The sequence below is a fragment of the Sciurus vulgaris genome, assembly GCF_902686455.1.
Source record: "Sciurus vulgaris genome assembly, chromosome: 6".
Taxonomy (NCBI): domain Eukaryota; kingdom Metazoa; phylum Chordata; class Mammalia; order Rodentia; family Sciuridae; genus Sciurus; species Sciurus vulgaris.
In genome coordinates this window covers 63,230,864-63,478,803 of record NC_136466.1, presented here as the reverse complement: position 1 = coordinate 63,478,803, position 247,940 = coordinate 63,230,864, and the positions used below count along the sequence as shown (strand labels likewise).

The window sequence follows — 247,940 nt, the reverse complement described above, 5'->3', positions numbered from 1 at the left end:
GAGGAACTTACTAGTTACAGAATAATAACACCATATTGATAAAATAGAATTCCTGCTTACTGGCATGCTAAGCTACTTCCTGATGATATTAAAAGGATGAGGAGCCAAACAGGAGCACAGCTCACTTATGGTTTAAACCATGCCATGATTCAATTCTTCCATTCGTCATTATCTTGACATTTGATAACCAGTGTGAGGCGCCTGTCCTACAGACTTTGGAAGCACCCCTGGCAGAGGGTATATTGGATGTCCTGCCAGTGAGTCGACAACAGGTCTCTGGCACTTTCCCATTGAGTCTTTCACGAAGTCTGCTTTCTCTTAAGCCAAGCAAATATGGGGAATTCCATTTCTCCTGAAGTTAAAGGGTATGGTTTTCAGTCAAGAGGTTTAAAAAAATAAGATCTGTTCCTTTATGAGATACGTTGAAACTAGACTGTCATTAGGGAACAAAGCCCCTGGGATCCAGATACTGGTAGTTTAGAAGCAGAAACAGGAGGACATAACAGTATTTCAGGATGTCTGTTGGGACCAGTTACATTAAAACATTTAACTATATGGAATCAATGCCGATTAGATATCCATCCAACCAAACCAAACTCTGCAGATGTCAACTGTTAACTCTTCTCCCTCCTGATATACCACTTCCTCAAGTTCCCAAGTATGAGAAATCTAGATTAAATGAGGACATTCCCCTAACACCATTGGAAGATTTCCCACCACCACCCCTTTTTCTAATAACTTTTTTTAAATTTATCTTTCAATTTTTTACAGACTGCATTTTGATTCATTGTACACAAATGGTATACATCATTTCATTTTGGTTGTACACGATGTAAATTCATACCATCGTGTAATCATACATGTTCATAGGGTAATGTCTGTCTCATTCCACCGTTTTTTATGCCCCTCTCCCTTTCATTTCCTTCTACATAACCTAGTTTCCCCATTCTTCTCTCATTCCCCAACCCTCTAATAACTCTTAAAAAGAGTGATTTTTAAGTGGGAATAAGTACTAAAATGTATAGAGGAGGGCAAATAGGTGAAATGCTAAAAGTTTTTTCAGCGCTAAGACAAAATAACCATAACCCACAAGATGACGGCTTACCTTTTGCAGCTTTTAAGGAGCTCCAAAAATCTGTAACGGAGAATGGGGTACAAAGCCATTTTTACCAGAAGCGTAACTGAAGGCATTGCCAATACATATGAAGTGATTCCATGGGATTGGATGATGCTAATGAGAACCATACTTAGAACTGCCCAATAAAGCCTCTAGTTCCAAGAATGGTGAAATGACCTTAATAATTTGGCAATTAATAATCTAAGTAATGGGGTTCCCGTAATTTTTGATCAACTTACAGGCCAAGGGCACTCTAGTACTATAGACCAACCACTAATGACTTGGGCTGCTCATATGCAGTCTTCTCAGGCTGTAGTTAGAGCCTGGCATAAGGTGCCTGATGTGCAAACTCCCTATGTACATGTATGATTACACGAATGGTGTGAATTTACATTGGGTACAACCATAGAAATAAAAAGATGTACCTCATTTGTGTACAATGAATCAAAATGCAGTCTGTAAAATTTAAAAAAAAAAAAAAAAGAAAAAGAAAACTCCCACTGTTTCTTCCTCACAGATCTGCCAGGGGGCCATGGAGTCATATATGAATTTTGTCAACAGGATGCATAATGGTAGATTAGACAATGGAGAATGGAGGGAAAGAGATAGGAAAAGAAAAGATGGTGAAATGAATCTGACATAACTGTCCTCTGTACATATATGAAAATAGTGAATCCCACCATCATATACATCCATAAGAATGGAACTCTAATTAGAATAAGATATATTCCATGCTAGCATAATTATATCAAAATGGATTCTGCTGTCATGTATAACTGAAAAGAACCATTTTTTAAAAAAAACAAGTTGAAAATACTGAAGCTGCTAATGTGTTGGCCCTTATCCTGGCTTTTGAGAATACTAATCAAAATTGTAAGAAAGTGCTAGTTCCTCTTCCCCTTTTGGAAAACTAAAATACATTCATGTAAGTATTATTACTTTCTCTAGTATAGTGCATGCTACAACTCAATCTTCAGAGAACTTCCAAGCTGTTAGACAACACCTTTTATCAGGGTTTGCTACTATAGGATACCCTACTATTAGCCTATACTTCCAGTGCTTTTTGATCCTTTTGTACTCAATCGGACATTAATCTCAAGCAATGGTACCCCTTACAACACTCAAAGACAAGCTATCACTGAAAGAATGCATCAATCCTTGACAAATATGTTATTTAAATTTTTAAATGGGAATATACATCCACCATATGCACCTCAAGAGCAACTAATGCAAGTTTTATTCACTTTAAAATTTTTAAATCAAAATGAACAGAATCTAACTGCTGCACAATGACACTTTTACACCTCCCAGTCTGTTTTAGATCAAATGCATCTTCGTGTACTATATAGGTTACCAGAACAGGGTTTTTGCAATGGCAGGGTCCGCAGTGGCAGGTTCCTGCTTCGCTGATAACCTGGGGATGAGGCTATGGTGCTATTTCACTACCATCTTTCTTCCGGACATATCAAATCCTACTATGAGTTGATTTAATCAGAAAGGTCCCTTTCTCACCTTCAAGATCGTGACAATCAGCCCTCCTCCTGGGATGACTCCCCTGAGACCCTGGCATTGACATGATTACTACCCTTTCCAGCCTATTACTAATGATTCAACTTGGGGAGACATTAAAGGCCTTGTGAACCAAGGGAAAAAAACACTGAAAACATTCAGACTGCTAAGACACCAGAAAACTTATTTTTGGCTATGATCTCTGTGATAACCATCAATTCATCTAAACAGGTAAATAATAAACAGGGAAGTTGAATACATGTGATTTTTCTCATTCTATCCATTCCCATGGGGGAAGCCCATAAGTATAGGGCACATGTTCTGAATCCACTTTATTTTACTGCTGTAGATTGGATTCATCCTGAGCTTCCCATTAGCTCCAATGACATAGAAGTTACTGGTTGGCTAAATTTAAATCCAACTCAGCTCTTTCAGGAACTCTCCACTTCTATTGATAATTCTTTTACTTAGCATAAAATTTCTAAAGATTGGAATATATATAGTCCTGACCTCCCATCTGTCTAACCACTATCAACAGTACACCATGTGCTCAAATAAGGGAACAATGGTACATGAATCATATTTATCAAAATAAATCTCATGATGACATCAAATATCAGAGGCTCATAAAAAGATAGGATTTACAGGATGCCCTAATTTCCAACACCATCACCACTCAAAATTATCCATTCCTATTTGCCAACATAGCTGCTTACATGGCCTACATCTTCCAGACTTATCCAGGAGCATTTGCCATTTCCCCAACTTTATTATACAAAATTTAACTTCAGATTTACTCTAGAAAACAGGAAATCCAGCAGATCTGGATTTGTTGCCACTTAATGCTACCACGTGGGCATTTTCATTGCCCTTTCATTATAGTTACGGAAAACCGCCGCTTCTTAGCCCGGTTGCTTCCAGCGGCTCCCGCTGCTCCTTGTTCTTTCGGCCCCACCAGCGGGACAAAAGACACATACCCTTCTGAAGTTCATGAAGCAGATTCCCCTTTATTCAGATATCACCCTCAATATATAAGCAGTCTCATGCATAAGCAATTGTAACCAGATATGTCCATCCAATCCTGTTAAAGGTCAAGCGATCACTCACTTGAGCATACATGTAAAGTATATCTGTCCACACGCTAGGCAGCTGAACTGATTATCGTGCAGCCAATTGTAAACACGTTCTGCCTCTCTGCAGGCATAACCAGCACGCCCTTTGCTCTCTGCCAGTTGCCATCTTTAGATGCACGTGGCGTAACCCTCGGCCCCGGGTTTCGCCCACCACAATAGTGGTTCGACTAACTAGAATCCTGGACTGGGCAGGCCCCATGGTAGAATCATGTATAAATTCCACTAATTCGTGTTCCCAGCCTCATAATACTATATGGCAGTTGGGATTACTCTTTATTCCCCGAGATCTCAGGCAGAGGCATTGGGAACATTTTCGTATGTGGTGGTTATGGAAATGGAATGAAATGAAAACTTACATAATGGTGTGTACAACTAAACCTTATATTCTGGCATTAATTCAAAATATAAACATTTTCAGTACTAATTATGAATCATGGCCCTTTAAAATCAAGGAAATAAGACATGGTTAACCCCTTGTTATTCTACCCATAATATCGTTACTTTAAACATTACTGAAATCATAATTTTAAAACAAGGAGCTCATGGATGGATGTCAATTCATCTTACCTGTCTGTGGCATAATGGATTATCTATACCCCAGAAGCAATATTATATAGACCCAAAAGTTTCCTTGCTACTCTCACAGCCATTATTATCGCAATTGCCACTATAGCCGCCACTTCAATGGCCACTTCCTTGCAAACATCTCATCAACTAAATACGTATAAACAGAATGTTACATCACAATTGCAAAAACAGACTCATATTGATCAACAAATATTACAAAGGCTAGATGATCTCAGAAGATCAGTTTTATGACTTGGGGAACATCAAGAAGCCTGTGGACTAGACAATAACTTGAATGTGACTCAGAGTTTCATTGATTTTGTGTCACACATTTACCTTACAATGATATCTTTGGAAATTGGTGGAATATTGAGTGAGCAATTGCTCTTATCTACTTTTGAATTCCCTCTTGGGAAACACAGTTTAAAAGGAATGAGAGAAACAATTGCATCTACTTAAACTACAAGAACATCATAACACTATATATAGGTTAACACAATTTGTCCATTCTCTATTCCCTTCATCTTGATTTGCAGTAATGAATCTTCATGGATGAATCCTTCTGTTCCTAATTGGTCTGCTAGCTCTGATTATGATTCACGACTTACCCACGACACTGCCATGCCATAAGAGGAATCATCCTCCAACATATACCGCTACCATGATCACCATAGCACCTTCAACGACACCAGCACCAGACTTAAATTTGATGCAGCTATCTTTGTTAAAAGTTTACAAAAGGGAAGCTTTCCAAACAGACATAAGGAATTGTGGTCTGTACAAGGCATAAATGCCTTCAGAATGTGTCCAACCCCTTCATTTATAGGGGATTAATTAAAGCCCAGAGATGGAACAATTGCTCACCCACAGTCAGGGCCTGGTGCAGGCTGGGTAGGACAAGAAGCCAAGGGTCTATTCCTACTATACTGCCTTCAACATAAATAATAGGAAGGCCAGATGCCAGTAAGTTTTCCTAATACCACAGTGTTTGAATGATAATCAGTCTCTTTTTTCAAAGGTCTCTTTTCCAAGGTTTTTAAAATTCTACCTGTTACCTTCGAAAGTATAAGTACTTCATTCCTTCATCTCTTTATTACATTGCTTTTAACTCAGTTAGCTTTCCTTTTAATTAGAAGAGTGCATTCAATTAGTCAGGTTATACTTAATCTGTAAGAAGCAGAAAATAAAGCAAAGAACATCCTAGCTATTTCAGAAAAAATCTGGAATCCCTGACCTCTAGCAAAAACCTGCCCTAACCCTGTTTTGTTCTGTTTTGTTTATGATACTGAGATTGAACCCAGGGACACTAAGCCGTACCCCCAGCCCTCTTTATTTTTTATTTTGAGAAAGGGTCTTGCTAAGGGCCTCACTAGGTTGCTGAGTCTGGTCTTGAACTTGCTAACCACTTGCCTCAGTCTCTTCAGTCTCTGGGATTGCAGGCATGTGCCACTGTACCTGACCCAACCCTGTTTTTTTTTTTTTAAAAAAAAAAAACAACTCATCTTAACAATTAAATCATCTAAATGCATACATCAGCCACAAGAGGCCGCTGCTTTCTAACTTTCCTTGGTGTATCCTCCTCATTTTTTTATCCTCCAACGGAACTGTTAGGTAAGGAAGTACTATACTAAGCACCAAAATCAATGTAAATATAACAGATTAGACAACTGGAAAACTCAAAACTTGGAAGATGCCCATTATTGTGGCATTTGGTAAATGTGTACAGACTAAATGACTGGATAGCAATTGCTTTACAGCAGGTGTCAGCAAACTTCCTGTATGTGGCCAGAAAGTAAGTATTTGGGGCTCATTGGGTCAGATATTCTCTGGGAGAACTGCTAAACTCTTGAATTGTGAAAACCACAGACAATATATATGAATGGACATAGCTGCTACAATAAAACTTTATTTGTGAACACAAATTTGAATTTTCACAAAATATTATGCTTGATTTTCTTCCTTAGGCATTTAAAAAAAAGTAAAAACCATGCTGAAGGCCTATAGACCAGATCTGGTCCCAGGCCACAGTTTGCACAGACCTGTCACAGGGAACTAAATTGTCCTATTTTTCCAGTTATGTCACCAGCTTGTACAGTATCTGGTATGTTTTTTTCAAAGACCTTAAGAAATAGTTCATGGATGACATATTACTGTATTAATATCAACACTGATGATCTATGACTGAATAAATGTTGATTTTGATGATACATGATTAAACGAATGTCAATATCAGAAAGAGATTCTTGTATCTCATGCTGCCAGGTGTATGAATCTCATACTTTTTCTAAATAATAGCTTGCACCACAATTTCTCTTCTCTGTGACTTCACATATAGAATCAGAAGACCTGGATGCAGGCTCTGACTTCCTCAAACAACTGCTGGATGGCCAAGAGACTGTCACAACCTCTGCCCCTGAGCCTGATCTTTAAAGTCATAATAACTAATATTACCCATTCCTCTGGGCAGTGGTGAGGGTCCAATGAGCACCCGAAGTAAATTGGACAATGTGATGCAAATGGAGGTAGTGTTGCTTCTACTGTAATTCCTCTTATGAAAAGTAGGGGGCTTTTGGACTAATCTTCCCATAACCTGTTCTTTAGACTAGATCCCAGGATGGATGGTAGGAGACGGAACCACTGAGGCCATCAAGAAGAGAAAGGAACAGCATGAAATGAAAGCTCAGATTTTTTGAAGTGATTACCAAGTACTTTCTGTCTCTTTGTACATTTTAAAGTATGTACGATCATACTTTAGAGGAAGGTAGGGTTTAAAAGTTTGAATAACTTTGTCCAAAAATACACATCTAGGAATTAGTGGAAGGGGGTTGTCATAAACCTGACTCTAAAGCCTGTGCAGCTGGGGCAATTTCTCAGTCCCTCAAACCAGGAAGAGGTTTGGTGAGGCCCACTGCAGGGCCTTCCCCAATAGAGAAGCTGCCAAATCAGAGTTGCTACTGGCACTTAAATTTGAAACCACTCCAGCCGACCTTCATTTGGTTAGCCTAGTTCCAACATAAGGAGGCTGCTGATTTTCTGATGCAGGCCTTCAATCCCTGGCTCAGACACAGATGTAACTAGAACTTAAAAGAAACAAAACTGCAGAGTGTACAACGTTTGTAATATGAAATGCATACACAGCAAAAACAACAAAAGAATAATTTGTGTTGGTTTGAAGTTGGGATACACTGTTGAAAAGGAAAGCTGCAAATTCTATACAGACTCATCAATTTATATGTAAGAACAAACCACCCCACATTTTTATATGTACTTTATACATAACTAGAAAAAATTCTTGAATTTTATCAGCCAAATGATAAGAATAATTATAATTATTTTGGGGGAGTTGGGGTCAAGAGGTATTTTGCTGCATCTATTTGATTGGAACTTAATAATTTATAGTGGGAATGAATTGCAGAAGTGCATCATTTTTGTAAACCATAATTTATATAATCTAAAAGTGTTTAATTTTTATATCTAGAAATAAATTTAAAGAAGATGAAGGAACAAAAGCACTTGGTTACAATGAAGAGACCTAAAGTGTTTTCCATCCTGACTTTTGCCTCATATAATAAGCTCTGTACTCAGGCAGACACTTGCTTCAAGAAGGTCTTTTTCCTCTCTGATAACACGAAATCACCCATCCCTCCCCACAAGCTCCTGTAAGAGACTCAGAGAAACTGTCAAGTGCCTGCAGTGAAGCCTGGGTACTTACTGGGACAAGTGGGATCATATCCTAAAAGTGTTCCAGGTTCTAATCAAGAAATGCAGGAAAGTCAAACAGCCTTCTGCAGGGGCCACTCCTGCTATGAGCAGCCTCTGTGAGAGTCTGGAGTATAAAGGGCCCATGCTTTCTTTGCCTGGCAGTCTGTTATTGTTTGTTCAATAATCACAGGCTACTGTGTACTAGAAAGACTATGAAAGATGAGTGTAGAGGGCCTTTCCTGCTGATCAGTCATCTACACAAATACTCTGTCATTCAAATAGGTAAATTGAGGTCCAGAGAAGAGAGCAATTGAGTGGCAGATTCAAACTGGAATAGGCACACCTGGAGTTGCTCGCCAGGTCTGCAGCCAATGAAGAAGGAAAATACCTACGCCACAGGAGAGAGCTTGTTTACCACTCTCTCCTAGCTCAGGATCCCACACATGAATGTGGAGTGAATTATTCCAACTAATTAAGTACAGTTAGGCATATTTAGAACTGTGGACTTTATGACCAGACTGCCTGAATTTGCTTTCAAAATCCACACTCCCTAGGGTTGTTACCAGGTATCTTAGCTGCGTTCTCTAAAGTGGGGGTAATTTGGGCGCTTTTCTAGAAGAATTTTTTGAGGATTACATGAGATAATCCATGTAAAGCATTTAACCATAGTGCCTAGCACAACAGAGCTCATTAATAACTTCTGTGCTTGCTATGATAGCATACACCTATAATCCCAGGGACTCCAGAGGTTGAAGGAGGAGGATGGCAAATTAAAGACTAGCATCAGGAACTTAGTGAGATCCAGTCTCAAAAATATAAAATAAAGCTGGCTGTAGTAGTGCACACCAGTAATCCCAGCAACTTGGGAGGCTGAGGGATCAAAAGTTCAAAGTCAGCCTTAGTAGTTTAGTGAGGCCTTAAGCAACTTAGTGAGATCCTGTCTCAAAATTAAAAAATTAAAGAGGGTTGGGGATGTGACTCAGTGGTAAAGTGCCCCTGGGTTCAATCCCTGGTACTAAAAAATCTAAAAATTAATAAATAAATAAATAAATAAATAATAAAATAAAAGCAGGAAGGGTTGTGATGTAGCTCAGTAGTACAACAGCCCTGGGTTCAAAATAAAAGAATAAACAAAATGTTAGCTTCTCTCACTGTTTTTATTATTTTATTATTATTGTTATCATTATTAAGATATTTTCTGGTGTGAGTCAAAATAAAAGGTAAAGGGAAGGAGAAACTTAATCTGAATTGAATATAACAGTAGTTAAAGATTTTAAGCAGTTTCCTTTTATGTTCCCAAAAGGATGGAATGCAGCATGTAATTAAATCACACAAAGTGCTTAAGTTTAGAAGTTCATTCTCTTTTAAAATCTCATTCTACTCTTTCAATTAGTGGGAAGAGTCCCACAGGGGAGGTGCAGTACCTCTAACAGCTCCTTGACACCCGTCAACACAGAAGTTGAGGACAATGTCTGAGTGTTGGCATGTAGTTGCACCTAGTTGCCTTGTTTGATTTTCATTTGTTATCTCTATGGCTGCTCTCTGTTTGCGGCAAGTAAACATGATTTTCTATTTTGGATACTGATATATTGTTTCCTTCTAAAATAAGTTCGTGCAAATGAAAACTTGAATGGACTTAAATAAAGCTATTAGGTAACTAATAGTACAGAAAGAGCACATGTTTGGTAAAACTCCTAACAGAGGCCCTTGGTGACCAGCCTGAGACACTCGTGATGACGCTTCCAGCTTAGAGATTCTGAAGACCGGACCTGTGAGGCAAGTGTCAGGTAAGGGCCAGAGCTGCAAGACATACCTCAGTAGTTTAAATCCAAACCAAATACTGAGCCTGAGTTTTCTAGAATGGGTGGAAAAGAGATTGCAAATTTTGGCCCAAAGAAGCAAATGCATTCATCTTTTTTAACTCTTCTTCCTAGATCAGGTGTTACAGGAAAGATTTTGACCAGAGCCAAGCAGAATAATAGAAAGAGAAAAGCAACTCTGATCTTTCATGAAGGACAGTTACAATACCAAAGAGATAAATGAGTAGACAACACAGCGCCCAGAAGACATTATTACTTTGTTCTTACTTGAACACAATATTAAGGGCAATTTAATTACTCTACTCCCTGGCCCCTCCCTCCTCCACCCCCATTCTCCCCAGCGCCCAACACCCCAGATGTATAGCTGTTGACTTCAGGACAGAGCAAGTAGCAGCATGAAGTGAAAATGGTGAGGCAAGGTGAGATTTCAGAAAGAAAATGTTTCTCCACAAAAACACAGATGGACGTCAGTTGAAGGAATGGGTTTTATTTCATTTGCTTCCTAGCTGCTAGTGGTGAGGGCTGAAATGAGAGTTTGTGGGTGGACAGTCCTCTGGACTGGAATCAAGGGGAGAAGAAACACAATGAACCCCTTTATCTCTGGCATGGAGATGGTCTGACTACAGCATCCATCACCCTGATGATTGTTAAGGCCAATATGGCAGACTGGCTGGGGCTATATCAACCTTAGTCCCAGGAGCATCTCTTCTTGACGCTGAAAGCTTCCTGCAGGAGGAGGACCTTCTTAGAGAAGAGGACTAGGTATAGGTCCCCTCCATCCTTGGACAGCTAGAAGTCTTTCCTTCTGAGTCTTCCATACCATGATATATTATCTGGATTCCAGGAAGTCACAGTTTTAACTAATGCCAGGATGGCAGTTATCCAGGCAGATCAAATCTGATCCTATCCTTTGACTGTGGGCATTTGATTTATCAACACATCATCCCAAAATTAGTCCAAAGAGATAGCAAAGCATGCTTGTGAAGCTCTCTTCTGCAAGGGAGACCACTTTCTTGACAATAACAAGTGCTACTATTTTTGCCATTGCTGTCCTTCCCTAGTATGGGCTGTCTGTAATGTCTGTAGACACCAATCATGAGCCAGCTTCCAGAAGCACAACTGGAGAGTCAGAGAGAGAAAACTTCCAGAGTGACATCTCATTTTCCTACCGATGTTGTAATCTTTGGATCCCTACTGAATCCAAGTCACCATTTAATATGGGAGACCTGCCACTGAGAAATAATATTTCCCTTGAGTAGATATGCTTGCTAAGCTTCCATTTCACAGGGAAGAAATCCTACTGTGTTTAAGTATGTGTATATGCATACTTGTATTAAAAAGTAGAGCCTATCAATATGCAGAGCATCAAAATTTACCTGCTCCTTGAAGTTCTAAGTGTATTTCTACTCATTAGTATCTAGTTCTTCTCATCTCTCTTTTATTCCTGAGAAGTGCTTTATGCTTGGACATCAGAGACCATGTTCAGACAGCATGAGAAGAGCTCTGTATCTCCAAAGTCACTATTCTCTAACTTTTGCATGAAAAAGTGAAGAAAGGAAATCAACTTGAGGAGGCGGATTAGTCCTCTCCATGGGGAAGATTCTATAAATGTGGTAGTCTTCCCAGGACTATGAATGTCCTAGGATATGAGAATTTCAGTGCTAAAACCAGATTGTTGGTTGCCCAAGTCCTCCATGGGCTCTGATTGTCCCTTTTCATGATACCTGAGGACAGAGGGAAGATGGACAGCTAAGGAGTTCTGCCTTCATGGGTTAGGAGGTTCAGGTTAAGGAGGCAATGGTGGCTTCTGAGATCCCTGATGTTATGGCTTTGATATTAGGTGTCCCCCAAAAGTTCAGTGTGAGACAATGCAAGAAAGCTTAGAGGTGAAATGATTGAGTTATGAGGGTCTTAATCTAATCCCCAATAGGGATTAACTAAGTGGTAACTATAGGCTGGTAGGGTGTGACTGGAGGTGGTAGGTCAATGGGGGCATGCCCTTGGAATTTACATTTGTCCGTGAGAGGAGCTCTCTCTCTCTCTACTTCTTGGGTGCCATGTTCCCAGCAACTTTCCTCTGCCAAACACTTCCATCTTGATGCTCTGCTTCATCTCCTGCCCCAAGGAATGGAGCCAGCTGTCTATGAACTAAGACCTCCAAAACCATTAGCCCCAAATAATCTTTTCCTCCTTAAAACTGTTCTTGTCAGACCATTTGGTCGCAGTAGCAAAAAAACTGAAGGATCAACAGACCATGTGGGCGGGTGAGGAGAACTTGTGAAGTTTAAATTTCAGGCACATCTTCACCTTACAGAATGTGATATGTATGTACCCCACAACCCACCTTCCCAGCACTACCTACCTTCCCTGTTCTTCCTGTTTCACCATAAGGACTAGCAAAAAATCTTTTCAATAGTTTTTGTTTTGTTTGTTTGTTTTTGTTTTTATTTTTGTTTTTCCCAGCAGCCAAAAGAAAGGCAGCTAGAAAAAAATTGCTCAGAGAGTCAACTCGGGCATATTAACCTAAGATTAAACCACATGGTGATGACTTCTGCATTGAATGGGAAGCATCTTAGGAGTTTAGCGGGAAGAAGATACTATTAAACTGTGTAGAAAATGGAGCCCTAGGAGCTTCCCAGGCAGGGGGTCGTTGACATTTCCCCTGTGGTTATGTCTTTTTTCAAAGGAGAAAACTGCTCTGACTAGGACAGGTGCTTCTCAGCACAGGGCCTGGATGCCCCTAACAGTTGTCCCAGGGGACAACACAATTTCCCCCATTCTCAATCAACATTCTTGGAAAAGAATAGTTTTCCCATAGTCATGGTCATGGAAGTCGGGGAGGGAATGATGATCCATTTCAAATGACCCAAGCACCAGTATTCCAATGAGAAAATGCCAACTTTAAACACATACATGCCAGATCAACTGTAAAGATGTCTTTGGGTAATGGATCTAAAACAAAAACCTAAATAGTCTCCAAAGTCTATCCCCAAGGGATGGGAGACAAAAGAAGGAAGAAAATTAAAATGTTCATGACTGTAAACAAAAACTTGTGATGCTTCACTGTCAGTCTTTCAGTGCTTCTGAATGACATCATGGCACGGATACCATCTGAACTTCATCCAGAGTGCTAGTTCACCCACCAAAGCACATCCATGAGAAGATGGCCAGAATGGGAAAGAAATGGGAGATGTTTAGTACAGAAGGTAGACTGAAAGAGGTGGTGGATGGAAGGCCATTGTCTTCTGATATGTAAGGGCTTTCAGGGGGAAGAGGGAGACAATGAAATGGCCCCTGATGGAAGCTGGAGCTGTGTTCCAACAACAGACAGAACATCTTTAGAATCAAGACTTTCACAGTACAGTAGGACTGCATTAGAGGGCAGGGAGCTTTTGTCCCTGGAAGCTAACAAACTGAAATCGACCAACTTCCAGAGGAGCCATGAAAAGTGATACTTCTGCTTTGGGTAGGAGGCTGGCTCTGAAGATGCCTGGAGTCCCTTCACAACTCGGAGATCCTCAGTGCTCTGGCCTTGGGTCATGCTCAATACTCTCCTCCATGTACCTTCATTGGGCCCTCGGCCCCACTGCCTCGTGCCTTACTGGTGATGATGAGGATCAGGCATGATGCCAAGGTGTCCTGTTTGTACAAACATGAATGAAAATGAAGGACCAAGTGGTGAGTCACGTCCTCAATCAGAAGCACGATTCCAGGGACTCTGGGTCATTGTGTATGGGCAGTTTCTCGAGTTCCTGGTGATGTCCACTGTGTAGAACTGTGTACCTAAGGAGAAAGGAAAGAAGGCACAAGATTTCAACAGGCATCCAAAGACAGCTCCACCTCAGCTCTCAAATTCCTTTCTTTGCATTTTCTGAGGGCATGGTGAGATGGGAGTGGAATGGAATGCAACTTCACAGAAGGCCAAAGAACTCAATTGGATTGCTCATGTTAAAGATGAGGAAACTGTTGTAGAGAAGCAAGTAGGTAGCAGAGCTGGTCAGGGGGTTAGGGACCCAGATTTCTTTCCTTCCTCCAAAGTGTGGGACTCCTGTGCTACCCACCAGAATGGGTTTGTATCTGAATGGGTCAAGCCCCCTCTACCAGCAATAGCTTTGAATTCAGCAATATCAAAGTGCTGAAATGAATAAATCACTCAGGGGTCTGGAATTCAATGTTTTTGTTATTTGATTCTTTTGGTGTCATTGCAACCGTAAATCGATCAGATAAATCAAACAGCAAGTTGACTCTAAGCATTGCAGTGAAATTTACTGCTTAACAAGTGTTCATTTTTCTGCAGTATCATACGGTTGCACTCAAAATGTTAATTGCCTTTAAATCCATCTCAACTGCAGTATGCCTCATTATCAGTCATCCAGAATCCAGCATCTGACAGTCACTCATATGAATCTATGCAGTCTAAGAGCATGATCACCATTAACTTCACTGAGACCAGTGTCAAGTTCAAGCAGTGAGATAAACAAACACTAGATATTCAGCATCGTTTGTTGACAAAACAATGTGGATTCTCATGCTGTCCTTTGATGCTTTGCTTTGAATTACAGTAACTTAGTACTGACTCATATTGATTGTATTGGTTTGTGCTGATCACTCTTTATGGATTTCTTTATTTAATCTTTACAATAATCCCATGAGATAATATTACTTTTCTTTTACAACTGGACAAAATGATGCCTGGTCAGGGCTGGTGACTTTCCCAAGGTAAGATATGACTTTTCCCAAGGTAAGATATATGACCCATTATATCTGATGCCAACACAGATTTGCTTAACTGGGCCTCACACAGTCATGGACCACATATAAGTCCACATATAGAACAGAATTTCTCAACAAGGTGCACCCTGTCCCCAGGGGTCATTTGGGAAGCATTTGTAGTTGTTATCAAGAGGTGGTTGTGCTGGCTTCTAGTGGGTAGATCGGAGATGTTACTGAACATTGCACAACACACAGCATAGTTTCCCACAACAAAGAAATACAACCCAAATGTCAACAGTGGTGAGATCAAGAAGCCCTAATCTAGAATAAGCAGTCCTCTGAGCTGGTTAGAAGCAGATGTTAACTGAGGGACACAGACACAGGGAAGGGCAAGAGTCAGTGTCCACGGCAGCTTCTGCCAGGGCAGAGTTGAGTCAAGGGGATGTGGCACACAGAACAAAAAGCATCTGCTACTGCTAGTCAGCTAGACGAGTATTAGGGAAAAGTAAAATGGGAAAAAAAGAAGGTTAGATCATATGCCATCAGCTGGGGTGTTCAGAAAAGATCTTCATGAGATATGTAGACTTTAGCGAAGTTAGAGCTGCTGATGTTGAGCCGTAAATTCTCCACCTTAAAACCATTCTACATTCTGGACATTGTCAATCTGTAAATCCAATGATTGCTCTGTAGGCTCCTTCTCAGACTTCTCAAATAGGGGACGTTGGAGGGAGACCAGTAGCTGGGAGAAGAAGGGCTCATTCCCCCTGCCATTCCTATCTGCTGTGGCTGCTGTGAGCCTCACCCCTGCCTCACTTCTTCACCCCACAGTGGCAGAGCCTTCCAGGAGTGGCAGCTGAGTCCTGTGCATGGTCTTTCCAGCTCTTATGGAAATGAACCCTCAGAGACATTTTTGCCATTTCATTAGATAACAATTATATGTTAGTTAACACTTTCTTATGTTATGATATTATTTGAATAGCTAGTGCGAACCCTGTTATATATAGTGTCTCTAGTCTGAACACTGTTATATATAGTGAGGGGGAGAGTATGTGCATACCTGGAAGAAAGACACTCCAGGTGGGGAACAGCAAAGATCCTGAGTCTAGATCCTGTCTGGCAGGTGGAAGAACAGCAGGGGTAGGGAGCGCTGAGGGAGAAGGATCAAGAAGAGCAATGGAAGATAACCAAGGCCAGAGTCAGGGTGGGGTGGGCTTGCAGATCCTTATAAGGCTTTGGCTTTTGCTACAAGGGAGGAGTTTCACTAGTGGTCCTAAAGGCCTTCCAATAGGTTTCCTCTGGCTGCTCTCTTGAGAGTAGGTCATACATTGCTTAACAATACCTTTTGAGAAAGCATCAACAGGTGATATCATCATTGTGTGACCATCACAGAGTGTCTCTACACAAACCTAGATGATAGAGCCTACTACACACTTAGGTTCCATGATATAGCCATTGTTCTTAGACTACAAACCTATATAGCAAGTACTGAATACATAGACAACTGTAACACAATGGTAACTACAATGCACTAGCTAATAGAGGTCTTCACTCCATTATAAATGATCATGGTGAGAGACAGGGCCTGGCCAGGACTCAGGGCAGACTTCCACCCTTGGCTTGTCCTTGAGCAGCATTGCTTAGTGACTTAAATATGGATCTTCAAAAGAGGACTCAAATTCAAAACCCTCTGAAAAGTGTGACTATACTCTGGAATCTGACAGGTAAGAATATGCCAAAAGTAGAGTTTTGTTTTTTGGGGATTGGCTTATTTCACTTAGCATGATATTCTCCAGCTCCATCCTTTACCATCAAATGCCATAATTTCATTCTTCTTTAAGGCTGAGTACTTTGGTGTTTTTACTTGGATAGTAAATAACATGAGCAGATTTGGGATCATCTGGATGAGCACCCATAAATGCACACTGCCTGAATTCACGGCTCCTAACTGCAGGGAGACTACCTTGATGTTGCAGAGATAGTGGCAATTTTCTGCAATGTTTCTCTAAGTAGGCTACTGGAACCCTCAGCAGTTTATGGATATGTTCATGGGCATCTACACATCCTCCATGTGGGGAATATCAAGAGAAAAGAAAGGACATAGCACTGTAGGTCAACATAACAGAGTCAAATCCCAAATCTCCTATCTGCTAGTTGTGTGCCTAGGCATGGAAATTAGTCCCACTTACCTAACACCTAAAATTAACATCTACAAATGCCTTAGCAGAAGAAGACACACAGTGGGTGGAGGAATCTTCACTGGAAAACCAAGGTTCAGAAAAAAAAAAAAAATGATTTTCCTAAAGTCAACCAAGTAGATAACTGTGGGATGGTTACAAATATGAACTCCTGAGGAGGAATGCCAAGTTCAAATCCTTGCTTTGCTGTGTGAATTATTCTAAATGTTCCTGTTGCTCTGGGTATTGATTTATTGCAAAAATCTATTCCTTAGGAATTGATCAAATATGTTTGCTCACTGTTAACTGATCACATAGCTGAAAGAGACCTTTGAGATGGCATTACAAATAAACACCCCCAAAGAGAGATCATCTTCTGCCAGGTGGCTAAACTCTCACAACTCTATTGCATGAGATATCTGACTTGGTGACTGGCAGGTCCATTGGTGGAAAGCGGAGCCCAGGTGAATCCATGTACCTGGCAGCTTCGCGTCCTTATGAAGAGGCTCTGCTGTTTCCCAAGCAACAGCAGTGCACCAGGCAGTTCTCTTCAAGCTGGGTAGCTTTTTCCCCTTACAATAATTTACTCAAACATGACAGGAGCCACATTAGGTTTGGTAATTACCTGAGTCTACAATCCATTCACTGAGCAATTAGCATCGCACTTAGAACAGCCTGGACGCAGTAATTAGTAACGTAATAATAGCCCTCTCTGCCTGCCCAGCCTGGAGTTATCAGGAAATGATTAGACTTTATTACACATCACCACAGCCCTCCCCTGCACCACGGTGCTCACTCACGCAAGATGTTTTAATTATTAGGATATAAGCTGCCTCAATTTAAAGAGATTCAATCTCCAGGCAGATTCAATCTCCAGCTGGGGCCGTAACTCAGTGGTGAAGAACTTACCTAGACTGTGTAAGGTCCTGGGTTCAATCCCTAGCACTGCTCCTGCCCCACCCCTCAAAAAAAGGCTGAAGTCTTAAAGACCTAGAAATGAAGATTTTACAATGGTATTTTTTCAATGTTCAGGAAGGAATGAGACTTTCAAATCCTAGGCCTTTATTCATTTGGCCACTTATATTAAAATGTATTTTGAGCCAGGCATAGAGTCCCACGTCTGTAATCTTAGCTACTTGGGAGGCTGAAGCAGGAGGATCATTTGTTCCAGGCCAGTCTGGGCAACTTAGTGAGACTCTGCTTTGAAAATAAAAAGGGGGCTGATGGTCTAGTTCAGAGGCAGAGTGGTTGTCTAGCATGTGTGAGGCCCGGGATTTCATCCCTCGCACTGCAAAGAAAAAAAAAGTATTTTGTAAGCCAACCATGGTTCAGGCACTGTGAAAAATAGGTACACTCACAGTGTAATGTAAGAAACCTAGAGTCAGGTGTAAAATTATAGTCATAAGAAGTGCTAGGAGTGACAGGTATTTGGTGTCACTAAAAGAGTGTGTCAGGGGAATGTGGCTTTGTCAGGGTAGGGTGACCAAGGAAATGACAGGAAATGAGAATTGAAAGATGGCTAAGCATTAATCAGGTCAAGGAGAAGAGGATGCAGGCAAGTGCCAAGGTCCACAGTGGTGGGAAAGAACAGGGTGGGCAATGGTCTGAGATGAGGTTCAGAGCCCCCAGAGGCTACCAGGCTAAGGACTATTGTCCTCATCCTAAGTACAATGGGAAGCTGGCCAAGGCTGTGAGCAGAGTGAGCTCAGGAGGACTTTATGCTTTATAGAATCACTTGGCTATGGTATGGAGATTGGACTGGAATTAGGTTAGAGTGGGAGCCCAGAGGCAAATTAGGGGGAAGATTAGTTTCCTGTCCCTGCTGTAGCAAATTATCATAAACTCAGTGGTTTATACAACACAAATTAATTATCTTACAATTCTGGAGCTTAGAAGTCCAAAATGGGTATTACAGGGCTAAAGTCAAGGTGTAGGCAGAGCTGTGCTCTCCTTGCCTTTTCCAGCTTCTAGAGGACTCACACGTTTCCTTGACTTTTGGCCTCACTGCTCCAACTTCTGCTTCCATCATCACTTCTCCCTCTAGGATGCTGATCCCTCTGCTTCCTGTTTATAATGGTATTTGTGATTACAGTGAGCTCACCCAGACCATCCCAGATAATCTTGCTGTCTCAAGAAGCATCGCCTAATGCATCTGCAGAGTCAGAGTCCCTTTTGCCATATAAAGTAACATGCTCAGGTACTGGAGATTAGGATGTGGACCTCTTTGGGTGGTCATTATTTTACCGATCACGGATTTTTTTTTTTTTTAAATGCTAGGGATTGAACTCAGCTGTACTCTACCACTAAATTACATTCCCAGCCCTTTTGATGTTTTATTTGGTGACAGGTCTCACTAAGTTGTCCAGGTTGGCCTTGAACTTGTGATCCTCTTATATCAGTCTCCTGAGTCACTCAGATTACAGGTGCATGGCACCATGCTGGGAGCCCACAGGTGATTTCTGAGGTGTCCAGAGATGTTTGTGGCTCAGAGTTGCAACATAGTAAAGATGGAGGTGGTAAGAAGTAGTTGGCTTCAGGATACACCTTGAAGGTACAACTGAAAGGACCTGAGGATGCACTGGACACAGGGGCAGTGAGGACTTTCCAGGCACAGGCATGGGCTGACAAAGGAGGAGGCAGGAAATGGTGTGGAGTGGATGCTGTAGTCGAGCAGTGGTGAGGACATCCTACACAGCAGGGCTGAGAATGCCCAGAGGTGAGGCCTGGAGGAGGTGGAGGCACCACTGTCCAGGGTCTTAGCAGACAGAGCAGACCAGGCTGAATGCTTAGGTGACAGAGAGTGAAATCTACACTGGCTACACTGAGGGGAATGGGTGGGACAATCAAGATACTGAGACCAATCTCTAGAAGAGAGAAGACAAGGTCCTGAGCAAGAGAAGCAGCAAAGGTGGCAGGAGAGACCAGGACTTTGCACAGGGTGATGGACCTGCTGCCATCACTGACCAGGGAGAAGCAGTATCCAAAGCAAGTCTGGGATTTCAGCCTAGGCCAGAAAGTGAGTGCAGATGCCATTAAGAGTAGGATGTCGGTTGACTACACTGCCCCTCCCCCTCTCCAGGAGCTACACCTGAAGTGCTTCACTATTCTCACAGAGCAGGGTAGGTGGGAGTTCAACTCTTTCTTGGAGTATTGATTGTTCCCCTCTCAACTTAGCTTATCTTTCTCTCTTGAAAATGGATAATCTGAGTTGTTAAAGAATCCTGGTCTCACATCCTCTCATGGTTTATTGGTGGGACCAAACTCCACATCTATGTGCCGCTGGACATTGCTGCACAGACACCGTTAACTCTAACAGGTCCAGGGTTGCTTTCTTCAAGCATGCTCAGCCCACACTACCATCCAGGATCCATCTCCTAAATGTGCTTCTCCACTGTAGGAGGCTTCTGTCACTGTTGTCCATCCTTCCCCTGTAGGAAGCTCTGCCTTCTAGCCATAGCACTGACTCTCAGGAGAGGACAGGCCCCAGGTAGGACACCTTGTCTTTGTCTACCAGAAATATATACCTGGGCGCTCAAAGGCATGATCTTGATCTTTTAGTGTTTGAATGGAGAATGGGATCCACCATCTGGTTAGATTTGGCTTTTTCTCTCTTAGAAGGAGAGAAAGGTTGTCCAGAAGGATAGAAATTAGTGTGTAGAGAAGTATAGTTAAGGGACTATATGGTTTTGGATAGTGGGGGGAGTGTTAAACCCTGAAGAAACCTATGCTCCTTATTTTAATACCAGTGAAAAGATCAGTAAACTTCAAGTTCTGGAAATCCATGAGACATTCCTGCATCTTTCCAATAAATTTGCCTTTTGTCTTTCTTTAGTAGGTATGAATGGACTTACAACCTGTGCTAGACACTATGTGTTACATACTTGAAAGCTTGCACCCACACTGTCTTTTTTCTTCCTGGCAGGGACTACCTGTTAGTAAGAGCCAAAGTGCCACATGAATGACAGCTAAGGACTTGGTTTGTGATCTCCAAATCAGAGGGTTTGCTAGCGGAGTCCTCTGGAGAATGTTTTCTCGTAAGTAACAGTGAAAGAAGGGTCTGTCTTCCTGCATGTAGCTGGGATTGTGTTAGGAGGATGCAATGTCTGCATCTGTGGCAGTTGTTTTTTGACCCTGAGAGGATCATCCTAAGAACAGACTGAGAAGCAGGGTGGGAATATGCAAAGCATCTGGGTTCTCCATAATATTGCTGAATCACTAAAATAACCAACTCTGAAGCTACCAAACTTTGTATGTTCCATCTTATAAACTGATAAATTACCTCACTGTTTATGTTAATTTTAGGTGGCCATTCTAACCCTGTAGGTCAAAGTGTTCTAAATGATGTACTACCCATGATCCCTGACTTCCACGTCTAGAGCATCTTCCCACATTCTGCCACGTCCAAAACCTACCTACCCTTTATTACCTAGATCAACATCCACTTTCTTCCAGAAGTCTGCCTAACATCAGTCAGCATTTATTTTCAGTAGGAACACAATTTTTTTCTGCTAATGTCAGGTGTCAGGTAATGCATGTGTCTGGTCTTCTGATGTTCCCGAAAGGCATCTTATCCTAAGAGATGACACTCTTTCAGCCCTATTTCTGAATCTGTACTATGTGCTTTTTAAATATTATATTTAATGTTTTTATTGTCTATGCTGTCAGCACTCTTAGTTTAGATGTTTGCATCCCACAGCTGTGGAAATGGAAACTCAGAGTGTAAGGTTTGCCAGAGGTCCCTCAGCTGGTGATTGGTAGAACCAGGACTGGAACCTGGGCAGCTAGAATACAGAGCCCTTTATGTTGTTAATGCTTTTCAGTCTTATTTATTTAACATTTTATATATAGCTCTTGATACCTCACACAAGGTGAAGAATATCATAGAATCTATGGAAATACTTGTTGAAGACATAAGAGAATGAAATGATCTTCTAACATTACCTGACATGTGAATTAATTACAATGGACGTTGGCAAGTATTCTGTTGATCTTCACTGAGATATTACATATTGTACATGCCAAAAACCTCTGCAGTTATAATATCTCTTTCCATTTCTCCACATTCAATGCTGTATCTTCTCTGTGGGTATAGTGGGAGGTACTATCCCCTTCATACAGTCCTCTTTCAGTAATAGTCCTGATATGGACATTTTTATGGTTTTGGTTTCTTTCTGTGAAGGACACTAGAAAAATCTTGCTGGCACCCCAAATCATGAGTGGGGACATTCCCTTGTAAACCTGTGGGATGCCTCTAACAACAATTCGTTTATCCAAAGGTCAGTTATCCAGTATTTCCATTGCCCACAAACCTGCACTGAATTGTTTTTAAAGGTCTCTGAGTCATAGTAGAGTTCTCACAAAGATATGGACTTGTCCTGTTGTCTTTCCCAGTTTTACTCTCAGAAAATATTTAAAATATTTTTGTTTGTGTGTTACTCTAGACATTTTTCTGCGACACACAAACGAATACAGACTGGAAACTAAAAAGAGAAGGGAGATATATAATGTTAGTAGTCAATGAACTATGGAAGGATGGAAGGAAATGATAGCTGAAATGTAGTGAAGAGAAAAGAAACTATGAAAGACAACAAAAATCAACAGAGAAAAACCTACTGGGTCCATTAACTGCATTTTAGAAAAATGTTTCAAACATTTCCCAAGGCCATCACTTTACTGCAGGATAATCTAATGAAATTTGAAAAGATTACCTGAACAAAGTCACTTCAAATCGATTTGATACTATGTGATACTGGGTAAATCCAAAAAAAGTCTACAGTTCAGGTAATAGTACTGAGTAAACCCTAGTTTTCTATTTTTGATAAATGTACCATGGTTATATAAAATATTAGTATTAGGAGCAGCTGGATGGAAAGTATACAGGGTTTCTGTGCTATTCCTAGTCTCTTTAGAAATAAAATTATTTCAAAATAAAATGTTTTTGTACAAATGAAAAATAAAAACATTTTCTAGGCTGGTTTGGAAATCACCATTCCATCCTAACAAGAAGCAAAAAGTTGAACAAATTTAAAAAATTAACAACTCTTCTTACATACGTTAGAGAGATGAGGTTGCAGGGCAAACCACTGACCCCAGACAGACAGACAGATAGACAGACAAATAAAGAGAAGCAAAACTTACTGGAGCAGAAACTTCCCTGGGAATCAGTGTCAGGGCAGGAATATCTAAACTGTAATTAACAAATTGCTAGAGGCTCAGAGTGGACAAGTCTGAGAGAGAAAAACTCCAGGGGACCCTGGTAATAGTCGGTCTCCACATTTGTGTGAGTTTTATTTCCAGGAGCTCAACTAAAATTCTCATAGTCAATAGAGAAAAACCCCCTTGTACTTTTGGCAGGGAAAGGGGAACAGTAAGTACTTCAAAATACCCTAGAGCATTCTGTTCTTTTTAACAAGGTCTGCCTTCAGGAGAAACAACTTAACAGAGCCTAATCTATTGGGGTTTGGTCAGAGCTCAACTGATTTGGGGGAAGAAAAATACACAACTCTGGCCCCCTCTGGGCATTTTATTCCACCCAAGGTGTGGGCAGGGGCACAGCTGAGAAGTCCTTCTGAATTACACTTTCCAGAAACATGGGCTTACTAAAAGACAGACAAAATCATAGGACCACAGAACAGTTTCCCACTTCCACCCTAGCACCACATCTCTAAAGGTAGTCCCAGAACATCTTACCCAGCTATCAAAAAAAAAAAAAAAAAAAAAAAAAAATTCAAAGCATACCAAGAGGCAGAAAACACAGTTTACAGAGCCAATCAAGAATCAGAACCAGAATCGGATGTGGAAGGTATATTAGAATTACTAGATGGGGAATTTAAAACACCTATGATTACTATGCTAAGAACTCTCATGAATAAAGTAGACAAATGCAAGGCAGGTAATATGAGTAAAGAGATGCAAATTCTAAGAACCAAGTAGAAAGTCTATGGATCAAAAACACTGTGACAAAAGTGAATAATACCCTTGACAGATTTACTAGACTGGACCCAACTGAGGAAAGAATCTCTGGACTTGAGACTATCTCAACAGAAAACACAAAAACTGAACAGCAAAGAGAAAAAAAGACCAAGAAACTAACAGACCATTCAAGAACTATTCAATAACTACAAAAGATAAAAATCTGCCCAATGGGAATGCCAGAAGAAAGAGAAATATTTGAAACAAAAATGACTGAGAATTTTCCCCACAAAAAAATTAGACACCAAACCACAGATACAGGAAGCTGAGAGAATACCGAACAGGACAAATGCCAATAAAATTACACCTAAGTGTATAATAATCAATTAAAGAAAATCAAAGATAAAGAAAAATATCTGAAAGAAGCCAGAGAAAAGAATACCTTATCTATAGAGGAACAAAGATAAGGATTACATTCACCTTCTCAAAACTATGAAGGCAAGAAAAGAGTGTGGAAAAATATTTAAAGTGTTGAAAGAAAACAAAAAACTACACTAATCTGGAATTCTGACCCTGTAAAATTATTCTTCAAAAATGAAGAAGAAATAAAAGCCAAGACAAGAATTGAGGGAATTCATTGCCAGTACACTTACAACTTCTTGCAGGAAATGTTAACAGAAATTTTTTAGAGACAGTGGAAATAATATAGACCAGAATCTCAGATCTACATAGAGAATAGAGAGAATCTGAGAAAAAAGTTAAAGTAAAATAAAACCTCCTGGCTGGGGTTGTAGCTTAGTGGTAGAGTGCTTGCCTAGCATGTGTGAGGTACTGGGTTTGATTCTCAGCACCATGTATAAATAAGTAAATTAACATAAAAGTCCATCAACAATTAAAAAAAATTTTTAAAATTCATAAAAACAAAACCTGCTTTTTTTTCTTATTCTTGATTCATCTGACAGATAAGAGTGTCTTCAAATAATTGCAACAATGTATTCCATTAGGTATGTCTGTGTGTGAATGTGTATCTATATATAAATTAAATGACTGACAGTAATGATTCAAAGAATAGGAGGTAGGAATTAGAAATAACTCACACTCTTTATGAAACAGTATTATTTGAAAATGGAATTTAATTTTAAATGCATATTGCAACTTCTAGGATAAGACCTAAAAAAGTTTTTATAAACTAACCAGTGCTATTAAGGAGAATAAATGGAATCATACAAAATGCTTAGTAAAACCAAAGAAGGCAGAAAAAGATTGAAAGACAAATTGGAACAAAGAACAAGAATGAAATATAGAAACAGCAACAAATATGAAATATATGAATCTAACTATCAAGTTGTAGATATCAAATAGTTATAGATAAAAAGTTATAAATATCAAACTTTGAACACCAATTTTCTGAAAACACCATTGAAAGAACAGAAATAGAGTGGATCAAAAACCAAGACCCAACTAGATGCAATCTGTAAGACATATACTTTAAATATAAAAATATATCTATATCTGTATAAAGTAAATTGATAGGGAAAAATAAACCAGGCTGACACTAATAAAAAGAAAGTGGGAACAGCCATATTAATTTCAGATGCAGTAGTCTTCAGAGCAAGGAAAGTTATCAAAGATAAAGAGGGACATCACATAATGATAATGGAACAATACTTCAAGAAGACAACAATCCTTAACAACAAAAATGTGTAAATTCAGGGAGCAAAACCTGGCAGAAGTGCAAGAAGAAACAGATGAATCAATTATCATAGCTGGAGACTTCAATACTCCTCTATCAGAAATGTGCAGAGGCAGAAGTCAGAGAATTAGGACAGAGTTGAACTCAATTGATAACATTGATATCTATAAACCACTTCACCTAAAAACAGACTATACATTCTTTTCAAACTCATATGTAGCATGCTTTATTGTAGACCACATGCTTTATAAAACACACCTCAACAAATTAAAAAAAACAGAAATCATACAATGTCTGCTCTAAAACCACTGTGGAATTAAAGTAGAAAGCAGTAACAGAAAGATAGTTGAAAACTTCCCCTGTTCCTTTCCACCACCACCCCCACCCCCGCAAAAAAAGCCTTGGGAATTGAATGACATATTTCTAAACAATCATGGGTCAATGAAGAAATCTCAAGAGAAATTTAAAAAATATTTTTTGGTGAGGGAAAATGATAACATAACCAAAATTTGTAAAGATGCAATGAAAGTAGTGCTTGGAGGAAAATTTAAAGCTTTAGAAACATATTTAGAAAGGTAAAAGATCTAAAATCAATAATCTAACTTTCTACTTCAGGAAAGGGGATGAAAGGAAACTAAATCCAAAATAAGTACAACAAAAGAAATATCAGAGCAGAATTCAATGTAATTAAAAATAGATCAATAGAATGATCAATGAAACTAAAATGTAGTTCTTTGAAAAGGTCAGTAAAATTGTTAAGCTTACAGTCAATCTAGCTAAGAAAAAATAAAAATAAATTATTAATATCAAAAATGAAAGTGGGTACATCATTACAAATCCCACGGGCATTAAAAGGGTAATCAAGGAAACAACTCTATACTAACAAATTTGATAACCTAGATTTAAGTGAACCCATTCCTTCAAAAGTATAACCTACCGAAACTCAAAGAAGAAATAGAATTGGCTTATATCTACTTAAGAGAATAGCACCATGTACATTAAAGCAACTGAATCCCTAATTAATAGCCTACTGAAACACAAAGTATCAAGCTCAGATGTGTTCTCTGGTGAATTTTACCAAACCTCAAAGCAAGAAAATATATCAATTCTCTACAATATCTTTCAGAAGAGGGAATATGTCCTGACTCATTCTATGAGGTCTGCATTACCCTTATACTAAAACCAGACAAAGACATTATAAAAAGAAAATGACTGATCAATATTCCCAGTTTGTCCATTTTGTGTTGTTATAACAAAATACCTGAGGCCAGGTAACTTTTTGTAAAAAAAAAAAGGGGGGGGGGTATTTGACTCCTAATTCCTGTGGCTGGAAAGTCCAACAGCATGGCACTGGCATTTGTCGCAAGCCCTCTGGCTGCATTTACAACATGGTAAGGGGCACATGTGGAAGAGCTCACATGGTGAAACAAGAACCAAGTGGTTGAGTCAGGAGACCAGAAATTATAAAAATCTAATATCACAGGGATGAATATGGTCCCATGAGATCTGACCCATTAATTTCTGAGGGTGGTGCCCCCACCTAATGGTTTTCCATTAGCTCCCTCTATTCATCATCTCTCAATATCATTATAAGGGAAACTAAGCTTCTGGCACATGACTCTTTAGGGAATTGTATCTAAGCCATAGCAATCACTCATGAACAATGATGCAATAAAACTCAACAAAATGTTAGCATAATCAAATTTTGCTAATTTTGTTGTATAAAAAGGATTGCACAACACCAGATGGGATTTATTCCAGGTATGCAAAGCAAATTTAAGATTAGAAAACCAATTAATGTAATTCACTTATCACATCAACAGACTATAAAAGAGAAAACAACATGATCATATAGATAGATCTGACAAAATCCAACACTCATTGATGGGTGGGACTGCAAATCTGTTCAACCACGTAGGAAAGTATAGAGATCCTTCAGAAAACTGGGAATGGAACTATCACATTACCCAACTATCTAACTCATTGGTATTTATCCAAAATAACTAAAATCAGCATGCTATAGTAATACAACACTGAAATGTTTATAGCAGCACAATTCACAGTAGCCAAATTATGGAATCAACTTAGATGCCTATCAATAGATGAATGGATCAAGAAAATGTGTTATGTATATGCAATGCAGTTTTACTCAGCCATAACAAAGAGTGAAATAACAGCATTTGCTGGTAAATAGATGGAAATGGAGAAAGACATACTAAGTGAAATAAACCAGACTCTAAAAATCAGTCAAATGTTTCCTCTCATATGTTTCCTCTCATAGAGCAAAATAAAGGAAAGAAGGTAGGGAGGAGATTTGATGTTATAAAGATAGAGGGGAGATCAGGAGAGCAGAATGAGAGAGAGGGAGAGTGGAAGGGAAAGGGGAAGAAATATGGAAGAATTTAATAAAATCACATTATATACACATATAAATGTACCAAGGGGAATTTTATCTTTATGTATATGTAGAAAGTATCCATGAAAAATAAATAAACAAAGGAGCAAAAGAAGATCACTAGAGTAAAGGAAGAAGAATAAGGAGAGGAAGAAGGGGAGGAAAAGTGGGGCGGAATAGAGATTAAAAAAAAAATAAAGCTTCTGTGTTTTGTCTACTATTGCTGGGTGGAGAGGAAAAATTCCATCCTGAAAAAACTCTAAGTAAACTCAGAATAGACAGGAACTTTCTCAACTTGATGAAAAACATCTATTACAAATCTCATACTGATTGGTGAGAAGCTACAGCTTTCCCACTGAGATCAGGAGCAAGGTAAGGAAGTTCCCTGTGATCACTGTTTTTCAACATCATATTGGAAGTCTTAGTAAATGCAATGAAACAAGAGGAAACAAGTCATACAGATTGAGAAGTAATAAATAAAACTTTCTTTGCAGATGATATAATAATTGTTTATGTAGAAAATGAAAAAAGAATCTACCAAAAAAATCTTAAGCTAATAAGCAGTTATATAAAGTCAACAGAAAATGAGGTTAATATATAAAAGTTAATGATTTTCCTATGCACTAACAATTAACAAGTAGAATTTGAAAATAAAAAACATATTGCTACTTACATTATAAGTAAGCACCTTTCAAAATGCAGTGCTTTGGTATATATCTAACAATACATGTAAGATCTATATGAGAAAAACTATAAAACTATGATGAAATATATTAAGGAAAAACTATATAAATGGAGGGATATTCCACACTAATAAAAAAGGTTCAATATTGTCAAAATATCAGCATGTCCCAATTTAATGTATATAGTTGATCAAAATCACAATCAAAATCTCAGCAAGTTATTCTGTTGGTTGGTAGAAACTGATTCTAAAGTTTATAGGGAGAGACGAAGACCCAGAGTAGCCAACTCAGTATTGAAGGAGAACAAAGACAGAGGAACTGATACTGCCCAGCCTTACTATAAACAATAGTAAACCAGACAGTGTGTGGTAATGGTCAAAAACCAGACCTTAGACCAATGGAACAGAAGTAGACCCACATTAATACAGTCATCTGCTTTTTTGACAAAGGAAGAAAAATAATCCAGTGGACAAATGATAGTTCTGTCCACAAATAGTGCTGGAACAATTTGACATTCCCATGCAAAACAATGGATCTAGATACAACTTTCACAAAAATAAACTCAAAGAGATCATAGACTAAAAGTAAAACACAGAACTGAAAACCTCTAGGAGATATTATAGAAGAAAATCTAGATTTTGGTGTTGACTTTTTAGATACCAAAGGCACAATCTATGGAAAAAAATAATGGGTAAGCTGGGATTTATTAAATGTAAACATTTATGCTCTGCAAATGCTACTGTCAAGAGAATAAAAATATAAGATATAGACTAGAAAAAAAATATTTGCAAAAGACCTAAAGGGCTGTTGTCCAAAACATACAAAGAGCTCTTACAGCTCAATAATCAGAAAATGAACAACATGATTTTAAAATGGGCCAAAAGCCTTTACAGACACTCATTAAATAAGATATACAGAAGACAAATAATAATTTGAAAAGATGTTCCACATGTCATTAAGGAAATGCAAATTAAAGCAACAGTGACATACAATTATACACTTATTAGAATGACCAAAATTCAGAATCCTGACAACATTGAAGGCTGATGAGGATGGGAAGCATCAGTAAGTCAGGCATTGCTGGTTGGGATGCAAAATGGAACAGCCATTTTGGATCACAGTGTGGCAGTTTCTTACAAAACTAAACATACCCTTACTATATAACATAGCAATGGAACTCCTTGATATTTACCTAAAGGATTAAAAACTGAATGTCAGTACAAAAATCTGCACAGGAATCTTTACAGCAGCTTTCTTCATAATTGCCCAAAGTTGGAAGCAACCAAGATGTCCTTCAGCAGGAGAGTGGATAAATAAACTGTAGTGCATCTTGCATGGAATATTATTCAGTGCCCAAAAGAAGTGTGCTATTATTTCATGAAAAAATATGGAGGAAACTTAAGTGCATATTGCTAAGTGAAAGTAGTCAATTTGTAAGGGCTATAAATTATATTGCTCCAACTATGAGAAATTCTGGACAAAGAAAAACTATGGGAACAATGAAAACATCAGTGGTTGGCAGAAGTTGGGGTTGGGGGAGAAGAGGTAGATATATCAGCAGAGCACAGAGAATTTTTAGGACAATGTAAGTAGTCTATAAAATACTAAAATGATAGAAAATGTTATATATGAGACTATAATGGTAGACACATGTCATTATGAATTTGTCCAAACACACAGAATGCCTAACACCAAGAGTCCCTAATGAGTACTGTGAACTCTGTGTGATAATGAGGTATCCCCGCAGGTTCATCAATTGTAATAAATTTACACTCTGGTGGGGGATGGTGGTAATGGGGAAGGCTGTGCAGTTGAGACCAGAGAGTATATGGGAAATCTCTGTACCTTCCTCTCCACTTTTCTTGAAATCTAATACTGCTCTAAAAACTAAAGTCTATCTGAAGTACGAGTGGCAAAGATTTTCTCCCACTCTGTAGGCTCTCTCTTCACATTGCTGATAGTTTCCTTTGCTGAGAGAAAGCTTTTTAGTTTGAATCTATCCCAGTTATTGATTCTTGCTTTTATTTCTTGTGCTATGGGAGTCCTGTTAAGGAAGTCTGATCCTAAGCCGACATATTGAAGATTTGAACCTACTTTTTCTTCTATACAATGAAGGGTCTCTGGTCTAATTCCGAGGTCCTTGATCCATTTTGAGTTGAGTTTTGTGCAGGGTGAGAGGTAGGGGTTTAACTTCATTCTGCTGCATATGGATTTCCAGTTTTCCCAGCACCATTTGTTGAAGAGGTTATCTTTTCTCCATTGCATATTTTTGGCACCTTTGTCTAGTATGAGAAAATTGTATTTATTTGGGTTTGTGTCCATGTCCTCTATTCTGTACCATTGATCTACCTGTCTATTTTGGTACCAATAACCATGCCGTTTTTGTTGCTATTGCTTTGTAGTATAGTTGAAGTTCTGATATTGCAATACCCCCTGCTTCACTCTTCCTGCTAAGGATTGCTTTAGCTATTCTGGGTTTCTTATTCTTCCAGATGAATTTCATGATTGCTTGCTCTATTTCTGTAAGGTATGTCATTGGGATTTTAATTGGAATTGCATTGAATCTGTATAGCATTTTTGGTAGTATGGCCATTTTGACAATATTAATTCTGCCTATCCAAGAACATGGGAGATCTTTCCATCTTCTAAGGTGTTCTTTAATTTCTTTCTTTAGTGTTCTGTAGTTCTCATTGTAGAGGTCTTTCACCTCTTTTGTGAGATTGATTCCCAAGTATTTTATTTTTTTTGATGCTATTGTGAACAGGGTAGTTTTCCTAACTTCTCTTTCTGAAGATTCATCACTTATGTATAAAAATGCATTAGATTTATGAGCATTGATCTTATAACCTGCTACTTTACTGAATTCACTTATGAGTTCTAAAAGCTTTCTGATGGAATTTCCCGGTTCCTCTAAATATATAATCATGTCATCAGCAAATAGGGATAGTTTGAGTTCTTCTTTTCCTATTCATATCCCTTTAATTTCTTTGGTCAAATGGGCTAAGGAAATGAACAGATACTTCACAGAAGAAGATCTACTAGCAATCAATAGATATATGAAAAAATGTTCAACATCTCTAGTAATATGAGAAATGCAAATCAAAACTACCCTAAGATTCCATCTCACCCCAATTAGAATGGCAATCATCAAGAATACAAGCAACGATAGGTGTTGGAAAGGATGTGGGGAAAAAGGTACACTCATACATTGCTGGTGGGGTTGCAAATTAGTGCAGCCACTCTGGAAAGCAGTGTGGAGATTCCTCAGAAAGTTTGGAATGGAACCACCATTTGACCCAGCTATCCCTCTCCTTGGCCTATACCCAAAGGACTTAAAAGAAGAATACTACAAAGATGCAGCCACATCAATGTTCATAGTTGCTCAATTCACAATAGCCAGATTGTGGAACCAACCTAGATGTCCTTCAGTTGATGAATGGATAAAGAAACTGTGGTGTATATATATACAATGGAATATTACTCAGCCATAAAGAATAATAAAATTATGGCCCTTGCAGGCAAATGGATGAAATTGGAGAATATCATGCTAAGTGAGATAAGCCAATCTCAAAAAACCAAAGGATGAATGATCTCACTGATAAGTGGATGATGACACATAATGGGGGTTGAGGGGGGCAAGAATGGAGGAAGGAGGGACTGTATAGAGGGAAAAGAGGGGTGGGAGAAAGGAAAAAATAACAGAATGAATCAAACACCATTAGCTTATGTAAATGTATGATTACACAAATGGTATGCCTCTACTTCATGTACAGAGAAACAAGTTGTACCCCATTGGTTTACAATAAAAAGAAAGAAAAAAACAAACAAAAAAAACCTAAAGTCTAATCCAATGAAGGGAGGGGGCATGGGAATAGAAAAGACAGTAGAATCAATCAGACATAACTTTCCTCTGTTCATATATGAATACATGACCAGTGTAACTCCATAATCATGTGGAAGCACAAGAATGGGAAGTTATACTCCATGTATGCATAATATATCAAAATACACTCAACTGTCATTTGTAAGAAAAGAACAAATAAAAAATAAAATAAAATAAATGCAGTCATCCTAGTTTAGGTTAGCTGTGGTTGAAAAACAGAACAACAGCAACAACAACAAAAAGCACTAAAATCTATTTTTTAAAAACACATTTTAAAGTACTTTGGTTTAGTTACAATCATTTGTTTAGGAAATAGGAAGAGGTCTACCACTTATAGCCAAGGGGATAAAAGGTGAATTGGGGCATGAATGAGAGTCTAGGCAAGGGGACTTCTGAGGACCCTGGTTACACTGGGTACATTCAGCTCATCACAGTGCTCATCTCCCATTACACTGTGCTCTCAGAACAGGGAAGAAGCCAAAAACATCATTAAGAACTTGAGAAATAAAGCAAACCTCCCAGACCATATGAATCTTTGGCTGTCAAGTCAACAGTGATTAAGGTCCAGAAAGAACCTTGGGCTTGGCAGGTCTCTGACGATGACCGTGAGCCTTCTGTTTCAAGTGCACACTCAGCCTTGCCCAGTGACGACAGGAGGATGAACATGAATATGAAGAAACAAACAACAGACATGGACAGACTCACAACACAGACAGGGACAGACTTACAGAGTACGTTCAGAGTTAGACAGGAACTGGTCTGTTGCAGAAGAGCAGGAGGAAGCTGGAGACAGAGGAACAGCCACTTTTAGTTGAAACAGAAAACAGCCCCAGATGAGGGAGAGCCAAGCAGGATTTGAGAAAGGATAAAAAAAAGACAGAAAATGAAGAGGTTAGTAGACACATGATCCTAGTTCAAGTGAGCATTCCAATAATCTAAAAGTGCTGTAGGGAAGGGGTAGGAAGGGATCATAATTATGACACAATACAGTTATGCCACACTATAAAAAGCAGTTTTACCGCTAGTATCTCATATGAGTCTTGTAACAACTTGGGGCATCCATTGGGCAGGTTACTACCTTACTTGACAAAATATAGAGTCTTAGGTTCCTTTTTCATCCTCTTCAGCTGACCTCTATGATAGGTTTACTGAAGAATCTTTGAAAAGACAGTTGAATCCTATGTGTAGTCATTCCTGATCATCTCAATGTGATATTCCTCTCTCCTCTTTTGCATAAAGATAGTATTTTCTGCTTCTGTAATTCATTTGACAATATAAACTGCCTTGTAACAGCCCTTGCTGTGGCTTGTTAAATTCAACTGTACATGCATTTAAACAGCATGCTTCCAGATAAATTACAGGCCCTCGGAGAATGAAGCCAGGACTTATCATCCAGCACAGTGAAGGAGCTCACTGACCATTAGCTGAGCAATGGTGTTTGAGAGTCAAACGTCCAGAATTCTAATCGCAGCTCCATTCCTTAGCCTAAGTAGCTCTGCCGTTTTAGACCTCCCATGTCTCAGTTTCTACACTCACTACGTAGAAATGATAATGGAACTTCCCTCAGGGAGTTATGGTGAGTAGCAGATGAAGCAAGGTGTGTACATCACGGACATGCTGTGCCAGGCCGAGAGTGCTCATAAACATCAACTGGTGTTATGTTAGTCAGACTTTAAGTTAATTTCATGCCTGATGAATTGGTGTTTTGGACTCACCTTGGTTTCTTCCTTTGACTCTCTAGTCTTTAAATAGCTGGATATCTTAACTTAGCTTTGATAATCTTAACTAACAAAACTGCCTAAGGGTTACCATCTGAACGCTCTTTTATGAAAATTTCCAATTTTAATAACTCATATGAAAGTATTAGAATATTTGAGAAATTCAGAAACTTCCAATGGTTCTAAATAATCAGCTGAGGATTTCACCATCTCGTGACTGTTTGCCTAGCATGCTTTTCTGGAAATCAGATTTCTAGGCAGTAAGAACCCAGTCCCTCACATATCAGGAACCTTGAGTTTCAGTGCCCAATGATGAAACCAGACTCCACCTTGACTTCCCACAGCTAGGGGGTTGGAGTATTTATATGGGGCCGAGGTTATACACGGGATGATATAATTATAAACCATTACAAATCATATCATTAATACTAGGCATATGTTATATCTTATATGTTGTTTTATTAGATCTTAATAATAACTTAAAAATTCAGCAACTTTTATATACTTAACTCAGTCCTATAATTCCTTTTCAACTTAATTAACAATATTTTTCTTGGATATAACCTTAAAAGGTCAAATGAGTAAACATTTCAGAGTAATTTATATATGAAAGTCTTGAGCAAATTCTGGCAGAAAAAGAACATTTCCTTGTAAAACCACAGAAGGGGATATAATGCTGATAGACACTTTTTTTGGCAATATACCAAAAATGAGAAATTTGATTAATGTTATACATTGGAGAAACATAAAGATGAGATTCAAATATTACGATAATACAAAGATTTAGATTTGGGGAAGTGGGTACAATTTTTGTAACATTCTTATAGTCCATGCCAATCTTTCTGAATTTGCAGAGAGAGAGAGTGTTACTGTAAACTCTGGTTCCTTGCATTTTCACTGGCTGGAGTGAGCAGGTAAAAGTGCTCAAGCAAAGATTGTCACTTAACATCTGTATGGAAAATGTGATCTTACAAAAGCCTTTAACGTTCATTAATTTAGTCTCCCTTTACCACAACACCATGAGGGTGGTGTTTTCAAAGTTTGAACAGAAGTGTCACCATCCCCTCCTCCTACCCAGACAATCAAAAATACTTCAAATGACCACACTAGCCCGTGAGAGCCAGGCGGTCTTACCTTTGTTAAATTCAGGCTTATTTGGTACAGGGAGGGCCTTAGCCAGTCAGCCTGGCACAGAGCCCAGGTAGGTCACAGACCCAGGAAGCAGCAGCAGCAGCAGCACTTGGCTGCATTTGGCTGGTGATGTGATGTGGCCAGGGATTGGTTGGTGCTTAGCCAAATGCCCAGCAGTGGGTGCTAGGAAAACTCAAAGCCAAGGTTTACATGGCAGTCAGAGGGAGAGGCCAGGCAGTGAGCCAGAGCCCTAAAACAATAGCTCAGGGTGCTCCTGGACCTGCTTTGATGTTCTAAGAACCCTGACCTACACTCTTTACTCCACAGCTTTTATGCTTGAGGGCAGCTTTACTACTTAAAATGATCTTATCCACAAGTGTAGAACTGACACCTAAAATTTGTTTTCCATCACCCCAGAAGAAAGAACTCTATCTGTCACCACGTGGACCTGTAGGGGAGTCTCCTTGGGCAAGGAGGTCATTTCATCCTCTTCTTCAGATTGAGAGCTCTGTCTCCTGGACAGCAGGTGGAGAGTAAGTCTCAGGGCGATTTCTGATCAAAACTTCCTGCAGCATCACAGGTAGATGTATTTGCTCCCCAGAGTGGATGAGCCCCTGTCTACATAATGTGTTTCATTTAGTCTGCTCTGTGTGTCAGAAACAATAATAAAGCTTCTTAAGGGTAATTTTCATTATTTTTGGCAGCATGAGAAAACACAAATTTACAAGCTGTTTAGAAATTGAGTGTATTCAAGTCCACTGCCTTAAAAAATAAAACAGATGAGCTAAAGCAGCGTAAGTACTACACGAAATGACAGGGTGACATGTAGGTATAATGACACATTTTATGAACTAACTTTGAAATGTTATCTACTGTTACAGTCATCAAGTCCCTCTGATGGCTACCTTTCTGCAAACATCAGTCCGAGTGCACTCTGCTTAAATGAGCCTTGCCAGTGTCTTTGGCACAAACCAAATAAAAATTAATTCTGATCTAATCACATCAGTTCTGTTGTCAGAAGTGTCCTGGCTATTCATTCAAACACTCCCTTATGCCAAGTACTTCTGTTTGTCCCTAGTGGCAGGCTGAGATCTGGCACATTCTGATGCCAGCTCTATCCTGGGCAGGGTCCATTAGGAGGCGTTGGCTGCCTTTGGTGAACACTCACTGCTGCAAAAACAATGAGTTCCTACTGACAGGGGCGGGTTTGTGTTTGTTTGGTCAGGGCTTTTTCCATTAGGCTTGGTCATCAGCAGTTGGCTGGTTACAAATGCAATCTTGAGACCAAATGGCTGCAATCCAATTATCCCAGCTTCCTGTCTGCAGAGCAGTCAGGGAGGAACATGGTCATGTTTGCTTCCTCCTCGGGCTCCTATGACTCAAAGCATATCATTTGAAGAAAACTAACAAATAATAGAGCCTCAGATATTTTGATGGAAAGTCAGGGTGGTGGGGAAAGAGGACTCTCTGGCCCAGGATGCAAAATCTCTGGTGTGAGTCCACATTCTGTCTCTTTGTGGTGCCATGTCTATCTCTTTACTTCTCCAAGCTACATAGTTTTTCATTAGAGGGAGATCACAACACCAACCACTAGGCTGTTGGGAGCTTCTAGTGGGATGATGTATGTGAAAGAGCTTTGAAAACTATAATGAAGATAATGGTGACCCTGATGACAGCTGATAGTTACTGAGTGCCAGTCACCATGAGGGTTTCAATGTGCACTGTCTCACTTAACACTCAAATAACTTTTGGGGATTTGACGATGTTGGTAGAAATTATATAAATAAGGACAGACAACATTTCTGACATGTTTGCCATATACCATCCTCTAGTCTCAGCATTAATGTATATCAACGTTTGAAACCTTGTATCATGTGAAATGAGTACTATTATCTCTAATTTACATATTGGAAAAATTAGATAAGGAAGTTAAATAATTTGTCCACAACCTGCTGCTGAAAGGCCACACTTAGGACTCACACTTAGGCATCCTGGGTCTAGAACAGGATTTGCCAAACTTTTGCTATGGGGGAATAGATGTAAGTTGTAGGCTTTGAGGCCTCAATCACTCCTGATCTCCTGTTTGCTTGTTTTTTCTGTTGTTGTTGTTGTCATCATTGTTGGTATGTAAAAGCCATTTTTAGCTTGGGGTCATCCCCCAACAATGACTGATGGCTAAACTTGGCCCACAGTTCCAAAGTTTGCTAATAATTGCCCTAGAATAATTTCAGTTTTACAGATAAAGAAACTAAAGATCAAGAGGTGAAGTGACTTGCCTCAGCTCATTCCGTAAGTGCTGAGATCAAGACTCTAATTCCAGTTTGTGTGCTTCCAGGACTGTGTCAACCCATACTACATAGTCTCCATGTATGCTGTTGACATGTGAGACATGATCATGGAGGTAGGCATGCCACACTTGCCTCAGACAATTTCTAAACAGAATATGCTTTTTCACCTTGGATTGAACCTTGGGACAAAAACAACAGGCTGAAATTCAGTAATCCCAAAGCCTACTATGGTGCCCAACACATAGCAGGCATATAACAGATACATTTCTATTGAGTGAAATTATTCTGATGTCTGATTGGACTCAGCTGTTCTCCAAGATCTCAACAATTTGCTCAGAACTTCTGGACTTAGTGTTTGAGTCTGTAAATGAAGTTAAAGATTCATTTCTTAATCTAGTTTATAGGAAACTTTTTATTTAAAAAACAATTTGAGATAATTTGCATAGAACTATTTTAAAGAAAGATTTTATGTGAAGAAACACCTTTATGAATAATCATTCTGTTAATGAAAATGGCACAAAGAGGCTATACTTATAACTTTAAAATAGATATATCACTAACCAGAGGCAGGACAAAATACAGGACTTTGTGATTTCATCATAGATTAATATTGTCACTCCCACCAATAAAAAGTCTCACATTAAAGCAGGGATTTTCTATTTTTTATTTAACCTTGAGTTTTTACTTCAGGGGATAAGTGAAACTCTTGGAAATGTATTTAAAAACTTTTTAATGCACATGTGCAGAATTTTAGGGAAATGCCATCTATTTCCTCAGAGTTTCAAAAGGTTTTATGAATGCCTCAGATGTTCTCACTATGGTCATATAGTTTCAGTGTAGTTTACACCTGACTAGAAAAGGGGGAAGATGTAAGTTGTTGGTGTGTAATGATAGCACTAGGTTTCCTAGGTGCTTTTGTCAGTATGGAACTCTGTTTTATCCTCAAGATATCTACCTGGAGTCCCACAGTAGCTTACTGCTTCCACTCCTGGTATGACTTTCTGGGTCTGATGTCCATATAGACAATGAATCACCAGCATAATGTGGATGCAGCGACCTACACCCAGGAAATCCAGCCATCAAGGCAGCCACAGAAAGCAGCAATGCAGTTTCTTTCATTTTATTTTTAGCTCCAAAATCAGGTCCACAGTGACAGCCATAGCAAGCCCTACGTCTATTATCTTACAATATTAGCACCTGTCAAAATGCCTCCCGCACAGTGGGCATTCAATAAAAATTTATTTAAATGAAGATAAGCATAATGATGAAATTGATAAAAAAAATTCCTTACATTCCCACCTGAGATATTAGACAAACAAGAATAAAAATAATCATATTTCAAATTTGTTGTCCAGTCTCATACATGTTAGAATTTAAGGTCTCAATTAGCCTCACTGGACTTAACACTTCTTGCCTGACTTTTGGGGTTTTTTGACTATATTTCTTCTCCCATTCCCATTAACAAACCTTCAAAGGCTACTGGACAAAATTGATTCATGTATCTCTCCTTTAATGGCCCAAAATATTCATCAAGTGAATGAACAAAATTTGATGAAATAAATGAATACAATTTGGTAGCATAGGACATTTATTTCATGAGAAGTTCAAGGCCGGAAAGATAAGTGGCTTGCCAGTGTTTACCCAACTGGTGAGTGCAAAATGCAAGGTGCAATCAGAGCCATATTTTTTCCATTAGTCAGGCAACCACAGTGAAACAATCAGCTGCAATAGGAAGATCAGAATAGCAATGAAATGCCAGGAAATTAGTGAATAAATAGAGACCGCTCTCTACTGAGAGGGCTACTATTAGATGACGCAGAATTCTAGAATGATTTTGGCCTTTTAGCTTTACAAGTTTAGTGTTTCCTGAAGGCTTTGTGTTCAGGAGAGGAGAGGCAGTAATCAGGGCATCCTTGATAAGACTTCTCATTCCTAGTCCCTTCTGCTGACTCATACCTCTAGAATTGCCCACTCTAGCTGGCTGGGACAAGGGGTCCAGAAATGATGCCTCAGCTCAGTCATTCACAAGCTTTCCACTCAAAATTATGAAAACCTGATTGAGTTCCCTTTTACAAAAACTTAGTAACAGATGACTCACAGTGTCCTCTGTGGCAAGTCCCTGAAGATGATAAAGAGAGATTGCTGTAAGGTTCTGGAGAAAGAATGTGGTGTGGAGGGTGAGTTTGTGTTCTGGTCAAGAATTCCATCATTAACCTGATTGGACCCTGTTGACAAGGAGATTATATACTGATGACTGTCGTGCTAACTCAGGGGACCAAGACTGTAATGAGATGACATAACTGCCGCATGGCACTCATACTAAGAAAGATTCAATTAGAATTAAATTATCTGATCTCGACCAAGTTTCTTAATAATACAGATAATGTCTTTCCTTTCATTAAAGGCTCTGGACCAATTTAAATGGCTATTTATCCAAGATGCTGCTAGACAGTTACTCATATTATAAAATGTTTAGTTTCAGTGTCTTCAAGTTTGATTCTATTGCTTCTGTCTCTCACCTTCTAGACAGATGGGAATAAGAATGGATTCTAAAGAGGCAAATACAGGTTTGTGACCTGGCTCTGCTTATTATTATTTGTATGATCTCAAGTCAGAAACTTAGTTTCCTTAAGCCTCATTTTACCTTTCCATAAAATGGGAGTTACATAAAATAATAATGGAAAGGATAATAGAAACTATCAATTATTTGATTGGCAACATTCTCATTGCTATTATATATATATATATATATATAAATGTAAATATACATATATGCACTAATTTTATTTAAGTTATACAAACTCATGAGTTAGGTAGTATTAGCATCTCTGTTTTTACCAATTTTTATGAAGCAACTGAAGCTCAGAGAAATTAATTAACTTGCCCAAAGAAACACAACTAACAAGTTGGAAAGCTGGGATTCCATCCAGTTGATACTTTTTTGAGAATTAAATTCTATCAGATATGTAAAATGTCTATGCAGTACTGACATTTTTGTGGTTCTCAGTAAAGTTACCCTCTTAGAAGGTGAGGTATGAGTGTTGCTTATAAGGCATGTGAATTGACGATCAAGAGACATTTTCTCAGACACTCTGTAACAAGATACTGAATAACAGCTAGACTCCATTTTCCATCTATGCCATTATGTGTATCCTTCTCTGACTCCATAACTGCATCCTTTACCATCTCCCTCTTTTCCTGAATGGTCTTCTTGACCTGCACCTTGTCAGATTAGACACCTGGCATAGAAACCGTCACTGTCTGCAATTTCTTCCCTGCTCCTGGTTTCTCAGTGCCCTCACCATATGACTCTACATGCTGTTTATGAATTTTGAATGTCACAGAATCCAGAGTAACAATAGCAACAGCTACACTTCAGTGAAAGCTTACTGTGTGCCAGAGACTGGGTGCCACTATTTATCTGCTTTAACCACTGTATTCCTTCTGCAGGAAAGAAACTACAGTTCAGAGAGTTGAGAGAATTGCCTGCAGTCACACAACCAGTTACTAGTAGAGCCTGGATCTCAACCCATGTCTAGTTAATGCCAAAGTTCATGTTCTTAACTAAAGAAAATACCTCAATTTTTAGATGGCAAAACTTCAGTCAGAATGGGGCACAGTTGTGCCCTGACATACTAACCAGCAAGTTAGTAAGGATGCTGGGTGGGGAAAGCAGACATTTCTGACATCTTTTGAAGATGCTCTATTACATCCTGGCCTGAGTTACTCACTCATGGATGACCACACTCATGACCTAATCTACCCTTTGTTCACTCAGTGCCATATTAACAAATGCCATCAGTGGTGAAATGGTGGCCAATGTTCTCTAGGGTTATACAATGTCAAGTAACCCACACAAATTCAGTCTGATTCATCACTGCATTCTATAAATACAAACCTCTATAAATACAAACCTCTAAGCTTAAGTTCTTTTGCAATAGACAGGCAAGGACCTGAAAAGAAACTTGCAATAAACCAAGGAAGCAATGGTATTTTAAAACTCTAATCCCTTTTCTACTTGCAAGAAATATGATAAACATTTTGATTTTATTCAAAATTGTTACAGAAAGGTTCTCCTCTTATCAGAAGGCTGCAGCTTTTGCAGTGGGTGGAGTATTAAATGGCAGGCAGCAGCGAGGTTTGGGGCTGAAAGAATAAAGTGGATGATGCAGTGAAGATGCCGTTAACAATGAAAAGCTTTGAATTCTTCTAAACAAATAAATTCCATGAATTTACTGGGTAACTTCAGTGTACAAAATCCTGGTATTGGGCACTAAAGAGGGGGAAAAAGGCAGCAATAAGAAGTGGCCACTCATCAAGGATCTCAAAATCTGAAAAGCATCATTAAAAAGCATGCCAAAATTGTCATAGGGGAAACACTTTATTTGGGGATTGGAATAGGTCAAAATTTTCATGCTGTCCTGGAGGCTAGAAAAGGCTTCAAGTAGAAGGTGGCATTTGAGATGCACCATGTAAGAGATGCCAAGGGAAGTGTGCCCAGTGGAAAGAACAGCTGGACCTACAACTTGAATGTGAAAATACATACAGAAAGCATGTGGAACACACAGCATCTTTGACTTGGCAGAGGTGAGCAGGAATAACCAGAGGCAAAACTGTCAAAACTACACTTAGAAAAATGGAGAGCCTAGAATTTGGTGGGTGATGAGGAGTCCTTGAGGGATTTTGATGGGGTCATGGAACACTCAAAGTTTTATTTTAGCACCTGAAGCTGCAGTGCAGATGAAAGATAATGTCAATCATAGAAGGACGATGTCAGTAAGAATGGAGATAGGGAAATGCTAGAGGAAACTTTACTGATTATATAACCAGATGAATTTCCCTTGTTTCTGATAAGAGCAATAGTTTTAATAGGAAGTCACTTCCTGGCTGGCTGAGACTTTGGTTTTTTCCTTCCAATCAGATGCTATTTGGAATTAGTTAACTGAAAATCAATGAAGAACCACTTTATAAATATATCTGTATTTGTTGGTAGACAGCCAAAACTCCATGGAGAGAAAAGGGAGGTGAGGTGGAAAGCCCACGAGGAGAGAATCCATCCATTTTAAGGATAGTTCTTGCTGCTGAAGAGAACAGGTGGACTACAGCATTTCAGTAAACGATTTGGGGGACAAAGGCTTGACTTGGCAGGATCTGCCTTCCATTTCCAGCTCCAGGCAGCATTGGCATCCTTGGGCAAATGCCAGGTTAATGTCTCGATGTGCAGCGTGGTTTCTTTATTCACGTGACAGTAAAAGGATACTTAAAGGGTTAAATGATGTAATGTGTAAAATACTTCCCACTAAGCTGGACACATATAAGTAATGGGTGAATTAGGGTCAGACTTTGCTTTCTTCTCTCATCCTACCTCCTGCCATTTTTCCTGCATTCACTGAGCATCAGACACCCCTCAGGCTTGTTCCTGCCCCAGAGCTTGTGGATTTGCTGCTACCATTGCCCAACATGATATTCCTCCAGATCAAATACATAACTGATGCATCTTATCCCCAGTCACAGAGTTCACTTCTTCCTTCAAGCCTCCTGAACTATTCCAGGTGACAGTACACCACCATCCCTTGCTGATCTCTACTTTTTATTTATGTTCTTAACAACATATGTCAGTATCTAAACTTGCTTCATTCATGTGTATGTGTCTCCTTATTTATTCTCTAGCTTTTAGAGAGAGAAGAGACATTGTCAGACTTCTGATAATAGACCCTGGAATATTGTGTATTCAAAAAAATATTTCTCTGAATAATGTAGGGCTATTGAATGAAACCATAGAAGGGACAGAAATGTCAATGCTAGTTTCTCTCCTTTGGATGTTTCTTTCAAAGTGAAGAGAGACAATCTGGGAGAAAAGCAGGAAAGGACAGTCTCCCAAGGTAGGTTGGTCTGGAGACAGCTTGTGCAGGATGTTTCTGGGATCTAGTACTCTGCCTGGATGTAGTAGGTGATTTTTGCACAAGGTGAAAGCTCAGGTTTCATTCTAGGGAGGAAGGTTGAGGAGGTGGGATGAGCTCTGCATAGAAAAAAAGATTTTTTAAGTAACTGAAAAGAGTGGTTCTGAGGAAAAGGTTGTCACCTGGGAAAATAGCTCACAGCACTGTTATGGATACTGTTTCAGAAAAAAACTAAGAATGGGTGGGGGTAGGGGACATGCACTCTCAAAGACCTTTAGAGGAAATTCCCTCGCCCAGCTGTTCTAACTTTAGGTTCCCAAGAAGGCTCCTTCCAGGGCATGGTTTGAACTAGTAGAGATGGAAGATCCAGACCTAACTCTTCTCCATCCTACCTGAACTTCTTATGCAATAGGATTTTGAAATTTTGATATAAAGAAAGGATTCTGACTTGAAAACTTAATTATTGCTCACTCCCTGTATTTTATGTGGGAGAAGACAGAGGCCCCAAAATCTAAAGAGTTGGGACTTGTTAGCTCTCACTCTGCTCCCTGACTATTGTCAGGATCTCTCTATTGTCGCACACTCAGAAGCAGTGGGACTTGGATTTTACTGACACATAATCTGGACCTCAAAGATCTGGACTCCAGGATCCTGTGCAGTTCTTGACATGAAATTTTTAAAAAAAGTTTTCAGCACAGAGGCAAATGTTGAATAACCTCTCATGCCAAGACCTCTGGGTGTACAACTGTCTCACTGCCATGAAGGACTCCTGGTGGTTTGTGTCCTGAGTGTGACGGGGTGGGATCCCTATCTTCTGCTCATGGGAGAACATGTCAGAGGTTGGTTCTAGTGCTTGTGGCCTTCATAAATGTGACAGACATCATGCAGGTAGAATGCATATCAAATGGAGGCCCTGGGCTTCTTTGCTTTGAAGGTAACTGATGTTGGAGACAAAATACTTCTGCTTCGAATGAAGCTTTTGGGCAATGTACTGAGTTCCTGGGGTGATAGAGAAGCTCCACAGTACTGAGACATGGAGATCAACTTTGGCATTTTATTGCATATTCAAAATTCAGTTATTAGTTTTAGGACTTAAAATTTTTCTTTAATATATAATTTATATAAACATGTACAGAATGCATTCATATAAACACATGTAATTTGTCAATTTTATCAATAAATAGAATTTATCAATTTAAAAAAAAAAAAAAACTATGTAAGTTCCTGTTTTTCCAAGAACACATTCCTGGAAACTGCATTAAAAAAAAGATAATCATAAAGCCAAGGGAAATTTCCATGACAATGAAGTTAGAATCGGAATCCCAGTATCTTCAAAGCCTTCACTACAAATAAATCGCAGACAGAAGTAGCAATCTCATAAAACCAAAGACAGAACCATCATCAAAATTTATAATCCTTTGAAATTATAAAATTAAGTCCCATGTTCTGTGTAATGGCACACATGTGTTTTGTATATTGATTGTACAAGGGAACTCAGTGCATTATAAACTGTACAAAGCTGTCCCATTTGTTACTCTACTTTATTAAAAATGTAAACAAAAGGAAGGTATTACCTAAAATAACATTAAACCATAATTAACAATCATTTACACAGACGAAAAATGTCAAAAGTTATCTGGTTCAGTATCTCAGTAGAATTTTATGCAACCTTCTTTTCAGCTGGTCATTCTGAGTGTGTCCCATGTTTGCTTTTTAAATCAAATTTATGTGTATATTCAATTTATAAGGTGGAATGATTTCAATGGCCTGGGAATTTTTTTCTTCAAATACATTTTTTTTTTCATGGCAAGCAGGCATGTGAGTTTAGTTGATGTGACATTGAAATTACATAAAAAATTAGGCTCATTCATACCCACAGTAGCCTTTAATCTTCTTTTTTCTCCATCCACTCCTTTACTTTGAGGACCACAAAATCCCCTCAAATGAATGTGTTTGTTGTGCTTGAAGAATTTGTTTCTTGAGAAACCTGGAGTAACCAAATGAGGGGGCCGGAGATTTGGAAGAATTGGTATCTAAAAACTACCTCTCTGCCCTCGGGTATCATTTTCGACATAAAATTTCATTCTCTAAACTGAATAAACTCAGCCCTTGAGAGCTCAGGCACAATCACAGTAACTCAAAACATCCAGAAAATGGTGGGATGTATTTTATGATTTACAGAATGCTTTCACCAAAACTTTTTATCTCCACATTAACTTTGTGAAAAAGGCAGAAGACATTTCCCCTGAGGCCAGCGGTGTTCAGCGATGAGCTTGATCCAATGGGCAGTCATGAATTCAGTGCGCCTGCCACTTCCACGCTGCGGCCCTCCTCAGCAGCGTGCTCACAGAGACAGCAGGTAGGTAGGGTGCGTGGGCAGCCATGGCAGATTGTTTGAGTCTTTTCCCTGGGTCCAGAGCTGTGGTCTCAGAAACTTACTGTTCCTTCTTTGTATTACAGAAGAACCATCCTCAAAATGGTGCTTGCTTCTGAGTGAGTGGGAGTTGCTGAGCCTCGTGATGACCCCAGAACAGGGACTTGAAAAACCAAAGGGGACGGGTCCAGCCAGAGTGTCAGGGTGAGAACTTAAGTAAGCTCTCTTCACATCTGATAAGGATAGGTCCCTGCTGCACTGACAGTGAGAGTCCTGGGCTCACAAGGAGTGGCTCAGCAGGGAGCAGCACTTCCCAGTAGCAGTCAGGAGTCATTAGCGAGGGTGTACTCTCAGAGGCGGCTTCCCTTCCCTAAGGTGTGGCTTTCTCCCCAGCAAAACTAAGCCTGCACAAGACAGAAAATTGTTTGCGACAAATCTTCTCTTCCTCATTCCAATTCTCTTTCCTGTCAAGTTCAATTCTAGAACTTGAGTAAATGTCAACGGAAATGATAAGTGATGCTTCATGAGCAGCAGGAGAAAAGAGAATATGATAAATAATCCTGAGATGCTATCAAACCATGGGCACAGCAGCTCTGGGAAGTGGTCCTCTCTCCTTGGGACCTTTGCTCTGAGCCAGTGGCAAGAACCGTGGACTCAGCAATAAGTGAAAGACATCCAGGTTGATCCGACAAGGTCAGAGGTCTAGGAGGCCCAAATGAAGAATAGTTCCTTTGAAACAAAGCCAAAAGGCAGGCAGTCCACGGCTTTTTGAGGTAGCAGATGACTGTAACAGTATCCTGTTATCCTAGAAATGGAAGGAAATCTTACAGACTCCCCTAGTCCAAGCTTCAGTGTGCAGCTATAGAAAGTGACATCCAGGGATGGAAGGACATTATTTAAGATCTCACAGCATATCAGGAGCAGAGGCAGAACTGGCATCAGATCTTCTGCCTTCAAGGCAAACATTGTTTTTGTGTTCTGAACATTGCTGAGCTCTGTGCTCCCCCACCTGGGGAACTGTTAAGTGTACCGGGTCACATAGGGAGAACTTCCAACAGTTTCCTCCCATGGGAGGAATAAGCCCAGATTCAAGGGTTTTCAGCTGGTACCGTGGCCTTCACCACAAGCTCTTAGTAAACATGTACAAGGCTGACAGCCCTGTCCTAGGCTCTTTAGGAGATGTTCTTTTCTAGCCCAACAGGAGAATGAACATCTCAGAGCAAACAGGCCTGTGGCCCCAGCACTGGGAAAAATTGTCTGTCTTCAGCTCACTTCAGGCTTGCTGCAGAGACCATTTTCCAGACAGATCTCTGCTCCTATGTCCTCCATGGTAAATAAATGGAGCATGTCCTGAAGAGAAAGACTGACAGAGGACAAAGGAAAGAGCAAGTAGAAGTCTGTGACCAAGACAAGGGCTAGCTAGCCAAGAGGATGCTCGTTTGGACCCAGACACAAGGAGGAAAATGTGTGAGTGTCTGCTACAGAACAGGATGAAGAAGGGACAGTAGGTAGTTTGAACACGGCTGTGATGGATGTGACCAGAAACATGAGCTCTTGGAAGACAACTGTGGCCAAGACAGGCACAGGAGGATGTTTTCTGTGAGCAGACACAGTGAGCAAGAATATTTGGGACAAGACTGACACAGGCACAGCAAGGGGAACATGTCGGGAATACTAGAGACTGTCAAAGCAAGAGTGGATGGAGGCTCCAGGAAGAGGGTATGTGGGGGAACGAAAAGTGCACCGAGGCCTTTCTGTCCCCTGACTCCCTCAAGCGCCACCGGCTGGAATCTCGGAGGAAAAGCTCCGTGTGCTTAGGGTGCCTGCACCAGTGGAGGAGGAAGACCTCTGGTGATGTGAATGCCAGGTGCAGACAGGCACACGCAGCGGCTTAGGACCTGGCCCTCCCTCGGAGCCACAGTTGTCTTCTGGGTCATTGTCCCCGGGCTCTAAGTGTCACTGGGCTGAGCAGCCACCAGAGGAGAAGTTGCTGGGGGGTGGCACTGACTCTCCCACTGGCCACCACACTCCACTGCATCCCTGGAGGGGAGAAGATTAGAGAACCTCAGTGTTGGATCGTGAAGGAACCCGCCCAATGCAGGAAGCTTTCGTGCCATGCCAGCGGCTGATGGCTTAGCTTCCACTTAGGAATCTCCACTGGCAGACCAGCCTGCAATGAGTTTTGAGCAACCTCAGCTACTAAAATTAGTCTATTGATGTTTCAAGATACGCTTTTCTACAACTTCTACCCAGTGAAACTACTGTGCCCTCCAGGGTCACTCAAAATTCTGCCCTCTGCTAATTATATCCTCTAATTTTCCTCTTCTCCAGCCTACATGTACATTTCCACTTTATTGAATAATCCATTACATATTATGGTTTCCAGACTGTATCCCATAATGAATGCTGTCTTTTGATCGCAATTCATACTATGATGATCTCTCTCAACATACAATATCAGAAGGAACACAAATTTTCACAGTGAGCCTGGCATATAATGTATATTTCATTATGAGTTTAGTTCCTTTATATGAATGCATCACATTGAGTTCATTTCTAACAAGGGTGATACACAATTGGCTGATCCTGAGTTTGTTATCAACTTTTATCTTTTTGACACAATGGCTGTCAATTCCTATGGTTTTTTTCTCCATGGTTACAGTGGGTTTTATTTATTTATTGGAGCCAAAATATAGGACATTACATTTGTCTCATTTAAACTTCATTTTACAGGCTTGGTCAAATTGAGATCATTCTAAATTATGGAAGTTTCAGCTTTGATGATGATTATTTAGCACCTACTCAATCTCTACTTTAAGGATTCTGCCAAGCACATAGGAAGATTGGACAATCTATTGTGCCACCTAAGTCTTACAGTTTAGTGTCATCTGTATTTTAGGTTTTCTGTCAAGGTAAAATATTGAGCAGGACAGGGATAGAACAGAGATAAAACACAGACCTCCTTCCCACCAAACTTAACTCTCAAAATACCTGAAAATGGACATACCCATGGCAGATGTTGCCCAATGCCATGTTGAAAGGATTCTGCTAAACAGCAACTCTGTCATAATAGATGGAGAACTTATTTGGAGTTTTTTAAAATGAAATAACACTGATTCTTGCTCACGAACTATCTGTGTAATAGATGTCTGAGATTTTAGTAAAACCTATTTGAATCTGTGAGTCTATAGTGCCTGGAGTCTAGCTTTCATCTTTCTTAATACTGGGACAATATTTATTGGTCTCTGGGCTTCCACTCTTTATTTTCATAGTCCTAGAAGAGCATCTTTCAGAGGTGTTATCAACCAGCCTTTCAGACCCTGAGTTATATAATATGTCTTGGCTCAGAGACAGTTAAATGCTTTCCACCAATTCTGGACAGTGACTCTCTCCCCATAAGGCCCTTATTTACAGTTGGAAGTCTATTCTTATTGCAGCAAAATATGCAATATTTCTTCCCTGTGTAATGAGATCCAACTATTTCTGGGTTTGCTACTTGCTCTGAACATAGCTTTTGATTCATTTTTGAATCAAAATATTCCAGATATTCCATGAGCCATTTTAAAGTGGAAGTTTCTGGATAACTCAAGATGTGCCCGCACATCTTTACATACTCCTTACATTTTTATCTATCTCATTTGTTGAACATAATTGTTAACAGTAAAAAAGAATGAATGGAAAAGAGGAGGAAAGGAAAAAAGGAAGGAAGGAAGGATTGCTCATCTCTTGGACAACTTCTATTTGTAGCATATTTGTTATAGCTATCATAATTAGCAGCAATAAAGAAAGCCACCCCTTAGAGCAGCACCCATGTGTCAGGCACTAAGCCAGGTGCATTATATGCATTGGTTCATGTATTTTGTGTCCATTTACCAGACAAATAAATTGAGTTTTCAGAGAGTTTAAATAATTTGCTCAAGTGTAGACAGATAATAAATGGCAGGGTAGAACCTTACATTTGTGTCTATTTTAACTAGATTTAAAGTATTTCACAAGCACAAATTTCTAGGTAGAAGTACCTAGAAATTATGGTGCACTATGGTGCTTTTTGTTGTTCTGTTGTACTGTTATCATCTTGAGAACCATCCCACTAAGCTCAGTGTTGGGTTCTGCTGTCTCTAGAATCTCCTTGTCTCTCTATGGCAGACTCTAGGATGAAACAAATATGTACGGGGTGCATGTTATATCTGTCCCACCTATGGGAAGCCTGTAGGGTAACCTGGTTTCCCTTTTATGGCAACATAATATGCCTGAAAGGTTAACATGGGACCCTCCCCCAACCACTCCCCCATGACAGGAAGAGCCACTGCCAGGTGGGCTCATGTGTTTTCTGTGATGTGCAACTGAAGACACCATGTGGAAATGAAAAAAAACAAAAGAAAACAAAAAACCTGCAAAGGCAGGAAGAAACTAGGGAGGACATAAAGAGCAGTGCTGGGTGAGTAAACATCATAAATAAAATCCTTGAGGAGAAAGGATAATAGGCAGGGAAGGGAGACAGAGACCAAGGAAAGGCACAGTTGGTTATGTGGAACCCTGGAGGGAGAGCAACAGGGTCTTCAAGAAGTGTCCCCAGAGCGGATATTGGCTGTCTCGTACAATTCTTCTAGGGAGTCAAATAACAATGGGAAAGAATCTGTGTTATGGTTTCGAGGTGAGGTGTTCCCCAAAAGCTCATGTGTGAGGCAATGCAAGAAGGGCTAGAGGTAAAATGATTGGGTGGTGAAAGCCTTAACCTAATAGGTGTGCTAATAATCCCTGACAAGGATTGATGGAGTGATAACCAGGTAGGGTAGGCTGGAGGAGCACTGGGAGTGAGCCTTTGGGGGTTATGTTTTGTCCCCAGTGAGGAACACTCTTTGCTTCCTGGTGCCATGTCCTGAGCCACTTTCCTCTACCACACTCTGCAGCCATGATGTTCTGCCAAATCTTGGACCCAGAGCAATAAAGCTGACTGTCTACAGACTGAGACCTCTGAAACTGTTAGCCCCAAAGAAACATCTTCTCTCCTAAAACTGTTCTTGTCAGGTCTTTTGGCCACAGCAATGGAAAAGCTGTCTAAAACATTCTACCATTGCTATCTGATGCCTGGCACCACTCCCTTTTATTCAGAATACAGCAATATAGCCAAATAGAGGAGCCACAGAGAAAGGATAACAGCCCAGCCTCTAAGTCCATGGAGGACTCACAGCCATTTCCCTGTCAATGGGGCAAACAGGGACTTGAGAAGAGAGAAAAAAAGTAATTTAATGTCCTGGTTGGCCCATAATAGTCAATGTTCACATTATTATACTAACATAATTACTAACGATTAAAAGTTCAGTGTCATCTACTTCTTAGGGCTTCATGCAAGATTAAAAATTTCATGATGAAAAAAATTCATGATGCATTATAATACACGAGTAGAGACTGCCTTCCCCTGCAGCAGACCACATTCCATACCCAGGGGCCACCTTTCACTCTCTGCTCAAGGTCCTTCAATTAAGTCAGCAAATAAAAGGGCAACAGGTAGTGAGGTAAACAGTAAATCAATAAATCTGAAGACAGGGACAAGGCTTCTAAAGCCTTTAAGCTTCCAGTTGAGTGACTCTGATGACATAGTCCCTTTCCTGTGCCTCACTTTCCCCATTTGTTAAGTGAGGGGGAGGATAAGTTCCAAGATCCTTTGCAGCTCTGACATTCTGATTCTGTGAGTAGCAGGGATGGTGGGTGACAGACACAGGCCTTCTGATTGGGTGGCAGCTGTGTGTGGGACTGTTCTCCAAAGCTGTGGGTAATTGCTTCAAATTTGGCTTTTAATATTCTATTGTTAGTATCTGATACTTTAAATTCCATGTGGAGGGAAGAGGTTTTGCTGGAAACACAGAGAGGGTAATTTTTTGCACTTGTATTAAAGAATATGAAAGACCTCAATTTCTGAATCTGTAAAATTACATTGCAAAGCTGTTAAACATATCTGAGTAGAATAGGACAGGGTAGGGCTGAGATGCTACAACTTAAAATGCAGTGAGATCACAACTGTCTCTCCTCAAACATATGCTTGATCAAAAACATTGGCAGAGCTACTCAAAGTCCCTGATGCAAAACATCATTTAAAAAGACTCTTTCTCCAATATTCTAACAGATGAGCTTTTAAAATGCAGTTTCTTATTTTATTAGTTTTGGTGAAATCCTTTGTAATTTATAACACATTTTCATAGATTTTTAAATCTTCAAAACAAATCTACAAGGAAGGAACACAGAGAGTATTATCTCCATTTCAGAGCAGGAGGAAAGTGCAATGTAGAGGCATGAGCTGATTGACAGCTGATGGTGGATCCAGTGCTATAAATTGGGACTTTTGCTCAATTCTGTTCCCCAAATCAGGATTTCCTTCCACTGGAAGCCCAGAAGTCCTTTGTGAGGTGGGAAAAGTTTTGTAATGAAGTTTAATATTAATAGTCAATTGGATAGTCACAATTATCTGTGTTCCATAAAAAAAGAAGGAGGAGAAAGAGGAGGAGGAGGAGAATCACTAGCTAAGTCATTTCTCCCAAAGACCCAAAAACTATGTGCATGAGTATTCTATCAGGTACCTGCAATACATACAGATTCCCAGGATTCACACTAGCCCTGGGAAGGTGGGGAGAGAAGTGTGCATTTTAGAAAATGTACTCAGGAGTATGAGTTTTCCTGAGCATATGGTAGGCAGCTATTCTACTCACATCTGAGGGAGATGAGAGAAAGAAGGAGGGAGGGAGGGAGAGAGAGAGAGAGAGAGAGAGAGCGAGAGAGAGAGAGAGGAGAGAAGAGGAGAGAGAGAGAGAGAGAGAAGAGATGAGAGAGAGAGAGCGAGAGAGATGAGAGAGAGAGAGAGGGAGAGAGAGAGAGAGAGAGAGAGAGAGAGAGAGAGAAACAGATGAATCCAAAGGACCGGAGACAGAAGTACAAGCATTCAGTGATTCTTCAGAACAGACTGGAATGGAAGCAATGAAACAAGCTAGAGAGCATCGAGCATCTGTGTCAGCAAAGTGGACAAGAGGTTATCTATTGTTTTTATGACACTGAAGACAAAAAGGTGGGAAAGCACTTGATAACAAATCATAATAATGAGAAAAAGCAGAAATATGTAGAGAGACATATTGCAAAACAATATTTTCCAGGTGCTTTTTTGTGTGCTGACCAATAGAATGCTTAGGTACTACAGTGCATTAAAAGCAGAGTTGTAACAAAAATAGTGAGTGCACTCATTATCAACAACTTATTAGAAGTTTGCATATTCAAAAGGCAATGCCCCAGATCAATTTTTGCATTTAACTTCAGATTTATCATTAATCAGCAAAGAATATTGCTTCTGGAAGACAAAGTGTTCCAACATGGGTGTGCTCCATGGGGGTGCCTGACAGTGGGACAGTATTGAATTGCTTGAATCATCACAAGGAATCCAAATTATTTCTTGCACTCATCTGCTTACTTTAACGAGAGAGACTCCAAGGCCACTCTAGTTTTAACAAGTCCTGAATTCCTCAGAGTCTTTGGCAAGCAAAGGATCAAGTTAAGTTTTGATAACCATGTTTTATTTTCATTGCATCTATTTTTAAGATCATCTTGTGTATATGGTTTTGCATTTAAGTTTATGATGCAGTTTCCTTTTTAAATACACCTTATTTAACAGATGAGAGAACTGAATTGCAGAGGGCAATTCATTGCAGAAAGCAACACATCTTTAGGGCAGACACCAGGGCTTATTAGGTCAGTTATCTTTCTACTATTTTGTATGACTTGCAGAAAGGATTCCAGACAGCTTAGTTTGCACAGTTTGGGATACCAATCCTTGTGGACTCTGGATAAAACATATTTCCAGGGGCTCTTTTTATCACCAGCCTCACATATGTCCATGTTCCAACATGCCAAAGTGCAAGACCAAAACAAGTGTGACTGATTCCAATCTCAGTTACCTCGTTCCCTATTTCCCAATGTGCTCGTATAACTGAAAGGTCAAGTCAATCTCCTTGTGAGTTTTTTCCCCATTGTCTATCACAGTTCCTAAATAAAAAAGAAAGAGATTAGAATTTTGTGTGTGTCTCTTTTTTTCCTGAATCATTTCAACATGAGAGGATCTAAAAATATTTAGGAGAAAATGTCTTTGAGCTATGGATTTATAGTCAAAATAGCCAATATTTACTGAGTGATGCAGACAAGTGTATAAGAACCATAGATTCCCTCGTAAAAATCTTCATAACACTCCTGTCACAAAAGTTTTACTATTTGCAGCTCTTGTTGAGTAAACAAGGCCAACTAACTTGCCCAGATAGACCTCCAGGGGGCAGTGGAGCTGGGATCTGAACTCAGGCTCCCTGAACCAGCATCTGTAAACTTGCACCATTCCAGACAGGCACGCTCAACCTCCAGACACTGCTCTTGAACGGCTTTCCAAGTAAATGAAGGTATGTCAGGTGCATAAAAAATACTTGAAGTCTCATGGAATGTACTCAGCTTTTTAAAGGAGAAAGCAGGTGGCAAAAGCCCAGAGAAAGAAGTAATTAATTATCGCTCAGAGATTGAGGGGTCTGGGATCAGAAAAGTTCAGAGAGATCATATTGGAACTGGGCCTAAAGGAAATATTAGAATTTACCAGGCAGGAAAGGGAGACTGAGCATTTGAGGTAGCCAAAATGGTTCAGTAGCAGGAGAATTCACTGTTTATTTGGGGGAAAGCTGAACAATCTTTATTGCATAAAGAGTTGGGTGACAAACACCATTACCCTATGTAAATGTATGATTACACAAATGGTACACCTCTACTTCATGTACAACCAGAGAAACAAGTTGGTTGTACACCATTTGTTTACTACATAAATTGAACAATTAAAAAAAAAAAAAAAAAGAGTTGGGTGAGGGTGGCAAGGCTATAGAGGGGAGAACTGAGGGAAATGAACTGGAAAACAAGATTGGGTCAGGCCAAAAAGGGTTCTGTATGCTTTCCACTACTGGACCACTGTAAGCCACACTATACAGCTCAAGGTGATTCTAATACAACCCAATCCAGCTAGCATTTACCATCTAAATCCCACATATCTGAATGGCCTCTTTATCCTCCTGAGCAGTAGCAAGCAAAATAGCTTCTGTCTCCATGTTCATATCACACAGTCCCAAAAGAAAAACAGAGTCAGAAAAATATACATTATAATTTGCAACCTTGACAAGGAAAGAGCTCTCTAAAATTCCCAAAATACATGAATAGCTTTGTGTTCAGTAGAGCACACACTGTTGGAAAGTCATAAAGAACTGGACTCAATGCAGAAGTTGCCCAGGATGTCTGTGTGTGTGTGTGTGTGTGTGTGTGTGTGTGTGTGTTCCAAGGGAAGGTTTTGGACCATGAAAAAGAAGTGGGGAGGTAAAAGCTTGGCTGTATGCTTCTTAATAGCAGGGATCATGCCTATATATCTCTGCTATACCCCAACCACCTAGAACAATGCCTGAACCCTATTTAGGCATTTAATAATAAGGCAAACACATGAATTGATGAATTAATGAGTAGATGAGAAGTTGGACCAGGAGTTCTGAGTCCTGGGTTCTGGTTCTTCTGCTTTATTACCTTAAGCAAACTTATGTCCTCTAAGCCTTAAGTTTGTGTCTATAATATATTGGGTTCAGCAATTTATTTCAGGTTTTTTTATTTTTTGCAAGACTTAGTCAAATAAGTCTGAAATTTCCATGGTAGACATTGCAGGGATGGGTCAATGGTCATAACTATGTGCATACACAACTTCGTACCAGTACCTGTGTTGATCAAAACAGTTCTTTTTTATTGTTCATACTTACCAATAAGATTCCATTTCAAAAGAACTGTTTAAAAAACACTGAATCTCTTGAACTCTGTTATCACTTCCACCTATAAGACTCTAATTGTTCATGATACTAAGATACAAGGAAGTAAGATTTGACCAAACTTTGCAACAACCATAACTGGTCAAACAATAGAATTCCTTGGATAACAATGAGCTCTCTCTTATTGGGAGTAGAAATACACACCTACCTAGCAGAAGAGCTGTAGAAGAGATCACTTTATTGGTTGGTGCTATTGTTTGGATATTGAATGTTCCCCAAAGGTTCATGGGTTAAAGCCTTGTTCCCTAGAGTGGCACTTTTGAAAGGTGGTGAAATGTTTAAGAAGCAGGGCCTAGAGGGAGGTCCTTAGGTCATCAGGGGCATGTCCTCGAAGGAGACTGTGCGACCCTGGTCTCTTTCTCTTTCCCTCTTGCTTCCTGGTTAATGAAGTGAACAGTTTTGCTCTGCTACTTGCTTCAACCACAGCGTGCTGACTTGCCACAGGCCCAAAAGAAATGGAAAGCAAATGATCATGGACTGGAAACTCCAAAACTGTGAGCCAAAACAAAACTTTTCTCTTTGTAAGTTAATTATGTCAGATGTTATGATGGAAAGCTGACTAAACACAGCTGGGATATTTGGCCAGATCACTTTTTTACCTATTTTCATAACTAAGAATCAACAGTTCTGCATTCTTGCAAGAGCTTTGAGCTAACTATCAAGGAACATAATGATTATTAATAAAGGCTTTGAAATCAGATGGACATGTGTTAGAGTCCTACCCCTACCACTCACCAGTTATGAACCTTGGCCAAATTATTTAATCTCTTTGAATCTCAGCTTCCCCATAAGTGAAATGGGGATAATAGCACCTAAATAACTAGCTATTACATATTACAGTCTATATATAAATGTAGATATGAGTGTATATGTATGTGTATATGTGTGCTTACATACGTCTATGCATGTATGCGTATGTATGCATACGCACACACAAACACCCACATATGCCTTTCCCCAAATTCAGAAGCTCAAAGATAGCAATGCCATTTTACGAACTGAAAGAAAAAAGTTGTACCAGTCAGCAAAGAAAAGAAGTGTCTGCTCATAAAAGGAACATAAGCAGACACCAAATATATTTGTTTGTCAGGTTTATTAAAATAAAGATTCACTCATTTCTTAGAGAATAAAAAACTCTCCAAGAGCAATTCTAACTGTGAAATGTTTCTAAGAATCTTGTTAAAAATAACCTGAAATAGTCATGGAAAAGATAAATGGCAATTCAGAAATAATTTTGTGAAAACTAGATTCCCGGTTCTCTGTTTGACTATAATGCAGAGTGTGCTCAGTTTGTTCTATAAGCAGAGGCCATCAGATGAGGCTTCCTGCTCTGGGCTCCAAGACTTCACAGCACTCTGAATAAGACAGCAGGGAGAATTCTCTGCATGTCCTCTTAACCCCTTGGCTCTGCAGCCTTGCATTTGAAGGATGCTTCCTCCTCTTCATGAGCCCACTGCCCAGTAATTACCCTGCTCCTTTTCGAGAAGACTTTATGGTTATTTTTGACAACAAACCACTTCTTTCAGATCCCCTGTTTTAAGAGTAAACCAGTGTTTTAGAAATAGAAGACTTGTTCCTGTCTGTTGGCCTCGTAAGAGGATGATTATGATAATAAGAGTACAACTTATCAATAACTTGCTGTGCCCCAGGCTCTGGGTGTACAGTATCAATATAAGCCTCACAACAGTCTTATGAGGCCAGAACCACCTTTGCCCTTATTTTGCTTAGAAAGAAACTGAGGTGCTAAGAGATTAGTTAGTTTATGAAGAATCACATAATTTCAAAGAAGCAGGGCCAGAAGCAAATGGGTTTATCAAATACCAACTCCTATGCTTTTATCCTAGCACTAAACTTCTTCAATGGTAACCAGATTCCTCCCAGGCTAGGATGCTGTCTTCTTCTTTTCAAAGGCTGATGTCCTGGTCCTAACTGTCTCTATGTGAAAAAAGGAGCAACATAAAAGGCAGATTGAGGGAAGGTCTTAATTCCAACTCCATCTCCTTGCAAATCTTTAAACAGCAAATCCATTCATATTCAAGCACAAAACAAAAGAAAGTTATGCTGACCCACGGGTAGGACCAATATCTTCCCCAAGAGCAATTTCAGGTACCAAATCACTTCTATACCACTGAGCATCTTAGAAAGCTTGGGATGCATGTCTCTCTTAGACATGTCTAGATTTTCTACCTGCCACAGATTGCTAGAAGAATCATCAAAGGAAGACAGAATGACCCCTGAAATTTCCAGTATCACTTACAACAGTTCTACTTAGATATAATCTTTCTGGATGTTTTCCAGCTTCAACCAAATGAGAAGGACGAAGTAGATTTTGTTCTTTCCTATATCTTAGCTGCATTGTGGGAAGACGCCTGTGATTCTGGAACTCACAGAATTACAGTGCAGCTCTAAGAATATATCATTCAATATCTTACCCCTTCCTCAGAGATGTGGACTGGTGGCTGACAGCCAGTCAACACTTTCAAGTGGTCTTTCCACTGTACTAGGAACTCCCTAAGTAAGGCAATCTATTCCACTTTGGACAGAAATGTGTATTCTTATAACCCTAACTCTTTGTACCCTACTTCTATCACTTCAAACCACAAAGAACAAATCAAATGTCATTTTTTCCCATAGTAGCCCTTTAAATATATAAAAACAATGCTTATGATCTGAGTTTTCTTTTCTCTAAGCCCAGTATCCCTTGTTTCTTCCACTAGCCTTCATATATCAAAAACTCCACAGGAAAGAAAAATCATGGAATTTACCCTTTTCTGAGAACACTCCCGTTTGTCAATTCCCTTTATAAGATAGGCTTCTACCAGTTCCATAGGCCAGGGACCTACATCATTTCACTGTGGAGTAAACACACATTTCCATGGAGTATGGTTTTCCAGTGGGTCTCTTAGTGTGCTTTGGAGGCAATTCCTTCCTGAACAGCTGCTCTGACTAAATTGGGAGGGCTGTGTCCTTGCCAAGTACATGCTGTAAGAGAACAAGCTCGTAGAGCCTGCCTTGTGGAAAGGTTTATCTGCAAGGATACTGCCAATACTCCAAGCATGGAAGTTCAAGACCCTTCCTCCCAGGGACAGCATCAGTCACCTTCTACGGGGCTCATCTTGTCTTGAGAATGGTAAGGGCTTAAAAAGAGCCAAATGGTGCAGAGGCTCTGACTCCTAGCATTGTTGAAAGATTCTCCTTCTCTCTCCTGGCAACGACAAGAAAGTTTTCTGTTGTAAAATTCGGGTGACTAGTTTAAATTAGGGTTTTTATTTTAATCTTGGCACAATCTTAAAAATTGGGGTCAGAAGATTTCTTGTTGTGGAGAGTTGTGCATTATCAGATGTTTAGCAGCATCCCTGGCCTCCTACCACTGAACGCCAGTAACTTGCCAGTTGTGACAACCCAAAATGCCCCCAGATATTGCCAAATGTTTCCTGATAAGCAAAATTATACCAGTTGAGAAGTATGGTTTTAGCTCACATGATCTCAGTAGTCTAAGATATGAAGCTAGGCGAACACTTAGAGCATCATCTAATTCAATTTCCTCATTTTATTACTGCTGAGGATGAGGTTTGATTGGTAATCAATAAGGAATTAGAAGACAGGACTCCTGCTCTTTCCAGTATACTGGTGATTCTCAACCCTACTGCCCAACAGAGCTCTTAAAATCTATGAATTTCTGGTCCCCAACCAGACCAATAGAATAGCATCTCTATGCATAGAGCCCAGGTAGTATTTAAGGGCTTCCAGGTAGCTCTAACATGCAGGTAGGATGGAGGGCCAGGGCATCACACCCCACTACCTCCATTCTTGACATCAGATAAACCACATTGGGCATTTCAAGCTCTAGGCATTATTTGGGGGCTTGCCCTGCACAAGACAAGTATGCACACTCCCTCCTCACTATAGGTGCCAACCTCAGAGGGCTGGTGCACAGAACTCTAGCACCCTGAGGGGAGGAATACCTGCAGAGCAAACAAGGAAAAACAAATACACATACAATGCACTCAGCTTGTGTGATATGGTTGGCATCTTTTATGTTGGTCAAAGAAATGCCCACAGGTAATCCAGAAGCCCGAAGGCTTATTTAAAACAACAGTCCAACTGTTCAGCACAGGGCATGATGTACCCAGAAAATAAGTCTTGCCTCATGTTGCTTAAATAATTATTTATAAACAGCGTGATTAATTTAATTAATTTCTGGCTTCTCTTTTAGCAGAGGGAGCTCTGCATTCCTTATTTAAAGAGCAGTGTTTCGAACATAGGGATTTTTACTGACTCATTCCTTAGGAGATACTTATCAGGAAGCTGAGAAAATAGCTGTAGAAGTGGAGAAGGCTGTTTTATCCAGAGGTGAAGAATGTTATATATGCCATGACAATAATTATAACAGTTTCCATTCATTGAGTGCTTTTTGTGCAACAGAGGCTAGGCTTAGCCCTGCACATGTCATCGAAGCTAACCTTAACAAAAGCCCTCTGATTTCTAATATTATCTCCATTTTACAGATAAGGATACAAACCCAGAATACTTGGTCACATGTTCGAAGTCATATTGATACTAACTGGTAGATAGACCCCAGGTGTGCCAAATTTCAGCACCTGCAGCCATGATGTCAAAGACAGGAACTTTTCCTTCACCAAAATCTCTATGGGAGATAAATGGTTTAGCCTCAGCACTCTGGCCTGAGAGTGTTTATCCTGGAGGTTAGTCTAGGTCATCAGATTAACAAATTTCCTAAGGGCAGGTACATTCCGGAAACAGTGCTAACTTTTCTAATTCTGAGTATTCAGTGAGGCAAGTAGAATTCTTTTGAAGTTGCTATTTTCACTGTTTTACCAGTATGATCTCAAGATCATTGTTTTCTGAGAAGGCATTTCATATTGGAATTGGGGCAGAATTGTGGACAGGGCCAGTTTGTGGGTGTGTGACCAGTGTAGTCATGTAGGGATCCAGTGCTGGGTTTAACGCTATGGTGTCACCATCTTGAAATTCTCAATAACTTTATATTTGAACTTGTAAAAGTCAATAAATATATTTATATAAAGAAGTGAAATAAAAACAGTTGAGTTAGTTTTATACTCTGTTCTGGTAAAACAAAATACTTAAGTATGTATAACATCAGAAAATATAATTGTGTAATTTTGATAATTCTACATATATGTTAAATGGTTCTATATTTGCATTTAACACTAGTATTGCATGCTATAAAGATGAATTGTAAGTGTTATGGTAATGGCTATTTTTTTTTTTTTTCTAAACAAGGGTGAATAGAAATAAAAACACCAAGGAGAGAGACCCAGAAGATAAATGGAGGTTTTATACTTTTAGTACTTAAGGGCACTTTTCTCTGGTCTTTTGAACTAGCAGCCCATATTTTCATTTGGCTTGGAACCTGCAAATTATGAAGCCAACCCAAGGGGGTTAAGGGATATAAGACAATATCATCCTCATCTATCTTTGATTCATCTAGATTAAGTCTGCTTTGGCTCAGAACAATGAGGTAAATGTTGAATCCAATCGTAACCTCCAAAGTTCAAGTTAAAGGGCATGAGAAATGTCTTTTAAATGTCAAAAACCTTTCCAACATTAGCAGAAACCTCTAAAGATCCAAAGTAAATCAAACATAAATTATTTCTTTATCTCTGGGTAAAATCTTCCAATTCAGTGTGAAAAACCTTTATTTAAAAGAAGAATCTGGGAGTGATGTTACAATGTTAAAAATTAAAAAGTATTTTTGCTGTGAAAAACTACCAGTTTAGCTGTTAAATAAATACATATTTAGATGAACACAGTGACACATCCCTTTAATTCCAGTGACTGTGGAGGCTGAGGCAGGAGGATCCCAAGTTCAAGGCAAGCGTAACAACTTAGCAAGACCTCAGCCACTTAGAGAGATCCTATCTCAAAAAAAGGAGGGGGGGTGGGCTGGGGATGTAGCTCAGTGGTAAAATTCCCCTGGGTTCAATCCCTAGTACTAAAATAATAATAATAATAATAATAACAACAATAATACTTTTTTTTGTTGTGCTAGGGATAGAACCCAGGGCTTTACACATGCTAGGCAAGTCATCTACCACTGCGCTACATCTCAAACCCAATATTTTTAAATGATGAACACTTATTCCAGCATATAGTTTAGGTAAACAATAGGCTATTCATCAATTCATTTAACAAATTAATTGAGAACTGTCTACACCCTGGGGAAACCAGGGAGTAAAAGAGACATGTTACTAACCTCATGTACAGACAGTTTGAGGAGACAAACAATAATCTAATAAAAAAATACCATTATAAATCCTGATAATTATTACATATAAGGAAACAACTAATATTACTTATAAAGGGTAATAACTCAAAAGAATATTTTTTCCTTATTTTGGGAGGGGCTCATGTTCTGTGTCTCTTTCTCATTTTTGCTTTTTCTCTATCCTAATAGATTCCTCTTCTGTTGACTCCATACATAAATCTGAAATATGATCTTGTGCATGGAAATGTCAAAGATTTATATAGTACATCCACTAGAATTGGTTTATTATTCTTAATTCTTAAGAAGAGTTAGCAAATCTGAAGGAAAGTCACATTGCTTCCTTTGAGAGAGAATGCTCATAAAGTTCTAGAGCTCTTTTGTTTAATAGAACTCTTTGTAATTCTGTCTAATCCAGAGTCAATTTACCAGGAGGCTAATTAGCACTTGGAATGTGACGGGGTAATTGAACATGTAGTTTTCTCTCTTTTTACTTACATTAAAATTCAAATAGCCACATATAGCTGGTTGGTACCCTATTGAACTATTGGACTACACAGCTGTTTTAGTCAGCTTTTTAAAATTTTTTTATTTTTTTCTGCTGCAACCAAAAGATCTGACAAGAACAATTAAAGGAGGAAAAGTTTATTTGGGGGCTTGTGGTTTCAGAGTTCTCAGTCCACAGATGGCCAGCTCCATTCCTCAGGCCCTTAAGTGAGACAGGACATCAGAGGAAATTGGCTCAAGGCATGGAGCACAGGAAGGAGAGAGAGTGCTCTTAAAAAAAAAAAAAAAAAAATATATATATATATATATATAGCCCAAAGGAATGCCCCCAGGAACCCACTTCCTCCAGCCACACTCTACCTGCCCACAGTTACCACCCAGTTAATCCCTATCATGGTATTACTTCACTGACTATGTTAAGGCTTTCATAACCCAATCATTTCATCTCTAAACCTCCTTGCATTGTGTCATACATGAGCTTTTTGGGGGGACACCTCACATCCAAACCATAACAACAGCTCTAGAGATCCTTAAGTCAATGGAAAACTTGCCTATCACAGGGTTTATTGATGGATAAGGGAGGATGATCACCAAGAAATAAGTTAGATGAGCAATGAGATCTTTGGAAAGTACTTCCAGAAGTTTTTACTTTCTTAAAAGTTGGCCAAGTTTTAAGTTTGACTGAGATTTGAACTTGGGAACCAGGAAAGAAATCTAAGCCTGGTAGGAGAGAAGAGGAACTCATCTCCACAGCCAAACTCTGTATGAAATCTCTGTGTTGCCTAATTTATCATTAGTCTGTTCTTATAATTATCTCTCCTACGTGGACAGAACTATGTGGTTAGCAAAATGATTTCATGTCCACTATTTTGTTGGATTTTCACAATGAGATAGTGAGATAAGAAGTCAGGGATTATTTATCCACAAAACCAAAACTGGAATCCTTAGCAGATTTCACACAGAGAATCTCTTTCCTAAAGTAACAGCACCTTGAGTCCCTGCTTTGCCCTGCATTATCTGAGCTAAGCCTCAGAGAGATGGTTAAACAGAGAAGCAAGGGCAGTAAAAAGCACTCCGTCAATCCCTTGCCAAGTACTGCAATGTTCTGGGCATGCTTACCTAGGCTCTGAGGAAATAGCAGTAAACAAGACCAGCAAGGTCCTTAGCATTAATTCAATAGATACAGAACTCAAAAATCAAATCCCCAAAGAACCCCAACTCAAATCAGTAAAACCTGTTCCTACCACCTGTCACCTAATCATGGTTACAAGGCATGTGTACGTAGTCAGTCTCCCAAATGAGGAGAATCATTTGACTTAAACTGGGCAGCTGAACTGAGGCAAGCTTTCAAAAGGAACTTTCTATTGTATTTTATAGTTAACCTCAGATCAAATTATTACCCTTTAAGAGATATAAAAGAACACAACAAGCTATAATATGTGCCATAACCTGAATCCCTGACTGGTCATTCTGATCCATGAAAATTTAGGGCTGTGGTTCTTGAAGTTTAACATGCATAAAGTTCATCTTCTTTAAAATGTTACTTTACTAGTCTGACCTTGCTTTAGTGATTGGGTCCCAGGAATCTGTGTTTTCACCAAACTACTAGGTGATTCTAATGCAAGTAGCCTCCTGATCATACTTTGGTTAGTTTTTCTTTTTTAAATATTTAAGCCAGTCCTCTAAAGAAATGACTCATAAATGTCAGTAACATGGTAGAAATTGAATCTACTTATGGAGATAGGGAAGACTCCAAATACTTGTGGCTAGATGAGGGAGGAGTATAGAACTAAGAATTCTGTTTGGTTGCATTATATTTGAGATTTCTAAGAGACATCTACATGGTGTATATGTCCAGAAAGCAAATTAGATGTTCTGATCTGGAGCCCAGAGAAGAGCTGCAAACTAGAGATAGTAATCAAAGAGAGAGTCAAGAAAGTGCAAATGGTAATTAAACTCAAGGTTGGTGCAGTCACACAGAGGAAGGGCTTGGTTGAGAAGAGTAGCGAGAACCAGGCCCTAAACAGCTCCAACAGCAAGAGGCCAGACAGAGAAGGAGGACTCCTAGGAAGGTCTGCGAAAAGGTTGCTAGGAGTTAGAAGGAAAACCTGCAATGTTTAGAAAGAATAATGTGGGAGGAGTTTCAAGAAGTAAGCTGGTCCAACTACAGAAGGTCAAATAAGAATACTGTTTACAAAATTGGAAACTTCTAGGACAAAAAAAGTTATCGAAGTTAAAACCAAGCAGAAGATTGGGAGTTGTATTTGCAAATCAGATATTAAAGGATTAGTACCCAGAATATGATAATAAACGCCAGAAATAAGAAAAATACAACAAAATTTGTCATCAAAGGGGTTGAAACAGAAAGATGTAGTTCATGGAGGTCAAGTATTAAGGGTCAAGAATTACTCTAAAATAGTTTCAACCTGACAAGTCATCTGGGAAGTACCAATTAAATGAGAGTGTCTTTTAAATTAATGAAATAAGAAAAGATCGATAATGATCAGTATCGGTAAGGGAAAAGACTAAAGAACACTCTCATACACTGTTAACGAAAAACATAAAATTGCTGCAGTGTTCTTGGAGGTCAATCCTAAATGTGCACACATGTTAATCAAACAATTTCACTTTTGGTAGCTTTCAGAAAGAAATTCTGGCACATGACCAAAGAAATGTGTTCAGGGCTTTATAAATAGTACAGTTAGTAATAGAAGAAAAAAAAAAAAATTGGAAACACCTACATGCCCACTAATGGAAAATAATTAAATAACATTTAATATGTATTTTTAGTACAGAAGATAATTGAACAGTTAAAAAAGAATGAGTTATCTCTATATGTTCTCCAATAGAATTATCTTCAAACTATACTGTTAAAGAATAAAAAGCAAGATAGAGAGAAGTACATATCCAATGGTATCATATACATAAAAAATGGGAGAAAAAGCTATGATTTCATATGTTTTTATGAATGTTTGTAAATACATTGAAATACTTGATTAATCTCTAAATTAATGCTAATTGTTGTCTCTGGGGATAGCCATAGGATTAGCAGGATAAAAACAGGTTTTGCTTTTTGTTGTTTTGGTTTTATATTTCTTGAATTCACCTGAATTTGTTGATGATCTACTTGTGGAATTTTTAAGATAATTGCAAAATTCTCTTTAGGTGCATTATGTTAAAACAATTGATCTAGGATTTATGATTTACTCATTTATTCAGCAAGAGTTTAAGTTCCTATATCAGGTAACATGTTGACAATTTTGATTATTTCTGTGAATCAAAGAGCAAAACTCCCATCCCTGTAACACTTACCCTGAAGGGATTCAGGTTGAAAATAGTTTTTTCTTCTCTGAATAGGCTACATTTACTTTGATAAGACTCCCCACCCCCACAGAAAAATACCTCCAACCAGCTTCCTGCACTTTCATGATCTCATGAAGATGTACAGGGAGCAAGTATGGAGGACATATCTGTAAGCTCTCTCTAAACCTCCACCTCTTTGCTTGATGACACACTACACATTACCAAAGCATCAGAGGAAAAACATAGCAGTGTTAGTAAAACAGTCTTTCTTGAGCTGCCCTAGAAACTTCCAAAGTCTTTCTGTGTTGGTGTCTATGGGAAAAGCCACCAACTTGTAAACAACTGACTTAGTAAATGTATTGCTGAAACATACGCTGTTTGTAACTTGCCAACAGCCTGTACTTAGGTAACTGCAAGCTTAAAGAGCTAAAAACTCTCTGGCACCCACACAGAAATTCTTATATGCACTTTGTGGTTGGATTCATTCTCTGACACTCACTAAGGCATAATAATTAGGAGAGACTGTCAAACACTCAGAGGATCCTCTGGGGCCCTTCCACCAGCTGGGACCTTAACACCATGCTAAGGCTTTAACTCCAAGTCTGCTCACATTGGTAGCCGAAAATTGAATTCATGCTTCTGAGCAGTCTCTAAGACACCGCGTTTATATTTCACAGCAGTTCTGTTTTCTCTTCTTCTTTTATCACACATGCAAAGAAAATTCCCTAATTTTCAGCTGCCAGCAAAGCTGAAAACTGTCATCATCAGAAAAATGAAATGCTCGTGTCAAAGAAGGAGTGCTCTTTAGGAATTCCGATGTATCTCAGGGAAAAGAAAAAAAATCATCATTGATAATTCACTTTGCTACAGAATGAACAACCTTATTGCACATGGCTTTTCACAGCTGAGAAAAATTCTATCACAGGTTGACCAGAAAGTTCTCAGGGACTGGAAAAAGGTATTATGACTAGTTACTGAACATTCAGCTCCAAAGTCACTTCTGCCTCCACTGACCTGTGTGACCTTGGGTAGGTCACTTGACTTCTCCGTGCTCTTCCATATTCCATTTCCTTCTTCATGCTCCTCTATCGGCTTGGAATGACTTCCCTGATATCCCCTCCTCTCAAATTCCTATAAAATGCTTTTCTGCGAAGCCTTTCCTTCATCCAAATCAGCTTCCCTCCTACTACTATCCCCATTGGAGGTAGTACATTCCTCCATTACATCATTCATCATGTGGCATTATTATTGTATATTTATTATTCTGTTTATTTTAGTTGATCATATTGGCTACCTTAGGCTATCAAGCAACATGAGATTACTAATAGTTCTGTTTATATTAATAAGATTATTAGTAATAGTATGAGCACTTACTATGTGTCAGACCCTATAAATACATTATTTCTAATTGTTATAAAAATCCAATGAGAATGACAATATCATTATTGTTATTTCTATACTTGAGGAAAGCAAATGCAAGAAAGATTATGAAGAGGGTTAGTAGGGGCACTAAAAATCAGAATAAAGACTGGTCTGCTTCAAGTCCATGCTTTTGACTACCACTCCAAGATGCTACCCTTAAAGAGTGGCAGATAATCCTTACTTTTTGCTTATCAGGTGTCAGGATCTATGCTATGCACACCACCTGTTAGCTCATTGGATGCTCACAAAAATCCTGTGAAGTAGATACAGTGATTACAATCTCAAAAAACTATTAGGCTCTGAATTGTTAAATGACCTTCCTAAGGTCACAGAACTAGAAGACAGGATTAGAATGTGGGTCAGTTCTCCCTCCAGAGTCACAGTCCTTTCCTACTACTTTATTTCATGATCAGATCGTAAAATCTTCTGTAATCTTTGCAAACACTGTGCAGGTTTTCAGGAATAAACCCTCTGGAAACAGAATACTGGAGCATTACCCCTTCTGAATAAAGCAAATCAATCAAATGGATCAACTCCCTAAACACTCACCTCAGTACATGTGTGGATCCATTAATGGTTGTGGTTGAACAGGGGACAGTCTGGCCTAGAATGGAAGGTCTTCTGTAGCGTTCATCGTCACAACAGAGGATGATGAGGAAGGCACGTCTGAAAGACTTGTTCAAGAAGGCGTAGAGGAAGGGGTTCAGCCCAGAATTGATATAGCCGAGCCAGAGGAAAGCAGTCCACACCTGCCCAGGCACAGTGTAGTCTATGAAAGGATCCACAATATTGGTGACAAAGAATGGAGCCCAGCAGAGGCAGAAGCAACCCATGATGATGCACAGGGTCTTGGCTGCTTTGGTTTCTGTCCTCATGCGATGAGTGCTATGCTGGTCTGCTGGCTGGGGCCTGCTCTCTGAGGGGGCTCCCGCCCGTTGCAACATCTGGATCTGGCGGGCATGCTCCTTAGCAGTGACGTAGATGCGATAATAGGCCAGCACCATGAGGAGAAACGGGATGTAGAAGGCCACCACAGAGCAGGTGATGGCGTACGGCTTGTTGACCATGAAGATACAGTATGTAGAGTTTGAGTTCTGGTTGAATTTCCTTTTTTCTATCTGAGAGTTGGGGGGAGAGAGGAAATGAGGAAGGAGGAGGGGAGAAAGGGAAGGAAAAAGTGAAGAAATAGTAAGACAAAATGAGAAAAATGTAAGAAAAACAGTAAAGAAGAAGAGAAAGAGGGGAATAGGAAAATAAAGAAGGGAAGGGGATTGGGGGGAAAAGAATAAGAGAAAAAGGGAAAGGGAATGAAAGAAGATATATCAGCAAAACTGTTTTTCTTATAATTCTACAGCATTTAGAATTTTGATGGTAAGAAAAAAAAAATGAATGCATTCCAGAACTCAGTGATCTCGTCTACAAAAGAGGAGTTAAAGGCCTCAGGAAGGAGTAGAAATAGAAATAGAGGCAAATTGTTCATTCGTTTGCTCAGTGAACGGTAAAGTGTGCCTCTCTTCTCCCTACCCTCTCTGCTGGCACATAGTATCAGTGGCTCTTAACAGAATGTCCGTAGATCAGCAACATCAGGATCACCTGTGGTGTTTACTGAAACACACATTCCTCCCTCCCTGCCCAGATCCATTGGATCGAAGTCCCTGGACAGCAAAGCTCAGATTTCTGCATTTTAGCAAGTCTTTTTGTAATAATTCTAAAGCTCATCAATATTTGAGAACATTGCTCTAGGTCATTCTAAACCAGATCTTTGGGATCAATGGGGCACTTTGCTAGACATAGCACCCTGATGAAGATTTTTCTCATTAGATGACAAAATATTCAAATTATTGATACACAGTAATGGTCAAGGGGGCCTTAGGCCTTCAGAGAAGGAAAAGGTAAGTATTTTAGAATCATGGGAGACAAGAATACAGTGGTCCCCCACCATCCATGGCTTCACCTTCTGAGGTTCCAGTTGCCTATGGTAAACCAGTTTGAAAATTCCAGAAATAACCACTTCAGAAGTTTTAAATTGCATCCCATTCCTGAGTAGTATGATGAAATGTAACACCAACCCTTTCTGTCCCACTCAGGATGTGAATCATCCTTTTGTCCAGCACATCCAGGCTGTATATGCTACTCATCCTTTAGTTACTCAGTAGCCATATCAGTTATCAGACTTACTGTTGAGACTTCACAACACTCGTATTCAGATAACTCTTACTATACGTAACAATGGCTCCAAACCACAAGACCAGTGATGCTGGTGATTTTATCACATTATATATTTATAACTGTTCTGTCTTATTATCATTATTATTAATCTTTTACTGTACTTAATTCATAAATTAAACTTTATCATAGGTATGCATGCGTAGGAAAAACACAGTTTGGTATTATCTGTGGTTTCAGGCATCCACCAGGGATGTCAGAATGTATCCGCTGTGGATAACAGGAGAATTCTCTGCATAGATTGAGTGGGGCAAGATCATGAGAGAACTCGGAACCTAACCAGAGTTGAGACCTAGGAAATACTCACCATTTTCCATTCTCCCCTGAACCCACTGCATTTAGGTATTCATCCTAATCTTTTAAAATGTGGCATCTTATCCTTCTTTTATGGATACTTTATCAAAGTAAAATACTTTTAAAATACATAAATATTAAATGTATATAGAGATGGATGAATCACTACAATATACACCTGCCACTCATTTGAACCAAACTATAAAATATTACTAGTATCCCAAAGACCTCCCAAAAGCCCCTCCCAGTCATTATTTGCCCAAATGCCACCACTAGCCTTTATCAACACCGACTAATTTGTTTTTCAACTTAATACCAAAGTAATAATAAAATATATACTATTTGTATCTTTTTAAAATATTGTATAATTCACATTATTTCATGAGATGTAAACCCCAATTAGTATCCACTTCACAACTGATAGACATTTACACAGTTTTCAGGTTTGGGCTATTTTGAATAAGACTGTTATGAATATTCTTGTACAAGTTTGCATATGTACATTTTCATTTCTCTTAGGTATATATGTAGGACTGATGTCACTGTGTCATAGGTTGATGTATGTTCAGCTTTGGTAGGTACAGCCCAGTGACTCCCAAAGGGACGATCAGTTGACATTCCTCCCATTAGGCTAGGCGAGCTCCACTCACCCTGCATCCTGAGCAACACTTGGTATCCTGAGTGTGGGTTTGTTTGATCGCTTAATGGGTACACAGTGGATTTGATTACATCAGTAAAATACTCCACATGTCTGTGACTCTGCCCTTATATTTAGATTGGGATTTGTCTTATTTTTATAATGTTGTCATTAAAATTGTCCTGGGCATCCTTGTCCATGGGATGACAGTGCACTGACATTGCTTTCTTTAGAAACTATGTGAGACGAAGTTTCTGCTTCTGTTTCATGATCATCACTCTGATTCCCTCAGGGGACCAGAGCTTTGTCTTGAGGATGGTGAGACACTGCCTAGCTCTTGTGGTCCATGTTCTTCTTGTAGCTTATCCTCAGCCTCAGTTCAAGTAAGTCATTTCCAAATGAGTGTGCCCTGCTCTCTTCACATTTGTTCCATGTTTGCCATCCCCCCTTTCAATCATCAGGCCTGACTGAAATTTGGATCAAATAAAATAATCTGAGTCAAGTCTAAATTCTTCAGGACCCTTTAGAATCTTATTGTGATCTTACTATGTATTTTCCAATGATTAATGATATCGATTACTGTTTTGCCATTTAGATATCCTCTCTTCTGAGATTATTATTCAGGTTGCTTCCCATTTAAAAAACTGGGTTTTCCTTCTCTTATTTATTTTTTATAGTTCACCTATATTCTGGATATGTCTTGTCAAATTCATTTGTAACAAATCAGATCAGTTTTCTCATTCTTTTTTTAGAATCTGGTGATAGAAGTTCTTAATTTTAAGAACCTATACTATAAGTTACAGTCATTGTGTAGAGAAATCTTTCTCTATACCTCATATCTGTTCTCGTATCTGTTTAAAGACATTCTCCTTTATTATGTGTTAGCGTATCTTTATCGTGCTAGTTTTTGCATTGACTTCATTAGCCCACCTGGAATTAGTTTTTCAGTGTGGTGTGATGTAGGAGATAAGATTAAAAGTTTACCTTATGGATAGCCAATTAACACAGTAGCGTGTATTAAAAGACCATCCTTCCCCCAGCTACACCACAGTATGTCCTTGGTCTCAATCAGGGAATAGAACATCCATGGCTCTGTGCTGGAATCTTCTATTTTGTTCTCTTGATTTTTCTCTCTGGGCACCATACCATTTTAATTTCTGTAACTTTATAAATTTTGGATATCCAATAATAAAATCTTTGAACTGTGAGTCATCATCCTAAATACTCCTTTGGCTCTTTTTATATCTCAGTATTTTCATATAAAATCTAGACATAGTTTATCAATTTCCATGAAAATCTTCAGAGATTTTGATTTCTGTAATTAGAATAACGTGATTCAGGAGAACTGACACCTTTGCAATAAATCTTCCAATGATGAATATAGAATCCATTCCTTTAGGTAAATCTTTTTAAATCTATTTCAATAATACTTTATAATTTTCTGTAACATCTTGTGCATTTTTGTTCATTTCGTCTTAAGTGTTTTATGTTTTTATTCAAATAAATGATACCATATTAAAATTCTTATTCTAAATTGCTGCTTACATGTAGAACTCTGTGAAGATCTTTTGGTATATTACTCATGTGTTCAGCAACTTCACTAAATGCATTATTAACTAATATTTCATCTCCAGACTCTTATCAATTTTCTCCATGAATACTCATGGGAGTATTGAAGCTTCATTTCATCCTCTTTAATCATAATGCCATTTTTCATGCTTTATTGAACTTCAAAGTATATCTATTATAATTTTGAAAAAAAAGTTGTAATTGTAGACATCCTTTTTTCACTCCCAGTTTTAGGGAGCAAACCTTCAATATTTTACTACTGGTTATGATACTTGCCATAAGAATTTGAAAGTTTAATTGAGGGAATTCACTTCTATTAAGCCTAATGAGGATTTAAAATTTTTTAAAAATCCTGAATGAATATTGAATTTTATCAATTCATTGTTGGCAGTAGTGAGATGGTCATGTCAGTTTCCCCCGCTTCCTTTTAGTTGTCCAGTAAATTACATTAATTGCATTACATTCCTTTAGACTTGTCCAGGTTTCTGTAATACACCAAATTTCTAGGATTGCAAAACTTTTCTCCCAACTGTGAACACTGATTGCTGATAGATCAACATCATTTAACTTCTCTATTATTAGACCTTGTCTGATAGGAGCCTCTTTCAGTCCCTTCCCCTTCTGAGGGTCAGTCCATACCCAGTGTGATTATACACATGAATAAAGATGGAAAAACTGTGTATATATACATCTGTGAATATGTATAACTATACATATATGCATGTATATAAATGATATACAAACATGCAGTTTTATTAGTTTTGTATATATTTAGTACCTTATTTTACAATATATTATTTTAGCATGTCTTTCTATTTGAGTGATAATTTTAACTTAGGAAATATCTCTATATCAAGTAATACTACTTTAAATTTTATCACATACTAGTAATGCTATAAAATACATTCTATGTATTTTTCCATTATTTTATTTTTAACCTTTCTGTCACTTTACATATAATGATCATCTTTTCAAGTAGCACATATTTGCATTCTGTTTTCATTCAGTCTAAGAAGAGTTATCTTTTAGCAGCTTTTCTTTGAAGAATTTATTCATTTAATATTTACTGTAATCACAGACTGACTTAGATTTCAGTCTACTACCTTACAGTTTTGTATTTATCTCTTGTGTTATTTTTGGAATAATCAATTTTTAAGATATCACCATAGCATTTCTCCCTCTATTAGGTTATGGGTATACATTCTTTCACTATCTTTATTTGAGAGATTACAACTTAATTCATTCTACATAAAACATTTACCATGTCCTTGGCAATGCAAAGACCTTTACACACCTTACTTCCATTTTCTTATCCAATTCCTTCCTTGTATACTCTTGTTTTCATGAATTTTTATTCTATGTATATTTTTAAAACTTACAAAACATTAGTATTAGTGCCATTAGAACATTCAACATTCTTTTATCCTACCCACATATTTACCATTTAACCAGTGTTCCGCATTCTTTCCTGTTATGTGACATATTTGTCTATGTTTCTGTTGTTTGTTTTGTTTTGAACTGAAAAATTATTCTTCAAAAAATATTGTTTATATACTTGCTGCTGAAAGTTTCCCTCAGTTTTTGCTTGCCTGAAAATGTCTTTAGTTCATCTTAAGTTTTGAAGAGTAGTCTCATTGGATATAGAATTCTACTGCAGATTTTTTTCATCATTTTGAAGATGTCACTTCATTGCTTTCTCACTGCCATTATTCTCATTGCAGGGTCATCTGTAAGTGTTACCTTCCCTTTAAATTTATCTTTTTTCTTTAGTTGCCTTAAGATTTATTTTTTCTTGTCTTCAACTTTCAGCATTTGAAAATATATATCTCCTAGATAGTTTTCTCTTTTTTAACCTGCTGGAGTTACATGAAATTTCTTGAATCTGTGACTGATGCTTTTTGTCTGTTTTGAAAAACTCTTAACTACTATTTTTTGAATATTACTTTTGCTCTCTCTTCTTCTTCTGGAGAATGTGTGTGTGTGTGTGTGTGTGTGTGTGTGACATAATTGTCTTTAATTTTTAGCCACTTATCTCTATGTCCCTCAATCTGGATGTTTCTATACAGTTTACATTAGGTACACTCAGCTGTGTTTTATCTTCTATGAAATTCATCACTCTACCTACTTCATTTACTTATATTTCTTAGTTCTAAAATTAATTTATCTTTTCCCTTCTGTCCTTTCTTCCTGTGTCTTTCTGTCATTCTTATAGATTCTAGTCCCCCAGTGAAATTCTCCATATTTTCCATTTTCTGTTTAACTATATTAACTGCAGTTATTGAAAGCTATTGTCTAATAATTTCATTATCTGGATTGCCCATGAAACTGTAATGTTGCTTTTTTGTGTTCTTTGTTTTTGGATTTTTGGTTCTTGTTTTAGGTGTAGCAGGTGATTTGAGGAAATAAATGTGTACTAAATTTCATGTTCATATCTCTGTAGTTTCCACCTCTCTGGGACCTTAGTCACTCAAATCCCAGATAAATTGGCATTAGCCAAAATATTCTCCCATTTCAGAGAGACAACTGTAAGCCGAAGGTTCTTGCTTTCCTTTCAGCTTCTATCTCTCTATTTTTGAATCAACAAAGACTCTTTTTGATAAAATCCTCTTTTTCTGTTTGGAATAATAACTACTCAAGTCTTACTTGCCTTGGTTACTTTCCAGTGCCTTCAAACAATATTTTATTTTATCCTCATATTTTGTTTTTAATTTGGTGTCTTTCATTCAGTTTTATAGTCATGATTATGATAGTTTTCATTATATCCATCAACCTAATTCTCTCTTCTTAATTATGATATGTTATTAATTTGGCTTCCAAGAAATTTGTCTTTGTTTTTTTCTTCACTCTTCCATTGGGTCTTTGTTTATAGAAATCTTTTCTTATCTATTTATCTGCATTCTCTAAGTGATCCCATGTGGTCATATGGTTCAAATAGCACCTAATTTCAGAGATGCCTTACTTTTCAATTATTTCCAGTTCAGACCTTACATAAACTTTAAGATTTAATATCAAGCTACTTACTGAACTGTTCCACTTGAATTTCTAGCAGGTACCTCAAACTTACATTGTCCAAATGAAGAATTTTACTCTCCCCTGACCCAACCCTATTCCAACCACAATATTTCCCATCTGGATTGACTGTCACTCCAAATTTCTAGTTCTTCTGACCCAAGTCATCATCATATTTGAGCCAGGTTTTCCTTTCACACTTATCTTCCAATCTTACAGAAAACCCTGTTGGTTATATATTCAAAATACATCCATATTCTGTATAACAATTTACACTGCTACCACTTAGGTTGGGGCACCATTGTCTCTTAACCTATCAGGTTACTTCAACAGACTCCCTTTACTGTCTGTTTTAACAGAAATACTCTTTAAAAGCACTGTTTGAGTCTTATCACTATTTGGCTCAATATTCTGCAATATTTACATTAAAATCAATGTATTCAAAATAGTCTGCAAAGCCCTAATTATCTTTCCATTTTATTGTATTTTTTATTTTATTTTATTTTTACCTTTTGTGGTTTTTTCCCTTTTCCTCACCTACTCTGCAAAAGTGACACTAACCTCCTTGACATGTCAAGCACATGTGGCTTCAGGGCCTTTGCACTAGCTATTTCTTCTTCCTGGATATGCTTCTCCAAGACATCTACAAGTCAAATTCCCTCACCCTCTTAAAGACTTTATTCAAATGTGACCTTCTCAACAAAGACTACTACTAATTAGTATTTCAGTCTGCTATTTCATCCACCTTTTTTTCCCAATGATAATTATCTCCTAATGTCCTAGATACCTGCTTACTTTTTTTTTTTAATCTCATCACTTAATGCTCATCTTTCCTTGCTAGAAATTTCAATTTTGCAAGCACATGAATCATTATCTGTTTGGTTCAGTAATGTATCTTAAGCACTTGGAGTGTTTTGGAAACATAGTAAGTGCTCAATAAATAATTAAAGGGCAAAAGAATACATGAAACCTGACAATTTCCCATCACCTCAGATTACTATCATCCTAGACCAAGATACCATCACAACTTGCTAGAACTGCTACAACTCTTTCTCAAAATTTTCCCATATTTCCTGCTACTCCACAATCATTCTCTGCAGAGATGTGTTTTGAACATAGAGCAGATTATATCACTTCTCTGCCCCAAACTCCAAAACTTTTCTCCATCCTTTATAGCAAAAGTCATAATATGGTCCCACAAAAATCTCTCTGACCTCTGACCTTATGATTTTGGTCCTTGCTCACACCTTCTGAAGCTTCTAGGCTATTCTCTGAACTGACCAAGCATATTCCCACCAAAGGCCTCTGCACTTACTATAATTTTGGCCTAGTCTAAAGCACTTTCTCTTAGTACTTATATGGCTTTCTCCCTTCCTTCCTGCAGGTCTCTTCTGTAGCAATAGCTTGATCCAAGAAGATAAACGTCACATGCAAAATAATAGCATCTTCCCATCACTCATTATTATTTTACTTGGTATTGTGTTAAATAAAATTTAACTCCCAAGATAGATATATATTTTAGCTTCTCCTCACTAGATTTTTAGTGCCATAAGAGTTGAAATGTTTTTTGCCATTGATTTTGCAGTTACCTATAGAACATGGTCAGCATTCAAATAATGTTTCCTGAATGGACAAATGAATAGGGCATATATTATGATTTCGAAGTAATGAGATTTCCTTTAAAAAGTGAATACTAAGATGTATTGATTAGATGAAATTAAAATGTAAAAAACATTTAGTATACTGCCTAAAATATTTAATAAATGATAGTGATGAAAAAGAAAAATAATATTACTAAGTAGAGTCTCTAGGTTTAGGAAAATAGTGGAGAAATAGTCTAGGTTATCAACATCTGAATTTTTAGGGGGCTTGTTTCACACTATGTTAATAACTCTGCAGTGAGTTTATGTGGTCTTGACTTGTACAATTTGGGGATAAAGTAGAGTTTTTATAGCAAGTCTACCTTTAAAAGAACAGGTGAGTCAACTGAGCAAAGAAAGAAATTTCCTGGAGCAGGGTCCTGTCCTGGGCATTCTTTCTATCTGTTTATGTGTACAGATTTAAATATGTGAGTATACATGTCCACTCTTAATGGATTACATATTTGTGAATTCATCTTCTCACTAAAATTTATTTGTAACCTCCAAAGATTAATACTTGTGGTGTTTCCATAGTCATTTGCAGACATGCCTGTGCAGAGAACAGTGAAGAATTTGAGTGCCTGTTAGGTATATTTCCAGTTGAAGTCAAACTTCTAAAGAGTTCTTCTTGTTCTTTACTGCTACATATTTTGCATTTCTGTGGTTTTATGATGATTTTTCTATTTATAATGGCTCCAAAGTATAATGCTAAAGTGCTATCTAGTGTTCCTAAGTGCATGAAAGCTGTGATGTGCATTATAGAAAAAAATGCATGTTAAGTAAACATTCAGGCCTGAGTTAGTTATATTGGCCATCAGCTCAATATTCATGAATCAACAATATAAATTTAATTGGTGTCTTTAAATAAATACAAAAAGAAGATAAGGCTCTGTGTTAATTGGTTGACAAAACTGTGACTTGCTGGAATCTAACCCTGTATTTCCCCCAGAAGCAGATTCAATATTTGCTAATTCAGTGTTCATAATGACTTTATAAAATGTAATTACTATAAATAACAATCAGTTGCATATGTATTGGGATCTTTCAGCAGGTTCAATGTGCAAATGAGTGGAGAGACATAAATATAGGATATATTAGTAGTAAATAGATGTCCCACAATGTGATTAGGTAGGGTAAATAGGGATTGCCTCTATCTCACCCCCATGAATGAACTAACACTTTCCAAATTATTTTTCTTGGAACTTCTCCATCAGATAATAAAAATGCTGAGCCCTCACAAAAATTCCCCATGAACAAAAGTATGACTCCAAAGATCTTCTCCACTAGGGGGTAAATGTTGCAGAAAATTAATAGCACAGACTCTGAAATGCAGTAAGCCTGGGTTCAGCTATAGTGGCCACCAATTCTTACTGGTGACTTTGGTTAATAATGTAATCTCACTGAGCCTCAATTTCCTGATCTATAAAACGAGGACAGTAATAGTGTCTACTTCATAGTGGTGTCATGAGGCCCAAGTGAGATTTGCAGGAATAGTGATTAACATGGGCCTTGATTCGTAGTGCATGTTCAGCATTTGTTGGCTGTTATTATTTTTACTATTAGAATAACGATATTTTTTACCAACTTGAATTTAATTTCCCCAAGAATGATAAACTAACAGTTTGACAGAACTGGAATGGGATACCAGAAAATATCCTCACTCTCTTCCTATATGAATCCTCTTTCTACTTCTCCACTCTCTGCCTCTAGCATTTCTTTGAGAAGCCCAAGCACTCTGGTTCTGATACACCACATGCAAAACCTGGTCCAGGCCTCGGTATGGGTGTACTTTCCTGGATGAAGAAAAAGGCAGGACTAAGAACTAAGAATGGGGTATAGAGAGGAAGGGGCAGCTCCCTCTCCAACGGGTTCTGTTGAGCTGGAGCTCACTTTGGGTCTTTCTTCTCTATTCCCCATCCTGCATCTAAAGGGATCCCAGAACTGATTTGAAATTGATTGCCTGAAAACTTCCTTAGGAAATAGATATCCCTGCTAATGAATACCACAGATTATGATTTTCATTAGAATTTCATTAGAATTAGAATTTTCATTAGAATTCAGAGATGCATCTAAAGATCATATAGGCACAGTGAGATGGTTCATTTGGTGTGTCAACTTGACTGGTCACAGGTTACCTAGACATTTAGTAAAATATTGTTCTGGGTATGAGAATATTTTGGGCTGAGATTAGCATTTGAAATGGGAGGTTGAAGAAAGCAGATTGTCCTCCCCAATGTGAAGACTCATGCAATCCAATTCAATTTGTTGAAGGCCTGAAGAGAAGAAAAAGGCTGAATAAGAGGGACCTTCTGCTGCTACTTCATTGTTTTCATGCTGGGACACCAGTTTTTTTTTGATTTTTGTTTTTCTTTTTTTTTGTTTGTTTGTTTGTTTTTTCTTATCTTTGATCTTGAACTAAAACATTGGCTCTCCTGGGTCTCCAGCTTGCCAACTATGAATCTTGAGACTTGTCAATCCCATAAACACATGAGCAAATTCCTTGTCATAAATCTTAGTTTCTCTCTACTGTCTCTCTATATACCTGTCTACACACACACACACACACACACACACACACTATTGGTTATGTTTCTCTGAGAAACCAATAAACAAGGACTGGGAAATGCCTGGCATGTGTCACATGTCCTCCTATATCCTGACCTTCTCATCATAGCCTTCAGGAAGTGAGACAGTGACAAAGCTGGACTCAGGGTTTAGTGTGCTCAACTTCTGGATCAGGACTCTCTCTTCATTTCCTGGCAGCCTCCCCCCAGATGACATGTCCTCCCCAGGTCATTGGAGGCCTTTTGGACTCTCAGTGTGAAGTGGGACGAAGACCTCTCGGAACATATGACATACCTCAGGCCCAGAGATCTGACCGCTAAGTCTTGAATTTCTGTTCCACTGTTTGCAAACGATGCAGCATTGGGCATGTAACTTAACCTTGTAAGCCTAGTTTTGTTTCCTGTAAGATGGGGAAAATTGTATTGTTCCCCAAATGATGTTGTTAGGATTATATGTAAAGTAGTGAGCTGTCTAGCATATAGTAATGTTAAAGAAAAGATTATTCATGACATGTGTTACAGTGGTAAGGCATTTGGGCACAGTGGTACATGCCTGTAATTCCAGCTACTTGGAGGGCTGAGGCAGGAGGATTGCAAGTTTGAGGCCAGCCTTGGCAATTTAGTGAGAACTTGTCTCAAAAAAAGGGGACAGGAATGGGAGCCTAATTAGAATAAGTTACACTCCATGTATGGATAATATGTCAAATACATTCTACTGTCATGTTTATCTAAAAAGAACAAATTTAAAAAAAAAAAAAAAAGCAGGACAGGGAGGATGTAGCTCAATAGTAGAGTGCTCTGGGGTCAATCCTCAGTACCAAAAAAAAAAAAAAGGCTGTAAGACAGTTATATAGAGACCTCTATGATGGGGTTGTGCAGTAAGAGAGAGAGAGTGGGCTTCACCAACACATCAAGGAAAAGTTGGAATTTATAGTCAAGAAGCAAGGTGCATGAGGATTGGTGGATGGAAAATTACTAAGAGGAAATATCAGTGGTAAGGGGATCCCTTCTGAACCAACAAAACAGGATTCTTCCTGAAGACAGGCCAGCGTGATCACACATCACTTATGGATGATGATGGATGAAGAGCCTGATCAAGCAATGAGGTAGAAGATTCTGGTAAGTCAACTTAGCAAGATTCTTGCTAAAACTGAACAGTGCAAAGATGGACACGATGACTAAAATTGGAGGACTCTTTCTGACTAAAAGTTGACCCTGACTAAAGTTGAGTCAAGGAGACTCTGTTAGTAGGCATTCAAAAATGTCAGATTTTAAACAAATTTTCCCTGAGACTACTGTCAGAATCTTCCTTGGAGCATTTGCCTAGCTGAGTATTATTCATTTAAAATTCCAAGCAAACTTGATCAGACAGTAAACCTGTGGGGTTTGTATGGATACTCACCAAATCAACTATGCCAATGTTATTCCAGCCTTGCATTATAGGGAGGAAAGAGATAAACATGGGGATGACCCAACAGCCTCCCAGCATTAATGCGATGCGCAGAGGGGTCATCTTGTTCCTGTAAACCAAAGGCTGGCAGCAGATGGCATAATACCTGGGGAGACAATGGAGGGGGTGGGGCCACGGGCAAGGGAAATGGTAGGGAGAACAACAGATGAGGGAAGAGGGGATAGAGAGGGATGTAGAGAAGGGGAAAAGGTAGGAGGAGAGAAGAATTGGAGATGGAAGCAAAGAATATAAATAAGAAAGGAAGAAAGGACAATAGTGGGAGATGAAAGAGTAGGCAGTAGAGGAAGGGAAAAATGGGAGGAGAAAAAGGAGAGAAGAACAGAGGAAATAAAATAAGCAATTATACGATAATATATGTTCACATATGGCCAATGAGTTTCTGTTTGTATAAAAATATACTTTAAACCACATCTGATAATCATCGCCTGGAGTGGCTCCACATCCCTCTTGATCACCCATTGTCTAGAGGAGTCTGACACATCTGAGGGTCTCTTCAGTTTCAGGCAGGGTTCCAAAGATACCTTCATGCCTGAGCACTTAGGAGCTTCTGTCCAGTCATCTGGGCTGCATGTCCAGATGTAACCTCTCTGGTTACAACTCGGGGGAGCCAGGCTTTGTCTATCTCAGATTTGTTCCCTTCCTTTTGATCACCAGCCTGCACTAAGGTGGTACTCTGTCTGTGTTCCTTAAACTGTGGTCCAGGGATTCCCCTCCATTCTCCCTTCCCCACCCTGCACTGGACTCACCTGAGGAGGCCCTTTTTAAATGCAGAGCTCAAGGGTCTTCTGAATCAGAGCCTGCTGGAGCCACCTGGAGTCTGCATTTGACCAGTAGGAGCCATTGCTGCTGTTTGTTAAGTATGCTCGGTGTCTCTCCTACGGGGGAGTGGGCGGGCATGCTTCCTGGCCTTAAGTTGCAGGGACCAATTGACTGGTTTGAATCAATGAGTCATGAGCAGAATTCACATGCATTACTTCTGGGACTGCCATTTAATTGTTTTTCTGATGCCAAGAGTGTAAAATTCCAAATATTTTCTCCTCCATCATTTTCTACATATTGATTGAGAGCACTCTATCCTTATCTATCAGAACCTAATCTCCTTTCTAGGACTCACTGTTCCTTTATTGAGTCCATGCTTTCTCACCGGCACTAACTTTCTTCTTTCTTTCAGGTACAGGTACAATCTACTTCCCTAAGAGCCTGGTCTCTATCTCCCAGACTGCTCCTACATGATATTCCAGCCTAAAGGAGCACCCTTCTAGGCCCAGGCATGGCAAGGAATTTGGCAACATGCAAAATACTATGGCAGATCAACTATTTCTCTTTGGAAGAGTCATAAAATAAGTACAAAAATGCAGGCTGGAGACTAAGCCTATTCTGTAAGATTTTTGTACTATTTAATAATAAGCCACCCCCATATGTCCCTAATTTTATGCAGTTCACTTTGTTAATTTCCCCCACCTCTTCTTTTTTAATTCAAAGCGTAACTAATATAACAATGGCTATATTATTTGAAGAGGTGATGGTGGGTTGGGTGGGGAGAGCATGTGGATTAGAAAGAGAGACCAGAGTTTGAGTAGGAGAGTTGGGTGCCTCTGGAGCTGGGAGGGGTGAAATGTGTCCTTCCCTCCAAGACCTCAAGGAGCAGCTGACCACATCATGCAGGGAGCCCCCCATGACCAGCAAGCCCTGTGGGGTGTACTGATATGGACCAGAGAACCTGAACAATAGAGCGAAAAATGGGAGAGGGGCTTGTTCAGGAGCTCAGGTTTCCCACTGCAAAACTGACGTGGCTACAAAATTGAATTAAAGGCCCCTCAGTAATGGAAAGAATCATGATGAGCTGGAACTCCCTCCATATTCTTGTTACAAGAAAGGCAAATGTAGCTGGGTGGCTGACTTTTCTAAATGGTGACATTAACAGTCATCAGAGGTTTATTATTAACATAGTTAATGACAGATTTGAAGTGAATAAAAAGATGACTTTTGTTTTTTGTAAATTTGCCCCATGCTCATTTCCTGATGAGGGGGGAGCTTCTACTTAATATTCTTTCTCTTTGCTCTTGGTAATAGTATCTCAAATTCTTTAGACCTAAACTCTTCTTTTGCAGTATTACTGGGAAGGCAAATAATGGGACTCTGACTTTTCTATCTAAGGAAGGACCCAATCACACCATCTTTTGGGACTCAGTGTCATGGAGAATGACAAAGTTGGGAAGCCAGTGGAGGTGGCTTCATTCCGGGGCAGTCTCCTGGCAGGGCTGGGGATTATGTCCTTCTCGTTAGACCTTTGGGCAGTTATGGTCCTGCCTCTTCTCAGGTTCTCATTCTTTTTCCCTTTCATCAATTAAATAAACCATTTCATATCTTACCCATAAATTCCAATTTTGCTTAAATTGGTATTATAGGTCGAATTATGTTCTTCCTGCCTCCATAGACATGTTAAATTTCCTATCCTTGGTACCTTGCAATGTGACCTTATTTGGAGCTAGAATCTTTACAAAAGTGGTCAAAAGGAGGTCATTAGGGTAAGCCCTGATCCAATACCACTGACATTGTCATAAAAAGAAAAATGTGGGCATCGAGACCATGATACACAAAAGGAAGTTGGCCTTGTGAAGGAAGAAGACTGGAGTGACACAGAGTGATACATTAACAACCCAAGGAATACCCACAATTGATACGAGAAGTTAGGGAGAAGTAAGGACTTCAAGGCCCTAGAACTGCGAGACAATGAATTTCTGTTATTTTAAACCATCCAGTCTGTTGACCTTTGTTATGACAGCTTTCACAAACACCATTGTCTTATGGCAGTCGGTTGCTTGCAATCCCAGTGTCCTGCCTTATACAGAGCAGTGCCAATGGCTGTGGATGCCAGACACATCCTTCATAGATGCACTTCATTTTAAGTGGGAAGTTCTTGATTCATTCAAGACACTTCTAGATCATAGCTTAGGGTATAATATCCTTCCACTACCACCCCAAAGAAGGCAACAGAGGCATAAATGAACAGTAGATGCCTTTTCTTTGTTGTGTAATTTATGAATTTTAAGATTTGAAATCAGGTACCAAGATACTGAGTAAAGAGCAGACTTGAGAAATTGTAGCTGGACCTCCAATGTCACAAAAGCCCAAAACTTCAAGAAAAGACTAAATTAAATACCTTGCAGGACAGAAGATGGGTTTGAGGAAGACGTCTTACTTGAGATTATTTTGATTTCAAGCGGATGCTCACATTTTAGATGGAAATTACGGAAGAGGACTTTAGACGATATGATGATACTGGTGCTCATTAACATTTTTATGAAAGCCTTTTCTAAGTCTAGCTTAGCCAAGGTTATTGCCAATTCCTGTGTATGATGAACGTTCCATGGACAATGAGATCTCTCTATATTCTGCTGTTCAAGTATTCTATGCTTCAATTTGCATTGTCCTACTAAGAGCTGCTGCTACAGAGAAATAAGAAGTGGTTATGTGTTTCTTTTCAACTTTGAGGGACATACTATGGATGTAGTATACTGTTTCCCAATTCCCTATACATTCCATATATCCAATCAATTCTCCGGACAATGAATGCCTGAAATAAAGTTGCCTGGAGAGTTTCTTCCTTAGGGGACTCAGTTGAGATACAGAAGTGTCAATTCACCCAGACAGTGTAGAAAATTACTCTTGCATGATCTGGGGTTGATGGATGAAGCTGGGAAAAATCCTTTATCTCTGTCTTTAAAAATCAGCAATAAGTAAAAGAACTCAAGAATCTTATTTTATTTAAATTTAAGTTAGGTTGACAAAATTATGATTGCTGTGATAGGATATGCTCAGGAAAAATATGCAATCATGTCTGGATATGTTTTTCCTGAATTTTCTCTACATCTTCACCCTATTCCTCTGTCTTACAATAAATATGATTTTTAAGTGGCATGGAGTATAAAATAATTTGAAGCTCAAATTATAGCATCCACTTAAGTGTTCAAGATTTTTACCAAGGCTTTGACACCTTTGAGACAGCAATGCTAAGTAAGCCATCACATATCCTTTCAATATTCTCATATCTTTCCTATCTTGGCTTTCACACAAAGAATCTAGAAAAGGCTGCACTCAGTAATTGGAATTAAGTAGGTGAAAATGCACACCACTGGATAAAATGATTTATGAAAACTGAGTCAGTATTAGCTGACTAATGGAGCTTCCTTAAAATACTAATATTTACTGACAGAACAAGGACAAGCTAGAAATTGAATAATTTTTATCCATTATGTTTGATTTTGAATTCCTACATTTGGCTTACATTGACCTTGTTACTAACAAAACAAACACACAAAAAAGTCCCGTCATGACCTGCCCCTGCAACACACATGGCACCACTTGACAGAAGTTGCTAGTCAAATTTGCAAGGTTTGGGAGGTCAGCCAAAACACACAGGCTGAGTTAATAAATAAGAGCTACTATTGATTTCTTCACCAAAGACTCTACCTGTATTGTTTCATTCAATCCTCACAATTCCTTTTGAAGGAGGTACTATAATTGCATCCATTTCACAGATGAGGAAATGGAATCAGAAAGGTAAGGAATGTCTCCAAGATCTCACAGGTGAAAGGAAATCAATCTGGCTCTGGGCCCAGGCGATCTGCCTCAAGGGTCAGAACAAAACCTCACCTCTGTCACTTCATTCTTCTGCCTCTCCCAAATTCTCAAGAGATTTAATTATTGAAAAAGTCACTCTAAAAATAACTCAAATAAAAAAATACTGAATTTCAGGACTTGACGGATGCTCAGAATGAGGAAGTACCCAAATTCCACAAAAATGAAAGGTGTATCCAAGCTTGCTTAAATTTCCTGGAGACTGGGAATTCACCAAGTCCTATCACAACACAGTCTAAACTTAAGGGTGTCTTGAAATTAAAAAAATTACCTCAAATATTGATTTCCTATAACTTCCAGTTTACCCTGTGGTTTAATTTAAGATTTTTATCATGTTTGTCTTATGGTTACCTGAAAAGAAATTTTACATTCCTCTGAAGTCTTACCCTTTGCAGGTAAAAATATTCCCAACTGCTTTCAACTAAAGTAATTTTGCTTATCAGGAGACATTTGGCAATCTATGGAAACAGTTTTCTGTTATCACAACTGGGAAGTAGGTACCACTGGAACCTAGGGATAGAGCTCAGTGGGTAGAGCTCCCCATCACAAAGAATTATCTGGTCTATAGTTCAGTAGTGCTGGAGTTGAGAATCCCTGGTTTAGATGAGGTGATATTCACCATTAGTAAGGGCTCCATACCTTCTCTGTTCTATAATGTGTCATTATCTCTAAAGAATGGGGTGCCGTTGGGTGAGCACAATACCCTGATGAATCCTACAGAGAAGACTACAAGATGGTACAAGATGGTCTTCCACCATACCCACCACAACTTTTTTATTTTTATTTATTTATTTTTTTTAGTACTAGGAATTGAACTGAGCGGTTCTTTACCACTGAGTCACATCCCTGGGCTTTATTTTTTCCTTCTTGAGACAGGGTCTCACTAAGTTGCTTAAGGCCTCACTAAGTTGTTGAGACTGTCTTCAAACTTATGATTCTCCTGCCTCTCAAGTCATTGAGATTACAGGCATGTGCCACCACACTTGGCTGCCCACCACAACTTAATATAGTTAGGAAGTTTCCCAAAAGCACAGGACACTTGTATTACTTCAAGAAACTTATGATCTAGGAAAGGAGGAGTAAGAATCCACCTCAAGTGATTTTTAAGCTCCATGAGGACAAAAATGTTTGCCTTCTTTGACAATGTGTAGTTAGGTACAGAGTGAATGCCCACAACTGGTTTGATCACTGCCAATTAAAGTAAATTCTGTTAAAATATCTTACCAAGTTCTAAAGATATAACAGGTCACATCTACCATGTCTACTTAAATGGCTTTTATGTTGTGTTTTAGAGACTCAGAAACAATGGTAGAGAAGAAAGTGTAATCCAGGTGCTATAGATACCGGAAAAGCCTAGATAATGAAATTATATATATGATACAGTTTACATATGATATATATGTGATATAACATGCATATATAATTCGTGTGGGTGTGTGTATGTACATATATACATATCATATGTCCACATACTATATAAACAGTATAAGTGAGCTGGGTCATAGGGTGTTTTTAAGGCACTAAACCTGAACAGGCTGGGCATCAGGTTTTGGAGCAGAGACTCTCAAAACTTATCATGCATCAGAATCATTTGGAGAGTTTGTTGAAATACAGATTGCTCATCGGTCTGGAGTAAGGTCCAAGAATTTTCACTTCTGATATGCTCCTGGGTGATGCTTCTGCAGGTGGATTAGGGATAATACTTGGAAGCCCAATGTCTTAGAGTTTTTGAGTGGTAGGCTAGGAGGAGTCACAAATGTTATTTGAACTGTAAAATATCCATCTCAATCAACACTATTGCCTGTCTAAACTAGCTGAATAACAAAAAATTCACAAGAAAATGTTGTTGATTTATAGGCTAGATGGACAGTGTTGAGCAGGTAAAGCAATTGTGTCTCATCTCAAAGTGTATTAACCCATAAGGGCTATTTGCCATTGGACATTTTTCATTCTTCTTTAAATAAAAAACTTACCAAGTGGTAAAATCAAAGTCCAAATAACAAGTCAGCTTCCAGATGACCAGGATTAACTAAAATGTAGCAAGGTTATTTACAAAGTAATTTCTTATGCAAAACATCTCAAAGTATTGCTCATAAAACTTCATTAAATTCCCTGTTGTAGACCAGCTACCAGTTTCCCCAACTATAGCCATGTGCAAATGTGTGATCAAATTGCTTTTAAACATCTCTTGGGACACAATTTACTTTGGCAACTCTTAGAAGACAGCTGAGTATTTTAAGATCTATACTAATCCCTTCCCTGATACTCCTGCAATTAAGGAATATTCTACCTCCTCACTTCCTGCCTCCCATCCATAAGAAAGGCAGAGGAGCAAAGGAAACGACTTGAAGTCCTACACTTTCAGAGCTGTCAGAGATCTCAGCGATCAACTTTTCGTCTTTGTGATTGGGTACTAACTATCTTTACTTAACCACTAAGTAACTCTGTGATCAGACACTTAATCTCTCCAAGATACATTATCATCTGTAAGTGGAGAGAAATATTCCTACCTTGATTCATCTAGCGAATTGATAGAGTCATGGTTGAAAACATAGGAAGTTCCTAGCTCGTAAGGGCTTGCTCACTCTCGCCCCACCAAATACATACACATATGCATACACAACATATACATATTTCATAAATATTATAAATAAATTCAAATATGTTTTGGAACTAGGGGCTCCACATTATCTAACAAATAAAATTGAGGTTGTTTGGTTCAACAACTCTCCCAATAGTGGATTTTAAGAAACAGAAAGGTGAGTTGGGTTGAAGGTGAAGGGCTATGCCCAGAGCAGTTGCTTATGTGCAGGAGCTGAAAGGCGTACACTGTTGTTTAATCTCTAAGTTTGGAGGTTGATGTTACTTGATGATGGACCACCCAGCAGAGGTCAGCAGATCAGATATCATGGGGACAATGGTGGATTCACTGGCTGGATAGCAGTCCTTTCTCCAGGCAGTGGTCCAGCGTGTTTCATGGCAGATGAAGAAACTTGCCTTTCTGCTCTTGGTAATTGCTTTTGTTATATGTTAGTATTTTTCATTTTTTAATTTTCATTTCCTTTTGAGAAGGTAGAAAGTAGAGAAAAACGGCGGTAGGTTAAGAGAGAACTAAAGTCTTCTTCCTATGATCCCCAGGTTTGGCAAGCTGCCAGCAGGCATACTCAGTAGGAGCCATGGACAGGAAGGGGGCTGTGAGCATATCCAAGGGCAGAGGCAGGACCTCGGGTTTCAGGAAGGAAAAACCATAGGGATAGGGCGACAAGGAGATAGTCATTTTGTTAGAGATCTGGAGGATGTCAGATGGGGGTCTTTGCAGGAATCTCAATCCCCTGTGTAATCTGCAGATTTAATGTTGACCATGTTCCCTTCTGTTCAATATTCTTCTGTACAATTCATGATAAGAAAACTTGCAAGGACAGTATAAGCTTCCAGGAAAGGTGTCTTCCTGAACTACAGACTAAAGGAAAAGGGACAGTCTGCCAAAAGTATCTGAAAACACCTCGGCAGGGGCTTTCCTAGGTTAACAAAGTATATTTTGTAGCCTATGAACTGATGAATCTGCCAGCAGATACTGGCTGATTATCCCAATAATTCTCCCAGACTCAGTTCAGTGGTCACAAGTCCTGGAAGATCCCTTCTGGCCCTGAAAGCAATGACTGGTTCCCCGTCGCTGCCCTGTTTTACTGGAGGACCTTGTCTGTGACACTGCATATCTCTAATTGTGTTGCAATTTCCGACTTTATTCTCTACTGCTACAACTACAACCATTCCTGCATGCACATCACCAACTTATTGAGGGCACGCTGTGTGGCAGGAAATGTCTTCTGCCACAGAGTGTGCCCCACAATTTTACAGATTAGGAAATTCCTGCAACAACTCTGCAAGGCAGTTCTCAGCATACTCATTTCAAACACGCAGAAACAGAGGATCAGAGTGTTTAATTCAGTTGTTCAAGTTCATACAACCAGGATATGGTAGAACTGGGTCTTAAACCAAAAGTCCACAGTCTCTGCCCTTGTAATGCTGAGAAGTGGGACAAGGTCAGATGATAGCAATTCCATCTAGAAAGAGAAGGGATGTTAAGCAATGCCTAAGGATTTTTTTTTTTCTTTTTGCTGAGGACGTAGGAAAAAGGTGTATTTAAGAATAAACCTGGCAGATCGGATAATATTCAAGAATAATAATGAAAAAGCTTCTGCAGTAATTCAGAAATTGGGAAAAGGAGTAAAAAGGAGGAAGATGTATCTAGAAGTTATTTATGGAAATACAGCAGCTATTTGACTTTGGCACAGGGCTGATCATAGTAGACAAGTAAAAGATGACCTCAAAGAATTGCATTTAAATGACAAAAAGATGACTAATAGATTCACTTTTGATGTACAAAGTGGAAGAGAGTATTAATTTACAATAGAAATTTTCACTTTGAGCACATTGGGTTTGAGAAAATAGGAAGATACTTAAGGAAAGATGTTTAACAGGCAGGCAAAGATAAGACCGTGGAGCCCCACGTAGGGCGGAATTGAAAGAAAGTCCAAGAGTAAAGTACAGTTGAATGATAAGATGCATGAGCTCTCTAAAGGAAAGAGAGGCCATACCCAGGGCTGGAAGACTGACACTCAGACGTGAGGCAAGAAGGCACCATAGCAGTCTCTAGGAATTTGCATTTGGAAAGGAAAGCAATAATGTAACAATATTTGTGGTTAACATTAGTTAACGAGCTACTAGGAGCCATGCATTGGTCTATTAGCTCTGCAAACACTCACTTATTTATTCCTCATAAACCCCAAGGGAAAAGATACTACAATGAATACAATTTTACAGATAGGTGAAAATTTAAGTACCGTTTCCAAGATCATACCATTGATCACTGGTCAAACTAAGATTGAATCTAGGTAGTCTGGCATCCAGGCCTTCTTCTCAACTGCTTTCCTTATTAAAAGGCTAGAAGAACTACCTACCATTAAAGTCATATCAAACAAGCACAAGGCACATCTTGAAGCCCTCTGTGCTCAGCCAAACATGCTGGGAATATCCACTACGTGCTTGTAATAGAACACAGGAAAGGATGAGATGGGGCTGACTCCCAAGGAGCTGAGGTGAACCAATGATGAGGCTGAGCTACTCTACTTACTTTCAATGCTCTGAGGGTGCTCAGAAGAAGAAAGGACAGATCCTTGGGAGTGAAGTCCTCCAGTTGTTGCAGAAGGTGACACCTCTTATCTGAGTGCTGATTTAGGGTGATGTTCACCAGTAAAAGAAAAGGGACTCAAGGCACAGGTAGCAACATGGAGTTATAAGGAGACACAATTCAGGGGAGGATAATAGCTCACTCATAGGTGGGAGTTGAGGTAGGAAAAGCAGACTGAGGACACATTGGGAATAGCACTGAAAACATGCTAAGAATTTAGCCTTTAGGTAATAAGGCATCACTGAAAAATGTGTGGGTCTTTTCACATGCTGCTTCCTGAAATTATTCCTCTCCTGCCCCTTCCCCTATGGACATGAGCCTTCCCTGCTGTGGGAACAGCATGCTCCAACAGCTTTTTTGACTTATTCTATTTCAATGATCAGTCATTTTACCGTAATTACCTATTTCCTATTTCTGCATTCCTTACTAGACTAAAAGCTTTGTGACTCAGAGCTTTTTTAGATCATTCACCACTATATTTCTAGTGCCCAGAAGAGCTCCTAGCAATTAGTAAGCACTCCATAAATATTTGATGAAATGAATATAAAAATAACAGTTCATATCCTCTGGAATGAAATTCAATCCAACAACTACAACTATTACATACAAAGCATGAACCTGCCTGCAAAGAGTGTGTGAGAAAAAGAAACTTTTAATATACTTTCCTTGCAGAATTACATTCATTTTTATAGGAAAACAAATGTAATTGTGTGATATGAGTTCATCATGACTGACACTTTTGATTTATATGTTCCAAAACTGAGTTACACTCCAGGGAGAACATTAAGAAATGCAGATACACTTACATCTAGCACAGGATGAAATATGCAACCTTGGTGTCAGAATCATACATTCTATAAGTAAACCCATTTTCAAAGAAAATCTGTGATGGAGGAAATGGATGAAGGATTTTGCAGATAAAACCCATTAAGTTTCTGGACTGCCCAGAAAGGTATGATCCAGTTGGACATATCAAAGAGAAAATCTTGCAAAGTTTACACAGAACCCACATCTTCACTGAAGAAAATGATTTTTTTAAAAAGTCAGTTTCATTTGATTCCAAACACACAATGAAGTGTGCAGGTTGCTCAAAGAGAGGGAATCAGAATGGTTAAGTCTGGAAAGCATAGCACATGAGGACAGTGGAAAGATCGAGAGGTATTTGGCCTGATATAGAGAAGACCTGGAGATGACACATCTCAGCCTTTCTGTGGAGACTCCAGAAAGCTGTCTCTTGACCTTCACCCACCTAACAGAATCTGGTACTGCTCTTCCTGTCTGCCCAACAGCCCTCTTTCTGGTGGGAACTGTCAATCTTCCATGCCATGTGCTTCTGGTACAGCTGGAAGCCATGGTGCCTCACCTCTGCCCAGTAACCAGGATGTGTCATCCCAACACCATAGTGACTGGCTACAAATGGCAGGTGTGACTCAAACAAAGTCACCCAAAGTTCTTCCCTCAGAAATAACATTTAGGTTTCTGTCCAATGCATTTAAGTGTTGAGAATGGTTTTGGATATGTTCTGATGGCTATTTGCTTTCCTGGTAAAAGGATCCAGCTGGAAAATGAACCTACAGAAATCAGAGCTCAGAAACACAATAGGGACAAAGAGAACAGATATGAAGAGAGAAGAGAGACATAGAAAAGCAGAGAGGAAAACAGAGAAGGAAAGATGGAGACATAGAGTATAAGGAGACAGAGTTAGATCCATTGACGCTGGTCACATCTTTGCAGACAGCCAAATCTGATACCAGATTTTTCAGTTAAGTGAACCAATCAATTAATTTCTGTCACTTGTTGCTGAAAGAGCTCTTACTGATGTCATCCAATAAGCAAATTGGTAAGGACACTATCTTCAGACAATTCATTTGCATATATCCAAGGGAAAGCCCTTTTTAAAGACTTACTTAAAACACAAACTCAAAATATACTTACATGACAAGTCTGCTTATTGCACATGAAACGCCTGTAGTTTATAGGGGGCTAAGACTTAAACAGTAGTTTCCTCAGGGCACATAGCTGTGAAGGTGAGCGGGGAGAACTGGGGACATTTTATGTTGTTCTTATAAACTTACCATGTTTTTACAATGCTCAAATGTCATTGAGTTAAGTTTTTTGTTTTTTGGTTTTTTTTTAATTTTGACTATTAGAAAAGAGATGGAATAGATCCAATGCCAGTTCATTAACTAGGACGGGTGAACCAAAATCAATGTGGGGAAGATCTGCTGAGAGGAGATGGTAAGGGCTCCCTTAGAGGGAGAATGGAGGTGTTTTGTGAGAAAACACCAGCCAGTAAGATCCTGTGCTCTTGGCTTTGCTCTGACCTCACAGGGGACTCCCAGCACTGAAGTCATAAAATTCTCAAAGAATTGAGGAATGTGATGCTCCTGGAACACTTGTAGCCAAAAGTTCAGACTGGTTGTACTTGCATGTGGGACCGTTAAGGTCAAACAAAGGGAAAATTGAATTTTAAAGGTGTATCTCAAAAATTAGTAAAAATAATGAATCTGCCTTAATGCCACTGACCATCCAACGTAGCCAGCTCCACGCCCTCCTCCTGCCACTTCGTAACTTTAGCTGTTAATACTTTGGTGAAAGTTCATTCCTGTTCTTCCTCTCTCTCTCTCTCTCTTTCTTTCTCTCTCTCTCTCTCTCTCTCTCTCTCTCTCTCTCTCTCTCTCTCTCTCTCTCTCTCTCTCTCCTCCCACCCTCAGTCCCTTCACCCATCACCACTCCTAAATACATACATCTCTATATTTATTTTATAAAAGTGAAATTATGATAAACATTTTTGTTTGACAGTTGCTTTTTCTCACATCACACCTAGGATATCTTTCCACACACACTATTTCTCATGGTTTTTAATGGTTTCGCTATATTTTCCTTTTAAAAACAATGTTCTAATATAGCTACTTGGCTGTTTTTCATTTACTACAGAACTTTAAATTTCAAAGCATCAACTACACTATACAGTTTTTAATGCAGTTTTTGACCTCTCATGAGCCATACTGTTGAAGCATTTATTTTAGTTATGGTTTGAAAATTATTTTTAGGGTAGCGATAAACTTTCATTAACAGGATTCCATTCTGGATGTGCCAAGGAAGGACAATAGACTGAGAACTGTAGTTGGAGAAATGCACTGAATAATATTGAAGCAGTCCTGCATTCTGCTTTGATGGAGACCCATATGGAGGGAATTAGAAACTCAAGTGAGTGTTCTTGGTCAAAAAGCACTTCCCTGCATCAGTCATCCCAGAAGACAGAACATCTTGCCAGAAATCTCAAGGCTAGTGAGGACATCATGCCTCATTGAGACACTTGATTTGTGTACTTTGCCACAGCCAAGCCCTGCCCAGTTGCCAGACTAGGAGGCACCCAGCAAGAGCTGGATGACCAAACCATACTCTTCCAAGTTAAAACACTGACCTGCAATATTTAGAACAACTGCTCCAGCTCAATGAGAGTATCAATCTTGGAACAGGGAACACTGGAAACAAATGACAAGTTTCCCAGGCTCCCAAAGAAAAGCATAACAAAACAGGGCCATCTGGTCCCATCTTACTTACGGTATTTAAGTGTTCAAGGTCCACTATCGAAAAAGAAATGGAATTTTTGGCAGCAGGGCTCACAAAGAGAATGTGCTGGTCACTTTGTTTGATAGCATTTATCAAATATCTAAGTAAACATTTATATAATTACTGGCTCTGTCAGTCACCATTAAAATGCAAGTTCTGTGAGGGCAGGGATCTTCTTACCCTTATTAATATCTTGGATCTTCCTCTCTCTCAGGAAGGAGATATTTGAATTGTTTTTAACTACAATTGCACCGAGTTCTACAAAGGAGAATGGATTTGAAGTCAGAGAGGACTTCTGCAAGGAAGATAGGACTGAGTTAAAATCCAAAAGACTTTACAAAAGAGGAGGGCAAAGGAGCTTTCTGGGCAGAGGAAGGAGTCAAGGCACCCAAGTGCAGAGCAATGGAAAAAAGAAGACCACCGTGGCTGGAACCTAGAGATGAGGCTGGTGAAGGGCACGAAGGGATTCTGGGGACGTAGACAGGAAAAATCCTATAGACAAAGAAGTATGGTTTTGAACTTCAAAGTCATGAATAGTCACTGAAAGTTTTTCAGAAAGCTGAAGAAGGCTCAGAGTTGCATTTGATCTTGTGAGTGGCAAGTGAATTAAAGAGGGATAAAATCTATTTGGAGAAAACAATCAGAAGGATGCTTCAGAGAGTTAAGCAACAGATTACATTAGTTTGGACCAGGATGATAGAGATGGGAAGAAATAAACTAGGATCTATGTAGGAGAGAAAATTAATAGGATTTGTCATTAAAATGTAGGGGACATTGTACTCCATTTGTGTACAATGAATCAAAATGCAATCTGTAAAAATAAAAAAAAAAAAATGTAGGAGACAAAATCCACTTTAAGAATAATTGCTTATTTCAAGATATCCAGGATGATGGACTTGCTGGAACAGCTATTCACTGAAAATCCAAATTTGATAAGAAAGATCATGAAATAAATGAACAGTTATAAGAAACTCAAACTAACACATCCATAACATGAGTGTTGTGCCCAGGTAGGCCAATACTGTGCCTTAAACAAATTGCCTACCCACCATGGGTCCTTTCCCCATTTTTAGAGACAAGAAAACTGAGAAAGTCTTATTAAGTTATTGCCTTTATCAGAGTTAAACACTGGCAGAGCTAAGATTTGAACTTTAATCTCTTCAGTTCTAAAGTGGATGGTTTTTTTAATGACCAATCCTTATAACTTCTTGACAACTCGGGCTTAGTCAGGGAAAGCTTCATGATTTGGAGAGAAGGTTAGCATGAACCTGGAACTCTGAGACCACACCTTCCCAGGGAAACCTCCAGACCTCAAAACTGCTGGAGTGAACACTCTGCACCAGACAGATGGTCCCACACTTCCCCATTCTTTTCTTCCTCCATGGTTCATTTTCTTACCCTTGCTTTTGCCCAAACCTCAAGGTGACCTCTAGCCATCCTATATCCCCAGTCTTGCCTTCTCTAAATTGTTATAATCCTTTTGGTCTAATTGTTCATTTCAGCAACAATCATACATGCAGGTTACTCGTGAAGATATCCGTGTATTTTCTACTTCTTACATTTTATTTCCTATATTATAAACTTCCATATGGTGTATGTCAACTACTTTTAAAAAATCTTTCACTGTCTAAAGTTGAACTGTTGTAAACAAAAACACTTGTCAAACTGACAAGTGATGGATGTGTCAGTTGGGTTTTACCATTGTAGTTTCATCATACAAGCATGTAACTTAGGCACCTTCAACTCTGTTCTTGTCAGAAGAAAAGAGAGAGCAATTTAAACAGAGCCGACCATTATGCTTGCCATTCCAATCAATGAGCATATGTCCTGAGACCAGATAAATCTGCTGTTCTCTCCCTAACAACACCCCCTCTCAGTGTAAGTAGTTCTCTGGAAAGGTTATTTTACTGTTTAAAGGTAAATGTTTTAGATATTCCACAATCTCTAATTTCAGTCAACAAATTTTCCTAGTCATCAATTAAAGAAACAGTGATCTATCCCAAGACAGGGAAGACGAGGGTATGTGGGAATGAATGTAATCTGCACCCCACACTTTCTTTTGGGAACTAAACCCTGAGCTATGACTATACTGATAGAAGCATATGTTCCTGAAATAATCTGACTTTCAAATTTCATTCTGCCTTTATTATTCAATAAAATAAGTAGGAATTGGAATACAGAAAGTGCCGATACAAGCGATAAACATACATCTCCAACAAATGAAGCAGAGATGCAAATCATTAAAACTCCTCAAGTCGAATTTGAACAAAAAGAACAAAACTGTACAACAAATGAAATTTTAGACCTGGTTCCCCAAAACAAGTAATTATTGGAAGTTTTATTATCATATTTAGCTTTCTGGTAAAGAATCTCCAAATCACATGCATATGTCTAGATATTATTATATAGATACGTTTCAGGGAAAAGTCAAGTTTAAACATAAGGCACTATCATTCAGAACTGTCCCAGATGCTCATCAGGCAGATGCATTCATTATTTTTTCCTTTTTTCTTTTATTTTGATTAGACATTATATAATACACTGCATGCTACATAATATACAGTATAACCTTCCAGCAGGGGTAGATGACCCTGAGTAATTTTTTTCATTTATCAGGGAAATGCCTCCTTGAATCAATGTTACCAAACCCTTGGGCACATAATAATGATTAGCTCCATCAGACTCCTCTGATAGGGAAAATGGGCAATCCTCTTTTCTTTGAACTTGTGGCTGTATGAAGTGGCCACACTGGGGATAAGCAAGCACATGCTCACGATACTGAGTCCAGGAAGAAACTCCAATCACATTTTTACATGCATACCTAAGGCAAAACCCTACTCCAAGCTCCTTAAAGGTGACCTTAATAAGGTTAATTTTTATCAATCGCTCCCTTAGAATTTTGTTCATGCCATCAGTACAGAAATTAAAGCTGTAAGACAAACTTGATTGCTGGTACTTATCACTATCTAGACTGTAAGTGCCCTGCAGCAGGTTCTAGATCTTTTTAATCTCTAGATTAGAAATCATATGTCTAAAATGGGGTAAGTTGAATGAATAACTGAATTACCAAATTTGCCTTTCTGAGATTCATTTCTTGCAATAAATTAGAGAAGAAAAAAAGACATGGCCCAGTATGCACCAGGTCACTTCCTCTAGCACTGAGCTCCACAGACACACTGCTCTCTCCTTACCTATCCAGGGAAATGCAGCACAGGTGAAAAATTGATGCTGTTGTTAGTAGGACGTCTAGGGATGTCCGCACAAGGCAAAACATCTCTCCGTAAATCCAGATGTCTTGAACCAGCTCAATGGCACCAAAGGGCATCACCAGTACTGAAACCAGCAGATCCGCAAAGGCAAGAGATACGATGAAATAATTGGTTTTTATTTTCCTGTGAGTGAAAAAGTATAAGACAGACATCAGAGAGAGGGATGAAAGAAGAAGGAGCAAGAAAGACAGCAGGGGAAAAGGGAATGGGGGGGGTGATGGGAAGAGAGAGAGAGAGAAGGGAGGGAGGAAAAGGAAAGAAATCACATATTTAATAATATATTCTGTGAAATTCCGTCTGCTCTTCTGTAACATGGCTGAGAAGATCCTGAGTGATCTGGCCTCTCTGACTTCTTCAGACCCATCTTGCATCAAAGGCCCTTCTTTCCTCTCCTTTCGGGCCATTCTGGTCTGATGTGAGAGGCCCTGTGCATCCTCCCTTCCCAGGGTCCTCACACGGGTGCCCTCTCTCCATCTACTGGCCCAGTTGCGTCTCATCCTCACTTCAGCCCTGAGCTGGGCCTTCTCAGGGACCCTCCCAAGGTGTTCCCTCACTAACAGCACATCCCACCATTTTCCTCTGAGACTGATTGACTCCTGTGTGCCTCACATGTGTACCACCGGTCGGGATTGTGCGTTCACACTTATTTGCATTCTCATTGGATTAGTGAAGGGCTTGCTCAGAGAGGAACTGTGACATGTATACCTTTTGGTGACCCAGCTGCTCTGAATCCAGGCTGCACACAATAAAGTTTGATGCTCCTGGTTTCACCCTAAATACATTAGTTCTCAAATTTTGGTTTCTGATCATCTCCCTCCCCCAAAGATTTCCAGATAAACTCCCAGTTCAATTTGGATTTAAATAATTAATTTTTTTTTTCATATACGTATGGCCAAATATGGCATGGGACATAATGACGCCACGCAGTAGCTTTTTAAAAAACATTTCAGATGATTCTAATTATAGGCAGGGATGGAATGATGAACTACAAAGATAAGAAGCCCCAAGTTTAAAGCTAAATCTGTCGCTAGTCAGTCACCTCTTCGTGAATCTTTGGCAAAGTCAGGAGCTTAGATTCAATGTGCACTCCGCAATTGTATATATAGTGATCACAACTACTAAAAAATATGACAGGGGAACAGGATGGAGCACCAAAGTGCTTATATTGGGGACGTTAGAGTTGCAGGATTGTGTGTGATCCCTTCTTCCCGTCTCTGTTTTTTAGAAACGATTCCCATGAATGTTTTCCTTCATAATTACAATGGAAATGTTCAGATCCAGCTCTCCAGGGAGAACCCAGAACTCCATCCCCAGGAGGTCCTCTGGAATGGCTCACCGGAGCTGCCTGTCCCTGCACACAGCCACCATCACCAGCAGGTTGCCCAGGATGGCCATCAGGATGACTGCTGAGAGAAACGTGAGCAGCAGGACCTTCTCCAGTGAACTGAAGCCCTCCTTGGAACTGGAAGACACAGGTACACAAAAACACAAAGAATTGCAGGGGACTCAGAGACACAGGAAAGAAAACTCATCTTTTTTCTTATTGACCTTCAGGAAGCAGCTGCAGTACACATATATCATGCACTTAATATATGCCAAGGTCTGAACCCATCGGTTGACATGCCATCCTGGCTAACTTCTATATAATGAGAGGACGAGGTCAGAGAAGTGAACTCATTAGCCCAAGGTTGCAAAGTTATCGTCCATCAGATACGTCATGGTTTTCCTTCAGACTTTACACCTCAGCATGTACTCAGAAATGAATTTGGAAGATTACTGTTTTGCATGCCTAATCCAACCATATATAGCTGTTGTATTCATGGCTGTATGGTCAATGTGTCATTCACTTTTATTGGATGAAGGAAAGATGGTGCTGGATGAATCTAGGACCATAATTGGAACCAGGGCTTGAATGCATACAAGGGCCACTCTGTTTTCAGTACCCCAGTCCAGACCATGCAGAAGCTGCTGTTTACAGGAGGGCTGCCCCAGGGAGAGAAGATCAGATTCTTTGTGGTTCAGAGGAGAGACAGTAGCCAACCAGTGAGCTCAGAGGCTTCTGCTATTATCTTCAGCTGCACTTCTTGTGGTGCCTCGCAGATGTCACCTTTTCACAGTTCAAAGTTTTTCGTGTCAATTTCAGCATCTGATTTAATTCTACAAATTTTACCTTCCCAGTGTAAGTCAGAATTTTGCTTTGTTAACTTGAAGAAGTGACCCTTATCAATGAAAGTATAATATCTGCAGGTTTTTCCAAAGTTACAGGAAAAAGTTTTATTTTAATAGTGTTAACAAAATGTTTTTTTCAATGAAGCCTCAAAGGATCTTAAAACTCCTGAACCCAAACCCCACATCTGGGAAATGTGGGGAGCCTAGGGGACCTGAGCTGTAGGACACGTTAGAGGCTGGGGGAGGCTGCTTGTCCTGTGAGCCCACCACTGGAAACACAGAGTCTAGGAATGAAGGATTATCTGTTCTTACTGAACTCCTTTGACTGATAAATCAAGATAGGCACCTACCCTCAATGGCAGCAGCCTGTCAAGTGCTGGCTTTGGCGTTAGCCAAACTTCTTCTATTAGGCAGGCACAGAAAACAAAGTTCCAAATGGAGTAAGAAAACCAGACTTACTGTGGTTGGAGAATGGAAAATTTCCTCCACTTTGTTGAGAAGTGTTTCTATAGATTGATTAATTTAAATATTGAAGGCTGGGGGACAGATGAAAAGTAAAGGTATGCTCACCTAAATCACCCTTCTGCATTTAAGTTCCAACTATCAACAATTCAGATATTAGACAGGGAAGACTTAATTAAATGTGGAAAAAGACATCAGTAGGGTGATGTGGTCATCAAAAACTTATTTGATTTTAGGCCAAATCAATTAAGGTAAAGTATCTAACAAAGGAGGTGATGGTGGTTCTTTTCCTTGTGCTGCTTATAGGCTCTGACTCAGAGCCCCTCTAAAAACTTGCCCCCCACCATGGCTCCATATTCGATGTATCTTTTATTCTCAAGTTCTTAATTGACTGACTGCTCCTTGTCATTCAGTTCTCATATCAAATTCAACTCACATTTAATGTGCTACCACCAACAAACGTTTTCATTTTCTTCATATCATTTATTGTTATTGAAATGACTTCTTTTACTGATTATTTCTGTTTATCACCCTCACTTATTGACTTCGGTTACTTTAATTTTTGGTGCTGGGGACTGAGTGCAGGGTCTTGTGCATGCTAGAGAAGGGGGCTACCACTGAGCCACACCCCAACCCAGACTTCAGTTATCTTTTTCACTATTCCAATGCCTGGTGCCATATCTAGTCTATGGTGCCGGTAGCATACCAGCATATGTTCTAATATATGCTGATTGAGTGAAAGTCATAGATTATATTCATAATGGTGATGTTTGTTCTAAACATCTTTGGAAATTGGTTGAAAGTATATGGGAGATTTTTACCTAGTAAAGAAAAGTCCCAGGGATAAGATAAAGCTGTTTTTTAACTACCTGCATGTCTGTCATTTGAAAAAAAAAAAAAAATGTAGATTTACAGACTCACTCATTCAACATTGTTTTTGAGCACCTGTGTCATGTTGGGCAATGTATGTCCCAGGGAAACAGCAAGAAGCAAAGCAGAAGGCAGATGATAAACAGATATACATGAAAATATGTTAAGTGTCAGCTGGTCAATGCACTCGAGGGGAAAATATGAAAGGGTGAGGAGGTCAGGACTGTCTGTCTGTGAGCGCTGGCTATTGCATAGGGGTTGTCAGAGGGGGCTCAGTGGTAAGATGTCACAGCTTATGAGGCACCAGATGTGTGATTAGGTTGGATCAGTGAGTGGGCCTTAAGCAGAGGTTTCCAACCCTAGCTCCATGCAGAAATCACCGGAGGAGATGTTTTAAATGCTGATGCTGGGCCTCACTCTAAAGACACTGATTTAACTGGCGTGGTTTGCAGCCCGAATATTGGATTTTTTCTTTAAGCTCCCAGTGATTCTGATGTGCAACCAAGGCTGAGCACTACTAGTAGATGGAGGACAGATTTCATGGTGAATAAAAAGAATCACCTAGCAACTAGAAATGATCTGCAATGGCTTCCTGTTATTATACGAAGCTCCCTGGCACAGAAAGTATTTAAGAACATCTGGACCTTTTGAGATACAACTTCATGCACAAGAGAATGGCCATTAAATAAGTAAATAAACAAACAAATAAATACAAAAAAATAACAAAATTGGCATGAATATAGGAAATCTAGAGCCCATGTACATTGCTGATGGGTACAGTCACTTTGGAAGGAGTTTTGTGGTTTCTCAAAAGGTAAAAAATAGAATGGCCATAAAATTCAGCAATTCAATCCTAGGTATATATATATCAAATATTTGAGAGCAGAGGTTCAAAGGAACACTTACATATCAATGTTCGTAGCAGGATCAGTCACAAGAGCCCAAAGATGGAAAGATAAATAAATAACGGAATGTGGTATATACATACTATGGAATATTATCTTGTCATAAAAAGGAACAAGAGGTCTGATACACACTGCAGGATGATGTACCCAGAAAACATTTTGCTAGGTGAAATACACAAGGTTCAAAAGGATAAATATATGATGCCAACTATCTATGGGCATTCCAGAATAGGCAAATTCTTAGAGGGAAAGAGGTGGAATCTCAGGATACAGGGTTGTAGGGGAATCAGGAAATATTACTTAATAGGCATAGAGTTTCTGTTTGGGAGGATGGAAAATGCTGGAAATAGGCACTAGTAACAACAACACTTTCACATCATTATGGATGTACTTGCTATCGTTGAAGTACACACTTAAACATGCTTGTTTTATAAATTAATGGTAAATTTCATGCTTTTTATACTTTATTACATTAGAAAAGAATACATGGATAACTAGACACCCAGACACTACTGTATGGGGCTCCTATATTGGGGGCAGGCTGGGCTGGGTTGTTTTAGGTCCCTTTCTTGTCTATAACTGATGATCTAAACATATACTTTAAACATGGATGCTCCATCGAGCACAGCCTCACTACTAAAAACATTTCCCCCCTGCTGTCTTTTCTCTTATGGAAGGAAAGATTCAGAATGTTTGTGATGAACATGTCTGGCTCCAGAGAATATATATTTCATATCAAGTGGATGTCAGGGTCAGAGGGTGCCAAGTTCAAGGTATGGTTCATTTGTGACAGGCCAATTAGGAGCCAGAAATAGCTAAACTTTAAGTTGTGAGTGACAAGCAAAATTTAAACATAGAAAGCAATTTTTTAATTAGGCAGAACTGTCCATTGAACTAAATGTGAATCCAGTAAAAATAATTAAAATAAATTGGGAATCACTTCTGTAAAATTCATGTTTGACTCCTGGGTTAGCTCTGATGCCCTTCAGAATACTGTGGACTATGACCAGATCATTCTCATCTGGCCAGAGAATTGTCCTCTACACTAAATTGGTTCTTTGACAGGTAATCTTATAAAAAATTATACTTTCTCTTCTTTCTTTTAGCTTTTACAGTGATCTTTCAATCCATTAATAAATAAAATCAACAAACTTGCTGGCTATGCTTGCCATTTTCTCTGTTCTAAATGAAAGAAAATTTGGAGACACTATTTCTGGGCAAGATTCCATATAGGTTAGTGTATGTAAACCTAGATTGCAAATGACAAAGTATAATAAAAATAATTAATTGTTATCAATACCAGAAGCCCATACAGATGCCATGGCAAAGGAAGTTATAGGTTATGCTGTGTTACACACACACACACACACTTTTCACAGGCAAGGAGATGCTTTTGTTTGGTTTGCACTGAATTTGTTAACAATAAGCCGTGTGACTTCAAAATACTTCCCTGAGCCTGTTTCTTTTTGGTTTAATTGAGAAAATTAGATTAAATCTTTCACTTGTCAAATACATGTTGAGTGCCAACCACCTGCCAGGCACCATGCTGGAAATGGACAAAGTCCTTGTCTCACGGAGCTCATTCTATAGAAAGACACAGACAATGCGTGAGGGCAGTTAAGGAAGTCAATGCAGCTTTATCGGTGCTTCACACTTTCATGTTTATATAAATCTACCAGGGATCTTATTAAAATGGAGATTCTGATTATTTAGGTCTGGGGTGAGGTCTGAGATTCTGTATTTCTATCCAGCCCTAGATAGTAATGCTGGTTCTGCTGGTTCCTGCATCACACTGCATGCAAATTAGGGGAGGGGCATGTATCATTCTCTTACCAATCAACAGTCAGAACAAAGAATGCAAAGACATTCTGACTTAAGAGAGATAATATGTTTAAAATTAAATTACTTTTTTTCTAAGGGGAAGAATTTTATTAATCTTAAATGTAAGGTGCTGGGTTTTTCTACAATGACATGATTGGGTATTGACCAAGATGGTCCCAACATTCAGTTCAGCTGGACTAAACTTCAGACAAGCTTTTTCCTGTAGGCTCTCAGTTCCCTTTCTTAGAGCACTTACATTAGAAAACTAATTGGAATTCTTTCTCTGACCTTTTGAGATGAACATCTTTTTAAAAGTTTCTTGACAGTTTTACAAGCCATTTTCGGTTTGATAGTATTCACCATTTTTACAACTAATTATGTTGTGCATGTTCTTTCTTCATTACTTGCCATGAACAAAATTCATGACTGTCGGAGTACATGCAGGGGAGTTCAACTCATGCTATTTGCATTAGTAATATTTCTTACAAAGATTATTATTATAGTAATGCTCTTTGGTAATACTGTGGATTGAACCCAGGGCATCACACATGCTAGGCAAGTGCTCTACCACTGAACTACATCCCCAGTCCTTATGTTTATCTAAATTAATTTTTAAATATATTTTTATCAATAGGTCAATGGATAAATGGGCCAGTGAGCCAAACAGACATTTCTCAAAAGAGAAAATACAAATGGCCAACAAATTAAAAATTGTTCAACATCTTTATCAGGGAAATGCAAATCAGAACTATATTGAGATTTCATCTTAATTAAATGGCAATCATCAAAAACACAAATAATAATAAATGTTCAAGAGGATGTGGAGAAAAAGGAACACTTATACGGTGTTGGTGGAACTGTAAATTAGCACAACTAATGTGAAGGTAAGTATGGAAGTTCTTCAAAAAACTAGGAATGTAATCACTAATATGACCCAGCTATTACACTCCTTGGTGTTTATCCAAAAGAATTAAAGTCAGCATACTATAGTTATACATGCATACCCATGTTTACACCAGCACAATTCACAATAAACAGGTTATGGAACAACAGATAAATGAATAAAGAAAATGTAGTATATATAAGCAAAGGGTTTTGCTCAGTCATAAAGAACAAAATTATGTTGTTTGCAGAAAAATGAATGGAAACAGAGAGCATCATGCTAAGTGAAATAATCCAGATTCAGAGAGCCAAGGGTGATATGCTTTCTCTCATATGTGGAAGATAGAGGGGGGAAAAGGAATAAATAGAGAATCTAATGAAAATAGTAGAGCTAACAGTTGAAAAAAGATAGGGAGGAGGAGAGGGATAGCAGAGGTATTGGCAAATGAAAGGACCATATTACACTATGTTTATGTATAAATGTATCACAAGGAATCCCACTATATGTATATTAATGCACCCATAAAAATAAAATAAAAAATACATTTTTAATTAATGTAGAAATAGTACAGTCAATGAATGTGCTAATTATTTCCCCTATAACCAACAGCACAAGCAGCAATGTAATGGTAACATTTTAAAGTCAATTTCTCTACTCTCCCCTCCACCCCAGGTGTTTTGAGAGACTTGAACATACAATGGACAATGGCCAGGCCATGTGCAACAAACACATTCTGACAATCTCTGCTACAAACGGTCCAGAATGGCTAAGACTTGTTCTATGACTATAGGCTTCTCTATTTTTTCTCCTCCCACTTACTTTCAACAGAAGAAAAACCACAGAAAGACAAGTAGGCTCCAAATCCAATTATATAAGACGCCCCACTTCTTGTTACTGTACTGCTCTCGCCCACCAGCAACCACTGATAGGCGCACCTGAAGGCTTTTTTCACTAAACTGATTTTCTGCTTCCCTGCTTATCTTTCAGGCTTTGGCAAAGGGTGATAACTGACCCTCTTGCTGTAGCATACTCTGAATAAAACCTTCTGTTTGTTTTTATTTGCGAGGTCTTCATTAAGTTCCACATTCAAGATACAATCTAGATGTTATACTTAAAGTCATATATTTTTTTAATTAAATAGAAGTCTTTTCTGGAGAAGAGAATATTTTGTATCATTCATCTTTCATTACTTTAAATTCTTCCTGAAAATTTCAAGTTCTCCTAGTTCATTGTTTTCAATAATATGTTTTTTCCCCATTCCTTTTTACAGAAGGACTGAATAAGACCATTTGTAAAGAATTGTTCCATAATAAGCAGCATCATAGCAGTATTATTTCAGACTGGCCAGCGAACATTAGAAATCATCTGGAGGGCTTAGTAAAAACATGGATTGCTGGATCCACCCAGTTTCTAATTCAGTATATCAGGGATAGAGCCAAAAGTTTTGCATTTCTAACAAGTTCCTAGGTGGTGCTGATATTACAAGGTCTAGGGGCCCAACTTTGAGGGCCTTTGACCTACAACTTTGAAAAGGATGCCCTTAATCCTAATTTTCATTCCCACATTGTAAATGATATCCTTTCATTCCTCAGTTCAGAGCCCCTGCTTAGAATTGGGTAGATTTTGACACTGATTTATTGAGCACCTACCATATGGCAAATAATGCACAAGGAGATTTTTTAATGTTGGCTCATTTCATCTTCACAATTACCATGTGATCTGACATCTTGATGCCTCTTTTTCAGAAGAGTGTGGCATGCAGTGTGGTTTAGAGACAATATCCTACAACTATCAAGTAAAGGAGCTCAGATTTAAATCCATACATTTTGATTGCAAGTCCAGTGCTATTTCCATTAAATCTTAAGCATGCTAATTTGGAATGGAATAAATTTAGCATAAAAAGATATGCTATAAAGTTTTACTTTTTGTCTAGAAAATTAAGATCCAAAATGTTGATGATGATAGCTTAATATGCCTTGTAAAAACATGCTGGCTATGGAAAATAGTAGAACAAAATGGAATAAATCCTGTGGGATGAAAATCATGCATAATGAAATTTTGATGTAATTTTAAAAGGACACTTTCCTTGTTTTTGAAGACCTTAGAGACAAAGAAGAAAAGAAGACGAGGGGTTGGTGCACAGCTGGTGAAGTTAGGCAATTTTGAACTGCAAACATGTGGAATAAAATTCTTGTGGCAAGCTCTTAATATGAGTTTTGGAGGATCCAAAGATCAACATACTGGACATGAGAAAAACTTCAAAGTCCAAAGAGAATCTGTCTGTATAGTGCATAATGGAGTTAAAAGCAACAAAAATACAAAGGATAGCAGGATCAAAGACACTGTTCTCTGAGGCCATAACGGAAAATAAACCCAAGTTAGAACAGATGCCACAAGGAGACATCTACATTTGGGAAGATCCCTACCACTGCACAGTGCATTAACTACCAGGGATTCCCTTCTAGGAAACGAAATGCTGATTGATAGTGCCAGTAAATTAAAGAGGTGGCTCTTTAAGAAAATTCATTCTTCCAAAATTGTAACTGAGGAAACAGTTACAGAGATAATTTCTTTTTCTTTATATGTGTGTGTAGAGTCTATATAGGGTTTTTGGTTTGTTTTGCAAATGTCTTTTTACCCACAATTATTCAGGAACATGCCCAAGAGGCACAGAAATGTCCTCTTTTGTAGTAAAACACATGGCATGTTTTCAGTATTTAACTGATTATTTCCTTGAAATTATTCCTGTGATGGTGAGAAATCCAGCAGAGGAAAAAAAGGATGGGGCCACTTGCCACCTCTCCACTGTGGTTGAGCATTTACCCTGGATCTGTCTGTATAGTGCATAATGGAGGAAAGCAGAATTCCCCTCTCTGGCAATGACCTGCTCCTGGCACCTTTGCTGCAGCTGGTCTGTCTCAGGGCTCAATTGCCAAAGCATTCAAGACTGCATATTTAGCCAGGATCCTGGCTTGTAAGCTGTTGCAAAGTATTATGGTTTCTCTTCCCTCCCTTGCCTCTTACTACATAAAAATCCTATGTCCTGACAAAGAAAGAAACTGCTTAACATTATTTTACTATGGTAGTCAGAGATGACCAGAGTGAAGTCTTTCTCTGGACCACGATCACCTCCATTGTCCATGTTTTTTTGTTGTATCGGGGATTGAACCCAGGGGCACTTAACCCTTAAGCCACATCCCCAACACCCCCAGCACTTTTTATGTTTTATTTAAAGAGAGGATCTCACTAAGTTGCTGAGGCTGGCTTTGAACTCGAGATACTCCCCAGCCCCTGGGATTATAGGCACGTGCCACCATATTCGGTTGTCTATGTATTTTTCATGGCTGTTTTCATGTTACTCAGGCAAAGCTGAGTAAGACAGGAATTGTGAGGTCGGCTAAGCTGAAACTATCCTCTGGAGCTTTATGGAAAAGGTTCTGTGACCCTACTCTTTTGGAACAAGAGTTTGGCCTAAAGCAGAATATAGTATAGTGCCATTAAGTTTCTAGAGTAGTCTTATAGGTAATAACAAAGAGTCCACCAAAAGGACCCTATTTAGCTGGGAGTCACTCTCTCTTCTCTCACTAAGTGGAAAGCAACACCCTTCCAGCTGACCATACCAGAAACCAAGCACTTACTCAAGTTTTTTCCTCCTTCACCTAAGTCATTAACTATTTTGAGCATCCTTTAGATGTTCTTACTTCTCTTCAAACTGCTGCCACTAGCCTAACAGAGGTCTCTCTTCTGTCTTTGCAGAGCTAGACTACCCCAACCATTCATATCCCACTACCCAATCTGTTTTCAGCCATTAGTCCATTAGACAGTGGACATTTAACATGTCTCAAACTGGCTTCCCATCCTGTCTCAACAAGTTGCAAATCTTTTTTCCAATTGCTCAGGCTAAAAATCTAGAGTCTGTCTGTCTGCCTTCCTTTGTTTTGCAGTGCTGGGGACTAAACCCAGAGCCTTGCAATGGTAGGCAAGCACTCTATCACTGAGCTACAGTCCCAACCATGGGGTCAGTCTTGACAAGCCTCTTTTCTGATACCACATATAGTTTAGCAAATACTTTCAGATCTACCATTGAAATATTTCCGGATTCTGACCCTTTACCAGTTGCTCTGCTGTGGTCTCTCCAGTTTCAACTGCATCATGCTCCTCCCCCTGGGTGATTGCCAAGACCTCTAAATGGGTGTTGCTGATCCTGTTGTTTCCCACCTCCAGTCTACTCCTCACTCACTAGACAGACTGAGTTTTAATTATTGAAGTTGGAATGTAATACTTCACGGCTCTTGCCATCCGTGAGGAATGGCCACAACCTAAATGATCTTACAAAAGTGGCTCTTGGCTGCTTCTTTGACTCTTACTATTCTCTTCCATTCCTACACTGTTCCACCTGTGAAGGCTCCCAGCTTCCTTGTTCCCAGAATGAGGCAGCCATGCTCTCACCACAGGTCTCCCACCCAATGCTGGTCTCACCTGGGTCCCTCCATCCACCTGGTTCTCTGTCCCAAGGGATCCACACAGCTCACCCCCTCACATCATGCACATCTCTGCTCAGATTCACCTATTTGGAAAGCAATTCCTGGCCAGCACATTTAAAATAGAACCTCCCCTTCCCTCATTCCCTCATCTTGTATTACTGATTTCACAGCTGTTACCTGGCATGCTCCACTCCACACACTAGAATGACTTCAGTGTCAGATCACAGAAAGCAGGAACTTGGTCTATCACGTTTAATGATGTATTTCTAGTACATAAAAGAGTGACCAGCACATACCAGTACTGAAAAAGTATTTGTAGAATAAATGAATGAATGAGCTACCTCTTAATTGGTTGTTCAGCCTGTTCCGAACCATTCTCAGCACTGATGTCAAAATGTGGATTTTTTTTTTTTTTCAGAAAAAAATTCCTAATCTCTTCCCCTGGCTCTGAATCCTGTAATGTCTTTCCATAACAATTTCAGTAAAATAACAAATCTTCAGGTTAACCCTTTCCTCTTCTTTACCTGGTAACCCCTTTCATGTCCTTTGGTACTTGGTTGAAATAGCTTATTCTCTGAGATGCTATCCTCCACCCCAATTGTCTCTAAACACTTCTGTGCCTCCTATAATTACATATCATAGCTTATTACACTATCTTTATTCATTTAAAGATAACCCCCCAGTCACACTGTCTTACTCATTTTATATTGGCACAGCCCAGCACAACAAACATGCTAAACAAATAAAAACATGAACAAGGTAGCCCTTGCCCAAAAAGGGTTTAAATTTGATAATCAACATAGGTGTTTTTCCCCCTTTTACTCCAACTCAATAGTCCTATTTAATCCTGTTTCTAAACCACTCCCTAAGTCAGGTGCATTACGACCACCAAACACCCCTTTGGGATACAAGCTCATTGACTTTATTCATGGACATCTGAATAGTTAATAAGTTCCTCCAGAGCATATCAGAGGTCAGTCACAGGTAATACTCTGAAGGCTAACAGTTCTTCCAAACCTATTTTGTAGTCATCTCCTGGGCACTGAAGTTGTTGTGAGAATTAAGGAAATACATATAAAACATTTAGAATATTGCCTGACATGTAGTAAATATTCTATAAATGCTAGCTACTCTTATTCCTCTTTTCTGTTCATTTCACCGACATACCAGCTAGTTCAAAGTACAGGAAGAAACTCAGCCTGGTCGAAACATTATGACAGAATGTTGTAATTTGGCCTGGCTTGTTGAAATGACAAGTATAAATAACATCCAGAGAATGGAGATGGTGAGTAGGAATGTTTTGGAATTATTCCAGACATAACTAATAGAAAAGCAAATGTGATAGAGAGGATAAGAAAAAGTAAATGTGCTGAAAGTTCACAGAAGGGAAAGTGAGGTTGAGAAGGTGGCATACAGACAGAGAAGTAGGAATCTGGAGCACAACAGAAGTAGGGAATATCCAATATCTTGATGGGGTGGGAGAATTTGAAGAGAACACCTCTGCTTTGCAGTTCACCATCAGTGAGTATGCACCCCCCAACCTGTGCCATCACACACACAATGCAAGAGAGAAGACTCTAGAGGACTGCGGTTGGAGGAAGGAAGGTAGAGAATAAAGATGGATTACCCAAGGCTAGACATGGACCTTCAGTACCTGAGTGAGACCCACTCTCTTCTTCTCTTCCTGCACACACTATTAGACTTCTCTAGAGTCATCGAGAGTCCTATGTAGTAGACTCATCTAAAATGCCTGCTGTGGGGTTGGGGGCATAGCTCAGTGGTGGAGCACTTGCTTAGCACATGTGAGGCACTGGGTTTGATCCTCAGCACCGCATAAAAATAAATAAAGGTATTGTGTCTATCTACAACTTAAAACATTTTTTTTAAATAAAATGCCTGCTGTGACCTTACAGCCTGACAAACCTATGAACTGTATGACAACATGTCCCAAGGATGCTTGTGATAAAAGTTGAAAGAGCCTTAAGAGCATTCGTGCTCCAAACCTACACGTCTGGCATGCATCCTAAAGAACTAAATCATTAAAGCTGTTCATAAAGAGTTATTTTCATTATTATTCACAACAATATTGTTTATTATTGGGAAAACTGAAACAATCTATATGTCTCAATTTGGGTACTGTTTACACAGACAATTTGAACAGCTGTTGAAGTCCAGGTTTGAAAAGAATGTTTAATGACAGGGGAAGGTTTTCATAAATACAGTACAATGCTAAAAGTAGATATGAAACAGTAAAAAAAAAAAATCCAAAAACTAAAAACTCCACTTTCTGTAAAAAAACATTTATATTTATAATGGGTCCAGGAAGAAAAAAAAACTATTGAGAGATTATGATTATGATCTTTTTCTTAAAACCACAAAATGTTTAGAAGGAATGAGTGGTTATCTTCCTTCTTGTTCTGAAAAATATAACTAAGATTTGTGTGTTTAGGTTCTCAGCAACTTCAGCTATGAGGTTTTCAAGTTGCAAGGCTGAAAACATTCCTGGCAGGAGCAAAATCACCTCATCTAGACTCAGAAGTAGCCAACTGGGGGGAAGGATGGAGGTTTGAAGAGCTACAACTTGCGAAGGCAGGGATTTCAGATTTCAAGAACAGCAGGAACTTTGCACTCTCTCTCTCAGTGCCCAGAGGCAGACTACTCAGATGCAAGCCCCCAGTGGCTAGCTTGACATGGAAGCAGCAGAGTCTCCCACCTTGGAGAATCAGGTAGAGGCATATGGTTGATCAGTGCAGAACGAAATGCAAAAGGTCCAGCTTGACCCCAAAAGAAGAAGAGGTCTACAAAGTGGCTAAGATTAAATTTCCATTCGAGACCCACCTTGAAAGATTCATAGAAAAGTTAATTAATTTAGAGATTAAAAGAAATGTGAGATTCCTCACACCCATTATCATGGAACAAAATTTAAATGCAGGCTTGGCACATGTATGTGAATACAGATATATACATATTTACAAATATATATATTTGTAAATATATATATAAATATATATATGTTTCTATATATATAAATATATATATTTCACATATATATATGTGAATGTACACACAGGTAAATTATACCTAATATTTATACACATAACAACACATTTACATTAAACCCATATATTATAATTACATACATCTAACATAGTTATCTTTGGGCAATGTTTTTAGAAAAAAAATTGCATTTCTTCTTTATACTTTTCCACAATTTTTCACCTGAAACATATATTCCTAATGCACAAAAGTTATTTTTGCAAAATGCATTGTCTATATTTGACTTTGTTCATAAAATTGTCTAGATAAGTATATTAAATCTGCAGGTACTGTTTCTCTAACTAGTTATTATCTTACTAATCAGTGCTCCTGATGTAAAAAAACTTTCAATAGTAAATGTAGCTATAAGCTATGAAGCTCAAAGGAACATATTCTCAGTTTTTGTCCATCTCCCTGAAGCCACTGTAGAGAAAGTATAATAATTTTAATACTTTTTGTAAACTCTTTCACCTTCTATGGATGCTTTAGAGTTTACAATTTTATCCTGAGTCTCTCATTTTTTATCAGTTGCGCAATTAATACTAGTCCAAGACTAATTTATTTTCTACAAGTTTATTTCTCTATTTCTTTATTGAAATGATCTTTTGCTTCCTGCTTTTGCTCTTTTAACTGCTTATTGGTATGATCATTCATTGCCTGCATTTGCTCTCTTATCTCATCGTTTGCTTCTCAGATCATTTTAAGTATGTACGTTCTGAACTCCCTTTCTGACATTTCTTCAGCCATGCTGTCATTGGATTCTATTGATATGGCATCTAGGTTTGTTTGGGACACTTTCTTCCCTTATTTTCTCATGTTGCTCCTGTATCTTCCCCTCTAGGAGTGCAAATCCAAGGTATTGCAGTTTCCTCCCTACAGACTTATAATGTCCCTACAGGTTTCCAATATCTCACCTTGAAGTGAGAGATCAATGTTAGCAGCACACCATACAAACAATATGCATCCTTAACCCAAATAGTCCCTACTAAGATATTAACTGTATTGTCTTAATAAACAGAGATGATGAGTTCAATTATTATCTACAGCATAACCGATAGGTTTGCAATAAGGACCACAAATTCTAATGATGGACAAAGAGGATGGGGAGGGGGTATAGAATATAACGTTAATGAGATAAGGAGTCTACAGAAGTACTATGTCATAGGAATAGTGAAAGTGAAATTAAAAGAAATAAGTTGTTAGCATGAGAAAAGGGAGAGAAAGAGTCTCCAAGGAAACGAACAGATAAGAGGAAAATAGAGTGAGAAAAATATTAATAAAAGAAAAAAGTAGGAATAATAGTAGGTATAATAGGAATAATCATAATAATACTACTAATAAAAAAAATTCTACAATAAAACTATACTGCACTGTTCAAACCTCCTAATCTTCAGTAGCCTGATGCCTGAGAGGAACATGATAATGTGGTGTCCCAAGAAGGGTGCTGTCCCACCATGGATGGTGGCCTTCAGGTCAGGAATAATCAATGCTAGCAGGCAGAGGTTACCCCCTGTGTTGATAGATGGGCAGCCCGCTGAAGACTGTGGCATGGTTCAAGTTTATTTCTTACAAAAAGCTTTTGTCTTTCAATTCCCAGCCCTTATGGTCTATTTTCCATACAAAAAAGTTACATCTCCAAAATCTGAATCAGAAAATGTGTGTTCCCTTCTCAAAATTTTTCAGTGTCTTCCTAGCTCAACCCAAATTCCTATCATGGTCTCCAAGAGTATATGGAATTTGACACCTTTTGAGTTATCACTTCTCCTCACTGCTCCATCCACAAAAACCTCATCACTATTTCTCTAATATATCAAGTGGACTCTGACCTTTGCATGTGGAGCATTTTCTTCCTAAAATATTCACTCCCTAAATGTCCACTGGGCTCCCTCCTTGCTGTCAGTTAAGTCTATGCTCAATGGTGGTCTCATCAAAGACAGCTCTCCTGACCACCATGAATAATGCAGCCTACTCTATCACTCTTAGATTCTCCATGCTGCTGGAGTTTCTTCATGGAATTTATGTAACATATTTTATATTTTAGTGTTCATTGATTATAAATGACAAGAAAGCAGAGGCCTTGTGAGTTTTCTTGGCACATGCTAAACATTCAACAAATATTTGAATAAGTTACACAATGAAATATGCCATCACGGACTGTCTTGGAAATATCACTTGCTACGATAATGTGTGCTGACCCATTTTGATCAAAGTGCTGCTTTAAGATTCTTCAATCATCTTCTTACAAATCAAACATGCTATCTTTTGCACAAGACTTGAGAGTATTACATCCAACAGAGGCCCCAAGAAGTCTGTCCTCTTCAATTCCATTGTCTTTCTCAAAACTTATTTGAAGCAATTATCTCCCCACCCACAAAGTTTAGGGCTCTTAACCACCCTTAGCCGTACTGTTTATTCCATAACATTTCATTCCGTAAGCATTTTAGGACTTATTTTCCAACAATTATTTCTAGTTCATATTCTCTTATCCCTTTAGAGAATTTTTAAGTATAAATAAGGGTCTGGTAATAATCAACTAACACACAATCAATATTTGATACATAATTATCATGCTTGAACTAGTGCAGAATGATACAGACATGGCCCCTGTTATCATAGGGCATGTTGTATATGATATATCTATATCTATATATAGATAGATAAAAATAGATATACATAGCCACTCTTTTTATCTTTTTTCTTTGTTTTTATTATTTTTATTTAAAATTGTCTGTGAGCTTACCTAAACATACACACATTTGCAAGTTGTTAGGGAAACATAAAACAATAAGATTCAATTTTCACCCAACAGATTGGAAAAATACTACACAGGTAGTCTTTTGCTTTGTTGAGGATGTGTGAAAGGGCACTCTCAGGACTTGGTGTGGAAGGATACTTTGGCAAAGATTTTTGGATGCTAATTTGGCAGGATCTTAGGGATTTTTAAATGCACATTTTCCACTTATTTATTTTGTGGAAATACTCCAACACTTGCTCAGGAGTCCCAAGGTGCAAGCCAAAGTACATGTGTTGCTATATTGTTTGTAAAAATGAACACTTGGAAACATTTTAACTATCTACGAATAATTCATTAAAAAATAACACTTCTATACCCTTAATTACCGTGTAGCTGTCAAAAAGAATGAGAAGGGATTCATACATATGTAAATAAATAAACATGTACAAAGTTAAAGACATGCTAATGAGTTGACAATAAAATCAAAGAAGTGGTGGGGTGGGATTAGAGAGAGAAAGGTGTAGCTGTTTGATCCAGCAGGAATTTTTAGCTATATTTGTAATATTATATACACCTAACTCCCAGGAACACAAATATTCTTTTTGTTATATCTGAAATATTTACTTTCTACAATAAAAAGATGCACACATATACACAAAACATGAATAGATTTTAAATACTGCATGAATAGTTTTTTTAAATTATAGCTAAATACACATGATATGATAGCACAGGAGTCCGAAAGAAGACAAAAACTGAGGGAGAAAGGCAGACACACATATGCAAGCACATATTTTTATCTGTAGATAGACAGACACATGTAAATCCAGAGGTCATGGTCATAAAAATGCCCACTCAATTGTTACTTACAGGTATTTTGGGCAGGGAAGTGGAAGGTGATGGGAAGCATATTCATTTATAGTATTATTGGATCTTTTTAAAAAAATTTTTGGGGGGGGATGTAGATGGACAAAATACCTTTGCTTTTAATTTATTTTTATGTGGTGCTGAGAATCGAACCCAGTGCCTCACGCGTGCTGAGCAAATGCCCTGCCACTGAGCCACAGCCCCAGTCCCTTAATGGATCTTTAATCTGTAAAAATTTGTATTTTTATGTACTGTTTGTTCAACTGAAGAATAAGAAAGGCCTTCCTAATCTGCGAATCCTATCTTCTCTTGAATTTTTGGTACTCACAAGTCCCAGTTCACACTAGGAGGTTAATACATTGCTCTTGCCAAAGAGATTATACATGAGAATAATAAGTTCTTCAAGCAACAGGATATAAACTCGGCTCCAAGAAAACAAACTCACTGACTCAAAAAGAGGCTTGGTCAAGGAACATCAGTTTAGTTCAGGCATATTTTTGTCCATTTGTTCATGCAGTCATTCCTTTGTCTACCCAATAGTTTGTACATGCACCCAACAGAATATTGGAGCATACCCTCTATTTAGGCATTAAGAAGAGAAAATAAGCATAATTCCTTCCCTCAGGCAGCTCAGAGATTACTGGGAAGAGAGAGATGAATCCAGTAACCACATATATGTAAAATTGCAGCATCAGTGGATGCTACAAGTGGAAGTATACATGGTAGCCTTGACCAGATGAGAGATTAGAAAACACTTTTCCCAAGGAAGTGACCAATGAGCTAAGATTTAAAGGAACACAGGAGTTACTGAGAAAAAGGCAGGAAATAAGGGCATGGTAGTAAGTGTAGCAGTGAGAACTACGTGACTTAATCCAGCAGATGAAGCAAAAAGAACAACATAAGTGGAGTGCAATGAGGAGAGGCACAGGCCAAATGAAGTAGGCAAGGGTCAGGTCAGGAGGAACATGGAGATTGTGTATTTAGGTCTTATCCTCAATCCCAGGGGGAGTCACGAATTGTCTTAACAATGTTGGCACTGGGGTTAACATGGTAAGATTTGCATTTGACCTGTCAGATATATAAAGATGAGGGGACAATAGTGGATTTATTTATGTGTAAGGAAGAGCTGCAGTCATTTAAAACATTTTCCTTAGATGTATGCCAGTCAATTTATCTAGAACATGATTCTTAGTGGAAGTGGTACCACCCTCAGGGGCCAGAGGAGGAGTTATTTGTGGGAAATTTGTGGTTCTGAGTGAGGAGGACTGCAGTCCTTTAGGGGGAGGACAGGTGGACACATGACAATAAGATGGCATCATTCCCACATTCTCCATGATTTTAGCATGCTCTGCAAGCCATTTAGGTAAATGGAAATCTTGTTCATAATCACCTAATCTAGAATTCAACTCCTTTTGCATAAAAACACAATGAATTGTTTGCATGGTGATTTCTGTACACTAAAGGAAGAGAAGATTTCCTTCTGTTCAGAGCAGGTACTTGCTATATGCCACTACAGCAGCTCCTGGTATTGGAGCTGCCAACACAACATGCGTGTCTTAGATATTGTTGGTAGTTGTCACATGCTGATTTAATGTATGAGGACACAGATCAGGGTTGATGTGAGGCAGCTGAGAATCACTGGAACAGAAAAGTATAATGACTTTCAAGAGTGTGGCAGGTTTTATTTATTTCTGAGTACTGGGGATTGAACCCAGGAGCACTATACCACTGAGCCACATCCCCAACCCTTTTTTATATTTTATATAGAGACAGGACGTCACTAAGTTGCTGAGGCTGGCTTTGAACTTGCAATAGCCCTGCCTCAGCCTCCCAAGTTACTGCCAGGACAAATGTGTGCCACCACACCCAGCTTATTTTTTTTTTTTTTTCTGACTTATTTCTTGAACTCAGGTGTTTTATCTCATGAATGCACTGGAGTGCTTCTGATTTATCAGTCCTGGGCATCTACAGTTACAGAGACTCGGTGAACAGCAAGGCTTGGAAAGGACAGATCAGAGGCAGAGGCCACACACTACTTCCCAATCAAGAAAATTAAGACAATCTGCTCCAGTTTTGAGATTTCCTCACAGCCCTGAAGGATTTTTAACAGCTGCAATACACATCTTCCATAAAAAGCCATATTTCATCATGTTATGAATATCTATCTAATTTGTCAATATTTGCAAATTGAGTTTGTGGCATTCTGGTGTGTCTGTGTGCGAATGTGTGTGTGTTATTTTTTTTCTCAGAATAATTTATGGCGTAGAAATGCTGTGCTAGAAACTGCTGAAAGAGAAAAATTAATTTTGTAGTTAGCTTGAAAATAAATGCTAGGCCATAATATGCAATGTGATGTGCTATAATGTAATAAGGGCATCGCCTAGGGGTTGGCTGGCTGCCTTCCAATCCTCCAGGCCTCTTTGGCTTCTGCATGTTAATGGTAATGGAAGACAGAAGAGTTATTCTCATCGTCTGAGTACTACTGTGTGCCAGGAAGAGTGCCGCTTTTCATGCATTACCTCATGTACTTTATTTTTTCCGTAATAAGTCTACGGATATAGATTTTACTACTATATCCCAATTAAAGATGAAGAAATGGGCTCAGCAACTTGAATGACATCAGCCACCTAGGTAATGAATAGTAAATTTTAGAATTTGAACACAGGTCTTTCTAACTTGGGAAACTAATCTCTTAATTTCCATGATGTACTAATTTAATACTAAATTTATTGATCAGTGACATAATTTATTAGGATGACTGAAAAGTTAAAATTAAATGATCTGGAATATGGGTAAATATAAAGTTGGCCTCTTAAAATTCCTTTCTGGTAACTCCTTTGAGCACCACACATCTCAAGACCCATATTCCTCATGTGAGTTTGTGCTACATATTTCCTGTTACTTCACTCCAGGGTTCAAACCTTGAACTTGTCATTACCAATAGTTACAGGTCTTAAGTTATTTCAGGTTGGAATAGGTCAGTCTCCAGCACTCACTTCCTATCTCAGGAACTCTTTCCTTTAGCATTCTGACTCTAGCAAGCCGCTGACCTTCTCAGCATATTCAGTCCCTGGATCCTGACACTTTTCCACTGTCCTCACCTCAGAACACAGTGGGCCCTCAGTGAGAGCATTCATTATTGTTTTTAGCATATTAATGTTTAGTAAAAATAATAATACAATGGAAAGGAGTAAAATTGAAGATATACTGAATAAAATATTTTATGTAGACATCAAATGAAGTTTGTATTAATCTGAAATAGATTGATTCAAAAGACTGTAAATTAAATGTGATGTTTGGTTTTTCTTTTTATTATTATTATTTTAATTTTACAGTCTGCATTTTGATTCATTGTACACAAATGGGGCACAACTTTTCATTTCTATGGTTGTACACGATGCAGAATCACATCATTCATGTAATCATAACTGTACATAGGGTAATAATGTTTGTCTCATTCCATTATCTTTCCTTCTACCCCACCCCCTTTCCACCCTTCACTTCCCTCTGTACAATTCAATGTTCCTCCATTCTTCCCTCCCCCATCACCGCCTGTTATGTATCAGCATCCACTTATCAGAGACAACATTTGGCCTTTGGTGTTTTGGGATTGACTTATTTCACTTAGCATGATACTCTCTAACTTCATTCATTTACCTGCAAATGCCATAATTTTATTCTTCTTTATGGCTGAGTAATATTCTATTGTGTATATATACCACAGTTTCTTTATTCAGTCATCTATTGAAGGGCATCTAGGTTGGTTCCATCATCTAGTTATTGTGAATTGAGATGCTATAAACATTGATGTAGTATGCTGATTTTAAGTCTTTGGGTACTGGCCAAGGAGTGGGATAGCTGGGTCAAATGTTGGATTCATTCCAGGTTTTCTGAGGAATTTCCATACTGCTTTCCAGAATGGCTCTACCAATTTGCAATCCCACCAGCAATGGGTGAGTGTGCCTTTTTCCCCGCATCCTGGCCAATACCTATTTGCTGCTTGTATTCTTGATAACAGCCATTCTAATTGGGATGAGATGAGAATTCATTCTTAATCTTAAAGATAATGAATGCTAAAGGTGCTGAAACACCAAGAACTATCACGAATGAGACTGATCCAGTAATTCTACTAAGACAGAATTAACCAGAACAAAGTAGGGGTTGGAGTTATTCTCTGCATCACAAGTGTAGCAGTTGAGGAAACACGGATCTCAGCCTTGAGGTCAAAGGACTCAGAGGTGCTGAAGTGATCAACTCCAATCTCTAAACTATTTCCTATCTCTAAGAGGATGACCCTCCAGTCAGGGGAGATACTGGAAGGTAGAACTCAACTCATACTAGGAAAAAAACCAATACTTTCCTCCTCATATTACAATTTCAATCCAACTATAGGACGAAAATACTAAAATGATAAAATTTCAGAGAATGGGTTATCAGCTATCATTTTGACACTCAGAATGGGCTAGAGGACACTCTAGCATCAAAGATCCCCTGATCCTCAGTAGTCAGAAGCAAAGGCTTAGTTTTCACTCACTGCACCTGTCCATTCAGGATTGTTAGGGAGATTCTACCTACCACACTTACGTAGGGTCCCAGGCAGATGGAGTAGCCTCCAGGCGCCATGCTAGCGAGAAACAGAACTCTGTGGCAGGGAACAGAGGTGAAGGAGGGGGTTAGGCAAGTGTGTGTGTCACAAACTAAATAAAATGCTCCACATAGTCCAACCCTAAAGTGACTTACACGACTTCCACTCTGCTACCCATTGGCTAGAACATCAGAGCCCTGCCCAATCATAAGGGAACTGGGATGTTCCACCCTACAAAGTGCTCAGTAGGAGAGAAGATGAGTGAACACCACAAGTGTCAGCATGAGCAGTGGTGGACCCTGAGTTCAGGCAAGGTATTCTGAGATACTCCTCATCCCTGCCCTAATCATTAGCATCGTCCTGCAGTCTCTTAGCGTAGTGAGCCCTCCAACATCAGAGGGTGCTAGCCAAGTTTAGAGGACTGCAGGTGAATGACAACACAGAGGCTGTCCCTGTAACTAGCACACTGAAGGAAACAAGAAGGAGGCCCACAGCTCTAAGTTTCTATATGTGTTCCTTGTCACACTGAAATAAACAGAATTAGACATTATTCAAGTAAGTTATATGGCCAAGCACTGAGGTGAATTTCACTTAACTAAAATACAAAGAAAACATAGGCTGATCATTATAGCTGCATCACAATAACTATCTCCCCAACAAGAGAGGATGATTAGAAAAATCACACATAAAGCAAGGCAAAGGATTTCCATTGGAAAAAAGCCCATATGCACAAATTTGCGATGCTAAATATTTCTTCATAAAAAGCAGAACATATCTGCCTCCCTGTTGAGCGACAGCACAGCAAATGGTGGGTCGAGGAAAGGCATTGCTATTCACCCAGGACCATTAGCAACAGCTGAAACATCTGGAAACATCTGAGGAAAGCACACATGTGCAATACAGGCTGATTTGTAAAATTTACATCTGGATTCAGCTTTCAGGTGGCAAAAGCTCTCCCCACTAGTCCTGTTTGAACCACATATTTCAGAGAGGTTATGATTATTACCACAGGTGGTAACATTATTTTAAGATAAGAGAATTTATATTAAAATATCCATTCCTTATCTAAGTGGGTTTGCACCTGAGGTGCACAGGAGGGCATGGTGAATGGGCGTGGACCAACACTGGCTTCACATAATCACACCATCACCTCTTCCCCTGCAGGGCTGGTGATGGAACACTGGCCTCGAGAGACCATGATTCTGTAATATAAAGTACCTCCAAGTTCTCAGGGAAATCCTTTATATTTGGTATTCTGCATTAAGTCAGATTTCCACCCACCACAGATTTCATTTTACTTTTTCTATTATCAAGTGTCATATAATATACTTTTTCTGGTTTCTATTGTTAAAATGTCCTTATATTATAGCTGATTAGAATATCCCAAGGGGAAGCAAGCATTATGGGATAACTACTGTCTTTCCTCCCCAACCTGGAGCCACTACGGGCTCCTATCAAACTCTAATTCCACGGCCAGCATTGTTCTTAGTCGAAGAATAAGAAAGCAGCCCCTGGTCATCTACAAAGAGGTCTACGCCTCAATTTAGACTTCCTGCAATTTCAGTTTGGGACCATCCAGAACATTGAAGCTGTACACTAGCTCGGCAACTAGAATTCTTTGTTTTCCTGTGCTTGATTTCTTTCTCTTTCCCTCCTCTCTCCTCCCCTCCCCTCTCCTTCCCTCCTGCCTTTCTTTCTTTTTAATTATATGGGTAAAACATGAACACACGCTTATGGTTAACAAAATCACATTAGTAATAAGTAATGTCTGGTGTGACCATATGGTGGCAGGATCTGGAACAATGGAGCTTCTTACACACCGCTGGTAGGAGCATAACCACATCAGTGTCGTGTCACTACCTCGTAGAGACGTACACACCCACACCCACAGAACCTCGGGAAATTTACACATGTGCCCAAGATGGCATGTTTACTCATGGAACAATTCTTTGCATTTGCAACACATTGGAAATCATCTACATGTTTGTCACCAGAAGAATCAAAAAATTTAGTCAGTACACCAAACTGAAAAACTTTAAACTAGATAAACATATCAATCTTGATAAATTACACACATACGATACCAAAGTGAAAAAGAGCAATATAATAATATTGTTAGAATATTATTCTAGGATAATATATTGTGTTTCATTTATGTGAAGGTAAAACATGAAAAATATTAAATGTCACTTTTGAATATACACTTCTTAATATGCTAAAAATTATTTAAAATGCACAGAATTAATAGACTCTCAACACCTAGCCCAGTAACCTCAGGCATTCTCCAGAGGTAGCTACTGCCATTAGTCCTTTTCTTCTCTTCCCCATGCCCTCTCTCATTCACATATACAACTTGCAGTGTTTGAACAAAGGTATCTCTTTCTTTGTCATATTATAACACACATCCTTTCATTTAACATGACATTTTGGCCATGTAAATGTGTCTTCCTCTCTAACAACTTATTTCCTGGAATTTGGCCCTTTTTTCCATAGGCAAAAGGGTCTAGTGATTACGAGCATAGTGACAAACTACCTGGCTTCCAATTCCAGAGATGATGCTTAACATTTATGTAGAGCAAGTTATAGAAGTTTTCTGGGCTTCTGGCTTCTCTTCTATAAAATGGTGACATCACCGTGCCTACCTCTTAGTCATGTTCCAGAACTAGACGGGAAAATTCATGTAAAGCATCCAAATGGCAGGTACATAGTGAGGTCCTGATCAACACTATTATTATAATAGCTATAGTCTATGCCTTACAGGGAAGGTCCCTTATTGTGGCATCTTTAAACATCAAATACAACTCATAGCCAATCCACAGAGAATCAAGCTCTTCCTTTCCCCACATCTGCTGACTGCTGTAGCCTTTGGAAACCAGTTGTCCTAAAAAACACTGCGGAGGCTGTGGCCAGGTACCCTTGCCCAGTCCCTGCATGCCATGTCCCTGTTCTGGACATTCTTTTCTTATAGGAGATTTTCTTCAACTCATTCCTAGCTGTCAATTCCTGCCAAGTTAATTTGGCAACTAGAGAAATACACTTGCATGTTTATATGTCACATTCTTTTTTTAAAATTAAGCTAGGGGGCATGGCCAACCTTCTTCCTTTTCCACATTCATTATAATAACATTTTATGTTGAGTTTCACATAGAAAATGTAACTTTTAGGCAGTTTATTTTTCTCATATTTCTCAGGATTTATTCCAAATTCATCACATCAACTACATGCATTTTAGACTTGTACTTATCAACTTAAAATATCATTTAGTTTCTTGCTTAATAGATAATTTGGGATTTGCTTAATTTTTTAGGATATAAGAAATACTCAGAACAAAAGCTTCGGAGTTGGTGAGGCCTGAATTCAAATCCTGGTTTGGCCGTTAGCTGGGCATGTATCCCTAGGTAAATGTAACTGATCACTACAGTTAGATAACAAATTACTTTGTATTTAGTGGTTTAACACAGCACCCATTCGTTAGCTCACAGGTCTGTAAGTCAGAAGTTTAAGCATGATGATGGGTTCTCTGCTCAGGGCTAAAACCAAGGTATATTAGAGCTCACTGCAGACTCCAACTGGAGTCTGGCTCGTATAGTGTTGGCAGAATTTGGTTTCTTGAATTTGTAAGAATAAGGTTCCTATTTTGTGCTGCTGTTAGTTGGTCCACTCTCAGAGTTTAAAGGCTGCCCACATTCCTGGCTGCCTGGCCCCCTCAATCTTCAAAGTCACATTATATCAAATTCCCTGTGTGCTTCAAATCTCTGACTAATTGTCTCTTACCTCTAGACCCAAATGAAAGAGCTCAGGAAATTGGGTCAAGTCAATGTGGACAATCTCCCTATTTTAAGGTCAGATGACTTAGGATCATAATTGTATCTGTGAACTCCCTTCATGCAGTATCTAACTTCATGTTTGATGAAATAAGTATGAGAAGGAGCATGTGCTCAAAGGAGCAGGAAACTTTGAGGGACATCTAAGAAATCTGCCACTCATGGTAAGTCACTTTGGCTTCATGAGGCTCAGTTATACGTGGAACTATGGTGGTTACTATGGAGAAAAGTCATTTGGATACAGTGAATATTAAGAACTCCCAAACACTAAATAGGCTCAGGATTAGGCTCTGCTTTCATCAATTCATTTCACGCTTTCAAGCCAGCATCCCCTTCTCCCTCCTGCCTTTGAGGAACGACTGGTCTACAAAAACTTCACGCAAGTATACAGTTTGGTGGGCTGGGGAGATAGCTCAGCTGGTAGAGTGCTTGCCTCACAAGCACAAGGCCCTGAGTTCAATCTCCAGTACTGCAAAAAAAAAAAATATACGGTTTGGTGAGTCTGGATGTATGCTTATCCACCACCACAGTCAAGGCAGTCAATTTGTCTACTGTTTCCAAAACTTCCTTTGTTTTCTTTTCTAACAAGATCTATCCTATTAACAAATGCGTGAGTACATTCTACCTTATTGTTAACCACAGTCACTTTTTGTATCACAGATATTTGGAACGTCATCATCTTGTATAACTAACTTTATAATCCACTGAACAACAACTTCCCTGACTCCTGCCCCAACTCCTGGAAACCACAATTCTATCACCAACTTGTACACCTTTAACTACTTAAGCTGTCTCCTATAAAAGGCATCATAAAGGGTTTGTCCTTTTATGATGAACTTATTTCACTTAGCATAATCTTTCCAGTTTTATCCACATTGTCACAAATAGTAGACTATCTGGTTCTTTTTCTTTTCTTTTTTTTTTTTTTTGGTCAAGACAGAACAATACTACATTGCAAGTATATGCTGCATTTTCTTTGTCCATTCACTGATTGATGGACATTTAGCTTATTTTCAGATTTAGGCTATTATGAATCATTATTCAATGAACATAAAAGTGCAAATAGCTCCTTCAAGACCCAGATTTCAATTATTTGAGATAGTTACCTGAAGGCAGTATAGCTGAATCATACAGTAATCCCTTTTTAATTTTCTGAAAAGCTCCATATTGTTTTCCATAGCATTTACATTCTTACCAACAGTGTGCAAGAGTTAATTTCTCTACAACCTCATCAACAAGGGTTGTTTTTTGTTGTTTTGGATGTCTTTGATTTGATAATAGCCATTCTAACAGGCATGAGGTGATATCTTATTGTGGTTTGGGTTTGCATTTCCCTACTTATTAGTGATGTTGAGCATCTTTTCATACACCCATTGGCCATTCACATATCTTTTTTGGTGAAATGTCTATTTAAGTCCTTCATCCATTTTTTTTTTTTAACTTCGGCTATTTGATTTTTTGCTTTTGAGTTGTGGGAGTACCTAAATAAAGTTTATTTAGTGGTTCCACAAAGTATATTGAAGTACTTATGTCATATATGACCAGCAAATATTTTCTCCCATTCCACAGATTGCTTATTCATTCTGTTCTTTCTTTTGCTCTACATAAGTTTTAGAATGATTTTTACTTTTATTGCTTAGGCTTTTCACATCATATCCAAGAAATCATTAGAATTTCTCTTCTCATGGATTCATATCTTATGTTAAAATCTTTAATCCATTTTGAATTAACTTTTGTGCATGGTGAATGACAGAATTTCATTCTTTTAGATGTGGTTATCAAGTTGTCCCAAAAACATTTAATGAAGAGACTGTCCTTTTCCTATTGTGTATTACTGGTACCCTTGTTTAAGATCAGCTAATCATATATGCCAAGTTTACTTAAGCACTCTTTATTCTGTTCCATTTATCTCTAGGTCTAATTTGATGTCAGTCTTACACTGTTTTGCTTACTGTAGTCATATATTTTGAAAATGAAACATGTTATGCTTCCAGATTTGCTACTATTCAAAATTGTTTTAGCTAGTTGGGATCTTTAGTGGTTCCACAAAGTTTTAGAATAATTTTTTTCTATATCTGTAAAATATATGGTTGATATCTTGATAGGGATTTTATGAATTTGTAGATTGCTTTGAATACTATGGAACTTTTGACAATATTAATTCTTCTAATCCATGAACATGGGATGCCTTTACAGGTATAGCACACAAAAAACATATTTTTGACTGTTTTAATTTCTTTCATCCTTGTTTCATACTAATTTTCAATATACAAACAAGTCTTCTTTGTCATGTTTATTATTAACCATTTATTTTTTTTGGTGCTACTATAAATGAGATTGCTTTCTTAATTTGCTTCTTGAATAATTTAATATTGATGCATAAAAACACACTGTTTTTGTTTGTATTAATTGTGTATCCCCAATTTTGTATCTTGGATTCATTTATGAGTTCTAACTACTTTTGGGGGAGCCTTTAGGGTTTTCTACATATTGTATCATCCCCAGTGGCCCTTTTGAAATGGAATTTGTACGAGCCTCTTTTGGAGACTGGTGCTGACTAGGCTTGCAATACAGTCACAAAGATAATTATTGCTTACATTGGACTCCTGAGTTCCCCCTAGTCCTGGCTCTGCCACTACCTCATAACTTTGAGCAAATCCTTTCTTTGCTGTAAACCCCAGTTTTTCATCAATAAAATGAGGTGTTTGTACCAGAAGAATTCTAAAACTTCTTTGAGTACCACTCTTCACTGATCCTGTGTATGTCAATTATGAATAGACATTTGAAAAGAATGAAGGAAGGGTGTTAGTTGAAAAATTAGTTGAAAATATTAGTTGAAAAGACTGAAACAGAGAAAACATATATAAAATAGTTGAAACAGGCTCTGGCACACACTGAGCACTCATAAATACCAGTTGTCCTCCTCATCAACAAAAACATTATTTTGTACTGTAAATGAGAAGCCCAAAAGTTTCCAGTAGTACCTACCACAAATCCAGTTGTCATTCAGGCCATGCAAAAACCATAGAGATTATAAGCACTCTGCAGGGCATTTCAGGAGAGCTGTTGTTCCATGGAAAGCTTCTAAGTCATTATCTATCTGTTATTTTAATACCCCAGGAAGAACTGTTAAAGCTCTAGTTCTGGAACTGACAATGTCAGAATATAGAAGCTTCCTGTCTCTTAACACCAACTTGATAGTAGGATGTGCACTGCCTAATGCAAGATGAAGCCCTTTTAACATCTACATTTGCTCTTTGTTGCCTAGTTATTCTGCTTCCTTTATCTAATTTTACCTGTTATTTGTTTTAAAGCTTTTCACTCCATCTTACCCAAACTTTGGTAAAGACAAGTAGTATTACTGCATCTTGTAACAGCCTATAAAGCTTTTTTTTTTTTTTTTTTTTTTTTTTTTTTTTTTTTTTTTTGCCTGTTAAGCTAACACTCTTCCTTCATTCTTTTCAAATGTCAATCCATAATTGACATCAGTGAAGGGTCAGTGGAGAGTGGTACTCAAAGAAGCTTTGGACTTCTTCTGGTACAAACACCTCATTTCATTGATGAAAAACTGAGATTTACAGCAAAGAAAGGATTTGCTTAAATCCACAAGGTAGTAGCAGAGCCAGGACTACATGGACATCAGGAGTCCATTCACCCAGTGCCATGATCTTTCCAATTACATGACTCCACTAGGCATCTGGTTCTTATTCCCTACAGCTCTGTTTAATAACTGACTTCTTTTAATTTCTATGTGTGTGTGTTTACAAATAAAATCCCAAACAAGTAATTATAAAGTAAAAATAGCTCATCATAGTTTAAAGGTACTTTTAAGCAATCAGAGATTCTGTGATGATTCAGTGGCCATGTTGTTCTGAACAGACAATTATTTTTCCAGTAGTCATTTTCTCCTTTTTCCTAGACAACAGAACCCCAGTTGGGAGAAACCAATATGTCCAGCTCCATGAAACTACTTTCCTTCCAACATGTCCTACCACAAGTGACAAGATACAGCTTCGGCCCGCGAGTTATATAAGTTTGGGCCAGTGACTTATGAGGGTTTAGGAAAATCCTTTGCTCTCCTGAGTAAAAGAATAGATATTACTGGCAAAATCCTTTTTCTTTCCTTCCCCTTGAACTTGGATTTGATATTTAGAGTGACAGCAGCCATGGTGAAGTCATCCATAAGAGACAACAAAATGGAAAGCTAGAAGTCGCAAGGACCCACAACATCGCTGGGCCTCTCCACCAGCACTGAACTATTTGTATGTCTTATTCAGGATAAAACCAATAATTCAGAAAGCAATATGTTATAGTGTCTCAAGTCACTGCTTGAGACAGACCTGGATTTGAGTCCTGGACAGCTGTTTGATATTGAGAAAGTTGCCTAACTTTTCAGAGTATCAGTTTTCCCAACTCACAGAATTTAAAGATTAAATAAAATTATATGTATAAAGTGTTTATAGAGGCACAAGGCACATTACAAAACTTCCTGGTTAAATTCAGGAACATATCTCTGAAATCGTTTTATTATTATCCAATGTGTAACCAGGGATGTGTGCAGAATCTATAATTGGTCAGGAAATGACATGCAATTTTATATCTAGATTGGTCTAGGAAGGCACAAATTACCAAAACAAGATTAATGAATATTCATTACATTGCCTTAGAAATATAGAATACTAAGGCTAGAAAGATTGCTTAATGTTCATCCAACAAATATTTACCGAGTACCAAGTATAGGGTTCAAAACCATGATGGTCATTGCAGATGGCTGAGGATACAAGTGAAATAAGATTCCTGTGCTTATAATGTTTATCTCCTAGTGGGAGCATTCCTAAAGTGCAACTAATATGATCATCTGATTTTATAGTTGAGAAAACTAAAGTCCAGAGAGGTTAAAAGACTTGCAGACACACTTACATAGCAGTTAGTAGCAGATGCTGAAGTCAAGTTCAGGCCTCCTGACTCCTACTATGCTGGTCTTTTGTCTTTATTCTGAAATTCTTCATTTAAACTGCTATGAACCACAAGATATTCTTTACTGTCTACCTTGATAACTGAGAAACTAAATGTCATCCCTGTGTTTCCTTCATTTTCTGACACCCTCCTCCATCTCACTATGCTCCAGAAAGTGTGCTCATGGTTTAATTTCCTCAAACTGGTCAAACTTGTTCTTGGCTCAGGATTTTACACTAGCTAGCCCCTCTGTCTTGTTGCTTTTCCTCTCTAGTTTTATTTGGATGACATTCTTTCATTGTTTAGGTCTCACTTTAAATGGTACTTTTACTGTTTTTCCCTAAAAGACAGCATTCCCTATCCTACTATTTCCTTTTTAGCTCATTTAATTGACTGATACTATTATACTAATTTTTTTTTCTATTCTTACAGGTTTGTTGCTGTTCTGCATGAGGGTACAAACTTTTCTACCGTGCTCAATGCTACTTTCCTGAGGCCAAAGCAATGTTTGGAACCAGAGTTGAAACCTAATAAATATTGATCAAATAAATGTTGAGGGATGCTGTTAGCTCTAGAAGAGGCAATCTTTGATGAATATTTGTGAGCTATGACAATAATTCATATTGAATGAATGAATAAATGAATGAATCTTGAAGCCATTTCATACTTAGTGTCATAAGATGTAAGGTGAAGAAAGAATCTTGGAAAAAAGCTACTTTAAAACCCTTTGATATGAAACAGGAAGAAAGTTAAAGACCCCAGACATGCATGGAGATCCTGTTGACTGAATTCAATGGTTATGTATGAGATGTCAGGTTAGGTGAATCTATCACAGGTTACCTCTCTAAAAGACCATATATGGGGCTGGAGTTGTAGCTCAGTGGTAGAGCGCTTGCCTGGCATGTGTGAGGCAGTGGGTTCCATTCTTAGTACCGCATATAAATAAATAAAATAAAGGTCCATTGACTAAAAAGTGTGTGTGTGTTTGTGTGTTTGTGTGTGTGTGTGTGTGTGTGTGTGTGCATTTTTAAAAAATGAAATAAATAAAGGTCCATCAACAACTAAAAAAATTTTTAAAGATAAATAAAAGACCAGATGAATGTTGGATGAGGAGCAAAATTGGTTGAGTATAATAAGCCCCTACCTCTCTCACCTTTCATTTCTTTCTGCCTCCTTTCTTCCTAAACTTCCTGCTATGGATTTCTGAAATTCCATCACAGATTCTCCCCTTTATTTATTTATTTATTTTTTCCTGTCAGGGACTGCACACTGGTGGCCCTTGACAGCCTAGAGGTTCTGAAAGATTCCCTGGGTGGGCACCTTGGGTAAGGAAGGCACTTTCCACCTGCCCTGGACCCTACTCCTCCCTACTGTGTCACACCTGGCTGCTCGAGAAACTTTTCTATCACCTCACTGGTCCCTGGATGCTGTCTTTGTGGTAGGGTTAAAGTGTAATATCTCCAGCTGTTACAAGCAGACCACACTTGACCACAAGTGGATAACCCAGAGCTAATTTTGTAGCATTAGAGGAAGTAACTATAAGTATAGTTGAACATACTTATAGTTGCATAGGAAATCAGACTAAGGAATTTAAAATAGTCTAGTCTCACTATTTTCATTTGAAAATGAGGAAACTGAGGCTTAGAAATGATAGGTAACATGCTTAAGGGCACAACACGTTAGTGGCAGATCTGGGGACTGGAACTCAGACTTGGTTGTATAACACCAAAGTTGTTTGGTGCAAAGCAGGGATGCATTGAGGTTTGAGGGTGGAAGGAAACTGGGATGGTGGGTGGCAGGATCTCAGAACATCACAAAGATTCTGCCTGGGCTGAGCCCACATTTCTCAGGCGTTTCGTTCCAGCAGAACTCTGAAAGGTGGGAAGCTTGCTCCTCCTGCATAATGATACATTTGTGTCCTCATCCTCCTTCACTAATTTGTATCTGTATCTTTTCTGTCACTTTACATAAGTAATTACTGTTTATTCTTCCCAAGCAGGTTGTGTGGGGATCCAGACAGTGGGAGAGAATGATGTTCCTTTAAGGAAGCCTTAAAGAAACCAGACAGTCCAGAACAAAGGGAAACTCAGGCTACAGAACTGTCTTCTCTTTTGTTGTTAGGGCCCCACATCATCCTTCCACCTTGGCTCCATCGAAAGTCAGGTCCAGAAGTGAGAGTCAGGAACCTGCGTCCAACACCTCTCTACAGAGATCAAAGCTGAGTCCTGCCCTCCCCCAGGCTTCCTCTCATGAACAAGCTTACCTCGCCCAGGGGCTGACCACGCTCACATTTTTCCCTTCCCAACATTTCTGACTGGATTTAGGGACCTTTGACATAATTTCAACCCTTTAGGGAAACTCCATGAACAAGTGGAAGAAGTAAAATCACCAAGACTCAGAAGACTTGAATCTAGTCCTGCTTTTGCCACAACCAGGTAAACCTCCCTCCCAAGCATCAGTCAAATCTGTGATTACAGGACCCACAGACTTTTAAAACCATTTGTCTGATTTAATCTCTGCAACATTTGGCATTGTTGATAAAGCTCTTCTTTAGAATAATTTCTAATTAGGAAACATTTCAATAGGTACAGAAAATAATATATTATGTTGAACAAACAAGGATGAAATAACCATACGACCATTCGTGAGCAACGTTGACCAAGAAAAATCTCAGATGGCTGAATGTTGAACTCTGCAAGAGGCTTGGGCTTTGGGGATGAGCGAGAACTAAGCCTGGCTAATGCTTCCACTCCAGGTTGGGGATGTAGCTCTGTGGAGGTGCCTGGCATGCAAGAAGTCCTGGGTTTAGTCCCAGCACCACAGGGAATAAGAAAAGCCTCCATTCCTCCCTCTCCCTCTCCCAGTACTCAGAGCTGCACTAAAAGTCAGTATATATCATTCACAGCTTTGTTTTAGTCTTTGCAGTACATATGTGTGTAGACATGAACAAAATATACTATTTTTTATTTTATTGCACATTTCATGTATTATTGTGTTTATGTGAATAATGGCATAATGCTGATAGTACCCTTTTGAAAGCTGCCTTTTAATTCATTGTCCTTCCTTCAAGATTATCTGTAGTACAAACAGACAGAATTCATCAATCTTAATTGGCACTCCACCACATGAATAAAAAACATTCTATTTGTCCTTTCTCTTGGGAACAAAACATAATTTGTTTCTAACATTTTGCTATTATAAGCAAGCTACCACAAACAGCCTCAAGAACAAGTTCAAGAGTTTTTCTATGGCAGAAATCTAGAAGGAGGATTTCTAAGTTATTGGGTATGTGTTCCTTCATTCTACTGTTCTACAAAAGTTTTAGCAAAGTACTCTGTAAAATATTGGCCAATATGCTCTTTAAAATAATTGCATATTTAACCCTCTCATGAAGAACAGTTCCTGTCTCCTCACACCCTGTCATCACAAAGTGTCAGCACAAAGTGATCTTCAATTTATTAGTTTTCATCAATGGCATTTCACTGGATGATAGTTGGCGTTGCCCTAGTTTCTTGTGAGAGACTGGAGTTTTCATTTGCTTATTGGTGATGCAGATTTCTTCCTCTAAGACTTATCTTGTTTCTCATTTCATTGGACTGTTTGTTTATTCATCCACTTATTGTTTTGTAGGGAATCTTTTATGTCCTATGTATCAACATTTTGTCAGTTACATGGTTTACAATTTCTGCAGTTTGGTTTTTGTTTTGCATTTTGTTTATAGTGCATATCATATAGAAGTTCTAATTTATTTTTTATTTCCCCCCAGTTTTGTGGAGGCATAATTTACAAATAAAAATTATATATATACATATATATACATAAACATGTATGTATATATATGTGGTTTACAATGTGATATTTTGATATATACATGATCTATACTCAGAAACAATTGAATCTAACTTCTCAGTCACCTCACATACTTATTTTTTGTGGTGAGAACAATTAAAATCTATTCTTAATACTAACCATAGTCACCATGCCATACAACAGACCTCCACTACAACTTACTCATTCTGTCAACTGATACATCATATCCTCTGACCAGGATCTTGCCAGTCCTCACAACTCCCTACCCCCTGGAAACCATTTTGTTCTCTGCATCCATGAGTTTAACTTTCAGAAGATTTTATTTTAATGTCACCAAATATCAATCCAATCATTGGATTATGATTTTTGCATTGCATTACAGATGTTTTGTAATACCCCTCTAAACTAAAATACTATGTGTGAGACCCTGGGTTTAATCCCCAGCACCACAAAAATAAACAAAGAAAATAAAATATTGCTTCACCCCTCTAGGATTTTAGCTGTACCTTGTTTTTATTCTCCCCATTTTTTTATTTTTATTTTTTATTCTTCCAAAAGATTTTAATTTTATTTTATTTCTATAGAACAGAGGACAAACACATGCTTAGCATTATTCTCATATTTTTCAAGTTCTTTGCCTAATATTGCCTCTTGCATTGTATGTCTTCTATCTAGTTCAATGTTCTTCTTCCTAAATTTCTAAAGACTTAAATGAGAGGTTACTATGCAAATGCTCAGTCTTATCTGAAGATATCTTTGTTTAAACACTGATATTAAAATATTTCTGGTGCCTAAGTTAATGATCATACCCTCTCAGTTTGGGGAAGATAATGAGTCTGCATCTTCTAGTCTCGTTGTTGTTGGAAGCCTGTGTTGCTCTGCTGATTCTTCCCTCTGATGACATTTTACCCTCTGTGTCTTTGATGTGGTACAGCTTCCATATAGTGTTTTATATATGGATTTGCTTTTATGTATTCTACTTAGGAAATATTTATGATTCCGAAACATCAGTTTTATATCCATCAATTCTGGTGAATTCAGCCATCCCTTTTTGGAATGTTGCTTCTTCTTCATTCATCCCGTGTGTGTGTGTGTGTGTGTGTGTGTGTGTGTGTGTGTGTGTGTGTAATACTAATGGACATAGATGTGTTTTCCTTTTCCCTTATGCTTTTCAAACTTTCAGATATTCTCTCTTGCTCTGCTATGATGGTTAATTTCATACCTTTGGTCTTTCAGTGCATAAATTATTCTACTATAGTTTAACTCATGTTTAATCTTTCTTAGACGAGTTTAATTTCGGTTCATGTATTTTCTTCTTAAATGACTTAGTAAGCGGTGTGGGTTAGTTTTCAACACACTTTCAATGTCACATGACTGTCTTATGCTTTCAGTTAACTCTTTTAACTCTATGTTAATTTTAAACATTTTGTAGTCTCTATCAACTTGGTCTACCATCTGAAGTTCTTGTTATAATCCTGCTGATTTGGGGGTCTGCTGACTCCCACTGAAAGCAGATTTCCCCTCACATATCTTAAAATTTTTTGTTGTAAATTCACCTTCAGTGGTATTTGGTGAGGATTCTGATCAACGTGGGTTCAGCCTGTGTCCCTGCACAGGAGTTCTGAATATTCTTCAATCAGGTTCTAATTATGTATTTTTCTTGGCTTGGGCATTTCCAGACCATGAGAGTAGCATAAATTTGAATCCTCCATTTACATTACCAAACAAGAATTTTCATCATACATTCTCAAATCACTCCTCTTTTTTTTTTTTTTTTTTTTATTTTACTCTGTTCAGCTGATCCAGAAAGGCATGTGGCACAATCCACAGCATTACACATTTCCTTACTGCCTGGTGAAAACAAGCTCTTCACTCTCACAACTGAAATAAATCTTCCAGTTACTGCCTCTGCCACCAGCCCTGCCCGCCTCTAATGCATTAACTACACTGCAGCCAGAAATATTTTTATAAAACTCAAATCTAATTGGCCAGTCTACTGCTTAAAGACCTACACTGCCCCTCCACGGACTTCAAGATAAAGCTCACAATTCTAAGATAAACCTCAGTGTCACTGGTAATCTGATCTGGTTTTAGCCTTTATCTCAGTGCCTCCAAATGACCAATACCTCAACCATACTGAATTTTCAACATGCTTGAATTCTGAAATACTTTTAACATGCTAGAAAAAAATCAATGAACTGATCCATAAAATCCAGGGCAGGCTGCTCAGCATGAATTACCATTACATCTTCCCTGGTGGTTAAATTATTGTTCTTCATTATGCTGAGTAGTGGAGACATATTAAATTGCAGTCAACAGCAATGTTCTATTTTTTAAGTGTTAGTGGAATTATTTTTATATTTCAGTCACAGTATAAAATTTATACCTAAGAATAATATGTTATTATATGTCTTTTAAATATGCTGTCAATGACAAATATAATAATAGAATTCTCATAGACAGATCAATACTTGTCTTAAGACAACTGAGTTCTTAAGGGAGAACTAGGTTTTTAGATATTATGCTTAGAAATCATATGAATAAGAGGTTGGAATCAAAAGGTCTTTTTCAGTTTAGAATTCTGGAATTCTGTGTTCTGGGCATGCATTTTAGTGTGGTGGGAGAGGTGTATGTTTGTGAAGCTACTTAGCAAATCAAACAGTAAGCACAATTCACTGGGAAAGCAATGCAATCATAGAAAATGAGGGCTGAAAGAAACATTTTAATGTGGCTTGATAGTTTTTGAAATCTGTTACTAGCCAAGAAACTATTTTTTCACAGAAAATATCTATTTATAATTTTATATCTCAGTGGTAGAGGTAATCTACACTGAGTTATGCCCCCAGCCTATTTTATTTTTTGAATTTGCATTAGGGTCTCACTAAGTTTCCCAGCCTGGCCTCAAATTTGTGATTCTCCTTTCTCAGCCTCCCAACCAGCTGGGATTCAAGGTGTGTACCACTGTGCCCTGCTCAAAGAAAAATTTTGAAATCTAACATGTGAGAAAGATAAATATAAGTTTTCTCTGGCTTCACTTAGGATGTAGGTCACTGCAGTCCAAGCCACATGCAATCCTACCCCCCACCACCTGCAGCAATGTGGAGGCTACACAAAGACAATTCTAAACATCTCTTATCTACTCAACCCAGGCACTGTGCAAATGAAAGACTAGAAGTCCAGGAAGGTAATGACATATTCAATGTTGCACAATTGGTCAAGGATAAAGCTGACCCCAAACCTGAACTTGTAAATTTCCATGAAGTACTATGGATATGATACTTTAAAAAAAAATACAGTAATTTTAATCTAATCTCAAAAACCCAATACAGACTTCTACATTTAATGTTCCATAAATGGACTGATGTCATAAAACAATGAGTTTTCTCATGTATTTATGCTATAGGCTCATATAAGAAATATTTGCTGGGCTGGGGTGGTAGTTCAGTGGTAGAGTGTTTGCCTAGCATGTCTGAATCATTGGGTTTGATTCTCAGCACATATAAATAAGTAAAATAAAGGTTCATCAAAACAAAATTTTATTTAGTACTTGCTGCTTATAGAAAATTTTGAAAATAAAGACAAGTAAACACTAGAAGAAATCCTCAGAAATCCTGCATAACATAAATAACCAATGTTAGATTTTTCTTCCATATGAACATCACTTCTTTTAACCAACTGTGATCATACAGGGGGTATCAGCATTTCTAGTTACAAACAGCAAAATGCTCTTTAGCTAATTTAGGTAGAGAACACATTTGTTAAAGGACTTTTGGCAGCTCGAGAATCTCTAGCAAGGCCAGAGAGTCAAAGTTGTAATCTACCTAAGAAGAACACTCCAGTCACATTATAGGACTGCTTCAGGGAAAAATCCACTGCCACCCCCACTGAGGACAGATGCCACAGCTCATGGTAGATACCAGAGCTAGAGACACCTCTACTTCCCCCAAAGTCAGATCCCCTACTGACTCCCAAAACAAGAAAAAGAATTTCCCAAGCTATTTGAGTCACCCATTCCCAACTTCCAAACATGAGCCTCCTAAGTAGGACCCAGCTGGTTGTGTCTCTGGGCCGTACTCTACTCAGGAGGAACAAAAAATACCCTAACCCTGAAGAGGATGTCCACAGGTCTCACAGAGCAAGGGCATAATATTTGTAAGAGAAGAGCTCTTCATGTATTTTTGTTGCTTTAAGGTATACGGACATAATGATGACCTGACATATTGATACATTGACCATCATACATGACCCATATTGGTAAAAACAATTTAGATCAATTACAAATGTAATGGACAACTCAATATGTCCTTTTCTATTTCTTTATGAGAGATGTGAAAGGTAATTTTTAGGTTTTCAATTACATTTTCTCATTCCACGCCCAAACATTCTCAAAAAAATAAAATAAAAAAAAAAGTTGAAAATCTTTTCCAAATTAAATGATTAATTTTTTTTAAATGATGCAACTCATTTATAGGGATGACAAGCCATAAAACTGTGGGCTGCATAAGAAGTTAGAGTAGTCACACACTTATTTACTCCCATGACTAATAATCATTGCAACATCATGTTTTTATCTCTCCAAGTTAGTTAAAAATATAATACAGAATATCAGTTGCTTCAGACACCAATCAGCAGCCCACAGACTTCCGATCAAAGTCTGTGGCTGCAAATCAATCTCAGCATATGGCATTTGTGCTTCTATTACAACTCGGAGCAGCAGCTGAGGACATAATAATTAAGCAAGTGCTGATGAGCTTTTTAACATTCCAAGAATATATGGATTATGAACAAGCATAACCTGTGTAAAAATGTGCTTGTTAAAGCCTTAGGCTGTGATAATAATGACATATTACTAGCCTCTGAATGGATCATGGGAATCAATCTCTCTACATATATTTTAATCAAAATAGTATAATTACCATTAACTCACTAACAAGTAATCTTGATTCATCTTAAAGGAAACCAAAATTTGGTCACTCTGAATTTCAACTTTCAATTAATTCCTCATGTATACAGTTTCTACCTAAGCATTCAAAGTCCTATATTGAGTAAGTGAAAGCCATTTTTCTATTTATTATCCCCCATTCCTCTTGTCTCTAGCCCACCGTTTCTCAACTTTGGCATTATTGAAATCTAGGGCAGAATTTATTATTATTACTATCATTGTTGATTGATCCATGCATTATAAGATATTTCATAACATCTCTAGGCTCTAATCATTACATGCCAGTAATCACCATCTCCCTTCAATGACACACCAAAAAATGTCTCTAGACATTACTAATTATTCCCTGGTGGCAGTAGCAGTGATGCAGGAGGGGGATGTTATTAGAGAACCATTGCTCTATCCAAACTGAACTACCACTGTTCCCTATATAAATTCTGGTTTTTCCTAACTCCATGTCCATAATTTATTGGTGTAGCAAATATTTGTTGAGCATTCTTCACTCTGTGGAAGTCACTCTGCCAGGGGCTAGAATTTCAGCAGTGTACAAGATGGACATGGTACTTGACTTTCTGGAACTAATGGTCTTGCGGAGTAAGTCAAATAAAGAATAATAAGCCAAAAATATGAAGAGATGAGTAAGCAGGCCATGAAGAGGTTAAGTTGAAATGGTCTGAGGACAAGTAACTCTACTCACTCAATGTCCTTTCCAGAATGCAATATGTGTCAGTTGAACCCACTCCATCATGCCCAGCTCAGATACTGCCTTTGTTCAGTGTTCTACAATAGGAGATGTGGATGCAGTCACCCATCTTCCGAATCCCACAACACTGAACATCCACAGCAGATGTCCCCTGTGGTACTTGATACGCTTTATACTGTTTATTTACTGTTCTGTTTTTCCATACCTGTCTCTGATTATATGAGCTTCTTAAGAACCCATGTCAGATTCATTTCTGATTCATCCACAAGTGTGGTTTCGCGCCCCAAAAGAATTATGAAATGTACATCCAACCAAAGCTCCAATCAAACTCTTCCCCGAAGAGCCACTGAAGGTAATTCAAATGTAACATCAATCATGTCATACACCACCTTAAAACCCACCTTAAAACATCATTCCATCATTATTAGAATTAAGAGCAAAGCCCTGAATGTAGTTACCAAAAGTTCCTAATGTCTGTATCATACCTGTTTGGCCTCATCCTTGGGAGTACATCTTTCAACTATCACTTTCCAAAGTAGCCTTACTTGGCTTTCCATCCCATATGTGGTCCTTCTGAAACCTACTGTAAATCCTTTCTTCTTCTGTTTCCTAACTCATTTGATCTAACTTGTATTATTGCTGTTCCTATGGTTGATTGTGGCTTATCTCCTCTACTACATCATAAGCTCAATGAGAACAAGGGCATCCTGCACCTATGACAGTGTCTGACATTTAGAAGGTGTTCCACAAGGGATTTTAACAAGTTGATGAGCAAATAGATTGCTAAAAGGAGTCAAAATTAGGATGAAGATGTCTGTAAATAAACATTCAACATTCTGAACACATTTATAACAAAAGAGACAAAGTACCTTAATTCCACTATGTTGGAGGCATAGAAGGAGCAATATAAGGATTTAATAGCAGATAGAATATGAATGAAGAGAGCATAAAAAACAGGAAGATAAATAAGTAGAAAAAATACTGACTGAATCATAAGGTTAGCAGATAAATGGGACACACTGAAAAAGTCTAAAGTATATTCAATTAATATTTCAGAAAGGTGGAGTGAAGAAAGGATTAAAGAATTCTTTTAAAAATAAAATTATAAAATTGCTGAAATATATCACAAATTTAAGAAATACTATGAATTCAACCAAGATCAATATGAAGTTAAAAGTACACCTAGACATAAAACAAAAAATAAAAACTTCCTACAACTCATATACAAGTAGGAAATTTTAAAAGCAACGTTGGGGAAGAGTTAGAAAAACAAATATTCTTTCAAAGGAGCAACAAGACTTCCATCTGTCTTCTCAACAGTAAGTATGGGATTCAAAAGACAGTGGAATAAAATCTTTACAGTGCTAAAAAAAAGCCAACTGTGAACCTAGAAATTTTATATTTATTGAAAATATCCTTCAAAACTGAAAGAAAAAAGAAAGCATTTCAAGGCAGATAAAAACAGAATTTGCCATCAGCAGACCTGGACTAAAGATGATGTTAAAGTGAATTCTCAGAGAAAATGAACTCTGAGAAAAATATAGAAAATGCAGAAAACATGAAGAAGGTAGACTATAGACAGAGCCTCTAACAATCAATAAGGAAAAGGCAGTCAACTCAAAGCAAGACAAAAGAGGAGTAGATAGACAAAAATATATAGACAAAAGAATTGGACATAAGTTTCTTTTAAAAAAGAATATCAATACCAGCGCTGGTAAAGATGCAGAGCATTAGAATTCTTAGGTATTGTTAATGGAAAACTGACTGAATATTCTGAAGTTGAATATACACAGTCTTAAACTAAGCAATTCCACTCTTAACCAGGCACCTGTATGCACCAAAACAAAAACTTTGCACAACACTAATTGTAATAGTGTAAAAATTTAAACAACTCAAAGGTATATTATAAAATAAATTTTAAAATCAGGGTGTATTCATACAATGGAATACTTAGCCATGAGAATGGAACATATAAACTTCCACCAAGAAGCATGCAAAATCTTGGATTCCATTGAATCAACACAACTCAATTCTATGCATCCTATGGTATACTGGGACTTGTACTATTCTTAGTGAAGGAAGAATAGATAATAAGTAAGGTACAGTGATTGCTCTCTTTGTCTCAAAATATGGCAGGTGAGAAAGTTCAGCTTATAAATTGTTTGAATATAATGGAGATTTTTTTAAGGTTATTGAAAGTACAAACTGAAAGAGGAAAATGTATTAAATTGGCATTGCAGAGACTGAAGGAAAAGGGAAATGAAGACTAGACAACTTTGCAAATGGTTTTCAAATGTAAGGACTTTGAAAAGAAGTAACTAGAGCTATCCCACTCCTCGGTTTATGCCCAAAGGACTTAAAATCAGCATACTACAGTGACACAGCCACATTGATATTTATAGCAGCTCGATTCACAATAGGCAAACTATGGAAACAACCTAGATGCCCTTCAACAGATGAATGGATTTTAAAAATGTGGTATATATACACCATGGAATATTACTCAGCCTTTAAAAAGTATGAAATTGAGCTGCTATGAACATCGATGTGGCTGCATCACTGTAGTATGCTTATTTTAAGTCCTTTGGGTATAAATGGAGGAGTGGGATAGATGGGTCAAATGGTGGGTCCATATCAAGCTTTCTGAGATATCTGCATACTGCTTTCCAGAGTGGCTGCACCAATTTGCAACTCCACCAAAAAGTATGAGTTGTACCATTTTCCCCACATCCACGCCAACACTTATTATTGCTTGTGTTCTTGATAATAGCCATTCTACTTGGAGTTAGATGAAATCTTAGGATGGTTTTAATTTGCATTTCTCTAATTACTAGGGATGATGAGCACTTTTTCATATATTTGCTAATCACCTATATATCTTCTTCTGTGAAGTGTCTGCCCATTTCCTTAGCCCATTTATTGATTGGATTTTTTTGTATTTTGGGTGTAAAGATTTTTAAGTTCTTTATAAACTTTGGAGATGAGTGCTCTGTCTGAACTGTGTGTGGAAAAAATTTTCTCCCACTCTGTAGTCTCTCTTTTCACATTATTGATTGTTTCCTGCACTGAGAAAAAACTTTTTAGTTTGAATCTATCCCATTTATTGATTCTTGCTTTTATTTCATAGCAGCTCAATTCACAATAGCTAGATTGTGGAACCAACCTAGATGCCCTTCAATTGACAAATGGATAAAGAAAACTGTGGTATATATACACAATGGAATATTACTCAGCCATAAAGAAGAATAAAATTATGGCATTTGATGGTAAATGGATGAAGCTGGAAAATATCATGCTAAGTGAAATAAGCCAAGCCCCAAAATCCAAAGGCTGAATGTTTTCTCTGATAAGTGCATGACAATATATAACGAGGGGGGGTGTTGGGGGGAAGAGAAAAATGAACTTGGAAGGTGTAGAGGAAAATGGGGTGGGAGGGGGTGGGGGAAGGAAACATAGTAGAATGAGATAGACAGTGTTACCCTATGTGTATGTATGATTACATGAATGGTGTGAATCTACATTGTGTACAACCATAGAAATGAAAAGTTGTACCCCATTTGTGTACAATGAATCAAAATGCAGTCTGTAAAAATAAAAAAGATTTTAATTTAAAAAAGTATGAAATTATGGTATTTGCAAATAAATAGATGTAGCTGGAGAATATCATGCTAAGTGATATAAGTCAATTCCAAAGAGCCAAAGACCGAAAGTTTTCTCTGGTATGCAGACGCTAATTCACAATAAGGGGAGTAGATAGGGAAAAGTAGAGGTACTTTGGATTAGGCAGAGGGAGGAAGAGAGGGGAGGGAGTATGGGGGTAAAAAGGGTAATAGAATGAATGGGCCATTACAACCTGATGTGCATATGTGACTCCACAACTGGTGTGATTCTACATCATGTACAACCAGAAGGATGAGAAGTTTTACTCCATTTATGTATGATGTGTCAAAATGCATTTTACTGTCATGTCTAACTAATTAGAACAAATTTTGTAAAAGGAAAAAAAAAGGATAATGTCATATATAAAAGCTAGAGAGATAAAGGAAAAGAAAAGTGTGCGGGGGCTCTCATGAAAATCTAAGGGAGATCAATAGAGTAGAGAAAAGGGACCAGGAGGAGGTAGGAGGAAGGGAAAGGGGAAATACTGGGAAATATTGGCCAAGTTATTTTGTTTTCTAATGTGTGACTATGTAACAATGAGTCCCATCATTATGTATAATTGTAATGCACCAATAAAAATATGGGGGACAAAGAGAGCCAAGTGCACTTATGTTCTTAACACTGTGCCTAGGCATATAAAAATTACTTCTTTTCCATATTCTCAGAATAAACACAAAACAGTTCAGGGAAAACACAGTGTTCACAGGTTGTAGCAGAGAACATGAGATGATTTCAAGCTTCATGCTGACCTGCCTTGTGTATTCTCTGACACTGGAAGCAATAATGAGAACTCTGAAGGGGCCATGGATACATTAAAGATTGTTGAAGGAATTCAATTAGTCATTTTGGGTGGTCTTTGTTACCCTTATATCCCTCCCCACAATCTCTTCTCTGTTCTCATCATCTCTGATGAACCTCTCCACTCCTGGCAGTCCAAGAGGCCTGGGGTGCACCGCTTGCCTCCAAGGATGAAGCATGTGACACCGGCCAGGCCAATCAGAGAATCAAATTCCTCTGACCACAATGATTGGTTCATTACTGTGCACATGATCCAAGTTGGTCCAGTGATAAGAATAAGGAACTCTTTGTAGGAATAATCAGAGGAGATTCTTTGTTCTATCCTTCCTCCTGGCTCTGAATAGTTAGAAACTGACACATAATTAAAGTCCCACAGACTAAGTTCCACCTTATTCACTGTCTAGCATCCTTAGTTAAGTCAATGTAGAAATATATTCAGAAACCATGGAAGTTATTTATTTCCACTTTCAAAGTTAACTTGGTGAAATCAAATTCTGTCACATTCCCCAGAGGATGGCAATCAGAATACTAGAGGGTGACAGCTTAGATGAGGAATGTTCCAGAAGCTTTTACCCTTACTTGGACCAACTGCAATTAGAAACTTATACAGAGTGAACCATACCAAACATCTGTAGTCCATCCAAAAATATGTCTTGTCTGAATAAAAAGCACATTAAGAGGAAACTAAGGAGCCAAGTGTGGTAGTACATGCCTGTAATCCCAGAAGCTTGGGAGGCTGAGACAGGAGGATTGCAAGTTTGAGGTCAGCCTCAGCAACTTAGTGAGGTCCTAAGCAACTTAGTGAAAACATGTCTCAAAATAAAAAATAAAAGGGATTGGGGATGTAGCTCAGTGGTAAAGTGCCCCTGGGTTCAATTTCCAATAGCAAAAAAAGAAAGAAAAATAAAATAATGCTATTTTGAAGGCAAAAATGAAATTCTGACTTACCTTCACACTCATTCATTGAAAAAAATATATGTATATGTATACATATATGTTATATATATAATATTGATCATATACTGTTCTAAGAAATTGGGTAAAGTAACAGAGTGCCTGTCTTCATAGATCTTAAAGTCTTGCAGGGCAAACAAGTAATCAGCAATTATTGTATAATATCATAAGTTCTAAAATAGCAGGGTGTGTAAAATATTATGAGTACATGTTGGAGGGGCAGCTAATTCAGGCTTGTGTAGTCCACAGAAACTTCCTGAAGAATGCGACCTCTAACCTGAGACTTGGAGAATATGACATAACTAGCCAGGCGAAGAGACAAGGAAGGAATGCTCTCAATAGCAAGAGAATGCATTTATGAAAAAGAAATAAGAAATACAGTAGGAATGGAAGGTAGGCAGAAAAAGTAGAAAGAGGTAAGATTTTTTAAAGTCAGACCAGGAGCCAAATCACAAAAGTCCTTGACAGTCATGTTAAGAAGTTAAGAGTTTAATCTGAAACCAGTGAGGACTGCTGAAGGCTTTCATGCAGTAATGTGGTAAAACAAGATTCACACTTTAGAAGCATCAGTCCAGATGCAGGACCAACTGGAGGCAGATAAGAGAAGAGAACATTTCCATCAGTCCCTCAGAACAACCAAGGAGGAGGGAGATGGTTGTGTTCTGAGTCAAGATGTTGTCAGAGACATGTAAAAAGATTTCAGAGGGACTAAAGAGGTAGGAGCAATAGCACTTAATATTTTATTGGTTCTTGAACTTGCCTGATTTTCAGCCATCCACTTCTAGACAGATAATCAATATGTTATATATATATATATATATATATATATATATTATTACAGAATATATATATTCTATAAGGAATTCTTAGGTCAGGAGACTCATTCATATGACTTAGGATCCATTTCAAGTCTGCAGTATTTTGGTTCTATGCTGACGATATAGAATTAGAATAAATAATTACTTATTTCTTCAATAATAAAACCAGGGTCCCTTTTCTTGTCTGAAAATTGATAAGATCTTAAAAATAAAAATAAGGCACTGCTTATAGTAGTGTTGCATTATCTTCATCTCAGAGAGGCACCAATTGAAAGCTGCAGGCAATTCTGCTCACCAGTCCAGTAAATGATCATGTGTCCCCAAACAAGTATGGTACGGAGCTGAGCATCTGCTGCTCCCTAAGTCAGCTCAGTTCCCACGTCCTCACTAAGTAGAAATCTTGGTACTCTGCCTATAATTCTGGTGGTCAAAGATGTGCATTTTTAAATTTTAAGCATCATGCCTCCCCCAAATATAAGCAAACCACTCCATACCATTCTCAAAAGAGGAAACAAGGATCTGTTCTGACATTAGAAACATGATGATGTTAAAAAAAAAAAAAAAGAGAGATATACTAGTTTCTACTTGTATGTACTATAGGCATACAGTTTAGGGAATTTTCAAGGGTCACTTTGACTATGTGGAAATTCACTTTAGGAGTTGATATTAGCAACCCTTCAGTGGGATTTAATGTCAAGGAAAAGTAATGAAATTCAATATCCTGGAAGCTAGAGAAATAAAAAATGCAAATTTTATAAATTCCAGGAGGATTTTAAGGGAAGTGACAGGAGTTTAAGAACAACCTTAACATGATGTTGTTCTTCCAACAAAATAATACTCATCCCAACTCTGAGAGGAAAAAGGGCTTTTTCTTCAGCCCTCATGAGCTAGCAGATAAAGTATTCCTAAGAAACGGTTAAATTTATGGGGACTCTTCTTGCAGACAACTTGGGTCAAATACTAACTCAGAATGTTTGCTTGTCAATCAATTCCACAAGTGGGACCAAAAATATTTTTAAAGTGGTTCCCTGATTTAAATTTACTCAACTGCTGTGATTTAATTGGTAACTGGAGGATACTGTTTGGGCATATACTTTGTTTTCATATTCTCTCTCTCTCCTCCTTTTTCTATTTTTTTTAAATATAAAATAAAGAATAAGACTTTACAGTGATTAAGAAGCACACATAACAACTCCTTTCATGTTGCTAGGCAACAAGGGCCATGTATGAGCTCAGTGAATGCATTCTGGACATCTGCACAAAGGAGAGGTAGAAGGTACAAGCTTGTGAGCTGTCTCGATAACCTCAGGGATTAGCACTTTTGGACACCGTCTCCTGGATTTTCCTGAGAAAGGGAAAAGGCTCACTTATTTTAAATTGTTTTGGTAGTTAATTTTTCCAAAAATGTTTTTAGAAATCTTTTCCATTAGTAGTTGACACCATGTGTTATAAATAATCATCATCTCAAGAGGGGAAAATAGGTGCAAATGGCCTCTATTTCCTTAGCTCAGGGCTGCATTATCTGTAGCCTGAGTTATTTCAACATCAGCCTGCCTGATTCCACTGGGCATGGTTTCTCTCCATCCCCCACCAGTCCATCCCCCCAGCAATTAATTACAAGGGTATTTTCTGTCTGCTAGTCAGCAACTCCTATCCCCTGTAATCAGCATTTACCCTGTTCAGTTGCTGTGAAAAATATAACATTATCGACTGTAATAAGTCTGTTTTACTTTGCTCTTAATAAAAGGCAATGCAAGATCATTAATAAAACAAGCCAAATAATACAGATGAATGAATTTAACATCCAATATCTTGCTCATCAGAGACAGACAGTATAAATACTTTCATGATTATCATTCTGTATTTTCTGTAAATATACACAGATTTTTTTCTCCTAATACTACCTGTGTACATGAAGTTATAATTTGACTTATAAACTCAACAATAGCTGACATAATTTTTAATGACTTCTGTACTATACCAAAATCATTTAAGTATTTCCATTTAATCTGGAAGAATAAGTAACAGAATAAGTGACCAACTGCATGGTGATTTTGTTAATCTTACTACATTTTCCTGTTCATCCTCTGAACCTAACCGGAGTTAGTTAACTTTAGTCATTCCTTATTCTTATTAATTGTTTCCTTTCTATTTCTACTAATATTTCTCTAGGTCAAGTCTCTTACTGGTCTCTTATTGGATGAATTAAGTAGTACTCTGTGGATGTTAAGTGTTACCACCTTGAAGTCAAAATGGTTTACGCAAAAGTAAATGCATCATTGCAGGCTCCAAGTTCTAGTACGAGGGGCTACCTACTGCATAGTGGGAGAAGAGGGGCGGCAACTCCAGTCAGGTCAGCAGAAATCGGCTTCACTCCCTCCACCTCCATAATTTTCTCTTCTCTGATGACTTCATTATTGGGAAGACTGTCTCCTAAATGTGATGACATGGCCATCAGCATCTCTAAACCTTTGTGTTCTCAGGAACTCTAGGGGGGAAAGCATTCCTCTGATCCAGTCCTAGGGGTCTTTGTGAACCCACCAGAACCAATCCCTGGGGCTGGGACCAGGTGCACTAAGTGGGGTCAGAGCTAGAAAACATGACCACACTGGAGTCTGGGAAACAGTTCACCCCTCCCAAAATACAAGACCCCAAGAGTCAAGGAGAGGTCATTCCCTGAAGTAAATGCAGGGTGCTGTCACCAGGGAAAGAAGAAATAGATATTGGGAAGTCAAAAGTGACACTCACCACTTGCCTCGTTTCATTACCATTAGTCTGGGTGTTCCACCTGTTCCTCCTGTCACCCTACCCACTTCCCTACACACACTCAGTATATGGACCATATCCACCAGTTTTTCTCCCTTTGGCCACTAGTTGGGTTTAGTCAACAGGAGACATCAGTAGAAGAGGGATCAGAGTATTTCTCCATTTCTCTCCTTGATGGAAGAGAGGTGGATAGTAGTTAGGTTCCTGTCCTGAAGCCCAATACTCCTGTTGAATGAACTTCTACAACCAGGAGCAGCTTTGGGTTCTGATGAGAACTCTCTCTCTCCCCTTACTTATTCATAGGGTAAGAGACTTGAACTGGAGGCATCAGGCTGGCAGTAGCTCAGTGCTGTTGCTAGTCCAGGGTGCCCCACTGTTCCTTGTGATTTTAACCTTGCACACACATTTACACCTTTCATGTGTGTCTTCTCTTTCCTATGGGACCTTCACAGATGTAGTCTCCTAACAGGCTATCAGCAATCCTTCATATCAACAACAATTCTGGTTAACCCTTAAAGTCCTCATTCAAGAAATGGATGTGAATATTGAAAGTTCAAGGCTCAGGGACCTCTCAATTTAATACAAATTACCTCTCAATTTAATACAAATTACTAGTCACTATTACTTAGGCCTTGGTAACCAAAAAGTACAATGATGATGATTACACAGCTATTCCTGCTTCCATCTTTGGTTGATTTAGTAGCACCTGGCATATGCCCCAGGAAGATTAACACTTATATGCAATTGATCCAGATTCCCTAGTAGGACTGAAAAGCAAATGAAAGAAGGAAGGGAGAAAGGGAGGGAGGAAGAAGAAAAGAAAAAAAGGAAAGAAGAGGAAAAGGGAAAGAAAAGAAACAAGTGATGTTTTGACCTTGGAGTCATGAGACCTGGGACAACCAGGCCAAGATTTTCTTGGGTCATTTCCCCTCTCCCTGGGCCTCATTGTTCTGATCTATAAAACTCTGGTGCTAGACCAGATTATCATGAAGTCCCTTTCAGCTTCAATAATCTATTAAGTCCTAATGAACTGCATTAAAAATGTGTGCCAAAAAAAAAAAAAAAAAAAAAAAAGCACCTAAAAACACTACCAATTTGAAGAAAATAGATACTTTACTAAATTGGGTAGCAAAGTCTTCTAAGAATGCATGTCTTTTTGAGAATTAGGCAATCACCTAAGTGAACATTGGAATATAAACCTGAGGTACTGACCTCGATTCAAGACAAAGTTATTTTTGTTCATTACTACGTACCAAATATTATGTAAAGACAACTGAGGCTGTCAACAGGGGTCTGCAGTGAAGCCCAAGAGAAGCACTAAGGAAACCAGCAGTCTGGTGGCTAGAGCAACACAGGACTGGAAATCCAACTGAGCATCCACAGAGGAAGGAGTCCCCACACTTCTTTGTGTGGTGCTTCTGATTCCATGATCATGGAGACCGTAGGAGGATGATTAAAAAACAAAGAAGAAGAAGTTCAGGGCAGGAAATGAGCTGTAAATTGACAGAGTCACAAAAGAAACTAGAAAAGCATGAGACATCAGGTCCAGAGAAGGAATTGGAAAATTTAACCTGTTTATTCTGAAATGAAGCAACCAAAAATATTAAAAAGAAGCCAGGCATGATGGTGCATGCCTGTAATGCCAGCAACTTGGGAGGCTGAGGCAGAAGGATCATAAGTTCAAGGCAGCCTTGGCAATTTAGTGAGGCCCTAACTAAATTGTAAGACCCTTAACTTAGCAAGACCCTGCTCAAAATAAAATATAAAAAATGACTGGGGATGTGGCTCAGTGATTAAGTGCTCCTGGGTTCAATTCATGGAAATTGAACCAAATACAAATATATAATTTTAAATATATAATACATATTTTAGACATTTTAAAAATATCTAAAATATATATATTAAAAAGAATACAAAAAATTTAAAAGCTCTAAGTATTTCATGCTAAAAATATCCATTACCAATAGCCAGGGTAGAAAACAGGCAATCAACAAACTTAGTTTGGGAAACTAAATGCACTGGTATATGGAGGGAGAAGAGACCTGAAGTGAGGGAGAGACTCAGTTTCTAAGGGCCCCATGCTTACCTGGGCCAAGATAAGGCAAGAGCAGAACAGCTGAGCCCAGGGAGAACCGAGACACCTCAATTAAGAAGATGGAGGAGCATGGAGGGAAAGCCAGAGATGGAACAGTCTGCACTGTGTTTGTTACCCCATTAATGATTTTCATATTGATTATATGCATAAATAATATTTTGGATATGTTCAGTTAAATTGTGTAAATTATTAAAATTAATTTTTCCTCTCTTACTTATTTTTAACATAGTAACTAGAAAAAGTTTAAAGCACACATGTGGCTCACACTGGTTTGGATTCTATTTCTATTGGACAGAGCTATTCTTTCAAGTCCCCTCCTCTCCGTCTAGTCTTCTGTGATGGCTCCCCATCAAGGAAGACTTAACCTAGCCCTCACAATCTTTCCCATCTCAAGCAGAGCCTGGTTTCAGACTAATTGGAAGGAAATCACACTGAGACTCAACAGCTGCCTTCTCCACACAACAACTCACACCCACTTGGGAATATACACTTAGAAGAACAGTCACCACCGCCTTCTTAGTGGGTACACCCACTTACCATATATGCACACAACCATATTTGTATGTGTCAGAATAATATCCATAAATAGAGAAGGAATATTAGCAGAACCATTTGTTACAGTGAAATTTACATTTCTACTGTCAACTGTAATCATTTGTTTGAACTAGGGAGAGTCATTAGTGCCTGCTAATAAGAAGAGATTCTTTGACATTCAAAAGAATACTTGAATATCATGGCTTTCATTTCCTAAACGTAATCAGTGAACTGAGAGGTGATTCCAGCATAAGACTTCTATCTGTAATCAAGATCCCAGGGTGGCTCAGCACGGTGGTGCTTGCCTGTAATTCCAGCAACTCAGGAGGTTGAGGCAGGAGGATCACGAGTTCAAAGCCAGACTTAGAAAAAAGTGAGGCACTAAGTAACTCATTGAGACCCTGTCTCTAAAAATAATATAAAACAGGACTGGGATGCAGCTCAATGGTTGCGTGTCCCTGAGTTAAATCCCTATTACCCCAGCACCAAAAACAAAAATTCTGGAGTACCATGTGTAACAGAGTAAAAGGTAAACTTTTACCTTGGGCTGAAACCCTCCAGTGTGATCTGCAAAGTAGTACAACTGGATCCCATTCTCTTAGCTATCTTCTTGGGACTTCTCTTTCCAAACCCTAAGAGCCACCTAATTCTCCCATGCCAATTCCACAAGAATCTGCCACCTAGCACACCTGTCTCTCAACACCTGCTCACAGTTTCACACTGCTGGTGCAGACTGTTTGGTCAATCCACGTGACACAATCATTTTCCATAATAATACAACACAAATCTTACTGTAACAAAGCATTTCCTCTACCACTGAACTTCCAAGTACCCTGCCTTTTGAAGTTAGTCTCCTCTGGGTAAGGATTTGGCCCCTGTGCTGGACACCTGCACTTTAGGCTGTGGAGCATCCATCACCTCATTATAGTCCAATGACCTTAATTCTGGGACTTTGTTGAAACTACTACAAGACCCGTGTTTCATCTGTATTAGAAGCTGATAGGTTATAAACTTGGAACTTCAAGGCATTATTATATGGAAAGACCTTGCTTAAGAGGAATGCAGAGTAAAGTGAGAGACCAATTCTAATTATTTGTTTGAGGTTCTGAATCAGCAAGTTATACTCCTGAACTTTTCAATGAGCTGAGTTCATCGCTGTTTAAGGTACTTAGAATTTATATTCTCTTTATTTAAATTAGAAGGATCCTGACTAGCAGAACAATTCAAATCTTTATCCACTTCTTGGATAGATAACCCATATTTCCCTATACTTCGAGGAGAAGCAGGTTCTTATGAAGTTATTCCTGATGATGTAAGTTTACCCTGAAATTTCCTTTCTCTTTGTCTTTTTCATAAAATGATCTGCAGGTCATGATTATCACTATTAGAACTTGCCTTGGAGATCTGAATCATCCATAATGAGGGAATTCAAAGGTCAATTCAATCCTTCATGCTGAGTTATAACACTCAACAGCAAATCATCCACGTTATTCATTTGGATTATATTCCATCTTGGGCTCTGGGCTTCTGTCTTCATCCCAAGGCTAGATGCCAATTTGCATTCCAGCTTTGACTGGTATCCAAATGCACGCCTACATTTCTGTTTGTATCTTGTAATAATTGCTCAAAATTCCTGTGGCTTAAGGATCAGGAGTATACCTGATCATTCCTCCCAATCTAGGAACTATATAGATAAGTCTCTAGTACATTTTGAGAAACTCCTCAAAAGAGACTAAGGGATTACTCTGTGGTTTAAAATTTTCAATTACCAGATTACCCACTACTGTGGTGAATATTACCACTGCCCAAGTTTGCCTGATGCAAACTGCTTGTTATAACATCACTGTATGGTGTTAAATTTTCCCATAACCAACTCTACCCTCATGGGTAAATTTGTCTTCAAATTCCACTTACTTCACACCAAACTTCAGTTAACTATTTCATATATCCCAACCTAGAGCAAATACCATAAAACCAGCATGCCTCTCTACCTATGGTTTACCATCTCATGGCATCACTGTTACCAAAGTGACATGCCACGATGCACCTGTATTCACGTACCGACCCATGTGGAATGAGGAAACATTGGACTAAGAATTAAAACATCTGGATTCTCAACTTGGTTGTTATTTAGTAATGTGGCTTTAAATGCAAGCTTATAACATGTCAAATTTGTCTTTTCTTTAAGTTGACTTAATAAATTTTCACCTAGGCCAGGAATGTGACTCAGTGGCAGAGACCTGTTTAGTATGCATGAGGTCCTGATTTGATTTCTAGCACCACAAAAATTAAAATAAAAAAATTATTCCTATTCTGTTGAATGTTGTGAGAAATTGAGAAATCATATTACAAGTTTTGAAATTCCATGTACATAAATTATTAATATGAGGCTTTATCACCAGCCAAACATTCATCTCATATTTTTAATCATAGAGAATCACACATATTATAGTTGATGAATACTTGTCAATTCATAAATACATATGCAAATACTCCTACAAATTCATTTGTAAAGCAAAAGGGAAAAGTTCATCAATGAACCAAGTGAGGGGTTAGGAGAATAAACATGTGGAGGGAAAAGAAGAGGTAGAAAATATGGATTATGAATGTGAATAAGAGTGAGAATATTGGGCAGAGTAGAAAGATGAGAGAAAGCAAAACAGGAGACGAGGCTTCTTGCTCCCCAATGAAGTTCAATTAGGCAGAAAAGAACTGGTCACTTGAACTTGTCCTAAGGAAGGACCAGCCAGCCTGGTCAGTGGCTGACCCTTGTCCACAGAGGCTGCAATGTTTGCTCCTTGGGAAGAGATGAGAACGGCAACGGAACAAACAAACAAACAAAACCAGTATGTTTAACAAGAACACAGAAAATGAAAGAAAGGATAAAGCATCAGAAGGTGAACTTAACTCTGGGAAAAAAAACTCAGGGCCACACATGATCAGACAATTTCACCATTCTTGCGTTTTTGTTGTTTTTTTTTTTTTTTTTTTTTTTTAACTAAGAAATTGAATAATCTGGGTTTAGTTAACTACTAAGTCCATTTCAACCAGTTACCTGGACACAATTAAAAAGAGAACTGGAATTCTCAAGCTCAAGCAGGGTAGCTACTTTCTAGGACATTGCAGTGGAAATTCCAAGGACATTAGAGGGACTTTAGCCTCTTAAGATGTTCCTGTGTGTCATTCCAGACACACAACTAATCACAGGGCCTGTGGAGGATGATAAAAGAGGGTAGAGGCAGCAGCAGCTGAAGGATTTCTGATTAGAGAAGAAGGAGAATTCCTAGAGAATGAGTCAAAGATAAATAGACTACCAGAAGGCAATAATAGCTTCTGAGGAGGTCCTAAGTCACCAAGCACATGGTGTCGCCTATCTTGGGTGTCATAGACCTTCTTTCTTAGAGTGGATCATCTGTATTGCTAACTCAGTGACACAAAGTACTGTCTGTAAGGTTATTAGCACAGCACCTGGAGTAAAGAAGCCTTAGAACTAAGAGTCATGGTAGCAAGGACAATAGACATAATACAATTAATAGTTGTAGTAGGAGCAGTAGAAGTTATGGATGTACAATGAGTAAAGGTGGTCTCAGCATTTGGTGGGACAGTGCCAGTACCTACAAATGCTATAGTAGTGTGGTCACAGTGCAGAAATATGGGTTCTGAATGCTGAGCTTAGACCTCCTAGATTTGGATCCTCAGCTTCAACACTTAATACTGCTGGGTCTGGGCAAGTTCATCAACTTTTCCATGCCTCAATGTAAAGTACCAATAAGAGTACCTACCCTCTTTATAAAGTTGTCATATGGGGTTAATGAGAATAAATTTGTAAAGGACTTGGCATAACATCTACATTTATTGAGTGTTCAATACCTGTTGGCTAGGGAGAGCAGGACTCAGGGTGGGATGGCAGCACTGGCGAAAGAAACAATGCCACAGGGGGGCACTAAATAAAGAACATAATGATCCTGTCACTCGGTCTCATGCCATGAAATCTGCAAACAGCCCCACAGTATCCTTTCATTCTTATATTCCTTCAGCCTCAGAATCCGTGGCTGTAAGTGAAATTCAGTGTGTGTGTGTGTGTGTGTGTCCGTTGGGCACAAAACATTCTACGAAGGCCTTCGATGATGAGATATTACCTAAATAGTTGAAAAAGTGAAATAAAGACTTTTTCAACTTTGGTTAAATTCCTCCAACACTGTAAAATGCCAGACAGTGTGCTGAATACTGGGCACAAGAAGTACGGCAGAGGCAGGACATATATTAAATAAATGATTACAAACAATTGTGACTGTTACAAGTGGTAATGGTGATTTGTTCATAGAGCTCTGGGAGCCTGCAGGGAGGCAGGGAGGCGTGAAAATCTGTAGGAGACAAATGAGCACCTACTTGAAGTCTGAATAGGAGGCCCACAAGGGAAGGGGAAGAAAGAGATCGATCGGACATAGACTCTAAAAAGATGGTCAGTCATTCACCTGCTAAATGAATTGAATGTGGAGAGACTGTGACAAGAGAGGAGTTTGGAGGTAATTTCAATCACTCCAGAAAGAGATGGTGAAGCCTAAAGTCAGCAGAGACAAGAAGGGTAGAGAGAAGGTGGTAGAGTCAAGTTATGTAATTCTAGATAAAATGCTGCTAAAATTAATCTGGTGTAAAAAGGTTACTAGTTATTTTTTTCCCACGGAGTAAAACCTCATCAATTCAATATAATTGGATAGAAGCATGTCAAAATTAATCAAATATGAATTACAGATTTTTTTTAAAAAGTGTGACTAAGTGCTTAGGATTTTTTTGACTAGATGAGGTATTTTAAATACCTTTCAACTTCCCTGTTCTTAATTAGCAACATCAATGCTTCTGCAAACAGTGAGATTCCTAGAAGTTTTTTTTTTTTTTTTTTTTTTTTTTTTTCCTGAAGGAGACAGAACTTTCTCTTTTCCGATTTTGTTCACACAAACACACTTCCTGGATTCCCAGGTTGGTCTCTAGCCACAGTCAATTCCTCTTTAGCTGGTATAGGAAGGCATAACCCTGGCCTGAGGCTGACTGCCTGCCCAGAGAAATGGATGTGAGAAGCCTATAAAATCTTTCAGTCATGGATGACTGGCTGGCGGATATCTCTCCCTTTCAAATAGGTGTGCCACATTGGGGGATGCTAGCCCAGCAGTGGCACTACCACAGAAAATGACATGTATGAAGGTACAAGCAGAATCTAGTACAATGTTCTTTCCTGATTCTCAGGTTTCCCTGGGTGACTCAACTTGTTTTGCAAAATAGTGCCATGAAAAAATTCAGTTCAGTTCCAGGACAAACCAAGAAAACATTCCCTTTTGGGGAGGGGATTTTTATCTGGCCTTCTACTAAAGTACTAAATTAGTTGAAACACTGAATTATCATAGTTTGTCAAAAACTCACACTAACCCAATGCACTATTTACTCTCCAAATTCTTGCACATTTCTTACATCATAACCCTCATGAGTCACAAGGAATTTATTTACTATGGAAAGTATTAGACTTGATTCTCACCATCATATTGCATAGAAATGAAAGTACAAAGGAAATAATTCAGTAATTCCAAGATTACCTATGGATGTATTGTTGGCAGTTTGTTCCCACAAGCTTTTAACTTCAAGTAGTGAACGACTATTTGTTCTCTACGTGAAGAGTTTAGGCGTTTAGATTAGAAGCGTCATACTCTGACTCTTCACCCATCCTAATTGTGCAAAACGTCCTTAGTTCTTGCAAGTTAGAAAACGAAATGACACCTGAAATCTCAAGAAGGAAAAGCTTCACAGAAGGGCAGCCTCCTTGTTATCAGCATTTGGAGAGCTTCATCCATCTTTAGCTGGTCTAAAAGATTATGAGCCTATTTGGGGCTCAGCTTCTATTCCATTCAATTCATCACACAGCAGATATAATCAGAATCTTCCTCAGAACATTTTCTTACTGGGATCCACACCAATAGAGTCGACTTTCTGTTAGACATTTTTTTGTAAAATCTAAATGTGTCCCAGGTTTCACCATCTCAGTAAGCTCAAACTAAGGGGTTTCCCTACACACTCCCTCTCCATGATCATGTTTCTTCTTCTCATGCAGTTAGTCATCTTCCATCAGGAATCTGACTTCATAAATTACTCTAGAATCTATGCCCTTTCCTTTACATACAGGCCCTCAATCCTCCTTCTTACTCTCATCTACCTCTCCAGAACTAGAGTTACAGCCTCCGAGCCTACCCAACCCCATACTCCTGTCACTCACTGTAATCCAGCCTGGGCTTAGCCAAGGACACCTTCTAAAACACCTGACATGACATGTGATTGATCAGAGCAGACTTATCACATTTCTGGACATTCCACATCTACTTTTTAATAGTGTCTCTATACTTATTATCACCAACATTTTTGAATACTGAGAAGTTAAAAAGTTTGGGGTTTCTTTAACATTTAAAGAAACAGGTGCAGTGGCACATGCCTATAATCCCAGCATCTTGGGAGGCTGAAGCAAGAAGATTGCAAGTTTGAGGCCAGCCTCAGCAACTTAGTGAGGCCCTAAGTAACTTGGTGAGACCCCGTCCCAAAATAAATAAAATAAAGGACTGGGGATAGCTCAGTGGATGAGTGCCCCAGGGTTAAATTCCCAGTACCAATAAATAAATAAATAAATAATTTGAAAAATTTTGAAAAATGATTCTATAGTTCTATCTACACATAGACTTTTTTCTAGAATTCAACTTTTGAGAGTTTGAACTGCAATAATTATATACAATGAACAATGGTGGCAATTGAGATAAGATAAAGCTAGAAATGTCAGTTACACTATTGCTAGAGCTTATAATAAATATATATCTATATCTCATAGGCACAAAGGCATGATAGTACTGAACAATCAAAGATGAGTACTTTGTATGAAACCTTTCATAAGCACTGAAATTAATAAAGCCATTATAAGTTGAGAAGCAAGTGAGTGGGCAGAAGAGAAGGGGTAAAATGATTATTCTTACAGTTCTTTAGAAATGCAAATAAGAACATTGCCTGAACATCATTACCTGACTAATAAAAATGAGAATCGCTTAACAGGTATTTATTTCAAAACCTGTTCCAATTTTTTAATTGAAAAGAGTTCTTAATTCAATACAAACCTATTTGCTAAATGATAATAAAACAAATTTCCAGGAAGAAAACAGCAGGCATTAAATGTCATAATATAGTTCTATAAGCTTGAAGATAATTTGTACTACGGATTTCCAAATTTAAGTGATAAAATAAAAAGCCCTCAGGGGTCAGGCAGATTGCCTGTCCTGACGAACTGCATGCGGCAGCCATGAAGGTAATGGAATAGTTCAGAATGGCTTCTTTTCAGACAACAGGGAATCACAGTTACCCTGGTCAACTTGACACCATTGACCTTCTTCCTTAAAAGGATTTAATCAACTTTTAAAACTTCAGACAGGCCAAAGAAATGTATCAAGCCTTCAGTTTGGGACTCCAAGTCTAAAATGTCAAATGATAAGACTCCACAACAGAAATCTTTAGAAAAACAAATTATGAGGCTCGAAGGATTGACTTGGTCATCAAGCAAAGTTGGCTGAAAATACTGGCTTTGCCTCTTCCTAGAAATGTAACTTTGGGCAAAATCCTGATTCCTATGTGCTTTCATGACTTAGTATGTGATAATGCGACCGCTCTCAGTAAGGAACTCTCAGGGTGTCAGAGTTAAACAAGTTTATGTAGGTCACCCGTTTGGAAAAGCATCTCAACCACATCAAACAATTCTCATCAAATGAGTTGAATAGCAAAAATACTCGATATTTTCTTACCATCATCCAAATCAATTTTTTCATATTTAATTAATGGTTAAGTAACATTTTAACATAAATTTATATACACTTTAACAGATAGTATGCTTTTGATAGAAGATAATTCGAAATAAGCAGTGAGTTTGGAAGCAAAGATTTGTATTTTAGTCTCTGGTTAGTCACTTCTTGGTCATGTGAGCTTAGGAAAAGTCACTTAACTCTTTGAAAGCCTTTATATCTTCTGTGTACTGTCTTTTGTGGGACTTCACGAGGTTACAAGCCATAGGTGACATGGAAAGGAAGTTTGAAGGAATTTCAAATAATTATCAGCAAGTCATCTGCTCCTTTTCTAAAATGCATGCTTTATTTTTTAATTATTAGTTTAATTGCACAAACTTATGGGGCACTGTATGATGATTTATACATGTATGCATAATGTAATGATCAAACCAGGGTAGTTAACATTTCCTTTTCCTTATACTTTAAAGATGTTTGATTGGCATATAATAATTGTACAGATTTTATGGGATACAGCATGATATTGCAAACCATATGCTTCTTGAAAATCCTAACAGCTTATTCTTACAAAGAAGAACAAAAAGATCAAGCATTTCTGTAACCCAGGTGACCCTAGATGCAGACCATGCTCTAATCCTATTCATGATAGAGAATATTCTCACTGGACAGGAGCTGAAAGTCATAGAGTGTACAAAGTCTGGCAAAATTAGGCAAAATTAGGCATTACCTCCATCCCTGGAAAGTGGTTTTTTTTTTTTTTTTTTTTTTTTTTTTTTGCATCCACTGATTAATACAGATTCTGAACAACAATTAGAAAAATCCCACAGGAATTTGAGATTTAAATAAAGATTGGTGATGGCTGGCAGGGCTCCACAGGAACCAAACAGCAGGAGGCATGACAAGGCACTTAAAAATAGGACCAGATACACCAGGGTTGACTAAGTCTGAGAATTGGAAATGTTACAATATTGGTTTCTGAAATACTTGTATCCCAATCTTATTTAGGGGCCCACTTGGATCAAGTACTGCACAGAAGGCATGCTCTTTTCACTTCACATGAGAAACAATGATGATTTTCATGATCAAGAAGCTTCCACTTTGTTAGAGTCAAGATGCCACCCTGCAGGCCCTGGGACTGGCCACAAGGCAGCAAAAGCCAGAGCAGCGTAGTGGGACCCACAGAGCTGGAGGCTACAAAAATCCAACTGGACAAATAGAACAAATTCAGAGGCATTTGTAAGCAACCCTTTCAGTAATAATCAGATTCCCAGAAACATGTCAACAAGGTGAACTGGACAAAAGACTGAGCTTCCTGCAGTCAAGGAGATGGATATCCAGATGCTCATGTTAATGTGTGTCCACAGCTACACATTCCAGGAAGAGTCAAGGTCATGTAGAGAGAAAACTGTACCTGTATTTGCAACTCTTTTCACACACTCAATCAGAGAAGTTGGAAGCTTAAAAACTACATATTCTTGACTGCTGAGATCTGGTTATGTTTTCTAAATGAGAGGCTCAGAATGGAAAATAGGATATTGAAAAAGGGAAAAAGAACCATTTTCTCTCTTGTATTGGAGGTGTTTTCAGCAGTGAGAGTAGCAACAAATGGTTCTAGAAGCCAGAACTATGGGAAGACTGCACCTCCAGCATATCCATGGCAGGGGTAGGCTCATGAGGTTTCTGGACCTCTGGTCAACATCCTCTTCTTCCTGCTCTCCAGGGCACTTCATGAGTTAAATCTCCTTTTACTTGCAATGTATACAATCTTTTTGATTTTTCTTAACTGGACATTGATAGATATTGAAGCAGAAACAACCAAGTCAGATGTATTTTTCTCTAAGCAGAATCATTAATTAAGAGATAATTTCACTTAAGGAGAACTTGCTGTATTGAACAGGGCACAAGCTGAACAGGGGGAAAGACACAGAATTTAATCCTAGATCCTCTAATTGACAAATAAAAATGTGCTCAAGTTCATGGAAATTGTAAAGAGAAAATGTCGCTGAATAGGTTATAGAGGAAAGTGCTCTCATTCCAACTGCGCTGCTTATTAGCCCCAATATTGAGAGTCTTCCATCACCTTTGGGAAACTCATTTTCCTCCCAAGAGAATGGGAACAATTAGGAACAAGTGTTCAAAAAACTTAACAGCTAATTAATAAGGTCAACCAGTTAAGTAGTGAATTTAAGCAGTAAAGAAACTTCAAGAACATAGCAACTAAATATCAGCCCTAATGTCAATAAGTGCCCACCTCTTATGAGTTTTGTGATGATTCAAGAAAGCATTTACCATTTTTCCCATGCATACTATGTTCAAGATGCTAAAGATTTTACCTACTTTATTTATAATCCTCATGAAAATCTCATTTTCAGATGCTAAATAGTGAAGTATCAAAGACTAAATAACTTGTTCAAAGTCATATGACCAGTAAGTAGAAAAATCAAGACTTAAGCCATATCATTATGTTTCATTGACCGCACTCTCCTGGTACTCTGTGGTAAAGCTGGCTGAAGTTGGGCTAACAGCACTGAGGAAGCTGACCAGTGTCGCACACGTGTAGAAGATTGCTAGCTTAAATCCACCACCAGCGTGTTTTACACATGACTTTAGAAATACAAATGTGTCATCATCCCTCTGGCAATCTGTGACATCTCTAGCCTGAAGTCCCCTGTGATCCCATAAAATAGAGGGGTTTTCAGCCCAGGGTGAGTCTCAGCTTATATTCAGTATGCTCCTGATCTAATCAAAGAACTTAACTGCATAATCACCATCTTGTCATTCAAGCAATAAAGTTGAGTATTATTCTCATTTACATTTCTAAAGCAACATAAAAATAACCCCTTTTAAATGGTACCCACTCACTTTCTCCTTATATGCTAATGCATGCCAGCATTTCAGAGCCTGAAGAGAGACTTCCTGCAAAACATTCCAATGCCTTAAAGTTGCACCTGTTCACAATTCCAATTGCCAGGTTACAAACATGAATTAATTCTGGTTCCGAATCAATTCCATATTGATCAATCTTTAGGGCAGACAACTTGCACACACTGATTTCAAGTTCTATGAATTATTTCAAGACTTTGGAATGCTAAGCATTACAAATTCCAACTTCATCCTCAGACTCTTGTGAAGCAGGATATGTATTGTCATCAATATTAATAATCAAATCTAAAACCAACTCCCAAATTTAAAAAACTACTATCTTTTTCTCTTTTCTAAAACTGGACAATTTCAATAAATTCTTGTAGTAACAATGTTGCCTAATTAATATAATTCTTAATTTGAAGTAATGGATTGCAACTTAGCACCATGACAGAATTAAGGCAATTGAATAATTAATCAGAAGCCAGTCACTCACTTTTCTTATGGTTTTTAATTAATGTTGTAACAAAAACTGCTTTCTCATCCAAATTACATGTTCTATGTTTTAAGTATTGAACTTTTGGAATTTATTCATATTTTCTGTGTTGTATATTAAACCTTGCCATTCTGATTTTCTGTTTAAGAAATTTAGTGACCCCTTAGAACCTGGCATCAAGTCTCATCAAAAGGAGAATAAAGCAATATTCTCCCCCTGAAAAAATTATTCCTTCTTAGTTTCCTTTCTCCCTCCTTCCCTCCCTCCCATATTTCCTTCCTTCTTTCTTTCCTTCCTTATTTTCAGTAGTTTGCAAAAACGAACAATATAAGAGACAAAAAGAGTTGGGTCAATAAAATAAAGGCATGTAAGAGCCACAGTACCTACCCAGAGGTCATCTACCCTTGTTAGTGGTGACTACAAATTTAGCTCTCAGTTTTCTAGAACCTTTGCTAAGGGAGTAAAATGCTACCATTTATGATTAATAATTCCTATGATATGCTTTTTTTTAGTTTCTAATGAGAAACATTAATAAGAAAATACACAATTTTTTGTAGAGAAGAAACAGAATTATAAATAAGGGTATTCTTACTAAAGAAGGAAGAAGCCCCAGAGACCCTGGGGCAGCAAAGTAGGAAAGGATTGAGAACCCAGAGGGCAAGTAGTGAGTCAAGGTGGAGGAAGCGTCAATCAAAAAGAATCAAGATAAAAAATAAAACTTTCTTCTCTCAAAGTCTAAGGGTATTATTTTGAGAAGCTTCAAGTGCAAAGTCCTTAGCATGGACTTTCAACCACCTGTTCACATCTTGCCTGATTCCTGCACTTTCTGGAACTAGAAACTGATAGAAAAAAATTCTTAGAAAGCAAAGACTTTTTAATTGTAATAAATGCCAAGAAGAAAAGGACAGAACCTGGACTGCTTTAGGGATCACATGTCAGTGGAAGAGTCTGGTAGCTAAACAAAACAAAGTGTGGGCTATCTCTGAGGTTAGGGAGGACTTTAGGGCTACAATAGCAAGTGGCTTCACAGACTTAGGGATAGCACTGGGGGCAGGGGAGGCAACAGAAAGCTTATTCCCCAAGCTCAAGCTAAGAGAGTTCTGCAAAAATTAGTTACTGCAAAAATCACCGAAACCTTCCTTCAACACTTCAAAAAGAATGCAGCTGTCTCCTCTGGAGCCCCAACAAGAAGCAAACAGACTGAAAAAATGAACAGGTGGGTGTCAGATAATCAAAGAGTTGCTTACTAACTGCTAAGCTTGTGAGACACTATTTATCAAAGGGCAGGACTGGTCAGCTAGGCCCTGACTCATGTTCATCATGAGTCAATCCAACAGACATGCAGGCTTTCTCCTACAATGGAGGCCCTCAGGAGGAAAATGCTTGTAATGTTTTTTTTTTTTTTTTTATTTCTAAAACCAAGACCTAGTATTTCTTTTTGATATCCTTTTAGTTCACAAAGAACACAGCTCATTGTATATCTCACTACGGTGGTACCGATCATTGTATTAAATCTCTATTTGGGTGACTCTTCTAGCTAGATGTGAGAATCTTAAGAACAGGAACTTATCTGACTAGTCCTGGCACATAGTTGAGGATTTGATGAATACATAGTGAATAAATGAAAAAAAATGTACTGACTGCTTCTTCCTGAACTTGGCTACTGCTCCACTTCCTAGCTCTCCAGGAACTCCTGAAGTCCTTGCTTATTTCTAAACACAGTCCCCCAACATTTTTCACCTTAATTCTCTGAGCATATGCATGGTGATGTGGTGTCTCCCTTTCCCGTCCCAATTTTTTTTTGATTATGTTAGTCAGAGTCAGTTTCTGATGCTTCTAGTCATGAAGCTGACAGATACATAATAGCAAAGATCTAGATGAATTACCAGACTCAATTAAATTAAGCCACAAAAACAAAGAAATGAAATGGTTAGTGTGGCCTGATGCAATTTTTAAAAGGAAGACATTTTATTTAGATCTAAATATCCACTAGGATTCTCTATCCCTTGATACCTGAGAAAAATTGGAGTGCCTCCATTTTTGAGCCTGTGGAAAGTATAAGGTTTTCCTTATACCTTTGCATGTCTTGGTTGTCATACACGGTGGCAATATAATTATGGCATGTGCGTCACAAGAGTGTTTTAAAAATCAAATGGGATAATATAAGTCAACTTACAGCTCACAATGCCCTTGAACATTCAGCACGGTAAACATGTAACACCCAATTCAATTCACCGTCAGGCTTGGAAAGACTGGGTTCTAGCAGAGGTGCCCACACATTCTGCATTATATAAATATATATACATATATATATATTTTTTTTCCTAACTACTCTCCAATCCCTCATATTCACTGTGCCATTGGTTGTTTTGCCTCTTGCCAAGCACAACCCAGACTCTCCTTCTTTGAATTTTCCTTCTCCAAACTTCTTCCTCCTTTGTTCATTCATTTTCTGTGTCTTCAGACCAAGTAATAGGACTCCTCTTCTGTGCTGGGGAATTTGACCCTTCAACTCTCACTTTATTATACAGGCACTTTTCCTGCTCTCAAAATGATAAGATTTACTCTATCTAGTTTAGCCTAAAATATCAATTTCTAGAATCAAGTCATTTGCCATTATGACTTTTTCTACATTCCTTTATTAACAAATATTTTAAGATCACATATGTTAAAATAAACTGACACTTAAATTTTAAGTAAATTTATATTAAAAGAGAATTGTATTTTACTACTCTACGTCATAAATAGAATTTCTCTCCATGCTAAAAAAAATCAATGTTTAATTTTGAAATAAAAGTTGGTGTACCACTTAATCTCACTGTGTGTTTCGAAGGATTGCATGTGCATCACAATCTGGCAAATGTGAGCCACGACATCCTTCTCCATGGACACTCAGAGTTTGTACTGAGGAGGAAATGAGTGGAATGCCCGTGACATTTGCCTGTTAGTAATATTGTGGGTAGAGAGGAGGAGTGGTTGAAGATGAACATATGCTGACAGGATCTGGTTAGAAAACTGACGGAGAGGATGGTCCAGAGACAAGATTCTGGGTTGTGATATCATCTTTTATCCCACGCTATTAGTCCAGTATCCCAAAAGAAAGACTCATTTAATCAAATTGTATTCTGCCATTAGAATCTAATGCTGCTATAAATAAATGTTTAAAGGCTAGCAATGTAAGAGATCATAATATCTGAATTATTCCCCCCAAAAGTGCTTTTTAACCAGTCAATCCAGTTTGATACAGTGCCTGGAACTTAAAACAATTTCATAATGTATTCCATTGATACTGTTCACCATGGCCTTTCAATTAATGAAAGTAAAATTGAGATTCTCTGGATTTCACTATGATTTCTCTGTGCAAATAATTTCATAAGCTTTGAGAAAAATTAAACACATGCTACTTGCTTGAAAGTCTATGTTAAGATCCTAAAACTCTGCACCAAGTTGGTTAGGATACTGGGTAAGCAAAGAAGTCCACAATGCCTTCTATCAAAGAATGTAAAATGTTTTAATGCTAAATATACAGTATTTTTTAATATGTAGGTGTGCTAGAACACAACCATATTTGAAATATATAGTACATCAATGATGAGCTGATCAACATCTGTTTATTAAATACCCACCACGTACCAGGGATTATACACGGCATGGTGAGACACATTCCACCCTCACGTAATTCCCTGGTAGGGTGGTAGTACATCTTTCCAACACAAATCATATTACACTAGGGTTTCTGTCAAGATATTTGACAGTTCCCTTTTGTCACAGCTTTCTCCTACATTACACCAGAGGCACAGGGCTTCTGGTTTATACCTGAAACATACTTTCCCAAAAGTCTCAAGTGAAAGATAATGGCTCCTGTGAAATACACAAGGAATGTGCTTTTTAGGATGTCTTCCAGCTACTGATTTCTATGGATAATCCTCAGCCTCAAACGCTAGAAAAGACATGCCATTTAAGCCTTACTGAAAACAATTTTCTTTGTACTATTTGGTTATGCCGAATAAAATGAAGCAAGCCTTTAAGAAAAACTTCCCTAGGAATCATCCTATTATTTCATCTGCAAGGTCTGAAGGAAATCACAGGAAAATGAGACAAAACAAAATCCATTTAGCTTTATGTTCACCATGTAACCATCTGATGTCATAGAACTGTATCACATAATCTCATGCTTTGGTTGAAAGAAAAAGTGAACACTCTAGAATCTTCAGGGAATTTATATCTAAAATTTAGATGAATGGGAATAAATTCTTTCCTCCATTTAAATACATTGTCCTTCCTCTTACAGAAATGATTATCTATTTTCAGATGGACCTCCATATGTAGACTTTTAGTATAGGCAGCTAAAAACATTTATAACCATGTTACACTTATCATTTATGCAGGAAAATGCTAATAAAATACTACTAATCCATCAGTATCACATTTATGGTTATATATGAAACATCAAAGAAAATCCACTTACATTAGCTCTTAACTCTATTACAACATATTTTTCAGAGACTTCCTCAAACACAAGCACAATCTATAGCATAATATACTCAGAAGTGTAACATACCTCACATTAGCATCAAGTTTGTCCATTACAGGAAATAAGCATGAGTGAGCTGGATTTCAGTGCCCACAGGGTCCTACAATGGGGGAATAAAAAGACATTAGACAAGAAAGTAATTTAGGAAAATAAAAGTCTTTGACAAAGGAAAGAAATGCCAAACAATCATTGCTTCCTATTTATTAAGATTTTGCTTAATAGATATATTTAGTAAATAGTATTATAGCAAAGAACTGTTGGCATCTTGAGGTATAGTACAGCTGAGTGTTGCAGGAAGTTTCTGCATATTGTACTGATCTCCTGGTGATTAAAACTTAAGGGCACTTATTTTTACTGTGTGTTATTGTATTTGTTATTTTTGGATCTTCCTAGAAGATCCATGATTATTTCCATGATCTGCATAAGGAACTTGGCTAATGAAAGTAGGTAACTATATTATTATGATTAAAATAGTACAATGCCTAAAATGTACTATTGCCTAAAATGTACTATAGTTAGTTTGTTTCCTTTGAGGATTTTCAGATTTGTTTTTAAAAACAGCTTTTTTTCTGAGGGTAGGTTATCACAGATTTGTTTGATAACTTAATAAACTACTGAGTACTCTTTGTCCAGAAAAACAACATGCATACATACACATACACACACACTGCAGAGGGAGCCCATGTTCCCTGAACCCAGGAATCCAGGAAACCCAGACCAAGAAATCCCATTTAGAGAAGAATTAACTTTCAAATTACTGAAACATCCTGTGGCATAGACCTTCAAGAAACCTTACATCCCTTACTGTATGGGCACTCACTAATCTCAGAAAAATCAGTGCTCTTAAGGAACTATGCGGGGTTTCCCCCATTGCATTTGTTTTACAACATGATAAATTCAAGTATGTAGAGAAAGCAGGGGCAGAGCTCAGCTGTCTGGTCCAGGGTCACCTGAGCAGGTCCTTTTTCCTTCTGAGCATCATCATGCCCCTCCCAGTAAGTGGAAGAGATTGAAAGAGAAAATCTCTGGGTTCACTTGTGGCCCTGATATGCTATAATTCTATCAACTTGTTTGCTAATTGAATCTTACCAAGAAGAAACTCTAAATCTGTTTATGCACACAACAGAACCATGAACCTCAGCCTGAGCCATTAGATCCCTTGGCCGGGAAGAACCAATCCGGTGATGTCAGCATCCACGAAGAGAAGAGCCAACTATCACAGCTGGAAAGGACATGGGATGCTCCAGGTTTTTCAGTTTGTTGTCTCTGAAACTAAAATGAGCTCCTTTGGGCATTTCTGTCTGCAGTTGTGGCAGGTGAGGGAAAGGCTCAGCCTGCAGGACTCTGTGCGCCTCACTCAGACCTCAAGCAAAGTAGTGCTGTCCGTTTTTGTTATGGTTTGTATGTGCGGTATCTCCCAAAACCCATGTGTGCGACAATGCAAAGTGAAATTATTTTGCTATGAAGGCCTTAATCCAATCAGTGAATTAATTAATCCTCTGATAGGGATTAGCTGAGTGGTAAATAGGGTATGGCTGGAGGAGGTGGGTCAATGAGGGCATGATGCCCTTGGGTTTGCCTTTTGTCTGTGAGGAGAGTCTCTCTCTCTCTCCCCGCCCCCCTTTCCCTTCTTCCTGGTGTGATGTCTTGAGCTCTTTCCTCCACCACATGTTTCTGCCATGATGTCTTCCACCACACTTTTCTGCCATGATGTCTTGCCTCACCTAGGCCCCTAAACAATGGAGCCCACTGTCTATGGACTGAGACCTCTGAAACTATGAGTCCCAAAATAAACTTTTCCTCTTATAATTGTTCTTTTCAGGTCCTTTTAGTCACAGTAGCAAAAACTCTGACTAAACAACTTCTATCTTATATTTTGAATTAAGAATAACATTTTACTTGAAATACTCAAGTACAAAGCTCTGACTTAAAGTAACAAGGTTCAATCTTCTTTCCTTCTCTCTCTAAAATCATTCCTGAGGTGATCATGTCCATTTGGGTGACCTAGAATATAGTCTGTTTACTGAAGAATTCCACAGGTTTTCTCTGTAGCGTTGGGCTTTTCCCAGACTCATGCTGCCCACCTGGCATCTCAAGTTGGATAACTAAAAGGCATTTCAAACTGACCTCTTTCTTGCCTACCCACAGCACAAAACATGCTCCTCCCCCAGGGTTCTCCTTCTTGGTCAATGGCTCCCATTTATTAGATTTATCCATTTACTCGGACCAAAAAACTTCTTTTCCTCAAGCCCCACAACCAAAGCATCAACATGCGCATTCTCTCTCCCTTGAAAGTGATTCCTTAACTCCACCATTTTCATCATCTCCAGAACCATATGCTTTGGTCCAAGTCACCATCTTCTGTCCCTGGAATGCTGCCACATCCCCTGACAGGTCTCCTGCTTGCCCACTATCATCTCCACACCCCTCAGTAGCCAGAATGGTATTTTAAAATATGTTGGATCGTTTCTTCTCTGCATAATGTTCCAGTACCTTTCTGCACACTCCAAACTCCTCACTACAGCCAACCAACCCCCAAGATCTGGGCACAGTTCCTCTCCAAACTCAGCTGTAGCCATGCCCAGCTCCTCACTGCACACCAGCTCACTGCTGTTGCTACTTTCCTTGACCACAAGTGGACTGTCACCTCAGGGCCTTTTCACCTGTCTCCTCTCCCTGGAATACTACTCAAAGATCCCTGTCTTACTTCCTATGGCTACTACTCAACTATCATTTCCTCAGTCACCTTCTCTGACCATGGAATAAAATCTCCAGACCCCATTTTCTAAAACTTTCCATTCTCTTCATTTGTTCTATTATTTCATCCTAGTACCTTCATTATGTCTAATCAATTCATTATTTTTAACCTATCCCTCATTAACACATGTGCTTTGAGAAGGCACAGAACACTGTCTTGATCACTGTGACATTCTTGGTACCTAGAAAAATGCTGGGCATATTGTATTCTTGCCATAAATCTCTGTTAACTGAGGAGTTATTCAGTTTTTCAAATAAGGAAACAGAAGCTTGGGAGTTTATGACTTTGTCACTGGGAGGCAATATGTAACAACTCAGAGTAAATATTATAATTAAAAACTAACCAGGACCATTTCATTTTAATTAGTTTCTCTTTGTTAAGTGGTAATATTTATCAGACATTGTCATTTTCCCCCTCTTCCAACCTCTGAGACTTTACCTCCAGTTTATGGATGAGGAAAATGGGTCAGAGAGCTTAACTGACTTGTTAAGCTCACACAGCTAGAATCCCGGGCTGTGAATTCCAAAGCTAATATTTTATCTTGTGTAGTTCTTCTTACCAAATCACACTTCGTCCCATAGCAGCAAAGGAGTCTTTGGATGAAAGTAGACATTTGCTACAATGTTCTGCAGAGTATCTATTCCACCTTTCTCTAGGAATTGTCTTGATTTTCTTTGGTGGAAACTCTTCCCCACCACCCAACCCCAGCTCCAGTGATGAACACACTAGCAGCACTGGCCAATCCAAACAGTCCATTCCTGGTGACAGCCTTCATTAGCTCCCTGGCTAGACCAAAAAAAGCCAACCCTGGAATTTTAGAGTCTCTCTTTCCTCTGGCGCTGTGAAACAGTCAAACTCTGGTTCCTATCAATGATGGGAACACTTCTCCGAGAACGACACTGGCCCAAAAGAAAACTCAGCTGGGACATGAAGAATGTCAATGTCCTGACTATACCATGGGAGGCTTAAGTTCCAGTTTTGCACTTGAGCTTCCCAGTTATGCGAGCCAACAAATGTCTTTATAACTCAAGTCAGACTGAGTTGGTTTCCGGTCATTATTTGCAACTAAAAGAATCCAGAGTCATATACAAGAAAATCAACATTGGGTTGGCATACAGAAGGAAGAAAACCTGGAAGGAAGAAAACCAGTTAAAATCCAGATAAAGTTCATTTGAGTGAAACTGCATTGGAAAATGTTGCAAATGTAAGGGAAGCTTCATATATTCGCTGCAATGTGCACTGCTACGTTTTGCTCATTGAAATGTAAAATTGTTATCTAACAAGCCAGTGAGACAGCATGTATCTTGTCAGAGGGAAAAGAACGGTATCAGAATAGGAATTGGTGATTAGGACCTATCCTGATTTGATTAATCAATTATAGGCCACTATTTTCTGTGGGATTCACCAGGGAGAACTAATCAGATCTGTGATTACAGCGACATCTCTTGTGGGGAAGCGTGCAAATGGTGAGGGATGTGGAAGAAATCAGTGCTTTATCTTGCATCCTTGTATTTCTGGCTTCTTAACAAACTTAACAAATTTTAACTACCAAATTAAAGAAAGACAATCAAGAGCATCTCCTGTGCTCAGGGATAAGTTGTGTCACTTCTAAAAGCTGTGGTATTTGAAATTCAATAAGATTTTTTGTGGTGTGTGTGTATACAGTTGTGTTGTGTCTTACCCCTGATCTAAGAGACCAAGAACCATACCTTCCATACCAGTCTCCTTTAGAGAAACGGTTCCGTATCATCATAACCAGAAAGAGAACCTGGAGAAGGGAGGGAAGGGGATGCCGAACAGCCCTTCCATCCTGTGAGAATGAATGAATGACTCACTGTTCTCTCAGGACCACCACAAGCTCCAGCCACTGGAGTTACTCCCAACATTTTGTATCTGTCATAAAAGTAAAACTACAGCAGAAGTCTTCAGATTCCTCTGAGCTTTTTTTGCTTGATGAATAAATTCAGACTCCTATCTTTCCTTCAAGGAATCAAGAGGAGGAAAAAGAGACCATCTTGTGTAGGCCACCCAATGCTGATTCCAACCCAAAGGTTTCTGTCTTACACGTTTTAAACAACTAAAGAGCAACCTAAAAGGTAAGCACACCGAATCATTACCCTGGTTTTTTGATTCAGAATAGTCTGAAATATTGCTGTGGAACAGTGGTTAATGGTTAACAGAAGGTGTGGAGTTGCATCTCTATTGTAAGAGCACAGTGCTCACTTGTAAATGGTTGCTGTCTATTGGAAAGAAAGATCAATGTAGTTTGGTACAGTGCCAATACCTGCCAACCTGGAGCTCTGTCATAACCTCAGCTTGCTTTGCTGTGCTTTATTTTGTTTGGATTTGGTTGCATGAACAGATATCATGCATAACTATGCTTGGATTGACCACGTTTCTTTATAGAACATGCTTACATGGGTTAAATTTCTACATCATAGGGCACAGCCCAAAACCTTTGCTTTGGACAAGCGTCACGAATAAGTAAAGCATTATTTATCTTAACTACCAAATTCAGGGTGGGAGCCTGACATAATGCAAGGAGCATTGGACAGTGGAATCACTGGACCTGGGTTCTCAGCATGACCCTGCTAGTTAACTTCAAGCAAATATCTTCACTAATACCAATCTCAATTTCCCCAGTTGTAGGATGGAAAGGGACAGCGGGGAACTAGGTAGGGTGAACACTGGGAGAAATTTAAAGTTAACTGGAGTTTCCCAAAAGTTAAAATAAATTCCTATGCCATCTCAAAGAGATTCATCTACCTGGTAGTTAGAACAAAAATAAGAGTAGATATTTGATAAGAATTAACTATTCGAATGCTTGCCATAACACCTCACTATCAGCCATGTACACCAAAACATAGTCCCAGCAGGATCACATGAACCAGCAACCTAAGCATAGTCTCATCAATTCCACATTGATCAGGATTTCCTATTGCCCAGACTCTCTTTACCTCCACAGTGAAAAAAATCAAGTCATCATGAAAAATTACAACTGTGCAAATTCTCACTAAAGAAAAGAAAAATTCCTCTCCTTGGTTATTCACTTGGACTTTGTTTACTGAAAAACATTCAGAATTCATAGGATGCTGACTTGGTAATTACTTCTGATCCTCGGTAAGTTGACTGATGCTCTTTGAAAGAATTTCACTGTGGTAAATTAGTCCTCTCTCTCTCTCTCTCTCTCTCTCTCTCTATATATATATATATATATATATATGTGTGTGTATGGTGTACAGAGATAGATGACAGATATATAGAGATATAGATAGATAGATACATAGATAGACATCTCAATTACAATATACAGGTAAAAAAATGGGTACAACCCCTTTAACAACAACAGAAAGAGCCTGTGTTCCACAAGCTGAATCTTTTTAGGGCTAGTAGCTAAAATGCCACTTAAACTAAGTCAACCCCTAATCCTAAAGCTTCTAGCCATTCTATTTCCATAACTAAATCCTTACAGAAGCCAATTCTATTACATTTGAAGCACTACTAGGCTGATATACACAACTGGGATGCAAACTGCCTTTTAATGTTTTTCAAAATAACTAAGGAAAATATTCTTCTAGGTAAATAAACATTTCTCAGCAGGGAAGTTGAGTGTCTTTGTCAAAAAAAAAAAAAAAAAAAAAAAAAAACCTTGATGCTTAAAAGAGTCTGTGTCCAATGGAAGAATATTTAAGAGCATAATCATACTCTGTGGGAAAGAATGGATTACAGGAAAAATAAAAAAGGAACATAAACTTCCATTTCACATATCACTGAGTGGAATATGAATGGAGTGTTTCTAGAAATCAGGTTCTTTTTTAAGGTAGAGGGTTTTTCCATCAAAGAATGCAATGAGGATAGTGAGGTTACAAGAAAGCAATTTCAAGCATGAATCTGGGAATTTCATGAAGAAAGAAAGAAGTCTCAGCAGCATTCAGTTATGAACTTTGGTAATAGCTTTCCTAGTGTCTCACCTTTCGACAACAGATGCAATGAAGAGAGAGACAATGGACTATGCTCCTTTTCACACAAAATAATCATATACTAAATCAGCAAGCATTTGTTGAATGGATGTCCTGACATGGTACGAAAGCTTTACTTCATAATTAAGGAATGGATTAATCCTGAGGTTGTGGCTACAGAGGACAGATGAGAGGAAGCTTTGAGAGGAGTTTGAGGCTCACCATGAGGTAGATCATTCCAATCAGCGGAGCTTTCCAATTGTTGACCTGTATGACTTGCAAGGATCCGCCTCAGTGGAGGCTCAATCAGAGGCCAGGAAACCATCAATCCGTCATGTGTGAGGGAAGGAAGCACGTTTTGGGTGATTCTGAATTCTTAAGAAACCCAAGAATGCAATGAGAGCAGAACTAAATAAGAGACTGTGGTTCTCAAGCTTAAGCATGCATAAGAATCACCTGGAGACTTGTTAAAACAAAAATGCTGGGCCCATCCTCCAAGTTTCTGATTTATTAGATTTGGAGTAGAGAATCTGTGTTGCTACCAAGTCTATGGATATCACTGATATAGCTGGACCAGGGACCACTCTTTTAGAACCGAGTTGGTAAGACATCATTCCCCAAGAATGGTTCTTTTACCACTAGAGAAAGAATATGATAAAGGTAATAGGTAGCTAGAGCATTAAGTAGTACCAGATTATAAGGTGAAAAGGATGTTCTCTTTTCATTTTCTATTTTAATCAGTATTATTGATGTTGATGAAAAGGACATAAACAGGTGTGAGCTTATTTTTGAAAATCTTCCTGTTATTTATTAATCTTTCTTTTAAAATAAAGAAGAAAAGCTTTCAGGTTCACAATCTTTAGTAAGAGACACTGTTGTCTTAGCTGGGCTCCTCATTTTGAGGCAAGGACTAAAAGCACATGGTTAATTTGGCAGATGCAGGTGCAAAAGTAGGGAAATGAGAAATGGGTCCGTTAGCCAGGGAAGCTCAATCCCACAGGGACATTCTTAGAGGTGGGGTAAAGCATATGCCTCAGAATTGTTCCAAACCCTGGGGGAGAGGACTGGGTATAGATATCTCTACACCCATAACTTATTGGTTATGGATTCACAGGGAGGAATGGATTCCAAGACACCTCCCACCCATTGTGTCTGTGCACAAAGAGAATTTCAGAAGACTGAGCATAGCTCTCCAAAATCGATGCAGGTTTGCCATTGGAAACCAGGACAGTGTGCACACCCTTTCCAGTTACTCACCTGAAGTCTAAAACACAGTTTTGTGTGTGCTGCATTTTTTTTTTACAGTTGTTTTCTATTTCTTGCTATTGGACTGGTTTCTACTTACACTTTTGTTTCTTTACACAATAAATTTATTTAAAGAAAATTAATTAATCTAAAGAAAATGCTATGCAGATAATGCTCCATATGGTATGAGAAGGTGGTGAGAATCTCAAAGGGGTAGTACTCTAATGACTTAAATCCGGGGAACACTTTGAGCACATAGGGTTTTAAAGCAGAGGTCAGCACATTTAGTTTTTTGTATAAAGAGTTGTTTAGCAGATATTTGAGGCTTTTTGGAGCATCGGGTCACTGTCACTATTATTCATCTCTGATGCTGTAGTATGAAAACAGCCACAGACAATACATAAATGAGTGGGCATGGCGGCATTCCAAAAAATCTTTATTTATGGACATTGAAATTTGAATTTCATATAATTTCCATTTGTCATCAAGTAGTCTCATTTTGATATTTTTCCAACAATTTAAAAATGTAAAAATGGTTCTTAGCTTGTAGTCCACACAAAAGTAGAGTTTGCCAACCCCTGATTCTAAGCACAACCTTGCACTCTGCCCTCTTTCTCTCAATCACCAGTGTGGGCATATTACTTAACTTTCCTTAGACTAGGGGCCTCATCTATATAATGTGAATACATATAGTGTCAACCTTATGAGACTGATGAAAAAAAAAAGCCTGAAAATGAATACTTCCAAGCAGGTGCCAGGGAGTTCACAGCACGATGTTAGTCAGCTGTAGTCCTGAGGTGGTCAGTTTCCAGCTTCTCAGGGTCTCAGTTGTTGGAGAATGAGTATTTTCTACTCTGCTTTTCCACAAAGGAAACCATGCACCTGGGGACCCATCTCCCCTACTGTGGGATGTCCTTACAGGAATCAGTTCTCTCCTCTGCAGAATAGGCCCCAAAGCCTGAGCCCAAGCAAACATAAAGGGTCTTGTACTCCTGACTTCAGAAGTCAGGTCTTGAGAGTGGTTCAAACCAAAATTTGCATTCCACCTAAATTAAGTCCTTAAAGGTAGTGTTTCAACCTTACAGACATCATGCTGCTCACAGCAGAGGTTCTCAAACATTTATCTACCTAAAAATCACTTGCAAAACTGCATATTCAAGTACAGGAATTCACATTTTAACAAATGTCCCAGTGATTCTGGTCAAGAGGATTCATGGGGTGGGACAGCCTGGGAAAGGCTGCAAGGATAGAGTGCCATCCACCCAGGTGAGCACACCCTTCTGAAATCCTCTTTGTTTTTTTCATATCTGTTTAAATGACTCGTTGTCCAAAGGGCCTAGATTTCAGTATTTGCTGTGCATGCCAAGAGAAAGGTCTCTGCAGCACGTCTGTCCTCACCCATCTACTTCTTCTGAACCTCCTAGATTGGAAAATAATTTATATAGAATTCTCTACATTAGCTCTCACATGCTCTTTATTATAACCAATGAAACATGCCAGTGCAATATCAAAGGGCATGGACTATTTACAACTTCTTAGATGGAAATTCTTGAGCAGAATCCACATCTTTCCTAGACTAATAAAATGTCATCTCATAAAAGCAGTTGTTCACAATCTCTTCCCAACAGTTTCTGGGGGGAAAAAATAAACCCAGGAACAAAACAATGAAATTACACCCATAGATTTTAGAGGAAATCATTTAACACAGAAAAGAGGGCTCCTGAGAAAGAAGCAAGAGAGGTGTAATGGTGCGTTTTATAACTAAGACTGAGCACCAAACAGAACTTTTACATGAATTACTTCATTTTATCCTCACATCACACTATGAGGTAGTATTGTCATTATCCCCATTTCACAGATGGAGAAACTGAGACATGGAAAACAGGATCTGTCCTAGGCCACACCAGGCAGTGCCTCTAGAGCCCAGACCTTTAATCACTAAACTATCCCACCAAGGATGAAGATATCAAGGATCCCCTATCTCAATTCCTCTAGCTTTTATTAACTTGTATTTATATAGTTTCCTAAAACCTCCATGTCTCCTGGCATTTGAAAGAGGATACATTTTAACCAAGGCCCAACTTTACTCTTTGCATCAAGTAACTTTGAGTTCCTTGCCTTGCTTCTCAAACCTCAGGTTTCCAGCTGTTCAATGTGGTTAAGATATCCAGCCCACCTGTCTTGCAAATCTGCTGCTACTCATGAAGTTCAAATAAGATAACATATGTGAAAAGTCCTCTGAACATTGTAAAAAACTTATCTAAAGTGGTAATTTCCCTGTCTGCCATTTTCATAAATTATTTTAAAACACTGAGAAGAAAGAAAAAGCATAATAACTTTATGAAATCATCTGTGTCAAAACTCAGATTTTCTGGAGATCTGGAGTAGGGTGTAAAGTTCCAAACCTTTGAGAAGTGAGGAAAGACTACCTCTATTTGGAAAGTGGACTATTTACTGTGCTCTATGTAATGGAAGTTGCCAGAGCTTAAGGGTCAGATGACAGGGTCTCAGGGATTGCTCTGTACCTCCGAACCTTGAGTTCATCTGCCCCTTTTCTCTTCCAGGGCAGACAGAGCTGCTTAGTGGTTAAGGAAGTGGTTTATGGAGTCAGACTGTAAGAATACAATTCCAGCTCCATCTTCTCCTCATGAATGACCTTGGGCAAGTCATGTCACCTGTCTCATTTAGTTTCCCCATCACGAAAATGAGAATAAGAAACAGTAACTTACTCTGAAATCATCCTCCCTCCCCCAAACAGGTTGATGGATGAATGAATGAACAGAACTATGATAAAGCAACTCTCACAAAATATTGATTATAAAGACAACCTGGTGAGCATATGGGTGTTCACTGTATAATTCTTTCAATTTTTCACTTAGACATTATTTTCATAACAAAATATTGGAAGATAAACCCAAAATAAGCAATGACAGAGTTGTTAAAGAAGTTAGATGAGCTGTGGAGCTCAGCAGTGTTTAAGGCAAGTGCTTGGTATGTGTTAACAATCATTATCACACAGGGAAGAGGTGGGACAAATGATGGGTCCCTCCAGCCTCCAAATCTGTGAGTCACGGTCATCTTAGGTGAACCAGATATGTGACATGCATGGGCAGAATAAGAAGTCAGACCACACAACACAGAACCCACAGGGCAGAGAGCAGCCAGGATGCATCAGAACCAGGAGCCGTGCACAAATGTGCAGGGTATGCCTAACGCAGATGGCTGAAACATGAAAATAAAAGTAGATTGTCTTTCTTAAATGCCATATCCATGTGTTTTCCCCATCAAACATCCCTTCAGGAGGGAAAATCACTTGCTTTACAGTCAAACCCAAGTTCAGATTCTGTCTTTGCCACACTGGTGTGACAGTATGGGACACATTCAAGCATCCACTAGACTACTTGTGGGAAAATCGACCATAATGACAAGGTTGAGCCCATGACAACTGTGCTTTTGCTATGACCTTTTGGTTATAAAGACTGGGCCAATCAGATTCTTCATCTTGAGAATTTGAGCTCATTGCCACAGAATCTTGGGAGTGTGTCACATTAATGAGAACAATGGAGAAAGTCATGTGCTCCTGGAGCTGAGTTCTCTGGATATGACCTTCCCATCTGTCCTGGGGTCTGATTGCTTAAATTTATAAGAAAAACCCCACTATTCTTCTAACAAAGTCCAACTTTTGCCTAAGCAAGCCAGTGTTGGTTTTCATCATATATAGCCAAAAAAAAAAAAAAATGGATTTATTAATACAATTAGCCTTCTATCTAATATGAGTCTCCTTAAAGTTTATAGGCTTCAGTTTTTTATTTGCAAACAAGAAAAACAATACTCAGGGTTAGACAGAGAAAAAAAAAAGACTAGGTATATAAAACTCCAAAGTATATGATAAACATTCAATAAACAATTTAAATTGAATGGAAACTTCATAAGAGATAGATCTGTCTGAGCAAGTACTTGAAGGTACCCTGTTTGGGTAGAGGAGGTGGGATCATGCAAAATCAGAAACAGAAAACACAAACAGAAGTGCTGATAGTTCAGGAGAAATGAGTTGGTTTGAGCTTAAAATTGGTTTTAAAAGAAACTTTTGAACTGGGATTTAATACTTTCATCAGTTACACACAAATGTGCAAATTCAAATTTCTATTGGGTTTCTCTATCATGTTAATGTGGATTTGAAAGGGAAAGAAGTAGAAAGCAACTACACAAGAAACAAAAGCTAGCTAGAGAGATAATACATCTTTCTTAACCTTCCAGAGACTCATCAGAATTCATATGACACTAGACAAGATATTAAAGGACTTCTGATTTGGATTATCCCGTGAATAATGAGGGATTTTATCATCTGAATTAAGGAAGCATTGGGGGTGGGAGAGAATTAACTCAACCTAAAAGTTCAATCGCTGAGAAAAAGCAAACATCTGTCTGAAATGTGAGGCAAAACCTAGATTAGTGAGAGGTGGAAGCTGATGGTTTAGTAGTCATTGTGCTTTCAATCTGCTCCATTCATTGACTCTAATTAGAAAAAAAATTTTAATTATCTTAAAAATATGATATCTTTTCATTTAAAATCTAAGATGGTAGATCTGAGCTTTATTTTAGTTATCCAGTAGTACTCAGATAGTGGTCCCTAGACCAGCAGCATCAGTATCACCTATTAGAAATGCAAATTCTCAATGGATCGAATACTTAGGAATTAGACCATAAACTCTGCAACTCCTAGAAGAAAACATAGGGTCTACACTCCATCATATAAGCACAGGCAATAACTTTCTCAATAGGAACCCTAAAGCTCAGGAAATAATGCCAAGAGTTACTAAATGGGATGGCAAAAAATTAAACAGCTTCCACACAGCAAAGGAAAAACAATAAGGAACATGAAGAGAGAACCTATAGAATAGGAGGAAAATCTTTGCTAGCTTCTCTTCTGACAGAGAATTAGTATATATAGAATACATAAAGAACTCAAAAAATTTTTTTCAAAAAAGTCAAATAAACCAATCTGAATTAAACTGACACTTCTCTAAAAAAGTAATACAAATGGCCAACAAATACATGAAAAAAATAATTGTTCAGCATGACTAGTAACAAGGGAAATGCAAATCAAAACTACACTGAGATTTCATCTCACATCAGTCCAAATGACAGTCATCAAGAATACAAATAATAACAAATCCTGGAGAGGCTGTGGAGAAAAAAAGGAACACTTTTACACAGCTGGTCAGTGTTGTAAATTAGCACAACCATTATGGCAATCAGTATGGAAGTTCCTCAAAAGACTAGGCATGGGTTACATATGACCCAGCTATACCATATATTTATCTTAAGTATTAAACTCATCATACTATACTATGCATGCATACCCATGTTTTTAGCAGCACAATTAACAATAGCCACACTATGGAACCAGCCTAGATGTCCATTAATGGATGAATTGATAAAGAAAATATGGTATATACAGACAATGGAGTTTTATTTAGCCATAAAGAAAAAATGGAATTATATCATTTGCAGGAAAATGGATGGAACTAGAGACCATTATGTTAAGTGAAATAAGTCAAACTCAGAAGATCAAGGGTCATATGTTTTTCCCCATATGTTGAACATAAGGAAGAAAAAGGAAGAGAGGTTAGGGCAGATCTCATGAAAATAAAGGGAGATCAGTAGAGGAAATAAAGGGAAATCAGGGGAGGGAGGTGGGAAAGAAGGGGGGAAGTGCTGGGGAGTGATATTGGTCAAATTATAGTGTTCTATTGTGTGCATGCATGAACACATGAAAACAAATGGCATCATCATGTACAACTTTAATGCACCAATAAAAATGCAGGGAAAGAAGAAACAAATGTAAATTCTCAGACCCCAAACCATATGCAGGAAATCAGAAACTCTGGAGTAAAGCCCAGCGATCTATGTTTTAATAGGCTTTGCAAATTATTCTCTTGCTTATCCAAGTTTGAAAGCCACTGTGCTAAGTAAACCATGAGGCATAGATGGCCAGGCTCTACCATTTCCTCACTGGCAGCTATCAAACCTACAGATTTCTTGACATAAGGTGGCAAAGAAAACACTCAACCTTCTTACACTTGCCTTGTATTTTCAAACTTGCTAGTAATTTTTAAGGTAGCCATCCTAACTCTGACTATATTTAAGGCGAGGCCTCTCAATTAACCTACTTGAGAGTTATTTACATTTTACTTATATTTCTGTGCCCAAATTTAACCATTTTCTACTGCTCTAATAGGAAAAAGTCAACATGATTCAAAATGGAAGAGTCAAAGGGCAAGTCAAGAAGAACAAGGAGAGAGTTGATAAAAGCATGGTGAGATAGAGTGAATGAGAAAAGAAATGTCTTCTGTGCTTTGTGCTCCTTTTACATCTTTCCTTTCCCCCACACAGTGCCCCTTCCAGTTCCCAACCCTGCCACTACTGTTCTTAATCTACACATCTTCAAACTATTTCTAAATAAGAAAGAGAAGATTTTTTTAAAAATGAAGAAATCATATAATTTCAACTGAGTGCAACTCACAACCTATAGTCTCCAGCCTCCTTCCTAGAGACAGACTCAGTTCTATAATTGGTTTAGGGGATATGAATAATCTTTTCCCCCATGGAACACCAAATCGCCTTCATACAAGGTATGGAGGTTCAGAGCATGGACTTTGGAGTAAGAAAACATACAACCCAACCCCAGGTCTGTACTCAAAAGCTGAGAGAGAACTTGGGCCCATTATTTTACCTGTGTTGGAGTCATCATATTTGCAAAATGACACTAATAGAAGTATCTCCCTCACAGAATTCTTAATGAAGATTAAGTGAGGTCATCCATGTAGAGCATTTAGGACAGTGCCTGGTGCACATCAAGGGCTGGATTAATGTGAGTTATTAAGATTATTATTATATTGCCTCTGAAATGCCTCTCAGCCTTCAGCAGCATCTTAAGCATTTCCAGGCATAGCAACGAAGCACTGAAAAATCAGTAGGGATCAAGGTAAACGTGTGAGGGTGGCTAGGCTGGAAGGTGTGAAAAGGCAGTGAGCAACACAGCAATTCTTTTGTTGTAAAATGCTTCTTCAGGAGGCTATGAGACTTGTGTATAATGATCTCAGTGATTCTCAATTGGAATAGGGAACTCTGTCCCTCCAAGGGGGCACATAGCAATGCCTGGAAATGTTTTTGTTGTCAAAACGAATGGTTGTAACTGGCATCTAATGGGTACCAAGATGTTGCTGAACATCCTACAATGCTTAGGCCAGTCCCTCACAACAAAGAATTATCTAGCCTCAAATGACAATGTTACTGAGACTTTAGAATCCTGAATTACAACATAATGCAAAGTTATCTTCATGAAGAAGACTCTGGATTTCACGGGAGGTGAGAATGGGTGCACTCTAAAACCCATCTTGATGTTTGCAGTTAATCCTCACCTCAAACTTCAGTCAATACTGTATTTCACTCTTTTCCCCTTCATCTACATCTTTTCCCTAAAGACAAACTGAATCATTTTTAAAAGATGGGTAAATATTGGAAGGTAAACATATGGTGTTAGGTGAAAAATTTTTGCTAAAACAAAAACATCAATGGCAATCAGAGAACTTTAGAGTTGAGAGAATCTTAAGAAACGATCTAGTAGCCAGTCACGATGGGCAAACACTTGTAATCCCAGCCACTTGGGAGGCTGAGACAGAAGGACCACAAGTTCAAACACAGCCTCAGCAACTTGGCAAGACCCTATGCAACTTAGCAAGACCCTGTCTTGAAATAAAACATTAAAAAAAAATGGGCTGGAGATGTGACTCAGTGGTAAAGTGCCCCTGTGTCACATCCCCAGTACAAAAAAAAAAAAAAATTCTAGTAACTAGACTCTAGTTGAAATCTTTCATGACTCTTCACAGTTGAAGAAACCAGGCTTTGGAAAGGCAAGGAGACTTGATCTAGGTCACATCATGCTACAATCATTAAAAGGTTCAGGTTCTTCCAAAGATCAGATTTAAACAGTTTAGTCCAAGAGTGATCATCTCAAGGGTCCCTTCACACATTTCTTTGCCTGGCATATTTTCCCCATACCATAATTACAGTCTGTATCTGTTCCTACCTCTGGAAATCCCTAAACATGGGTCTCACCTGATAAGGAAGTGGCAGTGAGACTAAAGAGGGGAAACTTGAATTCAAGAGGTATTGAGGGGGAACAGACAGAACTAGCCTATCGATTAAGCTGTGGCAGCTATGCATGAACCAAGAGGAGAAATTAAAGGTGGCATCAGTTTCCAGACTGGGTGATTTGGAGGAGAGGTGCATTCAACAACAGATGGAAAAATCAGGAGGCAGTTTGGGGTAGCAGGATACTGCTGCTTATTTTCAGGTGCTGTCCGTTAGTCTGTGACATTGGGGAGGGAAGTGAGGAACTAGAGGGAACTAGGGAGGTCTAGGCTTACGAGGGTCAGAGAAAATACATTCAGTTAGTCAACCCCAAAGCTGCTGTGGCCCATAGAAGGAAAAGCAATAGGAAGGAAACCAGGGTAACCAGGGCATTATTGTCCTGGGGTTCCTAGGACCCCCATCTGCTCAATGTAGGCTTAATGAACACTCCCTGAAGCTCCTGCTAGCTTCAATATGCTGCAGTTCTAGAGTTTAAACCATGATTGTCATTCTACCATCTAGTTTTAATAAAGATAGTTCCCAAACATAAGGGAGCACTTAGGGTAAGAATGCATAAAGAAAATAAAAGATTAAAAAAATGACTTGAGGATCCTGCAATGCCTCTTTGGTTTTTACTATTATTTTTTCACACTTATATTTCCTCGAGGTGCACTGCTCCTCAGAACTCTATGGTTCTTATTCCCTCTCCGACTTCTTCCTTGTTTCTAGGGCACCACACTCATTACTGGCGTCCTTTTCCATCACCAGCTGTGCTCACCAGCAGCACACAGCAACTTCTCCCCCTGTCCCTTACACTAAAGTTACACTCAGGGGACCAGGAAAACATCACTGCTACAGGCCTGGGTCACCCACAGCTTTATGACTCAGACAATCCTTCCCAGCAGTATGAAGACAGAGGACAAACATCAGTGTCCTTCCATCAAAAGCCACCCTTGATTCATGCCAAACCTGCAGCCTAAGGAATACTTTTGTTCATTTTCATAGACCAAATGGGAAACCAAGACAAGATATTTCTCTTAACATTGAACTCTAAGGAAGAGGAAGCTCATGCCATGACTTCACCTCTGCCAGCCAGCACCTCCCTGTATCCACAACCACTTCCTCCAAAGGCCACTAACAGCCCAGTGCCACACACAGGGTAGCAAGCTGAGAGGAAAAGCATCTTAAATTGGTTTGGGGATTCTGTGAAGGGCAGCTGCAGGATGGTCGCTAATACTGGCAGTGACGGTGAAAAGCTTCATGCAGCACAGCGTGCCCACACACTCCGTGCCACTTACACACACAGTTATATGCTTAAGACACTCGTATCTTCTCACACACACAGAGCACACTCGTGGTTACACATTCAGAACCACACAAGCATCTCCTTACAAACACAGCTATAAATGCACAACCCAGCCTGTTTGTCGTTCTCTCTTTCTCTCTCTCTCTCCCCTTTACACACACAACCTCGTAGTCAGTGAACACACATGCAGTTTTTACAAGTACTTACCTACACAAGTGCCGGGCAGCAGCCACAAACCTACAGTGGTCCCGCGCTGGAGAGGCGTCCTATACAACCGCCAGCCCACCTGCACCCTGAGCCGCCTCGCAGCCCATCCCTGCGGCAAAGCCAGGGCTTCGGTCCAGAGCGCTGAAGACCCCAGCCCGCGGTGCCGCCCCGCCCCCTCCGCGTCCCTGTGAGCACACGTGGGCTCTCGGGGTCCCGATCCCCGGCCGCACCTACCTCACTTACCCGCTGCCTGAGGCGAGGAAGTGAGGCGCCTTGGCAGACCGGAGTGGCCACCCCGAGGGAGCACGGAGCCGAGCTGCTGCCGCCGCTGCTACCGCTGCCGCTGCGCTCTCAGCCGCTGCCTGCGCCCTCCCCGCCGCCCCCTCGGGTGCAGGCTCCAGCCCCCGCGCTGGGGGGCCGGCAGGCGCCAGGCGCGGACGGGAGCTGCGGCTGCGGACCCCACTCCCGGCTCACCTGGGCGCGCAGTGCATCGTCGTCCTCCTAGCGGAGCTGGGCTCCGCGAACTCAACAGCCCCCAACCCGGCGATCTCCTCTGCCCTGCCTGCTGTCGCCTCCACCGGGAACCCGGCGCGCAGTCCGGGCAGCCAGGCGCACAGGAGAGTGGGCGCAGAAGCCGGCTGGAGAGACCTTACCCACTCTGGGCTGACCCGCATGAGCTCTCCCTGACCAGAGCACTGCCCATTCTATGGAGGCAGGGTTCAAGTCCTGGCCTCATTGCGGGCTCCCGAGTGACCTTGGGCAAGTCGGTTCGCCTCTCTGAGTGTCCGCTTCCTCTATTCAAAGATAATAAACATGAAAGATTTTGTGGAGTTCATGCCAGGGGAAACCCTACCCCTGTACAGCTTACTTCCTTCTCATTCTTACTCTGTTAGGGCAGGGTTAGTTTGGGGAGCAGGGTTCAGAGTGAGCTTAGAAGCTCTTTGGTTACAAGATTCCCAAGTTCTCCAGAGATAATGTGTTCATTTGCCTGCTTTCTTCCTTAGTGACCTTGCCCTTGTTAGTCCACTGCTTGCTTCCCTGGTCCCAAGGCAGCCTGTTTTCCCAACTTGGACCTCCTGTGATCTTGAGCATATGACCAGACTGGAGCCAAGTCTCAAAGCACTCATCTCTAAGAGGAACACATAAACTCTCTTCTGTATTGAGGCTTACCAAAGCTCCTGTGTGCCTGTCACTTGGCGAGGTGCAGTATCTGTAACAGAGTGAAACCATTCTTCCTCAGCACATCTGACAAAAGCCCCCAATTCCATGGATTAACAGTCTGAGTTAAAGGAGTCTCGCTGGGAGGAGCTGAACCTCCTTCACTCAGGTGAGGGGCCAGGGTGCCTGCTGGGTGAGTAAACTCCCTCCAAGGACCACAGAGGTTGCCTGGGAGCCTGACACAAGGGAGAGCTGGGGGCAGTGAGCAAGTAAGTCTTCCAAGACGATCTTAAAAATGATTAACTAAAATTGTGAGCACAACTCAAGTGAATCAGAAACCTCTCGACTGGTCCTTTTCTAGGTTTCTTTCTGCTGTAGTTCTGTCTTTCACTCCCCGTCCTTGCAGCCTCAATCTCTCATTTTACTCTCCATTTTTGATCTCTTCCTCCACTCTCTTCACATCTCATCTGTCCTCATTCTATGTACTCTTCTTTATCTTCATTGTGCCCGTCCTTCTCCACACCTCTAGCTCTTGGCCATTCCCAAATACTACTTCTCTCCCTGGTATATTTAGGTCCTGAATCTGTATTCCTCTCATATCTCCTATTCAAACCTTAAATGTTTATCTAATAATAATATGAGTCAAACTTAAATTCACCACTACCCCACTTCTCTAAACGAAATGCTGCTGACACCATTGGCCTCACACATGGATGCTCAGAGCCTGAATGACAGCTCCACTTCTGTGCCCCTTCCCCTCACTCTCCACTAAGCACCTGCCAGTCCCTCAGGATGCCATCTCCACTCGGCCATTTGTGTTTGTCTCTTCCTTCTTATTCCCACTGGGTTTAATCATGTTTTTTCTGGAATCACTCAAAGTCTGCTAACTGTTCTCTTTTCCTCTCACTGATGTCACTATAGTTTTTCTCAGGCAAAACCCCAATATTGTCACACTCTTGTTCTGCAACCTAATTGCCCAGGGAAGGTAGAACAACTCCCCAGAGTCATTCATGTGCTAATCTTGAGAGCCCATGAACATGTTATCTTGCATGGTAAATGGAACTTTGCAGGTATGAATAAGATGCAACACAATATGGGGAAGAGTAGGATGGACTGTATGAGTGGGCCCTTAAAAAGGCCTTAAAAATAGAAGAGAAAGACAAAAAAGGAGGTCAGAATGATTGTACATGAGAGGAACTTGACCAGCTGTTGCTGGCTTTGACAACAGAGAAAGGGGGCTATGAGCCAAAGAACACAGATAGTTTCTGGAAGCTCAGGAAGGCAAAGAAACAGTTTTTCCCCTAAAGCCTCCAGAAAGGAATGTAGCCCTGCAGACACATTGATTCTAACATAATGAAGCCCATGTCAGATTTCTAATCTAAAGAATTGTGAGATAATAACTTTGTGTTGTTTTAAACCACCAAGTAATTTGTGGTAGCAGCAATAACTAATACTACACTTCTCTCTTACTTATGAAATTACACACCAATGCCTTATCTTGTTATTGGCAGTGATCAAGGTAGCCCAGATCTGCCAGTTCGCTATACCCAAACCTTGAGTTGCAAGTGATCTGTTCTCTGAACACCTCTTTTCTCCTGTGTGTGTGCCAATGCTCGTGAGGTCCTCTCCTTCAAGAGGACTCTGTAGCGCTGCCAATCCCATCACTTACCAATGCCCACAAACTCCTTGGAAGTATTCCCAATCTCTTCTTTCTGCAGTTCTCTGGAAGCCTTTGTTTGTGTATCTTGAGGTGAATCTCATATTCCCACTTTAAACGGTGCCTTCTAAGAGGAGGGAGTGAGAGGACTTTAACTGCACTGGTCGAAGGTGCTCCTGGCTCTCTGTTCTCAAAATGCTGTTTGTACCGCTACTGTGACAGCAACCACCATACTGTGTCATTTGTGAGTTATTCATGGGCCCACTGGATTGCATCCCACCAGATCTTACCTCCTTTTATAACCCCAGTGCCTAGAAACATGCCAGGCACCCAGTAGGGTTTCCATGGTTTTTGTTTTGTTTTGTTTTGGTTTGGTTTTTTTTACTTTGTTCTAATTAGTCATACATGACAGTAGAATGCATTTGGACACTTCATACATAAATGGAGTATATTCACTCTTCTGGTTGTACATGATGTACAATCACACTGATCATGTCATGATAGATGCACATAGGGTAATAATGTCAGATTCATTCTACTATCCTTCCTACCTGTAAGTGGTTTTGTTTTGTTTTTGTTTTTGTTTTTGTTTTTTTTGAAAAACAGGATGAAGAGAGCAGATGCAATGTCTGGTTGAATAAATAGGACTATTAATAAATTTTTCTTGAAGTGTTTATTTCTTTTTTAGTTGGAATTGGTCAACTGAAGAACCTCAGTTAATGCAATGTGGTTTTATATGTGGCTGCTTCAATGCATACCTTGAAACATAGACTTCTGGTTTTTTTTGTTGTTATTGTTGTTGATGGAGAGACTCATGATAAAAGGACTATTCATATATTATATATGCTTTTTTAAGAGGGCTATTCTTATGAGTAAAAGTATTATAAACTTGCAGATTCTCTGGCCCAACAATTCTACTTCTTGAAATGTATCTGAAGGGTAATAAGCATGTGTATTAAAGGATTAAACTAAGACTGTTCACGCAGGGTCTTTTATAAGAGTGACTAACTGGAAAGAGCCCAGATGCCCAACAATAGGGATTAGCTAGGTGAACTACACTATCCCTTCTAGAAAATGCCACTCAGATATCATACATAATCTTTGAATTGCTATGTATTATACAGAATCATGCTTGTAAGGGTTTAAATTCCTTTCATGCTTATTTGAATTTTTAACTACATAAAACAAGCATATATTTAAAATTTGTTTACAAGTATTTTGAAATAAGAGCTTTGCCCACAAAGAGATAAAAATTTACTATTTATCCTAGTTCTAAGAAAACCCATCTACAGATGAGATTCAATTCCCTCATTATGACTAAAGAAGGGAAAGTCACAAAAGAAATATAATGTAGGCCTATCTTCATCCCTTTAATTCATTCACTGTATGAACATTTATTACACTATCTCAATGAAGATCTTTGATAGAAAGTAACAAAAATGGACTCTAGATAACTCAAGCAAAAATAAATTATTGGACTGGTATTAGAGGCTCACAAAACCACTGAAATGCCAGAACAGAGACTTGAAGAAGGAGGTACCAGGAGAGCGCTAGAACCAAGACAGCAGACGGTGCAGCAACTAGACACAAGCAAGCTCAATGGAATCACCTCACCATCAGTCCTGATGCAGTGAATGGCCTCACCTGTCCTGTGCTCAGATGGGTCACTCACCCAAGTTCAAGGTCCCTGGGCACACACCAGATGGCCAGAGCTGGCTATGTGTCTTCCCTTCCCTCATTCTAAACTAGAAGTTGAAGACCGAGGGGACTTGCTCTGGCCACCTAGAGTACACACAATGGAGGACATTATATTCCCCCAGTCAATTTGGGGTGCTGTTAGGAAGAATGGAAACTGGCAGCCTCAAAGGAATAGAGGCCCACTACACACCCCTGTGATGTGCCAGGCATCGTGCTCCCAGACTTCCAGTCTGTTGGTCTGTAAGGATTCTCGTCTGCAACTAACTAAGCTGAGCCGCTGAGCCAGAAACACCACTCAGAGGAGGAGTTCCTTGATTCTATTATTTTGTTTATAAACTTGAACATGCTAAGACTTCCTATCAATAATTTCTTCTAGTCTGCAGAAACAAATACTGCTTTTCGGTTTTGGTTGTCCAAACAGAATATCTTGTCATGTACTTACTGCATAGCTGACTGCTAAACACACCAAAGCTTGTTATCAGCACACACCATGGGGCTATCTTAAAGTCTCAAAGCTTGTGTTAAGCTAATTTTAAATAGGGTGCCTTAGTTAGAGAATAGAGTTCTCTCTCTCTCTCTCTCTCTCACTCTCTCTCTCTCTCTCTCACACACACACACACACACACACAGAGAAAAAGAGAGAGAGAGAGAGAGAGAGAGAGAGGCAGAGAACAAAGAGAAAGGAACAAAGAAGATGGAAATTAAATTCCAAATCTAAATCACTGAAATAAATTAATGCCTCTCTCGAACTCATAAGCTTGAAGCCTGCATACCTTCCATCCACTTAAGAACTGCTAAAAATTTAAATAGTTGGACAAAGAGTTTTAATGCAACTGCAAAGAAACAGAAACCAAACTGCTAATATCTTTCCTATGACAAAGTCAGAATGGGTGGCTTATTTATTCCATAGAATAAATAATATCCTGAAACAAGACATTGTGTCATATATGGACACATGGTCCATTTCAGGCATCTCAGCTTACCTTATAGACAATTATTCTTTGTCAGGAAATAACTTCTAGCAAACTCTCCCCCAAATAAAGTAGTAAATGGAGAAACCTTTGCAATTATTTTAAAGCCAAACCTACTGCACTGGGGTGTGTTTATTTGTATTTTGTTATATATCCTGGAGTGAATATCTCCAGACCCAAATCAGACCTAATGAGCTAGTCCCGTGGCTCACCCCTCTCACCTTGGCCTCTAGGGAGCTCATGTCCTGAACCCTGCTTCCCCTCCTTCACCAGCTCACAGTGCTCAGCTCTCCTGCTGAGCCTAAGCAATGCTTGGATTCAGGTTACACAGTTCTTTCTGGCCTCAGGATCCTAGATGCAAAATGCTTGTTCTTTGGTTCTTTGAACATCCTTTATTACAGAGGGATTTTCACCTGACTACTTATCTCCTGCTGCATTATTTTCTGTCTTGGCGTTCTACTTATATCATTCACAGCCTTATCTCACTCTGTTATTAATTAATTCATTGATGTATTTTCACTTCCTTACTCTCTGATTTTCTAAACTATAAACTGTCAGAGGTAAGCAATCATGTGCTCCAAGAAGAGTGCGGCTTAGGGTGGATACTCAATAAGAGCTAAATGGATGGAAATATGAACCCAAGGACACCTGCATTTGCCTTCAAAGCATCTGTCCTTACCAGGAAGTCAGAGTTACCCAGGAACCAAGGATCCTAAAAGGGCAAAGACAACCACATCCACGTGGGTGAAAGGATCTCTATGAGAGGATGTGGCTTGGGAAGAAATAGACTCACAGGCAGGAGGGATTGTAAAAGAGAACAGGTGGTTCAGACACTGTGACATCATATGTCTGCAAGTGAGAGGTGGATGAGCAGCCAGAGAAGGAGGAGCGAAGCAGCAGGCTGCCTCCAACTAGGCAACGGTTGCCCAGGGTCAGTCCATTCCAATAGGAGTAACAGAATTGAGCAAGAGAGCACGAGACCTCATCAATCCAAGATGGAGTGTTCCTCATCACCTGCTATCTGGCAGCCTCTGTGTTAACCCTCTCTTTGAGCGCTGTACAGTCACTGGCTGAAGCAGCAGAGAATCAAGGCTGATCAGAGCAGCAAAGCAGAGTTATCTGGGTGCAGATAAGGCCTGCGGGTCCCTTTCTGCTAGCTGGTCTTTGTCCTCTAGTCTTCCTGGAATTGTTTGGTTTAATCTATTTACTTTTAGAAAGGCAGTTAGCTAATTTATGTTTTATTATCAATGAAAAGCCAATAAATGAATATTTAGTCTATCGGGAAGGAAACCAAACTAGAAAACAGTCTTCCAAGTCAGCTCTTCCAGGCAAGTGCAGCCAAATCAACAGGACGGATGTGAGTGTGACCTGCTGGGCAAAGTCCTGACACCACTGGAACTTGATGATTTATTTTTAAATGTGTCTGTAGTAAAAACCACTGTTTTCAGTGTCCAATTCTGGAAGTTCTCCACAAATCTAGAGAACTGCATAACCACTACCACATTCAGGACACAGCAAAAACTGAACGTTAACATGGACAACTGTATGTGGGGTAAATTTTGAGTGAAATGTTTCATGGAGCATTTTTGACAAGCTTTGGCTAATGTGAACAAGTCCCTTCTCTGTATACTACTCAACTCCCTTTCCTCACAATAGGTGGTCCTCTTCAAAAACTTGGAAGCTTTTATCCTCTGATGAGGAAATGAAGTACTGAGGAGGGAAGGGCTGTAGTGGGAAGGAGACAAAAGTGGAATGACAGGGAAGGACCTCTGGCCCCAGAAGATCCCCTGGACTGGGTTGAGCCACAGGGAGAAAGGGAAACAAAAGTCAATAGGAATGTTCAAGAAGGACTCCAAGCATAAGTAAAGGTTCAGAATCTTGGCCCAAGTAATGAAGCAGGACTCAGACTCAGGGAGCAGGCCCTGTCCTTGGGCCTGGAGAGGCAGGTCACACCAGCAGACTCCTCAGCCCCAACACTAGTGCCCTCATGGTGGGAATGGCAACAGGGATCCATCTCCAGGCAGCATTGCAGGTGGCAGAGATGATCAGAGCTGGGAGGGACAAGGTGAGAGTGACTGATAAATTGGGACTATGTACAAATGTTCCCTCTGGGACCTCCTTTGGGTAATAATAGGAACTTATAATGGGATGGATAATGGATGGTTGAAGCTATCCTTTCATGTTCAAAGAAGGGCAACCTGGGTGGCTGGGGCCTTGGCAAGTTCTGGTTCTACAAACATTTCACTGGTTTTCTATGTGATAGACCCTATGCTTCATCCTGGGGGATGTGACACATAAGAAGATGGGATCCTTCTTTTCAAAGCACTCAGTGCCAACTAGAGGAGAGAGGGTTGGACACAGATTATTTCAACACATTGTGAAGGTTAATAATAGCAAAGGGAGCTCATTATTATTATTGACTTTTTATTACAAAGCAAACATTTATTGAGCTCAAACTATTTGCTAGTTCACGTGCTAACACTTTATATATGTTATCTCAGGTAAGCCTCATAGCAACTCTGTGGAGGAGATATTATTATCATTTTACAAAGTTAAAAGGGACCAACAGGATTAATGAACTTGATATTGAGATGGCATGATTAGAAGGAAGTGGAGCCAAGATTAGAATTCAGGCTGTCTTGCTGTGAGCAGCTGTGAAATAAAATGTAACAATAACAACCATGCAAAACAACATTAATGGTTGATTATATTAAATGTATTGGGCACTTAACTGTATCAGACTATTTGGAGAGCTTTGATGGAGAGGGAAGCAGTACAAGCAGCCTGGATTTCTGATGCCTGAGAAGGTGGAACAGGGACCAGCATGTTAGAGAGAAACAGAATTCAGCTAGCTTGGTGTAACACTGTCTTAACATTTGGAACTGTCTAGCATGGTAGGTACCAGAGCACAGCCTGGGCCCCATATGTCAGGAATATTGAAACAAGAACCCCTGATCTAAGCGTGAGATTCAACATCACCTCCACTGTCCCAACTCTTCATCCCCTGATGCTGAGATTTGAGGTGCTCAGTCTCATTTGCCAGCTCCTCTGGCTAACACTGAAATGTCAAAGACCTATCTCTTCTCTTTTCCTTCTGTAGAGTTCCCCTTTCTATGTCATTCTGGATGTTTACTTCTCCTCATACAAAATAGAAGTCAACATATGTCGTCCTCTTTGATAATGGAATGGGCAATAAAATGAAGGTTTACTTGAACTATGTAAAGTCCCAGACGTGACCCAGAGAAGGAAACAACATGATATTGGGAAGTCATTACACAACTAGAGAAGTAGCTATATACACATATACACCTATTACATAGAAAGAGGTCATTTCTTCAGGAGCTGTTGTGAATACTAGTTTCTCTAGGCAAAGGCACTCATTTTTATATGCAGTAATAACATCTCCCATATCCAGTCAATCCATATTTTAGGGAAGCTAAACCCACTGCTAAGCTGGGGATAGCCTTGGTTGGCGTACACCAACCATTACATTCTACCTAGTTGGTTCCAATAACTGATTTGGGCATAAGCAAGTAGTGCACTTTGAGCCAATGATACACAAAGAACCTCTGCTCAGGACTCAGGGAAGAAAATATTCTTTCTGTCCTGTGAATGCTAACAGCTCTCTCTTCCACCCTAGAGAGAACCAGTCTGGGAGTAAAAAGAGTCCATGAAGAGAATGAGCCATAGAATCGCTAATAAATGAAACTTAAGATCTGACAATGTGGTCATAAGCAGGACCAAACTGCACCTGAAGCAATAGACAATGCTTTGAAAAGCAATATATTTTCTGATTGTCTACCCAATATTTTTCATCTTCTTCCATGGGAAGTTAAATGCCAATTTTATTCGGTGATAAATTACTATCTTCTCAGACTCTAAGTGCTTGGCTGAGTCCTGACCAATGAAATTTAAGTATTGTGCTATGTGGAACTTCTAGGAAGATTCTCTTAAAAGTTTCCTGGTATGTGTAGAGCATGCTGTATTTATTTTGCTCCATTCCTCCTTCATGCTATGTGGAATGAGGAGCACCAAAAGCAAGCATCTGAAACCTTGAAAATGGAAGTCATGAGGGAGAAGGCAAATCTCAGAACCAAAGACTCTGATAGATGTTACACATAGCAAAGATTGACTACATTTCCAGGCTTATTTTACCTGATAAAATAAATGATAAAAACATTAATAAAACTTTTTAAAATGAAAAAGTATTTAAGCTACTATTAATTTTCATTTTTCATTCTATGTTGTAAATTTAATCTTAACCAACACAACTCATTTTCTGTAATTTTCAAAATTGAATAGTTCTAACAGTAGAACTGAAGCAAAAACTCTCTCCTATAGGAAACTGATTCTTGTGTGATAAATATATGATTTTTTATTTCTTATAAGCACTGAATTATTACTTTTAAAAAATCTGATGTAAAGAATAGAATATGGAGAAAATGTAATCAGGTTTGAAGAATCCCTAAACTGAGGAGGAGACATTAAAATACCTGACTTATGGAAGCAGGAAAATAATGTTACATGGGAATACTGGATAGTTCTCAATGAGAAATTTTAAATTATGGAAGGAAACAAACATATTCAAATGTGGTCTCTTACACTATTTTAATGATACAGGGAAATATTCACAAAATATTATTAAGAGAAAAAAGTGGAATAACACATTTAATAACATCCCAGTTGTAGGAATATCTATAATACTGAATTCATAGTTCATGAGAAATTTCACAGAATATTAGCAATGGTGTGACTGGATGACAACATCATGGCTGGGGATTGAACTCAGGGGGACTCTAACACTGAACTACACTTCTAGCTCCTTCCTTCTATTTGAGACAAGATCTCACTAAATTGCCCAGGCTGCCCTTGAACTTGTCATCCTCCTGACTCAGCCTCCTGAGTTGCTGGGTACAGGCCTGTGCCACCAAGCCTAGCAGTGCTTGCTTCATTATTTATGCTTTTCAGTATTTGTCAAATTCTCCACATAGAGTATGCCTTAATTCATAATCAGGAAAAAGCAATATAGTTTCTTTAAAAATGTTTGTAAAATATTTTAACTGAAAAAGGAATGCTGGGCATTGATAGGATAGCTATTTGAGAACATCCTGCCTCTAACTCTTTTCCCAGTTTTGAGGGGCACCAGAGTAGGGGATGTGATCACACTGGCTCTGAGCAATGGAAACTGGATCAGCCCGGCTCCAAGAGTAAACTGGGCTGGATCCTAGTCCTTCTAAAGGCCACATTCTAAGGGCTCAGAGAAGCAGGGGTGGCCTGGGAGAAAAGCTGCTAAACAAATAAACAGACACGTCCACAGAACACAGCAACTCACCTCCATGTTTGGCAGCTGGGTCCCCAGCGTTCACATTTTGTTCTGGTTTCTTCCATCCTATATCCCGGAACAGGCCCAGGAATGTAGAGTGGAGAAAACCCAGGAGCATGTGACAGAGGCACGAGATGGCATACTCAGGGCAATTGCCTTTCTGCATACTTAGGTGATAACAAAGACTGGCTTTGTATGAGTTTTACAACTTCCAGTATCTTTCTGATCTAGTAAGTTGCTCAGGTCATAAAATACCTTGAGGAGAGAACACTGAAAAGGTCCAAAGTTAATATAATAAGAGTCCCTTATGTTGACACCAGTAGATATAATAAATTCAGATTAGGAATAAAAAGTCAAAACGATGCCTTTGAAATGAGTTATCCAATAAGCTTCTAAGGACAAAGAAAATGATCATGATCCTCAGGGAGAAAAAAAAAAAAAAGTAAAATCAAACTAAAGGTAAGCATTTATGTGGCAAATAAACTGGAAATTTAATGACCCTTCTCTGAGCTTCAGTTTGTAGTCTTAAAATATGAAATCATTTGACTTTGGAAAGATAAACACTAAATTACCCAAAGAGCCAGATTCCAGCATAAGATTGATACTATTTCATTACCAGATTAGACCTCTTATCTGCATTTGTTCCATGAAGTTTCAGAGATGTTATAAAAGACAAAAGCAACAATTTGCCGTTTTTGTCTCTAAGTATTTTCCACTCAAATATCCATGATCATGTGTTCTCTGAGCTGAAACTTATTTCCACTCTGCCCATTGACTGCTGCAGTAGTCAATCAAATCAAGAAGTTCTGCAATCATTTCTCAACCTTCCTTTCCTTCCTAGTGTCTTTCTCATTCTTTTTCTAATAATAATAATAATGAGAAGGAGGAGGAAGAAGTAGAGGAAGAAAAGGGGAGAAGAATGAGGCAAAGGAGGAGGAGAAAAAAGGGAAGAAATAGGAGGAGGAGGAGCGGAGGAAGAAGAAAAAGGAGAAGAAAGGTAAACTATTCATCTAATTCTTTGGGGACGGTGCCCGTGATATTTCTGGAAGGGGTAGTCTCTTAATTCATGGCTTGATTCCTCAGCACCTGGGACAGCATCTGGCACATATTGGAAACTCAGTTATTGTCCTGAAAATAAGTGAATGAACATAGGAATTTTTCAAACCCCCTAAAGACAAATGTTTGACACCATACTATCACAAACATCTCTTCCTGGAGAATCTCATACAAGATAGACTCATAAGGAATTAACATGATTTGCCAGAGGGACTGGTAGGTTGAGAATTAATATGCATTTTCATTTAATTCAAAGACACATGTCTGTCAAATTATATATAGATAAAACTAACCTAAATAATAGGAGCAACATTTTCTCCATTGTACTCACTGACCATGTGCCCTAAAGTTGGCATATGAGAGGGATGGGTTTCATCTCCCTTGTTTGTTTGGTTTTCAGGTAGCTCTCCTGAACCGGGGATCTCACTGGGTAGCGTGTGATTCCAGTGTTTAAGGTAACACACCTTTCCTATAACATGTCCCATGAATACCAACAAGTGATATCATTGACACTAAACTAAAGGAACGACAATCCATTCGAAACTAGAAATCAGCTAAGTTGGATTTATTGGAAATGGCATAATAATTTGCAATGCCATCCTTTATAAGGAAATTTGTTGACACTGTAATTTTTGTCCACAGGTATTTCTACTTTTCACCTAACTTTTGAGATCAAGTTTAAGATGCAACTGTGCTGTAAGTATCTGCAGAGACTGGAAAGAGTGATTTACTCTGTGTGCTTTCGTTGACAGGACAGAAATGTAGCTTTAGGCAGAACAGAAATTCATCTCCTATCACAGAACTTCACATTCTGCCACTTTCCTCTGCCTTTATAGTTAAAAAAATAAATGTTGCTATAATTTTAGAGGCCCCTGTTCCAGGGAAATGACTTTTCCTTTAAATCGTGTGTAATTTTATTTCAAAGAGAAAATGGAATCTGAGCTGGAGACAAGGATATCTGCGAAGTAAATCCATGGTACTGTGTCTACTAGAGAAAGGTACATTCTGTGAGAGAGAACTAGAAGCCATACACACTGTATCTGTATCTTGGGAAGTAATTGTGTATGATATCATCCACAGGAATTGAGGCTGTTCAGAACATCAAAGTTACTAGCCATGCAATACGGACCAATATTTCCCTTCTGGACCCTATCTCTAAAATGGGAAGAACCAGAATTGCAGTAAAGATTAAAAAGGACAACGTGTAAAGTACCAAGGTACATGATCATCAGGGCACCCTTGTTCTTGTATTAAATCTTTGGAATAGAGCATCTGTTGTATCTACATAACACATCACGATCTGCACTACTGTGTTTCTTGTGTCCACGAACTGCATGTGGCTCTTAGCTACCATATTAAACAGAACAGTACTACAAGGACCAACTTATTTTAAATATACAATTGCTTTAACAGAAGGACATCCCAAAAGTAATGCCTCAAGGGCACTTGAAAGTTAAACATTTAAATAAAACACTAAGTTAATATTTTAACGTGAGTAAAAGATTTTACAATGGGTAAAAGATATGTGCCAGAAATGAAAAGGAAGGAGCTATTTGCATTGCTAATGCCATGAGAGAGGGTGGCCACCACCAAGACTGGAATCTTCCCTAGGGAGTCATCACTGGGTTAAGGCATTATGTCCACAAAGTAGTTATAGGAAAATGAATTACCCTGAATGGATGGTTTTTACCACCAGTTTTTCTTCCCCATGGACCTATGAGAGAGCCAGAAAAAGTACACTACACTTATGTTCCTGATTAAGGACCACAGTGTTATCTATGATAAGTATAAGCTTGGGGGCACAGTTAGTGGCCAAATAAAATCTGACAGAAAGCGACCGAAGCAAGCTTTATTGGAATTTGGCTCTCCCTCGAAATTCCCAGACTTGGGGAATACAACTGAAGTAGGGACCCCGGAGAAAATCACACGCTGCCCAGGGTTTTTATAGGCCGGAATGGGAGGGTGTCCTGCTGAGTGACACCCTCACTCAGCAGAGGTGGATGTAAAGGGTCAGTGGAATTTTCTAGCCCACTTGATCAGTCACCATTTGGCAGGCTGGCCTTTGTTTCCGCTGCTCTGCTCTGCTCCCTACAGTCGCCAAAATTCCCCGACCTAACAACAAGAATGCTGCATGGTTTAAATGTGCTGATACACACAAACTTCAAGGCTCAGTATCAGGCACCTTGCTGTTATTGAAATTGTTTTTTTTTTTTTTTTTTTCTAAACTCTCTCCGTGAAGATTGAGCTTTGCCAAACACAAGTATGAGACTTGGCAGATCCTAACCAAGAATGAGGATTTGGATGATTCCATATATTTTGCTTCATATTATGCTTTTAATTATTTTTGGTAATTAGGGAAAGAATCGATTAAAAAATGCTACCAAGAAAGACAATTTTAAAAGATGTTGTTACCACATTTCAAATGTAAAAATAGAAGGGGAAATTCTACTAGAATTCCTTAGAAAACTTGGAATGGAACCACCATTTGACCCAGCTATCCCACTCCTCAGTTTATACCCAAAGGACTTAAAATCAGCATACTACAGTGACACAGTCACATCAATGTTTATAGCAGCTCAATTAACAATAGATAAACTATGGAATCAACCTACCCTTCAACAGATGAATGGATTAAAAAAATGTGGTATATACACACAATGGAATATGACTAGGCCATAAAGAAGAATGAAATGATGGCATTTGCAGGTAAATGGATAGAGATAGAGAATATCAGGCTAAGGGAAATAAGCCAATCCCAAAAAAACAAAGGCCAGATGTTTTCTCTGATATGCAGATACTGATCCATAGTGGTGGGGACTAGGGAAGAATGAAGAAATTTTGGATTGCACAGAGGGGAGTGAGGGTAGGGGAGAGGGTGTTGGGCGGAAGGGTGGTGGAATGAGACGAACATTATTACCCTATGTACATATCTGATTGCAGGAACAGAGTGACTGCATCGTGTGTATCCAGAGAAATGAGAAGTTGTGCTCCATTTATATACAACGAGTTGAAATGCATTCTGCTGTAATGTATAACTGATTAGAACAAACAAAAAAATTTAAAGAACTAAAAGGGGAAAATTCTATTCTGACTTCATAAGGAGAGTCTTTAAGGTAGCCTGGTGATCCCAGTGCAACACAATAGAAATCTTCTGGGACAGGAATTCAGTAGAAGGAAATTAAGTTCTCAGCTTCAGTCAAGGGAGTTTACTATTAAAATACGAACACATTGTCTTGCTTACCAGGTGGTTCCAGGCATTGAGAAGCTCCTCTGTTCTCCCTTCTCTGGACCACTGAACTATTACACCTGATTCCTTTCTGCTTCTCGCATGCTAGGATTCTATGTAGCACAGCTCCGTCCTCATGATTCTATTAACAGGTATGTGACCAAATTAAAGCAATTAGAATTCGAGAGTCCTCACCAACACAGAAGATGTTGGGATTCTGGGATTTGGGGATTAAGAAGAATTGATGCAGGTGAGAGTGATAAAAAAGAAATGAAGATTTGGGAGAGTGTTACAGGGCAAAGACTAAAGGGATGTCTTCAGAGTGAGAAGCAGGTGGGTAGAAGTAGGAGAAGAGAGGGTTCAAATGCTTCTGGGGATTGTGCTTCCCTGTCTTGTTGTTGAGGTAGATTTAGAATGGATTTGGGTTATTTTGAAAGAGCTGTAGATTGCTGGGGTATGTTCTCTCGATGAAAACACTATTCCTGGACCAGCCAGGTGGACTGTAGCATCATCAGTGTTCCAATTGGTTGCAGATGCCTGTCAGCCACGTGGTCAGGCTTTCTCCCTTCAGATTGGCATGGCTCTTCCACATCCACCTCTGCGCCCCATACACACATCCTGATCCTGTGTGTTGCACGAGCTATTGAATGTGTGCAGAGTGTGGCCACATGACCTCTTTCACTTGGGAAAAGCCAAGATGACAAGGGCATAGAATTTCCTTTCAGTCTGTAGTTCAGTTTTCTTTAGCTAGACTCACATCTGTTCTTCATACATGCCATAAGCAATGGAAAGACTCTTAAAAAACAAAACAAAACAAAAAAAACTTTTCTGAGGTTTAATTTGTCTCTCACTTTTTTTTCCTTTTGTGTTTCCACTGTTCTTCACTTTTTTAAAATTAAAACAGGAAGATAATTGCCCAGGTATTTCTTTCCACTCTTTCCACCCTCTCTCAGGTGGCTAACACCAGGGCAATTTCCAAACACAATCAAGGTATCACCTTTCCACAAAGCTTTCTTGACCTCTCTCCTTCACCCCAACACTTCTTGCAAAGCCCCTCACATCACATATCACTCCATCCTGAAGCAATTCACCAGGGCCACCTCTGCTCCATGGCAAGCTCTGCTCCCATCCACTTCCTTCTCCACAGAGCAAGGCCCTGCAAGCCCGGCTGGGCCCAGCCACCTGACGAACAGCGCATCCCCAAGCCACTCTCGAAAATTGCCTTATGGTCCATTTTCCTTTGCTGAAGCCCAGAGGGGTGGAGAAAACAGGGAACATCCTTCCCTAGGTTCCCATGGGAACTGAAATAAATGTGGCAACAATTAGAGGAGAAATGAATACACTAAAAATATCACTTTACAAAGTAAAAGAATGTCACCATTTCAAGTACGTGCATTATACCTGCTGCCCTTTCTTTCTTTTAGGAGAATGTTTAAAACACTTGTAAAATGATGATTCCTTGTTAATTACAAAGCTTACTTATAGACCCTAATGATACAACATATAGTTATATATGTAATATATATACATTATATATATATACGTTATATATATAATATATATACACATAATATATATATGATATATATATATATATATATATATACATACACACTCCAGGATCTAGATGGATCTATGATTCTCTGTCTGTCCATCTCTCTCTCTCTCTCTCTGATTTATTCCTTTAGTCAGTGTTTAATGTGTGCCAAAAACAATGTTCCAGATACCATGCTAGACTCCGGGTTACAACCATGAGTTTGAGAGCCAGGATAATCTTTCCACAATCTAGAAGGAGAACCAGAAGACTTGAAAAGCAAGCAAAAATAAATGCACTCTTACAGATTGAGCAAGTAACCTGCAGGAACTCACACAGTGTTATCATGGATACTCTTGGAGAGAGATTGGGGAAGAGCATCTCAGGAAGAGGTACCTATGATGACCCCCAGGGATGAGAAGGGACTGCTTCTGCTTCGAGAAGAGCTTGCTGGAGTACTGTTCCAGGAAAAAGGAATCACAAGTACAAAGAGCCTAAGGCAGAGAGCATTGGGTGTTAGAGGGATGGAGAGGAGGCTCATGTGGCAACGCAGAGCTGAACAGGAGGCAATTACATTCCATGGAGAGGAATTTAGATTTTCTTGAGGTGCAATCAGAAGTTACTGAAGCATTTTAAGCAGGAATGTGCTATAATCCAAAAACCATTTCAAAGATCACTGTGTGTGCTGCAAGAGAACAGTTTTGAGAAGACGAATGAAAAAATATGAAAGCCAAATATGAGATTTTCAAGAGACTGAGCAAGCAATGATGGTTTTTTAGACAAGGATGATGGTAGCAGAAATTGGGAGACTGGGACGTGCTTGAGAAATGCTTTGAAAGTAGACATACCAGGACTTCTTGGGTCATTTTCTGCTCAGACTCCTTTGATGGTTCCTCTTACCACTCAGGTTTCAGGCAAAAACCTGCAGAATCTGTAGCTCCCTGACCACTCTGCCCCCATGGTCTTCTGCATTCCCACCCCATCGCTGTGTTCCAACCATGCTGACCTCCTTCCTTTCCTTGAACACACAAGCCATGCCCTTAGCTTTTCTGTTTCCTCTGTTTGAAATAGTATCCCAGGGATTTTGCTTATCTTCATGTTTATTTCCTCAACTTGTTAAATTTGCTCAAGTATGTCTCACCCTTACAACTGCATGATCTCACCCTGAATACTCCTATGACCCTTCCTGTCTTGTGTTCTTCTTAACATTTACTGCCTTCTAATGTACCATGTCAGCTTACTTTTTCGTTCATCATCTGACATTCTACACCAGAATGGGCAAGCTTCCACAAGGTTCCCTGAATGTGGAACAAAATCTGGGTTATGGCTGTGGCTGGACAAATTCCGCCTTATGAATGTGAGGGGATCAGGGGAGAAATAGAGGATGGCTGTCAGGTTTCAGATGCAAACAAGTGGGGTTGAGGCAAACAAGTGGGGTTGAGGGTGTCGCCCATTGGCAGAGAGCTCTTCCCTAGCTTTGGGCTCTACCCCTAGCACCAGAAAAAAAAAAAGAAGGAAAATATTTTTTAATGAAATGAGAAAACTTGGAGGAGAAAGAATTTATCATGGACAAAAGACAGTTCAAGCTCATTTCATTCTATGATAAAGATATTCAGAATAAAATGGGGTTTGTTTTAGTCAGCTGTTTTGCTGCTGTGACTAAAAGGATCTGACCAGTGCAATCATAGAGGAGGAAAACTTTATTTGAGGACTCACGATTTCAGAGGTCTTAATCCATAGAAGGCCAGCTCCAAGCCTGGGGGCTGGAGTGAGGCTGGACATCATGGTGGGAGAGGGTGGTGAAGGGAAGCAGCTCACATCACAGTGATCAGAAAGCAGAGAGAGACTCCACTGGCCAGATACAAATAAATACCCCAAAGCCACACACTACCACTCAGTTAATCCCTATCAGAGGATTAATTCACTGAGTTAAGATTCTCATAACCCAATCATTTCTTCTCTGAACCTTCTTACATTGTCTCACATGTGAGCTTTTTGGGGATTTCTCACATCCAAATCATAATAGGATTGAACTTGTTTTTTCAAGAGGGTGAGAAATATTGACATTGAGGAAACCAGGAAAGCTTAGTAGAAAAGGGAGAGAGTTGGATGCTCACGGGCTCTTCCTCTCCTCTCTCCCTCTGCCATTGCACCCTCCCTGCACTCAGCCCCACCTCCCTCCTGCTGAAGAAGAAGCCTCTGCCTCCTCTCTGGTGAGCACTACCTCCTTTCTCTCCCTGTTGCCTGTCAACACTTCTTGCCTTAGCTTATAGCTGTCACTATAACCTCATTTCTGAGTCATCTGCAAACACAGAAGTGACCTTATCATAGAATAAAGCCTGCCATTCATTTTCCTCTACATGCCCTTTCCAAACTCTTCTTGCATCTATAACTACAAGAACCACCACCTGGACCAAGCAGACATGCCCTCGGCGTAGTCCTTCAGGCCTGCCCTGCTTAAGCCCACACACACTCCCCATTATCCATGGCAATTAAGCATGGGATTTAAACTGCAGTGACATGGGATAGCTCATGGCTTTCCTTTGGGTCAAGAGGGTTGCTAGAAAGTCTTCAGCAAATAAAATAAATGCCAGTATTTCATCAGAGAGCCACAAGCTAATAAAAATGCATCCTTAATTGCTCCCTTCACACTTTCATCCCTACATCTTGCATCCTGCTCTGTGCTGGCCCCTTAGAAGATGCTTTTAATTTTCTGTTTGAATAAGACACTGTTGTAGGAAAGATTAAGTAGAGCAATTTGTGCAAAGCAATTAGGACAGGATCTGGCATCCAGCAGGTGCTCAAGAGATGGTGACTGTCCTGAACGATGAAAGCCTTCTCCTCGTGAACTGATGAGGACTCACTCACGGGCAACCTCCTCAAAATGATCCTCAAAATCACTGTGAAACCTTCTCCACTAAGAGAACTTTTATTTTGTTGTCTATTTATTACTTATCTGGGGGAACATTAAGAAGTCACAGAATGGGAAGTCATGGCTTTCGGCGTCTGTTGTGGTTTTCCAACTCGGGTGCACAGTGATAAGAATGTGAGGATGGGAGTCCCAAGGGACTCTTGAGACCATTTACCTGACTTTTCATTTTATTTTACTTATTGGAAATTAATATCTGACAGGAGGAAAGCAACTGGCCTAGGGCAGTGTAGGGGTGACTACAGTGACTGATTAAGCATGGCACCAGGGTCTCCTGCCCCAAGCCTGTGCTCTGCACACTGGACTTCAGACTCCCTTCCTCACAAAAGTGAGGCCAAATCTTGGAATTTCATTCCATGGAGAGATAGAGAAGGGGCCCCTTGGGCTGTGGAGAAACGAAGGCAAAGACAGTACCTCTCACTCCTGCTCACTTCTCAGGACAGGGCAAGAGGGCCAGAGAGGGCCAATAAGGTGCAGACCTCCTATTGGTTATTGACTGCTTAGATGAGACCAGTTTGACCTAAACCAAAGTCCAGTTTGTAATTGAAGCAAGTCAAGGGTGGGGCAGGGATGGGCAAGGGAAGAGGTGAGCACACTCCACATTGTGCTTCTTTCAAGCGAAGCTGTATTTAAAATAAATATCATTTGAATAAGTGAATGAATTCTCAGTCTTTCCCTGGTGCTACCCTTAAGTTATATATCAACTTACAGAGAGTTTAGATTTCTGCCAAGGCATCAGACCCACTTAAATTAATCTGAAAAATACAAGAACTAGACAAAATTAAGGGCTAAAAAATAAACCTGAAAAAAGCTGTTCTCCAATTAAATGTGCCTCACAAACTTGTTTTCCATCTTCTTTATCCTATCTAATACAAATTCCTAATTCTATGTCTGTCTTAAAATCTTATTTTGACAATTTTTAGACAAAATGTAAAGCCCTTCCAATCATGGAAGTAAGACCAACAGTAATCAATTGATCATATAAATACTTGTATAATTACAACCATGGTGAGTAGCATAGAACAACTGAACTGTGAGCAACCATGATACATATATATTTTTTGAGCTTTTAACTTTGTATATGTGCAAAAGGTGGCAGAATGCTTCCATATTTCACAATGTTACCTTTAAACAGATCAGGCTTCCCTTAATACCTTCCAAAATACATTTAAATTCAAATTGCAGTGTGAAGAGTAACACAAAATTGTATATATGACTTATTGACAACACACTACTTTATCTAGCTATAAAACATAAAATACACAAATAAATACCAACCAAACATGTTTCCCAAGACTTTTGCTACACCTAATTTTAGTTTGGAGAACACCAAGTTGGCAAAGTGCTCTCTGAAGCTTTACATTTAACTAAGTTTAACTTTTAAAGTACAATTTAGAATCCAGAATGTATGGTAACAATAATCATAGGTCTGTATGGGTTAAAAAAAATCAAAGGATTGCCTTAAATCTCTTATACATTCAGGTAAACAGTGTCAATGATTAGAAATTGACTTAGTCAAAGCAAACAGATATAAGACAGGTCTTCAAATGACAGTGTGACCCTTCTATGTCAGATACAATGTATACAGGAGCACTTATGGGTTATCTTTCCAGTAAACTTACATAAACTTTCATTTTATAAACTTTTACAGAACACTTAGACAAGGCTTAGAGAGACAGAGTTCTCCGATGCATACATATACTAATTCACATATATTTAGAGTGTAAGTTATTCTGTTATAACCTAAGTAACGGTTGTTTGTTTAATCAGTTACAAACTAGTCATTTATGGCTTTAAAACAGATACAAACCCTAATTCCTTTAAGACTTAGTTTCCAAGTAATAAAATGGAACAAATACTAGAAAATTATCTCAATAGGTAAGAGCAGATCAAGGTTTCAGACTTTGCTTTATGTCAGTACATTAAAGTTCAAATAACTTTGACTGTATTAATTATAGTCAATTTAATTACCAACACAAACTTTTTGAGATTTACCCTCCACAAACCTTCTGTGACATGCTTAAATATTCACAACTTCTTTATATTCTTAGTTTTGTCCTCTTTCATCTTGTACTTTAGCCCAGGAATATTAATTTACCAGACAAAACAAAATCCAGAAACATGTCTTTTACCTCTAATTTTCTGTACTAAAATATATTTCCATACCTATAACTTTCTTTTATTTTTTCTAATTTTGAACCCTTTCTTGAATTCATATTCTGAAACAGTCCTTATGAATGTTATCTGTGCATTTAATTTATGTAACAAATTCCATCCCAGGAGAGGTTTGGACAATCTAGCATATACAAAAACTGTGCCTTGGTCTGGGTTGGTGGCTCAGTGGTAGAGCACTTTCCTAGCATGTGTGAGGTCCTGGGTTCAATTCTCAGCACAACATGAAAAAAAGAAAAAGAAAAATATTGTGTTCATTGACACTAATTTTTTAAACTGTGCCTTAAACTTTTTCTCAGATTGCCTTCAAGGGGTTGGAGCACAGGGTATTTTTGAGCCTGACCTGTCTCCATTATCATTATCACAATGCCATCAACTTTAAGTGAGTTCCCCATTGTCAGTTGTACCCCAAGGCTCCTTTTGGGCCTTTTCTCATACTTGGCACATTGATATGCAGTGGAGGAGGCCCTTTCCATCCTTTCCTTGAGGCTTCCTTCAAGATCCTTTTGCAGAGGCTGGCTACAAAACACAGGTTGGCCTTAGTTTCTGTCTTTTCCTTTTCTGGATGCAATTGTTTATCCTGCCAGTCTCCATGGGCATTTAGTTTGATGGGATACTGTTCTAGCAAGCACTGCTTTGCCCCAGTGATGCATATCCCCTGGCAAAATGGGGTATCCTGTCAGATCTTAGAAGGGGAGACTATTCCTGCCCCAGGTCTTAACCTAAAAGTGCTGAACCCTACCGCCACAGTCTTTGTGGCCAGCAGCCTCCACCCCCAGGGGCAAAAGGGCCTGGAAGGCAGAGCAGAGGCCAGGTTCTCTTTGGCCATTTTTCTACAACTCAGGCAGCTTTTCTGGGATTTTTTTCCCCCAGTTTAGGGCTGCTTATTCTTAACCCACAATGAGATGATCTGCACCTGCCTGGAGCCAGGCTAGGAAACAGTGCTAGGAATGCCAGCACTGGGTTTAAAAAGATTTAAATCTTTTTAAGCCTTTCTTCTGGTGTCCTGCTATCCTTGCACACCAGAGGCAGTGCCTTTTGGCACCTTCAACTTAGTTCCTGACGGTTCAGACCCCTTATCATGCAACTGCATAAAAACCCTGTACATACAGAATCTCTTTCACATACTTTACCCCTGACAGACCAAGTTCAAAATCAAGATTGTAAAATAATCCGGAAAAAAACATTTAAAGACCAGATTGTGTTCCAGTAAACCCTCTTTCTCTTAGGTTTATCCCTACAGGTGTCCCATGGAGCCAAGATCTCCCTGCTCAAGAGATTACCAGTAAGATCAAGGTAGCATGGCCCTTGTCTTAAAGGGCCAGTAACAGACCAAAAAAAAAAAAAAAAAAAAAAAAAAAAAATGGACAAAAGAGGGTCACCAAAACCAGGACTGACAGACAGGACCCATTAAAACAGACAGACCTGCACAGACACATTTCTTTCACTTACTTTACCTTTGATAGACCAACTCCAACTGCAAGATTGTACAATAATCCACAAAGTTATTTAAAAGCCAGATCATTACAGTAACAAAACATTATCTTAGACAGACTTATAGGTGGCTCTTTCTTCTACTCACTTTACCTCTGATAGACCAACTGCAATTGCAAGATTGTACAAAAAAGAAACAGAGAGACAACCAGAAGAGTCCCAAAACCATGAACAACATACAGGAACCTTTAAATTGACCAGCCAAGATCTTTCCCAAGAGACTACATGTAGGATCAAAGCAGTACTGGGCATGTCTTAAAAGAGGCAGTAGCAGGTGCAAGCAAAACAGACAACCAGAGGGAATTCCCAAGCCCAAGACCAACAAACAGATGAGAATCTAGAACACATCAGATGGGAGTACATATCCCTAGGTTCTTGAGTCCCTCTTAACCATGACTCCTACACCACTGGTGCCACAGATGTCCCTAGAAAGAGGGACCAAATGTTCCCACGAAGAGGAACTAGGTGTATGGAATCAAGGGTCTTGGCATGCACACCAGGGAACTTACCAAATGGCTAAGGGTGTGGCGACTTTCCTAAGTTCAGTTTCCTTTTTCTCAAAGTCTAGCAACTGATGGAGCAACTTGCGCAGTTCAGAGAGAGAAGGTGGGAGTTCCTCCGAAGCAAAAAGAGTTTCAGCAGCTGCTGGGACAGTCCCTCAGTCCCTCCCTTTACTCATAGGAACAGCTCCTCTGCTTTGGTCCCAGGCAAACTCACACCACCTCCCAATTTCTCCAGCAGTCAGCTCTCAACAAACTCGCCAGTCACGGTGTATCCTCAGCATGGAAGCGGGGGTCACTTGGAGGGCCAGACCTGTCCAAGAAAGCTGGAGTGGGGGCTGCTCTCAGGTCCCATCTGGAGTGTCAAATTTGTTCCCGAAAGCTCGGTCCTTGTCCCCAAGCTGTCAATCCAATAATGAGGACAAGGTTTTGAGAAAAAGGAAAATGAAGGTTTATTGCTTTGCTAGCAAAGGAGAAATACAGGGGACTCCTATCCCAAAGGCTGTGATTCTCCATGATATAACTAACAGAGGTATAGCTTTCAGAATGTGGAGGTGATGATCTTCCCTATGCTACCATTCTGAGTTCAGTTCTAGCAGCTCCCAGTTTGAGAACTTATCAAGAAATTCTACTGCCTCCACAATAAGTGTGACTTTTTAAGAGCTATTTTCTTAGGGACTTTGCTTCTCTTCAACATGGGAGGAAAACAAACAAAAGAAAGCTAGATTTCTTTTATCCATGAAAGATTTATGAAATTCCTGCTGTGTCAGACACTTGGGGAGAGCTGAGGATAGTGCATAATGAAATGGACCCGCTCGTCCATGGTTTCATCTTGTGGGAGAAGCAAACAGTAATCTCATGATCACTCAAAGATGAAAATACAAATAAGTCCCCGGAAGCACAGGAAACTGTGAAGGAATATAACTTAATTCTAATCAAGTTTCTTAAAAGGCTTTTCTAAGGATTGAAATGTCCATGGATAGTTAAAACATATTCAATAATAGAAAAGCAAAAACAAAGATGCCCTAAGACAGACACTATCATCAGGCCAGGTTGTCCCTGGCAAATGCTGTGACCTGGTGGTTTAGACTGTGAACCAGAGAAATTGATGATTTCAGAGTAGGGACTTAAAATGCTAAGGTCAACAAGTTAAATCTAGCCCTGCTGCCTACTTTTGTATAACTCATGAGAGAAGATTGGTTTTTTACTTTTTCAATGGCTCAAAAATAAGAAATAACATTATATGACATGAAAATTCTATGAAATATGGGCAGGCATAAACAAAATGTCATTGCAAACATGGATGCAGGTACTCCTTTTTATCATGTCTGGCTCCCTTCAAGTTTTTCAGAAAAAGAAAACTAACTATCTGGCCCTTTACAGAAGAAGCTTTCCAACCTCTGGATTACAGCAAAGTGCTTCTTTTGAGAAGATAAAATTGTCAGTGTTAAGGTTGCTACTTTAGGGAAGGCTTAAATGTTTAGAGTAGTAGTGGAATTATACTGGTTCCAGGAAACTTGCCTTCAAAATTCATAAAAGTGATTGCCTGCTCTCTGGCTCCAGGTGTCCCTAAGAGATAACTGGGGCTTCTGCGGAAGGTTTTTGCCTCCATATAATACAGCCACTTTGCACCTTCTGGGATAGAATAGGTACTAGCAATTGTGGGGGTATTTGGACTTTGGTTGCAGAAGCCTGTTCTCTCCCCCAGTCAGTAGCAACACACAGCATCTGATGACTGCAAGCCTGCCAGGATCTGTGGTCCTCCTTTCTCTCCTTCTGCACAGGCATAGAAAGATTTAAAGCAAGGTTGTACTATTTTAAAATTCTCCCTAACACTCTCTGAGGACCAGTGGCTCAGAGATGCAGAGTGTGAGCAATAAAAAGCATCTATGCTTGGTTGCCCTTCCTCCATGAGAATCTGACAGCATGCAGAAGCAGCAGGTTCAAAACAGAAAGTGTTCCTGCTTCCATCTTCCCTTGGGGAGGAGCACTATCAAGAGGGGAAGAGAGGGCCATGTGCTTGAAGGCTACAGACTGAGAAACAGGTGTTCAAGAGCAGGAAGAGCCTGATGTGACTGGAGTGCAAAGGACAAAGGAAGGGAATGAGGTAAAAGAGAGACTGGAGTCAGATTGTGGTGGACCATGTTAAGATATTGCACTTTATCTTTTGTGCCATTAAAAAATGCAGTAGGGTTTTTTGTTTGCCTGCTGTGGTACTAGGGATGGAACCCTGGGGCTCTCTACCACTGAACTAAATCCTCAGACCTTTTTATTTTTCATTTGGAGACAAGGTTTTGCTACATTGCCTGGGTTGTCCTTGAACTTGTGATCCTCCTGCCTTAGCTTCCCAAGTCACTGAGATTACTCCTGGCTGCAGAAGGGTCTTAAATTCTGTATGCATAGATTGATTCTCTCAGGACACAAGGCTTATCATACTTTTTAAATAAGCTACCAAACGTGCTATGCCACATGGTCTTCTTTCAATGCGAAGTGGATTTTCCTCCACTGTGATGTGGGGCTGCATTTCCTTCCTTTGAATCTGGGCTTGACTCTGATTAGAAGGGAAACCAGAAGACTTCCTTGGCTAGATTGTAGAAAGAGCAGCTCCCACCTGGTTCTTTTGGGATTCTTGTGCTTGCAATCACCATGCGGTAAGGAAGCAGAGATGCCACACGGAAGGGCCACGTGAGATGCTCCTGCCAGCTGAGGCCCCATAGGGCAGTTGTCACTAACCTCCAACCACATGAGTGGACAAGCATTTAGATGACCCCAGGTCCCAAGTGTTGAATTGCCTCAAGACTTCTGGTGTTCCCAGCTGAAGTCCAAGATGTTGTGAAGTAGAGGCAAGCTTCTCCTGACTCCCTGATCCACAGAATCCATAATAAAATGATCAGTGGTATTTTATGCCACTAGTTGACAAGGGGGCAGGAAATTGGGGTACACAGCAACAGATAGCCAGAACACAAGAGGGTAAACACCCAAATTCTAAGTTTCCAAAAACTCATTCTTGTCAATCTTGTTCTTATTTTTCTATTTTTATTTATTTTTATGGTATTAACAATATAGGAGTCTTCCCAGGCCTCATTTAACAGTCTCCCACCTGGCAATTCTATTGCAGTGGCCTCAGCTTACAAGTTCAGTTCTTTGATGGGACCCATAAACTCAAAGTACAAGCTCAACGAATAGCCTGACCAACACATTTTAATTTAATCTTTGCAGTTTTATCTTGCTTCTCTTCAGAGGTTTAGGTACTTTAAGGAGGTGTGGAAAAAAAAAAAAAAACTGGAATGTCAAATCACTTGTAGTTACAGAAGATTAACAAAGAAATGAATATTATATAAAAACCTAGCTTTACCCAGCTGAAAAAAAAATGAAAAAAACTTGGTAGAAATGAACACCTGTTCATAAATTGTCGCCATTCTCACAGACCTCAGCATGATTCACAATTCGATCTGCATGCAAATCCGATCAGAACATGGCCTTCTTGCTCATCATAACCTGTTTTCTTGGAAACAGATCCCTGCTGGGATCGCAGGAAGTTTGACGCCAATTTTAAGGTTTTTCCAGGTGCTGGCAGGCAATCACTCTGTGGGTGTCTTCTGCCAGCCACAGATTTCCTTGTCCACCACCTGTCTGGTCCATCCTTCTCACAAGTCTGCGACCCCAAGGAGGAGGCTAAAAGAAAGAAAGAGGAAGAAAACTAATTGTCTCTACTTTTGGGGCTCAAACTTTGCAGACTCTTCATTCACAGAGGAAGTAGAGATGTGAACCCTGAAGACTGTTTTCCCACCAGAGGGAGAGATTACCCTCAAAGCAGAGAGCATTTGTTCTGACAGGATCCTCTGCTCCTCCCCACCCTCTGCTCCTCCCCCCTTTTTTTTAACTAATATATAAAACCACAAAAATTGCATGTATTAGTTGGGTTCTGCTGCTCTTTCAAGCACAGTTTGATTTAAAAATAATAGTCTTCTGAATCAAATACTTTTTCATTTCTAAGAGCGCATCAATTCCAATTAACTTCAGAAATTCTGCTTTCATGAAATTATCTATTTGTGGTCTTGTGGGGTTTTTTCTTGCATAGGAAAATCTCACTGAGCTGTTATAGCTCGATGCAGGATGTATGCAGAAGGGTTTATTAATGCCTAAAGAACTACCTTAAAAGAAAATGAACCTTGTGGACCTCAAACATTTTTGATCCCTTAGGTGCCAGGCCTCTATACTAAACATTATGCACAAGGATTTTGCTTAATTTTCCAAATAATCTTATAAAGTTCAAAGTAAATTTGTCTCTGTTTTACAAATGAGGAAACTGAGGCTTGGAGACCTTAAGCAACCTTAACATGGGCACACAGCTGGGTAGTGGCAAATCTGGGATTCAACCCAAGCCAAGCAGCTCCAGAGCCAGCACTTACCAGAATCCACACTCGACTCTGACGTGGAGCCAAGTTTAAGAAGCGATAGGGAAAGGCTTCCAGGTTTCATTCAGTTCTAATCAGGCAGCACATCAGTCATGCACAACACAGTTTTGCAGGATGTCTGGTCTTAGTTGATGAATGATAATCACTGCCCACAATGTTTGCAATTTTTCTTCTTGACTGTCTGTATATTGTTATTTTTTAAAAAAGTCTTTGAAAAGTGTTTGGCATCTAAAAATACCAAACTATGCAATATAGTTCCAAATACAAACTTGCCTAAAATGGAATGCACAGTGATCACGATATCAAAAAGTCTGCCCAGGATTGGAGTTGGAAGGTCAGGGTGGGAGCCATACTCTGCCCACATTTTCTAGGCTGAATTGGGCAAATTTTCTTGATCTTCTAGACCTTACTTTTCTCATTTGTGAAATGAGGTTATGATAGTATGATCCTGGTTTTAAACTTAATACCTCAGAGATGCTTATGGGTACCTCTGACTTAAGTGAAAGATGGTGGAAGAGTGAGTGGAATTCAAGTTTCCCTGTACCCATAGAAAAGAATACAACTCTACAGCTATTATTTTGTATATTTGGGCTCCAGTTACATTTTCATTTAAAGACTAGCCAAATGCTGCTTTTGCCCAGGCACCATCAAACCCCTATCCTCTGCACAATCGCCTTTTGCCTTACAATGTTTCTTGATTTTTCTTCAGAAAACTATCCCCATTTTCACCTTTCAAGGTCTCTGTGGGGCTGTCAGTCAAGGGATCCCAAACACTCTGAACACAGAAGTGGCTCCATGACCCAGGTCAGGGCAAACCTCTGGGAACATGAGTTTAAAGCATGGGAACCAAGAAGAGGACAAAATGAGCAGATTCATCCCCCATGAAGATGCTTGAAAACATTGGGCTTATGAACTGGATTATGTCTCTCCCAAACTCGTATGCTGAATCCCTGTTTCCCCATGTGACTATACAGATGCTCTTCTATTGCTGATGGGGTTATGTTTGCACAAACCCATTCTAAGTTGAAAATATCATAAGTCAACAAATGCATTGAATACACCCAACCTACTAAATGCTATAGCAAAGCAGCATGGTCCACTGTACAGAACTGGCAGTTCACCCTCGTGACTGGCAGCTCATATGCTGTTGCCGCCCAGCAGCTTGAGTATCTTGCACTGCATTACTAGGCCAAGAAAAGATCAAAGTTCAAAATTCAAAGTATGGTTTCTACTGAATGAATATCACTTTCATATCATTGTAAAGTCAAACTGTATGTTGAGAGCAGCTGTGTTTGGAAATGGGGCCTGTAAGAAGGTAACTAAGGTTCAGTGGTGTCATAAGAGTGAGGTCCCAAACCATTAGGACTGAGTTCTTACAAAAGGACACCAGAAATTTGGGCTCAAAGAGGAAAGCCATGTTAGATCAGAGGAGAAGGTAGCCATCTTCAGAGCAAAATAAGAGACCTCACCAGAAACCCACCCTGCCAGCACCTTGATCTTGAACTTCCAGCTTCCAGAACTCTGAGCAAATAAATGACTGTTGCTTAAGACACAAACTCTGTGGTATTCTATTTTGGCAGTCCAGGCAGATAAAACAGCTGAGTTGTTTCCTAGATGCCCAGCACTGCCCTTCCTAAGACTGGATATGTCAAATTACTTTGGGATGTGTGAGTTTCCCCATGATCTTCCCCAAAATTCCCGACTGGTGCACATTATGAAGCATGGGCTTTTGTTGTTTAAAACCAAATAAACTAGCACAGTGCTTCTTAGAAGTAAAAAGCACACAAAGGTGGTCCCTAAAGTCTCCATCAATACTAGCCCTTCATAGTTTTTGTTACTTTCATGCTAGGGTCTAAAGTTGTTTCTCTGCTATAGTAAACCTTCAGATTCAACTGAAAAGGAAGAAAAAGCAAATCAGAAATTTGGCATTTATTCTAGAAGTTCCCAAATAGCTAAATAAGGGGAGTTTGACTAAAATTTCCAGTCTTTATAGTTACTACAAGAATATGATGGTAGCTAAGTCTGAGGAACCTGGGAAGAGCTTTGGGGCTAAAGAGCTCAGAGGTCAAACTTGCCATAGCCACTTACAAGTGCTTTACCTCATGCAACCTGTATAATCTCTCTGAACCTCAGCCTCCTTATCTGTAAAATTAGTGTGGCAAAATCATTCTTTTAGATATTAAACTACTTTATTTTACTCTATTTTATATTCCATAAGCCCTCCATGCATACATGCACATGTGCAAATGCATGTGCATAAAGCTTTACACATATGCACACACACAGATTTCCAAAACATAGCCAGGCCCTTTATGCTTCTTTGACTTAGGGCTCAAGGGAGATGCCCTTTCAAAACCTCCTCTAGGCCTTGTTTTCCCACACTCTGAGTTCCTGGAGTAATTTTGCTGCAAGAGGGAAAACTGGAAGGACAGGTCTCAGTATGGGCAGTAGGACGTGGTCAGGGGCTCTGCAAATAGTAGGAACCTGACTCTGATTCCCAGGGCCATCTCCAAGGAGAGGCCAGGACTTCAAAGGCTCTCTCAGAGGGAAGTCTAGCTTCAGCAAAGACTCTGCCACTAAGCTTCCCATGTAAGGCATTTGGGGCCCAGCCAAGGAACCATGCCAGTGTGGACAGAGTGTGTACCTGGTCATCACGGAAGAATGGGGCCAGAGGGTTTGTGATATAATTCCAGGGAAAGGGGGAAACTCCCCCGAAAGATGGGGATTGGATTTTTCTGTCTTCCTATCAAGCTGGGACTCAGAGACAGATTTCAGTTGATTCAAAGAAAACTATTTTTTTTTTTTATTGTGGCTCACAGTTTTTTTTTTTATTTTAATTTATTTTTATTGTAAACAAATGGGATACATGTTGTATCTGTTTGTACATGGAGTAACAGCATACCATTTGTGTAATCATACATTTACATAGGGTAATGGTGTTTGATTCATTCTGTTATTTTTCCTTCCCCCCACCCCTCCCACCCCTCTTTTCCCTCTATACAGTCCCTCCTTCCTCCATTCTTGTCCCCCCTCCCACCCCCCATTATGTGTCATCATCCGCTTATTAGTGAGATCATTCGTCCTTTGGTTTTTTGAGATTGACGTATCTCACTTAGCATGATATTCTCCAATTTCATCCATTTGCCTGCAAATGCCATAATTTTATTATTCTTTATAGCTGAGTAATATTCCATTGTGTATATATATACCACAGTTTCTTTATCCATGCGTCAATTGAAGGACATCTAGGTTGGTTCCACAATCTGGCTATTGTGACTTGAGCAGCTATGAACATTGATGTGGCTGCATCTCTGTAGTATGCTGATTTTAAGTCCTTTGGGTATAGGCCAAGGAGTGAGATAGCTGGGTCAAATGGTGGGTCCATTCCAAGTTTTCTAAGGAATCTCCACACTGCTTTCCAGAGTGGCTGCACTAATTTGCAGCCCCACCAGCAATGTATGAGTGTACCTTTTTCCCCACATCCTCGCCAACCCTTATTGTTGCTTGAATTCTTGATAATGGCCATTCTAATTGGAGTGAGATGGAATCTTAGTGTAGTTTTGATTTGCATTTCTCTTATTACTAAAGATGGTGAACATTTTTTCATATGTTTGTTGATTGCTTGTAGATCTTCTTCTGTGAAGTGTCTGTTTATTTCCTTAGCCCATTTGTTGATTGGTTTATTTGTATTCTTGGTGTAGAGTTTTTTAGTTCTTTATATATTCTGGAAATTAGTGCTCTGTCTGAAGTATGAGTGGCAAAGATATTCTCCCACTCTGTAGACTCTCTCTTCACATTGGTGATAGTTTCCTTTGCTGAGAGAAAGCTATTTAGCTTGAATCTGTCCCAGTTATTGATTCTTGCTTTTATTTCTTGTGCTATGGGAGTCCTGTTAAGGAAGTCTGATCCTAAGCCAACAAGGTGAAGATTTGGACCTACTTTTTCTTCTATTAGATGAAGGGTCTCTGGTCTGATTACAAGGTCCTTGATCCATTTTGAGTTGATTTTTGTGAAGGGTGAGAGATAGGGTTTTAGTTTCATTCTGTTGCATATGGATTTCCAGTTTTCCCAGCACCATTTGTTGAAGAGGCTATCTTTTCTCCATTGCATATTTTTGGCACCTTTGTCTAGTATGAGAAAATTGTATTTATTTGGGTTTGTGTCTGTGTCCTCTATTCTGTACCATTGATCTACCGTCTATTTTGGTACCAATACCATGCCGTTTTTGTTACTATTGCTTTGTAGTAGTTGAAGATCTGGTATTGCGATACCCCCTGTTTCATTCTTCCTGCTAAGGATTGCTTTAGCTATTCTGGGTTTCTTATTCTTTCAGATGAATTTCATGACTGCTTGCTCTATTTCTGTAAGGTACATCATTGGGATTTTAATTGGAATTGCATTGAATCTGTATAGCGCTTTTGGTAGTATGGCCATTTTAACAATATTAATTCTGCCTATCCAAGAACATGAGAGATCTTTCCATCTTCTAAGGTCTTCCTCAATTTCTTTCTTTAATGTTTTTTAGTTTTCATTGTAGAGATCTTTTACCTCTTTGGTTAGATTGATGCCCAAGTATTTTATTTTTTTTGAGGCTATTGCAAATGGAGTTGTTTGCCTCATTTCCCATTCAGGTGTTTCATCACTTGCGTATAAAAATGCTTTAGATATATGTGTGTTGATTTTATAGCCTCCTATTTTGCTGAATTCATTGATGAGGTGATGAGGTCTAGAAGTTTTCTGGAGGAGTTTTTTGGATCCTCTAACTATAGAATCATGTCATCAGCAAATAGTGACAGCTTAAGTTCCTCTTTTGCTATTCGTATCCCTTTAATTTCTTTAGTCTGCCTAATTGCTCTGGCTAGAGTTTCGAGGACAATGTTGAATAGAAGTGGTGAAAGAGAACATCCCTGTCTTGTTCCTGTTTTTAAAGGGAATGGTTTCAGTTTTTCTCCATTAAGAATGATGTTGGCCATGGGCTTAGCATAAATAGCCTTTACAATGTTCAGGTATGTTCCTACTATCCCTATTTTTTCTAGTGTTTTGAGCATGAAGGGGTGTTGTATTTTGTCGAATGCTTTTTCGTGTCAATGGAAATAACCATATGATTCTTATCCTTAAGTCCATTGACATGATGGATTATGTTTATTGATTTATGGATGTTAAACCATCCTTGCATTCCAGGGATGAACCCCACTCGATTGTGGTGTACAATTTTCTTAATATGCTTTTGGATACGGTTTGCCCATATTTTGTTAAGGATCTTTGCATCTATATTCATCAAGGATATTGGTCTAAAATTTTCTTTCCTTAATGTGTCTCTGCCTGGTTTGGGTATGAGGGTGATATTAGCTTCATAGAATGAGTTTGGCAGGGTACCCTCCTTTTCTATTTCCTGGAATACTTTGAGAAGTATGGGAATGAGTTCTTCTTTGAAGGTCTTGTAGAACTCGACTGAGAATCCGTCTGGTCCTGGGCTTTTCTTGGATGGTAGGTTTCTAATGGCTTCTTCCATTTCATTGCTTGATATTGTCCTGTTTAAATTGTGTATGTCCTCCTGGTTCAGTTTGGGAGGAGCATATGTCTCTAGAAATTTATCAATGTCTTTGATAGTTACTATTTTGTTGGAATACAGATTTTCAAAGTAGCTTCTTATTATGTTACATATCTCAGTGGTGTCTGCGTGATATTTCCTTTTTCATCACGAATTTTAATAATTTGAGTTCTCTCCTTCTCTTTGTTAGTGTGGCTAAGGGTTTGTCTATTTTGTTTACTTTTTCAAAGAACCAACTTTTTATTTTATCAATTTTTTATATTGTTTCTTTTGTTTCAATTTCATTGATTTCAGCTCTGATTTTAATTATTTCCTGTCTTCTACTACTTTTGCTGTTATTCTGTTCTTTTTCTAGGGCTTTGAGCTGTAATGTTAGGTCATTTAGTTATTGACTTTTCATTATTTTCTGGAATGCACTCCATGCAATGAATTTTCCTCTTAGTACCGCTTTCGTAGTGTCCCAGAGATTTTGTTATGTTCTCATTGACCTCTAAGAATTTTTTATCTCCTCTCTGATGTTTTCTGTTATCCATATTTCATTCAATAGCATATTATTTAGTCCCCAGGTGTTGGAGTAATTTCTGTTTTTTATTTTGTCATTGATTTCCACTCTCAGTCCATTATGATCTGATAGAACACAAGGCAGTATCTCTATATTTTTTTGCATTTCCTAAGGGCTGCCTTGTGGCATTACATATGGTCTATTTTCGAGAAGGTTCCATGTGCTGCTGAGAAGAAAGTGAATCCACTCGTTGATGGATGGAATATTCTATATATGTCTATTAAGTCTAGGTTATTGATTGTGTTATTGAGGTCTACGGTTTCTTTGGTTGGTTTTTGTTTGGAAGATCTATCTAGTGGTGACAGCGGTGCATTCAAGTCACCCAGAATTACTGTGTTGTGGTCTGTGTGATTCCTGAAATTGAGAAGGATTTGTTTGATATACAGGGATGCACCATTGTTTGGGGCATAAATATTTACTACTGTTGTGTCTTCCTGATTTATGGTTCCCTTAAGCAGTATGAAATGTCCTTCTTTATCCCTTCTGACTAACTTTGGCTTGAAGTCCACTTTATCTGATATAAGGATGGAAACTCCGCTTTTTTACTGAGTCCATGTGCATGGTATGTTTTTTCCCATCCTTTCACCTTTAGTCTGTGGATGTCTTTTTCTATGAGATGAGTCTCTTGCAGGCAGCATATTGTTGGGTCTTTCTTTTTTAATCCATTCTGCCAGTCTATGTCTTTTGATTGAGTTTAGGCCATTAACGTTCAGGGTTATTATTGAGATATGATTCGTATTCCCAGTCATTTGGGCTTATTTTTGGTTTTTAATTTGGCTTGGTTTCTCCTTTGGGTGGTTTTTCTCTAAGGTAGTTCCTCCCTTTGCTGACCTCCATTGTTGTTTTTCATTTCCTCCTCATGGAATATTTTGTTGAGAACATTCTGTAGCACAGGCTTTCTATTTGTAAATTCTTTTAACTTTTGTTTATCATGGAGGGATTTTATTTCATCTTCAAATCCAAAGGTTAGTTTTGCAGGGTATAGGATTCTTGGTTGGCAACCATGTTCTTTCAGAGCTTGAAATATGTTGTTCCAGGCCCTTCTAGCTTTTAGAGTCTGGGTTGAGAAGTCGGCTGCTATCCGTATTGGTCTCCCCCTATATGTAATCTGATGCTTTTCTCTCGCGACCTTCAAAATCCTATCTTTATTTTGTATGTTAGGCATTTTCATTATAATGTGCCTTGTTGTGGCTCTGTTGTGATTTTGTGCATTTGGTGTTCTGTAAGCCTCTTGCATTTGATTTTCCATTTCATTCTTCAGGTTTGGGAAATTTTCTGATTTTATTTCATTGAATAGGTTGTTCATTCCTTTGGTTTGTATCTCTGTGCCTTCCTCAATCCCAATAATTCTTAAATTTGGTCTTTTCATGATATCCCATAGTTCTTGGAGATTCTGTTCATGATTTCTTACCCTCTTCTCTGTTTGGGCAACTTTATTTTCAAGATTAAATATTTTGTCTTCATTGTCTGAGGTTCTGTCTTCCAAGTGGTCTAGTCGTTTGGTGGTGTTTCCATTGAGTTTTTTTATTTGGTTTATTGTTTCCTTCATTTCAAGGATTTCCATTTGGTTTTTTTTTTTTTTTTTTTTTTTTTTTGAGAATCTCTATCTCTTTGTTGAAATGATCTTTTCCTTCCTGCAGTTCCTCTTTCAACTGTTTAATGGTATTATCATTCATTGCCTGCATTTGCTCTCTTATCTCATCCTTTGCTTCACAAATCATCTTAATCATGTATAATCTGAAGTCCTTTTCTGACATTTCTTCTAACATACTGTCATTGGGTTCTATTAATATAGAATCTAGATTTGTTTGGATCATTTTCTTCCCTTGTTTTTTCATGTTGTTCATGTATCTTCCCCTCTAGCAGTGCAGATCTGGGGTATTGCAAGTTCCCCCCTATAGGCTTATAGTGGCCCTATAGGTTTCCAAAACCTATTCTTTAAAGGGAGATCAATATTAGCAGTGCCCAATTCAGACACTATGCAATCCTAGACCAAATAGTCTCTATGAGGACATTAACAGTATTGTCATAATAAAAAGGATGAGTTCAAATATTATCTTCAGTAAAACAAACAGATTTGCAATAAGGTCTGCAGTTTCTAATGGAGGACAAAGAGGATGCAGAGGGATGTAGGATATAGCTGTTAAAGGGATAAGAAAATAATATACAGAAGTTTTACATAATAGAAAGGGTGAGAGTATAATCAAAAGAAATTGGATGTTAGCATGCAAGAAAGGAGAAAGAGACTCTGAGGGAACAGGTAAACAAAAGGAAAAAGAGAGCAAGAAAAGTAAAGAAATAAAAACTTAAAATTTTTCAATAAGAAGAAAAAAGAAAATCTACAGTATAACAGTCATATAGTAATGAAACCTCCCAGTGTTCAGTAGCCTAATGCATGAGAGGTATCTGACATTGAGCTTCAATCTCCAGCAGGCATCTCAGGATGGGATTTGTTCCATTAAAGTTTGGAGCTCTGGCTTCCAGGATTATCCAAGATGGCTGCTCTGGCTTCCAAATATGTTGGCAAATGGGGAGCTGCAGCTCAGGGTGTGGACATGGTCAGCTGGAGGTCCTGGACTTCGGGTGTGTTTGGTGTGGTTGCGGGATCCTGGAGGCCAGGTGCAGTCAGTCTGGGGTCCTGGTGATAGGGCATAGTCAGTTGGTCTGGGGGTCCTGGCAGCAGGGAGCAGTCAATTGATGTGACGGTCCCAGAGGCAGGGAGTGATAGGTCGAGCTGAGGGCTCCTAGAGTCGGGGCTCAGTCAGTCTGTCCAGAGGTCCTATGGGGCCTGGCTGTTGTCTCAAAATGGCAGCAGCCACATGTAATCAAACCTGCAGGTACTGTAACAGTGAACTTCCAGGCAACAGCAGGCAGCTGGTGCTCCACTGGCGGTTGGTGATCAGTTTGCTGACTGTTGTCAGATGATCGGGAGGTGAACCTCGTGCGTTGGGTGATGGATAGGTGTAAGGCAGGTAATAGACATGCAAGAGGCAGGCAAATAGCAGATGATAGGCGCCTGACAGTGAGCAATCTGCACTCAAAAAAGGCGTCGATATGCTGGCAGACTGCAGGTGGTCACAGCAGACAAATGGGGTAAACAGCAGGGGATAGATAAGCAGCAAAACTGCCTCACCAAGAAACAGATATCTTCTGCTTGAAACCGGAGTTACAGAGCGAAAAGGAACACAGCCTCCCTCTAGTCTGCCATCTTTGATCTCCTCAAAGAAGACTATTTTACACTTCTTGCACACTTAAAGCATGTGGAATGAAGTAATGGCAAGCTACATGAGGTAGACAATCATGCCTCAAATTTCGCAAGCATCCAATGAGATCATTTGAGGCTGAAAGCATATTACTTTCTGTATAACTGTGTTAATAACTGGGAAAGTGTAGGTTAGTATCACCTGTCTCCCAAGGTGGGGCCTTGGCCACCATGTTCCTGGGGAAAGGCTGGGAGGAGAAGCATAATGACAGGATGGTGGCTTTGCCTTCAGGATGCACTTTGCCTCCTCCCTGCAGTCCTACCTGTATAACATGCCTGTGCGCTAGGGCCACTCCATCCTCACCATCATCACTGTCACATCTTCATCATTGCTGTGGTCGTCATCATGGCAACTACTTATTTTGTTGTAGACACTATTTTAAACACTTCAGTTTATTAATTTATTTGCTCTACACAAAACTCTTTGAACAAACTAATAATCCTTATTTCACAGATGAGAAAGCTGAAGTTTAGTGAGATTAAGTAGCTGACAGTGTTGAGTGGCAGCAAATTCCACTAATGTCGGGGATCACTGAACTTCATAAAAATAGCATGGTTACACATTGACATATCTGTATTAAAAATAAGCTTAATTCAGGACAAACTGAAACACAGCCATTTATATGTAATAATAAGCCCTTAGAGTAAATGTGAAAAACCAACCACTAAATTCTAAATAGTAAGATCATTGCTCATATGGTACTAACCAGCGATTGCCTTCTCCCTAGAGAAGGGTATCACCAAGTTTATTGTGAGTCCCAATTTTTATGTCAATTTATGGAGCTAAATCATTCCATGGCACTTTTCTACTTTCCTTTTGGCATTACTTCTTGATTCCATGTAAGATAATACATCAAATGGGGTTTTTAATTATTTTTCAAATTGATCAGAAAAATACTTTATTATTTTTTTCTGACTGCAAAGATAAGATTATATCATTATTTAAAATGAAAACATAATAGGTCTACATTTCCTGGAAATTAGTGTCTCCAAAATCTTTTGCACTCTTTTATGGTGTGGATCTTTAATATCCACCAAAAAGCTCATGTGTTGATACAGAAATGTTCAGAGGTCTATGATTAGATTATGACTTGCAACCTCCTAAGTGGATTAATCCATTTGATGGGTTGATAATTTGAATGGACTACAGGGTGGTAACTGTAAGCAGGTGGAACATGGCTGGAGGAGGTAGGTCACTGGGGGCATGCCCTTGGGTTATATCTTGTCCCTAGATTCTTGTGCATTCCTTCTCCTTCCCCTCTTCATTCTACCATAAGGTTAGCAGCTTTTCTTCACCCCACCCTTCTACCATCATATTTTGCCTCACCTCAGGCCCAGAGCAATGGAGTCAGCCAACTATGAACTGAACCTCTGAAACCATGAACCCAAATAAACTTTTCCTCCTTTAAGTGGTTTTCATTACAGTGACAAAATTCTGACTAACACACATTGGAAAGATAAACATTACAAAAAATTTAATCTAATTATTATTTCACTATATTTTCTTTTACATTATATGCTTATATATTAACAAATCTATTTATTTTTTGAAATGGGGTCTTGCTATGTTGCCAAGCTGATTGCAAACTCCTGGACACAAGTGAACATCTTGCCTCTGACTCCTGAGCAGCTAGGACTAAAAGTTTATGCCAATATGCCCAGGTGTATACTAAAAAATGTCAATGGAAATACAAATACACACATATGCATGCATGAATGTGTGTGTTTATAAAAAGTAGAATTGTGCGATAGTTAATATTTATCACTTTCTAAAAAATTAATAATGTAGTTTGGATCTTTTTCTTGGCAATACATATAAACCTGTCAGATGACTTTTTAATAGAAGTACTACATCCACACAGTTAAAACAAATTCCATGTGTAGGAGGTATAAAATAAGAATTCAAATGTATCAACCTGTTGCAAAAGTAATTTCCCAGAAGTACCATTCTATATGTATCCCTTGGAATATTTTAAATATCTGCGAACTATCTTACTTCTGCTTTTAGTTAATCTTAATCAAGATCAGTCATTATGGTTCCTATGTCTTCTTTGTTCCTTCTCTGAGTGGCTACCTGGATTGCCTATCCACAAGTAGACCTTATATTCTTGCTTCTAAACCATTCCCTCTGTAACGGTTGTTAGAAATAAACTCCAGCACAAGGTTTCTATTTCTTGAAGAATCAGACCTTTTGTCTTCCAACTTCCCAATCTTTTTTTGAAGCCATAAAAAGCAGTGTTTGAAACAAGAATGTGCAAGCTACTAAACAAAAAATATATAAATTTGAGTGTGATCTAGTTTTAAAAATAAGCCATAAACAGCCTTCTCCAACAAATCCCACCTACTTGTTCTCAATGATGGTGATCCCAAGTTCAAGCTTCATGCAGTGATACAGACTTTCTAGCCTGTTTACTTAACACATCCCTCATTTATCACATGGCTTCTCTGTTAGTCCTAGTTATTCAAGCCAAAAGTAATTCAGAAACCTAAATAGCTGCTAATAACCAGTGGAATTTTGAGGAAAAAATTTAGAAACAATTTTAATTATATATCTAGTCTTCTCTGTATTCCCTGTAACCATTCATTATCTGAGGGGGTAGCCTGATCAGGCCAAGATCTTAACTCAAGACCACACTGCATGAAACCCTATTTGACACTACAGTTATGGTTGATCGTACAATTCCCAATATTTTCCCTAAAAGGAACCCACTCGAATGCTATAGCGCAGTCTGTGCACTTCAGGGGGGAACAGAGTAATCAGAAGTTTTCAAGCAAGGAATGGCAGATGTGGGTCTGCTTTTTATAAAGGATGTTTTGCAGTTTCTGGAAGAGATGTTCAAGTGGCTAGAAGGTAAAGGTGATGCTCAAATCCATGTTCAGGGAAGACACAATGAAGGAAAGGCCAGAAAGGTGCAGTAGGTTGAAGTGGGCTAGTCACATCTAGGCAGATGAACTCAGTAAGTTTTATTGAGATAGTACTAGAAAAGAATAAGAGAGGTTGAAAGTAACTTTGAAGTTTGTAGTTTTTTAAAGATAGCATAGAAATGATATAAATAGAGATGCCTTGTGACAGAGCTCTATGTGGGGAAGGAATACCCTTGGGAGTGAGAATAGGCCACAAGAACTCTATCAAGGAAAAACCAAGGTTGTGTGGCTACTGGATATCTTCTAAGCATAAGGAGAGCAGAAAGAATAATCCATCACAGAAACCAAAACCAAAGGGTTCATGGAAAGGAGGAGATTATGTGAGAGGCGTTTTGAGGCATAAAAAAACACAAAGGACTCGCTGCAATTTTAGTTCCCAGGGACACAGACTCATTTTTATACAAACTTAAGTGTTTTACTCAGCAAAGAGGAAGCTGTCAGTGGATCGCGGAGCCCAGAGGGATGCCTAGGGCTTAGGCTACTAAACATCATCTCTTTACAAACAACCAAATGATGTGAGGCACAGCGGCTTCCCCTCCTGAAAGGAAATCCAAGAGCCAGGCTTCTCCTCCTGCCTTCCAGATGGCCCTGCACAGCTGAGGAGGAAGGCTCAGGAAGCACTCTCCAGCAACTGAGGGAAAGACTCTCCTTCTTTGGAGGCTGCTCCCACCTCCTCTCCCTCCTTAAATGGAATCTGATATGTTTTTCCCAAGTTACCCCCGACTAGTCCCTGCATTGTTTGCTCTCTTGGTAGCTACTCTGCAGCAGACAGATAAGGATGGGGCTGGGTGACGTTTACTTCATTTACTTCTTGGCTGGTTTCCTTAGCAATGCCCCAGCAGCCTCCAGCTTCCCCACAAACGTGCTTCTGAGTCAGCCTGCTTTCGGCTAGAGTCCAGGCTCTGCCAGGACACCACTGCGAAGCGCCAATTCTTACGCTTTCACGGCACTTCACAGTTTATAAAAATGTTTCACTGTCTTTATTTTGTTTTATTTCCACAGTATAATCTCACAATATATTATCAATATCATCATTACATAAGTAAAGAAATGAAGGTTCACAAAAATTTCATGATTTGCTTAGGTCACAGAGCAGGGAGTCAATAAAGAGAATGGACTTAGAGGCCTGTGGAATGTGTTCAGCTTGGGCAATGGTGGCCCCTGAGTTACAGCTAGACTTTTCCCTGTGGTCCAAAGACTTTAAATCAGGATTATTCCAGTCAAGGAAGGAAATAGGGGGCAAGGTTTCCCTACACATGAGATAGGTTTGGATTTACTCACACAGTTTTGTTCATGATAGGGATGACAAATACTCCTTTGTTCAAGGACCAGCTTGTCTTCAGTAGCTTTAGTGGTTAAATATACCAGTTTTATAGTGCCCATCTTTGAGCAACTGTACTGTGGGCCCGCCAAAGGGAGACCCTGACAGTTGGTTATATATAAATTTAATTTACACATTGTCATGACATAATACACATGGTCATGACAAAGTCTGTCAGATATAACACTGTTTCGAGTGGGTCATGGTATTGAGTTGGTAGAGCTTGTCTTGAATAATAGGTAGAGACTGAGATCAAGCTGGCATGTCAAAAAGAGTGCCTGTTTCCTGGCACAAAGCCAGCGTTCATATGTGTAGGAGGGACCAGAAGAGAGTAAGGGCTTTCCTCAAGGGACCCCACAGCACTGAAAGGTGACGAAGTGTCAAGCTGTGTAATAGTGGATGCATCTGTAGGACTTCCAGGGCACTAGAATGTAGGGTTAGTATCTGCACTGCAATTATTTTTCAGCGTTCTTTTGGATCTTTTTATCTCTTGAGGGGATTTGAAATTTCTAATATCCGACGGTAAGACATACACTCAAAAATTTAAGAACTGTCATCCTAACTTCTATTTCTGACACAATCAAAATGAATATTTAAGATAGCGAATCTAAAAACACCCATAAATTGCCATTAGGTAAATTTAAAAGCCATTGAATTAAAATGTATACCCTATCTTCAAGAAGGTTTCTCCTATTCTGCCTAACTCATTGACAGGAATCTCACTGCTTCACAGATAGTATGATTTTTCTTCCATACATCACCCTATTTCTGACAAATTATTCTGGTATCTTATTCAGGAGCAATAGCAGTGACTTGCAGTTTATAGAGTCTCTCTTCTTTATGTGGACAGAGGGTTATATACCTCTACTTAAATCCTTCCAGCAATGAACAGGTCCACACCTCCCAAAGCACCACATTCTTAATAAAGTCACATGCTACATGATGATGTTTCTGTCAGTGATGGACCACATATGTGATGGTATTTCAATAAGATTAAAATGGAGCTGAGTAATTCCTGCACCTGGTGGCATATCCCCCATGAGGTTATGGTACAATGTCTTGCTCACCTGTTCATGCAGACGCTGAAAGCACATCTGCTGAACTGCCAGTCACATTAAAGTACAGCAGTACAATTACCTTCAGTGCATGATACTTGATAATTAGTGATAATGAACAACTATGTTACTGGTTTATGTACTTACTATATTATACTTTTTATCATTATTTTAGAGTGTACTACTTCTACTTATTAAAAAAAAGTTTGCTGCAAAACAGTATGTTCTATTATGCTGGCAGAAAACATCTTGTATTTATCTCTTGATTACATGAGGGGTAAGAGATAAACCTTTACCATCTAGGTTTATGTAAATATACCCTACAATATTTGCCCAATGACAAAAATCATCTAAGACACATTACTCAGAATTTAGTCCCTTGGTTAAGCAATGCATGACTTATTTTCCTTTATAATGATTTATGTTCTGCCTTATTACAGCTTCCAGGAGAGACAATTAGGTAAAAGCAATTATCTTGGGTTTTGAAGTCACATAACCTACATTTAAATACTGGTTGTTTCATTTCCTGCTTCTGTTGAGATGAATTATTTAACACTTTGGAGTGGCAGAATCCCAATCTATAAGCAAGGACGAATAAAAATAATACCTCTAGTGACTATGATATTGTATTGAAATAATGCATATAATGTTCTTATAGCACAGTGCTTATCATGTGGTGGTTATTTAGTTAACCATAGCTATTATTAATGCATATTCTATATCATATCTGACCTGGCTTGCTCTTATGGAATTGGGAGAAATAAATCAATAAACTCCACATGTGAGGATTCTCATGCCTTCAAAAAATGTTTCCAGTGACACACATCTTTTAGGGAAACTGATCTTAAGTTACATTTCAAAATAAAAATAGACCAATTCTGTCCCCACATGCTTGATTAAAAGGTAACAGTGTTCACCATTGGTATTCCAGATAATCAGATTTAGCTTCTAAATAAATCTTTTAAGAGATGTTTAAAGAGGTGACACAGTGCAGGGTGAAGAACACACCTGATTAGGATTCCTGAGACACTGGTTGTACTTGCTCTGTGCTCCTGCGGAAGCCATCCGGCCACTCCAGCATCTTCAACTGCAGAAGAGGAAATGAAACGAATGCCACACCTCTGTTCTGGGGATCATGGAGGAACACATGCAAAGTAACTGTAAGGAGGACAGAGCTCCAAGTATGTAGGCATCTGATTGGTTAATTTCATCTCTAGGTCCCAGAAATTCTAACATTTGATCAGCAGTCTTGGTCTAGATAGTCAACCACAGCCTCTTGACCAATGATAATGTTAGTCTTTTTTACTAGTCTCTCTGCTTCCAGTCAGTCTCTGAAAACCTAGTTTTAATTATGTGCTTAGAATCTAATAGCATAATGTTAACAGAATAATAATCACACATCGAAATTTGTAGGAAATGTCAAAACAATATTTAGAGAAAAGTTCATAGTTTTACTTGTTTGCATTCATTAGAAAAAAAGATTAAATTCATATTTTATTATATAAGGAAAGGAAACGAGGGGGGAAAGCTGCAGGAAAATAGGAAACTGTAAATGTAGTAAAATAAACAAATCGATTAAAGATTGCACGAAACTAAGGGAAGTGACTAATATAAGCAAAGATTACTTCTAAGGACTAATAACTGTCAGACAGCAAAATCTAATTTAAAGGCTAATAAAATTAGAAATAAGTCAGAAAATAGGGCACCCAGGAGAACAGGGGAAAACGTACCAAAAAACACTTTGCACAGTTAAACACTAATGCATTTTAGTGAAATGAGCTGTTTTCACCAAACAAGGGCATTACCAGTTGGTGAGTATCTGGCTGTCACAGCACTGCTTTATGTACTTTCCCTCCTTTTGCCAGTATAATAACCTTGTGAAATAAATATTTGTCCTCCTTCCACAGACAGGAACTTTAGCTCAGAAAGATAAAGTTATATGTCTAAGATCAGCCAGCTACTAAGAGATGCAGCTGGAATTCAAATTCAGATCTGCAAGGCCTGGGCTATTTATGCTTTTCCAAGTTTTTACCCTAAAAATATAAATAATCAAAAGGGAAATTTAAATATCCACTAACTAAATACATTTTTTTAAAAAAGCGTTTGCACACTGTCATGAAAATAAGACTTGGGCATTTTTTCGTTGTTGTTAGATTTTTTTAGTTGTCAATGGACCTTTATTTTATCTATTTATATGTGGGACTGAGAATCGAGCCCAGTGCCTCACACAGGCTAGGCAAGTGCTCTACCACTGAGCTACAACTGCAGCCTGGGCATTCTTATTTAGATAAAAATTCCTCCAAATTACCAAGTAGCAAATAGTAACCTAACCATTCATTGCATCCCCTAAAAGAGAAAATAATAGCAAACTTTCTAAACTCTATTAAAAAGGAGAAAAACGGCCTTAATTCTAATTGTGATTAGGTTATGTACATGCATACCTGCACACATGATCATAGGGAACTTTCATTTTATAATATGGATTTTAAAAAAAGCACAAGTAAATGAATAAAGCAGTAAACCAAAGTAATCATGCTGGAAGAGACTAGCTCACAGAGTGCAAGCATACTAGAAGAATTCAACAAAAGGAAAATATAGTCTATTTAATATTTTCATTTCAAAAGCTTGCTCACAACAAAATCTTATCAATAGAAGCAATAAGTCATTTGACAGAATCTAACACCTATTCCTGATTTTGTGAAGGTTTAAAAAGATACTGTAGGGCAGCATGACAGCATGAGGAACTCTGCAGACATGCGACATCAGAGCTGAGCCCCATGGGGAAGGGAATTAGGCTTCACTAAAATAATCCGGTCAGTCACTAAGTACCCAGTAATAAAAGGCCACAGGCAGGGAAGGTCAGAATCCAGAGTTGCTGCCATGTATTATCTACTTGCCCTGCTTCCAACAAAACTGCAAAGATAAGCAAAGAAACAGGGAAACATGACATATATTAGGGGGAAAAGTTGGCAGGAGAAACTGCCTGAGAGAATATTCAGGGATCAGGATTTAATTTTTAAAAAGCTCTGAAAATAGCCATGAGTCCAATATGTCCACAAAGAACTGAAGAAAACCATGGTTAAAGAAGTGAAGGAAGTGTGGTGCAATGTCACATTCAGTAGAAAATGCCAGTATCAAAAAAGAGAAATCATATTTTAAAAAGTGAAATTCTGGAGTTGAAGATACAATAGCAGAAAAGAAGATTCGCTAGAGGAGCTCACCAGTAGTTTTGATCTGCAGAAGAAACTATTTAGCCATACGAAGATAAATCTATAGAGATGGTATGATCCAAAGAACAAAGAGAATAAAAGTGAGGAATAAACAGAGCCTCTGAGAAATGTGGGACACTATTATGTACATTGACATGCACATGACATAAGTAGGATCAATGCAGAGACTACAGACGCCTCTTTGTCAAAATGTTGAAAACCTAAGGAGAAAACCTTGAGAGCAGTAAGTGAAAAACGACTCATCACGTAAAAAGCAACTGCAATAAGATGTCTTCTTATAAGAACAAAAGATACCAGAGGACAGTAGAATAACATATTCAAAGAACTCAAAGAAAAAGTTGTCAGTCAAGAAGGTTATATCCAAAAAATATATATTTCCAGAAATTAAAGGGAAATTTCCAGATTAACATAAACTGAGAGAAATTGCTGCTTACCCACCATTTTACAAGCAACAAAAGAAGTTCTTTGGGCTGAAATCAAGTAAACCCAGTCAGTCATTTGAATCCACGCAAAACTCAGAGAACACCAGTAAAGATAATTCTGTAATTAAAAGAGATGGCAAAATAAGCCAAACCCAAAAACCAAAGGCCGAATGTTTTCCCTGATAAGTGGATGATGATATATAATGGGAGTGGGGGTGGGGAAGAGAGAAGAATGGAGGAACTTTAGATTATGTAGAGGGAAATGAGGGGGATGTGTGAAAAATGGTGGAATGAGACAGACATCATTACCCTAAGCACATGTGTGATTACACAAATGCTATGAATCTACATCGTGCACAACCATAGAAAGGAAATGATGTACCCCATTTGTGTACAATGAATCAAAATGCAGTCTGTAAAAATTAAAAAAATTAAAAAAAACTCAGAGAACACCAGTAAAGATAATTCTGTAATTAAAAGAGATGGTGAAACAAGCCAAACCCAAAAACCAAAGGCCAAAACTTTTCTCTGATATGGGGATGCTTCACAATAAGTGTGGGGAGGGATAGGAAGGATAGAGTTACTTTATAGTAGGTAGAGGGGAGTGAAGGGAAGGGAAGAGGTATGGGGGTAGGAAGGATAGTAGAGTGAAATAGACATTATTACTTCATGTACATATATGACTGCATGACTAATGTATCCTACTATAATTAGAAAAATGAGAGATTATACTCCATTTATGTATCATCTACCAAAATGTATAAATGCATCTACTGTCACATACAACGAATTAGAACAAACAAAAAAATTTTTAAAAAGAGATGACATAATGCACATTTCTTCTCCTTTCTTCTCTTAACTGATTTTAAAAACAGCTGCATAAAACAGTACAGATGGTATGTATTATTGGGCCTGTAAAGTAGGAATGTGATACATGTGCCAAAGAACAGCACCAAGAACATAGATGGGATTGAGCTGTATTCAGTAAAAGTAACAACCCCAAATGCTAACTTGAATTCACAAGAACAAACAGAGATGCAGAAATGATAATAAAAGGATTACTATGAGTGGGAGAATATCTTTGCCAATCATACTTCAGATAGAGCACTAATCTCCAGAATCTATAAAGAACTCAAAAAACTCTACTCCAAGAATTCAAATAATCCAGTTGACAAATGGGCTAAGGAAATGAATAGACACTTCACAGAAGAAGATCTACAAGCAATCAACAAACATATGGAAAAATGTTCAACATCTCTAGTAATAAGAGAAATGCAAATCAAAACCACCCTAAGATTCCATCTCACCCCAATTAGAATGGCGATTATCAAGAATACGAGCAACAACAGGTGTTGGCGAGGATGTGGGGAGAAAGGTACACTCATACATTGCTGGTGGGGCTGCAAATTAGTGCAGCCACTCTGGAAAGCAGTGTGGAGATTCCTTAGAAAACTTGGAATGGACCCACCATTTGACCCAGCTATCCCACTCCTTGACCTATACCCAAAGGACTTAAAATCAGCATACTACAGAGATACAGCCACATCAATGTTCATAGCTGCTCAATTCACAATAGCCAGATTGTGGAACCAACCTAGATTCCCTTCAATTGATGAGTGGATAAAGAAACTGTGGTGTATATATACAATGGAATATTACTCAGCCATAAAGAATGATAAAATTATGGCATTTGCAGGCAAATGGATGAAATTGGAGAATATCATGCTAAGTGAGATAAGCCAATCTCAAAAAGCCAAAGGAAGAATGATATTGCTAATAAGTGGATGATGACACATAATGGGGGGGTGGGAGTGGTTAGTGTTAGGGTTAGAGTTAGGGTTAGGGAGGGGGGCAAGAATGGGGGAAGGAAGGACTGTTTAGAGGGAAAAGAGGGGTGGGAGGGGTGGGGAGAAGGGAAAAAATAACAGAATGAATCAAACAACTTTATTCTATGTAAATTTATGATTACACAAATGGTATGCCTTTACGCCATGTACAAACAGAGAAACAACATGTATCCCATTTGTTTACGATAAAATAAAAAAAAAAGAAGTCAGTGGAAAAAAAAAAGGATTACTATAACAAAAGTTATCAATATATACTCCCTTCACTTCTATCAGCTTCTTTAGAAAACAAAGTTATGAATGATATTGTCCTAATTATACTACTATATTGCACACATGTATGAATGTGTAACAATGAGTCCCACCATTATATCCAACTCTAAAGCACCAATAAAAAATATGGGGGGGGAGACAAAGATATATAAGTAATAATTATTAAAAATGTATTATTGAGTTTGAATATTTATAGATATAATATTTGTAACAATAGTACCACAAGAAAACGGGCATTAAAATATAGATATATTGAAGTAGCATTTCTTTTTCATTCTGGGATTAAATTAATTATACATCTGAAGTTATTTTCTATATGTTTGTATATATATAAATTCTAAAGCAACCACTAAGAAAATAACTCATAAAAATGAGTGAAGGATCACTAACAATATTTAAATGCTACATTAGAAAATATTCACTTAATGCAAAAGAAACCAGCGAAGGAAAACTAGAGGCAAGAAAAAGACAGGAGAAGCCCAAAACAAAAAACACAGTGGCAGATGTTATTCAACCACATTGACGATGACACTAAATGTATGAGTTAAACAATTCAACTAAATCAAAAGGCAAAGTTTTTCAGACGAAATTAACAAAATAAGACCCGCAATAAGCTGTCTGCAGGAGATACACTTAAAAACTTTTAGACTAAATACTTTTATCCTAAGGATTGGAAAATGGCAAGAATGCCACTGAGCTTCACTCCCACACCAAGATTCAACAAAAATGATGATACAAAACCAATATGCAAAAATATCAGCTGTATTTCTGTATATTTGTAAAGAACAATCCCCAAAGGAAATTTTTAAAAAGTCAATTTGCAATAGAATGAAAAAGGAATTAAAAACTTACAAACAAATTTAACAAAAGACATGCCAAATGTATAGTATAAAACTATAAAGCAGTGCTGAAGAAAACCTAGAGGTCTGAATGAGTGGTAAGCTGTGTTTGTTAATCAGAAGACTCAATACTGTCAAATGGCAATACTTTGCACATTAACCTACAGATTCAATAGGATCCTTGCCTGAATCTCACCTAACTTCTCTGCAAAAATTGACAAGTTGTTTCTAAAATTCATACAGAATTGCAATAAATGCAAAACACTGAAAAGAATACTGAAGAAATGAAAACAAAGTAGGAGAATTCACACTACTTTATATGAACATGATAAAACTGATAGTCAAGACAGTGTGGTTTTGACAGGGATAGACAAATAGATCAATATAACAAAACTGAAAGGCAAAAATAAGCTGGTTGTCTATAGTCAACTAAGCTAAAAAGAGTTCTGAAATCATTCAGTGGAAGAAATAATAAGTGTATGTTTGTTTTTCTACAAGTAGTGCTGGGACAACTGGATAGCCAAATGCAAAGAAATGAAGTTTGACCTTACCTCACACCATATATAAAATTTAACTTGAAATGAATTGAAGACCTAAATGTAAGAACTAAAACTATTTGACTCTTAAAAAAAAAACAGGTCAAATCTTTATGACCTTTGATTTGGAAATGGATTTTTTCAAGAAGTTATTCATTAAATAATGAGCAACTACAACAACAAAAATAGTTAAGATGTAATTCATCAAATCAGAAACCTTTTTTGCTGCAAAGAAAACCATTAAGAAAGTGGACAAACAACACACAAATGAGATAAATATTTGCATTTCATGTATCTGATTAGGAATTTGTATACAGAATATATTAACAAATCTTAAACTTAATTATAAAAGGCAATTAATTCAATAAAATATGCAAAAAATGGGAACAGACATTTCTCCAATAAAGATATAAAAATGATCCATAAGCACATGAGAAGATAGTTGACAGCATTTGTCCTTAGGGAAATACAAATCAAAATCACAATGAAATTCCACTTCACAGCCACTAAAGATTGCTCAGTCAAAAATGTACATCATAACATGCATTAGTGAGAAGGTGGAGAATTTGGAACCGTCACACACAGCTGGTGGGAGCGTAAATGGTGCAGCCATTTTGAGAAACAGTGTGGGAATTCCTCAAATAATTCATCACACAGTTACTGTATGCCTCAACAAGTCCACTCCTAGGTATATACCTAAAACAATGAAAATGTATGTTCACGTCACAAAAAAGCTTCTGTACAAATGTTTATAGAAGAATTAATCACAATAGCCCAAATGTGGAAACAACCCACATACCCATCAGCTGGAGCAGTGATAAACATAATGTGGTATATTCACACAAGGTGCATTATTAGGCCATAAAAAGAATAAAGCATTGACACAGACTACAACATGCGTGGATCTTGAAAACATTCTGAGTGAAAGAAATCAGTGACAATATACTAGTTAATATATAATATTTCAGGTGAATCCCCAGAATAGACAAATCTATAGAGACAGAAAGTCAATTAGTGGTTGTTTAGGGGACTGGGGGTGGACTGGGAAGGGAGGAGGTGGTAAAAGGTATGGGGTTTCTTTTTGAGATGATGAAATTATTCTAAAATGAACCATAATGAAGATTGCACATACCTGTGGATATACTAAAAATCATCTGTATTAGTTTACTAGGGATGTTATAACTAAATACCACAAACTGGGTGGCTTAAACAACAGAAGTTTATTTTTTCTTGGTTCTGGAGACTGGAAGTCCAAGATTAAGTTGCCAGCAGGTTGGGTTCCTCCAAACCTTCTCTGCTTGCCGTGCACATGGCTCCCCTCCTGTTGCTTTGTCCTCTTATGGTCCCTTCCTACCTTGTACAACTTGCACAACTGACTCTTAGAAGACATCTATCTTGCAAATGCCATAATATTATTCTTCTTTATGGCTGAATAATATTCCATTGTATATATATACCACAGTTTTTTTTTATCCTCCATCTGTTGAAGGGCATCTAAGTTGGTTCCACAATCTAGGTATAATGGATGGAATTGGAGAATATCATGCTAAGTGAAATAAACCAGTCCCAAAAGACCAAAGGTTGAATGTTTTCCCTGATAAGTGATGATGATATATAATGGGGAACTTTAGATTATGTACAGGGAAATAAGGGGGGGTATGAAAAATGGTGGAATGAGACAGACATCATTATCCTATGTATGATTACACAAATAGTGTGAATCTACATTGTGCACAACCATGGAAACAAAAAGATATACCCCATTTGTGTACAATGAATCAAAATGCAGTCTATAAAAATTTAAAAAAATTTAAAAAAGAAGACTCCAATCCTATTAAATCAGGGCCCCACCCTGCTGACCTTGTTTTAAACTAATTACCCCATAAAGACCTTATCTCCAAATATGCTTACATTCAGAGGTACCAAGGGCCAAAACTTTAAAATATGGATTTGGGAGGACATAATTCAGCTCATGACATCATTGAATATCACTTTATATGGGTGAATTATGCCATCTATAAGTTATACCTCAATAATTCCTTTTAAAAATTTGAATAGTATACTTACAAGCATATTAGTAGTGCTCTTATTTAGTAAGCTATAGTCCAATAAATTTATTTAAAATAATCTAAGTTTTTTTCTTTCTTTCTTTTCTTTTCTTTTTTTTTTTTTTTTTTTTTTGTGTGTGTGTACCAGGTATTGAACCCAAGGGCACTTAACCCCTGAGCCACATCTCAAGCCCATTTTTATATTTTATTAGAGAAAGGGTCTTGCAGAATTCCTTAGGGCCTCACTAGGTTGCTAAAGCTGGGTTTGAACTTTCAATTCTCCTGCTTCAAACTCAGGAGCTGCTGGGATTGTAGGCAAGTGCCACCACAATAAATGATCTCTTAACGGGATAAAATACCTTTCCCTAAAAGCCATATTTAAACTTCTTGGAATAACATCAGTCATTCTTCTTAAAAACAAAATGCTGATACTACAGAACATTTGGAATGAAGGATATGTGGGTAACAGGGTAAGAGAAGAAAGGAGTAGTGATAATTTCTTAGAGAAAAAGGAAACTGTAAGAAAGTGAGTTTCCTCACTTTCATGATACCTGGATTGTCCCTACAGTGTGTTACAGTTTGGATGTGAGGTGTACCCTAAAAGCTCACATGTGAGACAATGCAGGAAGATTCAGAAGAGAAATGATTGGGTTGTAATTAGTGAATTAATCCCTGATGGGATTAATTGAAGTGGTAGAGTGTGGCTGGAGGAGATTGGAATTGGAGTATGGCTTTGGGGTATATATTTTGCATCTGGAGAGTGGAGTCTCTCTCTCTCTCTCTCTCTCTCTCTCTCTCTCTCTCTCTCTCTCTCTCTCTCTCTCTCTCTCTCTCTCTCTCTCTCTCTCTCTCTCTCTCTCTCTCTCTCTCTCTCTCTCTCTATCTCTCTCTCTCTCTCTCTCTCTCTCTCTCTCTCTCTCCTCTCTCTCTCTCTCTCTCTCTCTCTCCTTCCTGATGATGCAAGCTGCTTCCCTCGGCCACGCTTTTCCACCATGATGTTCTGCCTCACCTGGTGCCCCAAGGAATGGAGGCAGCCTTCTATGGCTAAGACCTCTGAAACTGTGAGCCTTCAAATAAACCTTTCCTCCTCTATAATTGTGCTGCTCAGATCATTTAGTCACATCATTGAAAAAGTTGACTAAAACAACCATCATATTGATCCATACACTGATCCAATCTTCTGAGCAGCAACCATGTGCTAGGCATTGTTCCAGGTGCACAGCATACTTTAGTAAAGAAAGCAAAGCAAAGATCATGCTTTCATGGAGCTTCCAGTCCAGCAGGAGAAAGAGTATGGACAATAGAAAGAAGACATGACAGAAAATAAGAAAATTCAGTATGTTAGAAGGTGTCACGTGCTAGCAAAAAAATAAACGCTTTAACTGATGAAGGGCAGAGGACAAACTGAGAGGAAGTCGAAGGCGTTGACAATAGAGCTCTGTTCCTTCTGCTGCAACAGTCCTTGCAGAGACCTAGGGGAAGAGTATACACAGAGAGTAAGGCCAATATAGGACTGGAAAGCTGTGGGCAGAGGAAAGAGTATCAAGAGACTAGATCAGACTGAGCCTGCAGAGAACCACCACATGCAGGCCTTGAAGGACTATGAAGGCTTGTACTTTGCTCTGAGTATCATGAGGAACTGTGGCAAGTTTGTGATCAGAGAAATGACAAGCTCTTCCTTGCATTTCAGAAGGAGCCCTCTGACTCCTGCTTTGAGACTAGAATGTAAGGAGGTAAGGGTTAAGGTGGGGGGACTTCCAGGGAGTATGAAGACTGGATATGGATTTTATTTTTTAAATCATGGTAGAGCTGTGTGCAGTGGTGCACGACTGTAATCCCAGCCACCTGGGAGGCTGAAGCAAGAGAATTGCAAGTTCAAAGTCAATCTCAGCAACTTAGCAAGATCCTGTCTCAAATAACAAATGAATTAAAAAGGGATGGGGATGTGACTCAGTGGTTAAGCACCTCTGGGTTCAATCCTCAGTACCAAAAATAAATAAATAAATAAATAAACAAATAATGGCAGGCACTTAACGCATGGAGAGGAGGAGAGGAGGAGGGGAAACAGGATGGGATAAGAGTGAACCGCTGTATCATAATAAGGCATCAAGTAGATAACATCTAAAATTAGTAAGTAAAGAAATAGCAATAAAATCATAACATTTAAAAACATCAAGTTAATTAAAATAAGAGACAGATAAAATAGTTTTAAATGATTGCCACTAGAGAGAGAAACAGGGGAAAGAGGAACAAGGGACAGCTGTTTCCTATAATGAGCCTTCCAGTTCAGATTTTTTAACCATATGAATGTATTACTTTGATAATTTTTTTTAGAAAGAACCAGAACAAGGATGGCATTCGAGTTCATAATTAATGTTGGGCTGGGGAATTGTGCAATTGCAGTAAGTTACAAAGGAAGAAAAGAAATCTAACTGTTGGGGAGGTATATGCAAGATACCATTATTTGCAGATGGCAGAATGCCTAGTTAAAACAAGAGAGTCAACTAAAATATTTCAGTAAAGTGATCAGATAAAGAGGAATTTACTGGTTAGTATAATGGCTTGTTTAATAAATGTTTCTCTTAAGTGCAATAGAATAATCGTTACTACTAGAAGTTCACTGCTAAATTCAGCATTCAACTACAATGATTAATACCCTAGAGGCTTGATGTTTTTAAATCTTAAGTACTAAATGACCGTGTGGCTTTATCTGTGCTTTAATATTATTTACTGCTTTGAATTCCTTTGGGAGGGAAAAAAATGTATCCTTTCCTACTGGATATTTTTGGTTTGAAAGCATTTGCTAAGCAGACCAATAACCAGACCAAGTTTAGGCACATGCTATGCTCTGTCTGGATTTCAACAGAAATCCAGGTCAAGGGCAGGTCACTACAGATGGCTCTTAGGATTCTCTTCCCACTATTCTGGAAATCTAGGAAGTGGTTTCTGTCTAGTTCAAGTCAGCAGTCATGTATCCAACCTTCCATTCTTCCACTTGTTGGAAGGCTACCAAAGCAGCAGTGAGCTGGGCACTGAGATTCAACCAGAAGGATTTGCTCCCAGCTCTCAGTGGGCTGGTGTGAATAGCAAATTTAGAGGACAATGGGAGTCAACTTCAGTAAGGACTGAGTGGGAGGTTTGCTGAGAGTGCTAGTAGAGATAGGTCCAGAGTGAGAAAGGGTGGAAAGTCTTGGAAAGAGTGATAGAGAAGTAGGAAAGATGGTGGAATGAATCAACATGATTTTCCCATGTATGCAAATGAAAAGGACACAGTGAATTCCACCATCATGTACATCCATAAGCATGGGATCCTAACTAGAATAAGATTCATTCCATGCTTGTATAATTACATCAAAATGGATTCTGCTGTCATACTTAACTAAAAAGAACCAATAAATTAAAAAAAAAAAAATTTAGAAAAGAGAAGCCAGAAAGATGGTGGATTGTACTGATAGAGCAAAAGTAAAAATGTTAGAAAAGACAGTGGAGCAACTGAGAAGAGAGAAATCACAAAGTATAGTGCTTTGGAGGAACTTCAGAGAAAAAGAGAGACAGAGAAAGAGCATGCTGTCTGGTGGTCCTAACCTCAAATGACCACAGGATCCAGGCAGATAATACAAATGAGGGGAGGGGACTGAATCCTGGGAAAGACAAGAGAGCCACCACTGTGGTGAGCTTAGGAGAGCGTGTCCCACTCGAAGGAGGTAGCCGCCCCAGCACCTGCGACCCTGCCAGGGGGACCAGTGTTCCCTTATCTCCTGCCTTTTCAACAGAAATCCAGATTTGCATTTGAGTATGTGTGTATGAAATTGTTAGTGAATTCAACTGTCTAGAAACTATAATAATAAAATCTATTGGAACACTTCTCCCTCCCTTAACACATCTGTGGTTGGTATTAGTATGAAAATGGTTACCTCTGGTATGATGCTTGAGTTCTTCTACCATATCCCCTACCTTTAATTTACTTTTTTTTTTTTTTTTTGAGATAGGTTCTCACTAAGTTATCCAGGCTGGCCTCCAACTTGTGATCCTTCTGCCTCAGCCTCCCAAGCTTCTGGAATGTGTGTCATCACAAACCCAGCACTAGCATTATTTGAAGTTTCATTTACCTCATTTGCAATACTAACATTATTTTATTTATTTAAATTACAGGAATAAAATAAGTGAACCAACATACTGTCATTCCCCACTTAAGGATGCTGTTTTGCTATAAAATTGTCTTTGAGATAATTTTAGTAAAAATAACTGTTGGCAGGCTAGGCTTGTGGCTCAGTGGTAAAGTACTTGCCTGGCATGTTTGAGTCACTGTATTTGATCCTCAGCACTACATAAAAATAAATTAATACAATGAAGGTATTGTGTCCATCTACAACTAAAAAATATTTTTAAATTAAAGATAAATAAACTGCTGGGCATGGTGGCATACACCTGTAATCCCAGCAACTGGGGAGACTGAGGCAGAGGATGGTAAGTTTGAGAACAACTTGGGCAACTTAGCAAGACCCTGTCTCAAAATAGAAAATCAAAAAGAGCTGGGGATGTAGCTCAGTGGCAAAGCATCCCTGGGTTCAAGCCCCAGTACCCCTCCCCAAATATATACTGCATATTACAGGACACTATATGTAGTGAATGCATTGCAGTATACTCTGCACATACCCGTATTTGTTCTGAGCCAATGAGAGTTCAAGAATGGACTCTATGGAGGCTACTCATCAAGGTGTGTAGTTTAGTCCGCTACTAAATTCCTTTCTGCCATTTATTTTGCCACCTAGCAAATAGTTTTGAACTATAACAGTTAGCCAAGATCAGGTGGATGATAGTGTGGACCCCCCTACAGATAATACAGGAAAGTTGTCAATCTGCATGTGGAAATTCGAGTCTCAGCAGCTCAGGGGCTTTGAGGAAATGACTGTAGCTCTTAAGGTACAGACCAAGGCTTTCATCAGGGGTTGCTTGTAGACCTGGGACAGCATGAAGGACATTCCCGCAGCCCAGGAAGATCAAACAGAAATTGAATTAAGAGAAATTGGTAAAAACTGAGATTAAGGACACTCGGTAGTCTCAAGAAGTTGGAAAAGTATGGAACAGCAATGAATAGAAGCATCCCTAGGGAGTACACCCCAAAGAGCTTAATTTAGTCAATAATCCCACTTCTAGTAATTCTTACTATGATCCCAATGGTTTATAGTAAAGTTTTTTTTTTTTTTTTAATACAAGCTGGCTCAGAAAGGTGACTTTTATTATTATTTGCTTGATATGACTAGATTATAAGATATACTGTAGCAAGCCATGAGGCCAAAATGATGGCTGGCCAGAGGCCAGATCAAGAAATGTCTTGAAAGTCTATGCTAATTGAGAATTTGGAATTTCTGCAAAATGTTGGTGATATATTGAAAGATTCCAAGCAAAGCATTAATCACTATAATTGTAAAATATGGTGTCTAACAAGTAGTTTACTACTTTCACTCGAATGTGGAATGATTGACATGAAACTGAAATACATTGAATTTTTCATTCCTTTCCAGTGTGACAATTTATACACTGAGTACAATCTTTAGAGTCTTCCTTTAATTAACGGCATGTGTGTCAGAGGAGAAGTAAAATTGAAATACCATATGTTCTCTCCAAACAATGCCACTGTTTTGAACTCTTCATAGTGATGGCTGCTCTAAGACAGCATCAGCAGAGGACAAGGACAAAGAGATCTCACTGGAAAAATGACACCTCCTTAAACTTGAACCACAACCTCTGAAATAGACAATAGCAATGAACCAAAAGGTGTGTTAATTCTGCTTCCTGCTTTCTGAAAACAACAGTGGGTAGAGTCAAGAGAGGGTAAGAAGTGGGTGGTAAGAGAGAAGGAACTGATTTTTTGCTGATGGAAATAGTTTCTGGATAAGGTCTAATCCACAAATACTAAACAGTTTCAAAAAGATGTCACAGGAAAGGTTTTCTAATTCTTGGCATGAAAAGGAGCTAAGCAATTTCGCCACTGCTTTTCTCATCATTTCTGGATGATGGCACAAAAATTAGTCGAGATGAAGTATCTTTGTGAATTTATACCCCTGATAGCTCCGAATATTCTTAGTCCCAGAACCACAAAGAGCAAAGGAAACTAACACTGATTGAAAACTTCCTAACCTGCTATTTCCTGGCCATTTTCCTCAAAATTGTCCAGTCTTTTTCTACCTGCCTCTTTCCTACACCACCCCTCCCAATCATCTGTCCTGATCTCCCTAAGGAAGAAGAAGTTTGAAAATAACCAATGGGCAGAGGTTGCACCATGAGTATCTTTTCTTGTTTTCGTTGTTGCCCCAAGTTCAGAATTCCAAGATGGCCTCCTGCACACTGTCAAGGATGCAGTTTGAATTATACCGAGCCCATGAAACAACTTGTGCTTACAAACACACTGCTGAACATATTAAAGGTGACACAAATCCAACTAGTGAGCACGACACTGGACAGGGCCCCTGGACAAGAAGCACCAGTCTCTGCTCCAGAGTAATTGCAGTTGCGCCTCCAGGAAGCTGGTCTTTAATAAGTCTATCAGCTTATTAAAGTATTTGAAAAGGCTTTTCCCTCTGCACCTATTTTAGATGGGTCACTGCAGAGTACCATGTGATAAATAATAGATTTTCTCATATTCTTCCAGATAAGATGAATCTCTGCATTCTCTTCAATCACTCCGGATTCAAAAGGCCGTAACCACTAGGGGAAGTGGGGGTGTTTGACAACCTCATACCTTCTACAGATATTAACAATTGGGCAGGGGGAGAAGGGAATTATTTTCTTTTTTCATATCTGTATTTTTATTTTTAATTAACACATAATAAGTATACATACGCATGGCCCACATTGTGATATTTTGACACATGCATACAATGTGCAATGATAAAATCAGGGTAATTAGCATACCCATCACCTCAAGCATTTTCAAAATGAGATCTCAAGGTAGAGAGTGGAATAGTAGCTACCTAAGGTTAGGAAGGGTACGGGAGGAGAGGAAGTGATAAAGAAGCGTTGGTTAATAGATACAAAAAGACAGGATTCACTTCTAAGCATTCTATAGCATAGAAATTATTATTAATTAATGGATTATTAGTTAAAGCACACAGTCCAAAATGCTGTATGACAGAAGCTGATAATTGCCTACTTCCTACCCATTGCCCCCTTTTTCTTGATAATAGCAGCCTGATTTTGTTGGTGGTAATCAATGTGCACGGTTACAAATCAACTTTCCCAGATTCACCTTCAGACGGGGTTAGCGAGTTAGTGCCAGATGAGGCTTTAGGAAAGGTGCTAACTCAGGAGGCTTTTCTATTTCCCTTCCTCTTTTCTACCTGGAATATAGACTTGATGTCTGGAGCTGCAGTGGTTACCTTGCATCTTGAAGATGGAAGTCACATCTTAATAATGTCAACACAAAAAAGAAGTCTAGGATATAGGTGGAATCATAGAAGCATTGTGACCACTATAGAAAGTCAACCTCCCTGGGGCTGGGGCTGCCCAGTAGTAGAACATTTGCCTACCGCATGAGCCTCAGCACCACATAAAAAATAAATAAATAAAATAAAGGTATTGTGCTCATCGACAACTAAAAAAAAAAAAAAAAAAAAAAGAAAGAAAAACAACTTCCAGATTGTCTATATATACGAGAAAAAAAATCTGATCTGTTGAAACCTTTTTTGTTTTTGTTTTCTGTTATCGACCCCCAAATGCAATTCCTTACTGATTTATCCTCTGTGGTATAAGAAAAGAAACAGCAAAATAAAAAATATTCATTCAAAGTATGAAATAAGGAAGGTAACTTTTGAATTCAGTGATTATCAGGGCAGGGTGCATTATCTGTGGGGAGGCAATTACTAGGTAAGGACCACGGGAAATAATGGTGCCCAGACTGGAGAGGGGAAGGCTGCTTTTAAGAGAAAGCTGTAAGAATCCGGCAGATTTCACCTGTGCTTTCAAACACTCGGTCTTTCATGGCAATTATGAAATGGCATTATTTATCAACATTGAATTTGTTTAGTCTGTAGGAGAAATGACTGCTCCTTGTTAAGTGTCTCTGCTTGATTTCTGAATCTAATTAATGAAAAATGAAACAAGACAGAATAAGTTTAAGTTCATTCAAGTCAACATCAATGCCAGTTTCTCCAGAAGCAGAAAAAAGAAACCAGCAGAGAAAGGTAATAAAAAGCTCTTGGCTCTGCTTTCCTAATTACTCCTAATCCACTAAAGAGCTGGAAACATCTTACAAATGCTAATTAATTAAGCCCCCTGCCAGTCAAGTGGTGAATCCAGGAAGAGGCCTCTGTTCAAAGTGTGGACTGTGGGAGAGCTCAGTGGGCGGGGCATGCGGGTCTAAGCAGGCGACATTTAAAGTCCTGTGAGGTCAGCTGAGCAGTGAGAAGCACTGACGAGAGCTCCAAGGACAACAGCCAGAGAACCGCCACCACCTCTTCACTCCATCCTTCCTGTGGTTTTCACTTTCGCCTCACAGTGGAATGACCGCACCAAGCCCCCCTTTCATAATTCCTTTTCTTCAAAAACTTTTCCAAGTTTGACCTTTGTGCCTTTCCAAAGCACTACCCAAGAGCACACACACATGCCAGAAACGACCACGTCCCGGCACTGACCCGCGTTCATGGTTCCGGAATTGTGCTCTGCTGGATCAGGTTGCAGAAGACGTTTAAGTAAGCCATGATGTTTTGACAGCAAATAAAAGAAAATTCGAGTCAAGGTGGTTTAAACATAAAAATTTGTTGTTTCTGGTTTACTTAACTGAGGAGTTTAAAGGTGTGCCAGCTACAGGCATGGTTTGAGATAGGGTACTGGCTCCCGTTCTCTGCAGTTTTGGTGTGAGGCGGTTTGTTTTCCTGAATGATTTCTAATACAGTAACAAGATGCTAATGCCTTTGGTGATCTGGCGACACTGTTATACATCATCATCAAAGGAAAGAGAGTGCTTCTTTGCTCAGATGTCAAACAAATGCCTTGAACATCATCATTAACTGAGAAATTAGGTTAGGCATCTAGTCTTGAAAAATGTTTATTCTGGCCCAAGAAATAGTGCATGCCTCAATATGGGCTAAGCTGTACTGTGGTAAAAAATGGCCCCAAACTCTCAGGGGCTTGCAAAGCAACAAAAATTTATTTCTTACTTAATTTGCACAATGGCAACTACAGATCAACTAAGACTTGATCCATGTCCTTTTCATTTGGGGGCTAAGATTGAAGGAACAACCACTTTCTGGGGTGTATTAAACTTGTAGCAGTTATGAATGGATGATAGCAGAAGTGCATGCTGGTCCTGAAAATGTTCACTTGAAAATGGCACATGCAACTTCCACTCACATATTATGAGGCAAATGAAGTCATTGCCTAAGCATATCATCAATAGGATGAGAAGTAAAATCCTTCTGTAGGAAAGTCCAAATGAGTTTGAAATATTTTGAACATAATATGGTCTATTGAAGATGCTATGTTCTGATTGACTTAAAATGGGATACTCATCCCTGAACAAGGTATGAGAGAGAAAATCATGCTTTTGGATTTCTATCAATCAAAGCACTCCAAGTGAATCAAACCATATGCTCTAATGCACCTGCCTACAAATAGGACATATTGCACCTTCATTTTACAGATGAAGCTTAAAAGATTGTATCTTTTTGAGACTACAGAGTCAAAACTCAAAGCTAGGACCTTAAAACTGATGTTCAAGCATTGTTGTAAAGACTTTGAAATTGGTACTATTCTGTCTAAAATTCATCTCCTTGCTCATTTGACCAATAACACTATATGCATGGAAATCATATTGGAAATTCACCATTCTTCTGAGAGTGCTTGCTATCTATAAAATAATGCATAATTTCAAAATTTGAAAAGCACATTAGCAGTCAAAGGCAGAAAGGGAACATTTTATCTAAGGAAATCAGGCATCTTCCTACAATGCAGTTCAGAATATGCATGGCACAGACTTCCTGAGGATCAGTTGAAACAGCTCTAAGAAAAGCAGAAAAATAAAGTAACTACAGAGATGTTCAATGGAGCAAAAATTTTAAACAACATAAATATTGAAAACCATGGGATTTTTTTTTTAACAAAACCAGAGAATATATTGCATTTAACAAAGTACTATGTAGCTATTCAAAAAGAATCTCATGACTGAATATTTAATTTCATATTTTTAAAAATTATTGTGGCAAAAGCAAGTTATTAAATAATATACATGTACTATGTTTCCTTTTGTATACATGGAATTAGGGAAGATATGGGATTTTTCTTTTTATTTATGTTTACATTCAAATCTTCTTTATCAAATATGTATAATTTTAATGCTAAGAAGATAAACAATAAAAATTTCTTTTTAAATCAATCATTCTCCCAAACTAAAGCCAAGAGAAGAGAAACAGATGAGATGACCATCTGCAAAAGTAATAAGCTCTAAGAATGTTTTGCTGATTATACCAGGTTGTCTATCATATATGATAAAACAAAATATAACTGAAGCAATGTATGGTATGTAGTTTTGTGATAGCCAAACAAAACTGGGTATAGAAAACTGAGAAATTGTGAATAAGAATGGTCAAAATGACTCTATTTCTGCCTATCAGGCAGGGTTATAATTTCAGTCAACCTTGTCAGAGATTGAAGCAGAATTTTATTGAGGCAGAAGTTGGTCATTCATCCAAATGTTCCAATTTGATACTTTTTAAATGCCAGATTCCTTTCATTTTAATCCTACACTGACCCAGCTGCCTTCTGTCTGAATTTTCTCTTTCATCAAAAAGTAATGGCTTTGAGGCTGGGTTGTGGTTCAATGGTAGAGCACTTGCATAGCATGTGTGAGGCACTGGGTTCAATTCTTAGCACAGCATACAAACAAATAAAAAATAAAGTTTCATTGACAACTAAGTGTGTAAAAAAAAAAAAAAAAAAAAAGCAATGGCCATCTGGGCTTAGTGGAACACACCTGTAATTCCAGCAACATGGGAGGCTGAGGCAGGAAGATCACAAGTTCAAGACCAGCCTGGGCAAATTAGTGAGACCCTATTTCAAAACAAATAAAGCTATGAAAATGTAGCTCAGTAAAGCACCCGTGGGTTTAATCCCCAGTACCAAGCTGGAGGTGAGGGCGATAGTCATGTCAGTGACACGTGTTAATTTTCCTGACTGGTATAATTCCCATTGAACAGAGTTCAGTAAAAATTCTGATCTCTAAGTCAGTTTGTGGTATGGGGGTGGGGGGGCAGATTTAATCAGTGCCATTGAGTTCACCCAATTCATTCCAGACAAGTATGAGCTAATCCTATCATGTGGAGCATAGCCAACTGACTTCTTTCTCTTTATTAACATTTCTACTTCTTTCTCTACCTGAGATTTCCCAGTGCAAACAGACGTGTTGGCCAATGTTTCCAAAATTTATCCATGAGTTCCTTAAAACTCATTTGTAGGTGTAGTAGCCTGTGCTCCGTAATTTATTTAGCACCAGAAAAAGAAAATTTAGAAGTGCTTCTCCTCCATAATTTGACCATACTTCCACCTACAATTTTAGTGATAAATCTCCTTTATTATAGTTGCATTGTCTGGGTATATCTTATAAAGCTACATTATTATGCCTTTATTCAGGCTCTTCCTTAAGTCTCAAATTCTTCCCACACCACATGTCACAAACCACCAACTCCCAGATGGAAAAAATAATGTCTAACCCATACTCCTTAACTCTAGAGTTCTGGATCATGAGTTAAGAATGTAAGCTCTGTGAAGACACATATTTTATTTTGTTCATTTCTTAATCTGCATTTATTATGGAAGGCATCTTTATCTTATGTTAGTAGAGAATGTGGTTTGTGAAATTTAGTGCAATTACATTATTCCCAGCTTCTCCCCTCACTAGACCAAATGCTCTTAGGAATGGAGAAGCTGTGCTCCTGTATCTCTCGTGGCATTGCACAATATGCACGCTTAACTTCTTATGCTGATCGTTTGCCAACGTAGTGATATGCTGATAGTTTTTACCACCTTAGTATAGGTAATAGCTCCAGCCCAAATAAACCAGTTTTTATTTTAACCATTTTTCCATATCCAACAAAGAAAATCATGAGCAATTAAAAATGCATTCTTACATGAACCAAAGATAAAGTAATCTCAAATAAAATCAAGTGTATATCCTGATTGAGTGCTACATGCTCACTTAAAAGTCAAAATTTACAATGGTTTCCAATCGAGGTCCTAATTTAACCAATTGAGTGAAACCTCTCAAACTGTTACTTAGAGAATGGAATTAGCATATAGAACTTCTTAATGAAGCACAACACATCAGTGTTGGAAATATGACTTGCACTGGTTTTCAAGATTTGTTTCATCAATGCCATGTCCTAAGGCTTTCCATTGTGATAGCTGAATTTGCTGCATTTTTCCCATAGAAGTAAAAACTGTGACAGAGAGAAACACCAAGACTGTGCCAGAACATACTTATTCAAGAACATCTTTTTAAAGAAAAAATGGATCAAATAAAGAAGCAAGTCTATGTCTACAGATACCTCTACATCATTGAGTTGCAAAGGAAATTCTAGCTGCAGACCACTGCTAGTGTGCCTTTGACTTATGCTCCTTCTGTGCAACAGAAAGTTATTTTTGAAGTTATAAGGCACTTTTGGATTTCAGCAAGGAATAATGGAATCTCATAGTTGAAAATATAATATACAACTTGACCTGGGATCAGAAAGAAAGGAAATGAATGATAAGAACCATCAACAAAGAGGAACATCTTAGGCCAGGTGAGTTAGTGCCCCAGAAT

At 38.8% G+C, this 247,940-nt stretch overlaps 1 protein-coding gene across 6 annotated transcripts; it reads right to left on the bottom strand.

Annotated features, from left to right (window-relative positions):
• Positions 1-12,330: 12,330 nt before the first annotated feature.
• Positions 12,331-183,888, bottom strand: HTR4 (5-hydroxytryptamine receptor 4). Of its 6 annotated transcripts, none has more exons than XM_079144790.1 (7): positions 183,615-183,888; positions 165,557-165,629; positions 98,484-98,609; positions 97,070-97,270; positions 80,402-80,555; positions 67,610-68,178; positions 12,331-13,631 (listed from the first exon to the last, which is right to left on the bottom strand). In XM_079144790.1, the coding sequence occupies exons 2-7, from the start codon at positions 165,580-165,582 to the stop codon at positions 13,544-13,546; spliced, it is 1,164 nt and encodes a 387-aa protein (XP_079000916.1). In that variant the 5' UTR covers positions 165,583-165,629; positions 183,615-183,888; the 3' UTR covers positions 12,331-13,543. The 6 variants fall into 6 exon arrangements, with proteins under 6 accessions (XP_079000916.1, XP_079000911.1, XP_079000914.1 ...); XM_079144785.1 differs by lacking the exon at positions 12,331-13,631 and adding an exon at positions 47,406-47,752; XM_079144788.1 differs by lacking the exons at positions 12,331-13,631; positions 183,615-183,888 and adding exons at positions 47,406-47,752; positions 183,384-183,471.
• Between the last annotated feature and the right edge of the window lie 64,052 nt (positions 183,889-247,940).

Coding starts and splice junctions, on each gene's coding strand:
- HTR4 (XM_079144785.1), bottom strand. CDS start 165,582: ATGGACAAACTTGATGCTAATGTGAG. Junction 97,271..98,483: donor TGCAGGGACAGGCAGCTCCG/GTGAGCCATTCC, acceptor TTTCACTCACAG/GAAAATAAAAACCAATTATT. Junction 47,753..67,609: donor GGATCCACACATGTACTGAG/GTGAGTGTTTAG, acceptor TCTCCCCTCCAG/GGATGCAGTGGAGTGTGGTG.